This window comes from Lepidochelys kempii, chromosome 4 (genome assembly GCF_965140285.1).
Source record: "Lepidochelys kempii isolate rLepKem1 chromosome 4, rLepKem1.hap1, whole genome shotgun sequence".
NCBI lineage: Eukaryota > Metazoa > Chordata > Testudines > Cheloniidae > Lepidochelys > Lepidochelys kempii.
Genome location: NC_136383.1, coordinates 18,906,625 through 19,167,654, shown reverse-complemented (window position 1 = coordinate 19,167,654; position 261,030 = coordinate 18,906,625). Strand labels below are relative to the sequence as shown.

Here is a 261,030-nt window from a genome sequence, read left to right as displayed (position 1 = left end):
ACTCATCTGTTAAGCAGTCACTCACCTTTAAAATGGATGTTTACCTACCTCCAAGGAGCATGGAGAAACGTAATTAAGTAATGTCTTAAAGGGCTTTGAGCAAAAGCGCTGTATTTTCCCCTCTCTGTTAGAAGGCTCCTTTGGAGTATGTCTACACTGTAGCTGGGAGCCAGCATCGATAGACTCCCGTTAGCGGGGCTCAAGCCAGCACGCTAAAAATAGCAGTGTGGATGTTGCAGCTCAGACTCTCAAGCCTCGGGAATCAGACTAGACAAAGTGGTTTTATCATTCCTTCTAACCAAGGCAGTTCAGGGCCTACCTGCCCATAAGCCAAAGTCACCATTTTCTGATACCTTCCATCTACATTCCCCATCTTACTGTACTTCGGCTGCCTCATAAGTGACATCTGTCTTTGATTCCTGTGCATGAATTTGAAAGTGGCCAAACCGCCTCCTTCTGCGAAAGATACACACAAGTCAGACTGTCATCCTATCAGTTATCTGGAGTATATGCCATGGCAGATTTCCTTATACTGTCTCTTCCTCCTACATATGGGTTTCACATTTCCATTCTGATTCTCCACAGGGAATATTACTTCAAACACCTGCTAGAATGCATTGGCTTAGCTAAATAAGACCAAAGTCTCTCTATTCACTCATTCCAGCTTTGGTACCTGCCTTTCTTGAAAGAGAGCCATCAACTCTCCCATAGATCAGTCCCCACGCCACATCTCCATCATATCCATCCACTGGCTCCCTCTTCTCGATTATACCAAACATAAGCCACTTGTGTTCACTTCACAGCCCTTCACGACCTATCTCCACTGTACCCGCCATCCCTCATTTGCTAACAAAGTGTCAACTCCCACCTCTGATCAACCCATGATGCCAGTCTCCATCGCCCACTTGTTACATTTTCAAACAGGCACCTCCATGCTTTCTCCTGTGCTTTCCCTCACACTTGGCAGAAGCTCCCCATAAACATCCATAAAACTAATTCACTATCTTCCTGCAAAACTCTCATCTGTTGTTTAACCTACAAAAAACGTAATGGTTAGGCTGGTGGTACACTGAGACCACAATCAATCAAGCTGACCAATATTATCTCATTGCTTCCCTGTACTCCCCCATTGGTCTGTCTGTCTTAATCTGTTGTCTTATATTTAGATTGTAAGCTTTTTGGTGCACGGACTCTCTTTTCGTTCTGTGTTTACACAACTCCTAGAACAATGGAGTGCTGGTGCACTGGTAACACAAATAATAAACAAACAGTAACCAGGATCATTCAAAGGAGCCAGTTCCAAGCAAGACACATGGTAAACACCCTCTGGTCTGACAACAAGATTTGTTTTTCAGTATGCTCATTTTAGAATCCTCAAGATGCACCAGAGTTTTGTGCACATAATGACCTTGTGATTACTGGCTTCAGGTAACAATTCTCTCTCTTATTCAAGCAAGCCACTCACAGTATTTTAGACTGCCAGTTGGAGGACAATATTGCAAGGAGTCTGTAGCTGAAACAATGAATCTCGTGCTTGAGATTCTCTTGCTTTTTGTCACCATAATCTACTCCTTCATGGAGGTTTCTGTGAAGCTTTTTATTCCGGTGAAAAGAAAATTTGTCAGCAGAGAAATTGTTCCAATTACTGGAGCTGTGCATGGAATCAGGAGACTCAGCCTATGTATTTGCCAAGCATCAAAGCAGATTATTGTGTTCGTGTCCCATCCCACAGAACCAATAAGGCAACCTGCATATCTACCTTTACTACCCTTCTGCCCGCAGGCTGGAATCTTCTAAAGGAATCAGAATTACAGCTGGATGATATTTTTAGGATGAACAGTTTAAATGGAAAAAAAAATGCAGTCTCAATAGACCCAAAACGATGTGTGAAGTTGCCAAATAGCACTACTTGGAACAGAGTCTTCCCATATTGCCTAGCTTAGTTCATGCAGTCTGCATGAAAAACTGGAGAGTCATAACCAACCTCTTCCTCTTCTCTCAGCTTCTCTCAAAAGGTGTAAATAACTAGTTCTCTGCAGGATGAAGTGTGGAAGCAGAAATGCACCTTCTTCTTATGCTGCATATTTCATTAATGTACCCAACCCCAACCAAGTCTGATCCTCTTATTTCCTCTGTTTCCTCCTCTCTTTTATTATCAAAGCTAGTAAAAGTTGCATTTACGTAGTCATAAAATGGAACCTGCATTAGCTTGTGGCTAGAGCAACATACACTGAAATGAATGGGAGTCCATGACAGGGCCAGCTGGAGAGAAAATTTTTGATAGGAAGCCCATGTCAATTGCAAAAAAACCTTTGGGGTTTCAGGTTTATTTTTCAAAGGGTTTTGTGCAATCACAACACCGTTCCCACAAAACAAACAAACAAACAAACCTTTCTAGTTACATTCCTTGCCCATGGCTTAAACATCGCCATTTATAAACACAAAACAGCATAAGCAGCACAGCAGAGCTTTCTGTCCAGGCTTCTAGAGACCAATAAATGGTGGAGACTTAAAAGGGCAGTAGCTAAGCTTGACAAGAGTCAGGGTGACCTGAATCACCATGGAGGGAACTTATGAATATGAGAGAATTTGGGGCGTTACCAGAGAGGTTGTTGGGTGTTAGACTGACCGCCTGGAGGTAAGAGATTGTTCAGGGTGGGTTAGGAAACAAGGGAGAGTTGTTTAGGCTGGGTAAGATTGCTGGGCTATCACATCCCTGCTCCCCATTAGCCTCTTTCAGCTCAGCTACTTATGTGCTTGTGCCCACACAATTCAACTCCATCTCAGTCATGTCCCACCATACAACCCTTGTCCCCTCTGTTAGTTTCTGTTCTCATTCCATTCCCCACATTGGGCCCTCACTGCCCCAGCCACCCTTGTAGAACAAAACCAGGGTGTGGTTACAGAGATCAAAGGTCATTCCCCCCCTAGAAGCTGGGGCGCTCAGGCCAGCAGACAGATCAGGGAATGGCAGAATGCTGCGGACAGCAGGGCTCTGGCTACGGCATTATACCATGCGTAATTAAAAGTAGTGCAGTTGTTCAGGACAAGCACTCAGTGCCTGGACAGGAAAAACACAGCCATCTGCTCCGTTGTTGCATCCTCCTAGCTGCCTGCAAACTGGCTTGGGGAACAGAGAGCAATCTGAGCGGGGTAGAGCAGCTACCTTCAAGTTTGGCACCAGAGCAGCGCTGATGGTTGGGAGGACTTTCTGCAGAGGAAACCCTGCTCAATGACTGCTGGACACCGGAGACACCGGCAAGGCCTCAGGAGTGCATATGGGTTGCGGTAGGCTGCAGATATGAGTGTCATGCCCAATGCATGACACTTGCATGGCTAGAAGCTCCATAGTGGTTCAAAATTCAAAGGTTTGCATCTAAAGCATTCCTTGCTTTGTTGTGAACACTTTTTGTAGGAAACAGATGATGTCTGATTAGTTTAAGGTTTTGTTACAAGGTTGAAACCTCAGATAGGGTTCACCTAAAGATTTGCTAAGGGACAATTTATAGTTCAAGTGAGCCTGGACTAGCATCATTTTGCATTAAAAAACCACAGAAACCATCAGTGCCCCTTTCTCCTGGGTACCAAGCATTGTCCCAGCATATCCAAGGGTTGGCTCAATTAAGTTTACACTGCTGTAAGCAAGAAGAGAATCATGTCCCTCATCCTTTTCGTACATTGAACAGCTAAATATTGAACTATATGGTGCCATCAACATACTTTTCTGTTTAGAGTACAAGCAATTTTGTAACCTATAAGAGACCAATAGGAAAGCAGGATTTCAATTTCCATAATAGGTGTGTAATGCTCCCTTGCTCTCCAGTGGGGAGGTAGGCCACTCTCCCTCATTGTATTGGGTGGTCGTCCTTGGGCTCAGGTCGCACTGGCCGGGATGAGCTGGAGGCAGTCTATGGTTCTGGGCCTGTCTAACAGAGGCAAACAAACAATAGTCTGGGCCCTTGTCCCCACCTTTGGGCAGGGCAGCGCCCTGCGTAGTCTCTAGCTCACAGCCCCTTAACTGGGGCTGACAGCAATTAATAGTCTGGGGCCCTAGCCTTTGGGGCAGGGCCGAGCTGATAGCAGCCTATTGCCTTAGCCTCCAGGCCAAGGCAGCCAGCAAACATGCAGTCTCGTGGGTCAGATACGGATGAGCCCCCACACAGTCTAGGGGCTCGAGAAGGGTTGAGCAAGGATTAGAACGCCTAGTTCCAGCGTGGTCTGGACTTACTGCTCAACAATGGCCTTGTGGTCTCTTGCACGACTTCTCCTGGGTTCGTCAATATGCTATGCTGGACGAGTGTGGTCTGTCCTACCTGCGCCGTGAAGATTTTAGGGAATGCCTTCAACAGACTCTAGGCTTGCCTCAGTTGTGCCTCACTCTGGGGGTCCCCCAGCTGTGGTCCTTCCGAGTCGGTTGGGTCTGGGAGCTCGGGTCCGAGGCCTGGCTCCGGGTGGTATGGGGCAGTTAACAGTCCCTCACGCTCCCACCAGGCCTTTAACAAATTGACAAGGTAGACCGGTCGTTTTTTCTTCTGGTCAGGTTGGGGCCTTAGCCCTCGGGGCAGGGCCAAGCTGAGAGCAGGCTGTAGCCAAAGCCTCTGGGCCAAGGCAGCCAGCAAACACACAGAGTCTTTAGCTCTAGCCCTTGGGGCGGGTGTGACTTTCCCCTCTGGTGTTACCTGGATCGGTGATCTGCTCGGCCTCTCCAGTCCTTGACTCTGGGAGCCAGCCTTACCCTGCACTGCTGTGAGAACCCCCACTCCTGGGCTGTTGACACACAGCTAGGGTGACCAGATGTTGCGATTTTATAGGGACCGTCCCGATTTTTGGGTCTTTTTCTTATATAGGCTCCTATTACCCCCCACGCCCTGTCCTGATTTTTCACATTTTCTGTCTGGTCACCCTATGCACAGCCTCTGGCATATAAGCTGCTCCCAGCTACTTGCAAGTGAAGGACACTAGCCAATATCTCTGGTCCCAGAAACAGCCCTAAGAACCTCTGTCTTGCAGTGTACAGTTATGCCCACTGGACGCTGCAAGCTTATATAAGTTCGTCAATTTAACAAAGAAATTGATATGTATCAGGCTTGATATCCCAAGGGGAGCCTCTCACACACTGCAAACCAAATGCACTGCTTCAGGTAGAATAAACAAACAGATTTATTAGCTTTAAAGACAGATTTTAAGTGATTATAAGTCAAATCATAACAAGTCAGTTTTGGTCAAATGAAATAAAAGCAAAACACATTCTAAGCTGATCTTAACACTTTCAATGTCCTTAAAAACTTAGATGCTTCTCACCACAGGCTGGCTGGTTACTTTTCAGTCAGGCTCTCCCCTTTGATCAGAGTTTCAGTTGCTTGGTGGTGGTGGTGTCTGTAGATGTAGGTGGAATAGAGAGAGCATGGCAAAATGTCTCTCCCTTTTATCATGTCCTTTCTTTCCTCTTACCTTTGCCCCAACCCTCCGCCCTCCTGTATAGTCAGGTGAGCATTACCTCATCGCAGTCCCAAACTGCCCAAAGGAAGGGTGGTGACTCCCACAAGGGTCTAACGGATTCTTTTGTTGCTGCCTGAGCCAGTGTCCATTGTTCCTGTGAGGCTGGGCTGCGTTTGTCCCATCCATACCCTGATGAGGTATGAACTGCCTCTCTGCTCTTGGAGAGTTCTTGCATGGGCTTGCTTTAAGCCATGAGGATACATTTGCAGCCTCATAACTGTACACATGAAATTATAACCTTTAACCTTACTATAACATTACTGTAACAATAACATCACTATAACAACCATGCCCAGTGCATTATGAGCCTTCCGAAGACACCCAACATGACAAACTTTGCATTGGATACCACACAATCATTTTATAAAGATGAACATGGAGGTGTAGGGTGTTCCCCTGAGGTACAGAGCATCATAGCGGGGCAGAGCAGGGAGCAGGCTTTAGCCTCAGCTTGTAGGCTAAGGCGGCCAGCAAACATGCACAGTCTATAGCTCTAGCCCTTGGGGTGGGGCAGAGCAAGGAACAGGCTCTAGTCTTGGCTTGCAGGCTAAGGCGGCCAGCAAACATGCACAGTCAATAGCCCTAGCCCTTTGGCTCTGGGGGGTACGAGGCAATTAACAGCCCCTCATGCTCCCACCATGCCTTTAACAAGTTGACAAGCTAGACCGGTCATTTTTTCTTCTGGTTGGGTTGGGACACTTCATAGGTGACAGGCCTGACCTGGCGAATAATTTCATAAGGCCTCTGCCAGCGTGCGAGGAGCTACAATTCCTCGGAGGGTAGTAGAAGCAACACCCTTTTGCTGGGATCAAAGGTCCTTCCGCGGATACCCTTGTTATATGTTCACTCTTGGGCTTTCTAAGTACTCTGCAGGTTCGCTCTCTCCAGGTTTCCCACCATGGTTAACCGCTCTTGAAGCTGCAGGACATATTGGAGGAGGCACTGTGATGGCGATGGTGCCCATTCCCAATTTTCCCACATAAGGTCTAGCAGCCCCCTCGGCTACTGACCATGTAACAACTCAAATGGGGAGAATCTGGTTGATGACAGAGGGACCTTCCTGGATGGCCAGTAACATGGATGGGATAAGTTGGTCCTCCTGGCAAAGATTTTTTGGAGGGAACTTTTGCAACATTTCCTTCAGTGTCCAGTTAAAATGCTCCACAAGCCCGTCCACCAGGGGGGTGATACACAGAGGGGGTCTTCAGTTTTTTTATTCCCAAGAGGCTACAGATTTGGCAAAGGAGCTTCGCTGTAAAGTTAGTCCCTTGATCTGTCAGAACCTCCCAGGGAAGGCCCACCTGGGCAAAGATTTTCAAGAGTTCCGTAGCGATTGTTCAGGCTGTGATGTTTCGGAGAGGGGAACGCTTCTTGAAATCATATGGCATAATCTAGGATCACCAGGATGTACTGAAATCCCATGACACTCTTTGGGAGGGGCCCCACGAGGTCCACAGCGATCCTCTCAAATGGAGTGCCAACTGCTGGCAACGGAATGAGGGGCGCCCTTGGTACTCCCTTCGGGGCTGCTCATTGGCACTAAGGACAGGAGTCACAAAAGTCTTTCACCTCCCTGTGCACTCCGGGCCAGAAGAATTGGGCCAGAACTTGTGCTAGGGTTTTCTCATGGCCCAGGTGTCCAGCTGCTGGGTTGTCGGGGCAAGCCACAATACTGCACATCAGGGGCACCGGGGTACCACAAGCTAGGCTCGGGCTTCGTGTGTCCGAGGCTCACAGATGATCCAGTAAAGGCGGTCACCGGTGAATTCTGATGATGATGATGATGGGCGATCACTCATTATCAAGTATGATCATCTTCCATGGGAGTTATGGATCCTCAGGTGGCTAATAAGGCCAATCCTTGAACCACAAGTTCTATTACAATGAGGGCAGATGTTTTTAGGCTCAGCAGGAGGCTGTTGACCATGACTGGAAGCCAGTCTTTCCTTCCTCCTGCGCCTCTTGTGCTCTTTGGCTTGTCGAGAGCAAGTTCAAAATGCAGGGGACCATCACATAGGACTTCACTCCATTTTAAGCGATCCTGGGCAAGTGTCTCCCAAGTGTTATGGTCAATATTACACTTTTTTAGGTTGTCTTTCAGCAAGTCCCTTTAACCCTTCCATTGTCCACCCATGTTATGGTGCCCTTCTTTCAACTGAGAGAACATGACCTGTTCTGGGAGGCGATGGTCTGGCATCTGGACAATGTGACCAGTCCAGCAGAATTGCTGACGGATGATCATTGTCTCGATACTGGTGGTCTTTGCCTCTTCCAGAACACTAATATTGGTACACCTGTCTTCCCATTTGATCTTCAGAATCTTACGAAGGCAGCACTGATGGTGCCTCTCAAGGACTTTCAAGTGGTGTCTATATGTTGTCCAAGTTTTGGACCCACACAACAGTGTTGGGAGAATAACAGCTTGATAAACAAGAAGCTTGGTGTCTGTTCGAATGTCGTGATCTTGAAAAACACTGTGCTGCAAACAAGCAAAAGCTACACTGGCACAGCTCAGGCGATGTTGAATTTCTGCATCAATATCTGCCGTGGATGGAAGATGACTTCCAAGGTAGAGGAAATGATCGACATTCTCCAGTGCCACTCCATTGATTTTGATAGATGGGCATGTAATACCTCATTTGGAGAGGGCTGATAGAGCACTTTAGTCTTTTTGATATTAAGAGTGAAACCAAGACATGTGTAAGCATTGGCAAACACATTCAAGATAGTTTGAAGATCTTTCTCAGAGTGGGCAAAGATTGAGTTGTCATCAGCATACTGAAATTCCACAATAAATGTTGTGGAGATCTTACTCTTGGCTTTAAGTCTGCTAAGTCTGAACAGCTTTCCATTTATTCTGTAAATGATTTCAAGGCCAACTGTAAACTTCCTAGCAATTAGGTAAAGAATGACGGCAATAAAAACCGCAAACATGGTTGAAGCGATGATACAGCCCTGTTTGACTCCTGTTTGTACTTTGAAAGGTTCATTCTGGGAGGCAGTGCTGCTCAGAACAGTCGCTTTCATGTTATCATGAAGCAATTTTAGGACATTGATGTATTTATCAGGACATCCAATCTTAGAAAGTATAGTCCAGAGGGCACAGCGATTCACTGAATCAAAGCGTTTAATTAGTACAATAAAAGCCTTGTATAGTGGTCGGTTGTTGCTCCCGAAACTTTTGTTACAGCTGCCACGCAGTAAAGTTCATATCCACAGTTCCACAACAGGCTCAGAAATCATTCTGTGACCCCAGTAAAATTTCTTCTGACGGGGCAAAAGGCAGGTTGCAACGATCCGCGCCAGAACTTTGCCTGCAATGGCTAGGAGGGAGATACCGTGATAATTTCCACAATCCATTTTATCCCCTTTCTTGAAGAGGGTGACAATCAGGGCATCCCTCATTTCACTGGGTATCTCCTCCTTTATCCAGAATGTAAGGCTAAGCTGCCAAATTAGCTCCGGTCCACCGTCTTTAAAGGTTTCAGCAGGGATCCCATCTAGACCTGCTGCCTTGTTGTTCTTCATCTGCTTGGTGGCAGTGTACCTCATACAAATTGGGACGGTCTCCGAGCTCATCCCTAAATGGTCGTTGAGGGATTTGCTCAAAGACTTCATCTGCACCATAGAATTACAGTTAAGGAGATCTTCAAAATGTTCTTTCCATATCAAAAAGAGAATTGATGGCTTTGTTGTCCTTCAGAAGTGTGGTTCTGTCCTTAGAGCGAAGAGGATTCATACCATGGCAAATTGGCTGATAAACAGCCTTGGTGGCACTAAAGAAACCACATGTATTGTGGATCTCCACGAGATGTTGGAGTTCTTGTGCTTTCTCAGTCCACCATTTGTTCTCAAGTTCTCTGGTTTTATGTTGGCCTTCCGCCCTCGCCTTAGCATGAGCTTCTCTCTTTATATTATAATTTATGTCATTCAGCCAAGCACAAAATGCCATCCTCTTGTCATGGATGAGTTGCTCAATTTCAGCATCATTCTCATCAAACCAGTCCTGATGTTTTATGTTTTGGTAGCCTATGGTTTCCTCACAGGCATTGATGATTACTGCTTTCAACTGGCTCCAATGTTCCTCAATTTCTTCTGGAAACTCTGATGGGAGCTTTTCATCTAAGACTCCTTGGAACTGGTCATGCTTAATCGGATCCTTCAAAACTTGAACTTTCAACTTGCTCCTGACCTGCTTCTTTTGCAGCCTCCATTTGGGAGCGATCTTAATTTTCATCGTGGATCGAATAAGGCGATGATCAGTCCAACTGTCATCAGCACTTGTCATTGCTCTTGTGAGAAGTCTCACTATGATCTCAGGCATGAACTATGACGTAGTCGAGGAGATGCCAGTGCTTTGACTGTGGGCGTTTCCAAGATGTTTTGAACTTTTCCTTTTGTCGGAAAAGAGTGTTCGTAATAATAAGTTCATGTTCAGCACACTTGGTCAGGAGCAGAATTCCATTTGAATTGCTTTTGCCAACTCCGTCTTTCCCGATTGTTCCTTTCCACAGGTCCAAGTCTCGTCCAACACATGCATTGAAATCCCCCAGAAGGATGATCTTGTCTTCTGTAGGGGTCTCCGATAAAATGGTTTCCAACTGAGAATAAAAATCTTGCTTTACTTTCTCATCGGTATTCAGTGTTCGTGCATAGGCGCTCACAATAGTTGCCTGTTGATTTTTGGTGAGCCTCAATCAGAGTGTCATAAACCGCTCATTAATGCCAATGGTACCTCAGAGAGGCACCTTATGAGCTTGTTCTTTAGAGCAAAGCCCACTCCATGCAATCGGGGTTCATCTATAGATTTTCCCTTCCAGAAATAGGTGTATCCTCCTTTCTCCTCCCTCACCTGTCCTTCATCAGCTCTTCTAGTTTTGGACAAAGCAGAAATATCGATATTAAACCGACTCAATTCACAAGCAATAATGGCTGTACGTCACTCTGGTTGGTCGCTGTTTGAGTTGTCCATCAGAGTACATACGTTCCAAGTTCCAAAGCTGAAAAGTTTCTTACAATTTCGACCGCTGTGGTGGTGATCTTGCTGGACGCAGCTATTCAGCCAGGAAGAACAGAGGCAAGACTATTTTTAGGGTACCTTTTCTAACCCCATCCCCATGTGGGGTGAGCAGAGTAAATCCTATTAAGGACCACTCAGTCGTGGGTGCATCTGCCGAGATGCCCGACCCGCCTCAATCCTCGAGCAAGATGACTGTATCACACACTCGCTGCCTGTGTGTCGGTCTGTGACTAGGAACTTACGGATTTCACTGTCCTGTTCCTGTCGCCACTCGCCAATCACCACCGGACTTTTGACTTGTGCAAACGTTATTTTCCCAAAAACTGGAAGATGCCTGTATGGGACTTCTTTTAAAGTGGGGAGACTGGTGCACAACAGTCACCACACTATCCTTGACAGATAGAGGACCAATGGCACGGACACCATGACGATTGGAGATCCTCTATCTGCTGCAGCCTTCATCCACCTTCACAGCTGTTGTAACATTACACAACAGTTTCACCTCCATTGTGCAGTTATCCTCTGTCTGCTCTGCCATTAGGGACTACTTGGATCACACATTTGAATTCTAAATGCGGGTTCACTATTGCCCGGTGGGGTTCCATGATGGTCCCATTAATGCAAGCCAGCTGTTTGTAGGTCCGACTAAGTGAGGGATTCTTCCATTGGTCCCGGATGAAGTCAGCCTCCAAATTTGGGGTTTCTTCCTGAGTGGGTTGCCGGCGGTCAATCTCTTCCGCTGTGGGGTCAGGGTCGCTAGCCCTTCGGCCCTCAGAGATTCCATCAGCTTCCTCGACAGGTTCCCCCTTGAGGACTACTTCAGGTGGTGGGGCCCCTGCAGTTGTCACGCACAGGACCTCCACGAACCCCTTCCAATCACGGCCCACGATGATGGGGTATGCCAGCCTTAGTGCCAGGCCAGTCATCATGGTCCACATCTCCCCTCTCACAGTCAAGGCAACCTGGGCCTTGGGGTAGGGCTTCACATCCCCGTGGATGCACTGTAGTGGAATGACACCCAGCAGCAGGTCGGGAGACGGGGCAAGATTCTGGTGGACGAGAGTCTCCCCGCACTCCGAATCAATGAGAGTGGAGAGTTGGACTCTGTTCACATCAAGGGGGATTGTCAGTTTACCCGAGGGCTGATTACAGGCCCGAGCCTCCCTGGAACAGACCTGGCCAAAACTGCAGTCCGTCAAGGGACACTCACACTGAAGGTGCCCGAATTGGCCACAAGGTGTAACAAGGGCTGATTTCGGGATGTCGGGGATGATCTGTAGAGTTGGGCAGGGGTACTAGCACACCTGCCACCCGGGGCTTCCCCACACTGGCTACATCCTTAGGTAGTCCCCGCACTGTAGAGGGCGGCCATCGGGGCCTGCCAACCTCCCGTCCATCAGGGTGTTTTGGGCCGGTTCGGGGTTTGCTCCCTTGGCTCCAGGACTTCTCTTCCTGGGGTTGGACCATTATTGGGGTCATGGGCCGAGCCCCTGCCTCTGCCACCAAAAATGAGGGTGGGGCCACACCCTGCATAGTCTTTTACTCCCAGCCCCTCGGCTGGGGCTGACAGCTATTAACAGTCTGGGGCCCTAGCCAAAGCAACCAGCAAACACACAGAGTCTATAGCTCTAGCCCTTTGGGTGGGGCAGAGCAGGGATCAGGCTTTAGTCTTGGCTTGCAGACTAAGGCGGCCAGCAAACATGCACAGTCAGTAGCTCTAGCCCTGGGGGTGGGGCAGAGCAGGGAACAGGCTTTAGTCTCAGCTTGCAGGCTAAGCAAACATGCACAGTCAATAGCTCTTGCCCTTTGGCTCCAGGGTGTATGAGGCAATGAACAGCCCCTCACGCTCCCGCCATGCCTTTAACAAGGTGCCCAAATCGGCCGCAGGTGAAACAAGGGCCAATTTCAATGCGTCGGGGAGGGTCTGTAGAGCTGCGTAGGGGTACTGGCACACCTGTAACCTGGGGCTTCCCCACGACTCCTACATCCCCAGGTAGTCCCCATGCTCTAGGGGGCGGTCATTGGCGCTGCCAACCTCCCATCCACCAGGGTGTTTTGGGCCGGGTCGGGGTTCTTTCCTTTGGCTCTGGGTCTTCTCTTCCTGGGGTTGGACCATTATCGAGGTCACGGGCTGAGCCCCAGGCCCTACGATAGCCCCTGCCCCCAAAAAGTCCTCCAAAGGGCCACAGCTGTGCTCAGGATCACTGGCCTGTGGTGAAAGAACCAAGTTCTTCCTCACGCTGGAAGGATATGTATGAACTGCTCGAACACAACTTGTTTGACAACTTCGGTCCCCATACGCCATTTGAGCTGTAACCAGCACCAGCATGCATCCTTCAGCTGCTGGGCTACCGCCCTCAGTTGAGCCCCGGGAGGGCAGCTCTTCTCCTGGAGTCACTGCCCGAATGTCTCTGGTGTGATCTCAAGTGCATTGAGGATTGTGGCCTTCAACTGCCCATAGTCCTGGGCTTCCCTTACCGGGAGCCCCCCCATCAAGTACAGAGCCAATAGGGTGGCCCATTGCTCCAGGGGCCACTTAGCTGTGGAGGCGACCCTCTCAAATGTGATAAGGAGGGCTTCGGGCTCATCCTCGGGGCCCATTTTTCCCAAGCATACTGGCACCATGGGGTCAGCCAGGGCCGCTGCAACCCTGGGGTTGGAGCCCCTTGGGGTCAGCAGAAGTGCCACAAGCTGCTGCAAGCACTGTTGTTGCTGCTCACGGTTTTGGGCCCCCAGTTCTCAAATCAGTTACTGTTGCTGGTTCCTGAGCTGTTTCAGCAGTGGCTGCTGCTGTTGGCTCTCAGCGAGCCACTTAATCAATTTCTCGACCTCCATCCTTCCTAAACTGGAGGAGGGTGACGGGAGTCCATCTAACGCTGTCGTTGGCTCGTCCCCTTATCTCAGGGGAGGGGACGATATCCATGTTCTCCACCAACTGTAGTGCTCCCTCGCTCCCCAGTGGGGAGGGAGGCCACTCTGCCTCATTATATTGGGTGGTAGTCCTCGGCCTTGGGTTGCTAACTGCAGAGCCCTCCCTTCCTGCCCCATCCTGGTACTTACGGCAAGGGGGGTGGAGCAGGTTTGGCTCTGCCCACCAGGGGGCATGTAGAGCTCTCTTGCTCTCCAGTCCGGTGGGAGGGCACTCTGCCTGACTACCAGGTGTCATTGTAAATCTTCATAGAATATCAGGATTGGAAGGGACCTCAGGAGATCATCTCGTCCAACCCCCCTGCTCAAAGCAAGACCAATCCCCAATTTTTGCCCCAGATCCCTAAATGGCCCCCTCAAGGATTGAACTCACAACCCTGGGTTTAGCAGGCCAATGCTCAAACCACTGAGCTATCCCTCCCTCGAGTATTGTAAAATGCTGAGTATGTTTATGACTATTTCAAGTGCATCCAAGTTTTAAAATTGGTGTGTCAAAACTTCACAGAGTATTATTAATCAGTTGTATTAAAGTAATGCATAGAGACCACAACACAAACTGTGGTCCTATTGCACTAGGCTTTCTACATGGAGTAGGACAACCCTTTCCCAAAAGAACTAACAATTTAAATTGATGAGACAAAGTATGTAACATTAAACGAGGTAGGCAGCAGACTAGAAGACAGGAACTCTTGGCTTCACCAGTGACTTTCAGGAAATCACGGGTTAACCTCTTTGCGTCTCAGACTCCACCATCTGTAAAATGGGGATACAGCAGAAGCCTCCGATGAAGGCATTTCACTATATAATAGGGCAGGACCAACCTAACACGAGATCCCATTATTCTCACACCAGAAGTGGTGGCAGGGCATCAGAGCCAGCCTTTCGGATGGCCCTTGGAAACTATTTTTGCTGCCTTCACAGACGAAAGAGACTTCTGTCAACCATGATTGCGGAGCTGGCCTGTGAATTTGTAAGATGATTGTTTGAATACACCACAAATGTAACTGATTCGTAAATACAGTGCTTTGAGATGTTTAGGCCAACTCCAGTCTCCTCCAGCCAAAGTAGAGTCCAGCAGCTTTTTTCTTTGACCCTAGTCATTCACCTATACCAGTTTACTACTGTAATAGGTGAGGAAATGTGACTGAGTTGAGATGAGGACATTTGGGACTTTCAGTTCCCTTTACTACAGAGCAAATCCTCTCTCTACGACGCTGCCCAGGGACCTGGACATTGGGGAAAGGGAAAGAGCAGGGGTTTTGTGGGTTGCAGTGCTGCCTAAAACCAGGACTGGTGTACCTAAAGCCAGGGTGTAGGTGCCTAAGTCCCACTGGATCTGGCCCTAAGAGGCTTCCTTACGTGAATGCTTGGGGCCAGTTCTCCACATTCTGACCTGTTTGCATTCTGTACCCACCTAGCACCGGGGTAGATGACTGTACTAGTTGCAAAGTAGTGGAAAAATTAGGTTCTAAGCCAGGGGTGGCCAACCTGAACCTGAGAAGGAGCCAGAATTTACCAACATACATTGCCAAAGAGCCTCAGTAATACGTCAGCAGCCCCCCATCCATTCCCCAGCCCCCACCAATCAGCACCTATTCCCCCCTCACCCCGCAATCAGCTGTTTCATGTGTGCAGGAGGCTATGGGGGGGAGGAGCAAGGGCATGGCAGGCTCAGAGGAAAGGGTTTGGGGGAACGGGCTTGGGGGAAGGGGTGGAGTGGGGGCAGGGCTTGGGGCACAGCAGGGGGTTGAGCAGTGAGCACCCCCCAGCACATTGGAAAGTTAGCATCTGTAGCTCCAGCCCCATAATCAGTGCCTAGGTAAGGAGCTGCATATTAAGGTCTGAAGAGCCGCACGTGGCTCTGGAGCCACAGGTTGGCCACCCCTGTTTTAAGCTATTTGAAAAGAGCAAGAAGGAGCAGCTGCACCCTCACAAAGCAGAAAACATGCATCTCCTGGAGTTCTAAGCCACCTTCTTTATATCTATTGACCAACCAAACTCGTCTAAAACTCCTCAGGTAATAAGAGCAGATGAGATGAGACATGTTTAAGTTTGTATTGACATAAGAGGGCACTGCTGCTTCTTTTTCACGTGAGACTGGGTCTTAGATTAACATTTTTAAGCCCTCCAAATTCTTTGGCTTTATTTGACTGTACTTTATTTTTTCCTGTTTGTGTTTTCCCCCCTCCCATGCCTTAACTCTTAAGCCACTGTTTGTTTTTTTTTTAATTTAAGATGAATTCAATGTAGAAATGTTTCTAGCTTTTGTCATACACAGCCAATGTCTTTCGCTACTCTGCAAGTGCAACCTCTGGAGGCATCAGCACCGATGTCTTCGAACCTAAACATTGTTTTAAGTTCATAGGTTGGATTCACAGCAATGAACAAGAGACTCCATCCACCAACCACACCCACCTGGTCCAGTCAGTCATCCCACATCTCCCCTAAATTGGCGTGACTTTGTGTCCAGAGTGGAGAGACTGGGATTTATCATTAAATTCCAATCCAAAGTTAATTGAATTAGCACTTTCATGAGCCCAGTGCATCTCAAGGTGCTTTAAAATCAATACACAAAATACAAAGTGCAAGAAGGGCTCAGTAGCATGAGATTTACAGGGAACGTTTTTATCTTTTTATCCAGTTTATGTTACATTTAAGACTATTAACTCAGAATCAATAAATCTGGTGGGCAAAGATTTCCAGATTCAGGAAGCCCAAAAAGCAAAGGAATATGATTTTTAAGGTGTTTATCCTAATTTTTGAAACATCCAGTAAACGGATATTGGATGATCTCACGTAACAACTAAATGTTTCCTTGATAACAACTCAGATGAATTCACCAAAGTCCTTGTGTGTACCTCCCACAAGTCTTCAAAGCAGTTTTACTGTATACATTTAAAAAAAAATCAATGAAGTATTTCACTGAAAACCTGTCCTAGAAATGCATGTGGCTATAAAAGTTAATAAATAATTACTCCCTCATGACAACAGCACCATGGAGAGTTTGTGGCTTCCAGTTCTAATTCCACCAGCAACATTTGACACAAGTTGGAATGGAGAATGTGGCTTACTTCCCAGGAATACAATGAGGTTTGGGCTTCTAAGTCACTTAGATGCTTTTGAAATATTTACCCTCAGTATCGTAATGTAAATAATTAACTTATGTGTGGTCATGCCTTGGCTTCAAAGAGGTTTATCTACAGAAGAGGTACCATCCCTTGCGCAAGATATCTACTACAGTAAACATACAGGTTTCAGAGTAACAGCCGTGTTAGTCTGTATTTGCAAAGAGAAAAGGAGGACTTGTAGCACCTTAGAGACTAACCAGTTTATTTGAGCATGAGCTTTCGTGAGCTACAGCCCACTGAGCTGTAACTCATGAAAGCTTATGCTCAAATAAATTGGTTAGTCTCGGTGCTACAAGTCCTCCTTTTCTTTTTAGTAAACATACAGTAAAACCTCGGAGTTACAAACACCTTGGGAATGGCGGTTGTCTGTAACTCTGAAATGTTCAGACCTCTGAACAAAACATTCTGGTTGTTCTTTCAAAAGTCTATAACTAAACATTGACTTAATACAGCCTTGAAACTTTACTATGCAGAAGAAAAAAATACTGCATCAGCAACTACATTGTTTCATGCCTCTAGCTTCCATCTTCCCAACGCCCTTTTCCCCAGATGGTGTTTGTCTTCTTCCTCCAAGCATCTCAACATTATATTGTAATCACCTCAGGGCAGGAACACTGCTATCTTTAATTTGTCACACATGTAGGTGGAGCAACAGAAATAGCTGTTGATAATGGCATAGGTGCAGCTAAAGGAGCATTATTTTTATGAGCTTTGACGTAGGCCTATCCTCCTCAGTGCTATTTTCACAAGCTAACACAGGTTTATCTACATGAGCTGCAAATCACACCCCTGCCTGTAGTGTTGACATACCTACCCCTCCCAGGTACACAATGTCCAAAGACAGAGGAACAACAACTCTTCCACCCTACCTGGACTTAGTTCCCTGCAGACTCATTACCCTACTCTCAGGCTCTGCAGAGTTCTGTCTCCCTATCTTACTGAGCCCTGTAGCTGTCTCCTTGAATGCCTAGCTTTGCCTGAGCTGCTGACTAACAGGGCTTCTTTCTTCCCTACCTGCTTTAGGAGTCTCTTTTTTGCACCAGCTATCCAGATACTTCAGGGACAGTCCCACACTACAAACTCCTTCCTACAGGCCTCACCACAGTTCCTTTTCCAGCAGGTAAATCTAAACCCACCCCAACCTTTCTTCTTCTTCTACATCTCCTTCCCCCTATTACCCTGCAATCCTTCCCTTATAGGAAGCCTGGCCTGGCTCTCCCCAGCTGGCTCTAATCCTTCATTGCCTCTCCACTCCAGGTGCCACAGAATGTGCTAACTGAGCTCTCTGGCTCCCCCTCCCGCTGTCACTGCCACTGTGGTGTTTATATACCCATCCCAGGTCCCCACTTGACTGAGGCTTCTAGGCACTACCCCAAACAGTAATCAATGTGCTCCGGCAGCAGCAGACCCCACGGTTCTACAAATTTGTTCTGCAAAATCAGGATCTCTTGAAAAATGGAGACCCCACGTCAGAGAAGTCCCAGAAACAGTGTCTAGATGCAATCAGTATCAGTGGCAATTTGTATTGCTGGAGACAGGCCAGTCCTCGCCTACAGACAGCCCCGCAACCTGAAGCAAATACTCACCAACAACCACATACCACACAACAGAACCACTAACCCAGGAACTTATCCTTGCAACAAAGCCCGTTGCCAACTGTGTCCACATATCTATTCAGGGGACACAATCACAGGGCCTAATAACATCAGCCACACTATCAGAGGCTCGTTCACCTGCACATCCACCAATGTGATATATGCCATCATGTGCCAGCAGTGCCCCTCTGCCATGTACATTGGTCAAACTGGACAGTCTCTACGTAAAAGAATAAATGGACACAAATCAGATGTCAAGAATTATAACATTCATAAACCAGTCGGAGAACACTTCAATCTCTCTGGTCACGCAATCACAGATATGAAGGTCGCTATCTTAAAACAAAAAAACTTCAAATCCAGACTCCAGCGAGAAACTGCTGAATTGGAATTCATTTGCAAATTGGATACTATTAATTTAGGCTTAAATAGAGACTGGGAGTGGCTAAGTCATTATGCAAGGTAGCCTGTGTCCTCTTGTTTTTTCCTACCTCCCCCCCCAGATGTTCTGGTTTAACTTGGATTTAAACTTGGAGAGTGGTCAGTTTGGATGAGCTATTACCAGCAGGAGAGTGAGTTTGTGTGTGTATGGGGGTGGGGGTGTGTGTGAGAAAACCTGGATTTGTGCAGGAAATAGCCCAACTTGATTGTCATGCACATTGTGTAAAGAGTTGTCACTTTGGATGGGCTATCACCAGCAGGAGAGTGAATTTGTGTGGGGGGGTGGAGGGTGAGAAAACCTGGATTTGTGCTGGAAATGGCCCACCTGATGATCACTTTAGATAAGCTATTACCAGCAGGACAGTGGGGTGGGAGGAGGTATTGTTTCATATTCTCTGTGTATATATAAAGTCTGCTGCAGTTTCCACGGTATGCATCTGATGAAGTGAGCTGTAGCTCACGAAAGCTTATGCTCAAATAAATTGGTTAGTCTCTAAGGTGCCACAAGTACTCCTTTTCTTTTTGCGAATACAGACTAACAGGGCTGTTACTCTGAAGCCTAGCTAATGTGGTTGATGGGTTTCATTCCACCTTGCATAACTTGTGTGTAACAAGACACTGGAGGCGTGGCAACATCCCAGCACTGCAGGCTCGCTGCCTGTGACTTTCTGCTGCGTTAGCAGGATTGTTCATGTTGTAATAGATAGAAGGGAATGGGGCTGGACTGTGGGAAATTAGTGATAAGCCTCAAAATGCGTAAAAAACAAACCAAAAGTAATGAAGACATTATTTTTAGGCAAGTAAAACAAACAGGGAGGCAGAGCCTGTAGGAGGTAGGAAGAGGAGGGGTCAATACATACATGCTCAGAGGATTTTGTGTGGAGAACTTAGTGTGAACATGACAGAAAAGGAAACCTGAATCCAGTTCCGGCCTCCCATACACAAATGCAGTAAGACTCTCTGGAGAGTTTGGTGCAGAGCTACTTCTAGCTACTGCTCTAACCAAGGGGCATAGCCATCTCCCATCACTCGACTCCAACAAGTGATTTTGGTAAGTATTTGTTTTAGTTTGTATTCAAGAATGGGCTGGGGAAAAGTCACTTCTCAGCAACAAGGAGACAGATAAGAGCATAGAAGTGGTGCTGGGTGGGGCAAGGAGAACTTGGCCTGTTTAAATTCCTACTGAATAGTCTTATGGAATATCCTGGACTGATTATATGATACAGTAAATAAGCAAAAAGAAAAGGAGGACTTGTGGCACCTTAGCGACTAACCAATTTATTTGAGCATAAGCTTTCATGAGCTACAGCTCACTTCATCGGAGTGAGCTGTAGCTCACGAAAGCTAATACTCAAATAAATTGGTTAGTCTCTAAGGTGCCACAAGTCCTCCTGTTCTTTTTGTGAATACAGACTAACACGGCTGCTACTCTGAAACCAGTAAATAAGCAGCCCTCTCTTTCTCACTGATCCCTTGCCCCACTGCTGCTGCTACTCGATGTGACACCTAAGGAGTGTATAGAACAAATGGGTAGTGGCAGGGGATGGACTAGGTGATCTAATAGTCTTTTCTCATTGCAGTATCTCTGAATGTAATGTATGTGGTGATAGGGGAAAGAGGGAGTTTCTGGTGGGGGGAGCATGAAGCAGATGGGGAATAGCTGTTCCAAACAATCCCCAGAAGGGAACAGGGCAGCACAGGGGTGAACTCCAGAGAGAGCCCTGCAAAGAAATAAGATAAATAGTATATGCAGGTACACTCACAAGCACAGAATTTAGTCTCAATCTGAAAATATAGCAATGGCAGCTAGCAGAAATCCCTGGCTCCAGAGGATGATTCTGCATTCTGGAATGATACAAGCAGCTGTCTGGTCCTTGATCACTCAGCAGGCCTGATATCTAGGAAACAGCACAGGACGGAGAGGCACTGGGCGAATGAGGTGTGGTTCCTCGCATCACAGAAGAAGTGGCTACAATCTCCTGCTCCACCTCTTCCTTAGAAAAAAGACTCACCCTCCTGCTGAGCAGGTACAAAAGGAAAGGAATTTAAATCATCAAAAACACAAATCTGAGCCAATTGAGTTGCTGAAAACTATGTACCTCAAAGTTACAGTTTGTCAGGCTGGTTTATAGGGCACTGTACTAAGAGTCAGGAGGCCTGGGTTCTATTCCCAGTTTGTTCTGTGGGTTTGGGTGGATCACCCCATCTCTCAATGCCTCATCTTTCCAATCTGTAAAATGAACCACCCTTATAAAATACATTGAGACCAAAAATGCAAAGTATATAGGAGCTAAGTATTCCTTAAGCATTCTTATGTTGATCTCATATCCAGGATCAGGGACCCATTGTGCTAGGCACTATGTGGCCATGCAGGAAGACAGTCCTAGACTGAAGAGCTTACAATTTAATAAAAGACAAGACCAAAGCAGGGAATGGGGGTGGGAGAACTCGGGTAACTGGGATAGGAACATGTGGTTGTGTAGAATAGTTATGTGCACCTCTGGATGGCCTTGGGTCTTTTTTAATTATAAGGTAAATGTAAGTAAATACATTGATACTGTAGCAGCAATCTGCCCAATATGCCCCGAAGTATGAGGCACCACACTAACAATGGCAATGGGGAGCAAAGTCTGGGAGGAGCTAGAAAGAATGATGAGCAGCAGCAGTTGTTCTAGGACAGATTCCCACCTGCCCCTTGATCCTGCTGGAAACGTACAGTGTGCGTAAATATTTCTACACACTTTACCCATCATAACTTCCATGACAGATAGTTGCCTCAAAACAAAACAAATGAATAGCCATGTTAACTAGAAATGCTTCTGATGCCTAGAGAGGGGAGTGGGCTTCAGAGTCCGAGCTCCAGCCCTATCTGCAACTTCAAAGGGCTGTCTAGACAGCTATTTATTTAGAGTGATAGCACAAGCCCCACTGGACCAAGTCTGTCAACCTAGGTTCTCGCTCACTCTGGAATGCCAATGTCTGCTGTGTAGACATACTCTTGGAGGTTGATTGTCCCTCGCCTTTGAACAGGTGATGGTGAGGGAATCAGATGAGAGTGAGTCACACCAAGAAGCTTTTCTGCATCCTGTACAAGAGCAGGGACAATTGCAGTCCGTGCCTTTGGTGGACTACAGTGACTGATTCCTTCATGTCCTGCCGCAGCATCCTTACTAGCCTACAGAACTTGCCAGCAGTGAAGATGGGAGCAGGCTGAATAGTGCTAAAACATAGTACAGGCTGTTCATTCCCATCACTTGCACCGGGGAGTGGGTGAAGGGCTGTACTTCCCAAGGAGCAGTCTCTCCTAGAGCTTTCCCTGCAGTCATGTGACTCCATACCGCAACATTGTAACATATACATTCTGGTCCCTAGAGAGCTCCTGTGCCAAAATCAAAGTTAAACAAGATACTTCAGTTGGACCTTAAAAGTTACTGTCTTCCTAAACATCTAGAGACCTTTTTTTTTTCCTTTTAAATGTAAATACCAGGCAGCTATTCACAACCAAAACCATTCTCAACCTTGCCCTTTCTTTGCAGATAAGTTATGAAGCTGTTGGTTCTTGGTGCAACAGGTCAATCTGGTCAGTTTCTGGTCTCACAAGCGCTACAGCAAGGCCATGAAGTGACAGCACTTGTGCGGAATGTCACCAAACTGACTATTCAACATAAAAATCTGAAGGTATTTCATTTTTTAAATACTAAGCAGATAATAGTTTTCTATATGAGGTCGTTTGCTGAAGTGACTAGTGATTCTGGGTACCTCAACGTGACACTTTAGAGGGGCCTGATTTTCAGAGGGTGGGCGCTCAGCACTTTCTAAAAATTGTGGTCATTTTAATGTGTCTCAAGTCAGGCAACCAATAATACAAGCAATGAGGACCACTATTTTTTTTTTTTTAATCTTGGCCTAAATATATTCTATATTTATCTACTGGTACTTATACTGCCTATGGATCCGATCCAAAGCCTGCTGAATTCAATTGAAGTCTCTCGATTGGACTCTGTAGGCTTTGGATCAGCTTTCTAGATAGCTATTGTAACTCAGGTTGAGCAAATGATTCTACAAAAACATGTCAGCCTGCCCAATGACATCTAAATTATTTGTGTGGCATGTGATCTCCGAAAACCAGATACAGCACCTGCAGGTTCCTGCCCTATTAGAAATTCCCACCTTACTTTCTGAACCAATATCTCTACAATCCCAGGAGATTTTATGTTATACCACGTTTCCTGCTCTTTTCTTCTTTAATTTTAACGATGAGCGCTCCAGCAGCAGTTTGGGTCTGGGAATTGAAAGGGTGGAATTGTCAAAGGCTCTGTTCCTGCAGAATGCTGATTTCAGTGGGATTTGAGAGCAGTCAGCAGTTCTCAAGAGATGCTTGCAGGAATGGGGTCTAACTGCCTCAGAGAACAGCTTCACCAGACACCTTGACTGGACTTCTTGTGACCTTGGAGAAGAGAGCATTGACTTTGGACCAGGCAAACAAAGAAGTGAACACGCCCTTGAAGACTGGGTCCTCTCTAGAGCCTGATCCTCTAGGTCAGTATCATTAGTCTGTCGAGCTGGAAGGCACTGAACTCCAGTGCCGTCCAGTGTATTAGGCAGTGGGCCAGGAGTTAGGGTCTCTCAATTCTATTCTCAGCTCTGCCACTGAGGTTCTGAGTAAACCTGGGCAAGTCCCTTCATCACGCTGTGCCTCAGGTGAAGGAAATGTTGATGGATATGGTGGGGAGAGAAGTATTGACAAGATTATGATATTATTACATCTTTTTAGGTGGTGGAAGCAAACATCTTTTCAGCAGAACTGTTGTCGGGACATTTTCAAGGTCAAGATGCTGTCATTTCCTGCTTGGGCTTCCCCTACAAGATCTTCTCAGCAATTTCAGGATACACAGATTCAATGGAAGCTATAGTGGCTGCCATGCGGCTAGCCACAGTGAACCATGTAATAACCATGACATCATGGTACACTTCCCGTGAGTACAGTAACCAGTGGATTGTTCAAGTGCATCTTTCTAGGCATTGCCTCCAGAGAGAATAAGGAAGCAGAGGGGGTTACTATTGTCTACCGGGTAAAGGGGATTTTAGTGTCTGAGATTCCTGAGAACCTTGAACTGAAAATTAAGAGTCTCAGTACTGAAGGAAAGAAGAGGCCCTGGAGGTTTTTCATCTTCCTCTGTAGCATGGGGCACAGGTCACTTACTGGAGGATTCTCTGCTACTTGAAGTCTTTAAATCACGATTTGAGGACTTCAATAGCTCAGACATAGGTGAGAGGTTTTTCGCAGGAGTGGGTGGGTGAAATTCTGTGGCCTGCGTTGTGCAGGAGGTCAGACTAGATGATCATAATGGTCCCTTCTGACCTTAGTATCTATGAACAAGCAGTTCTGTTGTTGTTGACCAGGGATAAAATTTTCAGAAGCCGTAATTGACCTAACCTTCTACATTGTCTTACAAGTCAATAGGACTGAGGCTCTTAAGTCACTTTATTATTTGTATTACTGTACTGCTTAGGAGCCCTAGTCACAGACCAGGAGTACATTGTGTTAAGTATTGTACACGCACAGATCAAAAAGACAGTCCCTTTCTCAAGGGGCTTACAATCTAAGTAAGGTGCCTTTGAAAATTGTTCCCCATATCCCTTCTTGTTGGATTTCTAAGCAGAACCCACTAAAATTCCCCAAAGTCCTGCATACCGCCTGGGATAGCTCCTTTAGAAGCTGTCTTGGCTTCATTTTTCCCAAAAACCTCATAGCCTATCCAGAATATTACAAGGATCATGATAAATTACATTGTATTTCGTGTGACTGGACGATATATCCTGTCTGGTGCATTTACAAATAGAGCTGAAAATTTGGTGAACCACTTTTACAGTATTACAGACCAGCCTCATTTGATAGAAGATGCTGATACAGTAGGTGTTATAGTGCCTAGGCCCAAGGTGTTTATCATGCTTATCTAGAATTCCTTCTTTTATTGGCTAGCTAAACACTGGAAAACACCCTTCTTTTGACTTTCATTAAAAAAGTGTTTTTTAAATCTGTAGGACAACAGACTGAGGTCTGCTGGAAATTCTCTCTAAGCTTCCTGGTTCCCTCCTGCAGTCTCTTTCTTTACAGACTTCCCTCACCTTATTAATGCGTACCTCTGCCCTTACTATAGTGAATCAAACTCCCAAAGATGGTAAAGGGGCCCTCTCTCAACTTTCCTATGCTTCACAAGGAACTCCTCTGGGTTTACCTTCCCTGTCTGGATCCGTTCTGTCCCAATACCTAGACTGATGCCATATCTCTTGAGGATGCATGAGGGCTGTGATAGCCAATATAGCCAAACTCATATTCAAGAATTCTGTGAAAAGAGTGAAAAGAATGTCTCTTTCCTTACAGCTGAGTCTGGACAGAATGCTCCACTCATGGTGCGTTTTCTCCTCCTGCCACTCATCAGAAGTGTGCTTACCAACATGAAACAAATGGAAGACTACTTAGAGAAGGAGTGCAGTGACCTCAGCTGGACTGTAGTGAGGCCACCAGGACTTCAAAATGTTCCAGCCCCAGGTAAAGGAACTATGGTAGCAGCATCAACTATGGGAAAGCTTTGATGACAGTATAACCAGTGAGTAATATTGATGGCCTTATGGGTGATGAAGATATCCACTCATTGCCTACTGTCCTTATTTTGAATAGATGTTAAGTACCTCCTGCAGCAGGTGCTGATTGGCCTTAATTTTGACTATGTTTTTATTTGTATTATGGTAGCACTTCAGAGCCCCAGTCATGGCCAAGACCCTATTGTGCAAGGTGCTGTTCAAACGCAGAACAAAAAGACACTCCCTGCCCCAAAGAGCTTTCCTTTGGAGTTGAGGCCACTCAGTATTTTGCAAGTTCTGTTAGTTAGGCTTGAGGAGCATTGGTAGAGCTATCTGGAAAAGAGTGCAGAGCGACATCTAGCTAGTACCGTTAATTACTTTCGGGTGGCCCGAAATATTTTAAACTGAAAGAGGGAAAAGAAAGTATTAAATGGATTTGAGAATAAATGTTTCCAGTGTAGGGGTATCAATTATATGTTACCTACATCATTTAGCCTATGTTTCCAGGGACTGCTATATCAAAGCTTTACTAACCAAGGACCTGATCCAGTGCCCATTGAAGTCAGTGGAAAAACTTCAAGGAGCATTGGACCAGGGTCAAGGATAATAAGTGGAAAAACACTGAATTGAAGGAACAGTATCAAAGAATAGACAGGCCCCAAATTTATCTTACCTGTTACTTACTTCATGCCATGCATGCAGGAAAATCAAGCCCTGTTGTGTTCAGTTTTCCATTCTAGTGTGAAGGTAGAGCTCTTGTTAATTTCATTTTGCCATGACTGCGGCAGATAAAGCACTAGACTAGAGCTGTGTGAAACCCAGGGTGTTCAGCAGAGTTCAGACAAATCTCTTTTAGACTTCATTTCATGTAAGGTAGTAGTAGTACCCTCTCTGTGTTTGTCTGAATTTGTGAACCCAACATTCCAAAGCAAAGCTCACCTCTAATTAACAATTTGGGGCTGATTTGACTCAGGCTTTGGCTACTCTTGCAAGTTAGAGCACATTAAATCAGCCCCGGGTGCCCTAATTCTTGAGGTGTCCACACTGGCAAGGCACTTAGAGCGCCTGGACTTTGCAGCTGGAGTGCTCCTGGTAATCCACCACCATGAAAAGCATAGAGCTTGCTGTGCCCCATCTGAAAACACCAGGGTTTCAGTGTGGATGACGTGTTGCATTACTGCATTGTGATTGGCCTCCGGAAACATTCCATAATCCCTTGACGTCAAGTGGCCACTCTGATCATTGTTTTGAATTCAGCTGCAGGCATGCAGATATCCCCTTTCAAAGCTCCCTTTCCTGCCAGCCAGCTGAGGAGGGGTGTGTGTGTGTGTGTGTGCGCGTGCGTGTGCTGACATCCGGGTTTCCCCCTGCCGCTGTCTGAACTTACAAGACAGCATGTGACACACTCTCTGCCCTCCCCCAACACATTGTCTCTCCCCCCACATACACCCTCCACCCCGCCATTTGAAAAGCATGCTGCAGTCACGTGCACACTGGGATAGCTACCAATACACTGCTCTCTGTGGCATTGCAAGAGCTGCTAATGTGGCCATGCCACTGCTTGCAGCTGACGGTGTGAACACACGGCAGCGCTTTCCCTGCTGCGGTCTCCAAGGGCTGGTTTAACTCCCAGCGCTCTACCTCTGCAAGTGTAGCCATGCCCTCATATGATCACTTTTCCCAGGGCTTTTCCCTATGCCCAGGTTTGTCCATACTCAAACCAGGGACCCAGGAAGATTGACAAACCTCAGTGAATGTTTTAGTCATTCTCACCTGAGTTTGTAAGTAACAGTTTTGCCTTGATTCATTTTTTGGTAAGAATGTGTTTGCACTGCTGTGTAAATCACATTTGTAAATTGTACTCACACATAAAAATCACACTCAGCCAGTCAGAATCATACAAGTGATAATGTTGTGTGTATAGTCACACTAGTGTCCATATATGTCACAATCACACTGAGGTATCTGAACACACAGTCTATCACTTACATGTCTAACTGCTCTGGTGTGTACTGTAGGCTTACGATTGTTTATGAATTTTTGCACACATAACTGGGCTTTAAAAAAAAACAAAAAACGGTCCTAAACGTCTTTCAGTATAGCAGTATAGCTCCTCAGGGCCCTACATTCTTCAGATCCTGTGAAGGATACAGACCCCAGATTAGCAAACCTTTGTGTTTTTAATTGAAAACCCTATTTATCATATTAATAAAACACCTGTAAACCCCAACCTTCAACACTTTTACACATTTTACACCCATGAGTAATCCTATTGCAGTCACTAGGATTAATCCCATGAGTAAAGTTCCACATGTACTTAAGTGTTTGCAGGATCAAGGGCTTAGATCCCAATCCTGTGGGTTACTGAGCTACTCCTAGGAGATGCTGAGCACCCTGGAGAGTGCTCAGCACCTTGTGGGAGTAGTTACCACCTTACAGGATCAGGCCTCCAGTTATTAACAGAACACATGTGGTTAATTTTATAAGACTAGCAGCAGCAGTTAATGCATAGAGAAAAACAGGATATTCGAGGACTGATAGCATATCAACAAGCAAAGCTGTTTTGCTGGGGATAATCCCAGTGGTTTATTTGATCATGGAGCAGTTTAATCTTTGTAAAGTGTACCTTCCAGAAATTCATGGAATTAACTGTTTTCCTGTGATCATTGTAAATGAGTTAGAAAAATAATGTCAGCCTTATTGGTGAGGCTTCATAGTAGCTTAATAAACTAACAAAAAGACCTTTGTTGCAAATGAGGGGCGGGAGGAAATAGATCTCACTGCGTTCTTGCAGTATAGTAAAATCCACAGCAAACTGTTATTAAGAATGAGTTATTTTAATTAAGTCCTCCCCACTGGTCCCCAGAGCTGGAGCTTGTCAACAGCTTGTTGATAAAAGTCACTAATAAACTGGTTAGTCTCTAAGGTGCCACCAGTACTCCTTTTCTTTTTGCGAATACAGACTAACACGGCTGCTACTCAGAAACCTATACACGGTAGTTCTATACAGGCCTTTTTGAGCACAATGGGAAACAAGAGGGGGATACAGCAAGGTATCTCACCATGTGGACTTTATTGCTGGGGTGCACCCACATTTTAAGTAAAGATTGTTATCAAAACAATGGAGTTTACTCTACCTAAACGTAAAATCTAATTTCACTTGAACCTGTCACAGAGCTGGGATCTTGGGCTAATCAGCACTAAAGGCAAAAGCTCTTGACCCTCTAGCTCAGGTCTGGGCAAACTACAGCCTGGGAGCTGCATCTGGCCCTTTAGACATTTTAATCTGGGCCTTGAGCTCCTGCTGGGGAGCGGAGTCTGGGGCTTGCCCCACTCCATGCGTGCTGTGGCTCCGTGCAGCTCCTGGAAACAGGAGCATGTCCCCACTTCTATGTGTAGGGGCAGCCAGGTGGCTCCACACACTGCCCCAGCCCCAAGCGCTGCCCCTGCAACTCCCATTGGCTGACAACCATGGCCAATGGGAGCTGCAGGGGCGGTGCCTGCGGACAGAGCAGCGTGCTGAGCCGCCTGGCCGCCACTCCGCTTAGGAGCTGGAGGAGGGACATGCTGCTGCTTCCGGGAGCTTCTACTTGGATCTGAGCTCATTTCTCCCAGGACCTCAGCCTCAACTTAAATTCCCCATTTAAAAATGAACATGTTTATGTTTATCCATCAAGCCAAATGCTATCAGGAAACAAATTTCCCTTGAGGAGAAGCTCTTTGTCCTGTCATAGCTATGACTCTCTCGGTCTGGGAGAGATGGAAAAACCAGATGGTAACTTTTTACACCATATCAGTTTATAAACCTGCTACAATTGATGCATCCAGAGAATGTCAACTGGCTTCAGTGTTGTGACTCTGGATTTACATTGGCATAGCTGTGAGCAGAATTTGGCTTCCATTTTTACAATAAAAACGAGACTGAAAAATAAATGAGTTGGAGTCTTAACCAAAACTCCCTTGCAGGATAGACACTTGTCAAAAACACTGTTTACCTGCTGTACGCTGTTTCTTAGCCAAAACCAGCTAATGCAGTCTCTCCGCAATGTTGAACAACGTTTTATAACTGGGAAATGTTGCCACTTCAACCTTCCTCGCTCCACCATAAAACAGTAACAGGACCCATTTTAAACATTTGTCTAACTTCCAAAGAGATTTTAATAGGCTTTTCTGGAGGGAGGTTAGGTAATGATGTGCTGCAGGCAAATGTGTGGAATAGTCTTTGATCCAAGGGTAAGGTGAGGCAGATCCTGCTTCAGGGTGGCTAATTACTTTATAAATAATATAGACTAGTTGTTATAGAATAGACCTCCAGACAAATAAATAAGATAGTGATATAGAGACTACTACTAATGTGGCAAATACTAAGGTAATGTTATTTAGAAGTTGTTGTTTTTCAGACTTTATTTTAAGAAATTTAAATGAGTACAAGTGCAGTAAGGAAGTAAACTGAAAATGAGCAAAATTCCCTCTTAATGTACTACAAGGATAAAAATGCTGTGTAGAAGCAAAAAATAGCTTGATAGTAACACACTAGACCAGGTGATTACTTACCACACTTGGTGCGTTCATTATTGCTATGTAATAGATCTCTTCAGCTGGTGGAAGTTGGTAGTGCTCCTGTGACTTCAATCAATGTTCACTAGCTGAGGATCTGTCCTCTTAGGTGGCTACCTGAAGGTTAAGCAGGAGTTGTAATAGGAAGAAAAGGAGAGCAAGAAGATAGAAAGGAAGACATAAATCGAGTGATGGAAGTCTTCGGGTGGAGGGAGGGAGGTGATGTCGCTAGACTTAGCCTATCACACATCTTGCAGAAGTCCTTGAAGTTATTTAGTTACCTAAAGCAGGGGATCTCAACCTTTTTCTTTCTGAGACCCCCTCAACAGGCTATAAAAACTCCACTGTCCATCTGGGCCACAACCAACTATTTTTCTGCATATAAAAGGCAGGGCCAGCATAAAGGGGTGGCAGGCAGGAAATTGCCTGGGGTCCCACGCCACTGGGGGCCTTGTGAAGCTAAGTTGCTCAAGCTTCGGCTTCAGCCCTGGATGGCAGGGATTGGAACCCCAGGCTTCAGCCCCATGTGGTGGGGCTTCGGCCTTCTGCCCTGGGCCACAGCATCTCTAATGTTGGCCCTGCTTGGTGGGCCTCCTGAAACCTGCTTGGGAGCCCCGAGCCTCTGGTTGAGAACCACTGACCTAAAGCAACTGGCAATACTTAAGAGTGGCCACTGTATTTCCTGATTTGTCAATGATACAGACTAGTAGTACCTTTCTATAGCTGTTGCTTAAAATTAACTTGATATTTCGTACTTACATTGGGGTTGGGCAGGTGAGAATCAATTGAAATGTAATGTTTTGACTCTGCAAGTCTGTTTTTTCCACCTACAGTTCATATCCATTTATATTTTTCTCCTACAGACAAAGAAATCCTGACTCATGAAGGCTATTTCGTTCCTGATCCAAATGGTTACCCGGTAACCAACTCAGTGGCAAGAGGGGATGTAGCTCGCTTCATGCTGTCTCTCCTCAACAGTAACGAATGGATAAAAAAAGGAGTGGCAATGTGTACCAACTAGAGGTTGTATTTTTCTTTGGCAGGATAACATAAGTACCAACCCCAGAGCAGCGGCAAAGAACGATCAAGCACTTATGACACAAGATAGACTTTTTGAAAAGAAAATTTTATTAAGGCAAAATTTCAATAAAATATTAAAATACGATATCATACATTACGTATTCAGGATCAAGTTAATATCCAAAGAACCTGGCTAAAGAAGTTACAGTTTGTTTGAATCTTCGCTTGTCTTGTCACAAAAGAATAATTTTCACTCAGTCCTCAGAGGTGATAAGCACCAGTAATTGCCTCGGAAGTCAGTGAGAGCTTTGGGTGTTCCACATCTCCATTAAATTCAGCCCTAAATGTTCTCTATAGTTATCAAATGCCTCAGCTTTACTTTACCATATAACTACTCACAAAAGACATTTACTGCTTCAGATACTCCATCACCACAAATGTTAGACCTGATTCTCTTCTCACTGTGGCTTGACAGCAGTGTAACTGCACTGGAATTGCTCGTGATTTACACTAGTGTAAGTGAGAGGAGAATCCAGCCCATAGTCACTTTTTGTACCTAGACTGTTAGCCTCCTAACTATGTTGTTTATTCTACTCTTCAGCTAAAAGACAGTGTCCTAGAATTTAGGAAATCTAAATATATGAACTGTATGCTACAAACTTCCTGTAGATTTAGGAGTTGAAGGTCATGTCAGTGATTCACATTAGCACACAACCATTTGTCAGGTCTGGTTAAATTGCTGCTTGGCGGTCTCCCTCAGCTCTTTTTAAGGGAAGCCATTCTAGGATATATATAATCAAGGCAGCATTGTATCTTCAAATATGGGGCAACAGATTTGATAAGTTCATACTGAAGCTTACAGGGTTTTTAAACCAGTTAATTGTACTTAATGACACTCTGTGCCTTGCTGTATTGTTTTTTTAAAGTTGAAAGTCTTTTTATATTATTACTTAAAATGTTGCAAATTTTACTAGTTGTCATCCTCCTATCTTTGATATTGTTAGAACCAGCACTGTCTTCAATGTCAAAATACCAGTGACTGGACTATGGATAAGAATTGCTATTCACAACTGAGTATACCCTGCCACCAGGGCAGATGTGCTTGATAACAATATGCCCAAACAACCGAGCATGGACGTGCTGCTGCCTCCTCAGCGCAGGTTCCGTAAACCTTTCTGTCCAGATTCCCAACCACCTTCTTTCTGAGTGCAAGCTCCCTTTTCCACCCTTCTCTCTGCAAGTTTCCCCCAATACCACCACCCAAACCTCCAGCCTTCATCCTCCTTCCACACCCAGTGCAAGTTGATAATTATCCTCATTACCTCCAATCACACTGGCCGTTATTGCTGGGAACCTTTGTCAACGGTAGACTCATCCTCAACTCTCTGGTCTATACTGCTGGCAGCTGTTCACTTCCTCTTTAAAGACCTGATCTTCTGGGTGCTTTGGAGTTGATGGTACTCAGTTTTTCTTTTCCCAGGAGCTGCACAGTATCTCAAAGGATCAAATCCTTAACAGGGCATCAGAGAATTTATACCTTTTTATAGGTTTCAGAGTAACAGCCGTGTTAGTCTGTCTTCGCAAAAAGAAAAGGAGTACTTGTGGCACCTTAGAGACTAACCAATTTATTTGAGCATGAGCTTTTGTGAGCTACAGCTCACTTCATCGGATGCATACTGTGGAAACTGCAGAAGACATTATATACACAGAGACCATAAAACAATACCTCCTCCCACCCCACTCTCCTGCTGGTAATAGCTTATCTAAAGTGATCATCAAGTTGGGCCATGAGCTGTAGCTCACGAAAGCTCATGCTCAAATACATTGGTTAGTCTCTAAGGTGCCACAAGTACTCCTTACCTTTTTATAGTCACTTTGGGTAACTGCACCTTCTGTGACAGTGTAAGGACAGCCATAAATGCTGTGAAAACCAAAAGAACATGAAGTCTATCTTACAAAAAAACATATGAGGTCATTCAAAGGAAAGTGTTTGGTTTACTTCAGTTTTTATCCAGATGTCTGGTTTTGAATTATTTCTGGTGCCTACTTTCCATGTAGTATTGTGAATATCAGTGTTTTTTCTTATTCCTATTTCAGTTAGCTATACATGGTCTCAAAGCACCCCAGCCAGCCTGGGCACAATTAAAAACAGCTTTGCAACATTCATCACTGATACAAATAGGTTTTTAAAGATGCACATTACAAAGATAAATGATGATAAATCCTATTTTAAAGTATAATAAGCTAATTATTTCTCTTACCAATAAAATACATCTCATTTATTTTGATGTCTCACTTCATTTTGAAATAGTTCACCTTCACAGGACAGAAATGTGGAAAAAGAAATAATCCATAGCTGTCTGGAAAAATTTAGGAATCATAGCTTTAATCTTGTGTTCCAGGCTCACCCTGGGAATTGGATCAAGGCCATACATACATAACATGCAGTATTACCGATGCTCTAATAACTAGAATTAAGAACACAAAGGCATTACTTTATTATCTGAGATAGTAGACTGCCAACTGCTTCCTGCCTGCTCCTTCTAGAACAGGGCAAGCAGCTGGCACTAACCACCGTCTCATTAGGGCATTGTGCGGAAAGGGTACTTAAATCGGAATCTATTAAACCACCACCATCTAATTGCAACCTCTAGTACAGAACCAAGCCGTTGCAATTCAATGATGATGATTCATGTGGGGTTCTGCTCCATTATCCTGCACGGGATCAATGTCAGCTTAACAAGCCTATAATTACCCAGGTTATCCCATTTATCCTTTTTAAAAATTGGCACAACATTAGCTTTCTTCCAGTTTTCTGGAACTTCCCCTGAGCTCCAAGACTTATTGAATACCAAACTTAACAGTCTGGGTCTTAAGTCTGCAGCATGTAACTGGAATAGAACATACAAATATTGAGCCAGGGTTTTTTTGGCTTGTTGGTAAATATGGGATTTTATTATTGTTTACTATTTTGCAATAAGTAATTATCATTATGATTCCAAAACCAGGAACTTGTATCAGGGTAGTTACCAAAGTAGATTTCTCTTTAGAAATGTCAGAGAACTTTTGCTCTGTTTGAGCCAGTCTGTAACTTCCTTCCCCTTCACATGCCATCTCAGCTAACAATTCAGATTTGCAAGTCAAGTCTGAATCAAGAGTTATCAAATCCTTGCCATGCCACTCCAGAGGCATAGAGTCTGACTACAGCTCAGAGGTCTGGACACACTCTAAATCCAGACAGACAAACAAACCCTGAAGAAGGAGGAACCTATGAGCAACAGCCTCTTCAAAATTCTAAAACCAAACCTGTGAATACTAGTATGATCACAGTGGACAGAAGTCAGGCACATTTGGGATGGGATAGGACAGACCTAAAAAAATATTTTGCAAGCCCACCCAAAACTGCTAAGGCTGTCTCCGCTTCCAACTAGAGTGAGGAAGAAAAAACTCTTTACAACTTTGGGAGAAAGGAAACATACTACAATATGTGCCAGCCTACCACTATAAGAAATGGCCAGTAAAGCCAAGACTTCTGTATTACTACTGTGAAATTGTCCTTTACACAGATACTTAACATGTATATCTGGACACTGCTGTCATGCCAATGAAGTTACTGAAATTGAACAAAAAGAAAAGGAGTACTTGTGGCACCTTAGAAAGCTTATGCTCAAATAAATTGGTTAGTCTCTAAGGTGCCACAAGTACTCCTTTTCTTTTTGCGAATACAGACTAACACGGCTGTTACTCTGAAATTGAACAATATTTTTGCATAAGAATCAGGAGACTGGTCTGTTCCTAGTGGAAAGACAATCTTTGAACTAATATAGACTAATTACAACAACCTTCCTCACGTGGTGCTTGACAAAAAAAACTGGAACTGGAGGAAAGGATTAGTCTCTTTCATGTAGAACTGTCAGTCCTTACCAACTCCTGTTTTTCTCCTCTGTCTGGCAAGACAAAGCAAACTACAGCCAGAGCAGCTGATGTCAGCAATGTTACGTGAGAGCCCCCAGTTTCCAGCAGCAGCAGCAGCAGCATACAACACACATGCTTTTGTATAGTCATCTTAAAACTGGGAGAGCAAAAATAATCTGTTTGCCTATTGTTTAATGGCAACAGAGTAAAGTGCACATTTCTGCTTTTCCTGTAAAGCATAAATTCTCAAACTTTTTAATTCAGCAGATTATTTCATACAAGGAAAAACCTGAGGGGCAACCACTTCCCCTCCTGACATTTCATTCTTCTACTGCTTGGTTCTCAAAGTGTTTTATTATCTGGACCATCCCCCAGACCACAATAAGAACCACTGCAATAAAGTAGCATGATCATTTTCTGTCCTTTACGATTTCCAAATAACCTCTAAAAGAGAAAAAAAAGAGGCAAAAACAGTCCTTCTACTGTGCTATTCTGTAACATAAAATATAAAGTCTGAATTAAATGAAGAAAAGCAAGGAAATCCAAAGGTAAGGCTAATGCTTTGTTACAAACTAATTTTTTTTTTTTTTTTTTTTAACATTTAACTTTCAAAAACCTGGTGCCATATTTTTATAGGATCATAGCAACCAGGGAGGGAAAAGACTTTTGCTGTATAATCAAGTCTATTCACCTGCAATAGTTAGATACAGTATGAAGACTGAGAAGGTTATCCGATATTAAATGTATCATGGACATAATCGTCATTGAGGATTAGTGCCTTTAATGTAGATGATGAAATGTGGTTTCAAAAGAACCAGGCTGACTGTTTTAAAAACCTGGTCTATAAAAATGTACCCAGGTATGACTTAGGGTATGCACAGTACACTATTTTCCATTAAGTTTTGAATAATGTACTGAGGTATGGAATTCATATATATTGATGTGCAAGTGTGCATATACTTGGTGTGAGGCACATCATAGCACATCATAGTTAATTTCAATGATTATGTATTCAAACAGAGATGTCATGTAGTTATTTGAGTGAGCTATAAATCAAATTTCCTGTATTGGGAATTTCCTGTATTGCTTATGTGGCCTTCCTCTCCTCTGCTTTAGTAATATCATCTTTCTGACTCTCACTGGCTTCCTGTTTTTTCCCCTACATAAAATCAGAGCTCGGGGTTTTCACCATTAAGACCCTACATAATTTTTGCCCCATCTACATTTCTAGTCTCCTTTCCTCTCTCTCTTACCCCCATGTTCATGTCAATCCTTTTTTCTTACTGTTCCCTAAATCTTTCCTTGCCTCATGCCTTTTTTGTGCTGCCCCATTTGTTTCTTGTCCAGCAAGCACTTTCTTTTTCCTCCTTCGAATCCTGTTTTAAAATCCATTTCTTCCCTCAATTCTTCCTGTATTGGCCTCACCAGCAATGACTCCATTCATACCTGCAACTGATCTGTTGTCCTATGTCTATTTTGTCTATGACAGTTATAAACTGTTTTGGGGAGAGACCATGTCTTCTGTTTCTTGACAGAAGACACGACTTACATATATGTACAGTTTACATAAATATAAATAAAACAACAACAGTAGGAAAGATTCCTGTGGACTTTAATGGAAGTTGAATCAGGCCTTAGCAGCAATGAAGCCAAAATTTATACCCTCCTTCATCCCTTTCACATGCAAATATTTTGCACTGCATGTGGCTGCAGTTGTAAAGCTGCCTTGATGGCAAAGCACAATATTTTATTTTTAATTTAGAGTAATATTTTCTCAAGCTTTTCTGGGATTCATCGATCTAGATTCCTTGAAGATGGCTAAAAAATGAGGCAGGTGAACAGACTTTCGACAGATTGTTCCAGACACAGACATCTTGGAGCAATGAGTAATACCCTATTCCCATCCCCAACTTTGTTCCCAGAGCAAAGACAGAACAGCCATTCACAACTGCCGTGAGGGACAAAGGAGAGGCAGTTTCTTAAGTACCCCACGCCTGGATTATTAACATTACATGCATTATGAAATAATTTTAACAATGTTAATAATGAGGTTTGCAATGTAGATGATAGCATCAAATGAATATCTAATTATCAACTACACCTATAAGAAAGAGGTGTTTCAATCACACTTTTAACAGAGGATATGCACACTGGATATAGTTCACATTGCCTTTATTGTTAACTTATCCAACAATCAAACATATCAGCTTAAGCTTTCATCCCCATATTAGCTGTCCCTAAGGTTTCTCCCTGCAGGGCTGCTTCTGTCCCATCCTCTAATTCCCTCTGCACCAAAGACAAATACTCAAACCCCTATTGTACTCCTAAAGTGGAACTATTTGAACATGCCTGATCCAACTTCATAGTAACCCATCAAAACTATTAGAATGACCCCACAGAAGAGTTCACAGTCCCCATAGTGCAGGGGTGAGCAAAGGTTTTGGCCCCAGGGCCACATCGGGGTGCGAAACTGTATGGAGGGCCAGGTAGGGAAGGCTGTGCCCCCCAAACAGCCTGGCCCTGCTCCCTATCCACCCCCTCCCACTTCCCACCCCCCTCAAAACCTCCCACCCATCCAACCCCCCCTGCTCCTTGTCTCCTGACCACCCCCTCCCGGGACCCCCACCCCCATCCAACCCCCCCACCCCCTGTCCCCTGACTGCCCCGCCCCCTATCCACACCCCCGCCCCCTATCCAATTCCCCCTGTTCCCCATCCCCTGCCCCCCCCTCCAACCTCTGCCCTATCCAACCGCCCCCTGCTCCTTGTCCCCTGACTACCCCCCGCCCCATATCCAACCCCCTGGCCCAGGCCCCCTTACCATGCCGCTCAGAGCAGCATGTCTGGAGCCACGCCGCCCAGCCAGAGCCAGACATGCTGCCCTGCGTGAGCGCGCAGCCCTGCCACCCAGAGTGTGGCCCGCGTGGTGGCATCGCTGTGGGGGAGGTGGAACAGTGGGGGAGGGGCCAGGGGCTAGCCTCCCTGGCCAGGAGCTCAGAGGCCTGGCAGGACGGTCCCCCAGGCCAGATGTGGCCCTTGGGCCATAGTTTGCCCACCTCTGCCATAGTGGGTCCTAAACATCCACCATCCTACTACAATAGCAAAATAGGAAATCTGAGAAGTCCATTACCAGACATCATAAAGACTAAAGAACATCCAGGAGGAAGTTGTCACATGCACCCTGGAAAGACACCACAAAGTTTTCTTCGAAAGCATTGTTGTTTCAGAGGCTTAAACTAAATAGCCATAACAGAAAACTTATGCTCAAATAAATTGGTTAGTCTCTAAGGTGCCACAAGTACTCCTTTTCTTTTTGAGAAATTCAGTAGAATACGTTACAGTCTTCATCTGGTCTTTATGATTGCCACTGACCTTTGTTGGTTCCTACTGCAGTTCCAGTAGGTGTTCAGATACCTGAGTGATGAGAAAGGTGGAAATGTCTAGAGAGAAAGAGAGAAATAAACACAGGAATCAGTAACCCTTTAGTGGGGTATACTGGCCCTTTAAGCCCAGAAGGGGCAAGGTGACCCTGTGCCAGAAATACGGGCACAAATGAAAGCCGAGGACATGGCCAAAGCCAGAGCAAGAAGAGTGGAAGTAGCCCCAGGGAATTAGTGGTTGGCGGGTAAAACTCAGCCCACTGTCTTTTTAAGGGTTCAGGACCAGGAACCCTGTGGTGTAGGATAGGGCAAGGCTTCCCTCTTCCTCAATCAACCAGAACAAGCCCTCAGAAGGAGGGCAATATACACGCTGCCCCTTCCTTCTCCTTCAGGATGGGGAGATGCGAGGAGGAGGAGGAGGAGGAGGAAATCTATTTGTGTGGAGGAGGAGGAAATCTTTCTCCAAGGGAAAGGGGCTGAGTGTGAAATAGGGACCAGCTGGAAAGAAACTGGTTGAGGCCTGTCGCTGGTCGGAATGGCAACCCAGAGCCAGGAGAAAGGCTACGAACTCCCGGAAGAGGGAGAGAGGCTGTTTGTCTTCTAGTCTGTCTCTAGGAGGAGTGCTTGTGAATTCCTGAGCCAAGGGAGGAAACGGCTTTTATCCTGCTCCTGGGAGAGTCCTGCGGCCCGCTGACGCAAAGGGGGAAAGGCTGTGCAGGTGAGGGCAGGCAGAAGAACAGCGCTTCGCCGAGCTGGCCCGTGAGGACCTTTGAAGAGACGGAAAACCCCTGCCCGCCCCCCCCGTCGCCGGACCCCCGTCAGCGGTCAGGAGGAGCCCTACCCCGACGTTTCCCGGGGGCCCCGCAAAAAGCAAATTTTCCCCCGCCCCCGCCATGACGGCGGGTCGGCGCATGTGCAGGAGTCCCTGCCGCGTGCGTTTTGCGGCCCCCCCTCAACCATCCTGGCGCCTGGGAGGAACTGCACATGCGTAGCAGCCACCCCGCTCACGGTCCTGTACGCGCCAGAGAGCTTCCCGCACCCCGCCGCACGTCCCGGAGCTGGGATGCGCGCGCACAATCTTGCCCTCCCCCCCCCCCCGCCCCTCCTTCTAGGGTGGTGGGGCGCGTGAGTCCGTGGCTGCCGGCTCTGGGCTGAGAGGGCGGCGGCGGGTAGCGCAGCGCAGCGCGCGAGAGGTAACGGCCGGGCGCAAACGCCCCATGTAGGTGCGCCCCTGGGCTCGCGAGCGGCGGGATACGGGGGCGGGGTGTTTTTTTGAGGGGGGGGGTCGTCTGCCGAGGGGACAAGGTGGGGGCGGGGGAGGTTAGGGAGGAACCTGCGGGGAGGCCGGCTGGGAGAGGCGGGTGGCTGGGGAGCGAGGCGGAGGGCAGGAGATAGGTGGCTGGGGGGATGCATCTTTGTAAAATTATTATTTCCTTATGCGGCTGCAGGTTATGCATTTGCGTACCGTGACCTAGCACCTTTGTGACATGGCAGACCCCCACATTTTGGCAGCAAGGGGGTACACACGTTATTTTCATGCATAACAACATTGGGCACTTTACAAGACGTCACATTTTTCACTTATCACTCAATTTGAATGTGCAAAGTATTGAACTAGTCAACTCATTTTTCATAAACATGAAACTTCCTCTTCCTCGAAAGCATCTAGCGATAATGCAAATACTCCAGTAATGTAACATGTTATGAATGCTCTAATTAGAGCTGTACTGCTGGCCTCAAATTGCTGCTGCCTCTTGGTTACAGGGCTAAATACTGTATTACCCCTGCTAGCACCCAACCAAGATCCAGGGTACAATTTTTTTAAGTACGGTAAAGGCACACACAGTCTGCCTTGAAGAGTTTACAATCCAATTAGGGTCTCAAGTATTAAACAAAAAATGGTCTCCTTTCCTCTCTCACTTGTGGGAATAAACAATAAGTTGTAGAAGCATTTTACTTGGTGGGTGTGGGGGGTATATTGTATATATGGGGGTGAGTATGTGTGTAATTTAGCGAGGAAAAGCTAAATCAGAAATAGTACAAACTTTTCTTTCTACATGCTGAAGTTAGTAGTCATTTTTATATGTTTGAGTATTGAATTCCACAGTCCCGGTCTGGTTCCTGTGAACACTGTCTACTGCTGTCCTGGTCAACGGTTTTTAATACAGTATAGCAGTTGTGACAGGTCATGGTTATGAAGAGAGACACAGTCTCATGTAGCTAGGGCCAATTGCATGATGGTCTTGGAATACGAAGACAAAGTTCTAATTGGATTCTGGATTTAACGTGGAGACAGTGCAGAGCATGCAGCATAGAGGTGACGTACCTATAGTGATTTGTATTAGTCAGCATTCTGTATTGGCAAAAGCTTTCTTGGAGGTATGTTGCATTCTTAGATCTGAATTGTAGTAACTGAGCATTAGTCATGATTGCATGGATCATCATGTCTAAATCTAACAGGATGGTGTGCAGTTTTCTAGCTCACTGAAGATTTAGAACAGGTCTAATCACTCAGAAGCATAACAGAATCCCTACGTTCCAAAACTAATGTATCCAGCCAGTCATTCAAATCACTACAAAATACCCCATCACATCAAAAATCTCAGCTCCCCCCAAAAGCCCAACTAATTTGAGGGTTATTTGTAATAATTCTTCACAGCAAGAAATAGGTCTGGAGTTGAATGGAACACTTCATTCTATGTTATCTCACTACCTCCCTTATTGACTTTATGTAGGTGTTTGAATATGGTAGAAAACATGATTGTTCATCTTCTTCCAGAATCCAAAAAGGTTCAAACATGAGTCTGTGGATTCAGTCTGAGAGGAAGAACTTAAGTTGTTTTAGATTATTTCCATTCACCACTGCAACCTCTTTGAGAGGCAAGATAATTTGATGATTGTTGGTATCAAATGCAGAGAGGTCCAAGAGGATGAGAATGGATGGCCTTATCTTGACAGTGGACTGGAAGAGGTTGTTGGATAGAGCAAAGAGTGCTCCTTCTGCACCATGCCTTGACAGAGAGATCCAGGAGGCATTGGTGAATCAGTTTTTGTTTTCTCAATTAGCTGGTGTGTGAAGGGAAGTTTAATACTGGATGCTCACCGTTGTCAAGTGACAGTTTCTTTATTAATGGTCCAGCTATTGTGAATGTGTTTGTGTGTGCCATAGGTAGGGCCCTACCAAATTCACAGCCGTGAAAAATATATCATGGACTGTGAAATCTGGTCTTTTGTGTGCTTTTACTCTATACTATACAGATTTCATGTGGGAGACCAGCGTTTCTCAAATTGGGAGTCCTGCCCCAAAAGGGAGTTGCAGGGTGGGGTCACAAAGTTACTGTAGGGGGGGTTGTGGTATTGCCACCCTTACTTCGGCTGTCCAGTTCTGAAGGCAACACAGGAGAGTGGGGGCTGTTGGCCAGGCGTCCAGCTCTGAAGGCAGCACCCCGCCTGCAGCAGTGCAGAAGTAAGGGTGGCTGGCCAACAGGCTCCACTCTCCGGCCGCCCATCTCTCAAGGCACTGCAGAAGTAAGGGTGGCAATACCACAACCCCCCCTACAATAACCTTACGAACCCCTCCCCCCCCCCGCCTCCTGTTAGGGGGCTTATTCCTTCACCCACTCACTTCCCTGGTCCTTCTCACATGAACAGAGAGCAACAATACCCGAAGTCCAAAGGTGCAAACAATTCGATGTTTATTGGGGTGAACTTCCAGCAAGCATGATTCCAGTTTCCTTCCTTAGTATCCTCCTTCCCAGCTCTGACACCACAGAGCCTTACACCTGTGTCCCTGTTCCCATTCCTGCCCTTAGCCAAACATGATTCCAATTTCCCCAGCCCCATTCCCTGTTCCCATTTCCCCCACCTGCATGCCCAACCTCCTACTTCCTGATTGACTGCAGACTATATAGTAAAACTTGAGTTCTGCTTAGCTATACCTTAACCAATCATTTTCCTGAAATTGAACTAACCAATCCTAACATTGTAACATGATTATGTAACCAATTATATCCCACCACCTTAATTAGTTTACACCCAGCAAAATTAATTATACAGCAGACAGAAACAATCACAGAACCAGACAGAGATTATACAGACAAACAATAGCAAAGTGGGAACTATAATGACAAAATAATACAGAAGTGAGGATTTCACATCCCAGCTATTGATAAGTGAGTTCTTGCCAGACAGGATGCTATCAAACTAAGTTTCCTTTTATATTTTCCAGGCACTTCCCTTTCTCTGGAGGTGACAGGCACTATCAGGACAGGATTGTATTCCTAACAGCCCAATAGCACCTTATTTCAATGTGACTAGTTTGGAATGTGAGGATGTGACCGTTCACTTCCCAGCTTATGGCTGCCTCTGTTGCTTAGCCAAATACCCCTACAATAACCTTACGAACTCCACCCCACCCCCCGCCTCTCAACTCCTTATTAGATCAGGATCCCTGCAATTACAACACAGTATGCATCCGATGAAGTGAGCTACAGCTCACGAAAGCTTATGCTCAAATAAATTGGTTAGTCTCTAAGGTGCCACAAGTACTCCTTTTCTTTTTGCGAATACAGACTAACACGGCTGTTACTCTGAAACCTGTAATTAAAACACTGTGAAGTTTCAGATTTAAATAGCTGAAATCATGAAATTTAAGATTTTAAAAATCCTATGACCATGAAATTGACCAAAATGGACCGTGAATCTGGTAGGGCCCTAGCTATAGGGTGGGAGGCAGGATTCCCTGAAAGAAGGCATTGTCAGCTCTCCTCCCCCTTTTGTAGGGACCTTAGATTATCTGAACCTTTACCAGACAGGAAAGCAGATGCTGGCAGCAGCCCCAATTGCTGTTTGTCCTTGGATTGCTATTTTGTGAATGGCTTGGATTTTTGGAAGGTGGGATTTTCTGAATCTGTGCTCAGTTTGACTTTCCTGGTGTCCATGAGACTGTCCTCAATATTTGTGATCTTTGAAGTACATGATTTATTTCAATCTATAGATATGAAAGACATGTCCACAGCTGTAGGGGCTCCGATTATGTATAATAAAAATCCAAACAGAATTAGCTACCCAGAAGCTTAGGTGAATACCAGTGCACTGTGGATTCTTACCGACTTCTTAGCTAATGAAATACTCTATCACAATCATACCCTCAGTTCTTCTCCAAAGCCCTAGCAAATAGAGGATAGAAGTAATTCCTCACAGCAAGAAAGATTCTGAGGTTGGGTGGAAGTTGTCTGTGTTTATGAAGAGGTTTTATGGCTGAAAGAGTTTTGCAGGTATGTCTTTGTAGCTCCTAGGCCAGGCTAAAGAAGCAGGTTCCTTTTTGTGCCTTCACAGTTGTGGCATAGGATTGTAAAAATTCCTTGTGGAAAAACAAGTCTGTCTGATCATGCTTTTCACCACAGATGTCCAGTTTTTCTTTCTTCCGTTCTTGCTTTTTCTGCCAGCAGTTGTCCAAGAACCAAGATATTTGTGTGTGCAATGGCCTGAGAGAAGGTGTTTGTCTGCAGCAGTCATCTGGGTTTCATTGTATAAAGAGATTAAATGTCCTTGGGTTGTGCCAAATATATGGAGACCTTTTTCTTTTACATTGTCTCATTAACCATAAGGCACAAAACAGTATTTCACGAATTGTTATAAACACAGCTTCCTTTGTATTGATTGAATCCTAGCTTGTTTTCATGTTGAGGAGTCTTAATCTGTACTGTGCAAGAAAGTAAAGTGCTTCTCTTCTGTATATTTATTGTTAAAAGATTTAGTTGATTAATTCAGTGAGACGCTGAATTATTTTTGTTTAACTGTATGGGTTTCTTTGTATAAATCCAGCCACAAAATTAAATGCTTCTGGGGCTGGTAGAATGACACTTCTTTTCTCAGGATTAATTCACTTATTTCAAGCCCAGTATCAAGCAAAAAATAATTAAAATATACATTTCATGTTTTCTTTACGTATAAATACTCTGTCACTTGCTCTGTCCCCCTTCACACTCCCAATTAGCATGGTAATCCTAAGCAGTTTTGCGTGGGGCTTGTGTAAATCGGTTAACTGTTAATCTGATTTAGTAAAGAAGAGTTTTGAGGTTTACATTAACTTATTTTTGTATAAGGTATACTTCTGCTTCCTGACCTAGCTGTAATCAGAGGATGAATAGTGAACAGCTGCTTCTGCAGCCGATGCCAAGGCTGCTTCTTGGTTGCAGTCTGGACTAGAGAGCTGCATTCCCCTCCTCTTCCTTAATTTTCTCAGGGCATATCTACAGTACAAACTAAAATCGACCTGTGTTATGTTGACTTAGAGTCACCACAATAATTACTGCAGTAGTTCATGTCCATGCTGACCTCCTTCTGTCATTGGTGCGTGTCCTCACCAGGAGTGCTTCCACCAACTTAAGAGGGGCAGTATAAAAAGGTTGAGAGCCCATGCTCTCAGCTCTGCGCAATTCCCCTCCGGGAGCCCAGGCAGCAGCCCAGCTGGGGACCAGGAGCCCCAGTGACAGCTGGGCTCCAGCTGGAGCCTCTGCACCCTCCCCAGAGCAACAGCAGGAGCTGTGAGCAGTTTTCTTGTCAATTTCATGGCTCCATGCTGGAACCTTGACATTAGCTAGAATCATAGAATATCAGGGTTGGAAGGGACCTCAGGAGGTCATCTAGTCCAACCCCCTGCTCAAAGCAGGACCAATTCCCAATTTTTGCCCCAAATCCCTAAATGGCCCCCTCAAGGATTGAACTCACAACCCTGGGTTTAACAGGCCAGTGCTCAAACCACTGAGCTATCCCTCCCCCCCAAACAACAGCCTGTGTACTCAGTTTCTTTCAGCCCATGTTTGTAACCCACAGGGTCTACAGGGACACTACTTCACCCTATCTACACAGATATAAGCCCTACGCCTCTTGTGGAAGTTGAGTTATGTCAGTATAGTAGGGCACTTACATCCGGGGGGTGGGAGGAGAGAAGCAAGGCTGTAGTGTGTACACTGACATAATTAGGTCTTATGCCTTATGTTGACCTAACTTTGTAGCATAGATCCAATACCAGTCTCTGTCCATCCTTTGGTTCAGCATACAATCCAAGCCATGTCTCCTTTTATTTTAAGTTTTCTTGCTAGATCAAGGGACAATAGTTGAATTGTTTATAATTAGTTAGCGCTGTTAATATTTACACTACGAAACTGTCCCGGGTGTGTGTTCCTACCTTTCCTGAGCATAATTTTTTGTCAGGCTGATTAATTTAAAGCTTATTAAGTGTTCCTGTTTAATTAAATGTGAAGTGGTTTGACTAGAATGGCTAGTTCAGTACCTGCTGAATACTGACTTTGAGGTATCTTTATTCTCTGAATTGGTGCAATTCTAAATGTAGGATAGTTGTTCTAAGACTGTACAGAGGTGAGTTTGGAGGAGGGGCAAGGTGGTGCACCTGAGGAGATCTGGCCATTATCCTGAATGTATTTATAAGCCTGATGTCACAAGGAAATAAGACAAAATTTCTTCTCGATAAGTATATTGGTGGGGATGGGGTAACTTTCTTTACTTGTCTTTGTCAGTTTGTTTTTTATTTGATTTTTCCACCCAGTCTAATGTTATGAATATATTGAGATAGGGTTAGAAAACTTTTAATGACGGAGATCTGAAAGTTCATTGCTATTTCTGTACTGTTAAAATGGCTCTCTCTTCTGTGAGGATTTTGAATGTCTCATGAGCAGACAGGTCCTCAATAGTTGTGCTGTAGCGAGGTGGTGCACATACTGGAATACTTGGTGTGTATTATGTTGACTTGACCACTTTTAAAGATGATTGAGTTGGTTTTGACTTTATCTGTAAAACACTTTGCATCTCCTCTTATGTGTCATTTTGCATGTAGTATATAATGCACAGCACATTCCATCTGCCAACCTAAACACTTGAGCTGACCCACTTAGTAAATGAAATGTGGAAACCAATATATTAATAAACGTGAATAACTTTAAAAAAAAATCTAATCTGTGCCTGAGACACTATACACCAGAGACGAATCTTGTCTGCGAAGACTATATACAATTTATTATAATATAATTAATTTGTAGACATAATTCTACTTCTAACTTCAAAATTAAGAAGCATAGAATCATTTTGCAGTTTAGAAAATTATACTGATTAAAATAGGCAAGCCCATTATGTCTTCAATGCCAAATATTTTGTGACTAGAATTTTGTTAAAATTCAATTCCATTCCATTCAGTATCCAATATCTATAAAATGAACACTTAGAGTTTGCAGTCAAACCCTTAAAGTCAGAAAATACTAGGTTAAGGTTTCACCTGGAACCTTAATTCTGTTCCTCTGTGCCTTATGCATTACAATCTAACTACATATTTCTAACACACCAAATCATAATTCTTTTTTCCCCTGGCACATGTAGCACTTTAGATTTCTTTTCCTCTTGTTTAGTTTTGCTAATTTCATTGTTTTAGTGGTCCAGCATCTCTCTATTGGCACTTTTTTTTTTAAAATATAACAGTTGCACTTTAAGTTTCTTCTCCTTTAGAAACTTCCAAAACTGTCTGCTTGTGGGAGATTCCCTCAGACATTTAGAATAGAAAATACAATTGAAGCCAGTGTTGTTTCTCAGAACAGAAGAAACTTGATAGTCTCTAATTAGCAAAAGACACATACACGTGTACAGTACCTAGATCTCTTTTAATGGTAACTTAATAAAGAAAAGTGTGTGTGTTGTGGTTTTAGCTTGTAATTTACCCCAGTAGATAATTTTTTTCTTTTTAAAGAAATTCTACATAGCAGGTACAAAACCAGGGCTTCTGTAACTAGAAGATAGTTGACTTTGTTACATTTGACTGAATTATTTCACTCAGGGAAAAGGAGAAGCTGTAGGGAAACAAGTCACTCTATAGTTAACTCATGCTATTAGATCAGTTTCTGATATCCACAGTGAAGCCTTGACAGAATCCCTTGACCTATCCTCCATTAAGTTATCTAGTTCTTTTTTGAACCCTGTTATAGTCTCGGCCTTCACAACATCCTCTGGCAAAGAGTTCCACAGGTTGACTGTGCAATGTGAAGAAATACTTCCTTTTGTTTATTTTAAACCTGCTACCTATTAATTTCATTTGGTGACCCCTAGTTCTTGTGTTATGAAAAGGAGTAAATAACATTTCCTTATTTACTTTTTCAACAGCAGTCTTGTGTTCATTGATACTCTGCGTCCAAACTGAAATGCTTCTGAACTGACAGTAAGCATTTTTTTTCAAGAACTAAATACATTCAGAAACAGAACTAGCAAGACCATTTTCAAGAGTACCAACTGATAACTCCCTATATTACAACTTCTACTGCACCACAAAGAGGAGAAATTCTAGGACACATCACTTATTTGCAAAAGCCTCAGCCATTTCAGAAGTGCCAGAACTGTCAGGTGCTCCCTATCAAGATTCCAAATTTTTCAGCTTTCCTGTGACAACTAAAACGCAGTAAGACTGTAACGGGCGCACTCACCTCTCGCGAGCGCTCCCCTTGGCTGAGTGCATGTGCCTGTACTCACTCACTCTCCCTGTGGTGTGTCTTTGGTGACTGAGCCCTCTGGCTGAGTCACATGCAGTCCATCTATGTGATGAAAGCAAAGCAAAACCCCTTTTAGGGTATAGGTCCAACAGGGGTCTCTCTCCGTAACATCTCCCACAAGTTGTCCTTGCTCTGGGATAGAGTTCCCAGGGTTTCCTCCCTGGTGACAAAGTCTTTGCCCTCTTAGGGCCTTTCTGGCCAGAGCTCTCCAGCTCGGTTGCTGTAGTTTAGTGCCCCCCTCTGAGGTGCCTCAATGTCCAGGCCACTTCCCCCAGAGGCTGATGGGAGTGGGGGTTGGGGGGACCCCGGCCCGCTCACTACTCTGGGTCCCAGTGCAGGGACCCCGTAGATAATAGCTTTCTGCTGTGTCCCTTTATCTAAGTCGCACTGCTGCTCTAATTCCCTGGGCTACTTCCCCAGGGTCCAGGGCTGTCTTCACACTTACCTCAGAGCCTTGTCCTGATGGAGTCCCCACAACCAGCTCAGGGCTCCTCCTCACTCTCCCCAGTTTCTGGCAGTACTACCTCGTCTGAGGTCCTGCAGCTCCCTTAGCCAGCCACACACCATCCATGCTCCTCCAGCTCTAGCAAGGAACTGGAACTTAAGCCCTGCAGCTCTTCTTATACTGACCTGCTGGGCCCTGATTGGTTGTGTCCCACACAACCACTCTAGGCAGCTTGGAGTACCCTCTTCACTGCCCTTTTGTGGGGCAGGGTGTGGCAGGGCCACAAGGCCTCCAGCAGGGGGCCTCAGAGTTTCTGATATTCCCCGTCACAAAGACTATCTGTGCTATGTAGGCAATCGTAATTTGGGGTGTATCATAACACGCTGATTTTTTTTTAATGCAAATTCTATCAGTATATATTTAATACTATTCAGTTTATTTAATTCAGTAAAAACTTCCATTTTCCATAAGAACCTCAACTTCAGTTTACCTGAAACAGCTGCAGAATTTTACTTGCTGCAGAATTCGGTGCTGTAATGTGGGCTTTATTGGTGCATGGGTTTCAGCCTTGCTTGTGGACAAGACAGAGCTAATCCTTGTAGTTCCAAAAATGGACGTTATTGTTTCAGATGGAGACTGAAAAGAGAGGAAGTTCCTAGTGGAATAATGCTGCATGTAGGGTGGATAGTTGTCCCTTAGGCTGTCATGGACAAAATTTGTTTCAGCTTTTGAAAAGATTTTGGAAAACCCTGGAGCATGAGTCCAGCCTGGATTTTTGAGTTGGAGCCAGGCAGATGACAAAAAAGGCTGACATAGCCAAGTTCTTCCCTCTTTAGGCTTAGCGACTTCTGTTTAAGTTGACATGTACGATGTAGCTGGAATACCAAAAAGAAGCTTGGTGAACATTGTAGTTCCAAACATTAACTGACCATGCCAACTGCCTCTAATTGTTCAAAAGATTTAATATATTAAAAAAAACTTAGCAAAATTGTACCATTTTAACAAACATTACTTATTGGTTCTCCATCTATTAGGTTAACCATAGGGGAATCACATAGTATCTGTGATGTCACAGTTAACTTAGAGCAAGTCAGACATTCTGAAATGTGAGTAGGTAGTTTTGTAAATAGTCATCTTAGGTTGTAAGACTAGCTGTTTATGTAAATAGTATGCACCAATACTAGCTTAGATCAAATCAGGGTTATAAATGGTGCTTCAGGCAGGGTGGAATGATTTAAAACAAGAAGATGTAAATCACAGATTTGCATCAATAGGAAAGACTTGACTAAGTCACTGACTTGACTTTTTTTGTTTTCCTCCCCAAAACAGTTCTCATTAGTAGCAGGGTCAAAACCTACTTTGTTCAAGCAAGGAGATGACTTAATTTAACATAGTACATCTATTTTTATGTCACGATAAAGTGTTTTGTAGACACAGTTTATCAATATATCTAAACTTTATTGCTATAGAATTAATTTGAGTATTGCTAGAAGAATCCTGTTAGAATCTATTTGTATTACATCAAAATAACACTAACATTACATACATGTCTGGGTGAACTAAATACTGTTTCCCGTAACAACTCTCTAACCTTCTTGGTATCATCTTAAACCATGAACACTCATCCTACTACTTGTGTCTACAGATCTGCCTGTCACCACTTCTGCAATATTGTCTATGTATGCCCAGGTGCTATTGCCTCAGTTTAATCTATGCTGAATTCTCATCCATGTTTTGGTCCTTTTGGTTATTGCAGTGTATCCTTTCAAATAACCTCCCTAAGTCCAAACGCTCAAAATTCCAGCATATGTAGAATGCTGCTGCCTGAAGCCTTCCATGGTTCAAAACATAACCACGTATTGCCCTATCATGAAGCAACTTTACTACCTCACCAGTCAACTTACAATCCATTTCAAATTCATTCTACACTTTTTTAATGCTTTCATGTTGTTCCATTGGCTGACGCCAGCTGACCTCCTGAACGTTATCTATTTTCCACCTAGTGGAAGTATAGTACTGCCTACTTGTAGTCTTGCCAATGTTGGTGGAAGAGTCTTCTCCTCTGTTCTAAACAAGGATATATCAGACTGTAGCTCATGCCAATCTCCTTTCACATTTCAGTTGAAAATAACCTTTATTCTTGTCTGTCTCAAAAGAATACCAGCTAGATTAAATCTAGTCAATTGTTAAAAAGCTTCAGTTATTTTAGATACCCAAGTTGCCCTGCCATATATGGCTTTACAGATTTATCCCTCTCATAGCTTCCCTGTTGCTGTGCCAGACCCACACAAACATGGGAAACTACCTATGCAGTGGAAATTGGGAAGGTGCCTAGAGCACTGGGTGGGTACCTATAGGTGTAATTTATTTTATTCTGATTTATTTAGTTTTTTAAACTGACTAGACACAATTGTTTCAAATGCACAAAGTAGAATATTTTACTTACTGGTATATATTTAAAATTACTGTAATTGGAGGGAAAAAAGTAGGTAAAAATTTCAGTCAGATTGACAAGTTTACTGTCCTATTAATTTTTCTGTCTCTCTAGATCTGTGGGTCAGATTGCTTCCACTAGTGGCAAGATTATGATTCCATGTTCCAGCTATTTTGTCCTCATATTTAGAAATTAAGATATTAACATATTGAAAGTTTTCTTGTTATTCCTGGTATAAAGCATGTTGTGCCCTTTCCTATTTGTTGGATATTTGTACTGTATACACTAGAAATTAGGGATGTTTGCCAACTTGTTTCCCGTATTCCATCAAGTTTTAAATTGCTCCAAGAATTAAGAGAGTAAACGTAGCTATCAGAGAGGAACATTGTAATAGCAAGATTCAGCATAGAAGTGAAAAGTGCTTTCAGTACCACTGAAATACACACTGGATAGCCTTATTACTGATGGCTACAGAAACAATTTTATATTTGTCTTCCTGTATGGTTACTCCCTTTTTAACTGTTACTTAAAAATACTACTTCCTTATTTCTTTTAATTTTGAGGATCTTTGACTCCCAGTGATTGTAGACAGTAGTAGCCTAACATTAACAATTCAACTGTCACATTGTTTAATAAATTCTGTGTACTCCCACAAATTTTATAAAAAGAAAACTCAAAGGAAGGCATCAATACTGTTATACACAGGAGCGTGCAGTTCCTATACAATATTTGGATGCTTAAGCAACTCTGCAGTAAAAAAGGGCAAACCACTGCAAAATGCTCTAAGGAAGTTCCCATTCCATTAAGTCATTTCTTCACAAATATTACACTCTGTACATCTAAATTCTTGATCTTTCAGAATGCTATAAGTAGAAGAGAAAAATTACTGATATCCTAAATATCCTGTGTGAATGTTGTTACTGTGCTGCATACTGTGCATTACCTGACATGCAGCAAAAAACTGGATTAAATTCCACCCCCCTCCACCCTCCCAGCAAGCCCAGACAAGCCCCAACTTCAAAGGGAACAGCATTTATGTATAAACCTGGATCATCTTGCTAGAGCCTATTAATGTGTTTTCTAAGTTAGCTCTGAGGTACAGTGGCAGCTGGTAATGAGGGACTTCACTCCAACGATAATATCCCTTCTCCTTTTTTTAAACAAAGCTGTGACAGATACCTTTCTTCTCCCCTTTCTCTGCAGCCCTGTAAGCCTGTGGGGGGAAAAGGTATATTAACTTGAGCTAAAATCTTAAGGGGCTTATTTACACACAAGTGCTGCAGCAGTGCCGCTGTAGGGCTTCAATGAAGACGCTACCCCATTGGGAGTGGTTCTCCCATTGGCACAGATAATCAACTTCCCTGAGAGGCGGCTGATGGGAAAATTCTCCTGTCAACCTAGTGCAGTCTACACTGGGGTTTAGGTCGGTTTAACATGGTGGATTTTTCACGCCCCTGAGCAATGTAGTTATACCAACCTAATTTCCTAGTGTAGACCAGGCTTTAATGTTTCATAGCAGACATGACAAGAACTTTGATTTTTGGACAGAATTTTCAAAACGTTTAAATGACTTGGGAGCCCAGCCCCACGTCCCTTCCGTAAATGGAACTTAGGAACCTAAGTCAAGTAGATGCTTCCGAAAATTTTAGCCCTCATCATTTCCCTTAACTGAGTTTTCATTCACAAATTGAAGTTGGCGCCTAATATTGCTGTTATATATTTTTTTAAAAAGTCAATTATTATCCTCATGTACATACTTGAGAATGACACAGAAGTTCAAAACACACTCCTTCCCCCTACTCTAAACAAGCATTTTTTCATGATCCTGGATGAGATGTATTGACATCACATCTAAAATTTCTTTAGTTGTAGAGAACTACATAAACAATATTGGGCACCCTCTCTACTTAGAAGGTTTCAGTGTAGGTCTGAATGAAAAGGCAGTCATTCTTGATGAAGCAGGAACAAAGTTTTGTACAGCATTTTCATTTTAATGCCTCAAAGATCAAGAAAAATAATTTGGTACGCTGAGGTTGCTAGATAAGAGCATTAAAAATTACTTCTTTCCTTTTATTTTCCACTTCACAGCTTCTAGGTACAAACAAATTTCTAAAATACTTTCAAATTACAATTCTTTTTATTTATGAAAAATTGTTAAATACAGAATGTCTTTGATATTTTCATTACACTTAATTTTGACTAAACATACAAAACACATTTTCAGATTGAAATATCTTACTAGGTTTAAATAAAGTCAAATCAATTTTCCCTAGAGAAGAAATCCTACATTTTTTAAAGATACTATCTGCACAGGATTCTGACTTGTGGGTCTGGTGCTTCCTGTGTGATGGTATCTTGAAAGGAACAGAATTACTGGTAAGAACTCTGAAAGTGCACATTGGATATTAGACATGATGTACATTTGGAGAAGACTATCAAAAGAAAATGTCTAATCTGTTTTTGTTTTATCATTGCAAATAGGAAGATGGCGATTCTACCTGACTTTGGACGTTTGGCCTGAGTTCTGATGGAGCTGGATTTTTCTTGGTTTTTTTATGGGAAATGTTTGAATATTCATGCTGTGAAAGAAGAAAACATCCAATGGCTTCAGAATCTATGACCCCAGAATCAGCAAAACACTATCAAATAAAAGGGAAAAGGCAGCAGCAGCAACAGCAGCAGCAGGATAGATCTCTGAACAGTGATGGCGAAGAAATCTTCGTATTTGAAGCAAATGAAGCTTGGAAGGATTTTCATAGCTCTCTTCTTCACTTCTATGAAGCTGGGGAACTCTGTGATGTTACATTGAAGGTGACGGATAAAACGATTCACTCTCTTTTCCCATTACCCACATCTGTTATGTTAATAGTTTGTGAAGCATGCTCTAAAATGTGCTGCAGTTTTAATCATCTCTTGCAAATTATTACAATCCCCTGATTTTGGGGTATGGTTAAAGGCTGCTTGTGATTCTGTGAACACTACTGGCAGCTCAGGAAGTTCAGGCTGAGGTGCTGAAAATTAAAAAAAATCTTTTTCCAAGAATCCTAATATTCCTAATTCTCTGCTAAAGAACAAAACAAAACAAATGACTGGGGGGAGAAGTGGGAATTTACTATGCGGGTGTTAAGCAACATTATTTATTCACTAGCTGTTGTTGCATTGCATCCCTTATTCTTCATCTGTACATTATAGTGTAAGTTTTGTGATAAGGACCCCTTTTTATATAGCACCAAAACAGCATTAAGTGCTTTAGATAAATATTAAGCATGGAAGATTAAAAGAGATGGTGGGGTAGTTCCACTCCCCAGATAAGAGTCAGTGCCCTAGTGAGAAGCTCATCCCCTATGCCACCCTCAGGTGCTCAGTTTTCTATCAGAATGGTGTTCCTGGATCCTATTTGGGGACTCCACATTTTCCATAAGCCTCTGCCTAATGGATATCTGATAGATTTTGAAACTCTCTCCTCCTATCCACTTAACTGATGGAAAAGAGAAGGTATAATTCATCCCCATCCAGAGCCTACTATGAAGAGATGCAGAGGAAAGACATTTCTGCTACTCTGTTCTACTCCCACACTCCATTTTGGGGGGAAAAGGGATCTGAGGCAGTCCTCTTCTTAATTAATATATTCATTGTCTATTGCCACTACTGGTAGGAAAGTTAAGCACAGCAGCAGAACAAAGAGACACAATTCTTGACAGTACTTGTGTTGAGCTCTCCAAAGAGTTTACAATCTAAGACATTCTCCTATCCTGAGGATGCTGCCATATGAACAAGTCATTGTTGGAAGGCAGGATATTGGCAGATACATACCAACCCTAACTCTCTCCCCATTTTTTATTCTGCTATCTGAACATCTCCTTCTGGAATAATCTCATTGTTCGTTTCCAGTTACCCATCCTCATGTCTCTCCCTCCTTTCCCCCTTTCTCCTTCTCTCTTCCCCACCCCCCTTAATCTGCATACTGTAAATGTTATTTTAAATGTCTTATGCTTACCTCATTATATGTTTGTTATCCAATTTTTTTGATAGCTTACACATCTACAAAAATGTGATTTGAATTATATTTTATTGCAGTGGATTGAGTCAATTAAAAAAAATCCAAACAATTAGCCTGTATCATTTAAGTGGGAGTTTCTTTTTTATCACAAGCTAGCTCACTTTAACTGATCTGCAGTGAAGTCATAATCATGTTGAATATCGGTCTGTTATGAAAATGATTTTGATATCACAAATTGAGCCATCTAGCTTCACTGCAGATTCAAGAAGGACTAAGGCTGTGAGGAAGTCTTGTTGAAATGCAAATAATTAGCCAACTTTGCTAGAACAGGTATTTAAAACAATCATACTACAAGTAATTGAAATCTGAAATACTGAATTTGGAAGCTTTTTTTGCCCCAAGATAAACTCCTTAAAAATATCATTTCTGTCAGAAAATTTTGTAGCTATTAAGGTTACAATTTTGTAGCTATTAAGGTCACTAACTGACCAAGGATTAAAGAAAAAGCTCTTAAATTTGTTTATTTTATGCATTTGGTAGCACTTCCTGTATAATGTTTCCCTCTGAATGGTGAAGGGGCCTGGCTTTTTCAGGCTCTTTAAGACGGTGTTACAATTAAGACCTGCAGCTGCAGTTACCCACCACTAGGCAGATGTGTGCACAGAGATGGAGGGGAAAGAAAGGCTGGGCCGTTATATTTAATGTTGTTTTCAGGCCTGCCCAAAAGACGAGCTGGAGGGAAGAAAAAAGCCTTTTTTCCTCCAAATTTAAGTTGCCAATGGCCCTTTAATGACATATACTCTGAGAGAATTATCTCACTTTAATCTTACAGTTCCACATATGTTTCTTCCATAATGAGATATTTCAAGAACAGAGGTAGACTTTTTCCTTTAAGGAAAATGTCCTTCGATTTCTCTTTAGCAGAAGGCCTGGGACAACATTGGGCAGAGGACCACTTACGATGTTTTTGAAGTTTGTGTTGTGCTGTGACTCACTGGTGCATGGTTCTTGCACTGATCATAAATGTATAACCCAGGAGTGACAGACTGAGTCAAAGAAATAAGGGAATAGAGGCTTTTATGTTTAGTACTATAGATTCTAACAAAATAAACAATTTCAATTGATGTGGCCATTCAGTAGAATCTGTAAATATGTAAATCCTGAATCCTCTGTTCAAGTCAGTGCATAATACTGAGAGAAATCAAATGTCAAATCTGCTAAAACAGTAACAATGCATTATTTCAGCTAATGAAATACTATACCAGCTGATCAAATATCACACTGGGCCATAGTTCAGAGGAGCAATTTCTTGACATCATAAATGGTCACTTCTGGAAACAGCTAGACACTCATTACAGCGATGGGAGGGATTCCCCCATTGTTGTAGTTAATCCATCACCCCAGTAGGTAATAGCTAGGTTGATGGACTTAGCACCATTGACTTAGCACTGTCTAAAGTGGGGGTTAGTTTGACATAGCTGTGTATCTCCGGGTATGTCTACACTGTAGTTAGACACCCGTGGCTGGCCTGTGCTAGCTGACTTGCGTTCCCAGGGCTCAGGGTGTGGGGCTGTTTAAGTGCAGTGTAGATGTCCAGGCTCTAGGACCCTGCAAAGTGGGAGGTAGAACATCTACACCACAGTTAAACGGCCCTGTGGGCACTGGCCAGCCATGAGTGTCTAATTGCAGTGGAGACATACTCTTAAGGGGTTGATTTTTCACATCCCTGAAGACATAGCTATGCCGATGTAAGTTCCTGATGTAGACCAGCCCTAATACAAAATCCCAGAAGGTATCCTTATCCATGGTTTGAAATCAGTTCAGCACCAAGTAGCCCAACTGTCCAGGGTAAAAAAATACCTATGCTGTCACTCCTCTGTTGTCTAAAAGAGTAAAACAGTTGGATGCTGTGTTTACTGCATTTATTTAACATTGTGTCAATCAACTTTCTATTTAATATGTTTAAAAAAATGTAACTCACTGTCTGTCTTCGTTATATGTACTTACCGTTAGAGGATTTTTTTAATCACTTGTCAAGGTTTTTTCAGAGAAGGTCACAAAAATGATACGGATATGGAACAGCTTCCACATGAGGAGAGATTAAAAAGACTGCAGTTCTTCAGTTTAGAAGAGAGATGACTAAGGGAGGATATAATAGACATCTATAAAACCATGAATGGTATGGAGAAAGTAAATAGGGAAATATTATTTGCCCCTTCAAATAATGCAAAACTAGAGATTACTTGATGAAATTAATAAGCAGCAAGTTTAAAATAAACATAAGGAAGGACTGCTTCACACAACGTACAGTCTACCTGTTGAACTTTTTGCCAGGGGATATTGTGAAAGCCAAAAGTATAACTGGATTAAAAAAAGAATTAAATAAATTCATGGAGGTTAGGTCCATCAGTGGCTATTGGCCAAGATGGTCAGAGGAGCAACCGATAGCTCCAGGTGTCCCTAAACTTCCAGCTGCCAGAAGCTGAGACTGCATGTCAGGGTCACTACGTAGATTGCCCTGATCAGTTCATTACCTCTGAAGCATCTGGGACTAGTCAATGTCAGAGGACAGGATACTGGGTTAGATGGACCATTGATCTGACCCAGTATGGCCCTCCGTATGTTCACTTCTGGCTTAACTCTGCCTTTTTTTTTTTTTTTTTTTGTATAATAGATTTCCTTTTTCCTTCCCCTCAAATACTGTCTTTTCTTCTCTAACCAAAATCTCTCTAAATATCATTTCTAACAACACTTCATTCTCTCCTGACCATCCTCACACCTTCACACATTTGCACATCCATGCACATGTAGAGCTTGGAAACTTATTGAACACCTAATAGAGGACTAAACCTACGAGCCAAAAGTTGCTAAGAAAAAGTGGGGAGAGAGAGACACTCAGGAGCTTGGGGGCAACAGGGTTAAGAGAAGGGTTCTGAAAATCTAAAAGTAATAGGTTTCTGTAGAAATTGCTCTAAAAACATAGAGAATGGAATTCTTTCTCTAGGCTTTTTGAACCATCCTATAGAATTTTATGGAATGGATATAAATCTGTATTCTATAGGATTTTTCTAAAAAGTAAAAACATAATTAAAATTTGAGAATTTCTGTAAGGATGCTGTACAAAGAACTTGCTTGCAGACTTCATGTTTCATACCAGCCTCTAGTTATTGGCTGTGATAAATTTGAAGCCCCTCTCCCAACACTCCACCTACTAGCTGGAGGGGAAAAAAAGCATTCACTGTTTTCCCTCTAACACCAGAATTCATACCTGTTTTCAGGCGTGGGATGCCAGCTGCTCTTCACCCAGCTTAGTAGGAATTGTGATGATGGGGTAGATGTCATCAGTACTGGGGAAGGGAAGGAAGAGGACTAAAAAACTTCTGTAAACAACTAATTGATGGGATTTGTCCACTGCTGGTTTTGATGGTTTGCCAGAGCCTTCTGATGACCATAGGATGTGCTAGACTTCATAAAGTTTCATTGTTCTAGATGTACATTCACTGCTTTGTTACTTCTAAAGTGGCTCTTGTTATAGGATCAAAATAGTACATATTGGATGTGTGTATTTGTGTCTGCATCAGAGGTTGTACTTGCTGACTAGACAGGAGTAAATGCTGAGATAGCCAGACTAGCTGGTAGTGAAACTCAGTCCCCTTAAAATGTATCTGTGTTGAGGATATCCACTAAGACTGTATAGATTGATAATGCTGTAAAACTCTGTAGTTGAGGGCTTTTCCTATCCCTTCCTATAAAATCTGGTGCTTAGGATGTACTATTAAAAAAATAGTTAAGATGGAATGGATAAAGATAAAGCAGTAGACAGTAGAATCTCAGACTTACGAACACCTCGGGAATGGATGTAGTTCATAACTCTGAAATGTTCATAACTCTGAAGAAAACTTTATGGTTCTTTCAAAAGTTCACAGCTGAACATTGACTTAATATAGGTTTCAGAGTAGCAGCCGTGTTAGTCTGTATTCGCAAAAAGAAAGGGAGTACTTGTGGCACCTTAGAAACAGCACTATGCAGAAAAAATATGCTGCTTTCTCTCTATTTTTTTTTAGTAGTTTACGTTTATCACAGTACTGTACTGTATTTACTTTTTTGGGGGGGTCTCTGCTGCTTCCTAATTACATACTTTTGGTTCCAAATGAGGTGTGTAGTTGACTGGTTCTTCTTTAACCCTGGTGTTCATAGTTCTGAGGTTCTACTGTATATCCCTGTTCTGTTCATCTGCTAAGCCTTTTCAAACATTGAGGCAAAACTTTCCTCATGACACCTCCGGGCAGCTCCATATTTGAGTTTATAGGTGATGCTGGAAACAGCCCGTTTCCTCAGCACATGTAGAAATTTTTTTTGTGGTGCGGGTGGGGAGGGGTTGTAACCAGTAGTATTTACAGCTACTCTAGCTTGACATGAATCTTTAACTGTGGCTGTCCTAATTTTCTTCAGCCCTGTTTGTAGATTAATTAAAAAATAATACAAATATGCTCCCACGATTGTAATACAGAGAACTTGTCTCAAGATGAACACAGACCTCACTGATCAGTCACGGCATTATCCAAAACCTTGTTAATAGGTACAGGTTTAAAGCAAACAAAAGACAGTATTTCTTCACACAACGCACAGTCAACCTGTGGAACTCTTTGCCATAGGATTTTGTGAAGGCCAAGACTATAACAGGGTTCAAAAAAGAACTAGATAAATTCACGGAGGATAGGTCCATCAGTGGTTATTAACCAGGATGGGCAGGAATGGTGTCCCTAACCTCTGTTTGCCAGATGCAAAGAATGGGCAATGGGATGGATCACTTGATGATCACCAGTTCTGTTTGTTCCCTCTGCAGCACCTGGCATTGACCACTGATAGGATACTAGGCTAGATGGACCTTTGATCTGACTCGGTATGGCCACTCTTATGTAATCTCGTCCACCTTATATTTCTTGCTAGTAAACCTTTTTGGTTACATTAGATCTGGGTGGGCAAACTTTTTGGTCCTAGGGCCACACTGGGTACAGAAATTGTATGGAGGGCCAGGTAGGGAAGGCTGGGGGAGGCTATGCCTCCCCAAACAGCAAGGCGTGGCCTGGCCCCGCCCCCATTCCAGCCCCCCAGAACCCCCCCAGAGATTTTTTGTAAGTTTCTATATTAGTTCAAAAGTGCTTTATACCAGAGGCATTTTGCCATTTTAAATGGCCATTGTATTTGTGAAAGTCATTTGTAGAAACTTCTGTAACTTTGCTTTCAATTAAAGCAAAATATATGAAATCTACAATAATTTACAACAAAGTGGGCATTAGTTGGCTGATACACAAGAGAAAATATACAAAAACTATGTATAGGGCGTGCCTTTTTAGAAATGTAGAATCAGCATGTTGTGTTTTTTAAAAACATGCAAATACTCCATGAATGTTTGAATGCATTCTATAAATCCAAATAGAGCGTATTTTATGGATATTGATGTAATAACAGCTTCATATTTACCTGGCATATTTTCAGTAAATTTATATAATAATTTAATGTTGTCATTGATCTGACATGAGGTAGCATAAATCACAAGCTGTATTTCCTACAGGATGCTTCAAGTGTATTGGTAGTCTTTTAAAATATTGAATATGCAGCGTTCTGTGACAAAAGAACATATCCTTGCCAGTAATAAAGTATAAGCTTTAGACTTGGCCTGTTTTTGTGCCAGGATGTGGTACTGAACACAAATGTTGGGTCTAGAATTAATAATTTAATACAGTTCTGAGAAGGAAATCAGCTAAACAATGATCAGTGCTGAACTGAAGAGTAATACTTTAAAGACTGAATGATTTTGTGGAAATTAGTTTTAAATTGGCTTTTCTGATTACTAAATATAGTGTAAAAATAAGGAAATCAATGTGTTTAAGAAAGGAGGGATGTCAGTTGAGAGGCTGAACCATGAACACTGACTAGAAGATGGTTATTTTTGGTAAATCACATCTGACATCTGTGAAAGGCTGGTGTAGCTCTCAAATGTAGTATTAGTGGTACTCCACATACAGGGGCATAGATTGTTCATTTCCCTTATAGCACATTTTAGCCAATTTAAAAACCCATCTGTAGAATGAAATGTACATTATGGCTTGAGTTATAAGAGGGGAAACAGTACAGCACACTCTTTTTTTCACCCCAGTTCATTGATTTGAAAGGATGAAGAACCTTCATTCAAGAAAACGAACAGAACACCAATTTACAGTGCTGCAGTGTAACAGTTAAATACCATATCTTAAGTTTTCTTTAATTTGCACATGTGATGTCTCAATGAACCAAATGCTTGTGTTGAAACGAAGGTTTTGGTTTTCCAAACATGGAGAAACTTCTTTTAAAAATGAGCCATTCTAGTGGTGGCTTAACAGGAAGATACTATGCCTATAACATGGAAAAACAAATATTTAAGGAATTTGAGCTATACTATTTTGAGACTGTGGTAGCTTTATAAACTACTTTACCTTTTCTTTCTTCATCTGTGGTGTAACTGGGACTCCTTGAATGGAATTGTAGCTCTGCACGTCAGAATTGCTCAAATACTTACTTTGCTTGTTTCATATATTTAACTCTTTTATATAGAACTGTTTGTGCTTGCCAGTGCCTGAGGATACTGAGCACAGTATCACCTCCCTTCTCCCTACAGAAAAAACAGAGCAGATTTTTCTCCTCCTATCTTGGTAAACAACTTTTTAGTTATTGACTTGGCTGTACAATAGAACAGTAGAGTTTGTTATGCTGTCAGTGTAATTTTTATACATTGTGGCTCCCCTAGGGTTTGTGTTGATGATGGACCACTTCCTGTTCAAAAATAAATCCTCCTTTCAAAACATGTGGAACATTACTCAGCCCCAAACTGCAGAAACAGAATATAGAATAAAATTTCTATTGTCATCTAATATAGGAGTTCACAACCTTTTTCTTTCTGAGCCCTCCACCCCCCACATGCTATAAAGACTCCACAGCCCACCAGTGCTCCACGAGCTATTTTTCTGCAAATAAAAGCCAGGGCCAGCATTAGAAGGCAGCAAGCAGGGCAGTTGCCTGAGGACCCATGCCACAAGGGGCCCCACAAAGCTAGGTTTGTCAGTCTTCAGCTGCAGCCACAGATGGCAGAGCTCAGGTCCCCGGGCTTCAGCCCTGCACAGCATAGCTTTGGCTTTCTGCCCTGGGCCCCAGCAAGTCTAATATTGGCCCTGCTTGTGGCCCCCAGACCCCGGTGGAGAACTGCTGATCTAATATTCCATTTACTTGAGCTTAATTGCAAATTCAGCTGTCAGCAAAAAAGATCAGCCTTATGCAGCAGATTCAAACATGGCTGTGGATGGAGGTTTGTCAGGAAGAAGGCTCCTGCTGTGTCTGAGGTTGGCATGAAGAGGCAGCAGAGGCCTGGAGGGGACAGGCCCTTCCATTCCTGGGGACGGATCTTCCACTGATGTAAACTGTCATATTTCCATTGAAGTTAGAGGAGCTATGACAATTTGCACCAGTGAAGGATCTGCCCCCTGATATTTTTGGGAGGAGGAAGTAATCTATGCTCCGCTTCCCTGTACCCCCATCACACACCTGCTTCTGGAGAAGAGTTGATACCTGCCTCTTTCCTCAATCTTGTAGTATCCCATGGGAGAGGGACAAGAAAGTTACTACCATTGCCAGCCTACAGTCTGTATATCTAGTTTTCCTTAGTGTGGCTGCCACTGACCCATACTAGCAAAGACTGTTTATTTCATATGCACTTTAAATTTGTGTGTAAGCTAAGATAAACCAGTGATCTCCTCTTTAATCCCCAGGCTTCTATTTGAATTGTGTTTCTTAAGGAAATTCCAGTTCTGCTTTATCTTTTTAAAAGATCCTGTGTGGAGGGAGATTTATATAAGAGGAATAATAAATGTTACTGGGGACTTGAACTAGGGATTGGCTGTTGCCTTGTCCTGCTCTTGTGAGTTAAAAGGTCAGATGTCTAAACTGAAATCTGTCCTTTTGGTTTTTTATGCAGCTGGTTAAATGACAAAAATAAGCAACTAGAGGAATTCAGTTTTTTACCAAGTATGCACCACAACATTACATGACAGTCCAGGATTCCAATCTCAGCTATAATTTGTATAATTTCTTTTCTTTAAAGCCAAAACCCCCCCAAGTTTCCATTTAAACACTCTTTTTTTCTTTCCCTGGCAGGTTGGTTCAAAGCTAATCTCCTGCCACAAGTTGGTTCTGGCTTGTGTTATCCCTTACTTCAGAGCTATGTTTCTTTCTGAAATGGCTGAGGCAAAACAGACATTGATTGAGATCAGGGACTTCGATGGAGATGCAATAGAAGATTTGGTGAAGTTTGTCTATTCCTCCCGACTTACATTGACTGTCGATAATGTCCAGCCTCTCTTATATGCAGCCTGCATTCTTCAGGTGGAGCTAGTAGCAAAAGCTTGCTGTGAATATATGAAACTACACTTTCATCCCTCAAACTGCCTGGCAGTGAGGGCCTTTGCAGAAAGTCACAACCGTATTGACTTGATGGACATGGCTGACCGATATGCTTGTGAACACTTTACTGAAGTGGTGGAATGTGAGGACTTTGTGAGTATGTCACCTCAGCACCTCCATAAACTCTTGTCTTCCAGTGATCTGAACATAGAGAATGAGAAGCAGGTTTATAGTGCTGCTATCAAGTGGCTTCTTGCTAATCCACAGCATCATACTTCATGGTTGGATGAAATACTTGCTCAGGTAGGGAAACGGTTGGGGTGTATGCATAGATTGGAGCATATTTTCCTGTACCATGCAGAGATGAAGCCATCTTTTTTGTTTACAGTAGAAAATCTATATAGTAGAAAAAAGAGCAAGAAAAACAAAGACAAACAAAAGATGCAAAGTATTTCTTTCCCTGTCAAAACTCATAATTGATTTAGTTTTGTGTTGAATAATCTTCAGTTTAATATTCAGCCTTTACTAAGCAAGACATTTTCTCCTGGTACAACAGTCTGTCACAGATTTATGTTGTCTTCTGCTTAGAATAGAACCAATTCTGATCTATGCTTGGATATCAGAAAACAAAATCACATTCTTGATCAGTTTCTGAAAGGAAAATTTTTACGGTAGTGTTTGAACTTCATGCTAATTAGAAACAATAGAAAACAGTATCTGTTCTGGAAGCGAAACCTTTAAAAATGTATAGATTGCCAAATGCATTAAGTATGTTCTCTATTTGACTATAGTAAATTCGGGGGTGGGGAGTGGGAGAGGGGATGATTTCTTTGGTGATAAGTATTTGTCCTGACACAAAGCTGAGACTTTCAGAAGTTATATTAAAACATTGTATGCTTCCTGCATTTGGAGACAAGACTTGAAAAAACCTACCTACACCTAGTCAGAAAACAGAAATCTGTTTGCCGAATTAAATGTCACCAGGGTGCCCAAATTCAAATCTGTCAACCTTCCACCGCAGTGCATTTATACTACCCCTCATCTCCACAGTCCAGCCCCTTCTGCTAGTTAGGCTAATAGTCTTGGATGTCCCCTGCTAATCTGGAACCAAAGATTTGGTCCATGTTTTGGCTAGTCTGTGTACTGCTATATTTCTAGTCCTTTCTGCTGCCTTGTCTGCTCTGTACTGCCTCTGGCATCTCTGCCATTTAGCTCTCAACATCCTTTAACCTATACTGTGAGGCGAGATGTACACTAGAAAAGGCTTGCTAGTATTGCTAGCAAATTCTCCTAGTATAGACCAATTTATACCAGTAAAAAAGTGCCATATCTTATAGTGGTTCCCCAAATGAAGTAAGCTATACTAGCAAAAGCACTCTTACGATGGTATAAATGTCAACATTTAGGGCTTTTGATGGCTTAGAAGTGTTGTAAAAACACCATATCCTTCTTTTACATTGGTATATCAGCAAAGGTATAGACATGGCCTCATTCACCTGGAGAAAGAAGGAAAGTATGCAGCAGTACTTGAGGCACTACCTGGTGTAACAACTATTATATTGACAGGTTTCAGAGTAACAGCCGTGTTAGTCTGTATTTGCAAAAAGAAAAGGAGTACTTGTGGCACCTTAGAGACTAACCAATTTATTTGAGCATGAGCTTTCGTGAGCTACAGCTCACTTCATCGGATGCATACCGTGGAAACTGCAGCAGACATTATATACACACAGAGATCATGAAACAATACCTCCTCCCACCCCACTGTCCTGCTGGTAATAGCTTATCTAAAGTGATCATCAAGTTGGGCCATTTCCAGCAGGAGAGTGAGTTTGTGTGTGTGGTTTTTGGAGGGGGGTGAGAGAACCTGGATTTGTGCAGGAAATGGCCCACCTTGATTATCATGCACATTGTGAAGAGAGTTGTCACTTTGGATGGGCTATTACCAGCAGGAGAGTGAGTTTGTGTGTGTGTGTGTGGGGTGGAGGGTGAGAAAACCTGGATTTGTGCTGGAAACGGCCCAACTTGATGATCACTTTAGATAAGCTATTACCAGCAGGACAGTGGGGTGGGAGGAGGTATTGTTTCATGATCTCTGTGTGTATATAATGTCTGCTGCAGTTTCCACGGTATGCATCCGATGAAGTGAGCTGTAGCTCACGAAAGCTCATGCTCAAATAAATTGGTTAGTCTCTAAGGTGCCACAAGTACTCCTTTTAACTATTATATTGCAAGCAGTTAAGGTGCCACTTAGCCCATTCACGCTGGAGCGAGCATGTGGATTTTTTTTTAAGCCCTGCCTAGAAGCAAACTACTTTTTTATATAAAGAATTTAATCAAGTGAGGGTACGTCTACACTTGGAGCAGCACAGAGTGGAGACGTTGCATGCCCAGCTAGCATGTGTATAAATAATAAACTGTGAGGCACAGCTTATGTGAATAGCGTAGAATGCCCTACACACCTGAATCCTGGGGTATATATCCTACAGGGCTCTCTACATGCCCAAGCAGAACCTCTCATATGTACACCGCTATTTTTAGCAGTGTAGTATCCTGCTGCCTCTCCCCTGCTAGGGCCTTTCTGTGCTGCTGGAGTCTTTGGGTATGTCTACATTGCAAAAAATAAAACCCTGCAGCAGCAAGTCTGAGCCTAGGTCAACTGACTCAGGCTCAGGAAGTGGAGCTAAAAATAGCACTGTAGACAGTTGAGCTCAGGCTGGAGCCTGGGATCTGAGATCCTCCTCCCTCAATGGATTTCAGAGTCCAGGCTCCATCCTGAACCCAAATGTTTATACTCCTATTTTTAGCCCTGTAGCACAAGCCCAATGAGCCCAAGTCAATTGACACAAGTTCTGAGACTTGCTGTTGCAGGTCTTTTTGCAGTGTAGACATATCCTTTCATTGCAGCGGGGAAAGGCTCCAGCAGCTTCACCTGCTTTGCGTAACTACAGACCATGAGTGTGGACACAGCCTGCTTTTCACTGCTGCACGTAGCTACATGTATACTGAAGCTGTAAACAAGGTCTGAAAGAAGTGTTCCTTTGTTCTCCCCAGAAAGAATAAAGTTATATATTAATGGACTTGTATTACTCCTTTCACTGAAGGGTGTGTTTTTAACTTAAAAGTTACACAATTATACTCCTGACTGGTGTATTGGTCATTGATGTTGAGCCCTGATCCAGAGTAGCTGAACTGTGTATATTTCCATCAGGTACGCCTGCCTTTGTTGCCCATTTGTTTCCTTATGGGCGTTGTGGCAAAAGAAGAGATCATCAAGCAGAATCTAAAATGTAGAGATTTACTGGATGAAGCAAGAAACTACCACCTTCACGTGAGCAGCAGGGCAGTGCCAGACTTCGAGTATTCCATCCGCACAACACCAAGGAATGAGACTGCTGGTAATTAAATGGGGATCTGATGTTCCCGTTCTGAGGAAGAGTGTAGGGGAATCTGCGTAGGGATAGGTAGTGCAGAGTAAATTGTTTATGATCTAATTAATGTTTCAAGAAGAAGTGAGTAGGTGCAGTGCATAGCTTTTAGCACCAATTTAATTAAATTAGCTTAAAATATTAGTTTAACTAGATCGAATGTAAATATTCTAGGCAAGGCTTGCAGAAAGCATATTAATGTGCTAGGAACTGTACAGGAAACCAAAGATACTCAAGCCCTACAAAGTTTACTTCCTGGGGAGAAAAACATATTGCTCCTTTTGAACAGTTAATTGACCACAAAGCAATAAGTTGCCTTTTACAAAGTGCTCTGAGTTATGCAGATTAGACTGCAAATTCTGATCTAGAAATCCAATTAGATGTAATAGAAGAAATATGGCTATCTCCCCAGTCAAATAACTAAAGTGACTAAAATCCCATTATGTTTTTGGAGTCCGATTAGCAGTCTCTGCAATAATGTTGACAGTCATTTTGCATGTTAAAATGCATGGTTCTTGCCAGCTGAAAGGTCAGGTAATTGCCACAAATGAAGAAGTGTAGCTGTATTTAATTGGGTATGGGTCCTGCTTTTGAGCAGGGGGTTGGACTAGATGACCTCCTGAGGTCCCTTCCAACCCTGATATTCTATGATTCTATGATTGAATGTGACCCAAGAGGGAGGAGAAAAAAGTGCTTGTCTTCAGTTAATTTTGTATGCTAATCCATTCTCTAATCCATGGGTAAAAATATTGCCCATGTTTTGTTGGCTAATCATGCAGAGGCCAGTATTTACTCTTTATATCTTCTCCTTCAGGTGTACTATTTTGTGTTGGTGGTCGCGGTGGATCAGGTGACCCATTTCGCAGCATTGAATGCTACTCTATAAACAAAAACAACTGGTTCTTTGGTCCTGAAATGAACAGCAGGAGAAGACATGTGGGTGTAATCTCTGTGGGAGGTTAGTAACAACATAACCTTGTACGAATATTTTTTTTTCTTCTGCAGTAACTTAATTGTTCATACTAACAATAAGAAAAGCCTGTCCCATATCATAGCTAAATTACTTGACGTGTTTGTTTACTAAAGAGCTATTTTTCAGGTCTGAAAACATTCCTGTGTTGTTAAAACACCAATCTGAGAACACATTTGTTCTAGTGAGACTACTGCTCACTGTCCACAGCCTGTGGCTCATTACTTACAGTCATGTATAGTTTCATTTTTCTTTTTTCCTCAGAGAGGAATAGTGTGAGCACATAACTGTAAGCCAGTTTTTCTGAGTTCTGAAACTGACTTCCTTTCATTTGGGCAAATCATGTAGCCCATAATTTTCCAAGACTGCCATTAATTTTGGTAACTCAATTTTTGAGTGCTCAACTTGATACTTAGAGCCAAGAAGCCACAACGGTTGAGTTGCTCTTCCCCAATATGTTACGTTCCTGCAACAGAACCAGTGGAAAACAGCTTTTCAGATAGCATACGTTCCTTTGTGCCTCCAAATATTAAACTACTTTGTTTAAAAGAATTTGGTATTTTGTTTAGAGGCTGAAAAATTCAGCCAGCCTGTGGCATGTTGTTTTTAATATGAAAAGGGAAGATCTCAGATTAAGATGTTAATATGTCCTATAAAAACAGCTGTTAATGCAAATCTCTGTTTTAGAGACTGTACATTCTTATACTACAGATTCTTAACCTTCAAATCTTATTCTTGCAACTGAAAAGCGTGCTGCTACTTTGGAAATAACTTGTGCCTGTATATTTCCCACTGTTTGTGGTGATCTTGTGTGTCAGGGAACACTTGGGTTTCCAACCACCCATTAAATCAAAATGCTTCTCTGTTCTTCAGGTAAAGTCTATGCAGTAGGTGGGCATGATGGAAATGAACATTTAGGCAGCATGGAAATGTTTGATCCTGTCGCTAATAAGTGGATGATGAAAGCATCAATGAACACCAAGAGGTAAATCTCCCTTAAACAAAAAAGGAGCAAGTAATTCTTTTAGAAAATAATCCAGAAGTTATTGCAGTCTAGTTTTTGATCCACCCCTTTCTGCATACCATTTTTAAAAAAAAATTCTTAGGGTTTCAACAGACCATTCTTCGGTTTTTGGTCGTTCTGGGTTTACGAATGCAAGCTGGTTGCTCTTGTAGTCAGCTGCTGCCTATTTTCTTTTGCTTGGGCGGGGTTTGAAATTGACAAAAATCTTGTTTTGAAATTATTGCCAATCTTAATCCTTCGCCAGCTACAGAAAAAGATACACTTGCTCACTACTTGCAGGTACATTCTGTATTGTTTATGTCCTGTATAACAGTATACCAAGATTTCAGTGCAGGGTTGTGTTGTGGAGTATTCATAATGCTATTCCCGCCCCCAAAATCATTAATTTAAATGACACTTATTTGTATATTCCTACTGGACTAGTGTAACACTTTAAAGAGCAGACAGGCAAAAATAAAGTCTGCCTCAGTGTGTAATGAAATGAATCTCATATGCACATTAGAGCATTACTGGTGATGTAAAATGTATAATGTTCCTTTACATCAGCCTCCAGCTACTGTATTGTTTGTAAACTTAATAAAAAGCAGATTGGATTTTCCTAATTACTTAGTTGTAACATTGGATCAAAGGAAATATTATCAGACATAGTACCCAAAAAGCAGTTTGGAAATAAACTGCATATAAAGATAAAATATTTAGTATTTTTTTTTTCAGATAACTTCCCCCTGCTAGTTGTGACTAGCTTCCTTTCACTTCCTCAGCATACTTTTGGTTTTCTGAGTTAACTGTGGATAAAAATAACTAAATGTTCTGGTGTAGGAATCTAATGACTAAGAGTGCATATTGCTTTTTGAGAGAGACATGCAGAAGCCACAAGTTTAATTAGATATAAAACTGCTATTTTACACTTATTTTGGTGAGAATTTTTTAAACTGCTTTAACTGAGGTTTCTGTTTTTCTTCTTACTGAATCTCTATTAAAAACCACCACCCTTACTTTTACTTTAAACCTCCATAACTTGAAGTCTAAGGAAAATATTTTTCTAAAAAAAAATTTAAGTCTTCTATCAGAAGCTTACACTTAATGGGTAGAGTGAAGTACTGGGGCATGACTGAGTCCTGAAACATTCGGCTACTGTGACTTAAACAGGAAAGCACAAAGCCACTTCGAAAGAACCAAGAATCTGGGTCATCAACTTGCTTCTCTGATACTGTTAGGGCTCAGATGAGCCCTTCAAGCTTTTGTGGCACTTCCTGTGAAGCACCGTAGTAAGAGGAGTGGTTATTGTACTGTGTCGTAGCCTCTGTGGTGTAACCTGAAGAAGCAGTTGCAAGATTGCAGGACCTTCTTTTGTGGGGGAAAAATAATCTTTTTCTTCCGTCTTGAGGTACTGTCAGTTCCCTGCAGTCAGAGGGCAGGGAATGGGGGCAGTCACGAAGGAGAGGAGGGGTTGGATGGGGTAGCAGGGGGCAGTCAGGGGTGGGAGTCCCGGAGGGGCCGTCAGGGAACAGGGGGGATTGGAGGGGGCAGGAGTCCCGGGGGGGGCGGGGGAGGAAGGGCACAGCAGTGTGGGAGGTCGGATAGGGGGCAGGGGCTGGGAGGCACAGCCTCCCCTAACTGTCCCTCCCTATAATTTCCAAAACCTGATGCGGCCCTCAGGCCAAAAAGTTTGCCTGCCCCTGTTTGAAATAGATCATTTTAGCTTTCATAGGTAACTGTTCTACATGCAACAATGTAGCTTTCAGACTAGTCATGATTCAAAAGCCAAGAAGGAAACTTTAACTAAAGAACTAAACTTCTGGATTTGATCTACTGCATAAGAAAGAAACTGAAAAAGAGTGAGGAATAGTGCTGAAACACTCTACAGCTACACCATAGCAACAGCTAACACATGATTCATGCAGTTACATGCTAACTAACTGCTAGCACGAACTCTTCTGTTCCTAGAATCCTATTGCTTTTTTTTGAACATTTGTTTTACATTGCAGTGGATTAAATCCTAAATAGTACCTTGTTCCAACATTGGTTTTTGGATTGTGTGATTAGATTGTAGCTGAAAGGGTAGCTGCCTACCATAAATTAAGACCAGCTAGCTTTTCAAGTTACGACAACACTAACTTACTTGTAGTGGGACTCTGGATGAGGGCAGGGCTTTGCTCTAGGGGATCCTGAGGCAGGTTTGGCGCCTTAGGGTAGGTACACCCTCTGAAAATGAAGTAGTCTACTTTATGAAGCTGCTACTGCACCAACAGTCAACTTGCTACAGTTATTGATCAAAGAAATTTTTAAGTTCCTTCATTTCCCTTTTGGTTTGCATTACACTTTATTTCCTGTTTCAGAGTAGCAGCCATGTTAGTCTGTATTCGCAAAACGAAAAGGAGTACCTGTGGCACCTTAGAGACTAACCAATTTATTTGAGCATAAGCTTTCGTGAGCTACAGCTCACTTCATCCACAGTATGCATCCGATGAAGTGAGCTGTAGCTCACGAAAGCTTATGCTCAAATAAATGTTAGCCTCTAGGGGTATGTCTACACTACGAAATTAGGTCGAATTTATAGAAGTCGGTTTTTTTGAAATCGGTTTTATATATTCGAGTGTGTGTGTCCCCACAGAAAATGCTCTAAGTGCATTAAGTGCATTAACTCGGCGGAGCGCTTCCACAGTACCGAGGCAAGCGTCGACTTCCGGAGCATTGCACTGTGGGTAGCTATCCCACAGTTCCCGCAGTCTCCGCTGCCCATTGGAATTCTGGGTTGATATCCCAATGCCTGATGGGGCTAAAACATTGTCGCGGGTGGTTCTGGGTACATATCGTCAGGCCCCCGTTCCCACCCTCCCTCCCCCCGTGAAAGCAAGGGCAGACAATCATTTCGCGCCTTTTTTCTGTGCGGACGCCATACCAAGGCAAGCATGGAGGCCGCTGAGCTCATTTTGGCAATTAGGAGCACATCAACCACCACACGCATTATCCAGCAGTATATGCAGCACCAGAACATGGCAACGCGATACCGGGCGAGGAGGCGACATCAGCGCGGTCCCGTGAGTGATCAGGACATGGACACAGATTTCTCTGAAAGCATGGGCCCTGCCAATGCATGCATCATGGTGCTAATGGGGCAGGTTCATGCTGTGGAACACCGATTCTGGGCTCGGGAAACAAGCACAGACTGGTGGGACCGCATAGTGTTGCAGGTCTGGGACGATTCCCAGTGGCTGCGAAACTTTCGCATGCGTAAGGGCACTTTCATGGAACTTTGTGACTTGCTTTCCCCTGCCCTGAAGCGCATGAATACCAGGATGAGAGCAGCCCTCACAGTTGAGAAGCGAGTGGCGATAACCCTGTGGAAGCTTGCAACGCCAGACAGCTACCGGTCAGTTGGGAATCAATTTGGAGTGGGCAAATCTACTGTGGGGGCTGCTGTGATGCAAGTAGCTCACGCAATCAAAGATCTGCTGATATCAAGGGTAGTGACCCTGGGAAATGTGCAGGTCATAGTGGATGGCTTTGCTGCAATGGGATTCCCTAACTGTGGTGGGGCTATAGACGGAACCCATATCCCTATCTTGGCACCGGAGCACCAAGCCGCCGAGTACATAAACCGCAAGGGGTACTTTTCGATAGTGCTGCAAGCTCTGGTGGATCACAAGGGACGTTTCACCAACATCAACGTGGGATGGCCGGGAAAGGTACATGACGCTTGCATCTTCAGGAACTCTGGTCTGTTTCAAAAGCTGCAGGAAGGGACTTTATTCCCAGACCAGAAAATAACTGTTGGGGATGTTGAAATGCCTATATGTATCCTTGGGGACCCAGCCTACCCCTTAATGCCATGGCTCATGAAGCCGTACACAGGCAGCCTGGACAGTGGTCAGGAGCTGTTCAACTACAGGCTGAGCAAGTGCAGAATGGTGGTAGAATGTGCATTTGGACGTTTAAAGGCGCGCTGGCGCAGTTTACTGACTCGCTTAGACCTCAGCGAAACCAATATTCCCACTGTTATTACTGCTTGCTGTGTGCTCCACAATATCTGTGAGAGTAAGGGGGAGACGTTTATGGCGGGGTGGGAGGCTGAGGCAAATCGCCTAGCTGCTGGTTACGCGCAGCCAGACACCAGGGCGGTTAGAAGAGCACAGGAGGGCGCGGTACGCATCAGAGAAGCTTTGAAAACCAGTTTCATGACTGGCCAGGCTACGCTGTGAAAGTTCTGTTTGTTTCTCCTTGATGAAACCCCCCGCCCCTTGGTTCACTCTACTTCCCTGTAAGCTAACCACCCTCTCCTCCTCCCTTTAATCACCGCTTGCAGAGGCAATAAAGTCATTGCTGCTTCACAGTCATGCATTCGTTATTCATTCATCACACAAATAGGGAGATGACTACCAAGGTATCCCAGGAGGGGTGGTGGAGGAGGGAAGGAAAATGCCACACAGCACTTTAAGCACAGCACTTTAAAAGTTTACAACTTTAAAATTTATTGAATGACAGCCTTCTTTTTTTTGGGCAATCCTCTGTGGTGGAGTGGCTGGTTGGCCGGAGGCCCCCCCACCGCGTTCTTGGGCGTCTGGGTGTGGAGGCTATGGAACTTGGGGAGGAGGGCGGTTGGTTACAGAGGGGCAGCAGTGGCAGTCTGTGCTCCAGCTGCCTTTGCTGCAGCTCAACCATACACTGGAGCATTCTGGTTTGGTCCTGCAGCAGCCTCAGCATTGAATCCTGCCTCCTCTCATCACGCTGCCGCCACATTTGAGCTTCAGCCCTGTCTTCAGCCCGCCACTTACTCTCTTCAGCCCGCCACTTACTCTCTTCAGCCCGCCACCTCTCCTCCCGGTCATTTTGTGCTTTCCTGCACTCTGACATTATTTGCCTCCACGCATTCGTCTGTGCTCTGTCAGTGTGGGAGGACAGCATGAGCTCGGAGAACATTTCATCGCAAGTGCGTTTTTTTTTCTTTCTAAGCTTCACTAGCCTCTGGGAAGGAGAAGATCCTGTGATCATTGAAACACATGCAGCTGGTGGAGAAAAAAAAAGGGACAGCGGTATTTAAAAAGACACATTTTATAAAACAGTCGCTACACTCTTTCAGGGTAAACCTTGCTGTTAACATTACATACATAGCACATGTGCTTTCATTACAAGGTCGCATTTTGCCTCCTCCCACCACGTGACTACCCCCTCAACCCTCCCCCCTCCCTGTGGCTAACAGCGGGGAACATTTCTGTTCAGCCACAGGCAAACAGCCCAGCAGGAATGGGCTATACTGAGTGTCCCTGAAGAAAAGCACCCTATTTCAACCAGGTGACCATGAATTATATCTCACTCTCCTGAGGATAACACAGAGAGATAAAGAACAGATTTTGGTTGAATGCCAGCAAACATACACTGCAATGGTTTGTTCTACAGTGATTCCCAAGTATGTGTTACTGGCCTGGAGTGATAAAGTGTCCTACCATGAAGGACGAAATAAGGCTGCCCTCCCCAGAAACCTTTTGCAAAGGCTTTAGGACTACATCTAGGAGAACCGCAAATGCCAGGGCAAAGTAATCCTTTCACATGCTTGCTTTTAAACCATGTATAGCATTTTAAAAGGTACACTCACCAGAGGTCCCTTCTCCGCCTGCTGGGTCCAGGAGGCAGCCTTGGGTGGGTTCGGGGGGTACTGGCTCCAGGTCTAGGGTGAGAAACAGTTGCTGGCTGTCGGGAAAACCGGTTTCTCCGCTTGCTTGCTGTGAGCTATCTACAACCTCCTCCTCCTCATCATCGTCTTCGTCCCCAAAACCTGCTTCCGTATTGCCTCCATCTCCATTGAAGGAGTCAAACAACACGGCTGGGGTAGTGGTGGCTGAACCCCCTAAAATGGCATGCAGCTCATCATAGAAGCGGCATGTTTGGGGCTCTGACCCAGAGCGGCTGTTCGCCTCTCTGGTTTTCTGGTAGGCTTGCCTCAGCTCCTTCAGTTTCACGCGGCACTGCTTCGGGTCCCTGTTATGGCCTCTGTCCTTCATGCCCTGGGAGATTTTCACAAAGGTTTTGGCATTTCGAAAACTGGAACGGAGTTCTGATAGCACGGATTCCTCTCCCCAAACAGCGATCAGATCCCGTACCTCCCGTTCGGTCCATGCTGGAGCTCTTTTGCGATTCTGGGACTCCATCATGGTCACCTGTGCTGATGAGCTCTGCATGGTCACCTGCAGCTTGCCACGCTGGCCAAACAGGAAATGAGATTCAAAAGTTTGCGGTTCTTTTCCTGTCTACCTGGCCAGTGCATCTGAGTTGAGAGTGCTGTCCAGAGCGGTCAGAATGGAGCACTCTGGGATAGCTCCCGGAGGCCAATACCATCGAATTGTGTCCACAGTACCCCAAATTCGAGCTGGGAACGTCGATTTAAGCGCTAATCCACTTGTCAGGGGTGGAGTAAGGAAATCGATTTTAAGAGCCCTTTAAGTCGAAATAAAGGGCTTCACTGTGTGGACAGGTGCAGGTTTAAATCGATTTAACGTTGCTAAATTCGACCTAAAGTCCTAGTGTAGACCAGGGCTAGGGCAACACAAGTGCTCCTTTTCTTTTTACTTTATTTCCTGTATTTTGAAACAGTTGCCAGTCAGAGAAAATTGCACTTGGTCTAACTGGCTTTGCCTAGTACCTTCAAGGATATACTCAAGTGTTGATGATATGATTTTATTAGGAGAGGAATTGCTCTAGCCTCCCTTGGTGGACCCATTTATGCCATAGGAGGGTTAGATGACAACACTTGCTTCAGTGATGTGGAGAGATATGACATTGAATCTGATCGATGGAGTGGAGTAGCATCAATGAATACGCCCAGAGGAGGAGTTGGCTCAGTGGCCCTTGTGGTAAGTTAATGCTTCCTTCTGAGTCAGTATTGAAACAATGCCTTGGCTTGGTATGAGGAGGCACTGGTCTAATGAAGGGGAGTCTTTCAAAGAAGACTTAAAACTGAGGCACTGACCACTTATAACCTTAGAAATACTGTGCAGTTTCTGAAAAAGTTCAGGGTGTTAACATCAGTGTTCCAGCCAAACTCCAGTGTATGGATTTACATTGTCATAACATTCAAAGTACTGTAGTGATCCTGTGATCAGTAGGTTGGCACTCCCAAAACAACTCTTCAATTATGGCCAAAACGTGACATATTATGTAAAAGAGAAGAGAGAAGGTTATGGATATCATTTTAAGCGTCAGATTTATCATAGCTGCTGTGTTAAACATACTGTGCCTGATGCACCACTGACTTCCACCTTTGTTGCGTAATGGATGGAATAGTCTACCAAATAGGATTTCTTCATTCACTCAGCTGCAGGTAGCATTTTGCACCAACATAAATGACTACGCAAGGTGCAAAGCATTGGAAAAAGCAGGTCCACTACAATTTTGTAACAGTTCCAGAGCACTTCATACGTATATAAACACAAATAATTTCACTCACCGGTGAAATTTAGCCTGCAATATGGCATCTTTATTAACATTACATAACAGCTGAAGACAGGAAATAAATACTATTTCCAATTAAGACAGCAGATGGATTTAGGTAGGCAAAATGTAACATTAAATGAATGATACAATGTGACACTTGGTAGTAGTGCTAAAATGTAACTTTCTTTTTTCTACTGTTTTCAAAGTCCATGTATTATTTCAGATATTCCCTCTTTTTTCTTTTCTTTTTTTTTTTTTTAAAACAGTGCTAGCACAAATCAGTCACTGTGTTTGCCCATGGAAAAACAAATGTCTTCCAGGGGGTTGTGTACAGAAAAATTGTGGAGAGGTAAATTGTGAAATAAATTTACTTGGCTGTATTTTTAACTTCTTGGTCATGATTGTAGTATAAGCATTCTGCACGGTACAAATATGTGATCCTTGGGATTGACAGCCATTCCAGGATCAGTGCATATTCCTAAACAATCACTGCTCATTAAAAAAAAAAAAATCTCTGAAAAGGAACTGGGTGATGCAGTGTGATGTTGAATTTTACTACAAAAGTACTATTGACTTTTCATATGAAAGGCTAGTTCTATGCATGAAACGTCTCTGCTCAATCTTCTTTCAGAACTATGTGTATGCTGTTGGTGGCAATGATGGTGTAGCTTCTCTCTCCAGCGTAGAGAGATATAACCCCCATCTGGATAAGTGGATAGAAGTGAAAGAGATGGGTCAACGAAGAGCTGGCAATGGGGTTAGTGAACTCCATGGTTGCTTATACGTTGTAGGTAAGTAGGAGTGTTTCTTCCTAATTGATAGAAGAGACACTTTGTCCTATAAAAATGTGGATTGTGACTGAGAATGAAGCTGTTTCAACATAAAAAATGCTGTTATAATGTATAGAAAGTTAAAAATCTAAGTACTTTATAAACTTTTAAGCGCCTTCCAGGAGAATTAAAAAAAAAATACTCATGCATCTCGGTAAACCAAAAAAATGACCTGCTCTGTCCTGATTCTGGCTCTCTCTTATCCCTTGCCTTAAAATCAGGTCAGCACAGTCTGGAATGCTATTGCTATAAAGGAGAAGATTCTTTTGGCTGCTGACAAGATACCCGCTTTAAGGGCTGGCAGCTTTGGGGTGAAAGTCTGAATCTGTCATTCAGAGCATACTGTAATGCTTATTCCTCCCCATCCCCCACTAGTATTTATAAATAGGCAGGGGAGGGGGAAAGTGTCAGGATGGAGAACTGCGATATGAATAAGTTCCACGGGGGTTAAATTTATTCTACTACATTTAAGGTATTTGTGATTTATTTAGTTGGATCTGGGGCAGCTGGAGTCTGAGACTAGGTGGCCTTTGAACATTAAACAAATCTAAAAATTAACCCCTACTTAATTTTTTCAGTTCAGACACAGTGTTTGCTCTGAGCCCCTTGACAATTCATTAAAGCTAGTCAATGCTTCCCAGTGGTAGAGATGAGTGGTGCAATTAGCTGTGCATTTCACAATATACCATGGACAGTTACAGAACATGTGCTCACTTGGTTTTTTTGAAATTTAAAAGTGAAGCTTTCATGTAAGACACTAATGTGATCTTAATTAATACCAGATTCATTGCACAGTGATTTTTACCCCTACTGTTTAGAAAATATAGAAGTACATCATAGTATAATTTCCCCTTTAAAAATAGACCCTGAGACATGTACATGTATCTCACACCTTTTCATTTGTTCACTGTGTGCCTGAGTTCAATAGTTTCTTTAGATTTATAGACTTTTAAAAACTTTTCTTTACTGCTTCACATTGAGTTCTGTTTTCCAAACTAAACTATACCTAATTTGTTTGTTTAATTGTGCATACATACCATAGAATTGCAATATGAATCACAAGATCACCAACTAAATAAAATTTTACATAATCTTAACTGGCCCGAGTTTTAATCTAACTTTGTCAGTGAGATTTTAAAAAATGACCTTGCTAACAGATTCTTAATATCGCCTTCTCTTTAAAACACAGAATCCCTTTCCCCCAACCCCCACTTTTTTTTTTTTTTTGAAAGCCATACCTTTGTAGTGTTTACTATTTAGAAGTGAGGTAGGAAGTGGTAGAAAAGGGTATGTGGTGTAGTTTTAGAGTTGAAGTGGCACTTACAGAAGCAATACAACTGTGGAAGAAACACAGCAGAGTAGTTCAGCACTGATGTTCAGAGCTGCATATGGGGTACAACTTCATGAGTGCTTTTAGTTAGTTGACAGTATGCTTGGATCTAAAGCAGATTGCAGCACTTACTGACATTTATTTTCTGGCATGTTATGAAATGTTGACTAGCTTGAGTAGTCTGCAAAAGAGAGACAGCCAGAACATTCCTTAAGTAGAAAGGACACGCATGACTACAAGCCTGTATGCATGTAAATCTACAGTTGAAGAAACCAAAACGTCCAGAAGGTTCAGTAAGTCTTTATGGTATGGATTAATCGAAATAACATGGTGAAAGTTGTAGTGCATAGAGATGAGTCTCTGGCCTTAATGAATCCTTTAAGAGAATCTCTGGGTAATTACAGCAGGTCCTGTTGGGAGTCCCTTATAGTTTAGTTTCATTGCATATTGATATTTAACTCCTGATTATTTCCATTTGGTTATTAAGTACTTACATGCACTCTTTTCTTCCTTTGTCTCTAGAAAAGCCAATGTACTTGTTCACTGCTTGCTCATTTTCATTGTACATATTGGTATCCTTTATAGAATAGGAAATATTCTCATCAAGAGTAAGTTTAGCCCCATTTTATTCTGAGAATTACTATATGCATGTGCTGAGGAAACAAGCACAAGGACTCTCAACAATCTTTGGGGAGAAGAGTTAAAAACAAACAGCAAGAGGTGGTCTTGTGATCACTGTGCCACAGTGGCCAAAGTTTTCAAATGTAAGGGCCTAAAATTAAAGCACCGCAAGCAGTCTGTCTATTCAGAGGTGGTGAGCACCTGCCACTTCCTTTAACTTTTACACCTCTGAAAACTTAAGGCACACACTGCTACCTAAATATTGATTTTAGGTACTTAACTTCAGGCACCCATGTTTGAAAAATGTGGCCATTGTACAGCCAACCAGTTGAATATTATGCAGTCTGAATACTGGACTCCAGCATTAGTAAAATCTCCCTCCTAACAAACAGTAATGTAATGTCTTTCTTTGTAGGTGGCTTTGATGACAACTCTCCATTGAGCTCTGTTGAAAGGTTTGATCCTCGCAGTAACAAATGGGAGTATGTAGCAGAACTTACAACCCCCAGGGGTGGAGTTGGCATAGCAACACTAATGGGTAAAATTTTTGCAGTTGGTGGTCATAATGGCAATGCATACCTGAACACAGTGGAAGCCTTTGATCCAGAGATGAACAGGTAATTCTGAGTTAGATGAAGACAGGTGATGATGGCTTCATGTATACAGTGTAGAATCACTGTGGCCCTTAAACTAGGAAAGTTATTTGAATAATTTTTCTCCTTTATCTCAGTATGCTACTCCAGATAGTGGGTAGCAAGAAATAACGCAGGTTTTTAATATCTTGTAAAATAAGCTATCATGACTGAGCACGTGATTGTCCTCAACAGGTAACTGAGCAATTTTACTCAGTGACAGCTGAGGGATATTTAATGCAAATCCTAGACTTGTCGAATTACCTAAAAGTGTATTTTTAAAAGTGCTGTCTTGTATGGACTAAGTGCATACATCTAACAACAAATACTCAATCTAGTTACATTAATGGATATAAAGAATTCAGTTTTCTCTAGGAACATAATTCAAATTTAGGATTGAAGTTCTAATTATAATGTATTTAGTGATTTCACATTAGTCTCTACTAGAAAGGAGACTGATCTTAAACACCACAAATTGGCACTTTAGGCCCAGCCTTCAGTCTCTCCCATCGTGTTAGCAGTTGTGGCTTAAGCCATATGTCATTGAAAAGGTAACTCTTGTGCAGCCTTTCATTAGTCTCTGATTTGACCTATGACCTTAGTGATCATGTTAGACAAAACTATTACTTCAAAAAAGTTTGACATGGTTTTATGAAAATTTATGGCCATGGATGGCTCTGATCTTCATGGAGGCTGCTGTCTTCCATATAAAGAATCCCATCTGTTTATCACCTTGAATAAGTAGAAAGGGCACTAAACTGCTCTTGTTTTTTGGGGGTAAAATTAATATGTATTTAAGAATAAATACTTAATTTTTCTTGATATGCAGATGAATACACTTATTAATGTGCTCCCTCTATACCTTTGGCTTTTTTTCTCACTTACAAGTTCATACCTCCCATCTCCTCACTGAGGCATAGGAAGCTTCTCTCGTCAGAGTATGATAAATAAGATTAGTGTAAGGCAAAATTGGATTAATCCAATGAATTTATTAGCCTAGTTTCATTACTTCTCCATGCCTGAGAGACTTTATTTTCAATAAGGAGCTAGCTGGTAAGGAAATTACACCTAACTCTCTCTGGCCTCAAAATGTAGTTGGGTGCAGAAAAGAGGAAAATAATTTATAAGTACAACATTTCAAGAGTAAGGTGGATGCAATTCTTCAAAGTTATGAGTAAATGTAGATTTGTTTTAAATTAAGTGGTAAAACATTCAAACTAATGCTTTCCCCTTAAATTAATACAATGGAGGCCTCATTTCTCCTAGAGAGAACGTACCAACTTTAATTAAGATATTGGGGGTAGAGAACTTTTCAAGGGAAAAAAACTAACACCTCCCCTTGTCTTTCTTGCTTCACCATTTTCTCTAGGTGGGAGCTTGTTGGATCTGTTTCTCACTGCAGAGCTGGAGCAGGTGTAGCTGTGTGCTCTTGTCTTAGTAGTCAGATCCGTGATGTTGGTCAGGGATCCAACAATGTGGTTGATTGTATGTGAACTCAGATTCAAGCCCCGAGCAACTCTCCAGAATTTCAGAAGATCCTGATAAGACTCCAGGATGGAGGCAGACGACGACAACAGCGTTGCTCTGGGGTTTTTAATTATTATCCTACATGGTAGATAAATACTGAATGACTCTTATGTGTGGTAACTATGAAAAGCTGAGTCCTAATTTTCAAGTTTTCTGACGTTTATCTGATTCAGAAAAGTCTGGGTAAACATGAAATAAGGACCCTGTTTTTTATTTGAAAGTAGATAGCCCTTTATAACTTTCTGAAGGTACAAAAAATATTTGAGGGGCATTAATCTGGAGCATTTATAATTACATAAAATATACATAGGCTGTGGTTAAAGAGTTTCACTTTGAATTGTTGAGCCATAAAACTACTTCCCTCCCGCCCACTCTCCCAAAAAACAAGAAAACTTTGATTCTAGGATACACACTGGAGTGTGTTTTTAATATGTACATTCTGATAAATACAAGAGCCTTTTTAAAAAAAAAAGCCTAGTTCTGTAGCACTTTAGACAGGAATAAAGCATCTTAACCCTTTGGAGGTTATTTTTCCTATTGTATACCTGAGGCTCAAGATATAGAGGTTCATTACCTGACTGACAGGGGGCTGAGAAGCAGGCACTGAGCATCTCTGAAAATCAAATTAGTTGCTCTTGTTACAAAGCTGAGAATAAAATCCAGAGTTCTGGCCTGTTTATGTGGGATTTAGCCACTGGAACATGTCTCCTCTCTCATGCCTCCAGTTAACCCTATATTAAGAACCACCTTAAGAGTGAAAGCATGCGTGAGGCTTCTTGTATAACTGTCTTATTTTAATAGAAGTGATTTGTCTAGATAGGCACCGTTTACTGGTCCTTTCTTACAAATTACTGTATTCCTGAAAACAGGAATGCACAATGGGAAGAAATCCCTTTTTCTAAATGTTATTTTCAGCTGCTTACATGTTCAGTTTTAGTAATCCAGTGATACGGTGTGAGGTTAGCGTCACTTTCAGGAAGAGTACAGATGTGATGGTTTCAGACACAAACAGGCTTACTTATCTTGTGGATATTCTAGTCTGAGCCCCAGAATGAAACAAAACTTCAAATGAAGAATTGCATCTGTTGGAGTCTAAAGTCTCTTTAAACAAAAGGAAGTTAGTAGCAACACAAGTGATACATCAAGGGATTAACAGTCTTTCCTAGTTGCAGTTTGTCTGTCAGATGCAGTGATAAATTCTAATTCAAAAATAGACCTAAACTGTGCTGTCATTAGACTGTTTCCCCACTGAAATACCAGGAACCTATATTTAAGCCATTAATCAGCTTTAGTTAGTGTATAATTGTATATAAATATTTATTTAAAATTTGTTTAACTTTAAATGTGTTTGAGAACCTCTTTCAGGCTTTTCAAGATTACCACCTCAACCATTATTTATAACATGGTTCCTGCTGGTAAAACTGAGATGTTCATAGGAATTTTTTACATCTTGTGTAGGTGCTTGCCTTTGTCTCAGTAGCATGAAGTGGTACCCTCATATTCAAACTGTCATCATTTTGTTGACTGATTTGCAGTTAAGGTTTAAGCAACTGCCTTTTGGGTAAGTCTGACCTTTTGATTTAACTTGACAGGACAGAATTGTTAAAACTTGAATTGCTTCAGTCTTAATGTTTAACAATTTTAAAGAGTGTTCTTCCATTGGGAGTTAATCTAGCTTCATTTTGGTGTGTAGCTTTATGTATTGGAATTGTATTTTTGATTATCCAGTGCTGACCATATAGTGGCCACCTCAGACATTAATCACTTATTTCCTCTTGGTTGATACTCTGCATCAAATTAAAATACTGATGAGGGAGGTATATGGATACTCATAGAATTTCTTAGAGGGCACCATAACCTCAGTTGACTTGGCAGAAAACCGAAGAAATGGCAACACTGCATTGTACAAAGACTTAATATACGTGTGGAGAGCCTAAAATTCAAGAGCAGCTTGAGCAAAAGATTTTCACAGTCCTGAATTTTCTTGACAAGTTCAACAGTTAACTTAGGATAACTGTACAGTGTTAGGTATTGAAACACTTGTAGAGACTATGACAACAGGGTGGGGTTGGAGCAAAGTATGAGAATGAAAATCCTATATTTCTTAAAGAAATATTTATGTGGATTATTCTGTATATTCCATGCCATACTAGGGAAGCTGTAGCTTTATCAGCAGTCCCAAAGCACTGCTTTAGTATTGCACTAATATGTTTTAAAACTGTTTTGTATTTCAAATTGATTGTAGTCTGGATATTCAGTGGACAAAATGCAGAATGGACTGGTGTAATTATACTGAAATATATGGAGGTTGCAATAAAATATATTTGTACTTCAAGCTATTACTCTATTTAATTCCTAGCATAACTGGAACTCCCCCTAGGGATAGATATTAACAGCTACACATATTTATCGAGTTGTTTAGAGCCCTTTTTCCTCCTTCTCAAGCCTGCAGCTTTGGGGCCACACCCTTTCTGGCTAAGGAGAGCTAAATGGAGTGCAGCCTGCACCACCCCTAAACAGTTAAGTATCTGTACAACATGAAGTAGTGTTCTCTGCACCTAAGGTGACATCACAGCATGGGAGGCCTGGAGAGGAAGGGTGGCTTTACAGGTCACAGTTGTCAATGACAGCCCTGTGGGCCTGTCCACATTACAGCAGCCTTGTGTATGGACTACAGCACTTCCACTGTGGCGTACAAACCCTAACATGCAGGGTAAGTGGAACCTCAGAAGGTAGCTTTATAGCTGTCATCTGCTGTGCTTGCCTTGCCCTACACCACAGCCCATACAGGGCTTGTAGAAACCCTTTACATCAATCCAGCCCTCTTACTTGATGTCAGGAGCTGGAGTATCCTGCAATGCTGTCCAGAGAGCTTCCTGCAGCACAATACAGCCACTTTGCTACCGGATCAACCAGCATTGGTGCTTTTCAATTTACATCCAACTCCACTTAGTTTCTGGCTTTTAATAAGCATTAAAACAGGCAGCTACTAGTACTGTTAGCAGCCCTTACTTATTTGCAGCTTCACTATTCTCAAAGTATGCAGATGTCTTTCCATTTTAAATGCATATTTGATTCTGCTTGCTGAAAGGAAGCAGGGAAATAAAGGCAGCTTTTAGTGGAAATAGAAATGATATGGGAACACATTTCTTACCAATTATTGCCCTGACTGGGGAAAATTGAATTCAAGTCAAATGTAGCTAAATTTAAAACAGTTAAGTGACAACTAAATCTGGTGGTTTGATAAGAGAACCCTTTATTCCTTATTCTAGCTCATCCATACTTGATTAAGGAAGACAGTTGGAACATTTCTATTTAATCTACCAGAGGTGAGGATAGCAGAAAACTCTAAACTAAACAGAGCGGAATTAGTCTGGAGCAAAGGATGCTCTCTCCCTGCCCCCAAGCTTTTAAAACAAAACTATTTTTATATAGTGATCATCTGCAGGTTAAAATAATTCTGGATGTTTCATATGAAGTGTCTCTTCCTTTTTAATTCTCACCAAGTCTCATTTCACAATGCTGAGTGAACAACCACAGCTCTGTCAGAGAAGCATTTTCTTTAAAGAAAACTGTTGCTGTGTATATCCACATTGTGGGCTTAAATTTCAAGGTGAGGCAGACTTGGTAAGGTAGGTGTCTTAGGCCTGGGATATTACACATGTGAGTGGTGGGGGGTTGGTGACATTTTCATTCTAGCAGAAGTCAGTGTACATGCAGTGACACCAGCCAAAAAAAAAAGCATTTTTGGTAGTACAGCCTCTTTTTTGGGGGGGGGGGGGGACGGACGACAACTGATGGAAATTATCCTAGGAAAAAGTATGTCTACAGTAGAAAGATATGCCAGTATAGGTATAGTGGCAAACTTTTTCTAGTATAGGCCTGGCCTTAAAAATACAGCAGTTGAAAATGTGATCGTGAAGTAATTGCCCTTTTTATAATTTTGGGGAGAACAAATATTTACTTGGGGCAATGAATGTGTGAGCTTAATGGAACAACTCATGTGCATGAAGGTATTCATGCATGTTTGCAGTAGCAGAGGGAGTGATGTAACTCAAATTTGGGAAATACTGTTCCACCTTTTTTGCTCTCACATGAGTAAGTTCAGAATCATGCTGCAAAACTGGCTTCTCAGACATCTAAACAAGGCAGAAGACAGTGCTGGTGGTTGCTTTATTGTGGTTTTTAAATCAGAAAGAAGATTGAGTAGCCTCTAGTGGCAGCAGTTGCCTATGACTATTAACTGACGTTATTTGGGGCCTCAGCTCTTTGCAAAAACAAATGCATGGAGAGAAAATTGCCGGACTAACAAGAAAACAAAGTCAGTTTTAATTTAAGCAGAGAGTTACTATAAAAAGCTAAGAAGAGAAGCGCTTACTGTTGTAGAACCAAATTGCCCCCTCTTTCACAATGTGCTGTTTCCAGGCCCCAGACTTATCCATTCCCAAGAAATACTTATCTCCTGAATGCAAAAACGAGTCAGTTTTCAGATATCAGCCTGTTATAAGTGCCATGACACATGGAAACTACCAAGAGCAAAAAGCTAAACTGCAATTACTTTGCTGAAAAATCCTTTTCAAATCATCCACGTAGGATCAAAAGCTAGCTGAATATTTACCTTAGATAATTGACTATAATGCATATGCTTTTTAATGGATACAGACAAATATGAGTGCCCAGCATAACAGGAGCCTTGCTGAATGTTTTAACAAGGTGTACCAGGTAAGGGGGAAGAGAACATTTTAGTTGCATAAGTCATGGAGGGATCATAATAGACAAGTCAGAAACAAAGTCAGAGTTTTGCTCCTGTGTAGAGCAAAACATGTGGAAGTTGGAATCATAGGGCCAGATTCTCAACTGAAGTCAGTGGAGCTACACCAGTTCGTGCCATCTGAGGATCTAGCCCCACGGTCTATAGGAATACTTCTATCTTCCATGTTTACCTTTTCATAACTCAAATTATTGTACCTGTTTAAATATTACCTCGTGCTGCTTCCAGGAAACCCAGTGAATCAAATAAGATAGGGAACTCCTTTTAACTGCCCTCAGGAGAAAGAGCTCACCTTAACCAGTACACACCATCTACAAGAAGTAGTGAGGGAAAGCAGTGAAGCCAGAGCCATGAGTGGCGGAGAAATGACTTAATTGAGTGGTCCTGCATGAAGTCGAGCCAGCATCTAACGCTTCCTGCTCAGAGGACAGCATGACTTATCTGTGCTGAATGCAGAATTTATGCACAGGTTTTGGTCCTTTCGAGAGTCCAAAAGAGCTGTAGTCACAAATGGAAACAGATGCTGCATGGCCCTGCGTAGGCTTGGGGATAGATCCTGTAAATGGAACGGCACAGGTGGGACCCTACAGCCATGTGGAGCCCCACTGCTCTCAATGGGGCCCACTACAAGTCCAGTAGTGCACACACATGCAATAAATTACAGGAGTGGGCCTGGAGTCAGACATTCCCATTTTATAGTAAAACCACACTTCAGTGTAGTGTGGTTTTATTTATGAACACTTAGAAACACACTTTACAGTTGGCCAGCTAAATGGTATTCCACCAAGTCCTCCGTATGAATGCCCTGGTTGTGTTGAAACCCCCTTTAAGCTATTTCAGCTCAAATATTAACGTCGGTCTTAACTGCGGTGCAATGCCAGAACAGCCACTTTTGCAGGAACTGTTGCTCCTTGGAACATCAGTGCAAACTTCCCCAAATAGTTCAGTCGGAGTGATTTCATTTAGTTCTTCCCTGGCTGGAAGTTGATATGACGCAATAGTCCCACACAAGCTTGAATAACCTTAAGAAAATTGTCACAAAAATACCCACAACCACCTTGTAAAAGTCATTTCATATTGTAACTGGGTTGCTTACCTTACCAGTTGCTGCCTCAGTTTTCCTCAGAGTAGCAGGCAGTCTCCTCCTGGGGGATAAGTGAGTGGGGTTTAGCCATCTGGGCAAACCTCAGAATTCTTCCACTTTCGGTGACTAACAAAACAAAACAGCCCTTCTCCCGGTTAATAATGCAAGGTTGCTCTCCATGGGCTGAATGGTCTTCGCCCATCCCAAACCCAGCTTTTTATTTACCCTGTTGACTCAGGTGTAACTCCATAGTGTGATCAGCTCTTCCCCAGGATTCAGAAGTTATAAATCTGACTTCCCCAGACCCAGTAAATAGTTCTTTGCCCTCATCAAGCTTAATGGATCCTTACCTTGATGCTACAGGGTTGAAAGAATTGCTTCTTCCCTTGCTAGAAGCCCCCAAATAAAGACTTGCCTTACCACTGAGCCTCCAGCCCACACCAGTCTTATATTGCTTCAGGCCTGTTCCTTCTTGACTCACCGCTCCCACAAGCTCCCTTTAAGTCCTGTCTCCTCACAGGTTTTTTTCCACAGCCTTCCGTCAGGGCTCCCTGGACAAGAGCTCTTCTCTTGGATTCAGCACCTCCTGCAGCTCTCTCACTTGAGAGCTATAGAGAGCTCCTTTGGTAGTCACATGATGCTTCTCGATCACCTGATCTCTCCCAGGCTACATCTTCTGGGCTCCCTATAGACAACATTTCTCAGCAATCCATTGCTTTTAAGGGCTGAGCCCTCTTAGCCCCCATTCTTAAAGGCACACACATTTTCAGATTTCCCTCAATCCTCTTGGTCCTGTGAACGTACAAAACTAGTCAAGTTTAACCAGGTGAAGTTTTCCTTTTTGAATAAAACTTTTGAAGCAACTTCTGTTAGGGGTCCTGCAACCCTTTCTGAATATATGGAAGATTAAATTTCTGCTCCAAGATAGATTTGAAAATTAAATTCTTCACCTCTGCCAGTTCAGAGCACCTTAGTGACAACTATTCAGTTAGATTCTTGAGCATTTCAGTTTTTCTGTGAATTATTTAAGTCCCTATCCTTGAGAAGGGGGCCCTGATAGAGCTACAGCAACCCGTTTCCATTTTCTCCATTTGATCCTTTCATACTGGATTACAGTGAACCAATTTTTGATGCAAGACTCACTATAGAAAGTGAAAGAATCTGAGGTTCAAGGATTTGATTAGCTCTTAATCAAAAGAAATCCCTATGACAACGTACACTTTTATGTGTTTATGAAACACTGTTTGGACTAGCCAGCCTACTCACATACAAGGTACAAGAAGCAACAGCTCATAAGGTATTCAATGATATGGGATAGATGCATAGCTTTCAAAGCAGAGAGAGAAGTGAGCTGTAGCTCACAAAAGCTTATGCTCAAATAAATCGGTTAGTCTCTAAGGTGCCACAAGTCCTCCTTTTCTTTTTGCGAATACAGACTAACACGGCTGCTACTCTGAAACTAGTAACTATAGTTCCGCATCAAGATTTGCCTGACTAAATCCTCACTCTTGGGAAGCTGCTACCCCCAACATGCGAGCTCAGGATCTTCTATTCGGTGGGACTGTGGTAAGCAGTGATTGCAGACCTATCCTCAGTGGGCAACTGCTCCCCCCTTCAGTCCCTTATTACTGAGTCCACAGTTTATCTCATAGGACTCAGGCCTTGTTGTCAAAATGATCTGCTTTATATCTTGTGCCTCACATAGTTGTGAGTAACATGGCACCGACAACTGCATGTGTACCTTGCGGAGAGGCACAATCCTGACCAATGCTGCCTCTCTTTCAGCCTCAAGACCTAATGGACTGGAATTCTTACTTATGGAAGCAGTTCCTCTTGTCCTGTCGATTGATGCCAGTCTGGACCATCCTGCAGCGATGATAAGGGGGTCTTTGATACTGAAGTCTCATTTGCTTAATGTGCATGCCATACACCTGGTGAAGTGGGAGTTCCTCAGTTTCACAAGCTGGACAGCCGGGGTGGTACAGAGATCACCTCTGCACTTCATTGGGCTAAGAAAGCTGATGCCTGGACTCAGTGTTTAGCACTCTGTGCAGAGACTCCCTGCACAGAGTCTCCATCTGCCTGAGAAATGCAGGCCCCTGCTATGAGATCAGATATTTCTGAAAATGAGACAAATGCACTACAGAGCTGTAAAGCCATTTAATAGCTAGGAATGTATTTTATACGAACCCTTCCAGATTTACACTGAAGTGAAACCCTACAGAGAAAATGATGGGTAAAAAAATAATTTGAAACCCCCATAGTCTGTTTTCAATTAGCAGAGGACACCTTTCCGTGGAAACGGATAGAGCAAAGTGAAGACTTCAACAGTGACTTGTCTGCAGTAGAAACTCTTAGGGGTAGAAACTAAGTAATGCCAATGCTGTTTTAAAATAGTTCCCACAGATTTAAATTTCTAAAGATGGAATTAAAGATTTCAACTGTAAAGAAAAAAAATGTTATATACTCTTCTATAGATCCACAAAATAAGACTACCACTAACCCACTTTGCTATTATTTGGAAAGATATTTCAGGGCCCACTGTCATGCTGAGACACATAACAACCAGTAGAGGGGGCTGATAAGCCACAACTATAGTAGAACTTCAGCATTACAACCAACAGAGTTACAGACTGACCGGTCAACCACGCACCTCGTTTGGGGTGGGGGGGAGGGAGGGAAGAAAAGCAAATATAGCTTTTTACTGTTAATGAATTGCTAGCACAGAGAGGGGCTTTTAAAAAAGCCCCAACAAACCACAAGTATCATTATTGTTTAGAATAACTGGGGCTAAATTCTGACACCCTTACTTGAAGCCCTGACTTTTGCATAGCAGCTACTCGACACACAGTCCTATTAGATTTCAGAGTCAACTTGTGGACTCTTTGCAGAGTAAGGTACTGCATAAAGGGTCACAGAATCTGGCCATTGGCGAATTTTACAAACAGAGTTGAACTAAGTCTTGCTCAAGAAATGCTCATATAACTAAAATTCAGTTGATTGTTGAAACTCAGAAGCCTTGGTATTCAAAGATTTTGTGACTACACAGCTAAAATTACATGATATTGTTACTATTTCCTGATTGGATGACCTAACTTTTATAAATTATTATAAATTACTTCTGCTTCTACAAATTTTGTTTCTGAATTAAAGGAATCTCTGCTGTGAGCTTGAAATGTGCTATTTGGGAACAATTATATGAGTAGACAAATATTTGCAACAACGAACAACAAAGAGGAACAGGCCAAATCAAAATTCTGGTTTTAATCTGAGAAACTGTTTAAACAGGATTTTTTTTAATTACAGGTAAAACAAGTTTTGAAAAGTCTCAGCAAACCACCACCATTTCCATAAAATTGGTTTTTCATAATACTGGGCTTTAACTAGTCATCCAGTTGGTGATTCTAAGTAGCAAGTTCAGTATCTGGCAAAGAAAGTATAGGTATCAGCAATACAAACTTTCCCTGATCTGCTCTGTGATCTAGAAACATCACATTGGTAGGAAAGGGAGAGCAGTTTGGTTTTTCCTTGCCAGTCCGTTCTTTGCCCTCTGAGCTGCTAACAAGGAAGCCCATTGTGCTAGAGGTTGGAGTGAGGTGATCACTGTTCCATTAGTGAGTAAGATTAATTTCAAATAGGCCAGTCAGTCAGTCATCAGATAATAATTCAGTCAATTAACCTGTTCGGCTTGGATTAGAACCAACAACTTGTAACTCCCTGTTGAATGCAGCTTAGTTTTAAAAGTGATTTCAGTCTACATTATTTTTTGCGGATGCTTTCTTCTGACACTTGGCATACAATTTTGCAAACCTAAGTCCTTTATTCTAGATGCTCCATTTTAATTCTCTTCTGGCTGCTTTTGCCACATCTGTATTTGTTTTGTGTGTTCTCTTGGCTGGAACTGGAAAAAGATATAGCAACGCTAGCCAGGAGATTTAACTTTTATTTGTAGTGTTTTCTTGGCTCTCTCAACAAGTTCAGTGCTGCTGTCACTTCTTGACATTTTAAAGAGACTCTTATTGGCTTCCTGGGTCAGTTTCATCTTCAATCTGTCCTAATAGAAAAAAGTATGCAGACAGCCACAGAATTTCCACCACAAGGGAAGGACTTGGCCTGCCAAAAGGGAGAGCAGAAGCTGTCATGCTTCATCATTTTAAAAGTAACAAAAATAAAGTGGCTCTTTTTCCCCCTTCAACCTGTGTCCAGCAATTCGGTTTCATCTGAACTGGCTTAGACAAGTTCTAAAGATTTTCCACTGGAACTGTAACTTGATCTTTTAATTGTTGTGCAGAGCCTACATGAAGGGTTGCTGAAGCCAGTGTTCACATATGGCTAGAGGTCCCCTGGAGATAATAAAGCATGTGTGCTATGGACCAGGGAAGCAAGCAAACAAGCATGCATACTTGTGGCTGGATGTCCTGCTTTCTGAGGTGCCCCCTACTAATCTGACTACGTACCAGAAGAATTTCTCCAATGGGTATTAAATTAATGGTCCCCAAAATTAATGCTCTAAGCAGGAAACTATGCAGTTATAACTGTGCCTGGGTGTAGCAGAGAGACTTGCTTACGATTACATAGCCAGCAAGAAAATGTTTCCATGTCTTCATTTGCTTGATGGATGATGGGTCACTCGGGCCAAGAACCATAAGTAAATTGTCTCCCCTCCCACACACATTTTGCAAGAGTGAAAAAAATGGAACCGTGCACATCAGTGCACCTAAGCCAGCATGGGCCACTGGGATGTGCTGGTAAAGCCAGGCACTGTCCTGACACAACCTATGTCAGCGTGGTGACTGAACAGCAGCCAGCTGAATCAAACAGAGCAGATTACAGCCACCCAAGTCACTGCACTTAGGAGTTGACCAGAACGTCACTCCAGAAAGCTGGCTTTCCCCTTTGTCCCCTCCCACCATCACGTTCCGGAAGTGGTTGGCAAATCAGGGGCAGTGCAGGGCTGAATTTCCAGAAAGGAGAGGGAAAAGGAGGTATTGCCGCCCAAATAAACTTCCTTTCTTGTAGCTGTGATGGGGCACCACGGCAGCTACCACTGTTCTTCTGTAATGTCTGCTTCCATGTGTGCTTTCAGACTAAGACCTTCAGGGTAGGCTCCACTAACATATGCCAAAGCTCCCTCCATCACAGCCTGTAAGAAGTTAACCTCTTGAGTAAGGAGTTCACACGTAAAGGCCACGCCCCATTCCGGGCACACACTTGCCATGTTTGGTAATGTCTGTATCAGTGCTTTTAAGCCTCTAAACCCTTTGAGATGGGAACCCATTCTAAGTCTGTCACTGATGTTCCATTGTACAGCTTTGTGTACACATACAGTGCTACGTAAAGTAACTAAAGAGACAGGTCTCTCAGCTTTAGAGCCCCCTTGTCTCCAAAGTACCCACAGGCTGGCTGACCTTCAGGGAATGCTGCCATGCCTAGGTTTTCATGCAGGCATTTTTGAGCAGGGGGCAGCCCAAGGAGTATTGATGTTTAGTTTTTGGTTGTTGCTAATTTAGTTGAGACTGTTTTGCTAAAATAACTGCCAAACGTGCTTGGGTAAATGTAAACAGGTGCCTATTTTGCATCTTTTGCTATAAAAATAAATAGACAACAAACATAGCATTGGACCTATGAAGTCAGAGAGAGAGAGAGGCAGACAGACACAAAAACACACCTTGTGGGTAAGGATCCTTTGAGGCCCCGACTCAGCAAAACATTTAAGCTCCTGGGCCTAGATCCTCAAAGAAATGTAGATGCCTACCTCCCACATCCTTAACTTCCACTGAAAACAAGAGGGACCTAAGCATGTGCCTTAGCACTTTGCTGAAGTGAGGCCTAAGGGTCTAACCAAACTGAAATATCAAGGGGGAGGGTTAAAAGTAAACTGTAAATTAAGAAACAGCAATTTGATACCTGGTCTTGTTATTGGGCGAGATCAGATCACCCCAGTAAAACTCATCTCTCTGATTATTTTCATGAGTCCAATGCATGCAGCCAAAACGGGGGTCACACCGCACAATCCCATCAACAGGATACAATAATGCTTTGCTCTTAGTGCATGAAGTCTCCAGCCACAGAGCTCAGCCTCACAGTATCCCTATGAGGTAGGGACGTATCACCCCTGGGAACCTGGAGCACAAGAGGGTGAAAGTGACTTGCTCATGAAAGCCAATTATTTTTTCCCTAAACACATTTTATCTTTACATGTTCCACCCTGACATCTCTCTTGTCAAAATAATTTCAACACAAATAAATCAAAATTTGCTTTAATATGCATATATATAGATATATAGACACGCAGCAATTCATCCTTGATACAGAGAACAACAAACAGAAGATCCGTGGCACACTTCTTTGGAGAAATCTTTCACATACTTTTTCTCTTAACAGATCAACTAAGTTTTTTTTCACAGATCTGGTTTTAGTCTCTTTAAAGGATTGTACAAGGCAGCTAAATCTTATTCACAGAAGCCCCAGAATGCAGTTTCATTGCTGGAAGTAGTTAAAATACATCAATTCCCCCTTCTGGTTTTCTTTACACATCCTCCCATAAGAGGCTTCATCTCGCAAGGTGCCGAACACCCTCTACTCCCAGTGAAGCCGACAGGAGTTGAAGGAGCTCAGCACCTTTCAGAATTGGGCTCCAAGACCATAGCTGTACCCCATTACACGTGAAGAACTGCTGATGAGAAGAGACGGTTAAGGACGATTCAACATGGTTATTTTTAAGACCAGTGTTCCCCATTCATAAACGAGACAATTTACTTTTAAAAACTAAACACGTGCGCTCACACTCGCACAAAACCAGACTGGGGTGATACCAACACTTGATTTACCCACTAAAACAATGGGGGAGAGGGAGGAGCCCCCTTGCTTGAGCACATCCAAAACACAATCACACAGCAACAATCTGGAAAGAAAAAGACTGTGTACTTGTCAACTGACCCGATGTACAGTAGTTTTTTATCAATATGCCATGATTCATTCTCCGCCTGGACCGTTGGCAACATTAATACTGCCCGTGCTATCGTCCTGTAACAAAAATCACTTAACTAAAGAAAACCACTATTCTTAAGACCTTCACCCCACTGCCTTCATTCTGAAAATTACATTTCACTGCTATAGCTTGGCTGCTGAGCATCAAGCTTTCTGAAAGAAAACTAGACCGTTCTCTATGTAATTCAAAATAGCTAGAAAAACTATTGAAAAAGCTCAGTTCAGGGAGTTTACTGTGATTTCTGTGGCAAGCAAAAGGTTTACAAACTTGATCATCATCTTAGAAATATTTTTTTATTATGATAGACCGTGCATGGAATCTAAACGTTGACAAGAACCAGACACTGCTCCGGTGGACAGACATGCACCTTCAATTTACAAACCAATAAATTTATAAAGAGACATCAGGCGGGTTGCCTTTTCATTTTTGTTTGCTTATTTAACAAGGTCAAACAACATTGCTGTTCTGTTCTGAGATGAAATACTGGCCCCAAAGAAAAAGTCAACCTCTGCTTTACTAAGTGGGAGAGGGAAAATAACCTGGTACTTTAACAAGACAGATCCATGCAAAACAGATGGCATTGTGGTACAGTTAGTATTCACACAGTTCGTAGCTTCAGAAAAGCAGATAAAAACAAATTCAGAAATGCTGTTGCTGGCCCAGGACTCCTGTTGATTTGTGGTGGTGACAGTGGTTACTAAAAGTGCAATGGATACAAAGCAAAGGTTGCCAAAAAGATAATGTAGTGTTTAGAGAAAGGTATGGGGCTCAGAGATTGCATTCAGACTTATTGCAGCTGTTTGGCTTCACAGCCAAAAAGTATTATTGGCCTCCAAAAAGGGAATGGGACAAGCAGAGTCAAAGAAGAGAAAAATACAAGTCTTTAAGATGAAGCAAATGCAAAATAGATTATACACCATTTCATAATTAGGTTTGGTCAATAAAAGGTCAATAAATACATCAAAGAACAAACATTTCTTTAAAATACCTTCATAATACATTACCAGGGAAACCCACCCTCATGAAAAGTCAGGCCAATTTGATTGGACCCACACTCTCTCTGCAAATAGACTTCTCTGCACTGTACATATTTATAGGCTTTGTCCAGTCTACACGTTTCATCTTTTGTTTTCAGTTTAGTACGATAATACTAAAGTGCAGGGGAGTTCTGGCACTACCATTTTATCCTCCGCTCTGTTTAGTGTAAGACTTCAAACTGGCGAGGGAAATAGAAATGGAGAACCTGGGAATAAGAAATCTCACCACAAGTTAATGAAATAGCATAGCATCCAATTCTCAGTTGGTGTAAATAGGTTCATTGATTTAATGGAGCTGTGCCTATGTACACCTGCGGAGGATCTGGTCCATTCAGTGGAAGGTTGTTTCTCAGAGACTGGTACCTAGTGCTGCCTTTCATGTTCCCATTTCTGGAGTATAAAAGGCTACAGGGAATCATAGTGATGAGCAAAAATTTGTTGTGCAAAGAATCAAAATTTCCCCACATTCATATTCAATATTCTTGGGGGGAAAAGCCTTGTAACAAAAATGTACAAGTGACTTCTCTTGCTTTTTACTTAAAGTCTCAAAATGGCTGTTTCCTACCTCATTTACTATAGGTGATTTCAAAGTTGATCTGTACCCTTCTTAATCTTATACATTTCCTTTCCTTCACCCCTCCGTCCCCACCTTTTTTGCTTTTCTCCAGTGGAGTTTGATCAATACTTTGGAAAACAATTCACTTTATGAAACAGGGAGTTGGAGTGGGGCCTTTTTTTGGAGGTCATTTGGATAACCAGGTTCTAAATCATCCATTTCATTTGGTTTAAGTGTCTCCAGGAAGGACAGATAAGAACATAGCTATTGCTGAAACAGCATCCTAGCCCCTCACCTAAATCAAACCAAACCTACACCATACATCCTAGGAGTGCCAAAACCAAAAGTAATTTTTCACAGGGTCTTTTCTTCGACTACAGAAGTCTAAATCAATCTTTGGGCCCAATTTTAATGCCATACTGCTTGAAACATTAGCTTCAATGAATTCACTCCCAATTACTAACATGAATGAGTGTAGAATCAGGCTCATTGTGCCTGTGTTGTGATGAAAGTAGCATAAGCTGAAATTTTAGCTTTATGGTCCTTTTTTGTCTTCCTACTTCAATATAAGTCTTGCCTTTGGGATTTTAAATGTGCAGTGAAAAAATGCATTTGCTTAAAAAAATCCTTTATATTTCTATATACAGTATTTGTAACAGCAACAGATCTCATGAATATTAAACGGGGTTCAGCAGCCACTACATATTACAAACTACATAAAAAAAGGGTCCACCGTTAGGAACTATTCTCTTAGGTGCAATGCACATTGCAAAAATGACCTGAATTATATCACAATATTGCATACAGATATGCAAAAATCATCCTTCCAAGGAAAAATTACATTCTCAACACAAAACAGAGAGGAAAACAAAACCCAGCACAAACAAGCATACTGCCACTCAAAAGAAACAAACTCCCTTTCTCACTGATTCTGGAGATAAAAGAAATTGAAAATGGAGGAAGCACTCAGAGTGAGTGATGAGAATCACAACTTTGGGCATTAGGAGACCAAATCTGAGGTGGTCAGAACTCTCCTCCCCACAGTGTTTTATAAATATATTACTACATTACAGCGTGGGTGAGGATTACAGTGTCCTTTACTCACTGAGTGAGCACTGCTTTCTCCCATATCACGCCTTGAAACCTGTTCATGGCATGTGCATAGCACACCACAAATCTGGTCTTCCATTATTGCTCTCTTAACTAGTTTGTTAGACTATTTTGAAAAAGGCCCATAGCTTTGCCTCTGACAAACCATTCACAAACCAGCCAATATTGGACATTAAAGACCAGACTGCTCAGAGATCTCATGAAATATCCTGCAGCTATTGCATTAGGACGCAGGGCTGATGTCTGCATGTTGTAATGCTCCCGTCTCACAGAACCTTTGGATTTCAACCACCTGTTCTTTATCCAACAGGAAAGGGCAATAAGTGTTAGATACAGGAGAACTTCAAACAGCATCTTCAAGTACAGCAAATTACGCTTAAATAAAAATAATTTAGAGACAAAACACTGCCATGCAGACTGAGAAGGCAGCTAGCGACTACCCCTACGACAGGCTGAGAACTTGCGGACTCTCACAGCAACTCAATGAACAGGTTACTTCATTTAATATTCATTTTATTTCCCCACTTGAATGAATCAATCAGTTTGGAAATTCCATCACACACAGGGCAGAAAAGGTTATTTACAAGATGGAGACACACCCCAAAATAAATTTAAATGTACAAATTTATACCTGGAACCAAGGACGGGGGAAGGGATGGGGACAAGAACAAAAACAGACAGACAGACAAAGGACTTTGCCTTTTTAAACAATATTGCAGTCAAACTCTGACTCTGTTACAGAAGAGCTCCATGTCTCCAGTGTGAATGGGGCTTTCGATCTATTAAATAATGGCATCTTAGATATAGAATATTTGACAATTTAAATACATTAATTACTTCTCAATAAATATTGCATGGGAAGGCTACTGCCTTGCAACTGCCGCCCCTTCACTCCTCACAGGACTCAATCTTATCTTCACTTTTTCTTTTTGCAATGGCAAATACTATTTCATTTTTTTCTTGCTCCTCCCTAAGAGCCTGGCCCAGGGCCAACTGAAATCAATGGTCATCTTTCCCGCTACTTAAATGGGCCTCAAACCTGGCTCTAGGCTGAAGACAGGTAGCAATTCTTCCTAATTAATAATATCTAGAGAGTCCCTTCAAAGGGGAAAAATAGAATATAGCTTCCCGATTTGTAGTTTGCTATAGTTGCTCCCTCCTGTCTACTCTCCATTTATGGAGCCTGTATTGACTATGGGCCTGATCTTACTCCCTCTGAAATAAATGGGAGGTTTGCTGCCAGGTTCACTGGGAGCAGGACTGGGCCCTACATATCAAATTTTACAAGAGGGTTTGGATCCTACATTATTTCTGATCATAAACTATCCTGTAAGGCAGCAGCTGTCAGCAGTGCCTCTGCATTAAGTGGATCTTCTCTTGACAAGGCCTTTGCCCTTCTACTCTCTTTAGCTCACTTTCTTGTAGGAATAGCACTGTCCAACTACTAAAAGTGTTCACAGGTGGGCTTAGGCAGGTCCCATGGAATCTGGGGTCCATGATCAGAGGGCTTCCAGGTGGAGCAGTAAGTCAGAAGCAAAAGAACAAGCCTCAGCACAATGCACAACCGAAGTCCTGCTTCAGGTTGGGCTGGGCTATCTTGTTTAGGAGGGAGAGTGTGTTGGGATGGAAGTGGTTGGATGGAAGGAAGAGGCTGTCTGAAGGGTGGAGAGGGGGCTGCAGGAGGGATGTCACACTGAATCTCGGTCTTCATTTATCCTTAAATTTATCCCTAAGCATCTCCTCTGGCTCCTGCAGAGTCCCATACTGATTCCTAAGTCAGGGTGGTAATAACCCTTCCTTTCCCCTCCTCCTCACCTGTGACATTAAGGCAAGCTGCACTGCAAGACAAAAAGAAGAGGAGGATTTCAATCCATCAGTCTGGAACTCCAGCTTGTTAGTTATACTTGTATCAGAACGCAGGCTCCGAAGCGTGCAGAAGGGCCTGACTTTTCTATGCCCTTCCCAGGCTTCCTGAGAACAAAATTTATGTTCATGAACACCTTGGACTGTGTGTTTTTATTTGGATCAGTTATTCCTTCCAAAAGGAATGTACATGTGTATGTATTTTATTATATATAGACTGGGAGAGAAATACGGAACTTGCTCCCAATTAGGTTAGAAGGGCTTATCCCTGAAATGAACTACGGCTTTAACCAAGTGGTAAGACACGAGGAGGTTTCTGAAGGTTCCGTGCAGCCACAGGAGACGAGAGAACGGAATGTTCTTGTGCTTATTTCTCTTAATACAAGAGGTGGGGACTCGTTTTCTCATAAGGCTCTCCAAAGAGTCAGGCTTCCCTTCCGCTAGCTACACGGGAGCTTTCTTGGGCCTCACGTTGCAAGGGACTGTCCCAGTCTTATATGGGTCAGGAACATGGCTTTAAAAAGGAACAGCGTTTTGAAATTCAGACCTCTTGCTTATAATTTATTGAACCCTAAAACCCTCAACAGGCACCTCGGAAAAGGAGTATTGCTTCATTACAGCACATGTATAGATCTGTTTCTATACGGATACATGGTATGTGCAAATGCTTCCTTTTACAATGGGGAAAAGAGGCTAATTCATTGCAAAGGTTTTCCTTTCTGTAAAATCAATATGCACAATTCATTTGGGCATCAGCATTCCCAGCAGTCTAGCATAAGTCGAGTGCTGGTAGAGAGGACCGGAGAGCTAAGGCACACTGTTAGATATGAGGATGGCAGAAAGCTTTACACAATAGGAATTCTTTGCCATCTGACTGGATATAAAAATATTGTGAATGTAGTCTTCAGTGTTACTGTCATCTGCATAACTGTATCTTTAAAAACACAACTTATGGTAAAGAAGAGCTGCTTGCAAATCTAACAAGAATATCTGAATATTCTCATTTGTGTTCCTCTGAAGACAGATTTTGAGCTGCTGGGCAAAACCTATAGCTTTGCCATGAAATGGGAGTATCTCCCATATGAGGGTTACAAGACTTCAGTGCCAAGCCTGCTCTCAGATACTCATACATTGTGTGTGAATATCCAAGGACAAAATCTGACCCTTCTTTTCCAGGTATAGTGAAAGCAGATACCTCCTTATGCAGAAGCAATTCCTCCTGATTTAAAGATCTGCAACTCAGCATAATGTTTACACAATCACAATGAACCATTCTGACTGTCCCTTACCTTCCCTCCCCTTCATACTGAATCAGCAACAATCTGAGAGGATGCACAGTGACAACTCCCTGCCTTCCTTTCAGAGGAAAACAGCACAATCCTTACGTGCTCCTTACCTTCCCCACCCAACTGTGTTTGACGTACGGGGCCCAAACTAAAAAATACCACAACTGAAACAGTTTGAGAGTTAATGGTTTGCATTGTGTGTGTGTGTGTGTAGAATGGAGAAAAAAATATCAAAGCAATGGTGATCTACTAAGTGAACTTGCAGTGCTAAGCAGTGGTTGCAATCAGTTCCAAGAGTATCAGAAGAACAGTTGCTATATAAATGCAGTAGGGGATGGTTAGGAAGTGGGCAAGGCAGATTGCTTTGCTGTTTCTAGCTTAACATAATGCTGTTTGGTTCCGTTCAGATCTTGTCCTCCCCCTGACGTCCCAACTCCAAGGAATAAGAATATACATCATGGATTGCAGCTGTGGTATGCAAAAACACTTCTCTGAACTTTCCGATGGACATGTGACTGCTGTGGTTTTTGAGATGTTGCATAATAACTTTTGGAGGTGGACTTCCTTCTTGTCGGCACTTCTTCACATGTTATTTTTGCTGGTTATTCATTTATAGAAATGTTTATAGACCACCAACACACTGAACCTTTCAGACAGTACATTGCACTTTGTCCTTTTAAAGACAGGCATCATCAACCATGAGGCCTCCCTTCATCTCTTCAAGGTGGCCAAGTGCCACCCTAGAAACATAGTTTAAAAGTTCTCCAGTGTAGTCAGATCCCTTCCATCTTGCTTTATTTTCCCTTCCAGGCGCTTTGTATCCAATGATTCAGCCAGACAGACTGCTTCTGAGGCTTCCAAAGTGCAAAAGAGTTCAAGGTATTAACCACCTTGAGCACCAGTTAAGGCGTATTTGTTTCCAGCCTCAGCCACTGTAAACCCTGCCTAGTGTAGTGTACCAGTTCAGTCATACTACTGTTCAGTGCCAGAGTGCACACCGCTGTACTGAGTTCGGCAAAGAATTCTAGAAAGATAGGAGGGAAAAAGAAAAGTGATTAGTCAGTTTTTACACAGGAGACACATCTGAAGGGAAAAGAAATGCAACAAGAGAAATAACAGGAAATATTTTATAATAAGAAAGTAACATGATTAAACATAAAAAGAACAGGAGTACATGTGGCATCTTAGAGACCAACAAATTTATTAGAGCATAAGCTTTCGTGAGCTACAGCCCACTTGACTGGATGCATAGAATGGAACATATAGGAAGACAATACACATACAGAGAAGGTGGAAGTTGCTTGTGCAACTTAAATCTGCTCCCTTGTACATATGCATTATGATACTGTCTTTCAGTTACATAATCATGTTATATTTTGCATAGGACTCCTGCCTTATTCAGTAAATGGGAAGTTATTCAGTATTTCCTTGTACCCTCTGTGTTCAATGTGTGGCCTCAGGCCTCATTTACCAGATACCATCCAAACTCTGCACTGAATAAAAAATTAATTTCTTCATAGCATTTCTATGGTGTTTTCGGTTTACTATCGGATTGCTTTATAAATATTATCAATGTATGTTTCCACACCCTCTGAAGTGAGGTGGTATTATCCCCATTTTACACATAGAGAACTGAGGCATACAGACTAAGGCCAAAATTGCAAAAAGTGTCCTCAAAGTTTGGGTCCAACTTGATATGCCTCGGGCTCAGGTTTTCAGAGCACTTAGCATTTTTATACACCTTAAGTTCAAAGCACCACTCTCACTGATTTAAACTGCAACCATGAGTGCTCGGCACTTCTGAAAATCTGGCCCCAGGTCTCTCACGCTGGACATCCAGAAAATGAGGAACACACAATGAGTGACCTATGAAAAGTTTGGTTTAAGTGATTCGACCAGCATCACCTAGGAACTCTGTGGCAGAGGCAAGGATAGAATCCAATTCTCCAGGGCAGCATTCAAATGCCTTAACCATTAAACCATCCTTTGTCCTTGTGCCTCATCTCCTGCCTTCTTCACCATACAGATAAAAAGCTTCATTCACTACAGAACCCTGATTCGTTTCCTGCGTACTGTCCATTCTGTGCACTAAATGAGGCCAGGGTCCTGTGAGATAATAGTATGGTATTACATAATTAAAGGCTATTGCAATGTATATGCACAAGGGACCTAAATTATGGTTGCAATTTAAAAAAAAAAAAATTTTTAATGAAAAAAATTCCAACATGTGGAACCATGTTGACCCCCAATAAACATCATCAACAGGGTTCAGACCTTTACATGCATAGCACGGACCTCTATTTGAGTTAACAGAGTAACTGGTAGCAATAGCAGGCTGTTATCCCTTATGTGGGCCAATCACTAAATGGGGGTGAGACACACTTTGCCAGTGGGTTTCACACCTATTTGCTGATACACAGCAATGTAGAGACTCACAACTTCTGAGCTCAATTCTAGGTTCTGCAGGGGAGTGTATCTAGCGGTTATGAACCCTTACGCCCCTGTGCCCCTAGCTTGTCTCTGTCCCCCTCTGCTCCTACTCACTCTCTGGCTCCTGAAATGCCCTCACATCCTATTCTCTCCTTTTCCTGTGCCCATACCCCTGTTCCTCACCTCTCTGGATTCAAATCAGGCTCCCTCCTCCATCTCCGCACTGCCCAGGCACCAGCAAAGGAGACATTAATAACACAGGGAAGGACCGTTCCTGTGGCCCCCGGCAGTCAGAAGGAACAACTGCAGTGTAAGTCCAGCTCAGCCCTTTCAGTTGAGGGGATGGCACACGCGCAGTCGGGTCAGCAGGTAGGAGCTGTGCAGGTTTGAGCATGCTGAGTGCACATGGAATCTTCGGAGAATTTAGCTGCCAAACTCCGACGAGTCTCTGCTGAGCATGTGCAAATGGATTTCCCCCCCCCCAAAGGCTTGTAAGTCAGCAAAATACAGGTGAATTTTCATAGTGACACACACCCCTGAGATCAGAACAAATTCCAAGCCTTTGCTCTATTGTTTACATGGCAGATCTTAATGGCTCAGTTCTGACACACTCCTATGGCATCATTATATCCTGAACAGACAACATGAATATTTATTGTCTTCCTTTACAGACATCAATTCCCTGGGAAATATTTACTCCATAGAACTATTTGTAATCTTTATTCCCCTTATGTTAAGAGACCACCATGAAATGAGTCCATGGCTCTTCTCTCATAATTATCTACCTTGAGTTATACACAGTGCCTACCTCGTGTCCTGGCTTATCACCAATAGAAATACACTGATTTTTACAGCGGAGGTCTTGTGAAGTTGCAGTCCATTAGATAGAAAAATTCTAATGCCGCGAAGCTTTTTCTAACACCATGTGCTGCCTGATTGAGCATTTTAACTTATATGTTAAGTCCTCCCAGTATTCTAACAAGACATATGGAACTTTTTACTTTTATTCCTTCTTCAAGTTTGCCTTTTGAACACATCCCTTTGCCTTCAGCAGCTTGAGTTTCTGTGAAAAAATTACCTCACAAGCCCCATGTTAATGGCTGACCATAATCTGAGCTTTTCTTCCTCTTTCACTATCTGTGCTGAGAGATGGCAAGGTCACACACTTAATCATGATAATGTCTGAGTAAAGAGTGTGACAGAGATTGGGGAATCCTCTTTGCAACTGCTTGGCATCCAAACAGGAGTGATGTCAGGAGGGGCCAATGCTCAAGGCCCCTTCAAACAAGTTCTTCTATGAGGAGAGGTCAGAGCCACTGTTTTTAGTGTAAAAAATAATGAAAACAGGAGCTAAGACAAAAAATAAATCAATAAAGCAGAAGTGGCTCTTCATGGACCACGAATCCATAAGCTGAAAAAGTGCATGAATCTGAAAAAGTTTTGCTCGTCACCTTTAAATGGTGAGCTTGACTTTTACCACTTAAAATAAAGTGAAAAAGAAATTTAAAGTGAATCAATCTTTCTAAGACAACCTTTTAATTAGAACAAACATCATACAGCAGAAGCAAACAGATTATACCAATAACCTGCTCACGTACCATAAACACCTTGGTTTGTTTTAATCCTGATTTTGTTTGGATTAAAAAGTGCCTCTTGAAGACAGAGTTTGCTGAGGTGTTAGGAATTTTTAAAAAGGGTCTGCAAACAAGCACAATATTAGAAGGAGAAGCCTAGGGAAATAAACCTTACCCTTATTCTTCCTGGCCAGAGCATCGGCCTGCTCCCAAATATCATAGGCATAGAGGATATAGGAAGTGATGTTGACATAGGAAAAGGTTATGCTTGGGATATTATGTAAGGTGTTGATTGAAGAACCAAGGCCTCCACTGACACAGGTGCTCGCGTTTGATCCTGGCTGGGAACTCACAGAGCTGGCGGGAGAGGGCATCGGGGAAAGAGGAGAAGGCGTGCCTGTGCTTCTGAGGAAGAAGACGACATCATGAAGCCTTAAGGCAACAGGTTAATGACTTGCCACAAAACACCCAGACTTCTCTTTTTCTGAGCCCCCCACCATCAGACAGAGTTCTGGTGTCATATACGCATGCTCAGCAAGAGCACTGTGAAGTACCAGGCTGAGGACTAAGGTGTGGCAAGGCACCACCAAAGGCAGGCAAGATAAATAGCACCAACTGCATTACTGTACTTAAAAAGTGAGGCCAAGGTTTTCAAAAGTGACTTGGGATTTTGGGTGCTCAATTTAAGACACCTTCAAGGCATCTGATTTTCAGAACGTGCTGAGCATCCACTCCGAGTCCCAAGTCGGGCACTCAATCTGTACTCACTTCTGAAAATCTTGGCCTAGTTATTTAAGTGTTTTGGCTAATGAATCCAATTCCATGAAGCCATAGTCTCCGCATTAAAGAGTTTAGGCTTTTTTATGGCTATTCAAAATTTGTGTCTCAATCCAAATCACTTTGCAGATCTGCATTTGTGTTTACGGAAGCTTGAGACAGAACAGATTTATTTGGTCAGCTAGTCCATCCTCCAGAGACTGTGCAAGGTATACTCTCCACTGCTTCGCCTAGTCCCGTTTTAAATTATCCAAATGATGGAGCTTCCATCACTTTCCTTGGGAGACTTTCAGTTTAATTAACCTCACTGTGCTAGGCCATGGTAGGAGTGATGGTGCTTTCAGAACCAATATTCTAATACATAAGCATTCTTTCAAAATATTTTCAGAGAGGTATGCATGGAATTGCATGCCTAGCTTGCACTCAAGACACTCAACTTCCACAACGGAGTATGCCCAAATGCCTGATTTGTTTACAAGCTGCCAACAGGATGCACACTTGGCCATGTGCGGGCACATATCCCTTATTTACACATGCAATTGCTTTAATGGCATGCCAGCCTGTTGAAAATCAGGTCGAGCATCAATTTGTAGAACACAGCTTTTATGTTTCTTTTGCTGCCACATCCAAAGTAACTCTGATGCAGACACACAAAGGTAGCAAAAAGCATCAATAATCAGCAAGAAATTTAAAAAAAAGTTTCTGTCAGGGGAATCAACTCACAAGGAAGTGTCAAAACACCAGCTAAAAGCTAATCTAAAATTCTACATGTACTACTGGGAGCAGTACAGCATCTGTATGCGGGGACAGGAGAGATGACAGGAGAAGTGGATACATTTACAAGTCCTAAGAGGAGGAAAATCCAACATCTGTCCTCTACATCTATTAACCCAGGACAAGGATTAGAACAATGGGACCTCTACAAACAACAGTTTCTAATACATTCTCTGTTTCCCTAATTCTTTGATAGGACAATAATGTGTATGACACAGAGTGGGTTTATATTGTCTGTAAAATAAAACAAACAAACAAACCTCTCTCTGTAAGTTGAGGTGAGGGAAAGAAATAAGAAGCAGATAAATATTTTAAGAATGTTATGCCAGCCCATAAAACAGGAAGCGATTCAGTGCACTCAACCCCCTTGCAAAAAAGTCTGCAATTCAAATGTGTAGGCAAACTGCTTCTGTTAACACATTACGAGAAAGATTTTAATATGTATTTTAAATAATACCTTGCAACACATGGAGAAGGTGCTTGCGTGACTCTGGAAGAATTCTGTAGCAAAAAGGAAAATCTAGTTAGATTTGGGTTTCACACTGACCTATACTGAACACTTGCAGCTTCTTCCATCTTTCTAATTTGAAACCTATTCAATAATACAATCAAACCCTACCTTGAAGTGTTCATTGAGGGTTCGGGAATACTTTACTGCAGTGTCTTTTTTGTAACGAAACATTGCCATGTGCAGAATGGACTGGCAGCGCATGCTGTGAACAAAAACCAGGAATCAGTGTCAGAACATTCAACGCCACACCAGCAGCAATTCTTCTCGCCGAGCCTGAGGACATATACATCCATTTTACTGCAAATTAAAGAAAGTTTGTGCTTCCTTCCCCATATGTCCCAGATATGATCTTCTCTCAGTGGCTGTCAGAGAAAAATAGGAACAGTCAGGGAAGTAGATGCGCAACTCCTAACAGGTGTTATGGGCCTAATATACCCTGTGTCCAGAGCGGACTTCGGTATGTTCAAGTACGGCTTCAATTACACAGCTCAGAAACCTCGTCAGTCAAATCACATTCCACCCTCATCTTAAGCCTCTATGGACTCTTAAATTATCAGCATACCAAGTGAGATTTAGAACCTTAACCTGACACACATGGTTCCCTACTGATATGCCAGTTCATTTTAAAAGGAGATATTTTTAAGAATTCATTCTATTAAAATTTTTCTGCATAAACCTAACAATATCAGTTTAGCCCAACCCTCCACCCTTCAGAAAGAAAGGTCTTTCAATCTACCAGGTTTGAGAAGAGAATATAACATGTCGCCACTGGAGGGGTGAGGGAGATAGCCACATACCACAAAACAGCAAAGATTTTTTCATGTGCAGATGCTGAGGTATCGGAAAAGGATTTTAATGTCATTATAAATCTGTAAGAAAACAAACACAAAAAAATTAATGACGTTCATCAACAGGGCTGGATTTCTCAATGACAAATACAGCACACCATTTATGGAAAGCTAGCATGGTCCACTGGCTCAGATAGTGGATCAGGAGACCTGAGTTCTATTTCCAGCTTTGCCTATAACTCACTGTGCGATCCTGAACAAGCCACTTTACTATCTCTCTGTAACTTAGTTTCCCTACATGTAAAACAGGAATGCTAATACTTACTCACTCATGTAAAGCACTAATTAAGGGACTGACACTGTAGTTGCACCATAGTTAGAAATCCCCTTAATTTTAGCAAGTGTTCTACACATGGAATAGCTTCAGGATTGGGCTATAGCACAGTTGTCCACCTTACTGAGCTTGGTTCCAAGTGGGCATCCTGAGGCTGATATACAGGAAAGCCAAAATGGGAACGGTAAATGCACAAGGGCAGTTTGGGGAGCAGGACAGAAGGATATAGTTTGTTGAAATTTTTCCATCTGAACATTTTAAACAAAAAAATGGCTTTTTAATCAAAATATTTTAATGGGAACTTTTCATATGGTCAAAAATTTCCATATTTTTAAGGAAAAAATACAAAGCTTTTCAGCAATATATTTTGGGTTTGGGTTTTTTTGGTTTTTTTGGGGGGAGGGGGGGTCAAAAACCACAAATATTTAAACAAGAAAATTAAAAAAAAAAATTGAATAAAAAAGTTCCCATGAAAAATTGGTCTTTTTCAACCAGCTATAGCGAAGGAAGTTAGATCATGTCTGGGAAACATTCACCAAACACTGACTGCGTACGGATTACATGATAGCCAATAGATTTCTGTCTGATTCATGCTTCCTTCAATTTGGGAGGTAATTTACATCCTTCATAAGCGGAGTTTACTGTAACTGCAAAATCCCCTCTTGCAAAACAACAGCAAACTAAAAAGGGAACTTGGCTAAAAGAGCCTCCTATAAATGGGCAGGAAAGTGTAGGCCCAAGAACCGATCCCTGCAGGACCCCACTAGAAACATACCCATTTGATGAGGAATCCCCACTGACAATTATATTTTGAGACATATCAGTTATCCAGCCTTTTAAATCCATTTAATGTGAGTCACGTTAATTTTATCTCTCTCTAGTTTCTTAATCAAAATGTCATGTAGCACCTAGTCAAATGCCTTACATTACATCAACACTATTATCTTTATCAACCAAACCTGTAATCTCATCAAAAAAAGATATCAAGTTAGTTTGACAATCTATTTCCGTAAACCTATGTTGATTAGCATTAATTATATTCCCTCCTTTAATTCTTTATTAATTGAGTCCAGTATCAACTGCTCCACTATCTTGCCCAGGATCAGAGAGATCAAAACTGAAATATGAGTGAAATTCAGAGGTATACTTAGATGGTAAGCTCTCTGGACAGTCTTTTAATTCAGTGTTCATGCAGTGCCTAGCATAACGGGGTCCTCGATCGTGACAGGGGCCCCTGCTACTAATGTAATACAAATAATAAATGGGAAAAACTTTTTTAAAATCCATGCTGTGTCACTGAAATGGCATTACACTTACTTAAGGAGATCTATGGTGTCTGTGAATATGGTGTATGCTGATTTTGGTGTTAGTGCATCAGATTCCATAGCAATTCCATACTCGATGAAGGAAAGGGCAGCCTCCAAGTACTGAAATGCCTTTGCAACCTTGTCTGTCTGTTGGAAAGAAGGTGCTCATGGTTAGCCAACAAGAAAAATTATGGTTCTTCATTCATTCTTTGCCATATCTGGTGACTTCTCTTTGCTTAGGTATGCACGGTTGGGAGGGAAGGAGGGAGGGGGAGAGAGAGAGGAGTCTGGCCTCAGAACATTACCCAAAGAGTTCCAACTCTGACCCCAGAAAAAGTGTCTGTGACATCTAAGAGGTGAGCTGCACCTGTGTTCTCTCCTACAAGTCTCCCCCGTGGGCTCTCTTTCCAACGACAGCCTCAACCTGCATTCTTCAGAGTGGAACTGTGCAGTTCACACCACTTAAGACTGGATCACCAGCTACAACAGCCCCCAGTCACACCATCCTGCCAGGGTTACAGGAAAAGCAGTGTCTTATACTCCCTTATATCACCTCTGGTGACTGACGGCACCACTACCTTCACCTCTCCCCGAGGTTTCACCCTAACACTCTTGGACTGGATCTCTGGGTGGCAGCCCCCCAATTTCCAACTCTCTTAATATGACAGGCCCAACTGCAATTGGTACCCGCAAGACACTCTTCTCTATATGCCCGTGACCAGCATCTGTTTAAAGTGACTCAAAACAGCTCCTTCCAAACAGGCGAATTGTCCATGTGCCCAAAGGTACAACAGCATGTAGGGAGAATGGGTTAAACCCACAAAAGGGCCCACATGTCTGGGACTTGCCTGTAACTCACCACCCCTCTCAAAGCTCAGGTGAGCCAGCTGTCTCAGGCACATCCTGCAGAGCCTCTGCCTTAGTTCCACAGCCATGGTGCATGTATTGCCTATGTCAGTCTCTCCCCCTAAGAAGCTGTGGCCTGCTCCCCCACTCTTCCTCTCAAGCCCAGAGCCTCTAAAACCCCTGGCCTAGTCTACACTGCCAAGTTGTCGACAAAACTTTTGTCTTTCACGGGTACTTAAACCACCCCCCCAAGACAAAAGTTTTGCTGCTTGCGCGGCTGGAAGTATTTTGTCAACAAAAGTGCCGACAAAGAGCGTTTACACACGCTGACACTTAGCTGCCTGGTGTAGACAAGCCCTTAGTGTTCTTTTGACATTAGTCTCTGGCCTTGGAAAAATGGGTATGTCACCCTAGACAGGGAGGTATTTTCCAGTGTTTGGTTCACCCATTGTTGTTTTAAGGACTCTTGGTATTCTCCTTTGAGGTACCTTATCTCTGTCATTGTTTTGTTTCCTGCTTGTTGTCTCCCACCCTGCAGCCTCCTTTGATTTAACTTTGTGCAGTCAGCCAGAACAATATCCAGCAGCTAAACTGAAACACATATAATAGTCATACAAAATAATACAGCTATCACACTTCTTCTCCAGTGTCTTTTTAGCAAGACCACCCTGGGAAAAGAGAAGAACAATTCTAAATGAGGGAGAGCCCAGAAAATGTAACACCACTACACCACTAGAATTTGATATGCCTATTTAAAGAGAACATGTGTCAAACATATATTCATATTTTAAGCAATAAATAGGTACTTTGCTTGCTATCAACACTATTATATAATCTTTTGGAACATCATAACCTCATTTTATTCTCAAATTATGTATTTGGAAAAATACCCTACAAAATAGGTTTTTCATATGGTTTGAAATTTGTCCTGCTATTGGAAGAAAATGCTGCCTTTATCTTTACTTGCAAGCACTTACGTCATGGCATTTTACAGAAAAGTAGTTCCGTGGATTTTCTTAATCTGCAAAAACGTCTAATCAGAACGAAATGTTGAAATCCAAATACCCAATTTCACATGAATTAATGTACCTGTATTTGCACATGCCGTTGTCATACCTGTCCTCTGTTGTGAAGGCACTTTTTGCAGCTATGTACACTTGTGATCAGCTTGGTCTGAGATAACTAACATCCCTGAAATGTATTTTATCCTAAATTACTGACATGCACTCTCAACTTTAACTTCATTTTAACAGATTTTTTTCCCCAAAGAATTGCCTTGGTTTCTTTTTCAATTAAAAATATCATACATGCACTGTAAGCAAGAAACCCAAAGAAAACGCTATTTTATTAAGTATTTTCTGTACTGGGCATAATCATTGGAGAAATAGGACTTATTTTTGCTACTCTGGAGCAGCACAAAGCAACTAGAGCATACTGGACGATTAAAATAGGTTTACAGCTGCTTTGCATCACGACTCCAGTTTCCTCCTATCTCCTGTCATCCTGTCACAGTTCCTATTCTAATGGGTCTCTTGGGGGCATCTCACTCAGGTCTCAGACATCACACCATCATCACTCTGAAGGCAGAATCATGAGATTCTTCCATTCTCAGACTGGGTCCTAGGTGCAGTTCCCTATGATCTACCTCAGCAGATCTAACTTCTGCCTAGACCCTGTGATTCTGCTCCCTTCAGAAGCAATGGTAGTGGTAACCAGGGACTAGGCAGCGTTCTCAATGCAAAGTATTATTTATTAGAACAAAAGTATTTCAGAAGGAAAAAAACACCTTATATAACAATAAACCAGTCTGTACACATACCGACTTTTCCCTAAGTCTTACCATCCCCTGGAACTGGGAAGGCCCGACTCCTTCAGAGAAACCCCTCTGCAGAATCTCTGTGTGTCAGCCTGTCTCCCTCAACAGCTTCTGACAATTGACCTCCTTTCTCCCGAGAAGGGCATTTCAACTGCTTAGACTTTTGATCTCCAGGCTCCCAGCTTTGGCAAAACAAGGCTTGCAACTTGTTGAAGACAGGGTACAGGATCCCTAAAGCTAACAGCATGCCCCATTCTCTCAAAGGTGTGCCTGGGTGTTCTTAACTGAGAAGCCATTGTGTTGTCTTCCAGCATAGATCCCACTGGATTTGAGCATTATAGGCACGTAATAAACATTTCACTACCCCAATATAAGTTATACAGTCTCTCTCAGTAACTAGGTTATGTATCAGTATTCTTAAATTTATTACATAGACCCGTGTCTGTCAGACCTCCAACTCCCTTCTCCTTCTTGCTTCGCTAGTGTTACCAACTCTTGCTGTTCCATTGTGAGATTCAAGATATTTGGAATGGTCTTGATACCCCAAGCTGTTGGAATCAAGAGATTTTGAGAATCTCAGCTTTTAGTTTTTAAAAGCAAATTTCTAGCCCTCATGATTACAGAGAAAAGCTTGAAAATGTGTAGCGAGCACACCCTAAATGCTCAGAAACTAGGAGGAAATAAAGAGAAACCAAAAATATGACATTTTACAAAATACGTTTAAGTCCATCATTGTTTCTAAGTGCTAGCCTCATGACTTTAGAGCGCTTGATGTTGGCAATAACGTACCTTACACCAGAAGCAGTGCTTTCAACACACACACACACAAAATGTGTGTCTGCGTCAAATATTTATTTCACCCTCTGTTACAGTGTGCAAGTATTTTCATGCATTTTACAGTACACCTTCAGCAGTGCATGGCACTTGCTAGAATATTCAGCAACTTTCCAGAATATGAAGGGAAACATGACATATAATATATAATTTTACTTGTTATGAGACCATAGACCATACAACAGCAAATTTTAAGAGGACAGAGTAAAACTGAAAAGGGCAAGAGGATGTGTTATACTATGTCAGACTGCATGCGTAACCAACCAATACATGGATACTTAACCCAATATGTACTGTTTAGTATGTGTGTTTTCTTCTTAATCCACTACGTTTTACCAGTTCATTTCTTATTACCCCATCCTCCCTCCACCCCACTATTTAATTTTTAGGCGCAAAAGTTTTGTGGCTCGAATAAAATAATAAAAAGGCATAATTAATATACACACAAATCGAAATTGGTTCTGCGAAATTAAGGGACTAAGTGTCTGATCTTGCACCATTGAATTAAATGGAATTTTTTCCATTATTGTCAACAGGAGAAAAAAAAACAGGCCTTAAAAGCATTAGCTAGAGCCAGGGCAAAAACCATCTAGAGGATTTGGATTGTCAGTTTCCATTTAATTTAAATGGTGCAAAATACTCTAGGGATCTTAAAAAATAATGCTGAGATTTTTTAAAGTAGGAAGAAATTAGAATGAGGATAGAACCTAGGTAATTTTCACTTGTGGTCCATGTAGTGTTTTTTTATAAAGGATTTCCAGAGATGAAAGAAACTAGCTAGATCCCTCCAGTCTATCTATTTTAGCAAAAGCGTCTAAAAGTTACAAAACAAATAAATCCCTGAATTTTGATTTTACAGATACATTACAGAGGACAAATGCTCCTGTTACTTGATTATACCATCACAATGAACAAAACGTATGTTTAGTATGCATGTTATTAAACAAACCACACCTCTGAGAAATCCAGATAATCACAGTTAGAGTTCATTTCAATCTTGTTTACGAGAAGTATAATTATATTTTCAAACAGTAGACTGTCTTAAAACTGCTTGTTCAATCTGCTCTCTGACAGTTTTGGGAAGCAAACAGACCTGCTAACCTTGTACAGCGTGTATGGGGTGAACATGGTCATATCAACTTTGAGTACTGCAAAACAGAATTCATTTTCTACATCTGGTCAAAGGACCTAAATCTGGACATAGCTCTGCCTTTAGTGGATACAAGCCATGTTCACTAAAAAAAAAATGTGACAAGATCTTCATTTAACTGGGAATAATACAAACAAATCTTGTCCATACTCCCGTGTGTACTAGATCTGAACGTGACAGCTGGATTTAACACAGGATTAATCGATTTTGAACCCGCTGACCCTGTAAGATAGGATTTCCTGGCATGTGTCCCAAGAGCAGTAGGTTGTACCTTGACCAATAGATACAGAAGGCTAGGTGGGAAGGAAAGAACAAACACTGATATAAGCTCCTTTTATTTTGTGATCCGGGACATGTGCAAAAAGCCAACCTTCATAAGTAAGCAGGTTTATTTAGAAAACCTTTTAACACTTCCACCACACAAGGCCCAGACTTACCATTGTGTCAGCTTTGTGCTTCAGTCTTTTGGCCTCCTCTATGTGATACTCCATTGGATGTTGTCTGAATTAGGAGTGAGGGAGAGGAGAGAGAGAGACAAAACAAAAAGATAGAGTAAGTATCATTTTTAATGTCACATCACAAAGACGCTGTAACTGCTGTATGGGCTGCTACGCTGATTACTTAAAAAATTACAATCAGCACCAACTGAATACTGTCAGGCTGTTTGGCAATGCTCAGAAGTCAAGTACCTGCTTATTAAAGAGCTTACAGTCTAAATCTAATAGACAGGATGGCCCGTATTCCATCAAAAGCTACATTAGAAGAATGTTCAGGTTCCGCTCCTGGGTACTCTAAAGTCAGAAAATTCTATTTTATGTTGCAAGGGCAAGTTTAACTCTGCCTTCCTGCGCATATGCATTAATTTAATTGCATTATCCTGTCTTGCTTCTCAAATATAATACAGCATACATATTCTTCTACAGTCTTTGGTTTACATGTGCAGCACTTCGTAGTACCATTCACTATTCTAGGTATGCCAGACAAACAGGGTCCATTAAACTCCTTTGGATGCAAGATACACAGTGAATGAGGCCGGGGCTCTTACAGAACCCTGCCTTATTCAGTGCACATTTTATAAAGCATGCTTCTGGCCACATACACCTACATGCATTAGACTAATGTATTTGCTGTACAAAGTGTGTACAGCTCACTGTGTACTCATAAAACTAACAGAGAAATAAGAAGGGCTCTGCACAGACTACTCTCAGCCTGAACTAAAAAGCACACGAATCGCACTGCTCAAGGGTAAAGTGCAATTTTCAAAGTCTCATAATTCAGCCAAATAAAAACAATGTTCACTGATGCACACAAAGGCACTTCTCAAGAAGGGTGATTTCCTTGCCAAATGATGTGTGATTTCTACACTGGCTGCCCTCCACACTAGAGCCGTAAGAAAATGGGAGCAAAAAAATATTTTTTTAAATAAAAAACAGGGCAAGTCTCTGCTGGGTTACCACACATGAAAGAAGTACATTTTAAGGAGAGATCTGAAGAGAGAGAGAGCATGTGGATACAAGGAAAGTAAGTCTAAACAGAAGGGGAAATATAAGAAGTGACAGAGAAGGGTACAACTCCAGGAGGCAGTGAGAACGGAGATCTAAGCAGGGGTATCACTATGCAGAGAGTCTTGAAATGGACAGGAAGAAGTTTATGTTTGGCACAAAGTTAAGGTACTCAAAGGACAATGAAGATGACACGATCAGTATGAAGGAAAGGAGGATATAAAGAAAAACCTTACTTTTCAAACTTGATTTGAGGTCTCCTTGGCTTGGAGGTACCATTTGGCAAAGAAGGCACCGGGAAAGGGTTTTTGCCATCTCCTGAAGGTCCCTGGGAAGTCATCATGCAGAGAAGAACTGGTCAAGGAATTTGTAATCAAAAGCAGTTTTAAAAGCTTTGGGTTTCCAAATTAAAAAAGAAAATGATTATTTAGTCTCAGAATATATTCTCTTTTCTCTCTCTCTCTCTCTCTTTTTTGTAGAGGAGGAGGAAACTTGCCTTCTTATATTACTGCTTGTAATCTTCAACACAACGTGAATTTTTCCTGAGGGGAAGAAATTAAGAAACAGGTTTCCCTTGCTACTGAAACTAGAGCTGTATTTAGCAGGACAATGACATAGTGAGCTAAGAGAGCACTAAGACTGATAACAACCCTGTTTTCTCAGTGAAGTCTGGTACAAATAAAATCTACCCCATGTTATCCACTCAGACCCATTGCTAGCTTAACCTTGGGGTATGAGGCAACAGTAGCTGATTTTAAGTTACTTGCTGAAATTCCAGAAAAGCAGAGTTACAAAACAGACATTTGAAGCTGGCTAGAGCAACTGCCCACACACCCTCTAAAAAACAAACAAATGAACAAAGCTCAGATTACATTTATCCATCCACATAAAAATGGCAATGTAACTGGGTTTTTTATAACCTGAAAACATCCAGTTCTAGCCACAAGGCTCACCAGCTCTACTGTAGAACAATTTTAGAAATAATACATAGTAGCACAAACCCAGGTCCTATTCAATAACAGGGGCCTGCTTTTTAAAGGGAGCTCAAGTAAAAAAAATTTTTTTTTTTAAACCGACTGATTTTGCATATGCAACTATTGTGCCTGCAAACGTGCCTGGTCAAAAACAAGGCCCTGACTGAAAATGTGGTCCTATCACCCAAGCACCATCTTTTACATTTGTTACTCCTCCTTATTATTTGCTTACTAGTAGGGTGAAGGCCGATGGGAAACTTTATGGAAAGCATCAAGTTAACTGCCTTTAACCGCACAGGTCACCGAGGGCCTGTTACAAAGTCCAGTGAAGCCAACAGAAAGACTCCGATTGACTTCACTGGGCTTTGGCTCAGGTCCCTGCTGCACAACAGAAGTTGCTGGATAACTTAAGTCTCGACCAGCAGATGTCCTGCCTCAAAGGCATTTTTTTCTGGAGCAGCAAAATCTTAGAAGGTAATATAAATAACTTAACTACTTAGGCCAAAGTAGTGCATTTTGTTAATGAGCAAGTAAAATTAGCAAACGCACTGAAAAAGCAAAGACGCTATAGCACAATCTCTGCTTTATTTTGTTATCTGGGGTTTTAACATACAAATCATTGCAAACAACAAACAAGTAGGCTACTTTGTAATAAACAATGATGTCTTAAGAAGAAAAGGAGGACTTGTGGCACCTTAGAGACTAACCGATTTATTTGAGCATAAGCTTTCGTGAGTAATCAGAAACCTCACACCCTAGTCTCTGCTTTTCTACCAGGGGAGAGCATGCTGATTTTTGGTCAGCAAGATTTTGCTAGACAGACTCACAGGAACCAAGAAAAAACAAAACAAAAACAAAACACTGTCTAAAAACCCATAGCGTCACTCATTCACATGCCTTGTCCTTTAAAAACATGAAGGAAAAGAGAATAATGTTGCGGAAGGAAATTGTAGAACACTCACTGCTAGAATGAAAAGCTCTGCCATTAACAACTTACACCTAGTTTGTTGCTTTTAGAATGTTCAGAATGCTTCCCCTCCGCTCTCCTGTGCTTGGAGGATGAAGAATCCTTGTGGTTGCTCTTGCTCTTCGCAGTGCGGTTATTTGTGGCAGGCAGCTGGCTGCAGGTGCTGCTCTCACCCTTGTGTCTCTTTTGTGCCATCTTGGCTGGCTTCTGGGCAGGCTGCGCAGTAGACATTGGTGGCAGAGGTGGTGGTAGCAGGAGCTCTTTCTTCAGTGTCTCGCATGGAAATTTGGATACTCTGGAGATGGAAAATGAACTTACCATTTAGGGCGTTCATGGTATATAATACAGTGCTTTAAAAAAATAGTGAATTACATGGTGTAATGATTCTGTTTATTCAGCTGATGACTCTGGAAATGTGAGATGACGAATTAAAAAAGAATCCATTAAAAGCAAGAGGAAACTTTAGGGACTTTCTGGAGATTTAGAAAACTTGTCCTCAACTGTCAACAACATGCAGGAAAATCATATTTGAAGCAGCAATAAAGACAAAATTTCAGGTTTGTTATCAGAGGAAAATGTTACAGCTAAATGACTTGGGATTTAAGAAGAGCAAACATAAGAACTTACAAATGGCCATACTGAGTCAGACCAAAGGTCCACCTAGCCCAGCATCCTGTCTTCCGACAGCGGCCAATGCCAGGTGCCCCAGAGGGAATGAACAGAACAGGTAATCATCAAGTGATTCATCCTATCGCCCATTCCCAGCTTCTGGCAAAGAGAGGCTAGCGTCACCATCTCTGCCCATCCTGGCTAATAATCATTGATGGACCTATCCTCCATGAATTTATCTTGTTCTTCAGAATTCTATCCTGTTATAGTCTTGGCCTTCACAACACCCTGCAACATAGCCACCTTCCCATTTCTTCCTTCTTCGTGGATTTATGAGAGACTAGAATCTCTGAGAAAGGACATCGGGAATGGTGCAAGCTACCACAGCACGTTGTTTTTTCAAAGTGGCTTACCACAGCACTGGCCTTCTTCCTTATTTTGCAGAATGCATTCTCTGTCCCTAACATCAGATAGGGTTCCTCATTACCTCAGATCATATCCTTTCATTAAATTAAGCGGAAGTGAAGACTAGCCAGTTAAATTAGCTTGCACATAACTGCTGAAATAGAGACCACTGTTCAAGGGACAGGGACTTACCAGTTTTGCTCTGTAGTTAGAGAATGAGGTTACTACTAGTGCTAGTTTGGAACTTTTGGACAAAACATTTTTCCATTGCAAAATGAGGGGGGGGGGGGTTTGACTCTGTACCCTGATGGTCAGAGCACTCACCTAGAATGTGACACCCTGGTTGAAGTTCCTGCCCTGAATCAGGCATTAGGTCTGATTATAGGCCATTCTGAGGTGTTGTGTTTTTGTTTTTCATGAGGTTTCATTTTCATCCCAATGTGAATGGACACAAATATCAGAGACTTTTTGGAAAACAGAATTCTTATCTTTGGGCCAGCCCTAGTTACAATCAGTTTGCAGCGTCTCTCATCATCGCAGGCCAGATTTAAAACCAGTGAACTTTAGAAGCTGTGTACCTCATCTGTAAACCTCACTTAACTGGCCACTACCTTTGCAGCTTCTTTGGGTTGCCAAAATGGTATAAGGTATCTGGAGTGGAACAGGGAATCTGGCCCCATGATCTTTAATGACTGGAGTCCAAAAGAAAACACCAAAATAAATGAAAAACCAACCCATTCGACTATCTCCTTCAGGAGACGAGACAAGTTGTGGCCTTGTACCATGCCCTAAAGCAGAAGTCCTCAAACTGTGTGTCAAGGTTCCTTCCCCACTCTGAACTCTAGGGTACAGATGTGGGGACCTGCATGAAAAACCTCCTAAGCTTATCTTTACCAGCTTAGGTCAAAACTTCCCCAAGGTACAAAATATTCCACCCGTTGTCCTTGGACTGGCCGCTACCACCACCAAACTAATACTGGTTACTGGGGAAGAGCTGTTTGGACGTGTCCTTCCCCCCAAAATACTTCCCAAAACCTTGCACCCCACTTCCTGGACAAGGTTTGGTAAAAAGCCTCACCAATTTGCCTAGGTGACTACAGACCCAGACCCTTGGATCTTAAGAACAATGAACAATCCTCCCAACACTTGCACCCCCCCTTTCCTGGGAAATGTTGGATAAAAAGCCTCACCAATTTGCATAGGTGACCACAGACCCAAACCCTTGGATCTGAGAACAATGAAAAAGCATTCAGTTTTTTACAAGAAGACTTTTAATAAAAAATAGAAGTAAATAGAAATAAAGAAATCCCCCCTGTAAAATCAGGATGGTAGATATCTTACAGGGTAATTAGATTCAAAACATAGAGAACCCCTCTAGGCAAAACCTTAAGTTACAAAAAAGATACATAGACAGAAATAGTTATTCTATTCAGCACAATTCTTTTCTCAGCCATTTAAAGAAATCATAATCCAACACATACCTAGCTAGATTACTTACTAAAAGTTCTAAGACTCCATTCCTGGTCTATCCCCGGCAAAGACCAGCATACAGACAGACACAGACCCTTTGTTTCTCTCCCTCCTCCCAGCTTTTGAAAGTATCTTGTCTCCTCATTGGTCATTTTGGTCAGGTGCCAGCGAGGTTACCTTTAGCTTCTTAACCCTTTACAGGTGAGAGGAGCTTTCCCCTGGCCAGGAGGGATTTCAAAGGGTTTTACCCTTCCCTTTATATTTATGACACTGTGGCTTGAGACCCCAAAGTGAGTCATGATCCCGTTTTAATGGGGTCACCAGGGCTGGTGTTAGACTTACTGGGGCCCAGGGCCGAAGCCTGAGCCCCATCACCCAGGGCCCAATCCCTGGGTGGCAGGGCTCAGGTTGCAGGCCCCCAACCTGGGGCTGAAGCCCTTGGGCTTCAGTTTTGGGCCCCCCACCCTGGCTGGGATAGCAGGGCTCAGGTGGGCTCAAGTTTTTGATCCCCCCTCCTGGGGTTGTGTAGTAATTTTTGTTGTCAGCAGGGGGTCGTGGTGCAATGAAGCTTGAGAATCTCTGCCCTAAAGAAACTCCAGCTCTTGTTGGGCCCAAGGCAGAAGCACATTCCAGAACCGAAGGCCTTCCACTAATAATGCCCTGCTGCGAACACCCAGACATTTAAATGTAGGGACTGTCAGCGCAAAGACCTCACCCAATATCAATTGCCTTAGTGTTTTCCCTGCAGAGAAGCTGTCTGCTCAGATAGCTAGACCCAAGCCATGAAGACATTTATAGACTGAAGTCAATTACTTTTGGTTCAATTCAAAGTAATAGGACACCACTTCAGCTGGTGCAGATCTGGTTTTATAGGCCCCCTCCAGCTGATGCAGCCAAGCAGATGGGTAGCTGCAGGCTGTATTAGTTGTAGCCTACAAGTCATCTACACTCATGCAAAGTGCATTGCAACCATTGCATTGAGGCGTTACAAAGGCATGGATAACTTTGGCAAATCTAAGAGAAACGTTGCAGCTATACTGCCAGATGCTGAGGAAAGACGACATTTTTGGATACTAATGCCAGCTGGAACTCTGACAAGACACACCCCAGAATTGTGAATGTTTTGGATAAAAGATGGACCAACTGCCCTAATAATGGAAGTAGGAACAAATTCCAAACCAAAAAGCACATCTGTTCTCTGGATAAGGTTTTTGCTAGTCTACTCTCATCCAAGTCCCGATCTTGGCAATGCACTGAGAAAAGGAGGGACACTGCACTATCTGGGTGTGATTAAAGCCAGAAAGTTGCATGTCATCTGCGTACGGAAGACAGCACAGGCCACATCTTCCCATTCTCCTCAGCAGCCTCACATATGCAAAGGGTGACAGAACAGAGCCCTTCAGAACCCACAAGCCACTTAGAACACATGTTCAGTCATCCAACACCACCAACTGTGACCTCTCGGACGGGAAAGAGTAGGACTTCTCAAAATAGACACGGTCTACCCAGCTAGGTTCTGTAGGCAAGTTGCCAAAACCACATGGTTAGCAGTATCAAAGACGGCTGACAGACCTAATTGTATCAGCAGTAACACCCGATTTTTGTCCATCATTAGGTGATCACCACTAACAAGACAACTGTGGCCTCCATATCAGAACCAAGCCAAAAACCAGAGACATCAAGGAAATCCGAGGCTGCTAGATGACCAAGTTCTTTATCACAACCTTCACAATATTCTTCTAAGCAAGAAAAGTTAGACAAGGTAGCACAATTAGGTGAGCCACTTACGCCCTGATCCAAAAAAGCACTGAAGCACAAACTTAACTTTAAACATGTTCATAGTTCCATAGAAATCATGTGCTTAAAGTTAAGCGTGTGCTTAAGTGCTTTGCTTGACTGGAGTCTTAGAGTGCAAAGACAGTTCATAGCATGCCAGAAGCCTCTCCTCTAAGGACAGAGCTATTGGTCAATCAGGGGACTGGCAATCACAGCTTCTGGGTTCTCTGTCCTGCTGTACCTGCTAACTGTCATGTGTGATCTTGAGTAAGTTACTTCATTGCTTTCTGCCTCAGTAAAATGGGTTCCGTGCCATCCTACTTCACAGAGGGTTTATGTGCCTTAATTGTTTGTAAAGCACTGCAATCCTGATTTTAAAAAACTGCTCTGAGTAGGAGTATAAAGTCTGCATGCACAGCTTCCAAAAAATAAAAATGATTGCTGAGGCGGAAAGGTGATGGGAAGGAACCAGGAGAGCAAGGAAAAGAAACAAAACAGCCCGATATATCCCAAAGGGCTCAAATCCAGATTTTAAAGGTATGTGCATATGTTGTTGGCAGCAAGTTGTAAAGATAAATTTGCACCGTATTGTATTTCAGATAGCATATACAGCACATTAAGCAATACCATCCTCGCAGGGAGACAAGGGGAAGCCACTCCTCACCAAAACCTTTTTTTTAAAAAGAGCTCAAGTTCACGCTTTTTTCTGGCATCTTTATACTCACTTCATTTTACTGGCGTCTCTGTAACTTGAAGACAACGATTTGGTTTCTTTCTCCAACTTGATTTTCTTCTTATCAGTCTCTTTCTCCGCTTCTCCCTGTTGAAAGCAAATCACCACCACTTAGACTCTACATACACATGTAAAAGTGCAGGCCAACATAGCTAAATTTGATTTCCTAATGTTAAAAGAAAAATACTAAAAATCCCAACATGCAAATCCAGATCATAGCTGATTAATCTAAACTTCAACTTCCTTGAAAAGAATTCCCAATGACATGAGATTGATTCTGGTGGATGGAGTGGAAATACTTCCTCCCCCCCCCGTGCCGCAAAAGAAAAAGGTAAAATATTTTCTGACTCATGCTTGTGACAGCAAGTATTTCTAAATTGGCTCTTGGTGTTTTGTTGCTAATGAATATGAATCATACAGAGCAATATAAAGCATATAAAAATTCCTTCCAGCTATGTCATCAATGGTAAGGGATTGTATTTTGTGATATGCCTCACTTGCCAAAAAGGGAAAATAAAGCACACGGAAGAGTTAAACCACACAGATTGTCCCAAGGTCATTTCAACAGGAATAAGATACAGGGAGAAACTGGGGGAAAAAAATGTTTGGAACAATTATCCATATGCTCTAAAAAAAAATACCAGCTTCTCAGGCAAAGAGATATACAGACAGAGCTGGTTAAATAAGATTTTAAAAATGTATTACAAGATCTGTGGTAATCATGTGTGTATATTTGTTGAATTATCAAGGGTGAAAAACTTAAAAACTATTTTAATATGGAAATACTGCAAAATTTGAATGAGTTAATCAATCTGCCCTGCCCACATAGCAGTTGGTACTAACCAAACGCATGTGAAGATTCTCTCTAAAAAGATGAGGGCATCACCTCATAAAGGGCTCAGTGCTGTGAGGTACCAATTGCCCTCAACTCTCATTGACTTCAAAAGGTATGCAATACCTCACAGGATTGGACATTTTATGAGTTGATGGCCCGTTTTTTTTTTGTTTGTTTTTAAAGAGCATCTCTTTAGATCACCAAGCTCCCAGTCTGTCAAACTCCTTAACTGAGAAACTGGGGTAGCGCACAGAGCCACCTGGCCGCACCTTGGAGCCGGAGTGGGGACATGTTTCCGGGCGCTGCTTGCAGTAAGCGCCACCCGGAGCCCTCAACCCTGAGCCTGCCCCACACCCCAATCCCCTGCCACAGCCCTGATCCCCCTCCCGCCCTCCGAACCCCTCATTCCCAGCCCCACCCCAGAGCCCTCACCTGCCTGTGCCCCAACAGCCTGCCCCATCTCTGATTCCCCTCCTGCCCTCTGAACCCATTGGTCCCAGCCCGGAGCACCTTCCTGCACCCAAAACCCCTCATCCCAGAGCTCTCACCCCCGCCACTCTGAACTCCTCATTTCTGGCCTCACCACAGAGCCCACACCCCCAGCCGGAGCCCTCACCCCCTCCCACACCGCTACCCCCAATTTCATGAGCATTCATGGCCCGCCATACAATTTCCATACCCTGATGTGGCCCTCAGGCCAAAATGTTTGCCCACCTCTTCTGTAGAGGCTTGTGCAATTCCCCCAGCAAGCCAGTGAAAGTTAATTTTTCAACCTGGCCCCAATAAATCCAGCAAAAAATTGCAAAAGGCCAATTTTTTTTTTCTTTACATAAATTAATTAGTCTCCTCTCCCTGAAGGTGTTCTTGAGAGTCAAGTCACTCATCTCTCTGCTCTCCTGGGGACAGAGCAGAAGAGACAGACTTACCTTTCAAAACTGGAGTTCTCTCTCACTTCCCCACAGTACAGATTTCTGGGTTCTCAAGTTTTTCCACCATTCCTTAGCAAAATAGGGGAAAGTGCCCTGTGTTCGATGGCCCCTTCCTCTCAAAAAAGAGTAGCTAATTCTCTTCCCAACAGCATAAAAATACTGCTATTCTCCCTCCAGTTGAGAGCAAATAATCTGGTGTTTCCTGAATAGTTAGGAAGAGCTGGGAATAGGCCCTGATGTAGCCATGATGAGTATACTCACCATGTGAACTCACTGTGCACATTGTAATGTACTGACTGTGTATATATGACATTATCCTCTAGGAGCGGGCACTCAGAGGAGTTAAAGGACCTACTGCTACTTCAGCTGAAGGAGCCGTCCTTGAGCTCAAGTGACAGAAGCATTTCCTTTTGTACTGAAGGACTAGGTTTTCAGTCCCAGCTCTGCAGATTAACTGTGTATTTTATATATCAATTGTTTCTTTTATCCGCAGCACACAGATTCTTTCCAGTATTTCAGAGCAGGTTATAGAGCAGAAGTACCATACTAAGGGTTAACTTTCTCTGTGCTTTTTAGGCCCCTACAGCTGCGACTATAGTTGTCAGAGAACACTTCAATTCACTTAACAAAGAAAATAGGTCTCCTTTTGAACAGACCAGCCCAGAAGAAGTTGGGCCCGAGGCTGGGTCTACACTCAGATTTTGTACTGGTATAATCATTTCAGTTAGAGGTATGATTTCTTTCCCCCAAATAAATATACAACTACAAATCCTAATATGGATGCAGTTATACCAGTATAAAGATTTGGTATGGGTGTAGCTATTCCTTTCCTATACAGAAATAAGCCACAGCAGTATTAGCATCTTTATATCAGTATAACTGCATCCTTGGGTGGGGCTTTGCCAGGGGGAGGGTATTGTAGAGTAGAACCTCAGAGTTACGAACTGACCGATCAACCTTATTTGGAACCAGAAGTACGCAATCAGGCAGCAGGAGACCAAATAAAGCAAGTACAGTACAGTACTGTGTTAAACGGAAACTACTAAAAAAATAAAGGGAAAGATTTGACAAGATTTAAAAAAAAAAGATTTGACAAGGTAAGGAAACTGTGCTTGTTTCATTTAAATTAAGATGGTTAAAATCAGACTTTTTCTTCTGCATAGTAAAATTTCAAATCTGTATTAAGTCAATGTTCAGTTGTAAACTTTTAAAAGAACCACCATAACATTTTGTTCAGCTTTATGAACATTTCAGAGTTACTAACAACCTCCATTCCTGAAGTCTCTGTAACTCTGAGGTTCTACTATACTGCTTTATGCAACTTGTGTGTGCAAACAAGGCCTAAGACACCCATCTCTGCTGAAGTGGAAGAGTTCTCACTGAGGGCATCCCTACAAGCAGGAGACAGAGGTACTCTCCTGCAACTGATATTGAATGGGTTATACAGATGAATGCACAACAAGGGAAGCATTTCAAATACCATGCTCCTTGTAGCAAAAAAGGCACCGTAGCCTCCTCCACTTACAAGTGTTGCTTTGGCTAAATTCAATTAATTGAAAGAGGGAGAAATCTAGAGAAACATTAGCAAAACCAGAGATTACATATTCCTAGAGCTGGTTGAAATTTTTTAACTAGAAATATTTTATTTTCTGAAAAATGACCTTTTTTGACAACACAAGATTTTGCTAAAAGCTTTCTGAATATTTTGTGACTTTTTAAAAAACAAGAACATTCCTGAACAGTTATTGATATTAATAATTTGCTGAACTGGTTTTTAATAAATAAAAATATTTAATAACTGGTTTGATAATAACATTTTAATTTAAATTTGATTATTTGAGGGAGGGGATGAAAAACATGAAATGTTATTAAAATTTCTCCCTCACCTCCACATTCCTTGCCAATTGAATAACACTGCTACCATTGCAAGAATGCTCCTCTCCCTCTCACCTTTCTCTTTTTGAGAGACTTGTTAGGAGTTTCTGTGCTTTTCTTTTCCAAATCCTGCTTCCTCGCACTTGGGAGCTCTTTACCATCAAGTTTCTTCTGGCGACTCCCTTTCCCAGGTGGCTGTGGAATTCTTGAAAGGAGACACAGCTCAATTTTAACCACAAGAGCATGAGGGACTGGGAAATCCCTCAGGGGCGATAACAACGTCTTATCCCTGATAGGCAAGAGAAGTTTGTCTCTATGGAAGTCTTCTCTGACCACAATGGCAGGCTTTTTGCCACTAGTCCTGGTGGGGGTGGCGGGCTTCTGGATTTGAGCTACAGGGCTGAGAGGGAAATGTTCTGGGGCACCACCAACCACAATGTCTTTCACAGGCTTAGAGTCCAAAAATGCTTTTGTAATGGCTTGGTGTGAGCTCTTGTGCTTTTTCTTTTCCAAGGGCTCTTGCACTGTTGGTTTCAATTCTTTTTTATCTCTGGATTTTGGCCTCCCTTTCGTTTTTACTTTGGGCTTGTTTCTGGAAGACTGGTCTTTAATCCCATATGGACCAGGCTCACTTTCCACTTTAAGGTTTCCCCTGTGAGCCTCTTGCAGTGGGGCCTTGCTGGGCTTCTTGGTACCAACTGTGAGCCTCTGAGAGGGCTCCTCAGTGCGCGTGGGAGACTTCTGGCAGGTCCGTTTGCTAGGAAGATGTACCCCCTGGGGAGCCCTGGTTATTTTGCTTGAGTTTTTGGGGTGCAACTCATTTGATTCAGAACGTTCATGAGAGCTGCTGCTGCTGCTTTTCCCTTGACCCTTGCTCTCCTGATGACCAGGCCTATGGACAACTTCACTGGGATTCTCATTTGGTGCTGCTGGTTGGTTCACCTTGGTTAGCCAGTTGTCCAGCTGCCATTTATTTGACGTTGGTGGGTCAGGCTGTAAAGAAAAAAAGTTTTATGGGAGTTATCTCTATGGATTATTCTGATGCCTGACATATTAGATGCTATCAAAACCCATTAAATTTTACCCCTACTAGTAAAGATATAGGAAATATAAGAACTTAGAGAGGACACACTGAGAAGCTTTTGAACAACATCAAAACAAAAAGTCCTCTCTTTTTGCATAGGGATAATCTGACTATTCATATCAGACTCCTGATCTCAGACAAGCTTCACCTTTGTATCAGTAAGAGACCTTTCATTCTCCATAGAAGTTTGGCCTTGGGTTGCCCTGTGCCAGAAGCAAACATTGTTGGCTGATTACCCAGTGCTGCTGACCCAATGTGAGTTAGGATAGTGACTGTGAAATGTAACTCACTTGTATCTTTAAAGCACTCTTCAGCTACAATGAAAGTTATTTCCCACCCCTCTTAGGGCACCTAGAGCTATTTTGTATCTATGGATTGGAATTGAGGTTAGAGTGAAAGATAGTGGGGGGAAAAACTTTGATGTGGGAATGTATGTCAGAAACTGCAAATGAAGGGAATTATCGCTACAGGCCCACTCTAAACTCTTCTGCTGCCAAATGACCTTCAGGTGCATTCCAGCAGCTGGGAATCCACAGAGCACAGAGATGGCCCCAGCCATGTTCCTTTTTTTCCAGCCATGCCCTTACACCAGAGAATAGCAGTCCTGGAGGATTCCCCTAGACTAGGCAGTCCTCACTAGCCAGATTCCCTGGGTTTAAGTCTGATTTGTACTGGGGAATACGTCTTCACTGCAAACACACACAAAAAGGTGAGTTTTCAACTCAAGTTAGCTAACTTGCAGATTTATTATGAGTTAGTAGATAGTATTAACCCCCCAGGCTCTGCTGTAGTGTTTGACTCAACCTGCTAACTACAACTGCCTTGTCCTCACTAACATTTTAGCTTGCGTAAAGATTTTTTTTTTTTTTTTTGCAGTGAAGACTTCACTTGAGACTTGGATCCGTAAGTGTAAGAGTGTACCCAGATTGCTGGGTTCTGTTTGATTCTTTATACGCTTCCCTGCTACTGCCAGCTGTTATTTGTGGTTTGTGCTTTCCTACATGTTTTCATTGCCTAACACCACCTTACTCAAGGTGGTAAGAGACCATAAAATAAGAAAGCAACGACTCTCAACAAGTCTTTAAGCAATCGCTTTTGTCTGTGATGAAGTTTTCTATATGTATTCAGTAAGTGAAATGTACTAACAGCCTTGCTCTCAGTTTACTTCAGGAGCTGCTGAAAGGATGAACTATAGCAAGAAAAGGACATAACATTCAATGGAAATTATCTGGTTAGTTCTTCTCCTTTCCCATCACCTAGTAATCTCAAGACAAGACAGCTAGGTTTATATATAGGAACAAAAGCATAACACTTATTTCCTTCAAATAGCACCTGAATTTTATCTGAACTTTACTCAAATGAAATCTGCAATCACACAAATTGGTGTATGTTGGGAATGGGGTGGAGAAGTATTTGTTTTTCAAGATTCCCGTGTCTTCTGTGCCAATAAACCTCAGTTTTGCCCAAATAATCTCCCTATATGTGTGCTCCTACACTTGTAATAGGAGAAAAAATTAGATTACAGGGTGCAAGAGGGCTTGGAAGAACAGAAGAAAATGTAAATTGCTATACCCTGACTGATGCATAAAGTGCTGCTGAATCTGCATGTATGATCAGAAATGTAGCCATGGGATACCATTTTACACCATTCTGTTAATTTGGAAACATTTTGTAGGTTCCCTCTTTCCCCCACTACACCACTGACGGAGAGATACAGTGTTTCAATGACATGTTGCACATAGCACAGCAATGCGCCTAACGCTTAACAGGGACTTGGAAAATATATTTTCATTTTGGAAGCAATCTGAAAAATGCCTCTGGTCTTGATTATGAAACTATGAAGCATTATCTTGAGTTCTGTTAGCTAACTTTCCCAACTAGGTCAATAAGGCCTCCAAAGCACCAGTAGGGCAGAAAAGCAAGCCAAGCTCAACAGCAGTGAGTCCAGGCACATTCCAGTGGAGACTTCCCATAGGTCTGATAATTTCAAACGAAATCTAAGAGAGAGGTTTCACCTCATCAAACGCAGCTGCCATTCGATTTCAGAAGGAAATGCACTGTTCTAAGAAAGAACAACCTTGCTTTAAATAGCAAAAAACTGGTTTCACAATAAAACAGCTCTCAAATAAAGGATCCATAATAATTACATACACAAAGATGAGCCTGAAACATTGAAGTCAAACACTGACCCAAACTACTGGAAAGTTTGGATGCTGGAGGTTTGGGTCTGGCCCATTTCTAGGGGGAATACTGCAGGCCATACTTGAAATGGGGAAGAGAGCACCAATCATGCAAGGATTTTGAAACATTCTTTCCGAAGCCCAATTATCCTGTGACCAAGGCCTATTTGACTTTCAAAGCTTGTTAAACAGCAAGTGAGAAAGTTCACGGAAGTGGCGTGGGGATTAAAAGAACCTGCATATAGAAGAGGATGACATTTTATCCCAAGGCTGCTTCCCTGTAACTATTTTGGCATTAGGTGAGTGAGGAGTCAGAAGCGGTAAGCTTGGTTAAGCCTCGCTACCTCTCTTGCATTCACCACACAGTACCTCAGACGTAGAAGTTCTCGGTGGCTCGTTCGCTTCGCTGTCACTCGAACTGCTCTCACTCTCTGAATCTGAAGAGCTGTCTGAGTCACTGGTGCTCCCTGACTCCGCACCGCTGGAATGTGCTGATGCCGCACTCTCGGGCTGCGATTGTGAGGCACTGCAAGGCCATCAGGAGATAAAATTAGAAAGCAGCATGGGTGAAAGTTTTATATTTTCATTGACATGGCAACATTTGGAATTAAAACAACTTACATTTTGGCACTGGTGAGAAGGCAAAGAATTCATTACCATACCATAAAAGAAAGGTAATGACTCAAAATAAACCCTCCCCTGAGCCAGATGAACTTGTGAGCAAAGTTTCACCTGGTACTATAACAGGTTGGGAAGCTCTATTTATATGGCAAAAATAAAAATGGTCACTGAGATTTTTCAAGTCTAGGTTTTCGAAAGACCAATACTCAATGGGACTGACAGATGCCAGTTAAATAGCTAAAGAAGTATGAGAGAAAATTAGTTTTCCTGAAAAGGTTTTACACACACACACACACACACACTCTTCACTGTATTTGCCTCCTTTGGTTTCCATTTCATCAGAAGCATTATTTAGTAAACTGCCATGCTAAAGTGGCATATTACCCCCAGAACACCCATCCCTTCAGAGCTCACTTCTGAAGTCTGCCTAAAACAGAAATGTACTAAGTTCAGTGGGAGTTGGGACTTACAAGCACAATGCATGTTTTGGAAAGGGGTTAAAAATAAAAATCACAGTATTAACCTAAGAAAACTCCCACGTCAACACCGATACATTTGCATGAGTTGCAGTCAGTTTTCTTGCTGATCCAGAGACTCATACTGACAGAAAGCTACATTTTAAGTGCTCTCCCAGAAGCAAATTGATTATCACTGCCCAAAATCGTCATGCCCTTCTGCAAGGCTGACTTTGCAGACCATTATTCTTTGCTTGAAGAATATAGTTAACAGGCCAAAAATGTGGTCTATATTTAAGCTGTCTCCATTTGGAAGGGTTCTGAGCTTTTTACTTTTTTTTAAAAAAATCATATGCCCATTCATTCCACCTTGAACACTGCTGCTGACTAGCTGCTTAAAAGATTGTATCAGCAATGCTCAGCTGTCATATCAGGAGGAGCTGAAGCAACTTGAAGTCTAGTTTACCCCTTTGCTGTACTTTGCATATGCAACTGTTTCTGGCTTCTTAGTGACTTAAAATCAGACATACACATTACTTGCCAATGTGGAATTGCCTATAATACCAGCTCAAGTAGGAACCTAAACACATTGGCCTAGGGGGGCAGGAAGAGTTAGAGGTGTAAACCCTTGACCTATTTATCCAGCCTCAAGACAAAAGGAAATTTTGCTTTCAGTTTAAAAAAAAAAAAATTAAGGCCAATTTTCAGACCTGTATCGATGTTAGACACACAAGTCCAAATTGAGGCATCTAAATAAGTAGACTGATTTTCAGTGGTGCTGAGCACCTCTCATCTCTCGCTGAGTCTATGACAGCTGCAGGTGCAAATTTTTGAAAAAAAGTCAAATCAATTAATTAGGTGCTTTAACATTAGGCCCTCGGGCCCAAGTTCTCAATCCTTACAGCTGCAAAGATGACCTTACAGGCATAGCCTCCTCTCCTCCTTCCCCCCCATCACCTCCTCCCCAAACGCTGTATTAGCCTAAAACAGCAGTTTGCGAAGAGATTAGAAATGCCTCTATTCATCCCAGCTGAATGTTAATTCTGAAGCTCTTAATGATGAGTGTTGAGTTTCAAAAGCACAAATGGTAAAAAAAGAAAAAAATCAAATGAGAGTTAGGCAGATGACTCGTTTGTGCTTTTGGAAATCTCCCTAAAACCCCTCAAATAATATAAATGCATTACTGCATGTGTATTTATCATATGCAGTTACTGCAACTATGCACACAAACTGAGCAAAATGCACATGCAAGTGGCAAAGTAAGACAAATAGACAAATAGTGGAGGTCCTGAAAATGCCATCTTTGCCCCATTGAAAACAGTAAAAACTCTAATAACTAAAAGGTCTGTTATTTCATAAGGACCATGTTTCTACTCTTGACCTCAGTGCAAACCTCCTATTATTATCCACAGGAGATCCATTGGGGACTGAGGGTACCATTTGGCTCTAACAACTTTATAGCTTTGGTCCACTGACCAAAATGAAAAATTTAATTCAGTTCTTTCCATAGCTTGAGCTTGATTCACTTGTGTTATACATTGCATACATGCATATAGATACATATATCTATCTCAAAGAGCACATGAGGACAACACTCTACATTCTCATAACTTTCCGTATCAGATGAGTTTCTCCTCTGACTTGCATAATCACTTTAATTAGCTGTCTTTTGACCAATTACTTTTACACCACACTAGAGCAAAAACAGCAACCAGATTAATTTACATTTATTAAAGGTTTCGAATATTTCTTGACTTCAGTGAAAGCTATCAGAAGAGCGTGAGCAAACAGAAATGAACCTCGAAACATCAGCTAAACCTGGCTAAGCACCGCAACCAATGAATTAAACTTCCAGAATACGCTAGTCAATCAGTCAGTACTTTTCCCTTTGCCTTCTAACTCGCTCGCTCATTCATCTGTACAAAGTGCCACGGGCCAGGTCCTCAGCTGGGGCATGTCAACAAAGCTGCTTGGTTTAATTCCATGGAGCTGCTCCACTTCACACCAACTGAGGATCTTCAAAAATCAAAATAACCTCCATCCTCCCCCATTCACTGCTGTGTACAAAGTATCAGGCACATTCTTCTTCCTGTTGCTCTAGTTAGTAGTTCTGGAACAAACAGTACCTTGGAGGAGCAGATGAGGGAGGTGGCTTTTCAGAGACCTAAGTATTTGAACAAAGAAAGAGGGGAGGAGGGGAAGGTTAGGTTAAATAGTACAGATCACACCGATTTAAAGGGATTTCTGTGCGTGTAGTATAATATAAAATGTCATACTGACCCGATCATCATCACTGTCTTCACTATCGCTGAGCTGGAGGTCATCTCGTAGCATTCTGAAAGACCAAAAAAAAAAAAAAAAAAAAAAAAGAAGAAGAAGAAAGAGGGACATATAGATGGATATGCTTTAAAAAGGCAGACTCTAAGAACAAAACCTGACCCTTCCGAAGTCGCGTGTCTCGTTCTGATCCCATACTTCAAAAAAAATTGGGATTTTGTTCCAAGATTTAAAACATTCTAGTATTAAATGCCATTATTACCTAAATAGACTATAATACATTACCTAGCTCTTCCACCTTACACATCTCAAAGTATTTACAAGGGAGGTCAGTAGCATTGTACCCATATCACAGATGAGGAAATTGAGGCACAGAGGAGAAGTGACTTGTCCAAGGTCAGCCAGCAAGCCATTGGCAGAGCTAGGCAAGTGCTCTATCCACTAGGCCATGATGCTTCCTGACAGAATAGGAAAGTTTTTTTGCAGGCACTAGAAGCAATGTATGGGCATTCACATTGTTTTTCTTGGATTACGATTACTTCCATTATCACATAAGTTCTCTTTTTGCAACTGAAGCCTCTAACTCAAGAATGCCTAAACCAATGCCAAGTTCAAGCTGAAACCCCCCCCCACCGCAATCTTCTTCCTCCTTTACGTAACAGGATGTCATGCTCCTGCACATCACACTAGGAAACATAATATTTAGTGCAATAAAGAGAAATACTAACAAATTCTGCTCTGATGTCACTGGGAGCAGAGAATGTGCAACAGAATTTGGTCATAACTTATTCACAAATATGTAGATGACTATCAGAGTAGGACTCTTCCAGTTGTCTCAGAGCATTAGGAAGAAAACAGTGCCTTGAAAAGGGGCGGCAAAAAATAGCTTGAGTCCCACTGCGTTTTTTTTTCTTCTTTCTGATGTATGAAGGCAGCCTGAAAGTCTACTGACCAAAAAAATCCTCCTAACTCAAAAAACTAGAAATGCAAGTCTTAGATACCCAGAGAACTAGTGACATGATATTTCAAAAGAGAAGAGACTTAAAGCTAAGGGACTGAGAGGGAAAGGAATTTTTATTCAGACAGTTTAAAAAGCATCCTTTGTTTTAAATCCCTGTTCAAACTAATGCTGAATGATCATTTGGGAAAAATGATTGCTCTGTTAACACATCAACACCCCCAGCTCTTTAAGGTGTGAGAACTCAGAGTAAATTTCTCTGGGACCCCCAGGAAGTCCTCCAGCAAAACCAGGGAAATATAGACTTGACATTCCTGATATTTTTCAACCAAGTTTTGAAAAATCCTGTCAGGCCTTCATTTTAGTTTGTACAGAGCCTAGCACAATGTGATCCTGGTCCATGACAATGTCTCTCCTAGGTGCTACATTGATACAAATTATAAATTAGAATAAAAGGGGGCTACCAAGTCCAACTTCTAAAAAAAAATCTTTGTAGGTCACCTTTAAAGACTTTAAGCAGTTCGATATTAAGATGCTGTGAACACACTACAGTAAAGCTTAAATAAACTGAGCAATTTCTTCTTTTCAGATACCATCCCCCTCATTTAGACAAATAAGCAAGATGTAATCTTACATTTACAAAATGCCCTTCATACCAAAGCATTCAGGCAAGCACAGATACATACACACTTTCACAAATTATTTCTAAACCACTGAAATATGACCAACTGGGCTGTGGAACTTGGCTGCTGAAGTGGTGAATCCCAAATCCAAATGAAACTGCAGGAGAAATTGCCTTGTCAGCCAGATAAGATCTATTTTAACAGTGAAGCAGCAACTGGCAGTCATGGTGGAACAGTAAACCATGATTCCTCTCAGAGCGCATGAGGTTTTTCAAGCACCAAACTAAATTACCATAATTCTAACAGTAATGAGAAAAGCTACATCTTTCTCTTAAATGGGGAATTATGCATAGGGAATGAACAAGGAATAGACGCAAGTGATAGTTTTGAAGGTTTTGTTTATTTGTGTTGCTTGTTCTGCTTTTACAGTTTCCTTTAAAAAGGGTGCTAACAAATCACCCTTCTCCACTCTTTCGGCATAAAACACAAGCCCCTTCAGTTACACTACGGGAAAGTACAGTTAGTTTTCAGGAGTCAGGAAATAGGATTAAAGAAAACCCCTCCAAAACCATTTTTGCACTTCTGGAAGCTAAGCCACCTTTCTAGGACATCTCCCAGCCAAGTCAAGCAAGCTATCTGAGTACCTGAAAAGCTACTGTATTAAAGATTAAACTTCCTGCAATCCCTACAAAAAATACAGGACATACAGTAATGCAGGAGTTCCTGTGTCCCTGAGCATAGCTGTTGTCATTGAAATCAGCCACTTTTTAAGCCTTTGCTAATGAAAATAAATCGTAATGAAATCTGGCTGTTCAGCATTCATGTCGTACAACAAATACTACTCGTGAAGGAGGAGATCTGCCAAGCGATGTCAGTATAGCTGCAACCCCACAGGGATACATACAGGGAGTTCAGAGAACCTGGTTATTAATTATTTCTTTTATTTCCTGATTCCATAAAATATATATAGTTTGTAGAACCCTCCAAAGAAGAAAGAATAAGCAAAATCTATTCCATAACTCTACAGAAGGACAACTTTAGACACTTCCAACTAAATGCTAAAATTTTAGAAATTGAATAGTAATGTCAGATGCCCAACATGTAGAACCTTAGAAACCTTATTTTCAGAAAGTCCTGAGAACCCACGCTCTAAAAATCCAGCCCCTTTAAGGTGCCCAAAACTGAGAGACCCCAAATTACTAGCCTCTTTCAAAAAATCTCATTAAACTCTTAAATGAAGAAAGCCAACTGAATTACATACTGCAAGTCAAAAATTTCTTTACCTAAATTATTTCTACCACCTTTCATTATTAAAAGAATTTTAAAGAGCCAACTTGTTACTATTTATGTTGTTTGTTTACTTCTTGCATTTTACTGAGTTTGGACAGTTTCACTTTATATACATTCAGCTTTACATTAAGAGTCTCAAGCGTTGGGTTATAAACATCACAGCGAAATGTTTTCATTGCTTTTTTCTCCCCTCTGAAAGTTCTGAACTCCTGAAAACAAAGTGATACAAAGGACTGGCCATGCGAGCCTTAACCAAACCGCTGCAATGTTTGAATGACAGTGAGCCAAACAGAGGTTCTTTGTATCTCTGGATTGGGTAAGTACCCCATATGCTGTTGGTAGTAAAGTGTAATAAATCTTTACTAATTTCATTTTTAATGACACATTCTTTTGTTTGAACATGTTCTTGCAGCTGTTAAAGCAGAGTTAAAAAAAAATCTGCTTTAAAATGCATGTGTTCCTGTGGGATTCTCACATGACTCAGAGCTTACTGGAAGTTAAACTACTTCGGTCCATTGCTTTTTGCATATGCACTAAATTAACAAATATTTTTTCCCTCTTCTCACAAATTCATCCATCCTCACTGCAAAGCCTGTGCTCCAAACCAAGGTTCTGATCCTACTAACTTTACTCACTGAGTAATCCTCACTCAAGCAAACAGTCTCGTTGCAGCTAACTTGCATGAGTAAGAGTTTGCATGATCGACCCCTAAGCAAAGCTACAAGTCTGTTTTCCAGACAAAGACTAAGCTATTCAAGTATCTGAACAGTCTTTTCCCATTAACCTACATATTCTTGCTTTCTTGTTGGAGTCTAAAGCTGGAGTGTCCTTTTCTGAAATCAATGTATTGCTAAAAGGTGCTAGAATGACCATCTTGCAAAGTGAAGTCCTCTGATTAATTACAATACAGAAACAGCACAGGGTCAGCAGTAATGCAAGGATCTACATACACTATCCTGTCTTAAGTGACTTTTAACTTATGGGTGTTTAAATCTCCATGACTATTCAATCCTTCATCTTTCTGAAGAGACGGGCAACCAGAATGGCTGTTTTTTTCTGGAGGGCAATGCAGCCAACTGTTCTTTAGGAATTAGACAGACCTTTGGGGAATTAGTCATTAGAAGGTGATAACTACCACCTTGAGTAAACTCTGAGCCAGCCAGCCATCCAGCAAATGTTTCATACTCCATTACCAATTTCAAACCACAAGTTTCAGGCTGCCCAGATGTTTAAAAAAACCCAAAACCCTACTAGGAACTTCTTTAAAGTCTGGGCTACAGATGCATTTCCTTCCAAGGCAACAAGACGATGTAAGAGAAAGCACTAAGACTGTTAGGAAGTCCTCTTTAAATTGCATTATTTTAAGAAGTGCCTTCCACTTAAGCTATTAGTAAATGAAACTGGTTGGTTGGCTCAACAAATAATTCTTCAAATGAGTCATGCTTTCAAATAGATAAACAGATAGCCAGTTTCCTACATAACATTTCAACAAGTTGTTAAATAGCCTACTTAAAGAAAATAAACCCAGACTAATATTTTTAAGACTTTAATTAGCTCAGTAGTTGCCATATTTTTAAGTGCTGTCGCATTCTATTCTGTAGTGTGTAGAAACTGCAGCACATGTACACACTCATTCTCTCAGAAAACCTATTAAAAAAAAAAAGCTTTCTTAGGGAAGCAGTTCTAAAACTAATGTAGCATGCCAGAAAGGAACAGCTCCACTGAATGCACAAGCTGGTCTCTCTGCAGGCCTGGTTAGAGACACATTAGCGAGAATGAACTTGGCGTCTCCCCTTCTAAAAAGAAAGGCTACTTCCATTCGAATTAAGCCAGGTGCTAACTTAAGGGCCTTATTCAAGAATGAAAGCCATCTGGGAAATCCTTGTACGTTCTATATAGCTGAATGCTTAATTTGGGCACACAGACGCATAGGGATTTCAACCTCTAATTAACCAGCACAAATGCTGTTTGTTTTCAGTCAACTACACTTCCTAACGTGAGCTACTCTAAGCGGCTGCATTTTCAGACAGTCACATGTATTTCGAAGAGCAAAGGAAGAATGTGCCATTGTATAAATGAAAACAAAAATCAGAGATGCATCAGTTCAAGAAGGCGGTGTAATTAAGTCTCTGGGCAAATCATGGCTTCCACCATTAGATATGCAAATCTAAGTCACTTCTCCTTCACACTGACTGGCTATGCATTTTGGTCGATTACACTTACAGACATCGTGGATACATCAACATCTGAGCAAAAACTAATTCTCATGTCCTGATAAAGCAGTCACCATTAAAAGACACATTTAAAATTAGATATTGCTGGGTGGCATCTGAGAGAATCAGCTTCCCTTTATATCTAAAATAAAATAATTCTGGGGGTAATGGCTTGTATTGGACCCAATCCTTCCTTGTGTTACACTTTGAGTAGTCATTCACACTTGTGCCAAGTGCATGAAGAACACTACTCGCTCAGAATTTACCTTTCACTGATACTGGTGGGAGCATTTTATACTCACCTGTGCCCTCTGCACAGCTGTCAACATGCAAGACAGTGGAGAATGAGGCCCATTGACTTTTTGATGCTTTCTATTGTACATCAAGCAGCTATAATTTACTTTGTTCTGGTAGGCCTTGTCTATGCTAGGGAGTTTTATCAAGAAAGGCTCACCAGTGCTACCTCTGATTCAGCTGCATTGGTGAGAGCCCTGCCTTTCTTTAACTCACACACAGTGCTAGAAACACTGGAAGCCATCACAGCTTAGGCTCTGCCATGTCTCCCACTGATTCAATATAGCTGGGATTTTTGGTTTTTTTAAATGGAATTCCCTAGTGTCCTTAATGATGGGAGAGAAGCTACAGAACTACTAGGCAGAACCTCAGAGTTGCTGTGTTCTGGAAAACTGACCCTCTTCTAATGAGAATGGTCAGGAAAGCATCCTGCTGAACTGGTGTTGAAAATAGTTTAACGACTAGCGTAGAGGAGATTAAGCACCACTACTGCAAGCCTGGGTAAAACTTCTATCCCTGCCTACACTAGAGAAATTCTGCAAAACTCTCCTACAGATATAGCAGCAATGTTGGGAGCCCCACGGTAGACAGGGTGTTGGCTACTGCCAGTATTTTATGCACCGTATCAATTAGCTGTTCCAAACAGAATTAGAAAACAGAGTGTCTACACTAAGGCTCCCGATGTTACTATTACCAGTGGAAGAGAACTTTGAAGTATCTAGCTCAAACCACCATCACAGTGAAGCCTGAACAACACTCCCTGGGAACCTGAGTAGCACTTGAGTAGCTAGACTGTGTTGCCACAGCTTCACTGCTGTAGTTATTTGAGCTAGATAGATCAAAGCTAGCTCTGGTATATCTACCTGTGCTGCAGTCACACCTGTGATTCCAGCAGAGAGATACCCCGAGAGCTGCTGACACTGGTACTTTTATCTAAAGGAGAGGAAAGGGAAGAAGTCATTGAAGGTGTGTGTGGAGGGGAGGCGCGGGAATCGCTGGTGGGAAAGCAAAGGCAAAAGAGAGGGAAGAGAAGCTAGGTGGCCCAATCTATGGGATTCCAGCCAGAAACCCTTAATATGGCATGAAAGGACAACTAATGGGCCCAGATGGCAGTTGGGTATGTTTAGTAGATCTTACAGCACTCAGATACAAAATCCCTTCAGGCTCAGTTCAATTGAGCAGGAAAGCCAGAGCACAGGCCAGTTCTGCTTTTCCCCCATCCCTGTTCTGAACAATGTTAAAAATGCCTAATTTCATTGCTAGTGGTTAAAACAGAGTCCGGGTGGGGGAACCTCTCTCCAGTTTGTAACACTCAGGGCTAGTCTACACTGGCAACGTTAAAGCACCAGCACTTTAACATGGCTTGGGTGGTCACAGCAGAGCGCTGGGAGAGAGCTCCCCCAGCGCTCTAAAAAACCCACCTTCATGAGGGGGCATAGTGTTTTTTCACACCCCTGAGCAAGAAAGTTGAAGAGCTGTAAATTGCCAGTGCAGACAAGCCCTCAGAGAACAACATTCCTATTAGTAACATTATGTGGCTTTAAATACTGCAACAATTGCTAAACATAAAACGATTCAGCAATTACCCTGCTATGTGAATTGCCCTTGGGTAACTTAGCACTCTTTACTTGAAACTTAGTCTTATACAAGGCTCAGAATCTATCAATGCTGCCATCTGGTCTGGTTAACCTTACAGGACTAAATTTCATCACACAACAATACTTTGAAACAGTTAACCTAATTCCCTGGTTACTGTTTTCACCTGCTACTAATGCTACAAAGTCACTGTGTTACAATTATTAACCTTCTCTACACACATGAAAGAGAAAAATTAATCACTTACTAGCTGGCATTCCCTAACACCCACCAGCCCCCTAAACCTTTTCAAAATATAAACACTTAAATTCAGATTTTCAAAATGCTCAGCCATGGCCTAACATTGGAGTTTACTTCAATGGAAGCAGAGTTAGGCCAACACAGACCTTCTGAAAAACTTACACTAAATCAACCTTGTCCCAATATTCCTGTATTAAAATTAGCAGAGGAAGTATCATTGCAATTCCTGATACCACTAGGAGGATTTCAATGTTACATACAAAGGCCTTGACTCCTAATCCATACAGGTGGAACCCTCTGCCTTGAGGAACCACATTGATGTCCTTGGGGCCACACTGCACATCTGATTGGGACCACAGGGAGTAGAATGAAAGGATCGGTGTTTAATATAATCATATCTAGGCAAGGATTCCTAAACTTTTGAAAAATCTTATTCTCCAGTCTATAAACTAGTTCTTTATCAGTGGCACAATGTAACGCGTATGAAATCCAAACACCCACTTGGCTAAAAGCTCTGGAAGAATTAAGCAGTTCTAAAAACCAAAGCTAAACGGATATGTAAATTTAGGAGAGCAATATTTTAATGGAAGAAAAATGTACTCATAAAAGTTCTCCTATAAAACAGGAAAGGATTTAGTGGAGAAAATTCTTATTTCACACACAGAAATGAGGTCACAAAGTCACCCCTACTTTTCCTTTCAGCAAAAACCATTCATCAATAGTTTATGTGCGGTCATAGTAGTTTTCAATGTCAATAAGACTATAACAGTTAAACCAAGTTATACCCAGTAAAAATGTTTTGTGGACTAGAAAATCTCTCTCATTCAGAACAAATTATAAATTTACTGATCTTAGAAAACACAACTAACAAAGAGAACAGAGGCAAAGCAAATAAGTAGCCAAGCAAAGCAAATAAGTAGCCAATAAGAAACCCTCATACTATGCAGCTGGCTAACAGACACTACACTATTTTGCTACAAACACTAAATTTTTAATGTTTGGCTTAAGCACAAGCTTACACCCTAATTTTCAGAAGCAGAAATAAAGACTCTCTCGTTATTTGAAGGATTAAAAGAATGATTCACCTTTAAAACAAACAGGAAACCAGCAATAAAGTCATTCATGAAACTTTTCTTTTGGATAACTGGAAAGAATAATCCAAGAGACCAATATTATCTTTATAATCATAGAAATATCATTATTGGTCTTTTAATAATTTTAATCTATAGTTTCCCAAAATCCAACAGCACACTAAGTGCTATAAAAATCTGAATTTGAGACTGAGGAGTAAGTGCTTGACTAGTAAATCAGAACTGCAAGTACTTCTGTCTAAGAGAAAGAATGGTACTGGGTACTTTACTAATCTTCATAGACTTTAAACTATATACATGAAAGGAAACAGAAGCACATTTGCATTTAAGACAAGAACTTCATGTGCTATTTGTAGTTCAAACAGTGTGAAGTATGGCTAGATATTAAGCAGTGATAGAGACAGAGCAAAAAACTTCAAAGCATATCATCAGTAATATTGAAAAAACCCAATTCATTAAGGGCCTGATCTAATGCGCACTGAAGTCTAATGTAGTCTTTCCATTGACTTCAATGTGTGTTGGATCAGACCCTACATTTATTGAAAGAGGATTGCTAAAACTTCCATCTCCACAAAAATCCAGTAAACCAGGGTTTAAAACAGGTAACGCCCACCATAATTCCATAACTGCAGCTCACTGAACATATCACCAAGAAGTGAATCTGGTTACTTACGATGTTCCTTGCTGTGAATTAGGCAATGCTTTTGAAGGTGCATCATACTGCTCTGTAAAACCAAAGAAACACAGTGGGTGTTGTACACCTCATTTGTGCCATATTTTATTGCACTGACTTTTTATTTGTGTTTTTAAATAACTTGATCTTTGGGTCAGGAATTTTCACAGACATATGATGCTGATCCAGCATATCACCCTGGCTATTGACCACTCAAGACACACAAAATAAAGATCAAGGCCCCAGTTCAACAAAGCCCTCCAGCATATGCTTAAATTTGAGTATGTGCTTAAGTTCATCCCTTCTAAATCACTTAAATCCTTTTGAAAATCTCTCCCCTATGTAACACACTCACTCTCCACCCCCTCCCCCCCGCCCTGCACCCTGTATGGATGCTCCCTTTATAATATCAAGTCTGATTTGGATTTTTTTTTCTTTTTACTTACTCTGATTCTGTATTACAGATCCAACAAGCTGGGATTCCTAGAAAGAAAGAAAGAATGAATAAAAGCTAAAAATTAAAATGTTTATAAAAAGTTGAGAGAGACACAAGGTGGGTGAGGTAATATATTTTATAGGAACAGCTTCTGTTGGTGAGAGAGACAAGCTTTCAAGCTTACACACAGCTCTTCTTCAGTTCTTTCAGAGAACTAGACCTAATATAGTATTAATTATAATAGCTGTCTGTTTTCAGTTATCTGCATTTTGTTTCTGGAGGCATAGGCCCGATTTTGTAGAGGTGTTGAGCACTCATTCACCGCTCTCAAGAACTTAAAATAGACTTGTGGATATTCAGCACTTCTGAAAAACCAGGCCCAACAGTTTCAACTGAGTTACCCGTTATATGAAAATCTGTTTTGTTGAAGTCTGACATTCTGTCTTTGCGATGATGCAGAACCCTAAGATGTACTGAGATCATTTATCATGGACATCGTGAGACGTACTAGTAATGTCAACAGTACATATATTATTAGTAAGCCGTATTAATTTTTGAATCATGAAATAAAGTGAAAAGAAGATTTGGTAAACATTTAGGAGGATACTTTTAAAGTGATCATAAAGAGTAGTAATTGTTTATGCTATAAACACAGATGAGACCTTGCAAATCTTTGTGAAAGTATGAATTATTTTTGAAGACCAAGATCCTGACAAATATACATTAGGGTTTTTCTTTTCCTGATTATTCATCCAAAGTTTTTCTATTGCTCAAGATGTGTTGTATAATGGACAACGAGACTTCAGTGTAAAATAAAAAAGGTAGGAGAGGATTACAGCTGGACACATACAAGAAGTTTGTAGCCCAAATAAACCTAATTACTCAGAAGCAAAAGCTAACCTAATTTTGATCCAAAAAGATGGGTTTAAAATAAGGTAGAGTGACTTTATATTTAAAATCCATCCTGCTTTCATTTCATATCTGCGTTTTCTAAATAAAAACAAAATCTAACAGCCAACTGCTGTACTGAAAGAGATGACCTCAGGTGAAAACGTATCCCAGTCGAAAGCTTATTCTTAGGTTATGTCTGCACAATGGGCACTATCGCTACAGCATTGTAACCCCAGACTGCAGACGCAAAGAAACCCAACAAAAGGAGTTTTTCCATCACTGTAGAAACTCCACCTCCCCAAATGAAGGTACCTAGGTCAACAGAAGCATTCTTCTATTGACCTAGTTACATCTACACTGGGGTAGATGGATTTTTCACACCCCCGAGCATCACCGTTATGTCAACCTAAGTTTTAAACGTAGACCAGACCTTACACATTAAAAAGTACGTGGGGAGGAGGGGAGATTGTTCGTTTTTTACCTTTATTGGAAAAGGAAATTTTGAAGGCTCAGCTGTGCTAGGCGTATGGATAGCTGTCAAGGGAGGTGGCCATGAGTGGGTCATTTCCTAGAAAAGAATTAAAAGAAAAAGGATAGATATTAAATGTTTTGGTTTTTTTAAACTACTGATACCCAGGAGAAGTTCTACACCGTTCCTATTAATACACTGAAAAGTCCCTGATGGGCCTGCTTATAGCTAGAAAATTATTTAGAGAACATTTCCTGTGAAATTTACATTCTGGTCATTCTCAATACAAAGCTATGGCCCCTAACTTGCAAACACTTACACGTGGGAGCAGTCCCACTGAAGTCTGTAGAGTTAAGTATATGTCTAAGTGTTTGCAGGATTGGGGCCTAATACATTCCAGCTATTAGAAGTAATAAAGGCAGATGCAAATAAAAACTTAATGCAAGCTCTTTGGCTTTCAAAGTGCAGGACTTGCCTATTATGAAAGTCATCACAGTCACTGATGGAGACACAATGGATAAATAACTGATGCCATTTTAGAAGGCTTTTCATAATACCAGGGGGTCAACCAGCGAACTCTGGCTGCAACTAATCTTCTCTTACTATCTGCTTTTAAGCAACCCACTCAGATTTGGAGCTGAAACTGCCTCCATTGGCACCATTAAAAACTGAGCATTCACTGCTCCGGGTACCTGTGGTATGACTTAATCCTTCAGAAGCCGGTTATCCTGAGATTAATACATTTTAATGCCAGAATGGAGAACTATGATCACCTGTCTGATCTCCTGCATAACATGGGCCATAGAATTTCACCCAATAATTACTGTAATGGGCCCAACAACTTGTGGGTGAACAAGCACCTCCCTTTTAGACAGGGGTAGTCAATAGGTGGACCGTGGGCAAAATCTAGACCACCAGACACTTTTTAATGAACCGCCAAATCTGTTTATTTACTTATCATCATCATCGCAATGTGAAAACACACATCACAGTGTGTTTCTCTAGAGTCTGGACCTTGACTATACCTTGACCAAGAAATCTGGACCTTGAAAAAAAAAAATTAAACTGACTACCCCTGCTTTTAGGAATAAAGGCAGTCTCAATTTAAAGACTGAGCGACGGAGCTATTCAAAACGCTTTAAAAACTGGCCAGTTTCAAGGATTTTCCTGTCACCACTGGGGACCAGTATAACTGACAGGCAAGCTGAACCCAGGAGGATTGGGTCCAGACTCAAGGAGGGAAACAATCCTGATGCAATTCTAGCTCTTCAGAAATCCCTCTTCCCTTCTCACCTGCATTCCAGATATTCCCCTCCTCCCACCATTGCTAGGTGCCATCTTCTGGTGCTTGTTCCTAGCCTGAGAAGCAGCAGGGTACAGAAGCAACTGGAATTGGTAGGGCGTAAGGTAGAGAATGAATAATGCCTCTTGTGGCACTCAGGCCTTGTCTAACCTAGGATTTTAAAAGTGTGTTGTTAGAAAACATTAGCTACTGTTCTAACTTATGTGTCTGAAAAAGTCTAGTGTAGACAAGGCTCTGCCTTTAACACATGCTCAGCTCGCTGAGTTGCAGCCTCATCTAGACAAGGCCTCAGGGAACATTGGGGTTCAAGAAATTAGAAGACCCTGGTTACATCCAGAAAAAATGGCACTTACTTAGCTCCTGTCCCTTAGCTCTTAGAACCTTCTCCACCAGTGCTACTCAAAGTGGTGGTCCGCAGACCAGAGGCATCGACTGCCGGTCTGCGCGCACATTGGAAAAAAAATGCCAGTCCCCCACACCAGATAGCTTGAGAAGCACTGCTCTAGACAGTACTCATTCCAAGGTCTAAACATAAATCCATAGGACTGGTCATTTCCTCCTTCTCATCCCAGTAGTATTTCTTATCTCATGTTCCAACAGACACTTTTGCGTTTAACGAACAAGAATTTCCCTTATTCCCCAGTCCATATTCTCCTCTTTACTCAGCCTTAAGCTCATCGTTCTGAATTGGTGTCATCACAATTGTTCCTCACGGAAAAAGAGTATAAAGCCAGGCACTGACTTCACTGGAGGCAGAAATGACCGAATGAAATTAGCATGGCAGAAAGATCACTGCGAACGGAAACATCTGCAGTTTGACAAAGAGTTTACACAAATTAACAGGTAAATTATTTGTGCATAAGTGTTCCTCTTTGTACCACAGTCTGACGCAATCTTCTCTACCAGGAGCAACATGGTAGAGAAACATCTCTAGCTTCCCAACCAAATCACATTTCAAAGAAGGATTTTAATGTGCAGAAGAGATTTACATTTAAAAAGTCCACATTGTTATATTTGACTCTACAAACATCCATTAAGGTGGTCAAGTGAGATTTCTACGCATGAGCTGCGGGCGGAGTATTTTATAGACCTTATCATCATCTTTATGAGCCTCTTATCACAGCTACTCTAAGTAAATGTGTGATCAAATCATCATTACCTTAGTCCTCTTTCTCTCTTCACTCCTATTGTTACATAGAATCACCAGAGTGGAAGGGACCTGTCAAAAGCTCATCTAGTCCAGTCCCCTGCACTCATGGCAGGACTAAGTATTATCTAGACCATTCCTGACAGGTGTTTGTCTAACCTGCTCTTAAAAATCTCCAATGATGGAGACTCCACAACCTCCCAAGGCAATTTATTCCACCCTGACAGTTTATTCCACCCAATTTATTAACCACCCTGACAGTTAGGAAGTTTTTCCTAATGTCCAACCTAAACCGCCCTTGCTGCAATTTTAGCGCATTGCTTCTTATCCTATCCTCAGAGGTTTGTTGCATTCACTTGCTGCAACTTGTTTCAAAATTAGATTACAAGCTCTTTGGGGCATGGACCACGTCTCCATATATTTGTGCAATGCCTAACACTTTGGGTTCCTAATCATGATTGGTTCCTTTGGGCACTACAGTATTAATACTAATCAGAATCTGTTATCACACAGGAAAGCAGTGTATTTCCTAAAATGTGAGGGGAAAGGGTAGCACTTACGCAATGGTAACAAATATTGCACCTGGTAGTAAGTTTTTGTAGGATCATGTCTCAAAATGAAACAGTGCCCTCATTACATATTCTGGTTATGACTGACAGGTCAGAATATTGACTTTTTGAAGCAACATTGAGGGAAACGAGTGGTAGAAATATGCATCCCTGATGAGATACAGAGCATTGGACCAGGGTTTAAAATCCTTGAAGTGCCTTTTCAAAATTAACTTGACTAGCTTCTGAAACAAATACATTTTCACACAATAGGCAGGAAGATGCTACCACTTAAGCCACCTACTGTTTGTATTTTCTACCACTTCTTATGAAATAGACCATCATCTTATGTGATAACCCTACTAGAAGTTCGTTGAACCAAATGCAGGAATGCCAGGCTTCTGGACTAGCTTTGCAAGAGCAGACCCTTAACTACCATGAATGTCAACTGGCTGAATGGCAGCGTTCTGCATTGATCTGCAGAGGTGAGATCTCCAGTCTCTAAGGCCTTGTGTACACTGTCACTTTACAGTACTGAAACTTTCTTGCTCAGGAGTGTGACAAAACACAACAACCCTTGAGCACTGCAAGTTTCGGCGTTGTAACGTGGCAGCGTAGACAGTACACCAGCACTGGTTGCTCCTTCCCGTGTGCTCTCTCCCAACGCTGGGGCCGTGACTACACAGGCCGGAGCAGCGCTTTAACATTGCTAGTGAAGACATACCCTTCGTTTCATTCTCTCAGCCAGCAGGAACTGAAAGCACTGATGAGTTCAACATCTCTGGGAAAAGCAGGCTTTGCATTCAAAAACAGCAACCATCTAATTAAGATGCAGATTGGGTTGGTTCCATAGTATTTATTCTATGTTGCTTGTAAGCCATCTTCTGTATTTTATCAGAGGCATTACTTTTAGATTCTGTAGGATGCACAACGAAACAATCCTGGTAGTTGCATTGTGGTCTGACACAAAAGAAGCACAATACAATTTCTCCCAATTTTGCCTTTTAATAGGAAAGTGAAAAGAGACTCACTACACAAGTATCTGTCTTTAAGCAACTGAAGAGTTGCAGTGGTGCGCTCACCTTCAAAATTTCTTCAACGCAATGGACTTCATTGGGGAAGGTTTGCTAAAATGTGAGAGAGAGAGAGAGACTTCCATTAATTCACATGAACACTTCATCTGAAATCAAAGATGAACAAAGGCATTTACTGATCAGATACTATAAATTTTGTGGAAGCTAGTAAATAAAACGTTGATTAAACTAAAGATGTGCCCCCAAAATAGAGGTTATTAATACTAGGAGTGCTCTTACAAAGCTGGGGCTTTCAGGTCCTTGCTGAAGGGAACGAGGATTGGGGTGGGGCGAAGAAAGGTGAGGCTTCTATCCATAAACAGAAGCATCTGTTGGATCCTATCATGTGCTCATTCAACCTCAGCTGTGTTTCCGGCTCACGTTCATGTCTTCACTTCTGAGCGTTAGCTTTGCATTAACCTTTTTTTTGTGATAAACTACATACAGAGAAGAAAACCAAGCTCATTTATTGGAGACACTTGACTTACTTGACCAACAAGGTGTCCCTCTCCCCCCAGCTTCATGACCTGCTTCGTTACCTTTACCAAACCAAGTGCACCCAGACCTGCCAGGTAGTGTCAGAAAATAGCTAGAAGAAACACCAGACTGAGAAGTAGAGACAGAGCTGGGTTAATGCACAGACAACACAGGTCAATGCCGAAAGCCCCAGCTCCTTGAGTCATGTGATTACATCAGACTCTGAGCTTTCATGTAAAAGACAGTTTCTAGCTCCTATAGTTGTGATGAAAAGCGTGACAATATTACCCAAGTGTAACTGATGTAGTGACGTCTGCCACAGTCTGCAGACAGCCTGAAACAGCCGCTCTGGGGCGAGAAGGAGATGCGGGATGGGCAGCCCCATGCATCTCAAGGTGTGTTAACTCCAAGTTCCACTGCTCTGGGGTGGGGGTCCTCTCAAAACCACTCCAGCAGAGGACGCTGTGTGTGGCAGGAGGAGAGTGCAGTGGACCTGGCCCACCCAAGGAGCCAGGTCCCAGAAGCTGAGGTAAGTAGCATGGGTGCCCCTGCCTCTCTGGAGGTGAGGGGGACTCCTGCTACTTCTGTGGGAAGGAAGGCCCCATGCTGTTGCCTCTGCACACCTCAAGGAGTGGTGAGTGCCTCCTGCCACTACAACGAAGTGGGGAAGAGGGTTACAGCAGAAGGGCAGAGCCTCAGGCTCTGTGCCTAAAACCATGGACTGCCCACAGGTGTGAATGGAGATCTGGGGCAGAGTCACTAACATTTGCCAATGATATAGCACAGAGCAGACGTTATAGCTTGTGCAGAGAAATTAGTTTGTTTTAAATATCCCGTTGGATATACACAGAGCACAATGAGTAACAAAACCACCTAGTAGTATCCACAACACTCAGGCCAGATCTACACTATAAACTTACATCAGTAGAACTACCTTATTCAGGGGGTCTGAAAAATCCACCCCCCTGAGCAACGAACGCAGTTATACTGATCTAACTCCCAGCGTAGACAGCGCTACGTTGATGGGCGAGCTTTTCCCGGCGAGATAGCTACCGCTTCTCACGGAGGTGGATTAACCGCGCTGATGGGAGAAGCTGTCCCGTCCGCGTAGTAACGTCTTCACTGAAGCGCTGCAGAGGCACCACTGCACTGGGGCAGCATTTTAAGCGTAGACCTGCCCTAAATGTGGATGCAGCCAGGGAGGCAAGAGGAAGACAATACCTCAGACCTCTCAAGCACACAGATATAGAAGGTACCAACTCAGCCAGCTGATGCACAGTGGCATATGGTTATGGTCTACTGCACAAGGGGATGCTCAGTGGCAAAAAATTAATAGGAGGCCCTCTCATTCCAGCACCAAGAACAGCAAAGACTGAAAAATGTCAACTGACAGGACAGAACACTGCTTCAAAGTATCCACCTGACGTCTGGCCAGGGAGAACAAGCCTTTCTGATTTGTGTGTGTGTTTCTCATTGACTATTTTCTATCCTAGTAGCAAAAGGCATCTTTTATACATACCGCCTCATACCTGACTAGCATCAGCCTTAGCCCAAAAATAAATAAATAAATGAAATCAGGAAATAATTTAATAAGCTCCATTTGTCGAGCAGCTGCAATCACCAACTTGTGGTTAAAACCAACTTTTTATCCTTCATTGAGAGCATGGGGATCAAACCAAAACATCTCACTGTCAATGTAATTATGGAAGGGAGGAGGCTAGGGAGAAGGATTCTCTAGCATTAACTAAATGAGGTCAGAAAGCTGCAGCTCTTGACCAGACCTCCACAGTTACCTGCAATAAAAACAGCAAAGCTGGCAAACAAGGGTCCTCAGTGCTGTCACTAGTAGGTCACTCTAACCTGCCACAGGTGTTTTCCATGTGCCTCACTGTTCACATGTGGAAGAGGCAAGAGCAGACACATTCCTTTTCCTAGCATGCTAAACAAATGAGTATATTTCCTCCTCATCCCTGTAAAAGCTAGCAATATGTCTACACTCATGTACTGGAAATTCTACCTTTTCTCCGCAAAACGAATGTCATGGGTTTGATTCTGATCTTTCTTACACCAAAAGTCACTCCTCTGGGTTAAATGAGTTACCCAGATGAGACATCACTGAGATCTGAGTGTGTGTGTGTGTTCGTTCATTCGTTCAAGAGACAAAAAAAGAAGCAAAAAACTCTTGCATTACTGTGGTGGAGATATAAACATATCACAGCTCACATTGCACAAAGGAGCTCTTCCCTTCTTTTTAATGTCAGCAATTGTAACCTGTAGTCCAACAGTCTAACTAAGGTTTGGTCTACTCTAGCAACCTAGGTCGGTATAACTACGTGGCACGGGGGGTGTAGAAAATGCACACCCTTGAGCGATGCAGTGACACCGACATAACTCCCTGTGCAGACACTGCTATGTCGACAGGACAGCTTCTCCCGAAAACATACCTACCACCTCTCAGGGAGGTGGAGTACCTATGTGGATGGGAGAACCCCTCCTGCCAGTACAGGTAGCATCTTTGCCTCCGCTGCAGCATTTTAAGTGAGGACAAGCCCTTAGGTCCCAGTGTCGCAACTGGCCAACGCCCCACGAGCTCTAAAAACATGCATGTCCTCACACTGAAATGCAACAGTCTCACCTGAGAAAAAGACTCTTCTGAAAACATTCTGGTACAGCAGGGGGGTCTCACGTTTCATTGCGCCGTGACCCCCTTCTGACAACAAAAATTACTACACGACCCCAAGAGGGGGGACTGAAGCCTGAGCCTGCCCGAGCCCCAGGTGGGGAGGCAAAGCCAAAGCCCGGGCCCCACTGCCCCAGGCGGGGGATGGCCCACAGCCGAAAACCAACGGCTTCAGCCCCAGGCAGGGGCCTGTAATCTGAGCTCTGCTGCTCAGGGCTTCAGCCCTCTGGCTTTGGCTTTGGCCCCAGGTGGTGGAGCTCAGGCTCCAACCCTGGACACGAGCAAGTCTAAGCCAGCCCTGGCGACCGCATTAAAATGGGATTGCGACCCACAGTTTGAGAACTGCTGCTGTACAGCATGCAGCACCTGAGAGGACTAGTTACAGAAGGGATTAAAAAGGTTCTCGAAATAGTGGATAGACAAGGAATTAGGTCCACAGCCTGGCTCAAGTATCAAAGTCCCTTGGCCTTTATAATATAGTAACTGAAAATCAAGTTCACTTTTCTGATACAGGATCTCACTGTATTTAGGGGTTATTTGGTGGCAAAAGTGGAACACTGTTAACTGAGGCAGGAGGAAACCAACCAGGGTCAGTTCTCTTCTCTCCCTGTCTGTGAGTTCACGCCCCTTGACTCACTCAGTGCAGACCTGCTGAAGTGGAGTTTCTGAGCTTGGTTCAGTTTTCTATACCGCAACTCCTTACTGTGAAATCATCAGGAGGATTCAGTGTGATTCTGTACGCTCATGACTGCCGGCTGACTGTACAGCACGGTGCTCACAGGCTAGCAAGAGACAGGAGATACCTTCTCCCGGTACAGTAAAGAACACGCAGCTGAAATACCCATAGCCCCGAAAAAACACTTCAGCACTGGGCAGTGACAGCACAGCACTGTTTTCTCTACTATACTTTATTGCAAGGGGATCTTACTTGTGTCTTCTAAGATATGTCACATTTGACTACAGCCATGACCGTAAGAAGCACAAGCAATTCTGGGGATATCGATCTGCTTTTACTCTTACGCTAACAGATCAATTCAAATGTAAAATATCTACAGTAATGAGGAACTAGATCCCACTACAGGAGAATCTCCCTTCCCTATCACCAACCCCCCCTCTCCGTAAAGAGAAAAGTCAAACCTGTGTTCCTGAGAAATTTTTAGGTTAATATTTGTACTCTGATATGTTGCCCTGTGACAGAAAAAACTGAAGGACACATCACCACCAATAAATGTGCAGGTGGCAAAGAGAACTGTTGCCAATGAATGGACTGGCACCATCTGAATCAGATACACATCAAAATGTTTACTTTACAGGGTTCAGTCACAAACTGTCCCAAGTAAAAATGGATATTTATTTCCAGTGCCAAAAAAAAATTTATGACAGAGCCACTTGAAGTTACAATTTGGTTTTGAGAACCAGATTCTCCCCTGGTGCTGTGGGTCAGCACCAGGATTTCTGCATTATTTTCATGCTGATCCTCTGTGGGGTGTAAGGGGTCAGCTAGCTAAACGACCATGTGGGAGCGTCTTAATACCTCCTACACAGCGCAGAACCGATCTCTCCGAATCAGCCTCGGCAGGGTCTGAACAGAAGATGAATTTGTGGGCCCACGAAGGGGCAGCGGATCTGCACTTATTAGGACCCAGGGACCCCAGTGTCCTGTACAACCAGCACAGAGGGGCTACAAATGCTATTTCAGCCCAGAAGCAATGGAATTGCAATGTCAAGGGGCTGTCAGGCCATGGGTTGGGGGCTGGGGGTGGGGAGGGAGAAGAGAGGTGCACGTGTGTGAGAGTTTCATTTTTTCTGGGTGTTCTCCTGCGCCCATCACTGTGGTAACTGAACAGCCATGAGTTCCCCTCCCTAACCTTTTCACACCCCAGCCATATAGAACTTGAATTTCTGGGCTTTATGTAGGTGGAGAGAATATTACTCAGAATGAAGAATGTAAATCTCTGCTTTGTTTCAACATGTTTTCTAACATTAAACCACCTTTATTACCCAGAAGCAAGCATGTTCCTTGCCAGTTCTGTAGAGAGGAGAGGAGTTGGGGGAAAAAAATAATTGTTGTCCAAAGAAGAGAGTTAAAAAATCCCAAACCCTGAAGTACAACAAAGAAAAAAAATCATAAAGCAGCTCTATTGAACAATTGTGGGTTCAGAACATTAAATAGGATATGTTGTTTTCTATCCCTTTGCGCAGTTTTACAGCCTTTAGAGAGAATACTGTAAACATTTACTCTAAGGAAAACTAGATTTAACACCATGCATATTTTCTGGCTGACACTGCCATTTGTACACACTCCAGCTAGGATTTCTTCATGACACGTTCATACTAAATTTCATTTAGGGAATGATGCAGACTCCACAGAGAACCATATTACCACCCCCACCCCTACCCATCTTAGTTACATGCACGAAACCATAGACATGGTGCCTACTGGCAGAGTACATTTAAAAGCATCCAGAAAGCATATGTGTGATGCTGGCAGACCAAGTCATCAGCTCATGATGAGAAGGAGTTCCCCAGAGTTATTCTGGGTAGCCCTGAGAGACGTTAGGGAAACTGGCAGATTACTACATCTCTGCTACCATTTGCGACTACAGACTGTGACTCACCTGTACATATATTTTATCTGCTTTAACATCTCAATAACTCTCGTTTCCTTTTCTTAGCTAATAAACCTTTATTTAGTTTACCATAGAATTGGCTACCAGTGTTGTCTTTAGTGTAAGACCTAGAGTACCAATTGATCTGGGTAAGTGACTGATGTCTGGGGACTGGAAGCAACCTGAATGTGATGTGATCTTTGGTGTAAGGGACCATTTAATCACTAAGTCCAGTTTGTCTGGGTGACAAGATAGAATGTAGCATCTAAGGCAGCAGTTCTCAAACTTTTGTGCTGGTGACCCCTTTCACTTAGCAAGCCTCTGCGTGCAACTCCCCTTAGAAATTAAAAACTCTTTTTTATATATTTAACATTATAAATGCTGGAGGCAAAGCGGGGTTTGGGGTGGAGGCTGCCCCCCCCCCATGAAATAACCTTGCAACTCTCTGAGCGGTCCTGACCCCCAGTTTGAGAACCCCTGATCTAAGGGGACTGTATGTGACTGCATGGTAAGACTGCTATAGTGATCCAGGAGTTCACATCTGGTACCTGCTGGGTGAAATCTAATGATAGAACACACCACCAGTTTGAGGTATCTTCCCTGTTTTCTGATCGTCTGCTCTGAGGTAACGGTTCTCAGTTGTGAGCCACTCCAGACAACGTGACAATATTCATTTTCCATGAAACAAGGAGGGAAAAAAAGATACTACAGACTCGCATCGTAAGATTTAAAAATGTGCATCTATGAAAGTGGTATCTGCAGTTACAGTAATTAGAATACTATTACAAGGACTAATAGTTCTCATGCTTCATGGGGGCATAAGTTAACCTTTAGGAGTAGGGACAAGAAAAAAATAATTATTGCACCACTATCTAGGTGCAGTATGGGCATTTTGCTTTTCTCTAAAGCACAAGGTGCTGGCTAATGGCAGAACCTGAATGATGGACTACATGGACTAATAAAATGCTCCTGTACAGCAGTCCCTTTATTCAGTACTCTATTTGATGGTGGTTGTGGGTGCTTTTAGGGAAGTGTTTCTCTCTTCACGGGCAGAGAGAAATAACAAATACTGGAAAGGATTTGGCTTTGTGTGTTAAAAGCCAAACAAAATAATGCTACTGATGGGCTTAATCCAATGTACTTCAGCACACGAGTAATCGAAATCAATAGTAGCACTCACACACTTAAAAATGCTGAAATGCTTTGCTGGATCAGAAACAATGCTCAGTGGTTTGCACGATCAAGCCCAATATACCTTCAAGCATTTCCCCATATGTAGAGTTAAAAAACCATCACAGACAAACAGGGAAGCAGAAGACAGATGTTTAATAGTCTTCCTCTAAAACAGACTTCACCAATCCAGGGCAGGAATACGTGTTGGGGGAGAGAGGGAGTTCCTAATTTAAGAAAGTATGTTAAAATAAATTCTGCACAGTCCTACTTGACAGAGGACAGTGATTATGTGGCAAAGGCCGCAGATTCAACTTGGTAACCAAGTCCATGTGCCTTAAATGACCATAAAGGTTGCTGGTGTCTCACACCTTGCACAACTCTGCTGGGCATTTTGAAGAGGGTTGGGAGGAGGCCAGAATGAGAAGGATCGAGGTACTGATAGTCAGCTATGGTACAGTGCTATCTGGTGCACAAATGACGTGCTGTATCTGATCAAAAGTTCATCTGGCAACCAGTAACGGTTCAGTAACCAGCACAGGGAGTAATGAAGAGAAAGATACAACTTCAGTTCATCTGGCCTGAGGAGACCCTTTTGTATTGACCTACCACAGCTGGAAGGTCATGGCAATAGGAATAGTGCTGCTGCTTTGGAGGCTGGTGGGGGAGAGAGAAAGACTTAACAGCATGACAACCCAAAGTCTGTCATACTATTCAATAAATGGAAGAGATGTCTGAGGTCCCATTCTCTCACATTCACTCAGAATTCCAAGAGCTTTTTAAACTGTTACTTTTTAAACTGTAACAAAATGCAACCAAAATTTTCCAAGCTTCGGAACCTAAAGTTGGGCACCACAATCCATATTTCGGGTCCAAAAAAAAAAAAAAGAAAAAGAAAAAGAAAAAGAAAAAAGAAAAAAAAAATGGCCTGGTTTTGAGGGATTGGGGAATTCTTAATCCAAACCCCTCTGGTGTACATTTAAATGTTACATTTCTTATGTAACAGAAAGCACCACAATATTCTACAATTATGGTCCAAAACAGTATGATTACACTATTGTGAACTGTACTGGACCATTGCCGTGGAATACTGTTGTATTTTAATTCTTCCCATTAAAGCAGGTGTAGGCATAAAACAGGAAAAAAGAAAAATACATACTTTGCCAGGAGATACGAAATATATTTTAGAAAGATTAAATTTATATTGTGAGAAGTCTCCAGATCCAGGAAAGAAAGTATTACAATACTCAATCTGGAATTAAACTAATAAAATGAAATATATTCAGAAGGTGCAATGGCTAATACATAACTGGTGCCAAATTAGGAGGTATTCATTGTAAGCTTAATTTCTAATACTAATAATTTTTTTCATAGCTAGAAGATCTCTTACTATTAAATCATTAGCAGACACAACTGGAAAATGTCTACACTTTTGTGAGATATGACACAAACTGTGACATACACCTTGTCCTCCTCCATCTCCTGCACACCCTAAAACAAGACAGTTGCTACATTTAAAAAAAAAAAGCCATATGCTTCACATATATGAAGAGGTTCCTTTTCTCCCCCTCTCCACGCACCCATACATCTTTTAACTGGATTCCTTGCAAGGTGTGCAACATACACAGTAGTTTAGAGCATTTGCTGTCAACAAAATTGTTCTCAAGACAAAACTGGCCGTACATGACTTCACCAATCACAGGGTGTCGTTGATTAAGCAAATGAGCACTTTTAAAGTTGGCAGCAAGAACGGCATACCGATTGTGCAGAGATCTGTAAAGCAGATTCAGATGCGGATACTAACTGGAATGGAAGTGAACTGCCTTTCACGAAAGCATTAAGGTGTTACGGACCTTTCTGTTCATTCCTGCAGCACTACTTTCCACACCGCTGCTTATCTGCACGCCTACTACTGTCACATTCTGTTTAGAACTTCCTTGGTGATATCCTGTACAGAACAGACAGCCAGTTTCTCGATATTGATCGTACAGGGTAGAGCTGAATATTGGCTTGAGTAGTTGCAGAATTGTAGATTTTTTTTAATAAGAATTTGATATTTGAGCAAATATTCTGACATTTTTCAATCAAAAGGACATTCGGATGTGTATGTGTATAGCTTCTAAAAAGAAAATATATCAATGTAAGAACTAAGAATACTATAAGTAAGAACTATACCATGTTTAACTTCAGATGGACTTTTAACGTGAAGAGAGCATCCTGAAAAGTTCAAGGAATGCAAGCAGGCACTAGAGATTGAGCCTTCAACCCATGCATTCTAGCCCATTGGCTGCACTGCTAATTTTGTTTGGTTACTGGTTATGACCTTTGTCACTAAAGAACTATTAAGGCGCAAGGTAATCTATACGCACTAGAAGGTAGTGTTATTTTAAAAAAGTCAGATTAATCTCAGCTGTTTTCTATTGAATAAATTGGTGCTTTTTTAAAACACAAAACAAAAACAAAAAGGTTAAGTGCCCTGGCTTTTGCCACTTGAATGTTATGAAGCCCAATTGTAAATACAACAACAAAACTGTGTTTACAGGCAGGACTTATTTGAAAACCACAAAACAAAGGAAAATTAAGCTCAAGGCTGCTGCACTGTCCTCAATTCACCTGTATGTGTCTAGTTACTACAGCAAAGGCTTCAGAGCTGGGGAAGACCTTGCATATTATAGGAGTTTTATTATCTGCATACAGCAAGGCAAGCTGAGGACAGCACGGCATCCTATCCTCAACTACAGTCTATTACCTGTATTCTGGGGGATTTAAACTCTTTCCTCTTAACATTACTAGAATGTATTTTTTCTGCATTTTGTTAAAATAAACTAGTCCACAATTGAATCCAGAAATATACTGGGGTAAAACAAGATACATTCTAGGAACCCCGTTACTCTTGTTACTGGATGTGGTAATGTTCTGCAATGTATAGTAGAAGATTGTTAAAACATCTAACAGGAGTTGGCCTGGTTAGGCCCAAATTTTATATTCTGATTGATAGAGAGAGAGGCACTCTTATGGTGATGGGCACCAGTAATAAGAACCTGAACAGATGCTTTCTAAAAGGTTAAGATGTTTTTTTCTTTTTTATGAAATAGATCATGGATGTCTTTGGCCCACACAGGGCTAAAATATGGCTCATGGCCACCCTCTCTTTTCAGGGGTAAGACTAAGTTACTTTAGGTTTTTACTGCTGCTAAACTCAAACAGTGAGTAATTTCTATGCTTCCATTATGGATGATGTATGTAAAAGCGAACAGGAAGGTCACGTAAATTTATTTCTGGCAACAATAATTTATGTACATTTATAACCAAAGTACACACTGTCCTATCGGCAGGCTGTCAACATGGATGGCCTTTGTTGGCATATTTGAAAGAGGCTTAAATGTTGCTGCAGATAAAGAATGTTAATTTAACAGATCTATTTTTTCATCCAAATCAAATCTCTTTCATAGTGGAGCTTTTGGGGCACTGGAAATTTATTATTTTATCAAGAGTTCATGGAAAAAAGGTCTTCCAGGTCTGGTCTCCAAGAATTTGTTTTATGCACAAAACATTTTCCTTTAACAATTCATGAAGCAGCATCCGTCTAATGCTAGGTGATTTTCTTCCTATGCAAAGTTCTGTTATTAATCTCAACAGTGCAGATTTGCTACCAATACAAAACAAGACCAATAGATAGAGAATAACTAATAACAATGTGATCATGTCAGATGTCCCCAGATTCACATGCGTTTTGTCTAGCATGTTCTTACCCAATATTACACATGACCGTTTACTGAACCCTAAGCAGCCTTGTCTGTCAACCCAAGGAGAGTCACATAAATGCAATCCCATTTGCAACAGTTCACCAGTGACCTTTTGAATGAATCAAAAGAAGTAAGGGACTTTCCTGCAGTCGGGAAAGGGAGTAAAAAAGAGTGAGGAGGAGGAGCACTGAAGTTTGGAGAATCGGACAGGAACTCTACGGGGAACAGAAGGCTCGACCACTACTGTCAGCTTATCTTCTGCATGCTTCAGTCCCTACTGAGGATATGAACTTGCATGAAAGCCCAGAGGAACCTGGGGAAAGCTCTAGAGACCAGATACCAGAAACCAACAGCACTGTGTATATAGGGACACTCAGTAATGTTAAGGAGAGTCAACTAAAGGAGTGAAGTCAATGTGCATAAATGAAAGCATGTTTAAACCCTGGTGTGGATGCTTTTATTCAGGAGTCTAGTGGCCTTAGATCACAGTAGCTCCTCTGAAGAGGTTAAGTTATAGCAAACTAAAACTTTACTACTGAATGAGATTATCCACACAGGGATTTAATGCACTTTCATTTATGCACATTGACGTTACACCTTTAGTTGATTTGCCTTATCTTTCCTGCATGTCCCCATACAGACAAACCCCAAAAGAGGAGCAGCGGTCATAAAAAGTACATCTTCCTGCAGAGTTAGTCCAGGCTCTTACCCGAGTGTTGCCTATTCCAGATACTACCTCCAAAACAATGATCAAAGATTGTGGTGCTTTAAATCCAGGCTAGCTGGCATGGTTGCGTGTATAGGTTTGTGCCCAGGTTCTCCTTTAACCAGATTGGTAACCCTCCCACTTTGTCCTCCAATACCTTTCCACAATTCCTCCTAGGCCATATTTTTGTCTCCTCTACCTACTCCCTTCTCCTGCAAAGGCACTGCTGCTGCTCCTGTATTTCCAGCTAGGCCATGGGTTTACTGCATTGTTTGAATGAAAAAGAAAAAAAAAAAAAAAGACTGAAAGCAAAAGAAGGTGATGACTCAAACACGCTGTGCATGAGGTGCTGGTGAAAGTGATTGCCCACAACAGCCCCCTGGAGCATAAAACCACATTTCTGTTTCCTGCCACAGGTTTCACCAGCACCTCCCCCTTCTAACAGGCACAAATAGATATTCTGTTTGATGTGTTATTTAAGGCACCACTAATCATTTTGGCACCACTAATCATTTTGGATAAACATAGTTTCAGCTGGCTGGGGAAGCCAGACAACTCTGGAAAGCTTACGCTCCAGGTTTCTCTACCCAGGAGCGCAGCAGCAGAAGCGAAGGCAGTCTCTGGTTTTAGGGACGGATCTTACTTCTTCTGAAGTCAATGGCAAAGCTTTCTGTGACCTCAGTGGTCCAGAATCATACTCTTACAGGGGCCGCAGATTAGGAGCACAAGCTTTGAAGCCAGCTGGCACCTCTTCACAGCGCTACAGGGTTCCAGAATCCACAGCACACTGAAGAGTACAGTATAACCCTGGGGCACCTTACACAGTTTGATTAACCAAAGCTCAGATTGTGCAGCTTCAGTCCTCAGCTTGCATCCAAGCCATGCACCCACCCGTCCGAGACAGTGTCCTGCAGAGATTTTTAAATGGCCATTTGAAAAGGAATAGCATTTTTCAATGCTTACTCTTGTGTAAAGTATTCTTACACCATCTAACACAGGGCCATTTCCTGGGGATTTGGGAGCAAATTAGAGTTTAATCTTAATGGACATGCACTCTTAACTTGAAATCTAATCAATTGTTAAAAATGAGTTAAATACAGATATGATACGTACTCTTGATCATCCCCATAAACTTGAGGTTTTACCATCATATTTTCCTGTTTTTAAAATGCCTCTCCCACCTGTTCTTGTGTGAACGATCCCCACGAACCCCTGGAGAACTGACCACTACACAGGGGAAACAGTAACTTACTAAACACAAAGATCTGTCAAATGCACAAAATAAGCAAACGGGTGGAAAAAAAGATGACATTTCCCTCTGTAGTATCTTTCAGTTACAGAAATCTTGTGTTTCTTGTAACAATACCAGGTTAAACAATATTCAAAAATAAGTGATTTTTTAAATAATGAAATAGGATTTGACCCAAAGCCAACTTAAGTCAATGGGAGTCTTTCTATAGACTTTGGATCAGGACCCTAGGGAATCAGGCTCAGACCTTGGAAAGACTTGCTTAACTTTAAGGAGGTGAACATTCCCATTGACTTCACAAGGACCAGGCTTCAATGGGACTACTTAAAGTTAAACACATGTGTAAGGCTTTACTTTTTAATTCTCTCTTCAACTATGTGATTTTTGCATTAACCCCAAACACACACTTACTTGATTTAATTGATTTTAAGGTAAGACAGGACTGGTATGATCATTTAGTCTGACCGTTGAGGAAGCCATTTACTTAAGTTTCAAACTCTGCAGTAACTGACAGCATCCCTAATAAATGGCTTGGGAAAATCGTAAGATTTTGAAGGCCATTTTTTATTAAATATGTTGTTTTATTAGGGTTAACTCCCACTGAAACCAACAATCCACAGATCTTTATCTGACAACAGGACCCTTTATACCAGATGATTGATTCATTATAGGAAATTCAGGAACCCATCATCAGTGAAGCTTAAATTTGTAAGAAAGGAGACTGAATTTTCTCAGGAAGTAGCCCAAGACTATGGAATTAACACCGAACTCACTGCTTTCAGAGCCAAGAATAAAACTCACTTTGACTTATAGCTTTTCCCCAACACACAAAAAGGAAGATAGAAGAAAGGGGAGGGGAGTGAGAAGAGGAGGCAGCACAAAAAAAGCAAAACCAAAACACAAAACCAATTAAAAAAAAATCAACTCACTACCTTTGTGGAAAGAGGAAACGAAACCATATGTAGGACTCAGGCTCTGACAAAGGCTTTGTGAGGTGCTCAGAGATCACAGTGGTGATTTCAGCGTAAACAACTGGAAAGACGCTTTCTGGGGGCAAAATAATTTCTCCACCACAGAGACTGACCTGATTTCCGAGCATGCTGGTGCAAGAGTAAGAATTAAAAAAAATCTGTTTGTCACTGTACATGGTATTAGTTTCACTTTTGCGTTTCTAGAGAGTTGGAAAATAAAAAGGTTTCACATTCTGGTTTACAGGCACTAAGCGCAATGCTGAGGCATCGAAGTAACAACACTGTAGAAAATGTTTAAACTTTTTTTCTCCCCATTAAAAAAGCTGACACCGAAATTTCAACGAAACATCAAAAACACATTATTTATAAAGTCATTTCTCTAAAAAATGAACACAAAAGAATAATTTTTGGCCCTAAACTATGAGCCTGACCAGCTCCATCAAAGTCCACATGAATTTTCTTTAAATATTTTATTTTTTTTTAAATTAAAAAAAACATTGTAACTATTCTATGGAAGGTTTACCTATTACTTCCTCTGCTCTCAAATACTACAGTGCAGTGTTCATTTGATGTTATTCCACTGATTAGCAACCGTACAATGCTAAAAGTTATCTTGTTCCTATTCAGTCTTATAGATGAGCTAATTGTAAACTCAGCAGTCCATCCCCACAAGAGAAGACAGAGCAATTCCCTGCTGCCACAGCAGTCATCGTGGGCTTGAAAGCAAATCAAACTATTTCCATGGAGTTCTACTCTTGCTTTCTTAAGCTGACATGAGATGACCCCGACAATTGAAGCATTTTACATCTAAATGTTCAGTAAACAATGGTTGCACTGTAGTGTTTATGCATGAATGCCCAGAGGAAATCAAACATTCGTTAAAGATTTTACACGCTTTTCTAGCCCTGAGATGGATTATTTTGCTCAATCTAAAAATAAACTGATTCTTTTAAAAAACAAAAGCTGATTAATATTCAAGTGAATCCTATGTCTCTAATTGGTCTTCACCCAATTATAACTGAAATCCAAATAAAATAGATTAATATGAAAATTAAGTGTATGACAACCTGTACTAAATACCGTACATCTGAGAATTCCAGACAAGAATTCTTATTTCACAAATTAAGTTGCGGGTGGTGGTTTTGTTGGTTTGTTTTATTGTTTATTTTGTTTTAATAAGAAGTCTTGGTACTAAAATATCCCTTCGCTCTATGGATGCACATCCCCAACTTTCTATCCTAAGGAAGAAGTTTTCTTCTCTTAGAGTCAAGCCGAAAGAGTCTTGTAATAATTAAAAAAAACAGATTATAACCACTTTTTAGATGTCACATTCTATGATCAAAACACTGTACAATCACATTAGCTACTTAATCCCCAATGCTTCCTGCCCTTCCCTTATAAATATGTCAGTGTTGCTCCTGACACAGACCACAGATTTCAAGCCATGATTTCACAGAGCAGAAAAACCTTATTCACCTGTGTACCACTTCATCTCTCCTATGTTTAAGGCACTTCTTTGCAGTGACTCAAGTTAACTTTCCTCCCCTCCTCCCAAAAATCGCTGCTCCCAAAAACTTTTCAACTCCATGCAGAACAGCCCCCATGACCTAAAAGGACTATGAGAAGGAACCTCTGGATTCTTACATTCAGAAACCTTCACATTCCTCAGTGAAAATGGGACAGAAGTTGGGAAGAATAAAAAAGGGTTAAAAAAATTCCTCAGATTGAGGTAACAGGAATCTTCACTACCCCTTTATGACAGACCAACTTTTCATTTGACGTAGGCGTTGTCAGACCCAACGCTGTTTCCAAGAAAGCAGCGAACTCAGGCCTTGGCTACACTTGTGAGTTACAGCGAAATAAAGGAGCCCCGGGCACACTCGCTCACTATCCGTCCACACTGGCAAGGCACATAGAGTGCTCTGACTCCGCGGCTACAGTGTTGCTGGTATTCCATCTCAGCGAGTGGAATAACGTTTGCTGCAGCCCCACTGGAGCGCCGCGGCGCCAGTGTGGACGAGGTGTTGCATTACTGCCCTCTGATCAGCCTCCGGAAACATCCCATAATCTCTTTAAGTCAAGTGGCCACTCTGGTCATTGTTTTGAACTCGCTGTAGGACTGCAGATATGCCCTTTGAAAACTCCGTTTCTGACAGCCAGCTGCTTATCTGCTCCGAGACAAAGCAACCATTACTGTGGAATGCTGTGTGCGCACGTGTGTGCACGAGAGAAAGAGAGAGAAAGGCTGGGGGGCAGGGAGGTCTGCTGCTGTCTGAACTTACAAGACAGAATGCTGACACGCTTTCAGCCCCCCAAAACTCACTCTCTCCCCCCACATACACACAACACACTCCCTGTCACACTCCACCCCACATTTGAAAAGCACGTTGCTGCCACTTGCGTGCTGGGTTAGCTACCACAATGCATTGCTCCCTATGGCCGTTGCAAGAGCTGCTAATGTGGCCACGCCAGTGCACTTGTAGCTGTCAGTGTGGACAGACTGCAGCCCTTTCCCTACTGCTCTCTATGATGGCGGGTTTAACTCAAAGTGCTCTACATTTGCAAGTGTAGCCATGCCCTAAGACCACTAGTTTCAGTACTGAAACTTCTGCTTTCCTTCTAGACTCTCTCATATCGGTCGTTCCACTGCGAGAATGCTTCAAAGCACATCAAGGCCTCATCTAAAATAGAAAAAGTATGCCAGTGTTGTTATACAGGTGTAGCTATACCAGCCAACCTTCTCGCTATAGACGCAGCTTACACTGGGCAAAAGTGTGCTTTTGTTGATATAATTTATGCCAGTTCCCTGAATAAAAGCCTCATTATAAGAAAAAAATTCACATCCGTAGCCGACATTACTATATCAAAAATTTTAAGTGGAGACCCTGCCATAAGGGCTGTTGCACCTTAATGAATTTCGAAGGAATGATTCTGTGGCTTGATACGTTATATACATCACTTGGTCCTCCCAAATAGGATTTAACATATGGGTCTTTAACATGAATGGCTCTTTCAAAATGCACCCATATTTTACTTTAATTGGACAAATCAAGTATAACATTAAATTACCTAAAAAAAATTTTATTAGTGTAAAAATAGTATAATTGTAAATATAAATCCACAGGTCAGAAAATTCAAATTACGGAGTAAACATTTTCAACAATTTAAGAACTTCTGTTTTCAAAAGTGACTTAGGCCCAGATTTTTAAAGATATAAGCATTGCTCTGCTCAGGGTTGCAAAACTTAAGAGTGACCTAGATGGCTAAATCAGATTTTCACAAGTGACTCAGGCACTTGGGAGCCTAACTCTCATTGAAAGTTAATGGTAATTAGGCTCTTCAGTGACAAAAGTCACTTCTGAAAATAGGGGCTTTAGCTGTCAGAGGGCTTGTCTTCACTGCAGCAGTAGCTCAAGGTACAACCTGAGTACTTCTTCACCCAACTCTTGTGGCACAAAATCTCTAGCTTAAGTGAACTGGTGCTTTAAACTTGAGCTAGCTGTATGAAATGCTTTTGAAAATGCTACTTAGGTACTTTTGAAACTTCATCATGCAGTAAGGGAAAGATGTAAAATAATAGCAGGGCTACAGGCCAATAGGTTCCTATTTTTCTACAGTTCCCAGAAGATGAAATGATCCTGATTGGATGGCGAGGTGATTTGGTTCCTTCCTTGTAGGAACAATAACTTTGCTAAAATAATGCCACATGACTGCATGATGTATAAGGGCCCTACCAAATTCACGGCTGTGAAAAACGCGTCACAGACCGTGAAATCTGGTCTCCCCTGTGAAATCTGTATACTATAGGGTAAAGGTACACAAAAGACCAGATTTCACAGGGGAAAACCAGCATTTCTCAAACTGGGGGTCCTGACCCAAAACAGATTGGGGAGGGTGGTGGTGAGGGGGTAGGGTTTGCAATGTTAATGTAGCGCTGCCTTCAGAGCTGGGTGGCCGGAGAGCAGTAGCTGCTGGTGGCCAGGCACCCAGCTCTGAAGGCAGCGCCCTGCCAGCAGCAGCACAGAAGTAAGGGTGGCAATACCATACCATGCCACCCTCACTCCTGCCCTGCTGCTACGGCCTTCAGAGCTGGGCGGCCAGAGAGTGGCGGCTGCTGGCCAAGGGTCCAGCTCTGAAGGCAACACCACAGAAGTAAGGGTGGCAATAACACCCCATGCCACCCTCACTCCTGCCCTGCTGCTGGCGGCGGTGCTGCCTTCAGAGCTGGGCTCCCGACCAGCAGCCGCTGCTCTCCGGCTAGCTAGCTGTAAAGGCAGCACCGCCGCCAGCAGCAGAGCAGAAGTGAGGGTGGCAATACTGTGACCCCACCACAATAACCTTGCAAACCCCCCCACCACCACCTTTTGGGTCAGGACCCCAAGTTACAACACAGGGAAATTTCAAATTTAAATATCTGAAATCATGAAATTTACAATTTAAAAAAATCTTACGACTGTGAAATTGACCAAAATGAACCGTGAATTTGGTAGGGCCCTATGAATAATTAAAACCCAGCAATGGGGCCAAAAGGTGTTTTTTATGGTACAGGACTCTTGTCTTGTTTAGTGTGTGGGCATCTGACAACCTCTACCTAATAAGAAACTTTTCCATGTGTTATCCACAACTGCTTTCTTCATGGTTTCTTTTACCTTTTTCTGAAGCAGCTGGTACTCTGTTGGAGACAGGATACTGGACTAGGTGAACCATATGTCTGATCCATGGCACTTCCTATGTTTTCTATGTTACTGTTTTTAAGGGACATTTCATGGTTTTCCTCATACCTACTGCTCACATGACAAAGACACTCGAGTGAGAAATTGCCACACCCCAGATAAAAATATCCTATCTAATTTATTCTTTACATTTTAAGGAATCTAGAGAGAGATATGAAAACTTGAAGGCTTTTTATGAACCAGGTTCAGAAAAAGCTAGTCATAGGAATATAATAAACCATTAATCCATTCTTTGTCTGAAAGGACATCAAGTCTCTGTACTGGATTTATTTCAGAGATAATCCCAGAGCAGTCTGCTGCATGGTAGGCAATAAACATTTCCCACTGTTGGGAAAGGAAAAAAAAAAAATGAAAGACTGCAAACTGGAGGTATATATACTCTGAGGAAATATAAAAGGAAGGCTGTGAAACACACAAGGGATCATTGCTCCTATGCCAAACACAGTGAACATAAATACAATTCACCTTCAGTTTCTTTGTTAATATTTTGTTTCCATAAATAAGAAATTTTTGCTAAAATTAACACCACCCTGTCATACAGAAAAATGGAGGGGAAACTAATCCTGCTTTGTAGTAAGGAAAGCCATGTAAGCAAGGAAACAAGGAAGACCTCTAGCATTGAGGCAGCACAGATGATATCCTTCCAATACTTCCAGACAGAAGATACGTATTGCAAAACCCAGCCCCAACAGAGTAGGCCAGATACGTTATGGCAGATTCAGTAAACGTTCAATCGCAGAGTTTTTCTTTTCAAAAATACTCATTTATTTAAGTCAAAGGTGTTGAACCCTTCACTTTCATCTGAATAGAAGTCAACATTTATAATTTAAAGACTCTCCATAGCTCATAGCTTTAAGCATTTTTTCTTTGATATAAATATAATGAGCTGACAAGCTGAATATTCAAAATGAGCGGCCCACATATTTTTAAAGGGAGAAAGACTGGTTGGCTATGAATTTGACTCAACATGATATCCTCCTACTGTCACCTCACTCTCTAGCTTTACCTCTATTTGTAAAATCTATGTCGTCTGCATAAACCACTGTTAGCTAGAACACAGCCCATAAGGAGCACTGTAACAAACCAGTATCTTGTGCAATGGAGGAAAACAAATCTTAACATAAGAAGTGATTTTGACTGCAAGATTCCCAACTAGTACTAATGCAGGGTTCAGGTTTAGAAGTCAACCACTCTAAAGTCAGGAAATTCTAACGATTAACATTTCCCCACAATCTTAAAGCCCCATTCCGCACATTCTGTACTTTATTATACAGATTGTAAAACAAGCAGCTAACACATCAAGGTTTGTATTTAACGAGGAATAGAGAGTATTTAATCTGTACAACATCTCAGGCATAGCATTACAAGGGAAGCCCTAACTTTGAATTTTCTGACTTTTCAGTGCTTTATTTGCAAACTTCAAAGCTGCATTAAAACAAGTGTTTGCATTTAGGTCCTTATTTCAGTGAACACTTAAGAACATGCATAAATGCTTTGTTGAACTGGGACCTTAATTTCCCTGAGGTTTTAAAAGCAATTTTATTTTTTAGTTATTTTGGAAAAGAATAAGTGCTGCTAAATCACCACAGTTCATCCTAAATGTAAGCAACTCGGGGGGAGGGGGAAGGGGGGAGGAAATGTAATGTGCGTCTTTGACAATTTTAAGTGAGCGTACCTTTAGAAATAATGAATTGATTTATATTTTTTTCCTTCTTTCTCAATAAAGGTTACTAAAAATAAACCAAAGTAGAAGTTTGTAGCTCTGCATTATGTAGCAAAAATTTCAGTGGGAAAATATGGAGAAAAAATGGTTTTCTACATCCGTAAACAGCAAAAAAAACCAGCTGAGTCAGCTTTGCATGCACAAAATGTTACAAATATCTGAGTGGAGGGCAAGCAAAGATGATGTTGTACCAAACGAACTTGCTGTGCAATGTTCTCCGCATTACACATTTGATCAAAATGAGGTAGCAGAGACTTCTGAAATTAAGTAGCACTTCCCCCTACAAACTTTTTCCCCCAGCTTAGTCCAGCACAATATTCCTCGAAATATATTGTGATACTAATTTCAATTTATAATAACACCTCCTCCATTTTCATTGTGCTGCAGGTTTTAGTATGACTCATTTACCAACACTGTAAAAACGAGGAGTCAAGGAGCCACCGGACTCCTCATTGTTTTTGTGGATATAGACTAACACGGCTACCCCGCTGATACTTGGCAACATTGTAAAAGTTGTCAGAGTTGGGAGCAGTTTGGGCAGCTACATGGGTGGTGACAGCGGGGTTCTTTGGAACACAGGAAAGCAAGTCTGCTTTGTTTTCTGACAACGAGGAGATAGTTAAGGTTTCCGGGATCTGAAAAATGCTGTGACTCTTCCCCTCCTGAGCAAGGGCAAAAGCAATTTTAAACCCAGGCCAAGGAAGGAGATTTGGATTCCTTGTTTCATACCCTGACAGTTATTACTTTTTCCACTCCATACTCTCCCACTGTTTGCCATTCCATAGCAATGCTGGCATGTAACATGCTACTATGTTCATGAGTTAACACTCTATTGGGACCAACAGGTCAGTTTTCACTTTTCTCAGAGCAATCTTTTCCAGCCGTCTTCCTTTATCTACCCACCTTTCACATATTGAAGGTTTTCTTTGCAACCACAAGGGCTAGAGACATGGTAATATGAAATTAAAGCTCTTAGATTCTGGAGCACAATGGCAAATTCCAAGAGAAGTAACACCCTTCCTTCAGATTGGAAGAAAGGTCACATGGTTAAGATACTGGCCTGGGATCATTCCCAGATCTACTAAAGACTTTATGTGGGTCCTTGGTCAAGTTATTTAATCTCTCTTTGCCTCAGTTCTCCATCTCCAACAACAGACATAATGCTTCCTGTCCCCCATTTTTGTCTGGTCTATTTAGACTGTAAGCTCTTTGCAGCAGTGACCCCCTCATACTGTGTATAGTGCCTAGCACAATGAAGGCCAGATCTCAGATAGGACTTACAGGCACTACCATTATGCAAGCAAATCAATAATTATGTGACACCTGACACAGCTACACAATTGCATTAGACACAGGGCCCAGGCTATGAGCAATGAACAATGGGAAGTGAACAGAAGCTGTATCTTAAACTTCAGCTGTAGTGATCATCATTAGTGAGAACTACGACAATTACATTTATCCTCTAGTTAAGCAAAACGCACATCTGAATAATTCGACTTTAAACCACCTAAACTGGAAATTATATTGGCATTGCTGAATAACACTCCATGCCAGGGTGGAGTATCATTACCTACAATCATTACAGCTGGCAAATCATGTAAAAATTAGCTCCTAAACTGAGAATTATTGATCTACCTTCTCTTATCAGCCAAAGCAAACGTAAGATTTTTCCTCAATCTCTGAGGGGCGGGGAGGAGAGACATGACACCACCTCATTGTAAGAGTAAGAGAAAGAAAAAATATTGTTAAATGAAACACCTAGGTACTATTGTGCCCAGTCTGTTTTCTTTGTGCTTAGCTGTATGCAAAGGAACACAGGTATGACTTCGTTCAAAGTCTCTAGCCTCTCTGAACTGCTTAAACCACTAGAAAAATTCACCACTGCATTTTGTTTGGGGTGCAATATGTTCCCAGTACCAAAAATCATGTCATGATGTACTGCCAAGGTCACGCTTCGCAGCACTTCCTACACCTGTATGCATGCAAAAGAGCACCCAAGTCCCCAATGACGGTTATAAAGATTTGTACTAGTTTCGCAGTAATACGAAGCACTGTTAATACAGCTAATGAAAGAAAAACATTGGTGCGCCAGAAATAAAGGGTAAAGGTTGTAAAAGGAAGAAAACCCTTCCAACATGGTAATTACAATACCCAGTTCCTAAAAAATGATTGTCATTCACAAATATCCAGTATTATTATAGAAATGAGCAAGCCAGAAAGCAGTGGTTACAAAAGAGAACATCCGGAGCTGTTAGTACTTGAATTTCACCGGTGACTTAAATGTAACGCTGTGTAATTTAAAAGGTATGGAATAATTAAATAATAAAAAATGTTATTTGACTTGTCTAAGAGAAATAAGATGAATAACCAAATGGAAAAATAAATGAGTGAACAGAATGAAGTGATTCTAGGCAAGAATCTTTCCTATTGTGAATGCAAGTGTTCTGCACATTATTTCTCTGGGTATGTCCAAGTGACAAAACTATAGGGCAGCAGCAACCAGTGTAATGGGAAGCACAGTATTTGCTACAATACATTAGTTCACTGGACCTCCAACTCTGGAAATGGCCAACCTGTGAGACTCCAGAGGAGGACAAACCACCACGGTGCATCTGGCCAAACGTACAATGGGGTAACGTAGGAGGAAAAAATTCCTTTCCGACCCCTTGCAATGATCAGCTGATACATTGGAATAGGAGAATCTACCTATAATTTAGCATGTATCACTATAAATATTATTACGAACACAGTCTTAATTTAGAATCTGCTTGTGGCATTTGACTGTGGCCTTTTGCAGAGTCTTGAACCCCACAGGCAAACTACATGAATCAGCTCAATGGTATGGGTATTTTACAACAGCAGTACACACATCCTGTCTTTCCCTCTTCACCACCTTAACATCCAGACAACTTTCACCAAAACCCAGGGCAGCAACCATGTTTCCAGCGGCTTATGGCAGCAATGGTTTCCCTGTGCCTTGCCTTATACTATGGAGAACATCATCAGAATCAGGATCACAGTCGATGTTTTAAACGAGAAAACCAAAAATTCCACAAAACAGTTACTACCTGCAGCACTATCTTTACATAGCGTGTATTTATAGCATCTTTGATCCACAAAGTGTCACCAGAAATGTGGCTAACTGGCAGTCATTTACCACAAAAAACAGAATATAAAGCCTGTTAAGCATTTATCTTTTAATACATGAGGGTTGTTTTGTTTTTTTGTTGTTTTTTTTTTTTTAAAAATCCACACCCCCCACAACCAGAAGTTCCATGAGTGCAGATGACAGTTCAATAAAAGTTATCCAGGGAAAGTGCGATTTTGATGTACAAACAGAAAAAAATTTCAATATTCAAACATTTTGCAGTTTTCCTGAAAATATGGAGCTGGATTTAGATACCAGACGTACCTTCTGCCACACAGTTACAAGCCTTGTCATACTCAACCTCTTAAGAAACATCTCCAATGGAATCCAAGACAATTAAAGAAAAGAAACAGGCACCACCTGCCAATTATCTATCAAGTGTGTGCAAGGGAGGGGTAAGGGGAGGGGCACAGCTATACCTATGCCATTAAAGCTTGTCTTGTTTACAAGCTCTTTTGTCCTTTGATAGCTCCAGAAGTTCACTTGAATCCCTTTTTCAATGAAAAAGCCTTTAAATCAAAGGCTGTAAAAAGCCCCTAACAAACCACAAGTCCTTCACTTGTCTATTTATAGACAAACGAAAAATAAATTGCAGCCAAGGCCTCCCACACTGCTATCTGCCCTGGTTCCTCCTCCCCTCCCCCCCACCCCCCAGCCCTCCACCGCCTAGTAAACACCTTAAGTTGCTCTAGAAGAGGCAGCTTAACACCAAATCATGTTTGTGTGCTGCACTTACCTCTGTGAACATGTCTTACTGCCTTCCTACATGACAGGAGAGATTTCCTGTTTTCATACATTCCCTTGTCAACCCTAATCAGTGTCAATAGGTTAGTGTCTTTTGTGCTGGCCGCTGCAGTGGTAACCCTGACAGGAAAGAACTTTTAATCTCTTCCCTTGCACTGAGCCATGAGAAGCCGAGAGCGCTCCCAGGCATAACTCCCTTGGCTCCTCTCCTAAAAACGCTCTCTCAAGTGCATGGTTGCTTAGCAATATTTGCCTTTCCCCTGTACATTTGAAATTGGCAACATCTGTCCCTTTGCACAAGTCAAAACTGCCAAAGGACCGTGTGGAGAGTTTTCAAACCTACGAACCAAGCTGGTTGAAGATGTATCATGTAAGACTTTATGGCTGCTCTGGTATTTTGTTATTATTTTATTTCCATCATGTATAAAACTTGTGGCTCTGTCTGGAGAAAAGGTACAGAGGAAAAAACCGTCATGTCCAGTGGGAATCACCTGCTAAATCACATAACAAGTAGCTTTTTGTGTTTACATATTTATACCTGCATGCTTTGGCTCCAGTCTTTTTTTTTAAATGATAATTCACTATTTCATATTATTTAGAAGGGTCTGATTTAAATTTGAGGGGTGAGGGGGTGGTTTTTTTGTTTTTTTTATTAACCAGATGGAGCCAGACTAATGAAATGTAGTTAACAGGACGGAATGCTGGCAAGAGGATGCCATTCCATGTGAAGTATGTACAGGAAATACTTGAAAAGAAACAAAAAACAACAACAACTAAAAGGATCTTTTTTGCAAAGTGTTTTTTTTTTTTAATCCACCACCAACCCCCTGTTCCGACACTCTCACACGAATTAATGGTATGATCCTACAAATCCTGTGGTAAGCAGTCTCAGTGACATCCAGGGGACCACACATGATAGTAAGCATAGCACCTGATAATAAGGTCTTGGAAGAATTTGGCCCTAAGTTTCTTTTTAACAAAAATTAGACAAACAATTAGTCCATATTATAATACATGCCAAGATGTTGTTTTTAAAATGAGCCATGTGTTAGCTACAAGAGTACCAGAAGTTTAGTATCAGAGAGAGGAACTAAATCATATATACACAACATATAACATAATAGTTGTAACTTTTTTCTTTTTAAAAAAATAGTTTCATTCCAGTTTTAGACAATATAATGCCACAATATAAAACCCTGTAATAAAAATTCAATCTCCGTTAATGGATGTTTATAATGGAAGTGCTGATGCATGGTTAGCAAATACTGTGTTGTAAAAATCTAACAGTTATTCTTTTATCAATGGAAAAATTACTTTTTGGGAGGGAATAGTAGTTTCTGTTACTTGGGAATGAACATGATGGACCATCTCATAAGTCTGAGCTTGCTGTTCCCCTGCCAGTTGACAGTCACCCAATTGCATGGCCCACCTTGCAAAGTTGACATTTTCAACTGCCCCCTACTGGTTTGTTTTTAAAAAAAATCAGTTATGTATTTAAAAATAAATAAACCCTGATTTATAATTTCAACTGAGTATATTTACCCTTTTTTCAGCTTTACTTTAGATTAACATGGTGTAAGATACCACAGGCTTTGGGACTCAGATGGAGAATGAATCCTACAGAAACTTTTCAGAAAACCAAAGTAGATTAATACAAGTAGCTTGATCAATTAAGTTAGTGTTGCACAAAGGCAGAAAGTTTTCTCCCTCCCTTGCTGTCCTGAAGGAGTAGCCTTAGCTTTCTTTCAAACTAGCAATATTTCAAAAACCTGATCCATATAAAAATTTGTAAATATTTTTGCCAGAAGGAAAAAAAAGTCTCATTTTGAAATACCAGCTTTTTGCATAACAAACATACAGCTTCTTTGCCAAAAGTAATCTGGCAGTGGTCTGTCCAATACTGAGCTACAGCTCACTTCATCGGATGCATCCGATGAAGTGAGCTGTAGCTCATGGAAGCTTATGCTCAAATAAGTTGGTTAGTCTCTAAAGTGCCACAAGTATTCCTTTTCTTCTCGCAAATACAGACTAACACGGCTGTTATTCTGAAACCTGTCCAATACTGAGTACCACATGGATGTTCGGGAGCGGGGCGGTAAATTTTGATAACTGGGTTACAAATTTGCAAAAAAGGACCCATGTCTTCCTTGCAGTTAAAAGGCCCAGAATGAGAGGCTTAGAGGTGAGGTGTAGACAAGCAGTTGGGGGCAACATTCACCTCCTCCTCCTCTGAGAGATGTCTGTTTTTACTTTTGAAACTGGGATATGCTGTCATGTTGCTGGGTATTGTTTTGAGCTCATTAACATGCATATCGTCTGTCACCTTTTGCTGCTTTCAGTGTTTGCTTTGAAGTTGCCTTGTTGGAACTCTTGGCTGTCATCTGTTTCTGGCCTTGCTCAGGCTTTCCTGCTGGTTTCTGTATTACACTTTTTCTTCTTCATATTAGTCATATTCCGCATTAGCAGTAATTACATGAGCAATCTGAAATGCTTTTAGTTAGATATTGTAATGTTTCTGCTTCAAACCAGGCTGTATAAAAATAACTGATCAAAACAGTTCTTATATTTCATCTCACTGTTTTCTTATTTGTGAGTACACATCACCAAGGATATAACCGGACACCGTTAACTTAGGCTTGAATAAAGACTGGGAGTGGATGTGTCATTACACAAAGTAAAACTATTTCCCCATGTTTATATCTCTTCCCCTCCCACCCCCCCAATACTGTTCCTCACACATTCTTGTCAACTGCTGGAAATGGCCTACCTTGATTATCACTACAAAAGGTTTTTTTCCTCTCCTACTGGTAACAGCTCACCTTACCTGATCACTCTTGTTACAGTGTGTATGGTAACACTCGTCGTTTCAAGTTCTCTGTATATATAAAACCTCCCCACTGTATTTTCCATTGCATGCATCCAATGAAGTGAGCTGTAGCTCATGAAAGCTTATGCTCAAATAAATTGGTTAGTCTCTAAGGTGCCATAAGTACTGCTTTTCTTTTTGCGGATACAGACTAACACGGCTGCTACTCAAACTTTTCATGTACTGTTTTTCTACACTGAAAAGGTCTGTCTGAACTTCTTTGAAGTACGTACGTGGCCTTTTATTTCTGTTTGGTGAATATTCCTCACACCAGCCACCATCACTGGATACAGACATGAAAAGTAACACAACCTGAAGACAATGTCCTACATTCTCCACTGTTTGGAGAGAAGTCACCTACTACGGGCCTGGCCCAACAAAGAAAGTAACAGAACGCCACTAGCCGTCACCTACAGCCCCCAACTGAAACCTCTCCAGAGCATCATCAAGGATCTACAACCTATTCTGAAGGACAATCCCTCACTCTCACAGACCTTGGGAGACAGGCCAGTCCTCGCTTACAGACAGCCCCCCAACCTGAAGCAAATACTCACCAGCAACCACACACCACACAACAGAACCACTAACCCAGGAATCTATTCTTGCAACAAACCCTGGTGCCAACTAACTCTGTCCGCACATCTATTCAAGGAACACCATCATTGGACCTAACCACATCAGCCACACCATCAGGGGCTCGTTCATCTACACATCTACCAATATGATATATGCCATCATGTGCCAGCAATGCCCCTCTGCCATGTACTTTGGCCAAACTGGACAGTCTCTACACAAAAGAATAAATGGACACAAATCAGACATCAAAAATTGTAACATTCAAAAACCAGTCAGAGAGCACTTCAAATCTCTCTGGACACTCAACAACAGACTTAAAAGTGGCAATTCTTCAACCAAAAAAACTTCAAAAACAGACTTCAATGAGAAACTGCAGAATTGGAATTAATTTGCAAACTGGACACCATCAAATTTGGCCTGAATGAAGATTGGGAGTGAATGGATCACTACAAATAGTATTTTTTCCTCTACTGATACTCACAACTTCTTGTCAACTGTTGGAAATGGGCAACATCCACCTCGATTGCATTGGCCTCATTAGCACTACAAAAGTAATCAACTGTTGAGAATAGGCCACTTCCACCTTAATTGAATTGGCCTCGTTAGCACTGACCCCCCCACTTAGTAAGGCAACTCCCATCTTTTCATATATACATATATATATGCACACACACATATACATATACTGCTTACTGGATTTTTCACTCCATGCATCTGATGAAGTGGGTTTTAGGTCACGAAAGCTTATGCCCAAATAAATTTGTTCATCTCTAAGGTGCCACAAGGACTCCTCATTGTTTTTGCTGATACAGACTAACACAGTTACCACTCTGAAACCTGCTTGAAGAGAGTTTCCCATGTCCCATACAAATCGTTCACGGGATTTTTAGGTAGTCACCAACATTATTAGTAACTGCACTCAATTTTCTGCAACGAAAGCCACTGCAGTTTATGACAAAGAAAAAAGTACATTATGCACATTTGTTTTTCAAAATTCTATAATGTAATTTAAACTGCAATACTAAATCAACGTGAAGGTTGAAAATTTCCATCAGACTTCCACTTCCAAAACATTTTGGAAATATGTTTTCGTATTTATTGTAAAGCCCCAAAACAACCCATCATCTTCAAGTTTTTGAAAAGCTCTTTATTTTGGCTTGAAACTGATCATGCTTCATCTTAGGTAAGAGGGAGATTTATAAAGAAAGCTTCAATTTAATTGACAAACCATTCTGTCAGTTATTACGCTTCAGAACAATTGCTGGGTTTTTTTGTTGTTGTTGTCCTCCCCAATTTGGAAAAAAAAAGCAGTGTAAGCTTTCTCATCTACTCAATTAAAAATAAATGGCTTGTCGTAAAAGAAGGTCAGTCTGGTCCAGTGCACATATTTGGACAGGATCACTTTGACAAAGTTTAGTTCCCAAATTAAAATGTTATTCAAGGTCAAGTAGTTAATGCTAGAACCTCCTCCGGTCCCCCTGCTGGGATTATAACTTTCTTTAAGTAGCTTGGCCAACGGTCACGGAAGTTACCACTCCAGAGGCATGCCAAAGGAGGTTATCTACTGCAAGGCTTAGCAGCATCACTAGAGTTTATAGCCACTGCTGGAATAGCCAGAGACCTCACAGAAATTAAAGCTTAAGAAGTTGTGTGATTACATGAGAATCTTAGGGTATGCTGGGGAAGCACTTTAATGTGGCTGTATAGTCGCGGCTCCAGCGCGGAGAGAGAGCTCTCCCAGTGCTGTAATAAAACCACCTCCACGAGGGGAGTAGTTCCCAGCACTGTAGCATTGTCTACACTGCATCGCTCCGGGGTGTGTTCTTTCACACCCCTGAGCAAAGAACGTTTCAGCGCTGCAAGCGGCAGTATAGACAAGGCCTTAGCTTTCATTTTAAAATTAAAGTTTCTAGCCCTCAGAGTTGTGGAGAAAAATCTAGAAAACGTGACCTGTCAGAATGCAAATAAAAAAAATCCAATTTTTATTATATTCCAAAATCGTATGATTTTTAGAGCACTCATATGTTTTGGGCAGCCAGCTCTGGATTTTGGAGTGTTTGGGGGCTGGCAGCACTGAAGTCCTGATATGGTAGTTAGCGTTTGGTAATAATCTCTTTGTCTCTAGTTACTTCTACAAGATAGCTCTCTGTGATATCCAAGCACCTTCCTGGTGTTTCTAGAGATGTATTATAAAACAAGTCTAATCTATTACCCTTCCTGTATCTGATTGTCAGTGTTTGTGACGTTGGAACATATAGTGTATGCCTTTTATATGGTTATAGGTCTTTAAATATTACAATTTATATTGCTGCATTTTGGGTGTTTGGGGGGATACATTTAACAAAGCAAAGCCCAAGAGAGATTATTCAGCTATGCAGCCTAAATTATCTTTTTTTTTTTTTTAATTTCTTCAGGTCAGTTCCTGTTATAGTCCCTTGTACCATGTTAAATAATTAATCTTCTCCTCCCTTCTTGGTTTTTTCAGCCCTCAAATACTTACAATCTTTTTCGTATTCCCTATCCATAAACTGGATTCAGGATAAACGTTTACTAGATGCACAGGTTGCATCTACACCAGCTACACAATTCCCTCTTGACCCCAACTGGTGTTGAACTCAACTGCCCTGCTAGCAAGGGTATGGTCACATGAATTGAACACCTATTGTGCAGTCGACCCCTCCACAGCAGGACAATCAAGTTCAACACAAGTTGAGGAGTTTCAGAGTAGCAGCCGTGTTAGTCTGTTGAGGAGCATGAGGGACCTTATCCAACCCTCAGTGTCGAACAGTTAAAATCCTAGCATAGATACAGTGCCATAGTGTGGAAATAATACTTTCCTGCTCCACATTATTATGCCTCTCCTGTATGTGACCCAAAATTGCAGCAGCTCTTTTGTCACAATGCTGCATTGCAACATTTGGAGAGGTTACTGCCTCTTCATCAGTTATGACTGCACCCAGCTTCCTCATGCAAGCTGGAAGTCAGTTCAAACTGGTTTTGGGTTACAGGTCCTTAAAAAAAAATATTACCCAGATTTGACTTATAGCTAATATTTCTGTCTTCCTCTTGTTCAAAAATTACTTACTACCCCTGCAAATTTTCCATACCATTAAGTCACCTTACTATTTTTGAAGAACACACATTACAATTATGCAAACTGAACAATTTTTATTGTGCACAGTTGTGGGGCCACTCCTGCTCAGATCGATACCTGTGAGAGCTTTTTGCCATTGACTTCAGCGGAAGCAGGCCCGAGCACCAGTGAGCAGTTACTCTCTAGTGGCTGACTACAGCTTAGAATGAACAGAAAGTTTCGCCTGTAGCTAAGTGCTTACAGATATCTGCCACAGTGCAACAGGGAAGTGCTCTTTGTTTCTGGACCTGGAGGACAGGGTTCTAATTGTATCTCTGCAGACATGTTATATATTAAGGAGAGGAGACTGCCTCTTCATACTTTAGGTTCCAGCCTGGGTTCCATTAAAAAGGCTGATTCTAAAAACTCAAAAGAAAAAATTCTCATGCTTTCACATAATTTACGGCTTGGGTTTTGTAAGTGATGTGGTAGATAGAGACACTCACTGTTAGAGCAACTTTAACTCATTTTAAAAGAAAGATTTTTGGTTTTGGAATCCATTTTATTTACTATATACTGCCACAATAGGGGCTTGATTCTTCCACTCTCCCAAGATGAATAAAATCAATAATTTGAGGGAGGGGGCGGGGGAAATCTTTTTTTTTTTAAATTGAAATTAAATACAGGGTGGTTTTTTTTGTTTTTTTTTTAAACCAAACATTTAAAATTAAATTTGAAATAAAGACAATTTACGTTAAGGCCTAAACTTACTATAATTTATTAAAACGTTTAAATTAAATAAAAAATGTTAAGCAATACATATTTGCGGCCAAATTTTAAAGGCAGTCAAACCACTGAACTGGTGGAAGTCATGGCTAAGCACCTGGGACCAGAGTTTGATGAAGTGCTCAATTAACTTTTGATGGCAACTGCCTCTTCTGCCAGTGCACAGAGAATATTTTCTTCATTTCAATTTATTCAACTAGTTCAGTTCAAGGAATAGTTCATTGAAAGTTAAGAAACCACTTGAGAACTGAAAAAGCAGGAAACCTTGCTTTCCTCTTCCACTCTAAGAATCAAAGCGAAGTGTGAATGGACAAGATCTACCAGTTCTAAAATCCTGAAGAACATGGTGACTAGAAACAAGCAGTTCAATTCACTAACCACAAATACTTCCCGTGTTTAATAAATCAGTTTTAAATCCAAAATATGTTTTGATAAACTTTCTTATGTATATACCACATTTCAGGTAGTTTTATTTAACTAATAAAAAAAATTTCACAATGCAGTTTTTGTGCATTTTTAATTGAATTTGAATTTCCATCCAAACAGAGCTGGACACAAATCACAAGAAAGAAACTAATCATCTTGTAAATAAGAAATGAATCTTTCACCATTTTCTTATAGTAAATATTAAGAATCTGAAAAAATGTAAATTAAGCGATATAATTGCTTAAATAAATTAGTACAGATATAGCATACCCACCCGGTTAGCAAAAAAGCAGCCAATTTACTGTAAAGGCTATATTTAATTGTAAATCAACATGTTTTGATGGCTACTACCTAATAAGAATTAAACTCTATGTAGGAAAATAAAAAGTAAAAATGAAAAACAAGATTTGAATCCAAGTTTCCTGCTTGCTGATTTAGAATCAATCCGCTCTGCACTGTCCTGCACCTTGTTCAGAGCATATTCTGATTTCTTAGTACATAACACCTACTTAGGGCTCTCTGATTACACGAGGTGCAAAGCAGTGGACATTCAGGGCAACAAATCTTTGCCTGTGCTAGTGCCTTCCGAGCACGCACTTCGCACTGGATACCTGAGTTTAGGATTCTCTCTTTAGACACTCCAACTCAAGACTTTCTTCTACATGTTTAGTCACTACCACTGAATATGTGATGATTGATTTTTGAATAGGAACCCAGTGGAAAGTTTGCAGAGGTGAATATGACTAATGACTAATTTTCTGGTCTGAATAACGCCAACCTGAGTAATCCCAGCAGAAGCCATTTTGTTCACGTTGTGCCTGCTGCTAGCACAGGGTTATCAGGAAAAGTAAACAACATATATATGTTTTGGAAGCATGGCGCAAAAAGACAGCCCTGACAAGACTCCATTACAGCAGAGACACAGAGAGCCCCCCTTACATTCAGAAAACTCAGCCTGGAAAAAGCAAAAGTAAAACAAAACCCTAGAGAGCAAAAGTGATATATTTTGCCAATCACTTTCTCCTTTACAGTCGCTTAAGATTCATAGTCTCTCTCACAACCCAGCTTCACTGCTGCTTGGGTCTGCAATAATGTCGATCCCATTTAATGACAGGTTTCAGAGTAACAGCCGTGTTAGTCTGTATTCGCAAAAAGAAAAGGAGTACTTGTGGCACCTTAGAGACTAACCAATTTATTTGAGCATGAGCTTTCGTGAGCTACAGCTCACTTCATCGGATGCATCCGATGAAGTGAACTGTAGCTCACGAAAGCTCATGCTCAAATAAATTGGTTAGTCTCTAAGGTGCCACAAGTACTCCTTTTCTTTTTGCGAATACAGACTGCAGTTTCCACGGTATGCATCCGATGAAGTGAGCTGTAGCTCACGAAAGCTCATGCTCAAATAAATTGGTTAGTCTCTAAGGTGCCACAAGTACTCCTTTTCTTTTTGCGAATCCCATTTAAGACATTGCCGTCTGTTACTTTGGAAATTACTGTGATGGTGGTTCATGTTAGGCACTGGCTTCCTTGCAGGAATAAAAAGTGAAGGTAAGATGGGCTATGAGGGATAGTGACCTTAGTCAACCAAAAATTATGATCTAAACAGAGAAAGTGAAATACTTGTAGGTGGCAAATACATTTCAGTTTCATTTATGATCTATTTTTAAGAGTTCTTATGGTACAGTACGTAAGTGCCTCTTTAAAAAGGAAAAGGTAAATTTGAAAGGGGAGAATTGGGGGTGGGGGGAAGGGTTGTGCAGTTTGTACTCACATACACTGTGGATTAACTCACTCTACAGAGAAGCTGCTTGTCTAATTCAAACTCAAAGGCTTAACTTGTCAGTGTTGCCATGAGCAGAAGCTGTCAACAATTAATTCGCAGCTGCAGGTGACATGCAGGCCTTGGAAATTCAATTAGCTGAGAGCCATTTGGTAGAGGCAACCTCTCACATGATTGTGAGAGACCATGAGGGAAAACTGGATTTGGACTGTGACTGTCAAGCATAATTGGGGCTGAACAATTGTTAAAAACCATAAAAATGTGCCGCAAATGGGCAGCAGACAGGAGGGGGAATAAATGAAATTCCACCAGGTCACATCCAATCAGTACTTCAACATTGTGTGAAACAGAAGAAGCGGAGAGACCCAGCAGCTCCTAGATTTTCATTTCATTTCCCGTTCTCTGCTTCACTAAAAACTAGGACATTTACGGTAGCTCTCCTGAAAAGGATAACTAACCTCTGTTTCCTGTCAAAAGCTTTTAACCTTACGCCACAGCATTTCAGGTAGAAGTTTTGTTTAAAAAGACCCAATGGCTGTACTACCTTGCTTTTAGCGACATGGCTGTGCAGTGTAGCTGCTGTTCGTCAGCGGGAGAGAGCTCTCCCGCCAACAAAAAACTTCCAGCCCTCACGAGCGCCAGCGGCTTCGTCGGCAGGAGAGCGCTCCTGCCAACAAAGCGCTATTCACACCGGTGCTTTACATCGGTTAAACTTTTGTCGTTCGGGGGGGGAGGGGGAGGAGGGGGAGAGGTGTTTTTAACACCTCTAAACGACAAAAGTTTTGCCGACAAAGTGCCAGCGTCGACATACCCTAACTCCAACAATTAAAGGGTATATCTAGAGAGCTTCTAAGGAATGCCATCCCACTGTTTGTTTCCACTGCTCGAGTCTCTAGGCCTAACTAGTGAAAGGATATGGTTCCTTTTATGAAGGCCAAAATCATTCTAAAATTAAGTTGTAATAAGTAGGCTGGAACAACAAGATGTCTTCATGATCTAAAAGTCATGCTTCTTTTACTAGGCTGAACAGAACCATTGTCCCAAATGCACACATCCGCCAAAGCTTTTCAGAGGTTACAAATTGAAGACAGCTATGCTATTTGATGGTCTGAGTCATTCAGCATATTCAGAAGCGACGTGTTTGAGTATGTTATCAGATTATGAAATATGGCTAGAAACATAAATGGAGATGAGGTCTTGTTCTTACGGAGCCAATTACTGGAATACATTCTAGTCCTCTTTCATTGTGCCTACATGTTGCTATCACCCCAGTGTTACTTCCGAGCTAGCATATACAATAGTGCTGCTCTCTGGCAGACCCGCTGTCGGAATGTGTATTTGGACTAGCAGAGTCTCTTTTTCTCCTCAGGTGCCCAGAGGAAGCCGAAAAGGAAGCAGAGTTTCATCTAACGTATAATGTCATTGGGCCACCCCGTCTCAGACATGAGACATGTAAGAGGCTAGAAAGTAAAAGAAAGACTGGAGACAAAACTAAGAGAAAAGTAAACGAAGTAGAAAGGGACACGAAAAAAACCAACAACAACGAAGGTTGGGAGGAGAAGAGATGTGCCATTTGAGAGAAATATAGGGAAAATAAGCACCTCCAAAATTCATGGCTACGTAAAGTGCCAACATTTAAAAACTGCTAGCAACCCACTGCTCCCCTAAAACCATGATGTGAAGAAAATGAAATTATGATAATACTCTGCTTTACTTTTCACCCTGCAGCAAGAAATTTGGTTAGATGAAACATGAAACCCTGACCATTTTGCATTGCTTATTTTAAGACCAGATTTGCAGGATGGGAAATTCATTGCTTAAAAGAAAACAAGCAATCTTGGACCTGAGTGTCTTTTCACTACTGCTCATTAGTATCTATCAGTTTCCTCTAATTTTCCCCACAAGAAATGGGCTTAGATCACACCATATACTCAACAAAACACCCTGTAACATCCCTTTCCATCAAAGCCAGGCCCCAATCATCCTTTTCCCCTCTTGCTACAACATGGCAAAATGCCATTTGAAAAATAACACTTCAGTTCTCTTTTGTCAAACTGCCCTTCAGACAATACTGTGGGATAATTACACTGTGGAGCATGTGTTAGGACACTCTCAGAGCTGACAGCTACCTACAGCAAAGCTATCAAACATCCACCAGACACCCAAAACCACCCAGCTCATCTTTCATGGGCTCTGGGTCAGGGAGGAAATATGCAAATCTTCCCAGCAGAGGATCATTGTCATGAAAAATAGTTTTACAAAGATATTATAAAACATATTGAACAGGACACACACAGGAGTTTCTTCTCATTTAGAAACCCCTGTTGCCAATGACAACTTCAAATACAACTTCATCCACAGCACCTTCAAGAAACCCAAGACTTTTGTGGCTCAGGCAAAGGAGCCAAAACATACATGACATATCAACCACACTTTCATACAGTCAGCAAAAACAGATTCAGGGAACCAGGAATGAGACAACCTTTTCTGTGCAAGGCAAGAGTTAGAAAGACAAAGAGGAAAAAAAGAAAATCAAAATTCCCTCCTCCCTGTTTTTCAACTTCTGATTAAAAAAATTAAAATATAACATTGCCACTCCTTTGTTCTGAGCTTCCTTTCATGGGAAGTATACAAAATCCTCAGTTGTTTCCTCATAAACCCTGTTGCCTGGGGCAAAGTACTTAGTATTGCAGCAACCTTAACTTATGAATTATTCTGTTTTGCAGGCATTTAGCCCATTATCAACATTGCTGTATCTTATATGGTTGAAATGCATCATTCTGGAAAAGAGTTACTGGTTAAAAAGAGCAAGAAGGCCGCGTGAATGAAAACAGGCCAGTTTAAATATTGAGTCTAACTAAGAAAAGATGAGGAAGGGAGTGTTTGCATCAGAAGAGAACCACAAAAAGGGTTAGAAAAAAAAAGAAGAGGCAAGCAGACATTACATTAATGTAATGGTTTACATTAATCCATCCCTGGTAACGTATGGCTGAGATTTTCAAAACTGGCTTAGAGGAACTGTGTATTCTAATCACTTAGATGGCTTTGGAAACTTCAGCTTACACTTTAGTTAATAACACACTGATAGTCAAATAGCTGGCTAGTCAGTTTTCTTTTCTGCAGTGGAGGACGTAAACAACTCTTTCCCCTCCCCTCCAGCACCCACCTGGGACTCAGGCCATCTCCAATGTAGTGACTCAAGAAATGTGGTCATCACCTCATCTCCTGGGAGCATGATTTTTCACCGGCCTTTACCACAGAAAGTAACTGCAGCAGCATCACACCCAAACCTGAGGTTTAAGGAGCTGAAAACCTCCTCCAAAACAGCGAATACAGTTTAAGCTTTGTTGCTGAGGGATGTGAATTAGCCACCCCCCTTAGCGACATAACTTATGGCAATTTTAGCACCGGTGTGAACAGCGCCATGTCAGCGGGAGAGCTTCTCACGGCGACATAGCCACTGCTGCTCAGGGGGTACTAGAGTAATTAGCAGACAGGAGAGCTCTCTCCTGTCAGCTTAGAGCATTGGTGCAGCTGTAAGTTCTCTCAAGTGGCCATAGCCTAAGGGGTGTATAAAAGCTATGTGCCATATTTTCCCCACCCAGCCACATGGTGCTCTCAAACCTCAGATCTCACACCACATCACAAAAAGCGAGTAACAATCAACCCTTCCAGCAGCCCCTTTCCCTCCAGCCTCTGCTTCCTTAAGTGTTCAGTTTAACAGGTTTCAGAGTAACAGCCGTGTTAGTCTGTATTCGCAAAAAGAAAAGGAGTACTTGTGGCACCTTAGAGACTAACCAATTTATTTGAGCACTGAATGCATCCGATGAAGTGAGCTGTAGCTCACGAAAGCTTATCTCAAATAAACTGGTTAGTCTCTAAGGTGCCACAAGTCCTCCTCCTCTTTTTGTTCAGTTTAAGGCATTCTATTGGCAGCTCCTGCTCAGAAAAACAGCAGCAATTTCACTCACCTCAATGGGCTCAGAAGGTATTTTCAATTTGGATAGTTTGGCCTTGGCATTTGCTTTTAAATCTGCTATTTTCCCATAGGGTTGTCCAGGGTATTCCTCTGGAAGTGGCTTGAGCTCCGGTGACTCATTTGGCGCCTGATCTTGGCCATCCATTGGTCTGACGTATGCAGTAGGTTTCTGCTGCATTACACTGTTTTTTGGCGGCAAGGCTGGAGGAAATGTCTGAGAAGATGGTTGGGCCAGATTAATGGCTGAACTGTCCCGGATTTCGTTATCATGCAATCCTGCCACAAAGTCCTGAGGTGATTTAATTGGATGGTAAGTCTGCCCGTGACTTTTGTTGTGACTCTGTGACCTGGAATGGATATGCTGACTGGAATGTAGAGGTGACAGGGGTGCCACTGGAGAAGACAAAGAGGACAGTAAGGGAGAAAGCTCTGAGAGGGTGTCTTGCAGTTCATCAGCACCATCTTCATCAACACGTCTATCATTTTTCTTTTGGCGACCACCGGGATGGCTTTCTTGACCACTGCGTCCATGTTCTGGGCCTTGGCTCTGACCACTGGACAAGCTGTGGCTTTTGGTGTGCAAACTTGCAGCTGGTTCCATTCTTGCTTGTGTCTTTGGGTAGCGGATGGAGTTACTAGCAGAGGGGGGAGCCAAACCAGGGGGTCCCATGGCCTGGTGGCGGGTGCTGTGCTGGAATGAGGTTGGTAATGTACTGCTGGTCTTCTCAGGAAAGAATGGGCGATCAGGCTTTCCCTGATGGATGAGAGGAACAATGCTCTTGGGTATCCCTATGAGATTCTGATGGGACTTGGTGCTGATTAGCTCCTTCACCTCTTCGTAATTGCCCAGCATGTTCTGAATTCGACTGGACAATTCATCTTCTTTGTTAGTCTGAAACAGGAAAGTAGAGAGGTGAAAATACAAGAGTTAGAAAAAGATAACCAAGATCCAGTTTCAAGAAAGGCATATTAATAAGTGGCTTACTTTCAGAAGAAACCGCTTTATCACAATTTTAGGGTACAGTTATACATGCTTTACTTTCCCTAGGTAGCACTTACTCATGTCTGCAGTCTCCCTGCTGTGAAAGAAGCTGCTTGAACGAGTGTTAATCAAACGTGAGTAAAGGGTGCAACCAGGACTTTAGCAGTTCCCCACATCACCAACCAACTACCTTGTTTCCTGTTGTACTTAGTGATGAATGGGTAGTCCTAATGAGTCACAAGTACTCACTGGCTGGCTCATGGAGACCATGAGGTCTCAAACTGGCCCTCCCCACTACATCATCAGCAGAGCTTCCCAACTTAGCACTTTAGTAACATGCAAAGCGAAACACCTGGAGGTTGCATGTGCCTATTTCAGGGGTTGCAATGCTTATTGACAAGGTTCTGCTGTACATGTAGACATGTTGCAGTGCACACGAAGGTCACATCTCCTTCCGCCTCCCTCTCTGCAACATGATACATTATCAATACCTTGTAAGGTTCTGCAAAGAGGGGGGTATTTTCCGGGTATGTCTCTCTCTCCTGAAGAGCTTCCTGATTCCGTCTCTCTCTCTCTCTGATCCGGAGCAAATTTCTATCCTCATTGTACAAGCTTTCGGAGAGAGAAGGAAAAAAGTTTCGTTAGCATTTTACTTCCATCTAGCACTGTCGAAACAAGGGTCTGCGCTGGACAAAAGCCATTTCCTCAGCTAACACCACACTTCCAACAAGCCAACTGAGTTTAAAATCAGAAAATCTATTGGACAATTGGACCGATCTATCAGTCAGATAAGGCAGTCAGCACATGGTGTGGAAAGAGCTCACACAGCAGATGTGTCAGTGTGTAGGCTATGCTGAAGAGTTTTATTCCTGACATCATACACCAAGGCGAGCAAATGGATTAATAACTTTATAAAGATGCTCAACTAGAGGAGATGTCAGCAAGGTTTCTGATCGCAGAGCTGTCATTCAAATTCAGAGGCAGCGGTCTACATGACAATTGCCATTTTGCCCCCTTCATAGCAATAATTCTCCAAACCTGATTTGTTAAAATCCCAAACCTCCATTTATAAGCCCCTGGTTTTAAGGGATTATATTTCTTCTAGGCTGAACACTGCATATATCACCCTCTTGAAGAGGTGTAAATTTTAAATTAAATGCTTTATTTTCAATGAAATTTTTTTCCAAGCTGTTTATTTGGGAGGTCACGTAATCTGATGAAAGTATTCAAGCAAGAGGAGGGTTTAAGAATCAAGGGAACACTGACTAGAGCCACTCACAAACAGACAGAGAACAGAAGTCAGAGAACAGAAGTCCCTTGACCTCTTTGTGCCTACTTCAATTCAGCTACAGAACTGTGACACATCCACAAAAGGAAGACTTTGTAGAAAACCAGATGCAGTAATTGAGCTGCCCTTGACAAATGTTACTGGAAAATAAAAGAATCCATTGCTCTAATATGTATGTACGTTTTGTGAGAGAAAGTCTGTGTGAGTTCCACCCTTCCTTTCTCATGGCCTACTGCACACGCACAGTGATTACATTCCTCTTGACATGATAGGCCACAATGGTGTCCCAATATTAAAATATCAATGACAACTCTCCCCCGAATCCCTCGCATTGAAAAGTTTTAGACATACCCAAAAGAAAGGCAGAGGCCTGTCTTGGCACAGGAGTCAGTTCACTCAGGGTGGATTTCGGATATTTTCTCAATTCTGTGCTAGTCCATGACACATTTTATCATACAAATGTGATGATAAAACACTGTTTGATTGTAAAGATCATATTTTGCTCTAACAGTTCACCCAGCAGTCTGTCCACTGCTGGCAGGGTATCTGAGACTGTTCAACTTTTGGGATATGATGCTATCCAATGGCAAACTTCCAGATAAATGAGTACAGCCAGTACGTACTTATGACATTATGGAAAATTAATGTGCCATATGCAATTTATGTTAGCTATATGCAAATTTTAAAAATAATTTTCATCTTTATTATTCCTTATTTTTTTCCAAATGTAGCAAAGCATGAATTCCCAATGAGTAGCACTATACACATATGCCAGATTTGAAAGGCGCACAGTCGATTACAGGAAAAAAAAACCCTCTTTACGAAACATGTTCATGTACTATTGTTACAGGTAAGATGTAGCTGAAATAGTAAGGTTTTTTCAGTTTGTTTACTTTGTGTACTTAACAGCACTGTGTGTGTCGTGAGGTTCACTTATTCCTGTGTACAGTCAGTTAGCTAGTCAGTTTCTCCAAGTGATTTTGTTGTTGTTTTGGAAGGGGAGGGAGAAAGGAAGAGAGTTCACACAGCAAATAAGGTGGAGGGGTTTTGTTGGGGTGTTTCCCCGCCCCCCATCTTTTGTTTTTTAAATAGAAACGTGTGATTGTAAAAGTCACAAATACTGACACAGGGAATCTGTGCCAGATTTAGTACCTGAAACTAGTTTTGCCTCCTTTTTAAAAAAAAAAAATGTAATAGATTAAAGTTGACAATGAACCTTGAAGTTTTAAGGATGCTGCCATTTGAATGATCTGGAAAGGGTTTTTTTAAAAACATGGAACAGCATTTTCCCCACATTCTAGTAAGCAAAAATGGTTGAATACATTTCCTTTGAAAACTTTGCAAGAGTCACTTCACGATTGAGAACAAACATGGAAAAGGTCAGGCCAAAAGGTTTTTTTTTCGGAAAAAGTTAATAGCACGAACATCAGATCTTAGAATGGATGGGCCCTCCCACTCTTCACTACAGAGTCTCTTTCACAACACTGTGCATCTGTATAATATGAGCAATGTCCTCTATTGGGGGCACCATATAATTCCTTGGCAGGAAAACAGAAACCAATATATCTTTTTGATCTCCGATTTAGGGTGACCAGGTGTCTGGAACACCCAGTCGAAAAGGGATCCTGCCAGGCCAACCCTCAACATAGGAGGTAGGAGCGGGAGAAGGGACATGCCACTGCTTCCATCTCCCAGGCCCCAACCCCCCACCCCAGCCCTGATCCCCCTCCTGCCCTCCAAATCCCGCAGTCCCAGCCCGGAGCACCCTCCTACACCCCAAACCCCTCATCCAAAGCCCTACCCCAAAGTCTACACCCCCAGCCAGAGCCCTCACACCCCCTGCATCCCAACCCCAGCCCAGAGGCCCCTACCGCATTCTGAACTCCTTATTTCTGGCTGCAACCCCAGCTGGAGCCCTCACCCCCTCCTGCACCCCAGCTCCCTGAGCGAGCCCGGTTAAAATGAGTGAGTGAGTGAGAGAGGGTGGGGAGAGCGAGCGACAGAGGGAGTGGGGATGGCATGAGCAGGGGCGGGGTCTTGGATAAGGGGCAGGGCATGGGTGGGGCCTCAGAGGAGGGGCAGGGCAAGGGTGCTCGGTCTTGAGCAAGTAGAAAGTTTGCAATCCTACTCTGGTTACGCTATTCAAAAAACAGGAGCTTAAAGCTCCTAAACCCATACTCAGGCCCCATAATAAGTGGCCTTGTTTTAAAAAACACTGAGCATCCTGTATTTCCCGTTCAAGTCAGGATTAATGCTGGGCACTCAGTATTTTTAAAACCAGACCACCTACCCAGGTGTCTAAATATAGATTTAGGAGCCTAACTTTAGATGCCTATTTTTTTAAAAAAGAGTCTTTGCCTACAATCCTAAAGTAGAGAGGGTGCATGTATGTTTTTAGACTAAAGTTTAACCTCTCAATCCCATCTTTCTCCTCTGCTGACCACAATATTGTTAACTACCATGACACCATACTGCATGCTGGTAATAAACTCTGGAGGAGGCTAGACAGCCTGGGGGAGCTGAAAACATTTTCTGTCACCTAGCCAGCCAAGCTATAAAACATCATGTGTAAGACAACTTGAGAACATACTGTTCTTTTTTTCATTTTAAGTGAGGAAACAGGGAGAAATATTTTCCAGCTAGAGAAAGTTATCTACATTTTGAACTTCAATTTCGATTACATGCTCTCTCTTCAGAGAGATATGCTCTAGAAATTATTTTGTGGAAGTTCTGTGGCCTGTGATATACTGGAGGTCAGACTAGATTATCATAATGCCTTCTGGACTTCGAATCTATAAGCGTAAATTGCAGTCACATCCTGAAGTGTTATTTACTTTTGTCCCAACTTCCATCATTACAAAGAGATGTAGGTAAAACTAAGGGTGTGGAACTTCTCTCATCTCACGCCAATATCACGTTTCCAAAGTACTTCCCTCACAGTTCCCGTAAGTATAAACTCACTTTCCCAGTCACATTGTGCAAGAACTGATAGAAGACCCTTCATCATTCATTGGGCATTTGAGGAATGAGCATGAAATAGAAAATTCATCAGCTTCCTCACTTGAGACCAGATTTAGCTTCTTTGACTTTAAGTGGGGAAAACACTTCAAAAAGACCAAGATTTCCCCTCCCACTTTGCTGTGATCTTTATGCACTGACACACAGACTGCCATTGTAGATGTACTGAATTCTGAGCATTTAAAAAAAAATTAACACCATAATGATTGTTTTATTTTACAATTATGGCTGAACTATGAAGGCAATGACAGCACAGGCTAGAGCAGAGGTTCTCAAACTGGGAGTGAGGACCCCTCAGGGGGTCACAAGGTTATTACATGGGGGGGTCGCGAGCTGTCAACCTCCACCCCAACTTTCCAGCATTTATAACGTGTTAAATATATTAAAGTGTTTTTAATGAATAAGGGGGGTTGCATTCAGAGGCTTGCTGCGCGAAAGGGGTCACCAGTACAAAAGTCTGGTAACTCCTGGGCTAGAGCAAAGTGTACGCAGGTGTTGTGCAAGCTTCCCCTACAAAAGAAGTTTGCCAATGTTAGAGATACTGCAACATTTTTCCAGCTCCAGACCTACGGCTCTCCTGAGAGCGGCCACTGAGCTGGTACAACTTTATGTAGAAGGAATAGATCATGCCAAGCAAATACCGTTTAAAATATTAATCTAAACAACATGAGACAATCTGCCAAATCTTGATTTTTAAGGATAACAGATATTTACTTGCTTGCTTGTTTCCAAGAGAATAAAGTACAAAAATACAGAGGCAAAACCCAAAACCATTTAAAGAATGCTGTCAACATTATTAGATTTAGAATAAACCACCCATTCCTCACACAAACCCCTCCCTAACATTTTAAAAAAAACCTCAGTTACTCTTATTTTAAAGGGGGAACCATTTGAAAAATAAAAAGGTATTATGCACCATTATTCAGGATGAGAACAAGCCTTTACTCAAAATGGAGCACGTGTAAGATATGCATTTGAAACATTTTGGGATATTTAGTTAATAAAAATAATTGCAAGAAGTAAGATAGTTTTAAAGACACATATATTGCCCTCTATCAACACATATACAGACAGGAATAGGATGGATATGAAACGTTAGGGAAGGATGGTGTTTTGTAAGATTTCTGATGATGTTTTACGGGATCCTCCATTTCTCTCCCAACCAACTCCTTCAACTAGTATATGCCAGCAATTAACACACTAACTGCTGGTAATCCATATTTTAATGCATGAAAATGTGTCTAACAAGACATGAAGATTTAAGATGTGTATTCTTTATTGGACTAGCATATTGCAGGTGCTCTTCTGAAGGAGAAAGAACTCCTTTATTAAGTCTCTCTCTCTCTCTCTCTCATTATCTGCAGTAATTTGTTCTTTACTTCAAATGATACTGAGGGTTTTCCCCCAAAAAATATGGTTTCTGACTCAAGGATCTATCAACCCTTGGTTAACGAGAAGCTGGCATGATAGATGTAGCAATTTTCTGCAATATCGCTGACAAACCTTACTGAATTAAATTGAAGTATCTTTGGAGTCTATTGTATTAAATGCAAATATATTATTATGGGCCTGGACTCTATGTAACCTATTGTGGGAAGATGTGATCTAAACCCTGGAAGGTGTTATGAATTCCAAAGGACTGTATTGAACAATGTGCCGGATAAGAATGCACTTTTGGGACAAACAGTATCAAGTGGTTTGCCTGGGGAATGTCTAGGGGGAGGTGAAAGCAAATTCCCTACCTCTGATTATGCAAAAACTGGCCTTCTGAAGCTACGCCCTGAGGAGAGAACCACTGGCTATTGATTACCTGTTCCTCGAGTCTCAAGATCAAAGGCCCAAGCTGTATAAAGGAAAGACTGAACTATGAACAGGTGGGATAGTTCTGAGCTAAGACGGTTATGAACTTGTGACCACAGAAAAACCCCTTTTTGTGGGGTATGAATGATTGACTCCTACCAGAGCCCTTGTTGGAATAGGGGGTGATCTCTGGTAAGCTTATCATCATGTGTGTAGATTCCTTTATTATTTTAATATGTTTTCTCTGTAATGCTTTCACCTTAAGAATAAATCCACTTCTTAGAAAGAGCTATGTGGTAACCTGAAACTGCCAAGAGAAAGCAAAGCGCAGATGCTGACCTATTTCAGTGGTCTGGGTTGCTGGCAATATCACAGTATGGCAGGGCACGATGCAGCCTGGAAAATCCCCAGTCAGGAGAGAGAGAGACACAGGTCTCTACCCAAGACAGGCAACAGCTGAGGAGCGGGAAGCCTAGAGTGGGTGCCCTTGAGGGACCACAGAGGAAAAACACAGGTGCAACTGCCCTGAATTGTGAGAGCTGGCATCTTGCCATCTCTCCAGGCGGCTTTGACAGTTATCTGTAAAGACCCAAATAACTCCTTGCTTGCTTAGTTTTTAAAAGTAAACTAAACTCTGTCTTTTCAGTCTCTTTGCATTAGTTATGTTCTCAACTGCATGGTGTAGATAAATGTCCTTTAAAATGTCTGCCTGTAATGTTTTGGATGGCTTCAGTTAACATCCTGGGTATTTTTTCCAAATGCAAAATGAGCCAGTTTTCCTTTAGGGAAAAAACGTGGTGAGACAACCTGATCACATTTTCATGGATTGCATCTTTGTGCAAACAGAGACGTCATGTACTGTCAGTGCAAACCTGGGTGGGCCTGGCTGGGGAGGACAACAGGCACATGTTATGGCTAGAGAGCCAGCAGGTTGTTCTGATTATTCTGCTATAAAAGAGACGTCTGAACACATGCTTACACACACACACACACAACATCTTTAGCAATAAACTAAAGTTGAAGAGCATTAGTTATAATCTATGAACATTTAAAATTGTGATTTTATTGATATGAAAACCACTACCAGCCTGTAAATCTCTCCCTACTTGACTCAGCTGTGAAGGAAATAAAAATATATATTCTGCTTAAGATCACTGATCATTTAAAATTAAGAAATGAGGTCTAAGAAAAACGTGGAGCTTGTTTTTGTTGAATGATCATAGATCACACTTCTGTTGCTTCCCACAAACTGAACCAAAGAAAAGCAATAACATGTTATGATGGTGCATGCAGCTCTTCTGATGCGTTACGTATATGTAATTTTATCAAATCACTTATGTTTCAGAGCACTAGACACTGGCTGATTCACTTCTTTGTTACTAGGAGCTTGACAAAAAGCCCAATGACATCACTAGAAATATGTTTATCCGCTTCAGTGGGCTTTGGATCAGGCCCTAAGTGAGAATTCTTCAGACTTGCATTGTAGATAAGATCTTAGGTACATGTAGATCCAGGTGGGCAAACTACGGCTCGCAGGTCACATCCAGCCCGCCAGTCAATTTAATCCGGCCCTTGGGGTCCCACCAGGGAGCAGGGTTTGGGGCTTGCCCCACTCCCACACGCCAGCCGGAGAGCAGGGTCAGAGACCACTCCGCACGCACACGTGTGCCACAGCTCCAGGAAGCAGCGGCATGTCCCCACTCTGGGTCCTCCTATGCAGCTCCCAGCCAATGCGGGGCTGCGCCTACGGACAGGGCAGGGCGCAGAGCCGCCTGGCCATTCCTCCACATAGGAGACCGAGGGGGGTCGGGGGGGTGGGGAGGAAAGAACATGCTGCTGCTTCCAGAGTTGCTTGAGATAAGCTCTGCCCGAAGCCTGCAACCCTCAGCCCCTCCCACACCCCAACCCCATTCCCTATCCCACCTTCCAAACCCCTCGATCCCAGCCCAGAGCTCCCTCCTACACCCCAAACCCCTCATCCCCAGCCCCACCCCAGAGCTGCACCTCCAGCCGGAAGGGCTCCTCTCCTTCCCCCCACAGCCCAACCCCCTGCCCCAGGCCAGAGCCCCCTCCCGCACCCTGAATTCCTCATTTCTGGCCCCACCCCAGAGCCTGCATTCCCAACCAGAGCCCTCACCCCCTCCCACACCTCAATCCCAATTCCATGGGCATTCATGGCCTGCCATACAATTTCCATACCCAGATGTGGCCCTCAAACCAAAAAGTTTGCCCACCCCAATGTAGAGGAACCTCAAGCAGACCACAGGAGAATCCTGGCTTGTATACTGTACAGCAATTCAGAGGGTCTGTGTTCTGATACATGTGCATTAAACATGAGTCTTTCAAAAATGTCTCAAATGAAATTAAGAGCATTTTGTAAATAAACATAAAGCCAAATAATGTACATTTCATCTCTACCACAGCCACCTTTTATTGGTAATATCATAAAATAAAGTAAAAATAAAAACATTAAAAAGCACACACCAAGACAAAAAAGTTTTCAAAAGGGATGTTGAAAATTCATAAGACTGACATTAAGATTGGGGGGGGGGGAGTTAGAGTTATTTTCATTTCCCCTCTTAAAATATAATCTACAGTCACCAGTGAGTTGTCAGTATTTAGCATTTAAAAATTTCAGACCTAGAATGTGATATTGTACGATTAACAAATTACATACTTAGAAATTAATGGTTTAAAAAAAGAGCAGAAAGCAGAAACAATGAAAAGCTAACGAAATTCAGCATACAATTTATGATACTGTAAATTGCGTTCTACTAAATATGTAGTGTGACATCCAAGTGGATTTGGCATATATTTCTGTCATTCCCAGAAGGGAAAATAGAATTCCATATTCCAATAAAGTTGCTTTCCTCATACATTCAGGAGGTATTTAAATGAAGAAAAAACCTCCACTTTCTGCCTCCATTCACACTTGTTATAACCTCCTAATTAAAAAGAGCATCAATTCCTTCCCATCTGCATACTGATACTGAGTGTAAAACAGCATCTTAAATTCTGCTTGTTGTAAAAAATCCACCTGTAATGTGTCTAAAGACCTTTTCTGTCTCTGAACCTTCTCTGCCGCCCACCCATGAATCAAAAGAAAAAAGAAAACAAAAAGTCAAACACAAAAATACAGTGAGGAAGAAAGGAAAAAAAACCAAACTAAGTTTTTGTGATGACACCAGTTCCAGCAGAACACAAACATGTCTGCTCTGGAATAGTCTGGCTGATGCAAGTATTCTCACATGTACTTGTCTACCAGGATCTGCTAAATGAGGTTTCAGAGTAGCAGCCGTGTTAGTCTGTATTTGCAAAAAGAAAAAGAGTACTTGTGGCACTCTAGAGACTAGCAAACTTATTTGAGCATAAGCTTTCGTGAGCTACAGCTCAGCTCACGAAAGCTTATGCTCAAATAAATTTGTTAGTCTCTAAGGTGCCACAAGTCCTCCTTTTCTTTTTAAATGAGGTTAGTCATGCATTATTACTAAATGCCATTTAATGCTGTCATGGAAACTATTGGCCCAGACTATTGACTAGGGACAGCTGACTACCCACTTTTTCCTGTGGACTCTGATTTGCTTTTTACTGAACCTGATCTACTCTCTTACTCACTTTTTAAACCAATCCAACCCTCATTCAGGGTTAACAGAGGCGTATTTTCCTCTCATTTAAGTGCACAAAAGGAAATACATTTTTAAAAGAGAAGAGGCTCGGTGAGTTGTATCCATTAGCTTCAAGTTTGGAATTTTCCAACTACATGGCCAATTAGAAGTAAGGTCTCCTCTATTCACAAACTAGAGGCAAAAACTAAGATTGATTATAATTAACACCCTTATCTATTTCTGTGCACATCTGTGGACATTATTTCAGACTAAGAACACCCTATTTCAAATTAAATTAAGTCTCTGTTGTACCAAATTCTGATAAAATCGAAAAAGCGAGCACACTCTAAATCCAAAATAAGAGCATTCACACTGATTTACACAGAAATAATTAAAGGTGTGAATTAAAACAACATAGTTATTTTGATTCCAGTTCATATGTAGAGAAATAGTTAGGTCAAAATTTTCAAGAATGATTATTGGAGCTCAATTTGAGACCTTTTTAAAAGGTGCTTGATTTTCATAAAGCACCAAGGACCTAGCCTTTGATAATCAAATCCTTCAAAAAAAGATATTTTGATTAGGGCACCTGAAAATTACTAATCAGTTTTGAAAATGTTGGCATTAAGACTGCATTGCAACCCCGGGTCTGCAAGACATGGGCTTGTAGACTCTGTTTTCTGAGCTTGCACTTGAGCGTCCACGCTGCGTTGTAAACCTAGGCTTACAATTGCTGCACCCCAGTCTAACAGCATGCATCCAATGAAGTAGGCTGTAGCCCACGAAAGCTTATGTTCAAATAAATTTGTTAGCCTCTAAGGTGCCACAAGGATGCCTTGTTCTTTTAGCCATGCTAATGTGTCCATACGGCACTGTGCAGACCTTCTGACTCAAGTCTGCAGCTTGAGCTGTGCCCATAGTGTAAAATGACAGCACTTGGACCGAAGTCACAGCTCAACTCAGGCCCTAAGACCTGGGTCCTGAGTGCTTACTGATCCGAGTCAAACTGACTTGCATGTGAACAGAGGGAGGGCTTGGGCTCCAACTTAAGTCAGAGCCTGGGCTTCATGTGCAGTGTGGATATACCCAGAGAGACCATAAATTCTACTACCGTGAGGCAACACTGGGAGCTGGTGACCCCACATACATTCCTAATTCTAGACAGAGGGACATACCTGACACAGACAGTCACACAACATCTAGAGCCTTATATCCATTGCAATACAGACTACATCTGATGAAGCGAGCTGTAGCTCACGAAAGCTTACACTCAAATAAATTTGTTAGTCTCTAAGGTGCCACAAGTACTCCTTTTCTTTTTGCGGATACAGACTAACATGGCTGCTACTCAAACTTCTTGGGCTATTCTCTCCTTCCTCCCTCCCCCCCAATACCCCGGGTGGGAGGGAGGATTAGGCCCCAGAAGCTTTCAAAGAGATCAAGCCACTTTACAGGGAAGCCTACCCCTGAAGCATGCACCTACTTAAGATAACCAGTCTTTTTCTGTGCTCTGGAGAAGGTGTGTCTAGCTTAGGCATTTCAAAAGCATCTACCACCTTGTTATCTAAGTAGAGCTGGCCGGAAACTAGAATTCCCCTTATACAGTAAAGTCCGAAATTTCAAAAGAATTCCAGAAGGAAAAGAAACTGAAATTTCAAGTTTTTCGTACACAAAGGGAATTCCAAAATTTTGTTTTGAAAAGACAAAAAGACATTTTATTTAAAAAAACTTTTTTGAAATGTTTCCAAGGTTCCCTGACCCATCCAGCATCCCGGCATCTCAGACAATCATCACAGAAACCATCAGCATTGCCTCTGGATCAAAGTTAGTCCAAGGAAGGAAGAACCCCAAGGAGATGAAAGCCACACGTGATTTGGACATGGGGGAAGGAAGACATAGGCCTCCTACCTTCCCCCTCTCCCCAGCGGCATGTAGCTTCCAGGGTCCAGTGTGTGTGTTTAAACATGGGATAGTCCTGGGTCCCTGGGTACAGACTGTAGGGCTGATCTCAACAGTGAAGAGGATGCATCTCCAACTAGTGGCTTGTCATGACTGAAGGGTTGGGAGAGGGAAATGGAAACTGTCATGAACTGCTAAACTCAGGTGCATTTTTCAGGGTGGAAGAGGAATGATGATGGAATTTACTTGTAGTATTAACGTGCGTGTTTGGAGCTGGATCCAGTTTACAGAATTTACCTGTTGCCTTTTTTAATAAATTTCTGTTGGTGAATGTATTGTACATAATGGGGGAGAGATGGAACCCCGCTTGTAGTGGGCATAGTGCTGGGGTAATCCTTAACTGTTTACAATCATGCCACACACAAATCTTTCAGGGCAGGGCAACGGCGGAGATGAGGGGAACTTTGCAACTTTCGATTCCCCCACACCCTTCCTTCCAGTCCCCTAGAGCTAAGACATGACCCTGTAATTGATCACATGGACTGCTCAGGAGCAAAGCATAGCACTCTCCTCTTCCACCCAGCAGTTGAGCGCACTTCCAGCTCCTGCCACCATGAAGAACAAGGAAACCAGGACCAGGAACCTGAAAGTCTCTCATCGCATTGTCCTCTAGGCATTTCTGTTATGAGTCATCTGGGTACCAACAAGTGGCTAATTATTCATTTGTACCATTGGTGATCTTCCAGAAAACACCATCTTGGCCACTATGGATGTAGAAGCCCTCTACACCAACATTCCACACAAAGATGGACTACAAGCCATCAGGAACAGTATCCCCGATAATGTCACGGCAAACCTGGTGGCTGACCTGTGTGACTTTGTCCTCACCCATAAATATTTCACATTTGGGGACAATGTATACCTTCAAATCAGCGGCACTGCTATGGGTTCCCGCATGGCCCCACAGTATGCCAACATTTTTATGGCTGACTTAGAACAACGCTTCCTAAGCTCTTGTCTCCTAATGCCCCTACTCTACTTGCGCTACATTGATGACATCATCATCTAGACCCATGGAAAAGAAGCCCTTGAGGAATTCCACCATGATTTCAACAATTTCCATCCCACCATAAACCTCAGACTAGACCAATCCACACAAGCGGTCCATTTCCTGGACACTACTGTGCTAAAAAGCAATGGTCACATAAACACCACCTTCTACTGGAAACCTACTGAACGCTATACTTACCTACTTGCCTCCAACTTCCATCCAGGACACACCACATGATCCATCGTCTACAGCCAAGCTCTACGATACAACCGCATTTGCTCCAACCCCTCAGACAGAGACAAACGCCTACAAGGTCTCTAACAAGCATTCTTAAATCTACTATACCCACCTGCTAAAGTGAAAAAAGAGATTGACAGAGCCAGAAGACTACCCAGAAATCACCTATTACAGGACAGGCCCAACAAAAAAAATAACAGAACGTCACTATCTGTCACCTTCAGCCCCCAACTAAAACCTCTCCAGCACAACATCAAAGATCTACAACCTATCCTGAAAAATGATCCTTCACTCTCACAGATCTTGGGAGACAGACCAGTCCTCGCTTCCAGACAGCCCCCGAACCTGAAGCAAATACTCACCAGCAACCACATACCACACAACAAAAACACTAACCCAGGAACCTATCCTTGCAACAAAGCCCGTTGCCAACTGTGCCAACATATCTGTTCAGGGGACATCATCATAGGGCCTAATCACATCAGCCACACTATTAGAGGCTCATTCACCTGCACATCTACCAATGTGATATATGCCATCATGTGCCAGCAATGCCCCTCTGCCATGTACACTGACCAAACCAGACAGTCTCTACGCAAAAGAATAAATGGACACAAATCTGACATCAGGAATCATAACCTTCAAAAACCGGTAGGAGAACACTTCAACCTCTCTGGCCACTCAGTAAAAGACTTAAGGGTGGCAATTGTGCAACAGAAAAGCTTCAAAAACAGACTCCAAAGAGAAACTGCTGAGCTTGAATTAATATGCAAACTAGATCCATTAACTTGGGTTTGAATAGAGACTGGGAGTGGCTGGGTCATTACACATATTGAATCTATTTCCCTATGTTAAGTATCCTCACACCTTCTTGTCAACTGTCTAAATGGGCCATCTTGATTATCACTACAAAAAAGTTTTTTTTTCTCCTGCTGATCATAGCTTATCTTAATTAATTATCCTCTTACAGTTTGTATGGCAAATTCCACCTTCTCTGTATGTATGTATATCTATCTTCTTACTATATGTTCCATTCAATGCATCCAATGAAGTGGGCTGTAGCTCACAAAAGCTTATGCTCTAATAAATTGTTAGTCTCTAAGGTGCCACAAGTACTCCTGTTTTTTTTACGGATACAGACTAACACGGCTGCTATTCTGTAAACAGACAATACAGGAGCCAGAGCTCCCGAGGAGCTTGGAGCCTGGGAGTGCCAATTCCAGGACAGTCTGCAGGAGCCTAGGTTGCCAAGGAGCTGAGACTGAGCTCACCATGTCTCAGTTTCCGCATCTGTAAAATGGGGAAACTGATTTGAGAATGACCTCCTTCGTCAAGTACTTTGAGACCTACTGATGAAAAGGGCTAGGTATTAATAATTCATAATTATTTATTATTATTAAAGACATAAAACCATCACTTCACTCCAGCCTTGTGTACGCTAAGCTTTTCCACCCATAATTTCACAGTTGCCACTAATTCAGGCTTAAAAGTTTGCCACTTGAACTGTACCAGTATACTTAAGCAGCAAACCCCGCCTCCACTAAGGTAAAGGCACTTATTCCTCAGCATAGCTTATTTCAGTTCAGGAACCAAAATAAGCTGTAATCAGTGTAAGGCATCTTGATACTGGTATAACTGTGTCTACACGAGGGCTTTTACCTGCACTGCTTGGCTGGCAAAAAACAAAAAACAAAAACCCATAGCACTTACAGACCTAGTTACGCAGGTAAAATGTAAGTGGAATCCTTACCTTTGTTTTCATGAGTGGAAGCACTAGTGCAGACAAGGGACCGGCTGCTCTTGGTCCTTTAAGCATAGTGTTTTATATTACTACCCTGAAGAAGCTTTGATGATGGGGTGCTTTTAACACTGGCGGTTGCCTACAAGTCTTACTCCACTAGCCTTCCTTCTGTTTCCACCATTGGTGGAGCTGAACTATTGGTGGCAATGGTGGTAAATTTGGGGCAAAAAGCCTCATGTAGACACCCTAACTTATATCACCCACGTTTCCATTTAAAACTGAGCTTAAGCATGTATCACTTGCGGAGTCATTCTCAGTTAATATTATAATCCTCAGAGCACCATTTCAAAGGTTCATACTTGACTATTTAAACCGTAACAGTAACAGCTGAGAGCATCCCAGATTTATAAAAACAACAGGGAGTGGAGAGAAGTTACATCCGCACCTCTCTCCTGTGCATTCTGAACAAGGAAAAAGGAGACAACCACAAAAAACAATCTTTCCCACTTTTAACTGCGTTCAGGATCTGCTGCCGGCTGCTAAAAGAAATTACTCCAGCAGCAGGGAAGGGGATGGAGAAAGGCTACAAGAAAACACACAAACACAAAACACATAAACGGGCAGTTTCCCTTCAGCACACGCAGCAACTCTTCCTCCAAAAGATTAGGAGGGAACGTTTCCTTTCAGTACAACTGCAGGAAATCACAAACTTATTGAAGCTTTTTTTCCTCATTAAAGATTACTTTTTTTTTCCCATGAGAAGCTGATTACTAATGTTTCTCAAGATCACGACATGCTTATTTTTAATTGAAGTCACAGTATGTTACAAAAAGAGAGCACATAAGAAGTGCACAGGACACATTAATCAGACATGACCCCCAACTCCACTCCCATGGAAGTCTTGACGCACAAATTCCCATTCATGTCTACAGGAACAGGATCAGAGCCATCGGTTTTTTTTGTTTGTTTGTTTGTTTAAAAAGCAGTTTTATTTATCATCCCACCATTAAAAAAATTAAGCTTGGTAAAATGTGCCACAGGAAGTTACCACTAAACACATACCATATACAGTGTGGGACTCAACAAAGCAAACTGCTTGGGTTATGCAGTGTGAAAGTGATGGCAAGCCAAGGATTTGAAAACAAGACACTTAACAGACACTCAGGTTTCAGAGTAACAGCCCTGTTAGTCTGTATTCGCAAAAAGAAAAGGAGTACTTGTGGCACCTTAGAGACTAACCAATTTACTTGAGCATAAGCTTTTGTGAGCTACAGCTCATTTCATCGGATGCATACTGTGGAAAGTACAGAAGATCTTTTTACACACACAAACCATGAAAAAATGGGTGTTTACCACTACAAAAGGTTTTCTCTCCCCCCACCCCACTCTCCTGCTGGTAATAGCTTATCTACAGTGATCACTCTCCTTACAATGTGTATGATAATCAAGGTGGGCCATTTCCAGCACAAATCCAGGGTTTAACAAGAACATGGGGGGGTTGGGGGGGAAGGGTAGGAAAAAACAAGAGGAAATAGGTTACCTTGCATAATGACTTAGCCACTCCCAGTCTCTATTCAAGCCTAAGTTAATAGTATCCAATTTGCAAATGAATTCCAATTCAACAGTCTCTCGCTGGAGTCTGGTTTTGAAGTTTCTCTGTTGTAATATCGCAACTTTCATGTCTGTAATCGCATGACCAGAGAGATTGAAGTGTTCTCCGACTGGTTTATGAATGTTATAATTCTTGACATCTGATTTGTGTCCATTTATTCTTTTACGTAGAGACTGTCCAGTTTGACCAATGTACATGGCAGAAGGGCATTGCTGGCACATGATGGCATATATCACATTGGTGGATGTGCAGGTGAACGAGCCTCTGATAATGTGGCTGATGTTATTAGGCCCTGTGATGGTGTCCCCTGAATAGATATGTGGGCACAGTTGGGGACGGGCTTTGTTGCAAGGTTAGGTTCCTGGGTTAGTGGTTCTTTTGTGTGGTATGTGGTTGCTGGTGAGTATTTGCTTCAGGTTGGGGGGCTGTCTGTAGGCAAGGACTGGCCTGTCTCCCAAGATTTGTGAGAGTGTTGGGTCATCCTTCAGGATAGGTTGCAGATCCTTAATAATGCGTTGGAGGGGTTTTAGTTGGGGGCTGAAGTTGCCGGCTAGTGGCGTTCTGTTATTTTCTTTGTTAGGTCTGTCCTGTAGTAGGTGACTTGTGGGAACTCTTCTGGCTTCTATCAATCTGTTTCTTCACTTCCGGAGGTGGGTACTGTAGTTGTAAGAATGCTTGATAGAGATCTTGTAGGTGTTTGTCTCTGTCTGAGGGGTTGGAGCAAATGCGGTTGTATCGCAGAGCTTGGCTGTAGACGATGGATCGTGTGGTGTGGTCAGGGTGAAAGCTGGAGGCATGTAGGTAGGAATAGCGATCAGTAGGTTTCTGGTATAGGGTGGTGTTTATGTGACCATCGTTTATTAGCACTGTAGTGTCCAGGAAGTTGATCTCTTGTGTGGACTGGACCAGGATAAGGTTCATGATGCGATGGAAATTGTTGAAATCATGGTGGAATTCCTCAAGGGCTTCTTTTCCATGGGTCCAGATGATGAAGATGTCATCAATATAGCGCAAGTAGAGTACGGGCGTTAGGGGACGCATTTGCTCCTACCCCTCAGACAGAGACAAACACCTACAAGATCTCTATCAAGCATTCTTACAACTACAATACCCACCTGCGGAAGTGAAGAAACAGATTGATAGAAGCCAGAAGAGTTCCCACAAGTCACCTACTACAGGACAGACCTAACAAAGAAAATAACAGAACGCCACTAGCCGGCAACTTCAGCCCCCAACTAAAACCCCTCCAACGCATTATTAAGGATCTACAACCTATCCTAAAGGATGACCCAACACTCTCACAAATCTTGGGAGACAGGCCAGTCCTTGCCTACAGACAGCCCCCCAACCTGAAGCAAATACTCACCAGCAACCACATACCACACAACAGAACCACTAACCCAGGAACCTATCCTTGCAACAAAGCCTGTCCCCAACTGTGCCCACATATCTATTCAGGGGACACCATCACAGGGCCTAATAACATCAGCCACACTATCAGAGGCTCGTTCACCTGCACATCCACCAATGTGATATATGCCATCATGTGCCAGCAATGCCCCTCTGCCATGTACATTGGTCAAACTGGACAGTCTCTACGTAAAAGAATAAATGGACACAAATCAGATGTCAAGAATTATAACATTCATAAACCAGTCGGAGAACACTTCAATCTCTCTGGTCACACGATTACAGACATGAAAGTTGCAATATTACAACAGAGAAACTTCAAAACCAGACTCCAGCGAGAGACTGTTGAATTGGAATTCATTTGCAAATTGGATACTATTAACTTAGGCTTGAATAGAGACTGGGAGTGGCTAAGTCATTATGCAAGGTAACTTATTTTCCCTTGTTTTTTCCTACCCTCCCCCCCACGTTCTTGTTAAACCCTGGATTTGTGCTGGAAATGGCCCACCTTGATTATCATACACATTGTAAGGAGAGTGATCACTTTGGATGGGCTATTACCAGCAGGAGAGTGAGTTTGTGTGTGGGGGGGTGGAGGGTGAGAAAACCTGGATTTGTGCTGGAAATGGCCCAACTTGATGATCACTTTAGATAAGCTATTACCAGCAGGAGAGTGGGGTGGGAGGAGGTATTGTTTCATGGTCTCTGTGTATATAATGTCTTCTGCAGTTTCCACAGTATGCATCCGATGAAGTGAGCTGTAGCTCACGAAAGCTTATGCTCAAATAAATTGCTTAGTCTCTAAGGTGCCACAAGTACATCAACAGGTTTTCTCCACTCCTTCCCCCCCACACCCACCTACCCCTCCCTTTTCTTTCTTTTTTAATTATTAAAGACACCATAACCAAATCTAGACCTGTTGGATATTTTTACTTTTATTTCACTCCTTCAGGCCTTGCCAACATAGAGATTGGTTTTATGGTCCCTTCTGACTTGAAATAATCATAGAATCATAGACTTTAAATTGATATTTTGAACAGCTCCAAATCATTACTGATATTTCATTTCTGCAATGGGTATTTTGTACTGCTAGCAAATTATTTTTGTTAGGAGAATGTTTTCAATTTAAGGAACTGTGTTATCAATAATATTTTCCAAATTTTGATTTTTTGACTGCAAAAAAAAGGCTGATTTTTCTCCCATTTTTAAACAGCTCTACTATTTGTAGTACAGCAGCTCTTAGAAACCCCACCCCGATCAAGGCCCTGCTGTTGGGCAGTACCTCCGTGGTGCATGGAAGAATCCCTTTATAAACATTTATGGACTATAGCATCATATAACACAGTATCCAATACTGTTGCATAAGTCTCCTCACTAACAGAAAGCATGTGAAAAATTAACTGAGAAACATTTAGCCAATTTCAAATATACATTTCCTCAGGCTATGGTGTGATAAAATGACAGGTTTCAGAGTAGCAGCCGTGTTAGTCTGTATTCGCAAAAAGAAAAGGAGGACTTGTGGCACCTTAGAGACTAACCAATTTATTTGAGCATGAGCTTGAAGTGAGCTGTAGCTCACTTCATCGGATGCATACGAAGTGAGCTGTAGCTCACGAAAGCTCATGCTCTAATAAACTGGTTAGTCTCTAAGGTGCCACAAGTACTCCTTTTCTTTTTGGTGTGATAAAAGAACATCGGGGGTTGGCGCAGGCAGCAGAGAGTAGCCATTTTTATAAGTAAAAAATTAGTTTGATTTGAAATCAGTTCTAATGCCAAATTAAATATCTACCCACCTTACTACTTTTTAGACTACATTTTGGAGGGGGGAGGGGGTGGAAAGAGAAAAACGTATCACATTAACGTCCTGATGCTATCCCTGCACTTAAAATACGTTTATTACTGAATACTGGAGAGGTTTCAGTTTCCTTTTAGCACATGCTACTTTTTGTTTGTTATGGGCTTGATCCTGGGAGGGGCTGAGCGCCCTCAACACCCACTGACTTCAAATCGCAGTTGAGGACACTCAGGTCCTTATATAATTTGACCAGCACCCCCAGCAGGATTGGACCATATACCCTAGTGACCAGGCAGACAAGCTTCTAAAAAGCTACCCCATCGTGCTTTATCAACAAGCAGAACATTGAACAAAAACCTCCATTCACAATTAAAGAAACCCCCATACACAACCCAGCCGCCCCACCCTCTAGCCAGTGCCCTTGGCAATGTGAAGCATAAGGAGGAGATGTGATTATGAAAATCTAGAAAGTCCGTTACGGTAGATGCATAAAATCTAAGCACCATATACAAGCGAATTGCCCCACATCCTGAGGACGCTGACTGTAGTGTGGACTCATTTAAAAACATACATGCACAGATGCATTTTAAGAACATTTAGAACCTGGATTAGCCTGGATGTTTGTTAGTGGTAGGGCACAAGTGCCAAAATCCAAGAGCTTGCACTCAGAGCCATCTCTGAATAACAATTTTATACAAATATGGCTCAGAGCATTAAAAGAAGCTTTAGCAATTTTTCATGTGTGTCTGTACTTGTCAGCTTAATTCTGTGCCTGCAATAACAGTACTTCTGCAATTATGTTACTGCTGTAAAGCTAAAAAAACCCCAAACAAACCAAAAAAGAGACACCTTTTCATTTATGATGCTATAGAAAACAAGACCCCAAAGAAATCTAAGAGTTCATTGTCTCTTCAACAATAGAACAGAGTCTGGGAAGGTGTTAATTAATAATTATGCAAGGAATGGGAATGCTGCCGTTCCCTGTGCAAAAGGAAATGCTCTCAGGAGGGCTTCTAAGAAGGCGTGGATATGTGAAGTGTAATTAAAGGAAAACAGACTAAGTTTTACTTCCTTCTGCATGTGAACAAGGATGAATTTAGGGTTGGGTTTGATAGGGATGGGACTAGGACAGGAGCAAACATGAAACAATGGCAAAATCATCAAGTGTATATATTCACACACACACACCCATGTCTCTTGAGGACAAACAACCCTGGGGATGCAACAGAACCAGTGTCATTCAACTGCACAGCAGGGGATTCCTCATCCCATGCATGACTCGTAGCACAGCTTCATACAGGCTCCATGCCCAAGTGCACGTAAGCACTTTGAGGTGGGGAGAGGAAAGAAAAGTGGATCTGCAACTCAGCAGTATGCCATTTGTTCTGCATCTATAGAAGGGCTCAAGCAAAGGAGAGGCTATTCAAACTTGAGACTGCAGTATCCACAGAAAAGCTCCTCTACGGCTCCACAGCCAAGTACACAGAAGACAGAGAATTGGTGAAGGAGTATTCCTTCTTGGGCTCCCCACTGCCTCCTTGCAGACCTCTGTGCATAGAGCAGCTACGATTGGTTGGCTGCAGTCTGAATTTCAGTTTCTGTGGTTTAAATGTTAATGAATTTTATATGAAAGAGGAACTTGAGCCTCTTGTCACTTTGCCAACTTTGATCCCAATAAAATTAACCAGTATCTACCCTAGTCTCTGAGGGGAAATGATGGGGGTCATGCTGCTGTGCTGAAAGAGGTGACAAAGAGCATTCGGAAGCAGCTCCGCTGAAGTAATTGAACTTTCCCAAGTATGACAATTTCTACCAAAGTGCAACTACTTGTAGAATTGGAGGACTTGTGGCACCTTAGAGACTAACCAATTTATCTGAGCATAAGCTTTCGTGAGCGACAGCTCACTTCATTAGATGCATTCCATCATTAGGCAGTTGAGCTAATATTTTTCAACTCAAGTGCCTGAAGTTGCATTACACACACTGAATCTAAAAACCTGGACTGAACCCAACTGGTATTTTAACCAAGATCATCTCTGGTGAGACATTGCAACCTTGCTTCATCTGTGAAGAACCTTTCCAGAGAAGCAGAATTCCCTGCTGAGTTACTTCTGCTCTAGCACTGAGGGGATACTGAATCAGCACTGACCACCCCAAGACTTGTCCATACAAAGACCTAAAAAGCTGATCCAGGAAAGGCAAAGACAGAGAGACATTTACCCTTCAAATACATTGACATCACTCTCTCCTAGACCAAAGGCTGTCAGATGTAAACAGGAGGCCTTGACATTATCAACAAACATTATGGGTGGAACCCCTTCCACCACTATGTAAACTTTGAAAATGCTTGTAAATTAGGCTCTTCAGAAAAGAGTCTCTAATCAAAGCAAAAGACAGACTAGAGATTTCACAATACATAAATGGCAAGTTTGCCAACCCTTTGCCTCTCACTTCACCCTACATCCCTCATCTGAGTGCCTAGTTCACACTTCTCCCACATACTCCTGATGTCTCCTTTCAAATGGTCCCTCTTCCACGGAAACCCCTTTCTGAAGTCATTCACCAGACCACCACCTACTCTTCCAAGTCTCTTCTCAAAACCTACTCCTGCGGTCAAGTTTGTAAGCTAGTTATGGATACATTGAGCTTTTTTTTTTAAACTCTGTAACCTTCAGGACATGCCATTCATCACCCAAGTGACTGCAGGATCATAGTTTCACTCTCCCTGTATTTGTCTCTCTCCTCTTCTTGCATTAACTTAGGGCCCAATTCTGGAAAAACAGTTTAAAGCATCACTTCACTCAAAAGATTTTTGAGAGTGAACAGAAGTCTGGTTAGGGGCAACACTCGAGTTATACTTTGTCCTAACTCTGCAGTGAAGACCAGCCTTAGTTAGGCATGTGTGCGCAACCACTAAATATAGCTTCACCCTTACATTTTTAACTGCTGTAAGCAAACTGGAACCACATTCCCTTTACAATAACTCACATTGCCCCTAATATTTTTCTGTCCTAGACACTGTTTTTTTTTTTTGCACTATTGTAGTACACCACATGAGAACCAAAGTGGGGTATTTCTTTTTAAGGAGGTGCTGAAAAAAGAGAGGGGTTGTTAGGAACTATGAAATTGTCCTTTAACTTGTCAGTAAAAAAAATTCAGGGTTGAAAGAATTTTGAAAACTATTGGATCATTCTTGATCTAATAAATACTTTTCACTATTTGTGTTAACTGAACTCATGTAAGGAACCCCATTTTACAGAAATGAGATAAAGGAATAAAAGGTATACAGCGCAGAAACTGCTCCAGTATTTCTTATTTTAATGAAGGTTTTACTAACAGTCAGCAATCCCTCTCACAGGACATCTAAATTTAAAAAAAAAAAAACAGGTCACAGTTTCAGATGAGTTACCTAGTAATGATCATAATTAGCTGTCCCTGTTAAAACACGACTTGCTCTGTCTACATTGGGCACAAAGTCTTGTTTAAATCATGTCAATTAGAATTAAAGAGACAACCTCACCAGCACAAGATATTCACGTATATTTTTGCCAGGAGATCAAAAGTATATGAGCTCTGAAGATCCCCCCAAAAAACTGTTAGAATTTGAAGAGTAGTTTGTTTATATAGCTACTCAACATGTTCCACTATATTCCCGTACAAGATCGGTATATGCATGCCCATGTACGCATTCACGGTGGTCCTAACACACAAGATTATTCTTAATGGAATGCAAAAATTATTCTTCTTTTCTACAAACCCACTTCCAAAGAGAAAGGACCTCCATTGTGAACTTCCAAAGGAATAGAATTAGGGTGACCAGACAGCAAGTATGAAAAATCAGGACACGGGGTGGGAGGTAATAGAAAGAGACCCAAAAATTGGGATTTATCCCTATAAAATTGGAACATCTGGTCATCCTAAATAGAATGTGGATGAAAAATACAGCTAGAAATTTTGCTAACCCATCAGCCCTTCCACTACAAATAGTCTGAAACAGTTTCCATTAGACATTTTGCCATGCAGGCAACCTGAAGAAAGCTGCAAGTCAGCAAGCAACAGGAAATAGGATCAGAAAAAAGAGAAGCATGCAGTGAGGGTGGCGATGGAGAATTAAGAACCTATCTATCAGTAAGCAAGCAAAACAGCCTTAGTGCCAATGACAACACTCACCATTTTATGATGAATCTCGTTATATTTGAGATTTTCCTCAAAGCCTCACCACCTCAAGCCATACAATTACAGGACAATCTCAAATTTCATTGGGAAAAAATATTTTTAGGTCCCATGGTTACAGAGGAAAAATTTGAAAGCCTACACACTAGTGATCAAAAATAGGAAGGCAAATAAAAGGAACTGAAACCTTATTATTTTTTAAAATGATGATTGTTAAGCCAATCTCATGATTCTTGAATGCTTAAGGTTGGGAACCCTGACAAAGAAATTGTAAACAAATTAAAACAATCTTTTACGCTCTACTTTCATTCCTCTTTCCTCAACCAACAAGAAAAGGAGGAAAGAAGGCAGGGGCTTCAGTGGAAACATGCTCTTTACATTAGCATAAAAATCTTTCAGAGTTGTAGCCGTGTTAGTCTGTATCAGCAAAAACAACGAGGAGTACTTGTGGCACCTTAGAGACTGACAAATTTATTTGGGCATAAGCTTTCATGGTCTAGAACCCACTTCATCAGATGCATGGATTTTGGGTTCTAGCCCACGAAAGCTTATGGCCAAATAAATTTGTCAGTCTCTAAGGTGCCACAAGTACTCCTTGTTGTTATAAAAATATTTATTAGTTTCATGGCTGAGTATCTAAAGAATCTGCCACCTCAAAAGTACAACTTATTCCCTCTGTGAAAAAGCAACTCCAGCATTCAAATCTAAATATTGCAACATGAAATACACTCAAGACAACTTTGAGAGGAAGTGACCCCTGGGGTCGGGTTCATTTCAAGCCCAATGAGAGCAAATGAGCATGAGTAAATGCACGAGTACATAACATTGTGGTATTATATCACCGGTGTTGACAGAGTACACAGGTTGCTGAAAAACAGCTAACACCAGCATACCATTGCCTTACAGTACAACCTGATTTTGTGAACTGCTCACTGCGGCTAGGAAAACTGGTAATTGTCTTCTAGCAACAACCATGTTTAAGTGAGAATCATACTAACAGTGTCAATGCAAGTGTGGATAGACCCATATTGAAGAATGCCACCATATAAAGTACACTAGATGACTAGAACACTCCAGAGGCAATCTGATCTGAGTTTTCAGAGTAACAGCCGTGTTAGTCTGTATTCGCAAAAAGAAAAGGAGGACTTGTGGCACCTTAGAGACTAACCAATTTATTTGGGGGGGGGGGTGAGAAAACCTGGATTTGTGCTGGAAATGGCCCACCTTGATTATCATACACATTGTAAGGAGAGTGATCACTTTAGATAAGCTATTACCAGCAGGAGAGTAGGGTGGGAGGAGGTATTGTTTCAGGTCTCTGTGTATATAATGTCTTCTGCAGTTTCCACAGTATGCATCCGATGAAGTGAGCTGTAGCTCACAAAAGCTTATGCTCAAATAAATTGCTTAGTCTCTAAGGTGCCACAAATACTCCTTTTCTTTTTTCTGATCTGAAGAACACTCAGTATTGCATTTGTTTCCCCCTGACATCACATAAACCACGCTATAGCAGAAAAACTGAACACCTACTATTAATCCAATTACATAACTGCATTCATTCCACCTCCCCAATTTGACACCTGATAAAAATTCCCTTCCTCCAAAGGAGGTATCACATTGCCAGTATTTGCAGGTAGGTGGGAAGAGCAAAGTGAGGAGGAAGGGGGGGAGAGGAGGATTCCTTCACTCCCCTTGTCTCCACAGCTTTACATTTACTGATATTGAATGAGAGCAGCTATGATATAAAGCTACACCTGCCCAAGCCAATCTCCGAGACAGTACATTTAAAACGAAAAAAGGACTAGAAGGGTTAGCAAACTGCCCCCCAAAAAATCACCGCCAGGTGTGGGGAGGGGGGCATGTAAGAGTTGAGACAAGAGTGTCAAAGAACCACAAACACAGTTTCACCAACTGCAGTGGATACCATGTCCCAACCCCAGTGCGACACTCTAGTGTGCTTATATCAACTGGCTCAAGCACATCACTGTCTGCCACATCTCTACAGTATTGCCTGGTCATTATTTCTGTTTGTTATTCACAGACAGATATAGCGGCTACTATTTGGTATTCAACTGCGTAGACTACACTGAAAGTTCTTTGGGGCAAGGGACAGTCTCATGACCCCATTGTTCTAGGCAGAGAACACATGCGTACTGAACCCGGACTGGGGCCTTTGGCACAGCCTTGCTATAATTAACACCGGTTATTTTAATATTAATATTTCTAATTGTAGACAAATCCAGACATTTGCAGCAGCAAGATTATGTTTAAAAAGAGGGTTAAAAAATTGCTCTCCCCTGTACTTTAAAGCATTTTTACAAGAAATGCTACCTGGTGTCCTTCACAAAGCCAAATTCTCTCACTTCCATCTCTTTCACAGTCGTGTAACCCCAGTGACAAACACCTGATTTGCACCACTGAGGATAAAAATAATGTCCATATTTTGCAACTGAGTAATAATCTGGGTTTTTCCATGAGGAGCAGAAACTTTTTATGTACATTTGTTGCAAATACACTCTTTTCCGCAACACAGTCTACTCAGTGCTCAGATAGCTGGAGCCAAAAGTAAAGGAATCAGGCTTTTGGAGATGCAACTCCAGGGAGCTACAACAAGAGATTGCATCTGTTGCATTACACCAAGATCTAATAGTTGTCTTGTTTCAGATGACATTTCCGGGCCCATGTTTCAAACAAGTTCGGTGTTTGAAAAGATTGAGTGGGTAATTGCATGTAACAATGGCTAATTACTGGAGACAGTTGAAAAAAGGAGGTCTGCAGAAAACATTTTCCATTTAAATTTTTCCAACCTGCCATACTGTTATATTCAATTGCTTACACAATTTCTTCACTTGCATTCATACACACATTAAATATGCATTTGGGGTACCTAATTTGTTTAAAAGCCTGGTCCTTGATCTTATCTGTTGTAGAAAATGAAAATGTGACTACTCTGATATATCTGCTCTTTCAGACCAAGCCTCCCTACATTATAGTATCTGTATAGCACAGAAATGCTGTATCTCATGAGGCTCTCTCTCAGGAAGTACAATTTTACAAACAAAAGGAAGGGAATGCAGCTGGATAATACAATAAAATAAGGAAAGTAAGTATACAAGTAGCTTTGGAGGCATCAGATACATTTCAGAAAGAAACAATGTTTAATTTATAAACTATTCATTGAAAAGCATTTCAGAGTGGTAAAGGAGGCATTTTATATAATCTATTAGTTTTAGTCTCCCAATTCTCTCAGTGTGCATAAAAGTTTACCACAGGTACAAGAAGTTATTGCTGCAGTCAATTTTCTACCTTAAAATACAATAAAATTACTTAAGCCGACAATCATTATGTTTACTAATTCTGTAGAATAATCGCATCTCTGCATAGCATTAAAAACAGGAACTCTACTATTGTTCTCTACTGTACCAAAGAAGAATTCTAATATAGAGAGATAATAAAACCAAAAGCTGAAAATATTTACTGAGCAGCTGTTTTTTGTCTCTATTAAAAATCTCTTCCTCCTCCCCCGCTAACACCTCTAACCACATAATTAACATCCCCTTAGACCTGTCTGAGTAAGTCATTGTTTTTCTGTAGGAGACTCTTTTCACTTGACCTGTTCTGAGCTCTGGTAAGCCTGTCAGCTGGATTGTCACACAGCCCACAGGTGTCATATCACATTCACACACACACACGTTGTCCTCCTTTTACTCCCTGCTTCTGATAATACCTCTACACCCCACACCCTTTCATATCAACACATGCACAGTCTCTCCCTCTCACACACACAAACATGCACAAAACACAGTCTTATTTTACTACAAATGTATATTTTACATTATGAACACATCCATGTTCCAGTATCAATCTTGTTCAGATTCTGTCTCCCAAACACTGGGAAGGAAACACACCACGTTCTTTGTAACATATAAGCCCATTTAAAATAACTGGTTATGTTAAACAAAACACTTGGCAACATTTGAAAGACTGATTTTCCAAACTAAGGTTGTGCATCACATATGAGACCCAACCCTTTAACCCTCACTCATGTGAATGTTTCAGAGTAACAGCCGTGTTAGTCTGTATTCGCAAAAAGAGAAGGAGTACTTGTGGCACCTTAGAGACTAACCAATTTATTTGAGCATGAGCTTCGTGAGCTACAGCTCACTTCATCGGTGAATAATCCTCACCCACTCAATACGCCCCACTGTTCTCAAACAAAAAGAAAAGGAGTACTTGTGGCACCTTAGAGACTAACCAATTTATTTGAGCATACGAGCTTATGCTCAAATAAATTGGTTAGTCTCTAAGGTGCCACAAGTACTCCTTTTCTTTTTGCAGATACAGACTAACACGGCTGCTACTCTGAAACCTGTTCTCAAACAGAAGTACTCATAGGAGTAACAATTACTCCTACTAGTCAAGATTACAGTAGTGCCCCCCCATCATGCACAATATTGTGCACAGATTATTTAATTTGTATGGGTGAATTTACTGCTCACAAAAGCGAACAGATTAACAATACTTGTTGGGCTGGGTATTTCGGAACATTCCTATACATCTTTGTCCATACACATCAGTTCAAACCTCATGCCTTTGCTAGACCAATGTGGGCCACGTGGATTGTTGAGACCTACACCATCTGTAGCCACAAAAAGGCCCAAATTGAAAAAGAGCGGCAGCTTCAATTCTGGATTTTATTGCTTCTGTTCATTTAAATCTAATCACGAAAATCAAATTCATTGCTGTTTGTGGTCTAATTGGCTCTCATGCAAAAAGCAAAACAAAAAACCTTTGAATTCTGAGTGTTTAACACAACAGACAAAGCCATTTTCTTTGATGTTAATACACTGTTTAAGTCAAAGTATGTACATGACAATTTTACCACGACAGATGTACGGACACATAAAACCACTAATATGTTAATTAATGTAAAAATGCACTGTGTTTAAAAAAGATCACAGAGTTTAACCTATCAACCTATATGATTGAGTCCAGTATTGGCAACTTTATATTAATGTGTCAGTCTGTGATATTAGGCAAATGAACACAGGCCACTTTTCAAACATTGGTCCAATAACTAACTTCAAATTAAATAATTTTCAATGTAGACTAAAGGCCTAAAAGGCTTTTTAAAATTAGCTATGGACAAACCACATAGTGAACTAGTTGTCCTTTTCCCTGTGTTTTCCAGTTGTGTAACAGAGCATACCGCTTTAACAGGCTGGGCAAGTCCTTAATTTAGTCCTTGCTCTACAGATAAGTAGAAGCAGAAAAAGATTAAATATGTTTGCACAAGAAACCTGTTTATATGGTGAAAACCATATTTAGAAGGTCTTTTCTAGTTAAAGATTATTTGGACATAATGTACAGATCTTCACCAGATTGCAATGACTCCATGTATATTTCTCTCTCTTTTTGCAAGCATATAGAACCTTCTACTAATTTTCCTGTGCTTTGAAACATTTGAGGTTTAGTAAAGGGAGCACTAAAAATCACTTGGGGCACAGCTTTCTGTGCTGGAGTTCTATTCTAGAATTGTCTCATCAGTCTGATATCTGTATGAAGAAACATCTAACTGTCAGATAATCTCCACTCAAGAGCACTTTGCGAGTGTTCAGATTATTCTATAGCAATAATCCATGACACGGTCCATAGGTTCTGGTGCATGCCTCTGGTGTATTGTGAAGCACAAGGCCCACTAACGCATAACCAGAGTGGCTTATGATTATATTATTTAAGGATAGTTCATTTCTTTTACCATTTTTATTTTTAAATTTAAAGGGGGGTTATTCAATCTATCAAACATCAACCATTATGAAAGGCCATTACTTGAAAAAGAAAGAGAAATTAGTAGCAAAAAATGTTATAAAATACACGTCTCTACTATTTTCAATATATTTGATCAGTTTAGCTTTTACGTTGGAAAGCAAGTTAAAAGTGGTGCAAAGGAATTGCACCACCCTCTGCAAGGTGCTTGGCTCAGCACTAGAGCAACATGGCGATTGAAACTCTCCTCTGGACAGAACAGTGGCTACTGCTCTGAGGAGAACTTTAGAAATTGAGGCCTTCACTCCACAGTACTGTGCTCAGAGTGTGTGACGCCCCAAAGAAAAACGAAAGGGCCTGAGCACTAATGGGGCTTCACTTGGGGAACTTACTTGTCTGTTCTCTAGCAACACAAGGAAGCAATGGAGAAAGTTAGAAAAAGAAGGGGGAGGGAGGGAAGGCTATTACTCCATTGCCATGTATGCCCAAGGGGACTAAGAAGGCAATTCCCTAAATGTTTACCTTGCCTTTCTAGGCAAAGTGCATGAGGCACAGATTTTTAATAACCCTGGGATGTTCAAGAGGGGGTACCCAAAGGTGCATTGCGCTCACAAAAAGCCACAGATATTAATTGGGTCTCTGCCTGAACTCTAATTCTGGGCATCCTTGTTTATTCCCTCCTTTCTCAGATTTTGTAATCTAGGTAAGATTTCAATACGGCGAGACATTGCTCCAGCGATTGCCTCAATAAGAACTATTGTGCCTTTCGAAAGTTTAAGGCAAGGTGAAAATCCCAGTGGGAATGCCTTTGAATAGACCCTCTCTGTTATTTTCTACATGCTGTATTTTGCACAACCTATCAGAAAGCAAAGGCACTATGTCCACAGGAAGCAGAAAGAGAAAGCACAAGGGACACTGCATTTTACCAGCTTGAAGCTCCTGGGGTGCAGAAATTACCATTCTTGCCAAGAATTGGTACAGTAATTGACCATTTTAATATGTCTATATTCAGGTTGCCCCATGGTCAATACTTTACCAGCGTTGAAGAAGAGGAGTGCACTTACAAATATATTTCTACTAATAATTACTATCTATTATTTGTATCATGGTAGCATTTGGGAGCCCCAACTGAGATCAGAGTCCCATTGTGCTACATTCTCCATGAAGACATAGTGAGGGGCAGCCCCCACCTTGGAGAGATTACAGTATAAGCAGACTTCTGGACTTTGTTTTTACAGCCTGATCTCATGTTAGGACCTGTAATAACTGCAGTTCTTAACGTGTAAAGTATTGGTGTAGTCTCTTTCTGTTCGCTTAAGAGAATGCAATGTACACATGCTAGATAGCCATTTAATAGCACTGTGATTAAGAGTTTATTATGTTTTGTGTTTCCGTTGGGTTTTACCTTTCCATTAAAGCACTTAGTGAAATGACTCAGACATTTGTGTTCTGTAGTTGATCCATGAATACAGCCTCACAACACCATTCACAAACAGCAAATTTTTACCAAGCAGCAGCCAATTGAAAACTGCTCACGAGGAAGGGGGGTGAACTAAATGAAGGTCTATTGGTGGGCTTAAAGTTCTGGAAGATGAAAGAGGGCATAAAAGAGGAGTTTACTAGAGTTACAGCTACCCAAATGAACCTAATGGAAGTCAACACCACACTCTATAGAGATCTTAGGTGGGAGGTTCCTATAGACCAAAGGAAGCCTTCATCCATCTGGAAGGAGGAGCATGTCTTTAGCAGATCAAAAAATGATAACTTCCCCCCTTCAAAAAACCCTCCCAAGACCCCTTTTCCATTTGCCACTACTTGCAAAAAAAAACAAAAACAATCTTGCATTTTTGACCATCGGACTTAATTTCCTGTTTTCACTTTCATAAAAGATTGGTTTTCAAACAAAGCGGGGAAAAAATTGACAAGCTAATCATGGCTTAGTTTTTCTTTTCTACATGCCTCATTTGCTTCTCAGGCAACAGTCATCTGAAGACTTTGATTTCCCTCCTCCTTTTATAGCCTAGCTATAAAAAATTGGTTCTCTTTCCCAATCTCCTCTCCTCACTCTTTTCCATTTCTTGTCAAGGTACACCTCTAGTCTCTTATCCTCCTTTTCCATCCTTCCCCTGTGACATCTGGAATTCAATGGTGAAGCCTCTCTTAACCCCGTGTTTCAGATATCCTAATCAGTTACAAGTTGTCCAATATATTTAGATTTAAACACACAGAACTGAGAATCATAACTGATGTCCTAGCACAGTGGAAACAGTACATCGAGCAAAGAGGAAGACACTTTGCTTTGAACCTCAGCCAGAAGCCAGAGCAGTGAAGAGCTGAGAAAGCTGCAGCTCTGACAGCTGGAGATTGGAGAAGGATTGAATAAATCCAAGATAAATTTTAACTCTGCTAAATTATGTTTATCCCATCCAGCAGTAGAGATGGTCAATGTCACACTGGCTTCCCCCCACTCCCGCCTCAAAGCTGGCAGGCCACTAGTACCAGCTAAACAGCCAACTCTGTTTATTGTATTTTTTTTTATTTTATTAGCTTCATTACTATTTACATCACTCTTTTAAAGTTTTAAACTTTCTAGGAGTTGGTATCTCTCCAAAACCATTTGCAACTGGCTGCAACACCCATTGAAAGAAGGGCTTCTGTCTAGTGTAGCTACAACTCCCATGGAAGGGCACATCTACCAGGCTTGCAACAAAGGCTGGAAAACTGTTACACGACAATAGCACTGGGGATAAGGTAAGAGGTGCAGCAGGCTTATGCAATATTTCATCTATTAAACAGGGAGCAAGGAGGGTTTCTGCGGGCCACTCCCCGTTTCACTTTCTGCTTGGAACCAGAGAGGTTCTGCTCCCTCAGAAAGATGCATCTGCCCTTGCCATAGCAATCATGAAGCGTCCAGTGGAGCCATCCCCAATGTTCTGACACAGCCCAGTCCTCAAAAAAAAAAAAAAACCCACACACTTGTTTCAGTGCCCCTCCTGAATGGGGATGCTTTCCTGAATTGGGGCCTACAAGTTTAAAGCCAATGGAAACGAGATAACCAAAATAAAATCGAAAAGTGATCTGTGTTTCTCCATCACCCCTCAAGCGCATTTCAATGCCATGCAGCATGCACAGTATAAACCTCTCACTATACGCTAAGTTTAAGGGACAGATCAACGGGAGTTGAGTGCATGCACCAAGGCCTAGAATTTGGCCTTTAATCAGATTTACATAGAAGAAAACACTGCACACCATGAAATCCAGAGCAGAGGCTGAAAGGACATCCTCCACTACCCCCTGCTGTGCCCTGGCACATTCTATCAGACTCTGGTCTGCAGTTCCAGCAGAGGGAAGTGTTACTAACCATTTCAGTTCTCTCCTCTATTTTCTTAGTTTCAGTCAAGACTTTACCATTTATCATGGGGATCTATTCATTAAGCTTTAACAAAAGCACAATAATGAAAGGGAAAAAAAGAAAAAATCTCAAGGACTTTCTAAGAAAATACATTACTTGTTTAAGGCCTTTTAAAAAACATCTTATTGACCCAATTCACTGGTACTGTTCTCTTGCAGCCATCATAATCTGTTTTACAAATACATGTTCAGGGATTTTTTTTAAACAAATCATTATTTGCTTGGCATAAACAGCAGTCCTTAGAGCTGTTACGCTCATGTTAATACAGTTTATTGTGCCAATATTCTCTATAAAATTCTCCTTTATTAATCTAAGGGGAGGCGGGAGGGAATTCTAGGTCCAGTTTTTAAGAAGCCATTTTAAAAAGGGATATCAACTTGAAATCTAGTCAATTAGGGGCTTCACTGCTAAAAATGCTGTGTTTTTTTTAATCTCAGGAACATAAGTCTAAGATGAAAAACAGAATAGGAACTATACCTGTCCATGAGTACCTCTGCCACTTTCCCATCTCAAACACTTTTGATCTACTGTGTAGCTGAGTGAAAGACTTAACAACCTGGAAACTTACCAATTTGGATAGACTTGAAAAAGACTAAATCCAAGTGGTGTCAAAAGCCCAAAGTCAAAGAACTGAAATAAAATAAAAAGGAGCAAAAAACAGACACCGGGGGAAAATTTTTCTCTCTAATCCCCTTTTATTTATAGTAACCTTAGGTGCCACTTGTAAAAATACCAGATAAAAAAAATCATTGTGATAAACGTAAGTTAGTGTCTATCTTTTTTGTTAGCTTTTTTTTTTAAATAAAGGATTTAAAATTTTTTAGCCCAGTGAAAAGTATTATTGCCCAGTTAAAATCCCCAGAAGATAGGTGTTGACAATGGAAATGGTGAAAGATACAAAGATCCTGATCCTACAAGATACACCACACAGGCAGACCCCTGCATCTCCGGCTCCACAGAGGTACAGAATCACAACCTAAGATGCCTGCACTGAGGCACTAGCAATAATGTATGCTGCATACACAGGACTGAACACAGGCTAAACATTCACCTGAATTATAAAGTCAATACAGTTCATGGTTTAATGCATTATAATTATAGGACAGAGTTTCAGTACTTGGCCTCCTGGCCAATTAAAATAGCCATTGTGATAAATTCTCTAGCAAGTAACTCAAAATAGTGAGCACAACATAAAAAAAATGCAAGTAAGAGGCGGTCAAAATGGACATGGAGAAGGTTTTTTCCCCAGTTATCAAATTCACTTCCCATTATCCAGTGCTTGAATAATTCTTTTTAAAAAAAGTCACAGAAAAGAGGTTCTGGTTGTGAAATGTACAGCAAGGAACGTGTAGCAGACCAGGCTCTGTGAAAAAAGAAAAGCAATACATTTCCTGCATATAAATTAAGCCCATCAGTGTAAAGACTATGAAAAGGGGATATAATTAGAGAAATATAACAACTACTGTGGGTTATTTTATTCAGTTTATTTAATTAGCTTGAGCATAAATCACTCTTTTCACTTCATTAAGATGAATCAAACTGATTCACGTGCTTAGGAAACATTAGATGTGGTCTAAGAGCCAACTTTCAGTTTAATTTCTGCTCATTAATTCACACTCTTGTCTTTCTATTTTTTACTCATTGAGGTCTTGATTCCACAAAGCCATAGGCAACTGCATGACTTTAAGCAGGTGAGTAATTCCATTGTGTTAAACTGAATAGATTCATTTATATGCTTAAATTAGGCACATGAATAGGTCTTCACAGAACTGAGGCCTGACTGAAGATCTGAGAGCCATTTTCAGAAACAACAGAAAAGCTGGAAATTGTTGAAGAGGTCATGGTTACTTTCCTCACCCCACCCCCTCACCCACACACTGCTCCAAGCTGGCCTATAAATTAGGTCCCTGATCCAGCAGAGATGTGCATGGGACTATTTACAGGGGATAAACTTCAAGAGATGACTAAGTCTCTGCAGGATGGGAGCTCTTAAGTTTGACATTATTGCACACAGACTCTTGCAGCCTCACTATTATTCATAATCATACCACGAAGGATTCACTTTTTGTGGTCAGTTGAGCTTCCATAAACCCAATAACCTTCTTTTAGTTCTGATTGCTACTCGTTTAACTAACAGGCTATAAATGAACTAAACACCAAAACATTTTTCCTCTTTGAAAGGCCTAAGAACTGAAAATTTGTTTTGCACACACCCCTAGAGTTTAGAAGAGGTAATGTTTCAGAAATGACTTGCCATAGGCAACATTTCACCCCAACACTTGCTCTTAATTAACACTTTTATTAGTGTTACAGGAAGAAGTAATGTTAATATTCTTCCTTTCCTTCGTCTCTCTTGCTTGTTGAATGTGTCTTGACTAGGGCTGTCAATTAATTGCAGTTAACTCATGCACTTTTACCAATAGAATACCGATTGAAATTTATTAAATATTTTGGATGTTTTTTGACATTTTCAATATTGATTTCAATTACAACATAGAACAGAAAGTGTGCAGTGCTCACTTTATATTTTTATTACAAATATTTGCACTGTAAAAATGATAAGAGTATTTTTCAGTTGATCTCATACAAGTGCACTCTCTTTATCATGAAAGTGTAACTTACAAACGCAGATTTTTTTTGGTTACATAACTGCACTCAAAAACAAAACAGTGTAAAACTTTAGAGCCTACAAGTCCACTGAGTCCTACTTCTTATTCTGCCAATCGCTAAGACAAACAAGTTTGTTTACATTGATGGGAGATACTGCTGCCTGCTTCTTATTTACATTGTAACCTGAAAGTGAGAAAAGGCGTTCTCATGGCACTTTTGTAGCCGGCATTACAAGGTATTTATGTGCCAAATATGCTCAACATTCATATGCTCCTTCATGCTTTGGCCACCATTCCAGAGGACATGCTTCCATGCTGATGGTGCTCGTTAAAAAAATAATGCATCAATTAAATTTGTGACTGAATTCCTTGGAGGAGAATTGTATGTCTCCTGCTCCGTTTTACCAGCATTCTGCCATATATTTCATGTTATAGCAGTCTTGGATGATGATCCAGCACATGTTCGTTTTAGAACACTTTCACAGCAGATTTGACAAAACACAAAGAAGGTACCAATGTGAGATTTCTAAAGATAGCTACAGCACTCGACCCAAGGTTTAAGAATCTGAAGTGCCTTACAAAATCTGAGGGGGACGAGGTGTAGAGCATGCTTTCAGAAGTCTTAAAAGAGCAACACTCCCATGTGGAAACTACAAAACCTGAACCAAAATATCTTGCAACGCCAGTTACAACAGTGCCAGGAGAATGCCTGTTCTCACTTTCAGGTGACATTGTATACAAGAAGCAGGCAGCAGTATCTCCTGCAAATTGTAACCAACCTTCTTTGTCTGAGTGACTGGCTGACCAAGAAGTCGGACTGAGTGGACTTGTAGGCTCTAAAGTTTTACATTGTTTTATTGATTAGGGGTCTGGAACACATGACTTATGAGGAGAGGCTGAGGGAACTGGGATTGTTTAGTCTGCAGAAGAGAAGAATGAGGGGGATTTGATAGCTGCTTTCAACTACCTGAGAGGTGGTTCCAGAGAAGATGGTTCTAGACTATTCTCAGTGGTAGAAGAGGACAGGACAAGGAGTAATGGTCTCAAGTTGCAGTGGGGGAGGTTTAGGTTGGATATTAGGAAAAACTTTTTCACTAGGAGGGTGGTGAAATACTGGAATGCGTTACCTAGGGAGGTGGTAGAATCTCCTTCCTTAGAAGTTTTTAAGGTCAGGCTTGACAAAGCCCTGGCTGGGACGATTTAATTGGGGATTGGTCCTGCTTTGAGCAGGGGGTTGGACTAGATGACCTCCTGAGGTCCCTTCCAACCCTGATATTCTATGATTCTATTTCTGAATGTAGTTTTCTTTGTACATAATTCTACATTTGTAAATTCAACTTTCATGATAAAGAGATTGCACTACAGTACGTGTATGAGGTGAATTGAAAAACAATTTTTTTCGTTTTTTACACTGCAAATATTTGTAATCAAAAATAAATATAAAGTGAGCACCGTACACTTTGCATTCTGTGTTGTAACTGAAATTTATATATTTGAAAATGTAGTAAACATCCAAAAATATTTAAACTAAATGGTATTCTATTGTTGTTTAATCACGCAATTAATTGCGATTAATTTATTTAATCTCTTGACAGCCAGAGTCTTGACTATACTACACTTCTAATGTGTAAGGATTCTACATTTTCATTGTAGGCAGGGAATTTTAACTAGCTGCTTCCTCAGGCACAACGGTGTTTGTCTCTAACACTTGAGCTCTTCAGTGGGATTAAGATGCAAAATTCTCTGCCACTGGCTTCTTTCATTTTATTCTGCAAGTACAGTTGTTCCACAACTATTCCTATATATGGGGCATGCTTCACAAAACTGTGTTTGATTAACTGGTGCTGTTCTCATTACAACTAAGTAGAAAACAAAAAAGTTACTAAACAGAAGCTTTTTAGATAAACCTCATTACTTGCTCAAGATTACTGTTGAATAGTAAAATATGAAATTGCTATAGTTTTTTTGCATGAGTCAGTTTTGGGCAGTTTATCTGTCTATTTTTAAAGCCTCACTGTGTGAGTCAACTGAATGTCATGAAACATTTAATGGAAAACAAACATGTCTCTGATCATCATATCTATTATTGATTAGTGTCTCTCTAACAAAACATTAGAATTTAAAAAAAGGTGACTTCCTCTCTAGGGTTTTAGATAGTTACATAAAACTTTCTTACTGTTTCCAAATAGACATAAGAGCCTCAAGGGTCTAATCCCTTTCCTTTTAACTCTTTAGAGGAGTCAAAATTTTTAATCACTGCATGTTTCATGCATTTAAAAACTTTAAATATAATTTTATGTTTATGTAAATACTTCAGAATGATACAAAAGTTCTAATCAAGAAAAAAAACTGATTAAAAAACCCCAAAACACAACAAACAGAAACACAACTCAAATTCCCTTTCTTCACGGCCCTCCACTAAAAATCGCTGCGTTTTCACAACTTTGTAGTCCATATACAACTGAAATAAAAGTAGTTGAAAGCTAACAAAATACAGATTCTCTGAAGCCAACTGAAAAGCTAAACAGGCAGGCATTATGTGGTAATTTCAGCAGTCTAACTCGTATAGAATAGGATTGTTGAGTAGAACAGACACCTTCATGAAGCTCTGTCAACCAAAAGAGACAGAAAAAAGAAAAAAATAGTAGTTCTGGTACTCTACCTGCCCTTGAGCTCCATGCGAGTTTTTGTGATTTTACAATCTATATATTATTTTGTTTCTGCTTGTTGCTGTGTGAAAGTCCTCCAGAAACAAGGGAAAACACCGAATGGAAAAGCAAAACAAGGTATAAAAAGTCCTTTCAAATTCACACAAAGCAAACATTTAAAAATAAGGGAAATAATATAACTTTTTTTTCAATCTTACCTTAAATTTACAGTAATCTTTGGGGTTACCTTTAACATTTGACAAAATGATTTTTTTACACTGATAGTGTTCCCGGTCTTCCTGCAAAACTGTAATCCTGGGTATCATCTAAAACTGGGAGTTCCAATGAAAACTTGGGGGAAATATGAAGGAAAGAGGACAAGACGACAAAAACAAGGAAAACTTGATCTCATAAGAACGGCCCTACTGGGTCAGATAGAAGAAAAAGGTCCATCTAGCCCAGTATCCTGTATTCCAACAGTGGCCAATGCCAGTTGCTCCAGAGGGTATGAATGGGTTTGATTTTTTCCACACTCCTGATATAGCTATGCCAGCAAAACTTAGGTTACTCTTCTACAAGTGACTCTTTCAGACTGACTGCTATATTCAAAATTATTTCTAAACAGAAAACTAGTGTTATTCTGACATCAAAATCCTTTTAACCACTAAAACATGAGATGGTAGGGATTGATATCATACTTGTAAACGCAGTGCCCTGAGCATCTCAGTTAGGGGGGAGGAAACGGGTATTTTGTAATTAATATTATGCATGTATAATATGCACACACATCCCAGCTGCTAAGACAACTGCAACATGAAAGAGATATTCATACTGTGATAAATTAACACATCATCTGCTGCTTATTGCTCTCACTCCATACAATATTCCAAGCAAAAAAAATAATTACTAAAATTAAGAACTCTACTATATGACTTTTTTAAAATGAGGACTTCTGGTTACAAACTCAAAGAGTTCTTCCTGGTTGTGTGTGTTTTTTAATAAAAAGCAAATTGACGCCAGAATGCAGAAACAAGACTTTTTTTTTATAGCTCTGAGAATTGACTCTTTTGTTGTCACTCAAGTTAAATATTAACGTATTGGTTGGAGAAAGGGAAAAATTAAAGCAGGAACATGATTTCCATATAACCTGATATTTAATGCTGCAGAAACAACAAAAACATAAACCTAATCTTGTGAATTGTTAAGTTCGTGTTTTAGTAAATGATTCTGTTTATTTAGTGCAACTAAAAAGGACCAAGCTCAAAACTACATTTAAACATCACCTAGATCTAAACCAGCCCAGAGCACAAACATACTTGCATGAATCATCTGATAAAAGCCTGCCTATCTGAACTCTAAGAGCAATATCAGTTTGACCATGATTAGTTCAATGAATTCGTATTAGAAGGCACTACAAAGATGTACTGTAGACAGAATGAAAACGCTGCCTCTTGACTGGTAAAGTGCCTCCCCAACCTCACATCCCTGCTGCAGTACTCCTCACTTCCTCCCTCCCCATCTTGCCTGCCAAGAGCTGTTAAATAGTCGAGTGCACCTGGACTGCAGTATAAGGCAGTGAAATAAAAAAATGTCAGCATCTGCACTGCATAACAAGATACCCGCTTCTTAAACGCTCTCTGTATCGAGAAATGCCCTGAAGGAAGAATAAAAAAAGAAAGCTGTGTGCAAAAACCATCAAAACTGGAAGGGTGGAGGGAGGAGCCCGATCCTGAAGAGACTTACACACATGCTTTAACCTTGTGCAGCCAAGTAGCCCCACTGAGTTCCATGACACTATTCACATGCTCAAAGTTAAGCATGGGTGTAAATCTTTCCGAGACTGGAGTCCAATACTGGGTGCATCGCCTTCAGTGGATCTACTTCTTCCTGTCAAAGCCCTTCCCGATCTAGCTGCATCCTATCCACTGTAGGCCTGGTCTACACTAGGGGGGGTGGATTAACCTAAGATACGCAACTTTAGCTACGAGAATAGCATAGCTGAAGTCAACGTATCTTAGGTTGACTTACCTCACGTCCTCACAGCACGGGGTCAACTGCCGCCACTCCCCTGTCGACTTCGCTTCTGCCTCTCGCTGTGGTGGAGTGCAGGAGTCAACGGCAGAGCAATCAGGGATCGATTTATCGCATCTACACTAGACACAATAAATTGATCCCCATTAGCTCAATCACTACCTGCCGATCCAGCGGGTAGTGCTGACGTACCCTAGTAACTTATCTCACAGTTGACATCCACCATCATTCAGCCCAACTCTAGTCTTCACTGCTGAATTTCCCCTTTTCTTCCTCATGTTTAAATCATCATGGAAGGAAAACTGATTATACCTGCCCAAATTTAAAAGTATGGCATAAAAGGGGCCTTCTGCAGTAATTATATAAACATAACCTACAAAAAAACTGTATATATACTCATTTTTTAAAAATGTTAACGTCTAAACAGAATGGATTTTTCTGTGGAGAGATTTCCTATACAACATTTTGTTTAACTAATATCTGAAAGGGTATAAAGTGAGAAGCAGCATCAGCATCTATTATAGGCTTATCTCTGGAGCAACCTCAAGTGGAAAGTGCAAGTTCCAGAGAGTGTGTAAAGAGAATTGTGGAATGAAGGCAAGATAGATAGATGGCATGAGTGTGTGTGGCAAGGATAAAGCTAGCAGGGAATGAAATGCTCACATTTGCGTCAAACAAGCAAGTTATGAAAGCATGTTTCAGACCTGGCCTTTAGAAGGCTGTAAAAATGCACAGGAACAAAACAAAAGCAGAAACCAGCTAAGCAGCATTCTCACCAGAATAGAAATAAACACCACATACAAATAAAACGTGGCCACCTTGTAAAGAAGTTTTTCAACTGAAATTATTAGAAATAATCATGTTTCATCTCCCTTAAGAGTGCAGTTGATTTGGCTTGGTTTTAGGAGATAGAGTGCAGAGAGATTCCCAGGTCATTGTGTCTGTTTGCTCCCTGCATGGCTGACTCAATAGAAACAACATCCTGAGATACAACAGAAAAGACAGACCTGTGGGATACCCAACGTTCATGCCTACCGATTCTTCTTTTTTATGACCGTGCCATAATATTCAGTACTTACGAAGACTGAGAAATTGTTTTTACCAGTTTTCAAACATAGACTCGGTTTTGCAAATAATGATCTTGTTTGCAGTGGCGCTTCCCACCACCATGTAGGAATTATGCCGTTCACCCCTGATCCCCCCATGAAGACACACACACACACACCACTTAGGGAGACGAACTGTTTCGCACTTCATAACTTGGTATTTTGGGAATATGGCTGTGCAAGACAAAAAGAAGAATGAATACAGAGTCCTTAGCAATTTATAGTTTCAACAAGCTGTTACATATAGGGCTTGAAATGTTTACAAGACACCTATCGGCCTGAGAAAGGAGATCTAGTTTTTCAAAAGGTTTTGAAAGCCTCAACTTTCAGGCGGCCAACCTGAGCATCTTTTAAACAAAAAATAAAACTCAGAACCACACAGACCCAAGATGCCTCTAGCTGGAGATCCAAAAGCTGAGGCACCTAAAATTTTAAGCCACTTTCGAATATTTGGACCTAAATCTACTAGCCAGAAGCCCATATAAGTTATGAGGAGCCCAGACATTTAGGTGAAGAGGCAGCATCCTAGTGACAGCCCCAGTACAAGTGCTGGTAAGGAGCAGCAGAATGGTGGGATTCTTACCAGAGTATTATCCGTAGACCATACTTGGGGTCAGTAGCGCAGCTGGGGGGAAGTGGAGCAGCGGCTGCTCCCCCACCGAGCAGAAGTGGTGCCTTTTTAATTCTTTGGCCTTTTAAATTTTTACTCCCCCGGTGGTACTCCGGGTCTTCGGCGGTGGGACAGGTGGCGCTCTGGGTCTTCAGCAGCACTTCGGCGTCGGGTCCTTCACTCCCTCTGGTCTTCGGCGGCATTGCCGTGGTGGTGGGGGGCCCTTCAGTGCCGAAGACCAGAGCAAGTGAAGGACCCGACGCTGAAGTGCTGCTGAAGACACGGCCCGCCGCCGAAGACCCAGAGCACCACCGGGTGAGTACTAGCAGGTGGTCCCTTTTTTCCATCTCTGCGCCCCCTGTTTTTCCCACCTGGCTACGCCACTGATTGGGGTCTTGCTGTATCGCTCACATCCGTCTCTGGCTACTAGGTGTCTGATGAATTTTTCAGCTTTACTAAGCAGAAGAAGAGTGAACCTGACCTGGTCCTAATTAATTTTGTTCCTGGTCACAGACTTCTGAACAACAGCCATGAAACTGACAAGAGACTTGTCAGTTTTACTCTGCCCACACTTAAAGGATGAGCAACAAAGGCATTGAAGCATCTAGGCTAGAAACTAGAAAAATAAAAAAGTTGGTTATATAGAAATCAATAACTTAGTTTACTCTCATTCTTCAGGGAAAGTTACTGGCGGGCAATTCCCCTGCCCCGCTTAAATGTTAACGCCTAAACAGAATGAATTTTCCTGTAGAGAGATTTCCGATGCAACACTTAGTACTGTATACACACATTTACTCATTACAGTGATCGTCGTTAAAAAGTTCAGCATCCCCAAGAGTTAACACACTACATTTACCTCTCAAGAAATAGACTAGGAAATAACTGGAGCACCTCTTGGCACATGCTGACTTTTAACTGATGAGCATTGTCCTAATGCTCACAACAACCAGTAGATTTCTGACTAAGAAACAGTGAGAAGTTCAGTGAGCTGCCCAAGGCCACATAACAAGCCAGCGCACAGCTGGGATTAGAATTTAGGAGTTCTCTGGTTTCCAGTCCCATTTCTCTGTTCAACATCCTCCAAAATATGAAATCACTTGATTGCTGCACATATGGCCATGTGATATATTTAATTTCTTCAACTTGTACACATGGGCAATAATAGCTTAAATGAAAAACAGGTCACTTACTGAAGCACAAACTAAGAAAACCCACTCGTGATGTCAAGCCCTTCACTGCACCGTCACCACTCACATCTCCCATGAAATCTTCTCACCAAGGTAAAAGAAAAGAAAATCCAGGGTAATAGATACTGGTAAATCCAGGTAAAGTAATACTGACTGTGGTTCACGGTCACCCCTCCACACCAAAGAAAAAGCAGTCCGTGGCCTTCATTAACTCCCTCTCCTATTTAGAAAATAATCTGTCTTCTGTCCTTAAATGCCATCTATCTAACTTAGGAAAGCCTTCAGCGATTGTCTCCCTCAAAACTAGCCTGTTTGAGAGCTCTCTCTTACCCCAGTGCAGCACACCAGAACTTAAACACAGGAAAAGGAAAGAGGAGGGTTATCAAAGGACCTTTTCCATGCAGAAGAGCACAAAATGTCTGCTTTGAGGACAGACATCACTCTTATCCAATATCACTCAAACAGAAATAATATCACAACCACAATGCCATCAAGTAAAATGACATGCCTAACTCCTGCTGCCAAAACACAAGGCACACTACTCCACAAAGCAAGTTCTAGCCATGATCCCCCTACACCCACCCAAGAGATGTCCATAATCACACACTACCACTTTTCTTCATGGTGTGTTGAGGTTACCTCCTTATAAGCTGTGTTGAAATGGCTTGATATAGCTTTATGGCAGGGAGCCTTGGAGCTCAGTACATAAGAAGAAAATTTGCACAACTCTGACATGGCAGACTTGGGAAGAGCCCAGTTCACTCATCTCATAGTACCCACCCTAAGACAATACCAGATACCCTAGAGTTCACCATTTGAGTACTAACGCAGCCCTGTTCCTTCAGCACGCCACATTAACTCTGGAAACCCAATGCCTCTCTTATAGGGCACCAGATATCCGTCAACAACTCCAATCCTGTCCTTATTCAGTCAGTCTGGTGGGGATGGGGGTTAGGCACAGATTTATTTCCCATATTACCTCTTATTTATTTCCCATATAATCACCCAAGAAAATTACAGTGTGACCACTGGGACTTCAAGCATGTCCTTGAACTTGGAATTAAACCATGCTTTAAGGCCAGCTAGAGGCCTTAAGTTTTATGCTAGATCCTCTCTCAGCACGTTGGAATATTAAAGCAACGAACTGATAATGCAGACCTGTAAGGCATATTGGTCAGTGATCGCAGAGAGGAAAAAAACGTGGAAAGGAAGGCATCTGTATATTAGCGAAGTAATGCACTTTCTGAAGGATAGAACCCCGCCTTGTACAGAGACAGACCGACATGTTTAGCTACCAAAATAGTTCAACTCCTCATAAGGAACTGCCACCTCCATTCCCACCTCCCAAAGCCTCAGTGTTTTCCCCACCATAAAGTTGACAATTTCATCAGTTCCTGGTCTCAAATTGGGGGGGGGGAAAAAAAAAAGAGTACAGCAGTCAGAAATGTTGCCAGTACCAAACTTCAATTTAGATATGCCACCACGGGCAGCCGGGCCCGGGAGGAGGGGGGAAGGAAGAGAGCTGTGCTGGGACTATCCCACTGTAAAAGTTTCTCACTTAGGTATTTCTAATATGCCCATTGCTGCAGTCTATATGCTAGAAGGCAGGTAAAAGATACACTGAGTTGTGAGGTTTCCTCATAAAACCATTTTAGCATGTTAAGAAAAAGCAACACCCAAAACACCGACTTCCAAAATCTACGGTAAACACCACTCATTTTCTCCCAACCACAAAATGTAAAATGGGTGCTCTGAGAGCTCCCTTTTTAAATAAACATACAAAAAAGCATTCCTACCCAAGGCTGGGAGGTCTGCCGGGGTTTCTTTCAACAGCATTCAAGTGACAGCAACTAGAGTTAATTATTCTTTTTCACACTCTCCCCTTCACAACCCCACAGCACATTCCCAGCCTTTGCCTACTCAGCAGATTCACATACAAAAACCTGCTACCATTTTAGTCTGATAATTTTTCAGATCGAGGAAAGAAATCAAGCGCAACCATAATATAGATCCAGCTCAGCCACCTTTTACGTACTCTCACCCTAACTATAAGCTACCACAAGTGCCTTTTTTTGCACTTGGTAAGATACAGTTAAAGAAAAAGCGAGTGCACAAAGAAGATAATGAAGAAAGTGATAAACTTGCTGCTTTGAAAAGGAGGTTTGATAAGGAGTTATTAACTCAACGTATTTCATGAAATTTTCCATTCACAAGTTTATCCTGAAAAGAGATACTACGTTTAACCTTAAAATGCAGGATTGTCATCCAGACACATTTTACCATAATCTGATTTTTAAACTGACTAGCAAGCTGTAACAGAGGAAAATGCAACTCAGTAGGACAACTGGGGGACATTAAAAAACCCCTACAGTGGAAAAAGTTTATTTATTTCCTTACCTTGATTGGGCAGCCATAGTGAAGTTTATAATGGCAAATGTCTTCTGTCCATGAGCCCCTTCCCCCAACTTCCCTCCCTACCCCCCAGCCAAAAATTTATTTGCCATTTGCTGATACTTTTGCTCCGTTTCCTGGTTTCTGTAAATTTACCCACTCCAAAATGTCACTGAACTCCCTACTCCCAAAGACACAGGTTCCTGAGTTAAGTCTCTCTAGTTCAGTATTGGATTACACTAATTTTGATAGACATCCGGGCATTCAGGGCCTCTTTTGGCTTGCTGCATTCCAAATCTACAGGGAGTTTAACCAGCTCCCGAATTTTCAGCTTCCCAGATTCAGCAATTCCGGTTTAAAAGTTTAACACTTCCTAAAAAGCTCATCAGCATTACTGTAACACAACAGTGTAAAATGTTGTTCTTATTCAGAAAAGACGACTTTTTTCCAGCTCTACTCCCAGATGCCTAAACAGCCCAGAGCAACCCCTTTTCAATAAAGTTTTCATGGTACAATCCACCTCCTTAAATGGACATGTTATTCTGTCAAGGCAAGAAAACTGAAGGATTGGATAAGAAGAGAACAAGCCCGGGTCACTAGCCTATCACGGATGAAACACCCATTTGTTTTCTTTGCCAGAGACTCCACCTGCATGCTCATAAATGGGTCGGTGCCAGATCCCCAACTTACTTACAAACACAACAGCAAGAACACAGGGTTCCCTGCTGCTTAGCACTCTAGACATAATGAGTGTGTTTCATGGGATGAGGAAGAAGATGGCAGAGCAAAGGTATATTTACTAAAGAGGAGGAGGAGGGAAAGGTACTGTATAACATGAATTCCTCACTGCCACTTAAGTTTTTTTGAAAGCTAGCAACAAGAGAAAGGCTTTATTCTGAGCATGATATTGTTCAGTCAACTTTTTAAAGCAAAAATATAACCAGTCCGGAGAGACATTGTTAATGTAAGTTATTTAAAAACTGGATACATAATATAAGTTGCAGGTGCCAATACATGGGATCCCAGAATTAGAGAAAAATCATTTTCTCTTTTGTATTAAGACAAAATATAGATTTTTCTTTTGGGCCTCAGTGTTGCATAGAGCACAATGCTGTACTGGAGACCTTGAGGCGTGTACTCGTTCATAAAAAAGCAGCACTTGCCCTTTGCTCTGGGTGCTTCTTGACATGTTTTAAAACAATTATAAAAATAGTCTACTCCAGTAATTCCTTCAACCAATAATTAACACATAATCCAGCAGTCACAAATATATTTAAGATCCTTACAATCTCCTACAGCAGAGCGTGCATACACAAACACTCCTCTCTAACATAACAAAACTATTGGTATTTATGTATTTCCAATATTAAACAACAACAAAAATAAAGAGCGCTTTGAAAGACTGAGCTGCTACTGAGAAAGTTTTATTTATACAGCATCTTAGAAAAACAGGAAATTCACCATTTGTAACAAAAACTATATATAAAAATATTTAGAACAGGACATAATTGGAAATGGATGACTTAAAACATTATAGCAGAAATACCAGCAATAGCTATTGTTAAAGGACACTTAGTAGTTTCCATTCTACCCCATTCTCGGTTGCATATAAAACTTTCAGGCAGAAATAATTTTCTACTCCTGGTTAAAAGTGAAATAATTTTTTTGGAAAGTCAGAGCCAAAAAAAAATATATATATATATATATTGCACATTGCAGAAGAGGTAGATGATATACATTATACATAAATAAGGGCCTAAATGTTAAAAAGTGAGCAGTGACTTCTGGGTGCCCAACTTGCAACACTTTAACAAGGTCTGTGCTGAACATTAAAAATTGACAGACAATGGTTTTGGCTGTATATCACTGTCACTAGTCAGTTGGGTCAAGTATTGCAACTTTTACACAAAACAAATAACTACAGCTAAAACAGCTTGTCACAGTTCAGGGCATCTGCACCTGCATCTTCCCCCTTATGGTCCACTAAGGGCACCTACTCAGGTTCCCAGCTCCTAAGCCATGATCTGTCTTGGGCTGAGACCCGCACCTCTCCCCCTGCTGACCGGGGGTTTTCCAGGCAGCACAGTTCCTTGCCTACACTGTAATATTCCCAGCAAGTCAGGATGCTAACAGGCCAATGTCTGCCCTTTGCTTTCTCTCTGAAGGCTCTGATCCGGGTAATGGCCCACAGTCATAACTTACCACACAGCTCTTTCTAAGCAAGCACATTTATTCTTAAGGCAAATAAATTCCAGAGAAAATGTATAAAAAAGAATAAAAGAACCTACATACATGCTAAAAAGTTTGCCACAGAGGTCACCCCACCTCCAATTCTGGGTTCTGGTAAGTGTCAGTTCTTCCAAACCTTACCTAAGGATTGCACCCCTCCTTGGACAGAAGGTCCTGACTGTTTCTTGGATCAGAAAGAAAGCTCTGAGTCAGTTTAAACTCAGGCTATTTAACCAAAAGTCCTTTCTTTGTCTCTCAGTCTCTGGAGAATCCAGTTTGAACAAGCATATGGCAGTCTACTCAGGTGGTGGTACTTTTCTGGAGTATTGCAACCTGAACGTATTAGCCTAATCACTCCACAGGAGCCTTAGTTCTGGGGGAGCTGTGGTTACCCTCCCCCATGGAATTACGTACTATACAAAACCTTAATGCAGAAAGATCTCTCTCCGAGATACCGCAAGAAATTGCCACACAACCAAGAAGAAAGTTGACAACTGGTTACGAAATTAGCCTTCATTGAAGAGCTGCATTTAAGTTTTTCTGGGGAAGACTTAGTTTTGGTTTGACCAAAGTCTTGCCCTTTGTGCATAGGCCCAGTACACACATTTACAGAGGGGATTTGTGTGGGATTTTGTTTTTAAACTAAGCTTGTAAGAGGTATGGTTAAGAATGCTGTGTTGTATATTCAAGTATGGCTAACTTGCTTGACACTCCTGAGGGAATTCTGTACTAAAAAATAAAGATTCTGCAAGTTTTGTTAATAAATAAATGTAGGGGCTTCAGTATGGCAGAGGGGAGCACAGATCACTGGTTGCATGGAGAAGGGAGGTCATCCTGCAGTCTCCCCAACCGCAGGACACAGACTTGGCAGCGAGGCTGCACCTGCCCCTCCCCACTGAAGCACCAGGTGTGGACAGGCAGGCTCCGCCCAGCAGGCTCCAAATGTGGAAACACTTAGTGTGGGAGGATCCAGGTGCGGGGTGAGAGGACTGTGTGGGGGGCAATCTGGGTGCAGGCAGCTCAGTGTGGGGTTCCAGGTGCAGGGGCAATGGGAGTCTGAAAGCAGGGTCCAGATGAAGATGGTTGAGGCTCAGCAGGGAGGGTCCAGATGCAGTGGGTGGGGCTCGGTAGACAGGGGTCCGCATGCGGGGGGGTGAGAGGGCTGGGTGCAGGTGGAGGGGGGAGGACTTGGTAGTCGTCCAGAGGCAGGGGGTGGGGTTTGGCAGGGTAGGGGTTCGGTGGGGCAGATGCACAAGGGTTGGGTTGACATTGGAGCAGCTCCCCATACAGTGATTCCTACCCCGACAGCTGAGGAATGATGGGGGCAGGAAGTGGGGTGGGCTGCAGAGCTGGGGAGGTGTCTGGGGGTAAGTCTAACCTGGCCCTGGCTGCTTCATGCAGGGGAAGTGCACTCTTCCCCCTAGCAGCTGAGCCTGGAACAGGGTAGGAGCTACTGGCCAGAGCATGGGGCTGGGGAGAGCTGGGTGAAGGGGGGCTCCAGATGCAGGGAGTGAGGCTTGGCAGAAGGGTCTGGGTATGGATGCACGGGGGTTGGGTGGATCTGACTGAGCACTGGCGGGGGAGTCCCCAGCCCCGTCCCTCCTCCCTGCAGCGATTTACCTCTCTGTTTCTTCCCCAGCTTCAGAGCCATGAAGGCCAACAACTAATGTGATGGTTAGGCACATGTTTCACCATACTTAGTCATTTACAGCACTTTATTTGCTCAAAGCATTGTAGACACATTAACTACTTAACCCCACACAATTCCCCAGTGAGGTAAGTAGTATTAGGCTACATCTACACTACAGACCTTACAGCAGTACAGCTGCACTGCTATAATGTCTCCTGTGTAACTGGTCTATGCTAGCGGGAGAGAAATCTCCCGTCAGCAGAACTAAACCACCCCCAGTGAGTGGCGGAAGCTATTTTGGCAGGAGAGGAGTAGGGAAACTAAGGCTATGTCTACACTGGAGCATTTGTCGGTGAAACTTCCGTTGGTCGGGGGTGTGGGGGGGGTTTCACACCCCGACTGACAAAAGTGCTAGTACAGACATAGCCTTAGTTTTCCTATTTCTAAAATGGGGATGTGGTAGAAAGGCAAGGTACATTGCCCAAGGCCACATAATAAGTCAGTTAAGCAGAGCCAGCGTCAGGTCTCCGGACCCCGGTGCAGAATCCTCCACATTGCCTTATTCAACTTCAAGACTTTCCAAATGCACCCAGCCTTGGCCGTCAATACAATTATTTCCATTAGGACAACAAAAGAAACCCCACATCCACGTTCAACTTTACCCATCGCTCCTCCCCCACCAATTCATCCGTCTCCCTTGAGAAAAGATGTGGAGGACAAAAAAATTTGGAATTTGAGAACAGAAATTGCTTAACCAGTGAAACGAACTTTTGTTTTTAAATATAACCCAAAAATGCTGATAATCAAACACACCATTATCGTAATTTAGAACGCAGTAATGCCAAAAGTATGGTAGGGTTTTTCCAAAGATATGCTCTGCCCTCAGGGCTTACAGTTACAGATAACACCTGAGATCTTCAACAGGAAAAGAAATTGGGGGTGGAAATCTATCATTTTCAGTTTACTTGCACATTTGAAAGCTGTGTGTGTACGTTCAGTTTCATCTCTTTGCATGCATCTTTTTTGCAGAGAAAAGAATTTTTTTTAAAAGGAAATGTGATAGGCTGGGGTAGGTGTAGATTTCAAGTTGGTGGTTTACGTTTAATGATTTAGGATCTTTTGTATTTATTTTTATAGCATTTCAGTTCACGTTTAGGATTGTCACAATATCATTAAATAAAAATGAACTGTTAGTATCAGTCAAAATTTACCAACCAGCTGGATTTTTCGACACTGCAGCCTGCAAATCTTTTGTTACAAAAATTTGAAAATTGTCTTGGGCTTTCTCTCCCATGCTAAAAAACCCAAATAATTTTCCAGTAGCCTAGTTGTAAGATACAGCCCTCAAATAATTATGAAATAGGACTTCTAATTGCAAGCAAAGGATTTCTGCTAATACCCATAGAAGCTATGCAAACCTTTGTTTTCTGGCTAATTAAAGGCTATAGGGAATCCTTTATTGCACTCTTTTGTAGTGGCTTCCATCCAAGGATTACTAAAAGCTTTACTCCTGAATTAAGCCCCACTACCTGCTTGGAAGTTAGTGAAGTATCCCCATTTTACAAATGGGTAAAACTGTGGCACAAAGCTGTTAAGCAAGTAGACTAACGTCTGTCACACCACTATTTTGTGGCAGTGTTGGGATTAGAACGTGCCAGTTTACAACTCCAACTACTTTAAACACAAAACCATCCTTCTCCTCAAGGAAACAAACAGTGGCTCAACATGACTTCTAAGACAAGCAGGAACAACCCAGCCAGCTTTAATTAAAAGCCAGATCTCCTACTTAAACAAAGGACCAGAGACCATTTATTTTCCAGTACATACGTGGGGGTGTGTACCAAACATTTGGGGGGAGGGGGAGGGAGGGGAGATTTTGAGAGAATACCACTAAATTATGTGATCAGCTTCCTTTCCTTCGGATCTATTTCAAATCTTCTCAAGAGAGGCCCAGGACTGGAAGAACATGGGTGATTCAGGTCTGATTGAACGAATACGGGCAAAGCCATATAGGTCATTCTTCACAATACCCGGCTACTCTGCCCCTAGTCGAAACCAGCTCTATTATTTCCCCTTGTTTAACGAGCACTCACATTGACTCAAATATATATTTTTTAAAATTCTAGGCAAACCTGTAGGCTGACAAGCAGCACCGTTCTCCATAGACATGTGGCATCATAAAGAATTAAGATATAATTTTCTTCCAATCTTAAGTACTGTATGTGCCTTTTCTGCATATTGATATGCATACACTAACATTCTTTGATATCAAGGCATTTAAAGTTCTGTACAATGAAACATGCTATGTTGAGTTGTACTTATAGATTTGAAGGACAGCAACGCTGCATACTATATAAAATGCTTAAATATTTGAAAAGGAATTTATATTTTTGTAACTTGAATCAGGCATTGTATTTCATAGAATCATAGGGTTAGAAGGGACTGCAAGGGTCATATAGTCTAACCCCCTGCCAAGATGGTCATCTAGTCTAACCCTCTCTAGCAATCGATGGCCAAAATGTTAATATAACAAACGGACATATTGTGATCAATTTTAAACACTGTTAAATCCTTTTTATTTATCAGTTAATTTCAAGAACACTCATCAGCAATTAAAAAAAATACTACCAGATTTCTTTTATACTTCACTGAATTCTTCTCCTGGAAAGAAAATATAAATAAACGTCTGACATACTGATGTAATTAGGTAAAGAAAATTTGTTGTTTATGTTTTCATTCTCCAGGCCACATGAGCACTTCCATGTTGGAAGCAATTTGCATAATGGAAACAGAGCAGGGAAGAGACCAGTGGGAATCACCCTCTTTCCTGGCTATAAACATCCAATAACTTCCAACCAAGCAATGCACATTTCCTCTTAAAAATTATTTATTCTTTACCATCCCTGCACATAAAAGCTTACGGTCTGAAAAGTCAAGTGCCATACAAAAGGTGAGGGGAGAAGAATACATATACCGTAGGTGGGGCTGGTGACCAGTCACTTCCCATTATAAAAAGAAAAGGAGTACTTGTGGCACCTTAGAGACTAACCAATTTATTTGAGCATGAGCTTTCGTGAGCTACAGCTCACTTCATCAGATGTTTACCGTGGAAACTGCAGCAGACTTTATATACACACAGAAATCATGAAACAATACCTCTTCCCACCCCACTGTCCTGCTGGTAATAGCTTATCTAAAGTGATCACTTTAGATAAGCTATTACCAGCAGGACAGTGGGGTGGGAGGAGGTATTGTTTCATGATTTCTGTGTGTATATAAAGTCTGCTGCAGTTTCCACGGTAAACATCTGATGAAGTGAGCTGTAGCTCACGAAAGCTCATGCTCAAATAAATTGGTTAGTCTCTAAGGTGCCACAAGTACTCCTTTTCTTTTTGCGAATACAGACTAACACGGCTGTTCCTCTGAAACTTCCCATTATAAGACTCTTTTCAATTGCTTATAAAACTTGATCAAACTTTAGCTATGTCCCATGTTTACCTCAGGCTTATTTTTTAAAAGTTTTTCAGCCCAAACAGTTCAGACATTCTTGGGAACAAACGTAGGAAAAAATAAGTTCTACCCATGTTAAAAATTCTGGTGACCTCTTTGTGAAGGTCTACTGCACCCATGCTCTGGAGCAAGACATTAAAATTTGGCAGGGGGGGTTGGCCTTTGTGTCACGGATATGTCTTTTGCCATCCCTATGAAAATCCACCCAAATTTGGCCAAGTTATATGCCTTGGAAAAATTGCCATCTGCTCAGTAGAGTCTTGCTGGATTTTTAGTAGCTAGGTTCTCTTTCATAGCTAAGTAGATTCTGTCTGCACTAGGCATGCTTTAGCCCATGACTGAGCTTTGGGCTGCTATGGGCTGTGCTAGGTTAAGGCACTGAAACCAAAAGCCAGGAGGCTCTCTCTCTTCTACTCTTGGCCCAGGCAGGAGGAAGCTTCCTGCTTCAAATGCAGAGGAGACAAGAACCAGACCTGGGAGACTGTGACTCAAGAATTTCTTGATGCCAACTGGCAAAACGGAGAGCGGGGAGGGGGCTACTGGAATCTCATGAGTTTGGTGTGTATATTCTAGTTCACCAAAGAATGGCATGCGGTCTCAAAAAGAAGCAGGTGTCACACTGGACATCAATATCATTGTGAAATGTACATACAGATATCGAGTAAGGAGTTACATACATATTCTGAATATATGTTCTTAAGAGTCTTTGTATCAAGGTGCTGATCACCAGCAAAGGTGAAAAGCAGGTTTTGTGTCAGACAGATGTTTATTCATCTGTTTACATGTAAATTGTCTCCTTCACAATGGACTTATCACAAGTCTGAGCTGAATGCAAATGAAGGATCCTCAGAATTTCACATGCAACCTAACAGGAAGAGAAAAACAGCAGGGGAGAGAACCTTATCTGGAAGTGCACTTCAAAGGGTTGGGAGGCAGACAAGACACCCAGGCACTCTTCACGGAGGAAGTAAAAGCACAGTGGTTTTGCTTCATGAAAAAAGCAACTCAGCGGGCTTGGCTAAAAACACTGGGGAGAACTTCGGTGAGATGAAACTTCTTTAGACGGGAGGTTAACCTGTTAAGTTTAGTATCTAGAAAGCATGTTATGATTTTGTTTTGTATGTAACCATTTGTTTCCAATATTCTTTCTTACTATCACTTAAGTGACCTCTCGAGGTCCCTTCCAGTCCTACGATTCTATGAAATCTCTATTATTATTTAATAATAAACTTATCCTTGTTTCACTATAAATATAGCTCAGTGCTGTGGCGTTAAGCTAAGTGCTGATCGTGAGCTGAATCTTACAAGCCGGTGTTTTCTGTTCCTTTGGGAACAGTGGGCCTGGTAATTCTGTGAGTGTCCGGTGGATAAGGGGCTGGACACTTCAGGGAAGGCTCTGAGGACTCGGGGGGGGGGGGGGGGGTTGATGTGTGCCTGAGAGTAAACCCTAGGGAGGCCTACAGGGACTGCTTGTGCTGCCAGAGGCTGTTTTCAGGGAGTTGATCCACAGCAAGCACAGACGAGGGTGCCCCACACTAAGAGCAATTGGTGAAGTTCCTCGCAACCCTGGGGAGCATCACAGGACAGGGGAGGGTGTATTAAAACAAGGGCCCTGGAGAGGGGGAAACTAGGACTGGGGAGCCAGAAACAGACACCTGACAGCAGCGCGTATGCCAAAGACTAAGAACCAAAAAGGAGGAAGGAAGGGGGTGGGAGAAGACAAACCTGACAAGGAGACAAGGTGCAAGGGGAGAACCACGAGTATCTGGTTGAAGAGACTGGGACAAGGAGCTGTGGGATCAGAGGAAAGTAACTAGATGATGAGCCCAAGGAGGGAGACTGGAAGCCACTGGGGACAGAGAAGATAAGTGTGAGGAGGGGGACAGAGAAACAAACTGGGCAAGAAGCAGGGGAAAGGAGAACTGGGACTGACAGGGCAAGGAGACTGGGAGGAGAAGATTGAAAGGGATGCAGCAGAAGACGTCAAGCTAAGGAGGGAGGAGGAATGGGTACAACAGCCCGAGTCCACCAGAGGACATTCCCCTCCAGAGTCTAGAATGGAACCAATGATTTCTGAGTTTGTCATTCCTCTACTGTCGGCAAGTATGTGAGAAACCCACTGACAAACAGTCTCTCTCATCCCCCTCTGGTGCTGGGCCACACAGAGGATGACAACCTACTACTGCTATCAGTTACTCCAACGGCACAAGTGACAGATGTCTGTGTGGTAGATCTTAAGATTCCAACTCTGATGAAGACCCATGTTGGTGTCAATATAAAGCCATATAATTTGATTTCTGTTTTTGCTTTCTCCTTATAAAAAGCTAGGAAATTATGCATAAAAAATTATGTTAAAAGAACACTATTCAGTACACAAGTCAAGCACTCAAAAGTTAGGAAATGCCCCAATGAAGGTTGGCTGTGCAACCTTAATTTAGCCTCTTTGTGTGTTTGCATTATGATACAGCCTTTAATTACATGATTATGCACTATTTTTCCACAGGATGTCTGCCTCATTCAGTGCACAAGATGGACCTGCTATACGGATGAATCACAGCTGTTTAGGAAAGGAGGCTATTATCTGTAAGACACCTGCCTAATTTTTGCATAAGTTGGAAGGTGTGTGATGAACAAGGCAGGGAATGGCAGGAAAAAAAAAAAAAACTAGTGTCGTGTTGAACACTGCCCTTGAAAACTGGGTTCTATCCCTGCCTCTGCTACAGAAATCCTGTGAGATGCTGGGCAAGTCCCTTAAACTCAACTTTTTACAAGTGGTCCCTATTTGTGTTCTCCACTCTTTCTGGGTGCCTGATTTGACACACTAGGGTCTGATTTGCAAGAGTGCTGAACACTTACAGATGGAAAAGAAGTCAATAGGATCAGTGCTTTGAACATATAAACTGCTATACAATGCTAAGTACTCTGAAAAATCAGATCCTAGTTGTCTCAAAATTGAGACATGGCATCCAAAATTAGTAGAAACTTTTGACCTTCATCTCTCTGCCTCTGCTCTTCATCTGTAAAATAAGGATAATAGCACCACTCCTTCACCTCACAGGCGTATTGTGAAAATGAGTTACTGTTTGTGAAGTACTCAGATAGTATAACAATGAGCCGCACAGAAGAGCCCATGAAACAATTATTAATTCTGTCTTCAGAGCAGGGTTTGAATCACACGCAGTAAATAAGGCATGGGGCCACACACTGAACAATGAGGAGAACACAAAATATTGAACAGTTGCTCATTAAGTGAGCACCATCCACCCTGTGCACTGAATGAGGCAGTGTTCTGTGGAAATGATATATGATCACATAGTTAAGAGACTGCGTCAGAGTGGATACAAATAATTTTTTAATTGAAATCAGATTTAAATATGTTTTTAAAATTTTATTTAAATGATTGTTTCTTTTTTAAAAATAAGCCTGTTTAAATTTAAATCTGAATTTAATACAAAATATTTTAAGCCCAAAATATAAAACTGTATTTAATATTTAATTATATAATTATAATTTAGTTGTAAACATGCATGTTTTTATATAAGAAGTTTATGTATGCAAAACATTTCAGGTTCTTTTATTTAAGACAAATGATTTTTATATGCTGTTGTGTATTTAATTAAATTCCAGTTACCATCAGGAAGACCAAAGCACAACTGGAGTTGCAGCCAGCAAGGGATGTGAAGGGTAACAAGAAGGGTTTCTACAGGTATGTGAGCAACAAGTATGTAAGCAACAAGAAGGAGGTCAGGAAAAGTGTGGGACTCTTACTGAACGGGGAGGCAACCTACTGACAGACTATGTGGAAAAAGCTGAAGTCCTCAATGCTTTTTTTGCCTGGGTCTTCACTGACTTATAAGGAGAGGCTGAGGGAACTGGTCTTATTTAGTCTGCAGAAGAGAAGAGTGAGGGGGAATTTGATAGCTGCTTTCAACTACCTGAAGGGGGGTTCCAAAGAGGATGGATGTAGGCTGTTCTCAGTGGTGGAGGATGACAGAACAAGGAGCAATGGTCTCAAGTTGCAATGGGGGAGGTCTAGGTTGGATATTAGGAAAAACTATTTCACTAGGAGGGTGGTGAAGCACTGGAATGGGTTACCTAGAGAGGTCGTAGAATCTCCATCCTTAGAGGTTTTTAACGGCTTGACAAAGCCCTGGCTGGGATGATTTAGTTGGGGTTGGTCCTGCTTTGAGCAGGGGGTTGGACTAGATGGCCTCCTGAGGTCTCTTCCAACCCATCTTCTATGATCCTGAAGTGGCTTGACTCAAATCATGAGCAAAAAGTTAATTAGCTAGTAAAGAAGAAATACGTCATTCACCATTTCCTAACATACTAAAAGTGTACAATTAATACAAATCTGAAATTATTATCCTATATAATTGCTTAAATAAATGTATATAGGTAGCAAAAAGATCTACCAAATTGTGTAAAGGTGCTATTTAGTTGTCCAACTGAGACAGACTCTTGGTCAGAGACTTCTACACCCTTCAGGGACTAATGCACAGCACCCGGCATTTGCAGTGACGCTCAAGCAGTGTCTTCAAAACAGGAAGGTTTATTGATACTCAGTTGGAATGTAGCACCGGAAGTCCTTCGGTTAGCATAGAGACAAAGGTTAAATCGTTCATTCTGGTCAAACCAGAGCAATTCACCAGCCAAGCTGGAGCGAACTTTTCATTTTCAGGGTCTGAGTTTCTCTCCCCTTTCTTCGTCAGTTCCCAGGTGAGACCTCCCGCTTCTTCCAGAGTCCACATTTATTCCCCCACTTTAAACCTCCCAGTCCCCTTCATTCTCGAGCTGGGGTCTCTGTTCAGCTTCTCTGCTGAGAGGTGGGGAAATCTTCCCCCTCTCTGGGTTGTTGGCAATGTTTCAATGTCCTTCCACCAGCTTCTGAGATTTTTCCACTGATACGGGTCCACCTTGGCCAGTCCTTTATTAATGACCCATTTCATCCCCACAGACAGCTAGGTGAGACAAACCTATGTCTTCTTAGCCTGCCGTAAGACCAAACAATCCTTTTCCTCCCTACCAGGTAGCCAAGCAAAGTATAGGGGAAACTGAGGCATACATATACATCACAAAAAATATTATGAAAAATTCCCACATTGTCACAGACACATGGAAGAGGCATAGAGGGTACTGCAGCACCCAGGCATGTGTGGGAGGCCCCAGAGACAGGAGACGCACCCCCTTCCCGAAGACCGAGTGCAAGGTAAAAGTATTGTCCACTTTGCATGGGGCAGGGGAGTGCTGGGGAACTAGATCAGAGCTGGGGTGAGGACTTGGAGCAGAACTGGGTGGAGCTGGGGAGCTGGAGCAGAGCTAGGAAAATGGTGGGGCTGGATTGGAGATGTGTGGGAGAATCGTGAAAGGGGGCCCTAACTTATTCTTGCACCAGGGCCCTTTACACCTTGTTACACCACTGGTCAGATTATTTAAATTTAAAAGCATCCACTCATTAAGGAAAGAAGAGAGAAAGAGACTCCAACCCATGTCCCTAGTTAGATGAAGGAGTGTCATCCATTTTATTAAATACTCATGAGATAAAGTGCATAGGTAACCTTTTGATAACACATTCACAGTAAGAGAATATTTGTTTATACACAGAAAAAGTAGGTCAAAAACATGTACTTACCAATTTTTCCAAACATTGCATTATACTTAAGGATTAATAATGTAATGGGTTAAAAAAAAAAAACCACACACACCACCATATACCCACACCCTCACTCTCACTTCTAAAGAGTCAGTGCTGTCTTAATTAAAAGGTCTTTTCCCAGCTCTGTTTACAAGTATTGCCACCGTTTACCACCACTGGCGATTCCTTTTCACTCTGAGGTGAAAAGGGTCAGACACATTATGTTTGTGTTTCCAAGTAGCTGAAGCAGACATGCAGTAGCCTTTTTTATTTGCCAAGGGGTTCTTGGCACCAGGTCAGCGAATGACCTTTTCAAAGGAATGAGTGAGCCTTCCATATGCATCCAATATTATGCCAAGCTGCACTCCTCAAAACCACCAATAATTTCTCAGCAAAATGGGGTCTCACCCTGTATTTCCCTCAGTGGCATCGCCAAGCAACCCATCACACTGCCTCCTGCTTTCACTCAGAGGCAGATTCTTTCTTAACTAAATTAATATTTTTCTGATGCTGAAGCACAAACCCCACACAATTAGAATCCAAAGTACTGTCTGTGGCTTGCTGCTCCTGTGTGCCCAGTCAGGGGACATGAAATTCAGGACTTAAGCAGTGATCCCGACATGCTGAAATGAAGGCCCATTTTATCATTTTACATCTTCTCTTTACAGTAGATTCAGCCCTTTAATCACAATACTGGGATCCTTCCAAAGTCCTCTCAGTGCTTCTCCTTTCAAACAACAAAGAGACAATTACACACTACTAAGTTGCTAGGTAAGGTCATATTCCCCACGCCGCAGGTTTTACAGCTAGAAGGAGGCACACGCCTTTACGTTGCTATTGTAAGCGTGGGAAGGAGGGTAGGAAGCCACAGCACCTTACACTAGATAGCATCCCAGGTACAGAAAATAAGGGCTTGTCTACACTGGCACTTTACAGCCTGCCACTTTCTCGCTCAGGGTATGGAAAAACACCCCCCCGAGCGCTGCAAGTTCCAGCACTGTAAAGTGCCAGTGGAGAGAGAGCCCCATTCCCCTCGTGGAGTGGGGTGTTTTTATGGCGCTGGGATGGCTCTCTCCCAGCGCTGTCTCGTGCCGTGACTACACAGCCGCGGCAAAGCGTTGCTGCGGCAGCACTGTAACGTTGCTAGTGAAGACATGCCCTCAGTCTGTAAATCCCACAGTCCTGCTTCCTCACGGTAGAGCTGCAAAGCCAGCAACGCACTGAAACCCAAGAGTGCAAGGAGACATGAAAAGCCAGTTTAACTAGGTAAATAAGGCTGTGGATTAGAGCGACAAGGTGGGTGAGGTAATATCTTTCATTGGATCGACTTCTATTGGAGAGAGAAAAGTTTTTGAGCTTTCAACGAGTTATTCAGAGCTGGGAAACAGGAGGGATGTAGGTCTGTAGTGTGCCCAGCCTCAAAATGTCACAATGAAAAATACCAGGTGAAACAGATTGTTTATCTTAAGTAGTTAACATATATTTTAAGCCACCTTTCAATGTGAAGCGACCCCTCCCGTCACGGGGGTGGGGTGGGGTGGAGTAAGAGGGGACAGCCGGGGGGGGGGGCGGGGAGTTGTTAGTGCGTTATAGATTGCTGTAATAAACCATAAATGCCGTGTCTCTATTCAGTCCATTATTTTTAGCATCTAGCAAAATTATGAATTTAAGCTCCCAGGCTTGTCTTTTGAAAGTATTGTGTGGGTTTCCTTGAAGATGAGGAGGGATAGGGCAGATACAGAGTGATCATTTTGTGAAAAGTGTTCACCCATAGGTGATATGGTGTTTTTGTCTTTTATCATTTTCCTGTGGAAGTTCATTCATTCCTCCACAAACTCTGAAACATTAAAAACCTCCCTCAAAACACCATCCTTACCACCATGGATGTCACTTCCCTATAAGGCATGGGTGGCCAAAGCCCTGGCTTGTGAGCCACATGTGGCTCTTTTACAGTTAAAGTGTGTCTCATAGAGACCCCCATGCCCTGCTCCCCATTCTCTGCCTACCAGACTGGGTGGGGGAAAACTCGGGGCTTCTCCCGGCAGCTGGGTGGTGGGGCTTCAGCCCCGTGTGGTGTGCATGCCAGGGCTTGGGGCTCCTGTGGGGCTGAAGCTCTGAGGATCCCCTTGCTGTGGGGCTGAAGTTCCAAGCGCCAGCAGGTGCTCCCGGCTCTCGAACTTCTGAAGATTATCATATGCGGCTCAGAGGGTCTGTAAGTTTGGCCACCCCTTCTGTACACCAACATCCCTCACAATGACAGCATAGCTGCCTGCCTCAAATATTTACAAGACAATGGACCACCCGCAGATATCCACCCCAAATACATCGCCAAACTCATCCATTTCATCCTCACATATAACAAATTTTACATTCAACAACAAAGACTTTGTCCAAACCATGGGAGCAGCCATGGGTAGTAGGATGGCTCCCAATAAGACAATCTCTTCATGGGCCACAGTGAAGAATTTCTGGACAAATGCACCACAAAACCAATGATATACCTGAGATACATCTGTGGTCTTTTCATCCTCTGCACAGATGACAAACTTTAACCACCACCACCCGTTGTCCATTAAACTCTCTCTCAAACACTCCCATACTAGTACCAACTGCCTGGACCCCATGATCAGCTACAAGAATGAAAGTCTACAGACAGCCATGTATAAGAGAAATTTACGGCCCACCACAGCAACCTTCATAGACCCAGTAACCACCCAAATACACCAAGAAATCTGTATCTACAGCCAGGCACTCAGATACCACAGAATGTGTTCAGATGAGATACACCTTAACACACTCAAAACTGCCTTCAAAAAACAATGACACTCTACTTCTCTAGTGGATCGCATTATGAGAGAACCTGCTTCAATACAGAAATAAAACCCCCTCCGACCACACACCCTAAATTGTCACCTACCAGCCCAAACTGGAACCCAAAAAGAGTATCAAACAACCACAACCCATACGCAATGGGGACCCAGTCCTCAAAAAAAAAAAATCTTTCCTGATCCCCCTCTTCCTTCAAACAACCCCCACAATCTCTCCAAACTCATTATCAGAAGCAAGCTCTGCCAGAACAGATGCAAAACCTGCAAACACATCTCCATTTGAACAATGATCAACACGTCCCCACAACACACCTTTCAAGATCCCGGGGTCCTACACATCCCTGTTCCAACATGTGGCATATCTCAACCAGTGCACCAAATGCCCTGACAACAACTATGTGGGTGAAACCAGACAATCACTATGCTCTCCAGTGAACTCACTAAGGAAAATGATAAAAAGACAGAAACACCCTGTCACCTATGCATGTACACTTTTCACAAAGCGATCACTCTATATCTCACCTAGCCAAACTCATTCCCAAAGGAAACCTGCAGAATACTTTCAAAAGATGAGCCTGGGTGTTTAAGTTCATAACTTTGCTCAACACTAAGCATCATGGACTGAATAGAGACATAAGAACATAAGAGTGGCCAAACTGGGTCAGACCTAAGGTCCATCCAGCCCAGTGTCCTGTCTACCAACAGTGGCCAATGCCAGGCGCCCCAGAGGGAATGAACCTAACAGGTAATGATCAAGTGAGCTCTCTCCTGCCATCCATCTCCACCCTCTGACAAATAGAGGCTAGAGACATCATTTCTTACCCATCCTGGCTAACAGCCATTAATGGACTTAGCCTCCATGGATTTATCCAGTTCTCTGTTAAACCCTGTTATAGTCCTAGCCTTCACAACCTCCTCAGGCAAGGAGTTCCACAGGTTGACTGTGCGCTGAGTGAAGAAGAACTTCCTTTTATTTGTTTTAAACCTGCTACCCATTAATTTCATTTGGTGGCCCCTAGTTCCTATATTATGGGAACAAGTAAATAACTTTTCCTTATTCACTTTCTCCACACCACTCATGATTTTATATACCTCTATCATATCCTCCCTTAGTCTCCTTTTTTCCAAGCTGAAAAGTCCTCGCCTCTTTAATCTCTCCTCATATGGGACCCGTTCCAAACCCCTATTGTTTTAGTTCCCCTTTTCTGAACCTTTTCTCATGCCAGTTTTTTCTTTTTTGAGATGAGGGGACCACACCTGTACGCAATATTCAAGATGTGGGCGCACCATGGATTTATATAAAGGCAATAACATATTCTCCGTCTTATTCTGGAATGGTCCCTTGAAATGTGTGTTAAATACTTATGCTAAACAATCTGTTGCAACTTCTAATTAACTGTGACACACTGATTTCCCAAACCTGAAGAAGAGCTCTGTGAAGTTCTAAAGCTGGTCTCTCTTCCACCAACGGAAGTTGGTCCAATAAAAGATATTACCTCTCCCACCTTGTCTCTCTCTCTCTCTCTAATATCCTGGAACCAACATGGCTACAACGAAGGCTGTGGATTGTGAGTGATAGCAATACTGCTGGCCAATGGTGGGAAGGAAGTTGGGTGAGGTGGAGAAGATATGTATGGCCCTGATTCAGCAAAGCACTTTGGAATGGGTTTAGCTTTAAGCACATACTTAAAAGTTCCACCACTTGGCTGAACTGGGGCCTATGACAACAACATCTCTGCCATAGCGCATGTCTGTCAGCTAATCCACGAGTAGCACTGTATAAATGTTAATCAGATGTCCTTGCCTGCCCCGCACAGGTGGAGGACAACTCTAGACCTGGTAGTGGAAAACAGGGACATTGAGAATCGTCCTGAAAGGGGAAAATATAAGTGAAGTACTATTTTGACTGTAGTAACAGAGTTTATGAATGCACACAGTTGTTTAAAAGTGTTCTGCAGATGTTAAAAATAAAAGATATTCCTGAGCAAGAGGGACGTGGAGGGGTATAGCCAATCACTGGTTCAATATTTCAATGAAAAGAAACAGCTTTTAAAAAAAGACCCATACCCGCCCATGAACCAGACTATCTCGCAGGCTGCACCCCACTGGCTCTTTGCAGCCATCATCAGGAATTCCTATCACATTGCTTGGTGTTACCTCACTGTCATTCATAGGGTCCTAATACTTTAAAGATGTTCCACAAGCAATATATGCACTTTCCTAAATGGTTACAATTAACTTAGAGAGGTTTAGATACCTTGTTGGCTTTGGCACCAGAGCTGTAAGAAACCACACTGTGAAGAGTGTTAAATGTCCTGATTTTTCCAATTGAATCAAGAGAACAACCATGTGCAGAACACAATGTATCCTGCAGACTCAACAGCGGTCAGATTCATTTTGCTGTGATATCTGACCCCATGATGAGGCAGAGATGTATGCAGGATAGTGATCGAATAAATCCCCATAATTTTTTTTATTTGTCCATGCTGTTATACATTGTATCCAGACATGGATATCTGAATACAAAGAGGACGTTTCTTGCATATCTATGCCATTTTAATGAAAAAAATTAATAAAGCTAGATTAATTTTAGATAAGAGGTTAGGGGAGGGCTTAGTAATTAGGGAGCTGGCCTGGATTCAATTTCCTGGTCCACCACCAGCTTCCTGTGTCACTTTGGGCTGCGTGCCTGAGCTTGCCATCTGTAAAATGGGGATATCAGCACTTCTCTACCTCACAGAGGGGTTGGGAGGATAAATGTATGAAAGGTGATCAGATACTACCGTGATGGGGGCCATCTAAATACCTTAGACAAATGGATACATTTTGTTTGCTAAAGTGATCCTAAACACATCTTCCCCCTGCCTCCTGCTCCTCCAAGGGATAAGCTCAGCACCTGCAGGATTCAGTCCTCAGGTCAGAACAGCCCTTGAGCTCTCCCTCCATATGCATGAGTGACACAGGGTAAAAGCAATGCATTTTAATGGCACAATCAACCTCATGCAGATAATTGTTTGAAAAAGGGTGCATCAAGTTCTCTCAGTTACCCTGGAGAAGGGATCAAACCACTGTATGTGTTTTACGATAGGGCCCCACCCCACTTACCAAACCTGCAGAACTTGTGGCCACTGTTCTTTGGTGCTGCTGGATAAGTCTTTCCCCTCACTGAGAGTGGGTGTCAAATTCTTTATTTTACATTGCACTTATATGGCAGAAAGTTACAGTAATCTCTGGCTTTTACAAAGAACAGCAGATTGTTTTGTTTTAAATCGGTTTCCCCCCTCACAACCAGTCTCAAAATGAATGAAGAGAGGTTAAATCTGAACCTATCTGAAAATTAGTTTAAAAAGTAAAAGAGAAGAGTGTGCCCAGTGTTACATTGGGTTAATTCCTACCCATTGGTGCTGCTTGGTGTGTCCGTGGACGCCATTACGACACTTCAGTGTAGATCAGCTCATCTGGAAGAGAAAAGGAGACATGAATACACAAGTTAAAAATATCCAGGTATTTTCCCTTTTGTAAGACACAGCACATGATATTCAGCCTGATCCTAGGTGCCACCTAAGCTTTGCTTAAGCAATAATATGGACCAATGGGATCACTTTTCTCCCATACAGTTGCTCCCAGTAGATGGTCATATAGGGCAGGACAGGAGGCTGGGTGTGTAATCTCCAGAAAAAGGCTCTCTTTCTAGTACCATCCTGCCTGAAATCTCTTGTTAATTTGAAGCAGAAATTATCCAGGGAGGAAACAGACATTTACATTTGTGTGTGTATTTCTGCCTTTCAGCTTTGGCTGTCAGAGGTGTCTGATCCATCAGACAGCTCCTTTGATAGCCTGTTTTCTAAAGCCATGCTGTAACTGAGCAAAATGCAGGTACCCCTACAAAAATAATGCTCTCTGATCATCATCTATGAATGAAGACAAAAAGCAAAACCAAAACACATGCATGGCATTTTTCAGCAGCTCTCCCCCTCAAACCTGCAGGGCAGTCTGAGCTATCATCCTGAATGACATGTATTAGCAAGGCAAATACTCTACAGAATAGATGGTTTGCCTGAGGCAGCAAATCATTAGCAGTATTGCCAAGCCCAAAATGTTCAAAAATCATGAGTCAGGCTCACCAAAAAATCATGATATTGGCTTTAAAACCATGATATTATGTAAAAATATTAGATTTGGGGTTCTTTTTATTTGACATCTGCTTTTGAAGCCTTTAGGGCACACTCGGGTCACATTTTGGAGCTTTCTCCACAGCTACACAGGTAGAAATTTACTTTTTCTGTAAGAATGAAAGCTGAAATGGTCATATACCCACTTGTCTCCATGAGCTGCGGCTTTAAGGAAAACAATAATTATGAGACTCATGACAAAATCAGGAGAGTTGGCTACACTGCATTAGGACGATAGCTATGCATTAGTAAAATTTTGACACTTTGCTCAGTGATTTACACTACGCAGAGAAAGAAAAGTTCTCTGCCTCAAGAAGTTTACAATCTAAGAACCTGATAATGAACACAGAGCTTAGTCCTGTAAGTTGTCCCATTGGTCTGAACTCCACTAGTTTGAACTGTTGGCTTCAAAGGGACTTCTCACAGTGGTAAGGTTTCAGAGTAGCAGCCGTGTTAGTCTGTATCCGCAAAAAGAAAAGGAGGACTTGTGGCACCTTAGAGATACTCCTTAGAGATCACCTGCAGAATTAGGTCCTAAATGTCTAGGAGCAACACAAAACATTCAGTAGTTGTTTGCGCTGCGTGGCACTGTGAGCAGATATTTGCCAAACAGAAATCCCTAGAACTAGCACCTAGTTTGCCATTATCCGATGTCACTACTCATGCTGGGCTCTTAAGCATTTCAAGGCCCAGAGACATCTACATTGGAGTCACATGAGCACTTGCTTGAAGCATACAATGCTGTATTTTCCAGCTGGGGGTGTGACCCATGGAAGCACCAGACTGGTCCAGGGAGATAGACATAGGAAAAGAGCATCTGGGTGGTGAGGGGAGGGAGAGAAGCTGCATAACCCTTGATACCCCCACACCTTTACTGCAAATATGTCCTATAAATGCGGCTAAAGCAAAGGGAAGCTCTTTGAAAGTTACCATGGTCTCCTCTCCCCCAGCTGTGGTACCTAACTGCACTAGATTACAGGCTCAAGCAGTAGCTTACCAGCCTGAACTTCTCTTTGTTCCCAGGACACTCAAGTTCAACCTCAAAAGCATGCACACCACAGCCACATAGGGCGAAGGAACAAAATGATACCAATGGACTCTCCACTCAGTATCACGTAACCCTCTGGTGAATGGAAGAAACAAAAAAATATACAGCAAAATAGAATAAAATAAAAGGTACAGTAAAAAGGAAAGAAAGAAAGAAAGAGCAGCGAGGAGAACAGGGAAGATAGACAGAAAAGAGAACACAGATACCAAGTCCCATCACAGTTACAATGAGGGAGAGATGTGCATTGAAATGGGTGGCTGTAACAAAAGACTGCTATTCACAGCCAATTGGGTTTCAGGTACCAGGTATCACTCCACCCTCTTGCGCACTATAAAAATGAGGTCAATTTAAAAAAAAAATTAGTTGGATCTGCCATCTCCAAAGTCTTCCCTGTGCTCAAGTCCATGCAAATGCATGGAGCCTATTTTATTACAAAGCTTGTGGCAACTACCACAATAATCACCTTGATTCCTCCCTCAGATCTACTCCAGTTTCTCAGGGCAGGTCTATGCTTAAAATGCTGCACTGGGGCAGCTGCACCAGGGCAGCTGCACCGCCGCTGTCGTGCTTAAATGAAGATGTTCCCGCGCCGATGGGAGACCTCCCGTCGGGGTAGTTAATCCACCTCTGCAAGAAGCAGTAGCTATGTCGACAGGTGAAGCTCTCTCGCCAACATATGCTGCCTACACCAGGGCTTAGGTTGGTATAACTATGCCATTCACACCCCGTAAGCAACTTAGTTATACTGATGCAAGTGTGTAGCGTAGACCTGGCCCCAGTGGAATAGGTTCCACAAACGTTTAACAACAGTAATTGGTTTAGAAGAAGTTTCAGGTGGCTTTTTCACAAATGGCTTTCATTAAGAGCTGAGAAGTGCTCCACAACAAACTGATTTTGAATAAGACCAAAGTGAAATGAAGGATAGAAAATAGGGTCTGGATTAGTGTAAGTACAAAACCCACAACAACCCAGGGGTACCAGGAGAAGGGAGAGAAAAACACACGTTGGAAATAAATTCTGGCAGGAAAACAAGCACTGAAATGGTTAACACTCAGACCAGACCCTTTATCTGCAGCATCCCACCTTACTGAGAGCATAACACAGATTTATGGCCCAAGGACAGGCTGCAGGAGCATTATGCGAAACAGTGGGAGCTCAGCTCAGCCAACTGAAATTAAAAGAAGTGGATGAGTTGGTAACTGGATAAAGAGGCTGACCTCTAGGTCATCAGTTTCATTCCAGGCCAGTCCACTACCATTAGAAAGTTTTTCAGTCTTCAGTGCACTATATCAAGCAAGTTTGGTGGGCTCAGATTAACCTATGACAGCATCTGTCAGATCACTGCCACCAAAACAAAACTTTCAGTTGAAAAGACTCAGGACTAAATATGCATGGAGACGACACTATCAAAACACGGCATGCATCCTATGAAGTGAGCTGTAGCTCATGAAAGCTCATGCTCAAATAAATTGGTTAGTCTCTAAGGTGCCACAAGTACTCCTTTTCTTTTATCAAAACATTGTTACATATAGACAGTAGGATGCAACCAAGGGATTCCACTTTGAGCATAACAATGTAGGAGAGCAGCAGCCTCTCTTAAAGGTTTTGTTCCATTTATATTTGAGAATTTAAAGAGATCTAACATTTCCCACACTTCTCTGGGCTTTCCCATCTCTAGTCCCTGTGTAGCCTCAGAACCCCATCCTACCAAGTGCTCAACTCCTCCCACAAAGTGCTGAGCTCCATCGCCTCATGTCGCAGTCATTAGGTATGGAAGGAACAGAGCTCCACTCAGAAGGTGCAAAGCAACTGTACCCTGGCTTTGCATCCTTGGCTATCCAGAGCTCAGTTATCCAAAGCTCCCCACATCAGAAACAGGACTATGATCCCAACATCTGTTACTTTTGCTGAACATTCAAGTATCAAATCTTTACTATATGAACATATTAACATCGCCCATGACACTTGGATAATAGAGGCTGGTAAAGTATATAATAGATTTTACTTGATTATAGCAGAGGAATTAATAGTGCTCAAATACTATGTAATAATGAAGAATGGATGGAACCCTTTGTGGTACATGCTCCCAGTCAGAGTTTAAGACATACCTGTGACATTCTATGATCAGTAATCTTGTTTTAAGAAAAGAAACCGAGATGACACAGTTGTAGAAAAGGCAGCTCAGCCTGACAGACAGTCAAGTTGGGTTTAAAATAAACTAATGTAGGTAAACAACCCAGGAAGGGTACTAAGTGGGTAAACTACTACTCAAATGGTCCTAACATTGGCTGCACATGATCAAAAAGGAGTCTGCCCCTCAGGAGAGGCTTGGGCCTCAAGAGGTACAGTACTATAGAGGAACACCAATTCATCACAGATTGACTGGGAAGCATGGGGAGAGAAGAATGCACTGCCACTACTTAGGTTATATCTGCTCTATGGATATAGGGCACATTAATCTCGGAGATAAAATTCTCATTCCATTGAAGCCAATGGGAGTTTTGCCACTGACTTGATCACACAACCAGGGGTGTTAATCCAGCACTGCAATCATTTAAGAGAGTTATTAACATATATCACATTTTAGTAAGCCACCACTAGCTGCAATTGTCACCTGTTTCTGCCTCTCTGGCCTCAGTTTGCATTTGAAAGATATTTGTTTCTAAATAGAAGCTTTCCCCTCCAAAGTCAATTAATATACTAAAGAATTCTAGCTAAAATTCCTGGTTTTGTTCTCAAAGTGAGCACACAACATACAAGTAATTTTTTCCCTTACAGATCTTTAACAGTTTCCTCCTTCACCAGTTCTGAATGATGTCTGTGACTTCCCCCTCCTACTACGTTTCAGAAACTCTAAGACGCCAGAGGTTTCCTCTAGAGCCAGAGTCAGGAAGTGAACTCTCTTTCAGATGGCTTACTGAAATGCTTTTTCTAAACATATTTTCAAAATAAAATCCAATCGTTTGTGAATAAATGTTCCTCAACTCTTCAAACTTTTTTTGAAGAACAAAAACAAACATAATTGGGAACCATCCAAATTATAAATATTTATGTATGTTTATTCTTCTTCTTACAAGCCACTAAGTTGCTACTCAATAATACTGTCACTAATAGCCATACAATACCTAGCACTCATGACATAGAGCTCCAACACTGATCTTTTATAAATCCCATGGAGAAAGGCAAAACAGCATGGGTTACATGTTTTAATTGTTAGGGAGACTTTTACTGTGGAATGGGAGGGGAAAGATGATAAACCGCTATTTGGAAGAGACTTAAATTTTGACTGTTTGCTTTGTAACTCTACACTTAGCACCTACAGACTACAACTTTCAAACACCTAGAAAGGAGAGAGAGAGTTTGAAAGTGGTTAAAACAGTTTATAACTTTTATAATACAAGTTTCTAACAGAGTTAGAAAGAGCTAAGTTCAAACTCTGATGTTGGGAGACAGGAAGGTAGTGTTGAACACAACTGCAAAGTGGCATACACTAAGCATTTTTGCCAACAAATTTCCCATCACTGATACCACCAGTTCTACTCCACCCCTGGAGAGTATAAATGTAGACAACACTCCAAGCAGCTGCTGCTATTTTAGCCATCATGTCATTTAACCCTGCAGAGTTGCTGGGGAATTTATAGATTCATAGATTCATAGATATTTAGGTCAGAAGGGACCATTATGATCATCTAGTCTGACCTCCTGCACAATGCAGGCCACAGAATTTCACCCACCACTCCTAAAAAAGACCTCACACCTATATCTGTGCTATTGAAGTCCTCAAATTGTAGTTTGAAGACCTCAAGGAGCAGAGAAAATTTAGTCAGGACTGAAAATTTCTCCTGCAATGAGGCAGATTGGGAAATTCATTTCCCATATACATAGATACACCCTTTTAACATTTCTGTCTTGTATAACTTTATCTTACTGTAAGAAGTATGTCTTTTTCATACTATTTTGAACAGCAATGCAAACTTTTAACATAGTTTTTTAAGCAGTTGTATGTATGCGCATACACACAACTCTTATGAATGACCACTTCGGTTATTTCCTGGAGCTGTCAGGCACTCAGATACTACAGTAGTAGAAGACAAATACCTAAACAAGTTTTCAGAGGATATCATTAACCCATCAAACCTAATTTTTTAAGTGACTGTTATCAACATTTTAAAAGCGTCATACAAAGAAGTGGATGTATATAGAGAAACTACTGTCCATCTCAAAAAGAAGCTGTAAATAAATCTCTAGCGGCAGGATTCTATGGAAGGACGTGTAGGTCATGGATCCTGGCACACTGGCAGGGAAGTCCTCAACCCTAGTTTACCAGGCTCCTGTGGCCAATATCATAATATGTCCTATATAAAGTATTTAAGGACAACAGGAAGCCCGAACACAATTGGGAGCTTTCCTACAAACCACAACTTTTTGAATGTGTAAGATGCATCTAAGCGGTTTAAAAAACACAGATGACCCAGGCACCTGAAACAGCTGCATTAGGGCAGTTTTGATGTGACATTGTTGAAACAGATGTTACGCTATCTCTCGTCCACTTCCACTTAAAAATACTTTTAGCAAATCAATGCACAATTCAGAGGCTTCAGTGTAACTTTGTGTTCCCAGCTGCTGTTAGACTGGTGTAGAATTCATTGGTGGGGAAGAGGAAGGTGGGGCTCTCTCATTGTGGGAGACACCATATAAACACACGGTAGTAAACAGTCCCTGTCCCCAAAGGGCATAGGAGAGCTACAGGTTGGGGAAAAGAAGTAGAGCACCCAAGCAGAATTATGATTTGTAAATGTTATGTTAGTGTCGCTTTTTTTTTTTTATAAAGACATTTCATTTCTGTACTGGAGTTTTCAAAAACTTATAGGAGTTGTATGGTTTGAGGCAGATAAAGGCTGCACCCTATAATCCAGAAACTAACCATCTGGTAGAATTCAGAGTAACAGCCGTGTTAGTCTGTATTCGCAAAAAGAAAAGGAGTACTACTGGCACCTTAGAGACTAACCAATTTATTTGAGCATGAGCTTTCATGAGCTACAGCTCCCTTCATTGGATGCATTCAGTGGAAAATACAGTGACGAGATTTATATACACACAGAACATAAAAACAATGGGTGTTATCATACACACTGTAAGGAGAGTGATCACTTAAGATAAGCTATTACCAGCAGAAAAGCGAGGGGGGGGGGGGAAATGGTAGAACGTTTCAATGGGACATTGAAGTCTATGCTGAGGACATATGCTACCCAATGAGAGAATGACTGGAATGTATTTGTTGTTCACATAGAGGACTGTCCCCTAAGAGTCTACAGGGCTTGCTTCCTTTGATCTCCTTTATGGGAAAGAGGTGCAGGGACCCCTAGATTTAATACAAGGCCCTTGGAAGGGTAGTACAGAAGAGCCTGTAAGGTAGCATGCCACTTGTTTTAAAGAGAATTTAAAGGCTATGATGGACATAACGCATCAGAACCCTGGAAGGTTGGTACAACAGGCATGTTGGAGAAAGGTCTTTTGATGTAGGTGACTTGGTATTAGGTTTGAATCTAGTTAGGAAAAACAAAAGTTCAAGATTTGTGGACGGGACCTTTTGAGGCAACAGAGTGAAGGAGGCAAACAGTTCATGTCAATAGACTGAAAACTTACCACAAGAGAGAGACGGGGGGTGAATATGATTTATTGTGAGGATGAGGCAACATTTACTGCCCCTTTAATTGATTTGGTCCTGAAGAGTGGGGAAGAGACTCCACTGGAGAGCACTGAAATTTGGGAGGGTGAACCCAACCCAGAAGTAGGATACGTTGGCCCTCTTGAAATAACACAGGCAGGTATTTTCCAACCAGCCAGGTTTAACGAACAAAATAATGCATTCCATGAAACTACAAGGTCCTGCCCTGCTCCTAGCAGAGGACACTGTGCTAAAGATGAAATACAAAAGACAAATTCAGGAGAAAGTGGAGAGCATGCTAGACATGGGAGCAATCACTAAATCAAAAAGCCCCTGGGCATCTCCTACCGTGATTGTACCTAAAAGGGATAAAACCCTGAGATTGTGTGTGGATTTTAGAAGGGTAAATGCTATCACCCAACCTAATCCTTACCCTACACCCCAGATAGAGGACCTTCTGGATCTACTGGGCAGTGCAAAATTTATAATACTCTGGATTTGACTCATGGATACTGGCAAATTCCCTTAGATGCTGATGTCCAGGAAAAGTCAGCTTTCATAATGGAATGTGGCCTGAGTTTAAGATTATGTCTTTTGGATTAATTAAACTTCTGAAAGGTAGCCCCACATTGTCAATGAGGTGCTGCAGGGTTTACAGACCTTTGTCAAGGCCTATGTAGACAACTTGGCTGTTTTTAGTGACTCCTTGAAATCTAGATTACCTGAACCTTGTGGGAATTGTATTGCAGGGGCCTAGAGAAGCCAGCCTCACTGTCCAGGTGTCAAAATGCAAGATGGGGGCCACAGAGGTACCTTATCTAGGACACAGGGTGGGCAGTAAGTTTGTTCGTCCTGACCCTTTAAAAGTAGAAGCCATTTGGAACTGGCCTGTCCCACAAACCAAGGAGCAGGTCCAATCCTTTATCCATCTGGCCAATTAACACCAGAAGATTGTAAAGGAGTTCAGTGACATTGTGACTCCCATAACAGACCTTGCGAAAAAGGGGAAGCCACACCAGGTGAATATGGACTGAGGCCTGTGAGAAAGGCTTCAAGGACATAAAAGAGGCTTTGTCTAAAGAGTCAGTTTTTAGTCAGCTCTGATTTCAGCAACTCCTTTGTGATGTGCTCTGATGCTTCTAATACTGGGTTAGGCGCACTGCTAACGCAGACTGGGGTGGGGGACAAGCAGCACTCCATTGCCTTCTTAAGTAAAAAACTGACCTCTACTGAAAAGAGCTATGCTGACACAGAGAAGGAATGTTATGCCATTGTTTGGGCTATCACGCAACTTAAGCCTCATCTGTATAACAGAACATTTAAGTGCTATTGGACCACTCCCCACTAACATAGCTGTGCGGAGCCAGAGGGACCAATTCGAGACTATTACACTAGAGCCTAGCTCTATAGGAATAGGACATGGAAACAGTCCATATCAAGGTAAAAAAAAAAAAATGCAGTAGCAGATGCCTTGTCAGGAGCAGGGAGACCCTGATGCATATTCAGGAGCACCTTCTGACACCATTTTTGCATTGGGGGTGATGCCAGCATACCAGGTGCCAGCTCAGGCCAAGGTCCCCATGCTTCAACTGAACACTGACAAATGCATAGCTGAAATCAGTCTGGCTCACCTGTGAGTTAGTATTGTTACATTAGTATAGGCATTCAAATTATATATTGACTTTATGGAATGCCTATAGGTTGCTGCATGCATTAATCTCACTTATAACATCTGTACACCATATTAGAAGGTAAAATTTGAGTGCACTGTAAGTGACCGGACAGGAGAGAGACATTAACTAGCGTCAAGTGCTGATCTCCAACAAAAGGTGTCACATCCTGGCCAACAAGGAAGGCCCATCAACACCAGACAGATGAGAGTAGAATACTAAAAAGAGGACTAAAGACTTTGTTGTTTACTCTTCCTGCCCCCATGAAGAAGAGTCTTGCAAGGGAATTCCTCCCATCAGCTGAGCTTTTAGCTCACAGCAGAAGAGGGTGGGGGAGAGAGAAGAGCAAGGAGGAACTGTATCTTTATGCTGCTTTGACTGTAAGGAACAAGGATTACTAGGCTTAAGCAAAAGATCCCCAGTATTTAGCCTGGGTTAGCCTTAAAGGATATATAGAGCTTGCTTGCTATAGAAGCTTCTATTACTTTTTGAAATTTCAGACTGGAGCTCATCTTCAGCTTAACCTATTGTTATTCAAGAGCAGAATTTGGTTCCTCTATTAGTAATGCTATTTAAATAAAATGAGGTCTTCCGTGGTGGTTCCTCTATTAGTAATGCTATTTAAATAAAATGAGGTCTTCCATTGCTTTGAAGAGCCACAGGATTAGAGCAGTTCACATACATATTCCTCTTTCTGGTTTGTCTTTAAATTATAAAAAATATAATTTTAAATGTGAGCCATTGCATTATGTTAAAGGTAGATGGATGCTTTAGGGGTTACCTACTGAGGCCATGTCTAGACTAGCGAGCTTACAGCGACACAGCTGTACCAAGGCAGCTGCGCCACTGTAAGATCACTCGGGTACCCGTGCCACACTGACATAATAAAATCACCGCAATGAGCAGCGATAGCTCTGCCAGCAGGAGACGCTCCCCTGCCGACACAGCACTATGCACACGAACACTTACACCGGTCAAACACTATGTCACTCAGGGAGTGGTTTTTTCATCCCCCGAGCGACATAAATGGTAGTGTAGACATGGCTTTAAGACATTTCAATGGGTGAGTGTCTCAGAGTGGAGCAGTTTGCAGGACTGGGGAAAGGACATGCCAGAGTAGAGCTGGAAGCTTGCCCCTTGGGTTGAAAGAGTGACCTCTGGTGGACCAACTTATTCTCAGGTTTCAGAATTGCTCACTGTTGACTTTTTGTTTACCTATAGTTAATGTTTTCATTATAATGTTTCCCCATGTTTCCATTATAAACCAACAACAATATAAACGATCAGTTCAACAAATAAACTAATAAACACCAGTAATTATCTCATCATTAAAATTATCAGAGTGCATATGATTGTCATATGAGCAAGCCCTTTGTAAGTCTTACCAACCATACTAAATACAGATGACTTTTGAGCAAAACAGTAGTCTACTCCATCCAGTATAAGGGGAATAAATTAGATACTTAGCCCAGTGCTGCATTTTATGTGGAAACACAAAAGAGAAAAAAAATCACAGTTTGAAGAAAGAAAAAAAAGAGAGACAATTGCTGGAAAATGACTCACCACCCAGAAGCCAAGAGCTGAAATTATACAGATTTTTATAACCCTGTAGAGTTGAATTGCAAAACCCAATACTTGGTGGCTGTTAAGCTGTCTTTAAGAACGAATACAACATTTTACACAAATGGGAGTGATAAATCCCGTGCAAAGCTAATTAAGACAATGAAGTTTTGCAGTTAACGTCAACAGACCCTTCTCACACCCCCATCAGGAGTTCAGTCCCTCCCCCAAACTCCGGACAATTTTTTTTAAAGTCACAAGATCATTAAATACAGCGACTGGCAGCTGCTTGCTTTCACACTCACGCTCTTGCTGCATTTGTTTATAAAGCAAAGTAAAGCCCCCCCCCCCCGCCATGGGAAAGTGTGAGCGCCGATCCCTGAAGGCTGGAAAACCCAACGCAGGAAACAAGGGAGAAAAGTTTCCCAACAACCTACCCTGGTAACTGCCCGCTTCCTTCTCTCCCCCTGAACTGCTGCAAACGCCCCCTCTATCCCTTCAGGGCGGGGGGAGCAGGAGAGTTCTAGGGGGGCTCTCCCGCTCCAACATCCCTCCTACATCCATCCTCACCTCTGCCAAATCGATGCAAGCTCCCTCAGGGGAAGGGCTGGGGCAGGGGCTTCTCCTGAGCACTCCCTTCCTTGCAGGGGGAGGGGAGAACGAAGATGCTGCTTCGCCCCTCTCCTCCCTGACCTGTTGCAGCAGCAGACAGCCCGATTAGGCTCCCCCCGCCCCTGCCTCCAGCTGCTGCAGCCTGCGCGCGCGTCGGGCAGCAGGAGGGAGGTGTCCGGGCGGTGGAACGCATAGGGAGGCGCGCGCGCCACAAGCTGGGTAGGATGGGGGTGGGGGGGAGCGCCCAAGCCCCGCCTCCTTCGCGCGGGACACGCCCCCTTGAGCCGAGCGCGCGCGCAGGAATCCTCCCCCCGAAAGGCCGAGCGCGCAGCGGCTGCAGCAACCTGAGCAGCTGCTCAGGCTGCCCAGCCCTGCAGTCCCTGCAGAGGGGCGGGGCCTGGCTCCCTTGCCTGGCTGGGGGGGGGGAGAGAGCTGCGTCCCCAGCCCCTGCTGCAGAGCAGTGACCCAGGGCAGGCCCTTGAGAGCGAGGCACACCTAAAGGGGGGTTCCCCGGGCACTAAATGGTCCAGCCCATAGGGGCACTGGGGCATGGCATGGCCCA

General features: G+C 42.0%; 3 protein-coding genes across 16 annotated transcripts; 2 read left to right on the top strand and 1 right to left on the bottom strand.

Annotated features, from left to right (window-relative positions):
• The first annotated feature begins 19,310 nt into the window (after positions 1-19,310).
• LOC140910209 (flavin reductase (NADPH)) lies at positions 19,311-30,886 on the top strand. Its single transcript, XM_073340628.1, has 5 exons — positions 19,311-19,662; positions 22,148-22,289; positions 23,386-23,587; positions 24,997-25,164; positions 30,617-30,886. The coding sequence occupies exons 2-5, from the start codon at positions 22,155-22,157 to the stop codon at positions 30,772-30,774; spliced, it is 663 nt and encodes a 220-aa protein (XP_073196729.1). The 5' UTR covers positions 19,311-19,662; positions 22,148-22,154; the 3' UTR covers positions 30,775-30,886.
• Positions 30,887-38,603: 7,717 nt separating this feature from the next.
• Positions 38,604-83,061, top strand: KLHL8 (kelch like family member 8). 6 transcript variants are annotated; one of them, XM_073340623.2, is made up of 11 exons: positions 39,040-39,260; positions 47,236-47,290; positions 52,979-53,308; positions 62,685-63,233; positions 66,139-66,325; positions 67,170-67,313; positions 68,199-68,310; positions 75,029-75,197; positions 76,409-76,568; positions 78,974-79,175; positions 80,560-83,061. In XM_073340623.2, exons 3-11 carry the CDS (start codon positions 53,060-53,062, stop codon positions 80,681-80,683), a joined length of 1,896 nt encoding a protein of 631 aa, XP_073196724.1. In that variant the 5' UTR covers positions 39,040-39,260; positions 47,236-47,290; positions 52,979-53,059; the 3' UTR covers positions 80,684-83,061. The 6 variants fall into 6 exon arrangements, with proteins under 6 accessions (XP_073196725.1, XP_073196724.1, XP_073196721.1 ...); XM_073340624.2 differs by lacking the exons at positions 39,040-39,260; positions 47,236-47,290 and adding an exon at positions 38,604-38,785; XM_073340620.2 differs by lacking the exon at positions 47,236-47,290.
• Positions 83,062-92,818: 9,757 nt separating this feature from the next.
• AFF1 (ALF transcription elongation factor 1) lies at positions 92,819-260,619 on the bottom strand. Of its 9 annotated transcripts, none has more exons than XM_073340610.2 (22): positions 260,427-260,619; positions 249,134-249,196; positions 185,009-185,129; positions 183,528-184,427; positions 146,052-146,147; positions 142,035-142,121; positions 140,673-140,709; positions 140,227-140,278; positions 131,252-131,306; positions 131,098-131,135; positions 128,265-128,421; positions 124,707-125,624; positions 120,985-121,079; positions 116,030-116,294; positions 114,295-114,386; positions 112,994-113,057; positions 107,921-108,057; positions 106,279-106,350; positions 105,590-105,683; positions 105,428-105,471; positions 103,595-103,824; positions 92,819-100,439 (listed from the first exon to the last, which is right to left on the bottom strand). In XM_073340610.2, the coding sequence occupies exons 2-22, from the start codon at positions 249,166-249,168 to the stop codon at positions 100,318-100,320; spliced, it is 3,711 nt and encodes a 1,236-aa protein (XP_073196711.1). In that variant the 5' UTR covers positions 249,169-249,196; positions 260,427-260,619; the 3' UTR covers positions 92,819-100,317. The 9 variants fall into 9 exon arrangements, with proteins under 9 accessions (XP_073196711.1, XP_073196712.1, XP_073196714.1 ...); XM_073340611.2 differs by having other exon boundaries at positions 103,595-103,821; XM_073340613.2 differs by having other exon boundaries at positions 146,103-146,147; positions 260,427-260,618.
• Positions 260,620-261,030: the final 411 nt, after the last annotated feature.

Excerpts from the sequence above, each read along its gene's own strand:
- LOC140910209 (XM_073340628.1), top strand. The coding sequence starts at position 22,155 with ATGAAGCTGTTGGTTCTTGGTGCAACAGGTCAATCTGGTCAGTTTCTG. Across the intron at positions 22,290-23,385 it reads TTCAACATAAAAATCTGAAG|GTGGTGGAAGCAAACATCTT; the intron begins GTATTTCATTTT and ends ACATCTTTTTAG. Across the intron at positions 25,165-30,616 it reads TCAAAATGTTCCAGCCCCAG|ACAAAGAAATCCTGACTCAT; the intron begins GTAAAGGAACTA and ends TTTCTCCTACAG.
- KLHL8 (XM_073340624.2), top strand. The coding sequence starts at position 53,060 with ATGTTTGAATATTCATGCTGTGAAAGAAGAAAACATCCAATGGCTTCA. Across the intron at positions 63,234-66,138 it reads TGGATGAAATACTTGCTCAG|GTACGCCTGCCTTTGTTGCC; the intron begins GTAGGGAAACGG and ends TATTTCCATCAG. Across the intron at positions 76,569-78,973 it reads TGGTTGCTTATACGTTGTAG|GTGGCTTTGATGACAACTCT; the intron begins GTAAGTAGGAGT and ends CTTTCTTTGTAG.
- AFF1 (XM_073340610.2), bottom strand. The coding sequence starts at position 249,168 with ATGGCGTCCACGGACACACCAAGCAGCACCAATGG. Across the intron at positions 114,387-116,029 it reads CTAAAAGCAACAAACTAGGT|GGACCTTCAGGAGATGGCAA; the intron begins GTAAGTTGTTAA and ends ATGACTTCCCAG. Across the intron at positions 105,472-105,589 it reads CCCTCAATGAACACTTCAAG|AATTCTTCCAGAGTCACGCA; the intron begins GTAGGGTTTGAT and ends TTTTTGCTACAG.